Source organism: Mobula hypostoma, chromosome 17 (assembly GCF_963921235.1).
Source record: "Mobula hypostoma chromosome 17, sMobHyp1.1, whole genome shotgun sequence".
NCBI lineage: Eukaryota > Metazoa > Chordata > Chondrichthyes > Myliobatiformes > Myliobatidae > Mobula > Mobula hypostoma.
Window position 1 is genome coordinate 38919412 of NC_086113.1, and position 280020 is coordinate 39199431.

Genomic DNA, 280020 nt, shown 5'->3' on the forward strand with positions numbered 1-280020 from the left:
TTGGAGAGAAGCAATGGCGTCAAACATGGGCCTGTGTCCTCGATGTTACAGTAGGAGAAACAATGGAGTTGATCATGGGCTCATGCCCCTTCTCCAGGCTTCCAGGTCTCCAGCTGAACATTACGTACCAAACTTCACCAGACATCGCCAGAGACAGCGAAGTGCCGCATTGCTCAATCATCCCGAAAACACACCATCAAAATGTAATTCACAAGTTCTATCACATGCAGCTTAGTAGTGGAATAATATTTGAAAGAAGTAGTTTCATGAACTGTCAGCAGGATATCGCCATTGGTCATGTTGTTCACTAGCGCCATCTTGCCCCTCAACAAGAGTTTTATGCTGTATGTTGTTTTACCCGCTATGTCAACAAGACACACATAATGACAATTTTAACTCAAGAACATGGAGACTGACGGCATCCTGTTGGTTATTACTCTGCCAAAGATCTTATTTTATACACAGATGGCTCCTCAAAGATTGAATGAGGAATTCAAATGTCTCCTGGTACCTACACACAACAGGCAGAACTGAAAGCTCTGATTGAAGCCTGCAAGATGGCAAAGATCAGCTAACATTTACACTGACTCTCGATAAGTTGTTCATGATTTGGAAACTTACGGAAACAAAGTGGATTTCTTAAGGCAGTAGGAAACCCAATCAAGAATGGCCAACTAGTACAAGTCATACAACTGTTATCAGAAGTTGCTGAAGTAAAATGTGAAAGCCACTCCAAAATGACTACAATGGAAATCTGTGAAAATGCATCCACGGATAAAATTGCAAATAGGGCAGAATGGAAGGGTAAAAGAAATTTAAAAAGTAGAGGTACCAAGACCAGAAGTAGTGAACCTAACAACTGGAATTATGGAAACAAAGTTGAACTTTGTATCATAGACAAACATACAAGACATTTGAGAGATTGCTGTAACCAGGAAAAGTAGTTCTGGATGGAGAATGGTAGGAAGTTAAACATGATTAAGTATGGAGACATGGCGCAAGTCATAGACTTGTTGCTTCCTTATGTGGCACAGCAGATACTCTCCCTAAGACACATTGGAGAAGAGGAGATAATCAACAGATTCTCCCAATGGTAGTGAAATCCAAAGTTCAGGGCACAGGCTGAACAAACGCTTGAAAGATACATTACATGCCAGGAAATGAATCGTGCAGCAGCAGAAAAGCTACCATGGTTAAGTGCTCCTGCCTCACTGGTCTACACTTCTTTGTGAAAGTGTCAAGGATACTCAGATCTTCTAGTAATAGTAGACAAGTTTTCAAGATGAGTAGAAGCTATTCCAGCAAAGAGAGCCATAGCAAATACTCTGATCAAGGACTATATTCCTAGATGATGAATTGATACTGACCAAGGAACACATTTCACTGGGAGGACTTGTCAGGAATTATGTCAATTGATAAACATTAAATGGTCTTTCCATTTTCCAGATCACCCAGACAAGTTGAATGAATGAATGGAACCATCAAACAATGGTTTACTAAGTATCATGAAGAAGGCATAGCCTGGATTTGTGTAGCATCAGAGCCACACCAAACAAGAAAATAAACTAAGTCCATCCGAGGTGATAACAGGGTATACTTTGTCACTGCCAGGAGTTCTCGATCTCAGAGATACTAGCATACACATTGTGGCTGACAGCTTAGTTAACTATAGTGTGAAATTAGCTCAAACTGTCCTGTCTGCTTCTCAACAGGTTTCTGCTGTTTGGAGTGATCCGGTAGAAAGAGGACAGATCCTGAATCCAGGTGAGCGAGTCCTGATTAAGAAACCACATAAGGAACCACTGGGAGCTAAGGTGCAAAGGTCCTTATCAAGTGCTGTTAATTACTAACTTGGAGGTGAAGGTAGAAGGCAAAATTGAATGAATACATGCCAGCCACGGCAAGCGAACAAAAGTGGTACTCAACAAGGACAACAAGTGCTGTGGTTAATATGCCCATAACATCTGACACACTGCCTGACACAGAAAATCACTAACCAATCAGAATACTTTGAAGGCAAGAACTACTGGACATTATGAAGTTTATTTCCATAACTTAGGTAGTCTTTGATTATTTTATACTTAACGTAGACACCACAAGTTTTTCTGCCTTAGAATTTTGAGATTTAATTATTCTAAATGTGTGATTTAGAATCAAAGAGTGGTTGCTGGATGAGATTAAACAGTTTAATTGTTAGTTTCTTTGCAGTTAAACAATTTATGCCTGCTAGTTTGTTTTATAACTACTGATATACATTTTGTTGTTTATCATATCTTCTGGTGATTTTAGTATGTATATGCAGCAGTGTGTCCCCTAGTGGTTACAGATCTTTGTATCATTCTGGAAAGCTCTGGAAGTTTCTCTGGTGCTGCATTATTTGAATAAGGGGCTATTTAATTGGTTGAATCTTCCCTGAGATAAGATTATCAATCTCTTACTGCTGTAGTGAGAGGTTCCCACCTGCTTCAAAAGGACCTCAGTCATAACAGTTTGAAAGGAAATAGGAGATAGGTAGCTTGGGTTGGCTGCTTGGTTGCAGGGTTGTTTGCTGAGTTTTTGAGGTTAGTTGGCAAACATTTCATCACCAGCAAGTCCTACTGAAGGGTTTTGGCCTGAAATGTCGACTCTGCTTTTTTCCATAGATGCTGCCTGGCCTGCTGAGTTCCTCCAGCATTTTGTGTGTGTTGCTTGGATTTGCAGCATCTGCAGATTTTCCCTTGTTTGTGATTTTTGTCACCAGTCAAGATGCATCATCAGTGTGCAAATGAGTGTTGTTTCTGCCGAGTGCTCGCGTTTGTGTTGGTCTGACTCATTGTTCTGATTGTTTGGCAGTCACACTGGCCGCTAGTCTCAGCTGGGGCCCAGTCAACCAGGTAGTTTCTAGTACCCAGCAGAGATTAGCGGCCAGTGCAACACTCAACCAATCAGAACAACGAGTCAGGCCAATATAAATGCAGAAACAGCACTCAATTGTGTGCTGATGATGTCACCTCAACTAGCTATGCAATGTTTCCAACCTAACCTCCAGGTCTAGCAAGCAACCCTACAAACAGTCCTACCAGTGCCCATGAAGAGCAGAGTGAGCTTTGCTCGGAGCCAGCATGGACCAGCCAGCCAGAGTATACTTATGGTGTCACAATCGATCCCTCCCTTCCATTGAGCTCACTAATTTTAAAGTGCACACACAATTCCAAGAGTTTTGTTCCCAATTTGCTACGAGACAACTTTTGTATTGATTTCAGGAGCTGAAGGGTTCAGATAATATCTCACAATAGGTTAGGTTGAGATTATTAGTTTAAAACTACAAGCAAAGATGTTCGTCTCCAGTGACGCAGCATTTTGCCATCATAGGTGAGCCAAGATAATCAATGTCAAAAGTTAATTCAACTATGAAAATGCCACAAGTCAGCCAGATCTTGCAAGCTCCTGTTCACTATCACATGACACCTATTGCATAGTGGGTCTCAATGGAATTTACGGAATAATACCAACAAAAGTAATGCTGGTATTTTGTAATTTCCTCACGCATCACATTTCAATGTCCCTGAGACAGTTCAAGGTGAAGTTTGCCACAGGTATTTATGACACATTAAACCTGGGGATCTAGGACTGAGGCTTGAGGTTCAACACACAGACAAAAAGAAATCAACGTAAAAGCTGATATAGATAATATCAGCGTTGTATTTCAAATTACAGATAAACATTTCATCAATTGCGAATGAAGATTAATCAATGGCGTGCAGAGAAATTTAAATTTAATGCGTTTTGGAGGGCCATGCACTTGCAGTGTTTATTTTTTCAGTAAATAACTTCATGTACAACAAATCTTAAATTGTCAAGCTCACAATCCCGCCTAGGGTCGGAACATAGCCCTCCTTTTGCTACCCTTGGGCATGTCCCAGATTCACTCAGTGAAGTAAATGCGCCATGCAAACCCTCAGTGGATTTGTCACCACATGCTGAATTAGCTGGACACAATATTTGGTTTTTAATGCCTCCTGATTAAAGAACCGGCAATTAACTCAGCTTCCCAAGCCTGATGGCTAGTCAGTGATGGTAGCAGAGAGAGTGGTAAGTGGAGAAACGATTGATTTAGAATTCTCCACCAATTTCAAAATAAAATCCACTGACACTCACTGCCAGTCCCTCTAGATTTCTCTGCCATTCGTGAGAATCATCCAGAGGAAAACAGTGGAGCCATTGAAAAAGGAAGAGAAAAGATAACAGAATATGCTGGTCCTTGGTTTAAAATGTTAACTGCTTCTCTTTCCACAGATGCTGCCTGACCTGCTGAATAATTCCATGTTTTAGTTTTATTTCAGACTTCCAGTCTGCAATGTCTGACTTCCACTAACTCTTGGACAAGCATTGTAATAGGCTGGCGTCCAGCTGCTGGTTCTACTTATAGGAAAATGGCCAGCATGGTTACTTTGGGCTGAAGTGCCTATTTCTACTTTGTGACTCAACTGTTTTAAATCTTTTGAATGCTTCACAACATTAATTGCTAAAACTTTGATGAAGGAAAGTAGTTGGTCATCCAAGCTGGCTGTGGCTTACTCATTTTCCAGTTGAACTTGGGATGGTGAATGCTGGGTGTCTGGACGTACAAGGTGGCTGCTACAGGAATGTAACAGCGGCAAGCTAAGGCTGCCAGTCTGTTGTTGGTGGTGTTTTGGGCAATGGCATCAACACAGGTGATGCCAACAGGCTCAGTAAACTGATTAGAAAGGCTGGTTCTGCAATAGGAGTCAAACTGGACACACTGGAGGCTGTGGTAGAACAAAGGACCCTATAGAAAATCCAGGCAGTTCTGGACAATGTTTCTCACTCTCTGCATACCACCTTGGCTGAACAGAGGAGCATTTTAGTAATAGACTAAGACAACTGTGCTGCTCCAAAGAGCGCTATATGAGATCATTCTTACCCTTATCCATTAGACTTTATAATAAGTCAACCTATAGCCAGGGAAGTGATAATCCCCTCCTGTTAAACTATTCGCGGGAACTTATTTTTTATCCTTCTCTATGGTAAATTTTTAAAAATCTTTTTATCCTTTTCTTCCTTCCCTTCTAATATTTGTATATCTGTGCAACTTGTAATGCTAATGTGACACTGTAATTTCCTTTATCTGTCCATCTAAACCACCAAAGCAAAGTCACTGTACGTTCATGGTTCCTGAGGGGAAAAAAATAGTTTTCATGAGACCAAGAGCATCAAAAGATAGGCATACTGTAAAAATATACCACTGAACCTATACTTAAAAAATTCCTTTGAAGCTCCTCCTGTTAATTCTGGTTTCCTCTACTGACCAGACATGCTATACTGCCTATTTGTAACTAGGGTTACAGTAAAGGAAGGACATATCCTCAGGCTATGAAAGCAATAGCAATGCTACCCAACCCTATTGCTCTCTGGGTTACTGCATACAACTGGAAAAACAGCAGCACAAATACAGGACGTCCAACCGAAATAAACCGTGAACCACAGCAGAATCCTCCTCTTTGATGTCCAGCAATACCCAATACAAACAGGAGTAGTACTGAAGGTTAAAAAAAAAGCTGTAGATGCAATTTGAAATAAAATGGAAATCATCATCAGGTCAGACAGCATCTGCAGAAAGAAAATACATTAATGATTCAATCCTGACCATTTATCAGAACTGGGAAAGAAGGATACAAAGACAGGCACAAGAGAGACCGTAGATGCTGGAAATCTGGGTAACACACAAACGCTGGAGGAACTCAGCGGCTCAGACAGCATCAATGGAGGAACATGAACAGTCAACATTTCAGCCTGCAACCCCTCATCAGAGTTTGACACCATGAGATGAAGGCAATAGTTGAATGTTCATGTCAATTGGTGGTGATCAGAAATTTCACAATGAGATCAGGGAAGGTATTAAGCACCCATCACATGTATTAACATATTTTTAGAGGCATATTCACTTCAGAATCAGAATCAGGTTTATTATCACTGGCATGTGATGTGAAATTTGTTAAATTTGCAGCATAATCTAGCAGAGAAAAAAAGATAATAAATAAAATAAAATAATAAATAAACAAGTCAATCAATTATGTATATTGAATAGATTCGTTAAAATGTGCAAAAACAGAAATACTGTATATTTAAAAAAAGTGAGGTAGCATTTAAAGCTTCAATGTCCGTTTAGGAATCAGATAGCAGAGGGGAAGAAGCTGTTCCTGAATTGCTGAGTGTGTGCCTTCAGCCTTCTGTATCTCCTACCCAGACATCCCACCCTGCAAAAACTCATTTCAGGGAGGTAGCACCATCAATTTGCGGGAGACTCCCGGAACTTCCGAGGGAGGTGGGATGTCTGCAACAGAGTAGCTCCTTAGCAGCTAGCCAGCTAGTTTAAATAACGTTAGCTATGCTAATGAATGAATGACACCTGTTAAACTCACCTCAACATGTCTTTTACAGTCTTAACCCACCATGGGCAATAGAAAAGTCACTGTTGCAAATTGTGCAGCGAGCAACACTGTCATTATTTTGACCCCTATTATTAGGCAGGGGTACACTTTAGTGTAGTCTGGGGTGACATATATTTTATATTTTCTTTTTTTGGAACACTCTCCCATGGCTCTCTCGCTCTCTCTCTCTCTCTCTCTCTCTCTCTCTCTCTCTCTCTCTCGTGGTCGCTCTCACGCGCGCTCTCTCGCTCTCTCTCTCACTCTCTCTCATGCTTTCTCTCTCTCTCTCTCTCTCTCTCTCTCTCACAAAAATTGATTTCCGAGATATTGTATATAATTTGCGGGCATCAGGGAGCCACTATTAATATGCAGGAGACTCAGGAGACTTCTGGGAGAGGTGGGATGTCTGCCTACCTGATGGTAACAGTGAGAAAAGGGCATGCTCTGGGTGCTGGATGTCCTTAATACAGTAATGGCCACTGCCTTTCTGTGAAGTACAGGACAGGTCTGTTTTGACACTTAGTATAATACACACAAAATGCTAGAGGAACTCAACAGACCGGGCAGCATCTATGGAAAAGGATAAACAGTCGACATTTTGGGCCAAAACCCTTCTGAAGAAGCCAGAATAAGAAGGTAGTGGTGGGGGCGGGATGAGGAGTATAAGCTATAAATTGATAGGTGAAAGAGGGAGGTAGGTGAGTAGGGAAGTGAAGTGAGTAGCTGGGAGGTGCTAGATGGAAACGCTTGAAGAAGAAGGAATCTGATAGGAGATCACAGTGAACCATGGAAGAAAGGGAAGAAGGAGGGGCACCAGGGGAGGTGATAGGCATGAGAGGAGAACTGAGGAAGTAATAGGGGAGCCAGAGTGTGGGGATGGAAGAAGAAGGAAGGGGGAGAAGGAATAACCATATAACAATTACAGCACGGAAACAGGCCATCTCGGCCCTTCAATTATTGGGAATTTGAAAAATTGATGTTTATGTCATCAGGTCGGAGGCTACCCAGACAGAACATGAGATGTTGCTACTCTAACCTGAGAATGACCCGCGTCGTGGCTGTAGAGGAGGTCATGGACCAACATGTCAAAATGGGAATGGAGATTGGAATTAAATGGCTGGCCACTGGGACATAAAACCATCCTCATAAGTTTGTCTATCTGTATGAGCAATTTCATGGAACTATGTACCTGTACTGTTAGGTCTGTCCATTCTATAACACTCCCCAGGGCCCTGACATTTAGAGTGCACATCCTGTCCTGGTTTTATTCCATAAATGCATCAATTCATACCTGTCTGAGTAAATTCAGCCTGTTGTTCTTTAGCCCATATAGCTAATCTATATCGTGTTGTAGCCTCAAACAAATTCCTTCACTAATTTTAGTGGCATCTGCAAACTTAGAAATCATGCCACCTATATTTTCATTAAATTGCAAATATATATGATGAATATACTGCATAAGACCATCAGATATAGGAGCAGATTTAGGCTATTTGACCCATCAAGTCTGCTCTGCCATTTCATCATGATCCAATTTTCCTCTCAGCCCTAATCTCCTGCCTTCTCCCAGTGTCCCTTCATGCCCTGACCAATCAAGAATCTATCAACCTCTGCCTTAAATATACATAAAGACTTGGCCTCCACAGCCACCTGTGGCAAAAAATTCCACAGAGTCACCACTCTCTGGCGAAATTCCTTCTCCTTTCCTTTGTAAAAGGTCATACCTCTAATCTGAGGCTGTGTCCTCTGGACTTAGGCTCTTCCACCATAGGAAACACCCTCACCATGTCCACTCTATCAAGGCCTTTCACCATTTGATAGGTTTCAATTAGGCCATCTCTCATTCTTCCAAATTCCAGTGAATACAGGCTCAGAGTGATCAAACACACTTCATATGACAAGCCATTAATGCCTGGAATCATTTTCGTCAACCTCCTTCGAGTCCTCTCCAGTTTCAGCACATCCTTTCTAAGACAGGGCACCCAAAACTGCACACAATGCTCCAAGAGTGGTCTCACCAGTGCTTTATAAAGTCACCATATTACATATATGCTTTTATATTCTCGTCCTCTTGAAATGAATGCTAACATTGCATTTGCCTTCCTCAGCATAGACTCAACCTGTAAATTAACCTTAGGGAATCTTGTACCAGGACTCCCAAAACCCTTTGTACCTCAGAATTTTGTATTTTCTCTCCATTTAGAAAATTGTCAGCCCTTTCATTTCTTCTACCAAAGTGTATGACTATACACTTCCTGGCACCGTATTCCATCTGCCACCTCTTTACCCATTCTCCTAATCTTCTCTTTCTGTAGAGTCCATATTTCTTCAAAACTACCTGCCCCTTCACCTATCTTTGTATCATCTGCAAACGGCAACAAAACCACCAATTCCATCATCCATATTACTGACATATGTAAAAGCAATTGGACCCAATACAGACCCCTGTGGAACACCATAGCCACTGACAGTCGACCAACTCCCTTTATTCCCACTTTTTGCCTCCTGCCAATCAGCCACTGCTGTATCCATGCCAGAATCTTTCTTGTAATACCACGGACTCATAGCTTGTTGAGCAGCCTCAGGTGTGGTACCTTGTCAAAGGCCTTCTGAAAATCCAAGTGCACAACATCAACTGATTCTCCTTTGTCTATCCTGCTTGTTATTTCTTCAATGAATTCCGACAGATTTGTCTGGCAAGATTTTCCCTTAAGGAAGCTATGCTGACTATGGCTTATTTTATCATGTCGCTCCAAGTACTCTGAGACTTCATCCTTAACAATCAACTCAGCATCTTCCGAACCACTGAAGTCAGACAAACTGGCCTATAATTTCCCTTCTTTTGCCTCTCTCCCTTCTTGAAGAGTGGAGTGCAATTTGCAATTTTCCAGTCTTCCGGATACATTCAAGAATGTAGTGATTCTTGAAAGATCATTACTAAAACCTCCATAATCCCTTTCAGACCCTGGGGTATACACCATCTGGTCAGGTGACTTATCTACCTTTCATTTTCCCAGGACCTTCTGTTTAGTAATGGTAACTTCACACATATCATGACCCTTGACACCTGGAACTTCCACCATAGTGCTAGTGTCTTTCGCAGTGAAGACTGATGCATAATACTTATTCAGTTCATCCAGCATTTTTTTGCTCCCCATTTCTACCTCTCCAGCATCATTTTCCAGCAGTCTGATAACCACTTTTGCCTCTCTTTTACACTTTATGTATCTGAAGAAATTTTTGGTATCCTTTTTAATATTATTCATTAGCTTACTTTCATATTCCATCTTTACCTTCTTAATGATTTTCTTAGTTGCCTTCCGTTGGTATTTAAAAGTTTCCCAATACCCTCACTTCCCACTAATTTTAGCTCTATTATATGCCCTCTCATTGGCCTTTATGTTGGCTTTGATTTCCCTTGTTAGCCATAGTTGTGTCATCTTGCCTTCAGAAAACTTCTTCCTCTTTAGGTGTGCCTTCCGAATTGCTTCCAGAAGACCCAGCCATTGCTGCTCCGCCGTCATCCCTGACAGTGTTGTTTTCCAATCAGTTCTGGCCAACTCCTCTCCCATGCCTCTGTAATTTCCTTTATTCCACCGTAATACTGGTACATCTAACTTTACCTTCTCCTTCTCAAATTTTAGAGTGAATTTGATCATATTATTCACTTACCCCGAAGGGTTCATTTACCTTAAGATCTCTAATCAATTCCCATTCTTTGCACTACATGCAATCCCGATTAGCAGCTCCCCTATTGGGCTGAACCATGGGCTGCTCTAAAAAGTCATCTCATAGGCATTCTAGAAATTCCCCCTCTTTGGAAATCCACATCAACCTGATGTTCCCAAATCTAATATAATTAAAACACATTTTAAATATTAACAACCTTCCAATACTACCCTCAGCCTCCTTCCACCAAGCCAAGTTTATATCCAGCTAACTAGCTGAAACTGGATCCTATGTGATCTCACATCCTATACTAAGTTTCCATGCCAAAAGCTTTGCTAAAATCCTCTTGGTTACCTCTTCAGACAATATCTACCTATCTGCTTGCCACCTACCCCCTGCCCCCCGCCCACCAATCCTCTTGGTTACCGCTTCAGAAATCTCAAATAAGTTTGTGAGACCTAATTTCCCAAGCACCACGATGTACTCCCTATCCTTAATCAGACTTGTCTTTCAAATGCAATTAGATCTTGTTTCCAAGAACTTACTCCAGGAACTTCACCACCACTAATATTCAGCTCACCAGCCTGAAGTTCTTGCAGCACATCTTAAAGTAAAGCACAAAATTAGCCACCTTCCAGTCTTCTGGTACCTCATCCATGACTAAGGAAGGTATAAAAATCACTGTTAGGGTCCCAGCAATTTCTTCCTCTCCTTCCCACAATATCCCAGAATGCAATTAGTCAAGCTTATCCATGTACATATGCCACCAGACCACCAAAACATCCTCTTGATTTGGAGCTGAAGATACTGAATGTGCAGCAAAGATCAAACTGCTGGGGAATCCAAAGGCCCAGTAGCATCTGCAGAGGCAAAGGGATGGTTGATGTTTCGGGTCAAGACGTTGCATCAAGCCTGAGAGTGAAGAGGGAAGACAGCCAGTATTAAAAGATGAGCAGGAGGGGTGAGACAGAGGGAGGTGGATGATAGGTGGAACCAGATAATGGGAACATGGAGACAGGTGGGGATTGGGGAAAGGAAAGATAGAGACAGTGTCTAGAAGGTGATACCTGAAACATGGAACTGCACCATGTCCTGAACACACAGAATGATTTGTGGGGAGGCAGTGCAGCTGCAGCTATACCTCTGCAAACTACCCACCAAGTATGTATATTGCTGGCTTTGTCATAGTTCTCTGGAATACTGTCCCAAAAAGCATCTGATTTCCACTTTTCTTTCTCCACTTACAACTACTCTTCAAATCCCCATCTTTAACCAAGCTTCAGGTAGCCAGCCTAATGGAAAAAAGTACTTTGGATACTGAGGATCCAGATTAAGGACAGAACACGCTGAAAACACTCAACCAGTTAGGCAGCATCTGCAGAACAAGAAACAAAGCTAATATTTCAGAGTGATAGCCCTTTATTGGAATTGGGGAAAAAGAAACTACATTGGTTTTAAGATGTACTGTGAGATAGGGTTTCAGAGAACAAAGAAAGATTTTTCTAATAAGGTGAGGCCAAGTTTCCCCATATCTACAGTCATTTGATTAATAACCATGGGTTTCAAGGTGCTGAATGGCTTGCCCTATTCTTAAAATATCTTCTAATCACTGCTACTCTTTCATGCATTGTAACAAAGAATCAGATTTTTCACCATATTTTCAGGATTAGGGATTCAATACCTGTCATTTGTTCACTGAATGATGACTTAAAGTAAATCACAACAGGAAAGCAGAAAAGACTGAACAATACCACAGTCAGTTTTAACATGTCACATTATGTACATAAATTACCCTGCAACTTGGATCAGGTGTTAAGCATTAAGCTTGACAGGCAATTTATAGATCATGGTTCTGACAGTGATTGAGCTGAATCTGAACAAAGAGCAAAGCCGAACAGAAAATGCTGATGTCACTTGACAGGTTTGGGCAGAATATGTGGAGTAACTGAAGAAATTACTAAACCTAAACAGTTTAGTGGAGGAACCTAGAGTACCTGGAGGAAACCCATGTGATCATGTGGAGAACGTAGAGCAAAGTGCCTCCTAAAGCACCAAGAGGAGATAGAGAAATATTTCCAGTGTCCATTAGATTAGATTAGATTAGATTAGATCAATTCAACTTTATTGTCATTGTGCCGAGTACAGATACAAAGCCAATGAAATAGGAATCGATGTGAAAGAGCTGCAGCTCGATGACCTTCGTCTGGTCAGGGAGAGCGAGGAGGTGATAGAGAGGAGTGGAAGGCAGGTGGTCACACCGGGGCCACGGGAGGCAGACAAGTGGGTCACGGTTAGGAGGGGGAAGGGGAAAAGGCAGGTGATGGGGAGTACCCCGGTGGCTGTGCCCCTTAACAACAGGTACTCCTGTTTGAGTACTGTTGGAGGGGACAGCTTACCCGGGGGAAGCGACAGTGGCCCTGCCTCCGGCACAGAGTCTGGCCCTGTAGCTCAGAAGGGTAGGGCAAGGAAGAGGAGGGCAGTTGTGATAGGGGACTCGATAGTAAGGGGGTCAGATAGGCGATTCTGTGGACGCAGTCCAGAGACCCGGATGGTAGTTTGCCTCCCTGGTGCCAGGGTCCAGGATATTTCTGATCGTGTCCAAGATATCCTGAAGTGGGAGGGTGAGGAGCCAGAGGTCGTGGTACATATAGGTACCAATGACATAGGTAGGAAAAGGGATGAGGTCCTGAAAGAAGGATATAGGGAGCTAGGAAGGAAGTTGAGAAAAAGGACCGCAAAGGTAGTAATCTCGGGATTACTGCCTGTGCCACGCGACAGTGAGAGTAGGAATGCGATGAGGTGGAGGATAAATGCGTGGCTGAGGGATTGGAGCAGGGGGCAGGAATTCAAGTTTTTGGATCATTGGGACCTCTTTTGGTGCAGGCGTGACCTGTACAAAAAGGACGGGTTACACTTGAATCCTAGGGGGACCAATATCCTGGCAGGGAGATTAGCGGGGGCTACTGAGGTGACTTTAAACTAGAATGGTTGGGGGGTGGGAATCAAATTAAAGAGGCTAGGCGTGAGGAGGTTAGTTCACAACAGAGGGATGGGAACCAGTGCAGAGAGACAGAGGGGTGTAAAGTGAGCGTAGAAGCAAAAAGTACAAAGGAGAAAAGTAAAAGTGGCAGGCCGACAAATCCAGGGCAAGCATTAAAAAGGGCTAAGAGAGTTGTAAAAGAGCGCCTGAAGGCTTTATGTGTCAATGCAAGGAGCATTCGTAATAAGGTGGATGAATTGGAAGTGCAGATTGTTATTAATGATTATGATATAGTTGGGATCACAGAGACATGGCTCCAGGGTGACCAGGGATGGGAGCTCAACGTTCAGGGATATTCAATATTCAGGAGGGATAGACATGAAGGAAGGGGAGGTGGGGTGGCGTTGCTGGTTAAAAAAGAGATTAACGCAATAGAAAGGAAGGACATAAGCCGGGAAGATGTGGAATCGATATGGGTAGAGCTGTGTAACACTAAGGGGCAGAAGACGCTGGTGGGAGTTGTGTACAGGCCACCTAACAGTAGTAGTGAGGTCAGAGATGGTATTAAACAGGAAATTAGAAATGTGTGCAATAAAGGAACAGCAGTTATAATGGGTGACTTCAATCTACATGTAGACTGGGTGAACCAAATTGGTAAAGGTGCTGAGGAAGAGGATTTCTTGGAATGTATGCGGGATGGTTTTTTGAACCAACATGTCGAGGAACCAACTAGAGAGCAGGCTATTCTGGACTGGGTTTTGAGCAATGAGGAAGGGTTAATTAGCGATCTTGTCATGAGAGGCCCCTTGGGTAAGAGTGACCATAATATGGTGGAATTCTTCATTAACATGGAGAGTGACATAGTTAATTCAGAAACAAAGGTTCTGAACTTAAAGAGGGGTAACTTTGAAGGTATGAGACGTGAATTAGCTAAGATAGACTGGCAAATGACACTTAAAGGATTGACGATGGATATGCAATGGCAAGCATTTAAAGGTTGCATGGATGAACTACAACAATTGTTCATCCCAGTTTGGCAAAAGAATAAATCAAGGAAGGTAGTGCACCCGTGGCTGACAAGAGAAATTAGGGATAGTATCAATTCCAAAGAAGTAGCATACAAATTAGCCAGAGAAAGTGGCTCACCTGAGGACTGGGAGAAATTCAGAGTTCAGCAGAGGAGGACAAAGGGCTTAATTAGGAAGGGGAAAAAAGATTATGAGAGAAAACTGGCAGAGAACATAAAAACGGACTGTAAAAGCTTTTATAGATATGTAAAAAGGAAAAGACTGATAAAGACAAATGTAGGTCCCCTGCAGACAGAAACAGGTGAATTGATTATGGGGAGCAAGGACATGGCAGACCAATTGAATAATTACTTTGGTTCTGTCTTCACTAAGGAGGACATAAATAATCTTCCAGAAATAGTAAGGGACAGAGGGTCCAGTGAGATGGAGGAACTGAGTGAAATACATGTTAGTAGGGAAGTGGTGTTAGGTAAATTGAAGGGATTGAAGGCAGATAAATCCCCAGGGCCAGATGGTCTGCATCCCAGAATGCTTAAGGAAGTAGCCCAAGAAATAGTGGATGCATTAGTGATAATTTTTCAAAACTCGTTAGATTCTGGACTAGTTCCTGAGGATTGGAGGGTGGCTAATGTAACCCCACTTTTTAAAAAAGGAGGGAGAGAGAAACCGGGGAATTATAGGCCGGTTAGCCTAACGTCGGTGGTGGGGAAACTGCTGGAGTCAGTTATCAAGGATGTGATAACAGCACATTTGGAAAGCGGTGAAATGATCGGATAAAGTCAGCATGGATTTGTGAAAGGAAAATCATGTCTGACGAATCTCATAGAATTTTTTGAGGATGTAACTAGTAGAGTGGATAGGGGAGAACCAGTGGATGTAGTATATTTGGATTTTCAAAAGGCTTTTGACAAGGTCCCACACAGGAGATTAGTGTGCAAACTTAAAGCACACGGTATTGGGGGTAAGGTATTGGTGTGGGTGGAGAATTGGTTAGCAGACAGGAAGCAAAGAGTGGGAATAAACGGGACCTTTTCAGAATGGCAGGCGGTGACTAGTGGGGTACCGCAAGGCTCAGTGCTGGGACCCCAGTTGTTTACAATATATATTAATGACTTGGATGAGGGAATTAAATGCAGCATCTCCAAGTTTGCGGATGACACGAAGCTGGGTGGCAGTGTTAGCAGTGAGGAGGATGCTAAGAGGATGCAGGGTGACTTGGATAGGTTGGGTGAGTGGGCAAACTCATGGCAGATGCAATTTAATGTGGATAAATGTGAAGTTATCCACTTTGGTGGCAAAAATAGGAAAACAGATTATTATCTGAATGGTGGCCGATTAGGAAAAGGGGAGGTGCAACGAGACCTGGGTGTCATTATACACCAGTCATTGAAAGTGGGCATGCAGGTACAGCAGGCGGTGAAAAAGGCGAACGGTATGCTGGCATTTATAGCGAGAGGATTCGAGTACAGGAGCAGGGAGGTACTACTGCAGTTGTACAAGGCCTTGGTGAGACCACACCTGGAGTATTGTGTGCAGTTTTGGTCCCCTAATCTGAGGAAAGACATCTTTGCCATAGAGGGAGTACAAAGAAGGTTCACCAGATTGATTCCTGGGATGGCAGGTCTTTCATATGAAGAAAGACTGGATGAACTGGGCTTGTACTTATTGGAATTTAGAAGATTGAGGGGGGATCTGATTGAAACGTATAAGATCCTAAAGGGATTGGACAGGCTAGATGCGGGAAGATTGTTCCCGATATTGGGGAGGTCCAGAACGAGGGGTCACAGTTTGAGGATAGAGGGGAAGCCTTTTAGGACCGAGATTAGGAAAAACTTCTTCACACAGAGAGTGGTGAATCTGTGGAATTCTCTGCCACAGCAAACTGTTGAGGCCAGTTCATTGGCTATGTTTAAGAGGGAGTTAGATATGGCCCTTGTGGCTACAGGGGTCAGGGGGTATGGAGGGAAGGCTGGGTTCTGAGTTGGATGATCAGCCATGATCATAATAAATGGCGGTGCAGGCTCGAAGGGCCGAATGACCTACTCCTGCACCTATTTTCTATGTTTCTATGTTTCTATGAAAGGTGAGGGGAGTAAAAGTATTACTTCAAAAGGATTACAAGTTTTTTTTTAGATTACGAGAACACTCAGTCCTGTTTTATTGTCATTTAGAAATGCATACATTATATATGAATGCATGGAGTATAAGAAATAAAGTGGATGAGCTTGAGGGTCAGTTGGAAATTGGCAAGTATGATGTTGTGGGGATAACAGAGACATGGCTGCAAGAGGACCAGGGCTGGGAAATGAATATTCAGGGCTATACATCCTATCAAAAGGACAGACAGGTTGGCAGAGGGGGTGGGGTGGCTCTGTTGGTGAGGAATGAAATTCAGTCACTTGCAAGGGGGGACATAGAATCAGGAGATATAGAGTCGGTATGGATAGAACTGAGGCAAAAAGACCCTGATGGGAGTTATCTACATGCCCCCAAACAGTAGCCTGGAGATAGGGTGCAAGTTAAATCAAGAGCTAAAATTGGCATGTCGCAAAGGTAATTCTATGGTTGTTATGGGGGATTTTAACATGCAGGTAGACTGGGAAAATCAGGTTGGTACTGGACCCCAAGAAAGGGAGTTTGTGGAATGCCTCAGAGATGGATTCTTAGAGCAGCTTGTATTAGAGCCTACCAGGGAGAAGACAATTCTGGATTTAGTGTTGTGTAATCAGCCAGATTTCATAAGGGAACTCGAGGGAAAGGAGCCATCAGGAGGTAGTGATCATAATATGATAAGTTTTAATCTACAATTTGAGAGGGAGAAGGGAAGATCGGAAGTGTCAGTATTACAGTTGAACAAAGGGGACTATGGACACATGAGGGAGGAGCTGGCAAAAGTTGACTGGAAAGATACCCTAGCAGGGATGATAGTGGAACAACAATGGCAGGTATTTCTGGGAATAATACAGAAGGTGCAGGATTAGTTCATTCCAAAGAGGAAGAAAGGTTCTAAGGGGAGTAAGGGGCGACCGTGGATGACAAGGGAAGTCAAGGGCAGTATAAAAATAAAAGAGAGGAAGTATAACATAGCAAGGATGAGTGGGAAGCCAGAGGATTAGAAAACTTTTAAGGAGCAACAGAAGGTAACTAAAAAGGCAATACGGGGGGAAAAGATGAGGTACGAAGGTAAGCTAGCCAAAAATACAAAGGAGGATAGTAAAAGCTTCTTTAGGTATGTGAAGAGGAAAAAAATTAGTTAAGACTAAAGTTGGGCCCTTGAAGACAGAAACGGATGAAATTATTATGGGGAACAAGGAAATGGCAGACGAGCTGAACAGGTACTTTGGATCTGTCTTCAGTAGGAGACTTCCGGTAGCGCTCATGGAGTGAAGTCGCGTTCTTGACTCGCTCCATTACCTCTGAGTTTTTTTACTCTATGGTCAGCTATACTTTAATTAACCATTAAGGCATCAATTTTTATAATACTTTGAATTAAACTGAATTCTCTGACAATTGGATGATACTTAGATCTGCTATGTCTAAGAACGGGAAAAACGGCAAGGATGGTAAACCTTCGGCTAAACCGAAAGCTACGGATCTCCCTCCGACTGAATCACCGGTGACTTTGAAAGCGATATCGGAGTTAATTCAGAGGGAAATTTCAACCTCTGTTAGGGAGATGATTCGTACGGAAATTGCAGGCTTTGTTAAAGATCTGATTCATGCGGAAATCTCAACTAATTTCCAGAAAATTGCCGATTTAATTGATAAGATGCAAACATGTATTGCGGAACATCAGTCGGCTAAATCTGATCTTCAAAAATTCGCGCAACAAAGTGAGCTTAAGATGGGGAAAATCGAAGAAACAATTAATGTAATGAAGAAGAAACTTGACTTTTTGACTTTTAAAAACTCTGACTTGGAATCTAGAATGCGACGGCAGAATTTACGAATGATCGGCGTGAGAGAAGCCGTTGAAGCTAACAACCCCATGAAATATTTCTCTCAACTTTTAAAAGATGCATTCCCTACTGTATTTCCTGACCAACCACCACTACTGGATCGTGTTCACAGAATCCCATCATACTCGTCTAGGTCAGATAGACCTAGGCATGTTATTTTACGTTTTCATTACTTTCAAGACAAGGAGAGACTGTTTCGATTCGCTCGATCTAAAGGTTTCATTGATTTTTCGGATCTTAAGTTCCGATTCGTGGAAGATTTCAGTAAACCAATCTGGGACCAATGGGTCCGTTACAGATCCGTGATGTCGGAATTCTATAAGATGGATTTAAGACCAGCGCTGCTGTACCCTGCACGTCTAAGGATTCGCATGTTAGATGGAGCCCTTCGTTTTTTTGATTCTCCATCGGATGCCCAGAGTTATCTGGATCAACTTTCATCTTCAACATCTTAATTGCCTTTTTTTTTAATTTTCTCCGTTGATCGGAGGCTGTGAATTGGTTGGTTTTAACTTTTCTGTGCCCTATTTGGGCAGAAAAGTTTACTTTTGATTTCTTAATATGGCTGCTAAACTTTCTTTTTAACTGCGTCATTTCTTTCTTTTCCCAGGGGATTCTGGGTGGTTACTTCCCTTTTGTCATCTTACGTATTTCCTGTGCGGCCTTAAATTTTGTAGTTTTTTTTTAATTTTATTCTGTTTTGCTTTTTATAATCACTTTATGTTAATAATCCTATTTTTTTTTGTTGCTGTGTCTATTCATGAGTTTGAGGTTTATTGTGGTTTTTTTTAATATATATTTTCCGGCTTTTGTTCTGTTCTGTGTGTATTCTAATTGAGCTAACTTTTTTTTTACTTATTTTTTTACTGTTTTACAATTAGCTGATCCTTTTCATATTTATACCTTTTTTTTAGGGAGCGTATACCGGAAGTCATGGGGGTAGTTTTAGCGCTTGCTTCTTTCTGGCGGGTCTGCTTTAGATTTTGCCTTGGATCTTGGGGTGGGGGGTGGTGGGAGGGGCTTCACGTTTTAGTTTGTTTTTCTTTGGGCTATATACATTATTGAAGTACTGGTTGCGTCCTTTTCCCCGGTATCTTTTGTATGTTCTGTTTCCTCTCCGGGTTTGTGGGTCGCGCCTATTGTCAATCCTCCTTGTTGTGGGTTGACTTTAGGATTTATGGAGTCTATTATTAATTTTGTCTCCTGGAATACTAATGGTCTTAATCATCCTATTAAAAGAAAAAAAGTTTTTAAAGTGTTCCGGAGACTTAAAGCACAAATTTTATTTTTACAAGAGACCCATGTACGGAGGGGGGACAGACTACGTTTTTTCAAATTCTGGAAGGGTCAACAATTTCATTCGAACTCCAATGCTAAGATTCGAGGCGTCTCTATTTTTATAGATTCCTCAGTTACTTTTATACAACAGGATATTATCTCTGATCCGAATGGTAGATTTTTATTGGTTAGTGGTTTACTATTTAATAAAAAAGTAGTTTTGGTTAATGTTTATGCTCCTAATATGGATTGTCCGGAATTTTATAAATCATTGTTTGATCAGTTTCCGAATTTGAACGAGTTTTCATTGATTTGGGGCGGAGATCTTAATACCTGTTTATCTCCAGCTTTGGACCGTTCGGCTCCTTTACGGACTTTACCTAATAAATCTGCAAATTTGATTAATTTTTTTCTTTCTGATTCTGGGTCGACGGACATTTGGCGTTTTCTGCATCCTCAGGAAAAAGATTTTTCCTTTTTTTCACATGTTCATCATTCCTATTCAAGAATTGATTATTTTTTTATTGACTCTCGTCTCATTCCTTCAGTGATTAAATGTGATTATGATTCTATAACCATTTCGGATCATGCTCCACTTAAGCTTTCTATTAAAATTATGGCCAATATACCAAACAATAGACAATGGCGTTTTAATTCGCTGTTGCTTCAGGACTCGGACTTTGTTAATTTTATGAATGAACAGATTGAGTTTTTTTTTACAATTAACCATACAGAAGATATTTCGGTTAACACTCTTTGGGACACTTTTAAAGCCTATATTCGGGGTCAGATTATTTCGTATTCCGTTGCTTTGAGGAAGAAACAGAAGCAGGAGGAGATGGCAATTGTGGACAAGATTAAAGAAATTGATAAGAAATATGTTATGGCTCCTTCTGAGGAGCTATACAAACAAAGAACTGAACTTCAAATGGAACACAGTTTACTACTCTCGTCCTCGATTGTAAACCAATTAAAGAAAACAAGAAGTGATTTTTATGTTCATAGTGATAAAATTGGCAAGCTGCTGGCTAATCAATTGAAATCTAATTATGTTAAATCTCAAATCAATCAGATTTATAACCAAAATGATCGATTGATATTGGATCATGTGGGGATTAATCAAACCTTTTGTGATTTTTATTCTTCTTTATATCAATCAGAGTCTCCTCGAGATTCTAAATATATGAATGATTTTTTAGATAAGTTAGACTTCCCTCAGATTTCACAGGATATGTCTTCTTTATTAGATACTTCCATTACAATGGATGAGATTAAGAATGTTATTTTTTCTATGAATCTGGGGAAAGCTCCTGGCCCTGATGGGTTTACCGTTGAATTTTATAAATGTTTTGCTTCTTTATTGATTCCTTGGCTCTATAAGGTTTTTGAGGCTTCTTTGAAACTTGGTAAACTTCCGGAATCTTTTAATAGAGCATCAATTTCTTTAATACTAAAGAAGGATAAAGACCCTGCTCAATGTGCATCTTATAGACCAATATCTTTATTAAATGTTGATTCTAAAGTTTTTTCTAAGTTATTAGCAAATAGACTAGAAAAAGTACTTCCTTCTATTATTTCGAAAGACCAAACGGGTTTTATTAAAGGTCGTTACTCTTTTTATAATATTCGTACATTGTTAAATATCGTTTATACTCCCTCACAAAATGTTCCTGAGTGTGTTATTTCTTTAGATGCCGAGAAAGCTTTTGATAGAGTAGAATGGCCTTATTTATTTAAGGTGCTTGAAATGTTTAATTTTAGCTTGAAATTTATATCCTGGATTAAACTGTTATATCACTCCCCTGTAGCCTCGGTTCGTACTAACTCTTTAAACTCACCTTTTTTTCCTCTCTTTCGTGGTACTCGACAAGGCTGTCCTCTTAGTCCCCTATTATTTGATATTGCATTAGAACCTCTTGCAATTGCTATTCGAGAATCTTCAAATATTACTGGGATAACTCGGGGATTAAAGTCCCATAAATTATCACTCTATGCTGATGATTTACTTTTATATATTTCTAATCCTGAGAGATCTATTCCTGCTGTTTTAGAGTTATTAGCACAATTTGGTCTTTTCTCAGGTTATAAATTAAATCTTAGTAAGAGTGAACTTTTTCCGATTAATAAACATCTTCCCTTATATTATAAATTTCCATTTAAATTGATTAATAATTACCTTTCATATCTTGGGATTAAAATTACTTGTAAACATAAAGATTTATTTAAGACTAACTTTTTACCATTAATAGACCATATTACTCAACTTTCATCTAAATGGTTTCCCTTATATTTAACTTTGATTGGTCGTATTAATGCAGTTAAGATGTTTTTTTTGCCAAAATTTTTATATGTGTTTCAGGCATTACCAATTTTCGTTCCTAAATCTTTTTTTGATAAAGTCGACTCTAAAATTTCTTCATTTATTTGGCAGAATAAGAATCCGAGACTGGGTAAAATACATTTACAGAAAGCTAAGAGAGATGGAGGTTTAGCATTACCTAACTTTAGATTTTATTATTGGGCTATTAATATTCGACATATGAAATTTTGGTTACTTGACCGGGACATACTATCTATTCCTAAATGGGTAGCATTGGAATTACAATCTGTTCAGGGTTATACACTTGGTTCTATTTTAGGTTCATCTCTTCCCTTTGATTCGAAACGCCTTAAGCAGGTCTCTAACCCGATCGTTAAATATGCTTTGCGTATTTGGTTTCAATTCAGAAAATTTTTTGATCTTAATCAATTCGGGTTAGCGATTCCTATTTTAGGTAACATATTTTTTCCTCCCTCTTTTACGGATCGCGCTTTTCAAACTTGGAAGACTAAGGGTATTTTACGGTTTTTGGATTTATTTTTAGATGGTTCCCTTATGTCTTTTGAACAATTATCTAATAAATATAACTTATCAAGAATACATTTTTTTAGATATTTACAAGTTAGAAATTTCCTAAGTACTATACTTTCTTCCTTTCCAATGCTTCCTCCTATATATATTTTAGATTCGATAATTAACCTTAATCCATGTCAGAAAGGTGCATCGGCTATGATTTATAATATTATTATGAAACTTAGGAAAGCTCCATTTGATAAGATTAGGGTAGATTGGGAACAGGAATTGGGGCTTACCATTTCTGTGGATGATTGGGGGCAGATTTTACAATTAGTTAATACTTCCTCTATTTGTGCTAAACATTCCCTAATTCAATTTAAAGTGGTTCATAGAGCACATATGTCCAAAGATAAGTTAGCGCGTTTTTACACGCATATTAATCCTTTCTGTGATAGATGTTCGGGGCAGATAGCCTCTTTAACTCATATGTTTTGGTCTTGCCCTACTTTGGAAACTTTTTGGAGAGATATTTTCAATATTATTTCTAAGGTATTAAATATAGATATCTCTCCTCACCCTATTACTGCTATCTTTGGACTACCTAAAATTTCTAGTAATCTTTCCCCTTCAGCCCGTAGAATGATTGCATTTCTTACTTTGATGGCGAAAAGATGTATTTTACAACATTGGAAAGAGCTTAATGCTCCAACTACCTTTTTTTGGTTTTCTCAGACGATTTTATGTTTGAATCTGGAGAAAATTAGAAGTAACCTTTATGATTCTTCATTTAAATTTGAACAGATTTGGGGACCTTTTATTCGATATTTTCATTTAATGTAATATTTACCCTTCTTGTTCTTTTTTCACTGTTTTAATGGAGGTCGGGATTGAGGACGTGATTTTAAGTTTAACTCTGTTTGGTTTCAAGTTAGCCCATTGCTTTGCTTTGCTTTTAGTTAGTTGCACGGTGGGTTTTTTTTTGGGGGTTTTTTTTTCTTTTTTTTCCATTGATATATATAAAATCTAGTATACTATTATGTTATCTTGGTTTCTTATGCTTAAATTACATTGTTTGTAGTATTTTCTTTTTGGTATTGTTATCTTTTGGAATTTTATTATACTTTAACATTGTATTAATGTTTATATGGCTTACCTTTTTTGTATACTTACTCAATAAAAAGATTTAAAAAGAAAGGATCTGTCTTCAGTAGGGAAGACACAAACAATCTCCCAGATGTAATAGTGGCCAAGTCGTTAAGGCATTGGACTAGCAACCTGAAGGTCGTGAGTTCGAGCCCCGGCCGAGGCAATGTGTGTTGTGTCCTTGAGCAAGGCACTTAATCACACATTGCTCTGCGACAACACTGCTGCCAAGCTGTATGGGTCCTAATGCCCTTCCCTTGGACAACGTGGAGAGGGGAGACTTGTAGCATGGGCAACTGCTGGTCTTCCATACAACCTTGTATACAACCGTGGAGAGTGAAGACTTTCCAGGCACAGATCCATGGTCTCGTAAGACTAACGGATGCTTTTAATAATGGGCAGAGGACCTAGGGTAACAGAGGAACTGAAGGAAATTTGCACCAGGCATAAAATGGTGTTGGGTAAACCGATGGGACTGAAGGTTGATAGATCCCCAGGGCCTGATAGTCTGCATCCCAGGGTACTTAAGGAGGTAGCTCTAGAAATTGTGGATGCATTGGTAATGATTTTCCAATGTTCTATAGATTCAGGATCAGTTCCTGCGGATTGGAGGGTAACTAATTTTATCCCACTTTTTAAGAAAGGAGGGAGAGAGAAAACAAGCAATTATAGACCAGTTAGTCTGACATCAGTGGTGGGGAAGATGCTGGAATCAATTATAAAAGATGTAATAGCGGCATATTTGGAGAGCAGTGGCAGGATAGGTCTGAGTCAGCATGGATTTATGAAGGGGAAATCATGCTTGACTAATCTTCTGGAATGGTTTGAGAATGTGACTATGAATATGGACATGGGAAAGTCAGTGGATGTAGTGTACCTGGACTTTCAGAAAGCCTTTGATAAGGTCCCACATAAGAGGTTAGTGTGCAAAATTAGAGCAAATGGTATTGGGGGTAGGGTACTGACCTGGATAGAAAATTGATTGGCAGACAGAAAACAAAGAGTAGGGATTAATGGGTCCTTTTCAGAATGGCAGGCGGTGACTAGTGCGGTACCGCAAGGCTCGATGCTGGGACCGCAGCTATTTACAATGTACATTAATGATTTAGATGAAGAGATTAAAAGTAACATTAGCAAATTTGCAGATGACACAAAGCTGGGTGGCAGTGTGAAATGTGAGGAGGATGTTATGAGAATGCAGGGTGACTTGGACAGATTGGGTGAGTGGGCAGATGCATGGCAGATGCAGTTTAATGTGGATAACTGTGAGGTTATCCACTTTGGTGACAAGAACAGGAAGGCAGATTACTATCTGAATGGTGTCAAGTTAGGAAAAGGGGAAGTACAATGAGATTTAGGTGTCCTTGTTCATCAGCCACTGAAAGTAAGCATGCAGGCACAGCAGGCAGTGAAGAAAGCTAATGGCATGCTGGCCTTCATAACAAGGGGAATTGGGTATAGGAGCAAAGAGGTCCTTCTGCAGTTGTACAGGGCCCTGGTGAGACCACACCTGGAATATTGTGTACAGTTTTGGTCTCCAAATTTGAGGAAGGACATTCTAGCTATTGAGGGAGTGCAGCGTAGGTTCACGAGGTTAATTCCTGGGATGGTGGGACTGTCATATGTTGAAAGATCAGAGCGACTGGGGTTGTATACACTGGAACTTAGAAGGATGAGAGGGGATCTTATTGAAACATATAAGATTGTTAAGGGATTGGACACGCTAGAGGCAGGAAACATGTTCCCAATATTGGGGGAGCCCAGAACCAGAGGCCACAGTTTAAGAATAAGGAGTAGACAATTTAGAACGGAGTTGGGGAAAAACCTTTTCACACAGAGGGTTGTGGTTCTGTGGAATGCTCTGCCTCAGAAGGCAGTGGAGGCCAATTCTCTGGATTCTTTCAAAAAAGAGTTAGCTAGAGCTCTTAAAGATAGCGGAGTGAAGGGATATGGGGAGAAGGCAGGAAAAGGGTACTGATTGTGGATGATCAGCCATGATCACAGTGAATGGCGGTGCTGGCTCGAAGGCTGAATGGCCTACTCCTGCACCTATTGTCTATTGTCTATAAATGCATTTAGCATCTGACCCGAAATGCAAAGGATAGTGTTATTTACTGCGAGTAAAAAAAGTGCTACAACACACAAATATAAAAGCACTCAGACAGTACAATACGGATGCAATACTGCTTAGCACTGTGATGAGAGGTTCAGCAGTGTCACAGCCTCAGGGAAGAAGCTCTTCCTGTGCCTGCTGGTGCAGGATCGGAGGCTCCTGTAGCACTTACTGGATGGGAGGAGAGTAAAAAGTCCATGGTTAGGGTGAGATGCATCCCTGATAATGCTTTTCGCCCTGCCCAGGCAGCGTTTATGGTAGATGTTCTCAATGGTGGGCAATTGGGTGCCAATAATCCACTCGGCAGTTTTCACCACACGCTGGAGTGCTTTGCGGTCCGATACGGGACAATTCCCATACCACATTGAGATGCAGTTGGTGAGTATGCTCGCAATGGTACAGCGGTAAAAGTCCGTCAGTATCCTGGGACAGAGGTGAGCTTTCTTGATGCTCCACAGGAAATAAAGGCGCTGTTGCACCTTCTTGATCAGGGTGGAGGAGTTCAGGGACCAGATGAGATCCTTGGAAATATGTACACCAAGGAATTTGAAGCTTGATACACGCTCCACTACAGTTCCGTTGATGTAGATGGGGACATGAGTGTGACACCTGGGATGCCCGAAGTCCACAATGATCTCCTTGGTCTTCTGGGTGTTAAGGGCCAGATTGTTGTCGGCACACCACGCAGCCAGGTGCTGGACCTCGTCCCTGTTGGCCATCTCGTTATCCCCTCTGATCAGACCAACCACTGTGGTGTTGTCTGCGAACTTGATTATGGAGTTAGAACCATGTACAGGAACGCAGTCATAGGGTTGAAAGGGAGTACAGAAGAGGGCTCGGCACACAGCCTTGAGGCACGCCGGTATTCAGGGTGAGAGTGGAGGAGGAGAGGTTGTCTAACTTAACTGACCGTCGTCTGTTAGTCAGAAAGTCCAAGGTCCAATTACAGAGGGATACGCTGATACCAAGCTGGCAAAGTTTGGAGGGGATCACAGTATTGAATGCCGAACTAAAGTCAATGAACAGCATTCTGACATAGGAGTTGGGGCTGTCCAGTTGGGTCAGGGCAGAGTGAAGTGCTGATTTGCAAAGAATTTCAGAGTGAAATTCTTGGCATCATTTCCCTCATCTAGAAAAAAAAATGAAAGATTATGCTAGACAGTCATCAGATGTCACAGAATTAAGACCATTTTTAAGATAAAAGGTAAGTCCAAATGATATTATTAAAGAGCTGTCCCCCCCGTTGTCTGACACACTTTGCCCAATCACCCCTTCCCATTGACTGAAAAATCCTTCCGAGACACAATATGGATTGTGCTCATCAAGACTCACAAAGGATATGATCTTCACATATTAAGTACAAAAACTCAGCTCCACCATAGATTGTAAAGAACCCTTTTCACATTTGGCTATTCCCCAAAATGCACCTGCTCACAATGACATGCAACTCATAATTCTCAACTAAAGGTCCACTCCAAGCCTAACTACAGAGTTGACTGCGATTAAGCAAGATGGTATCATTGCACCAGCACTCTTATCAAACTTCCTTGCAAATACTTCGCATCACCTCCAATCAGTTTCCTACATGAGTGGGATTAATCGGATGACTGAAAAACTGTTCAAGCGTTTTGAGCTTCAGCACATCGATGACATTATGCATAAAGTCAGACATACTCCAAACAATTCTTGATTCATTCACTAAAGTTAAAGAGAGGATATTCCTTCCACTGAATATTCAGAAGACAAACGTCCTTCACCAGCCTGGCCCCTTACATGCCACCCACGGCCAAAAGTCAAAATTAATGGCCAGATTTTGGTCAGTGTTGATGATTTTCCATTTCTCAGCTGGTATGAAATTTACCACTAAATCCAATGTCTTTGGTTACCTGTGGAAAAGTACCTAAAGGTAGAGACCTAAATGCATGGTCTATCATGAAGCAGTCATCACTGTACTCCTTTGGGAAACATGGTTCTTAAAAGAGCATTGGCAAATCAACTTTCCCAATCTAAGAGACCCAGCCTCAAGGCTCTGCTCATGCTCCATCATGTTTAATATGTGGGCCACTACATCCACATTCTTCCTACCAGATTCTCAAATTAAGAACTTCATTCCAAGCTCTGTTATGGCTTGCAGTTTCAAGGAGGATTGAAAAAAAAAGGTTCTTTGATAAACTGTGATGTCTGCACTAAATCAGTGAAATCCCTGGCCAAATCTGCACAGTCTAGCAGGGATGTACTTGCATAGGATCTCAGTGCTTTGAGACTTTCAAACAGGAGTATGTAGAGGCCAAACACAAACAGCAGAAAGAGTATACAATAGCCCAATCTACACATCTTCTCTATCAAGCGCCAACTACCTAGACTTAAGGGGAGTCCAGATAGTAGAGCTCCTCCACCTCCTCAGAACTGACAGAATTGTAACAGAAATAACTCATCTCAACCAAGGGATTGGCAAGAACATTTTGAAGTTGCAACATATTTAATAAGTCACCAGATCACAATCATGAAGTTGACATTTCAAGCAAAAGATCAATTTAAAGCACTTCTGTGGCAATTCTATACCTGGCAGAAAGCATGCTATTTGTGACACAGTCATTCATTCCCAAAGTGGTAAAATAAGACCAACTAACAATATGGCCGTTCAAAATTATGGGTGACTCATGGTTTTCAAAATATGACCTTAGACTCTGAATTAGAACATATGTGGATGCTTGTGGATGTACAGTATTTGCACAAGCTCAAAGAACTTGTTTCATACAATCTTACATTTAAGAGCAGGAGTAGGTCACTCAGCCCTTCAAGACAACTCTGACATTTAACAAGATCATGGCCAATTGTAAACTCAGTTCCACACTCCTGTTTAACCATGCCCTGTTTCAGTCATTTCTTACTAAATATCCATTTACCTCTGCTATAAAAGTGTTCAAAGACTCTTTAAAGAAAAGTATTCCAAGGATCTATGAGCCTCTGAGGACAAAGGTGTTGCCTCAACTCTGTCTTAAATAAGCAAGCCCATATCTTTAAACAACAACTGTTAATTTGAGGAGCACCTACAAGAGAAAACAGCCTCTCAACACCCATCCTGTCCATCGCTGTCAAGACTTTATATATTTCAGTCAAGTTACTTCTCATGCATCTAAGCATCAGGGCATACAAGAGAATCTGTCCAGCTTCCCTCTGAGACAACTTTCCATTCCAAGTATTAGACTGGTAGAAACAGAAAAAAAGGAAACACTTAGTTCAGACAGTATCTGTGGACAGATAACAGAGTTAACACTTCAAATCAAAGACCCTTCATCAAGGGCTGAGGCCATGCTCTGTTGAGGTTATGGCTCAGACTTGGTTGCTTTTTAGGTTCCTATGGATGGTTTTGAGGGCAGAAAAGGGAATTAGAGGTCATGATAGGGCTTAGGGACAAGGAGGTGGGGAGTTTGAGGTCAGGCCAGAGCCTAAGCCTCTGCTCCGTGCTCTGCGTTCGAAGGCAAATGATGAGGACGTGGGGCTAAGGACATCCGTGGTCAGAAGTCAGGCCTGCAGAACAATGAGGACAAGGGCTGGTGCCCCCACAGCTTAGATGAATGAGTCATGGACAGGATCTAGGATTGGAATACCGTGTGGGCAGGAGGCATGAGAGCCAGTGGCCCCTACGTATGTAAATTGGTGAGACAGGATTTCGAGGCCAACAGTTCAGGGTCCCAGTCATCGGCGAGTTCGGAGTTTGAGGCTTGGAATTCAAAATCCATATCCAGTGTTCTTATTCATCATCAATGGCGAGATGCCATCGAAGATCGAAGCCTGAAGGTCAACTGTAACTCTGGAAGCCAAGATTCTCCTACCTTCCCGGAGCTGGAGGACTGTGTGTGTGTGTGTGTGTGTGTGTGTGTGGAACAGGGCTTGTTTTGCTGTTGTTGTTGCTGCTTGTGTTCTTTGAACATGATGGGCATGCCAACAGCACATCCTTAGGCTGTGTTGGTTGTTAACACAAGCAACACATTTCACTGTATGTTTCCATGTACATGTTATAAATAAATGAATCTGAATCTGTTTCTGAATCAGAACAGGGAAAGTGAGAAAATGATTAGTTTTAAATTGCGGAAGAGTTGAGGGTGAATGGGACAAAGGGAATATACAAAACAGGGTGAGGCTGGGTTTTCTCTGGTTTGGTTTATAGATTAATGAGAACAGTCAAAGAGAGGAAAAAGTAGACAAAAAAGGGTATGATAAAGCTGTGAAATGCAGGTCAGAGTTTGTACTAACCCTGAAACCAAAAAGAACGCTGGAAATAGAAAGCAACATAAAACAAAAACAGACCATGTCTGTGGAGAGAGAAGATTTGAGTTGACATTAGTGATGGATGGCCCTATAGTAGTACTGACTGATTCTCAAACAAATGGAGAAGACAAGTAAACTCAAAATAGGTGTATTCCAATATTGAGCCCGGATTGCAGTGAAAGATGAAAGATGAGGTGCTGTTACTCGTTTAGTCTGGGCTTCTTTGAGATGTTGCAAGAAGCTATAAACAGTTGGAGTCCAAGTGAAATAGAGAATTAAATGGACTGGGAACTGGTGAATTGGCCGTCCCAAATTGTCCTTAATGTGTAGGTGAATTTGGGTAAGAGTTGGTGGGAATTTGGAAAGGATAAAATGAGTTACAGTAGGATTAACCAATGAGCGAAATGAAGATGATGGATTGACTACTACAGCACTTTCATCTCCTATAATGCGTGCTTAATCATTGGTTTGGTAGGCCAAGGGACTTGTTTCTCTGCTGTATATCACTACAATTCTATGACAATTGTGTATGCAAATCAAAGTGATTGTTCCTGTCAGTATTCATTACAGTCAAGTAGTTACTGTAAACAGTGATGAGAAAATCAGGTGAAGCGGTGTGACTCAATTGGCAAGAGGACAAGATTTTCGCAGTGTCATACTGGCAACATATAATTAAATATTGCAACAGAGAATGCTGGAAGTTTTAAAAGTTCACAATGTATGCTGATCATATTACTAGATATTTGTTATTTTACATTCTAATTAATAAAGAGATATACCAGGACATGGCAATAAATCTTAATTCAGGAAGTGTGTTGCTTTCTAACTATAGTTGCAGAGGAGTGTTCACATTTTTTCTCTTTGTGGGAACATTATAGAGTATCCATGAGTCATTGAAACTCAAAAATCACATTCCAGGTAACTAACTCAGTTTTTTGTTTATTGGAAATCTAGGTGGAACTTAGAAATAAACAAAGGTTTTTCAAGCAATATAAAAAGGAAAGGCTTACATATTATGGTGTCTTTCACAACAATTGAACATTTAAGTGCATAATTTAATGTTAACTATATAGTAAAGTGGTGTAACAAGGAATTGAAATTACAATCCTACAGAGCAAGGTCTAATACAAGGAATTATAGAATAAAAGATCATAAAATCTTTTTATATAGTAGTTGTAGCTGAGGGTTGGGCATGGGGCTACCAGCCATATCCCATAAAAGCCTAGTGCTACAGAAACTCCAGCAGATGCTCCGAGGACCTCATTCCTGGAGAGGAAGGAGTTTAAAAGATGAGTTACGCCTGGGGACAACTTGAAAGACTGGCGCGGGACAGAAGACTCTGGTGAGCTGCTGTTGGCAGCCTTTTCCTCAGTAGGGGTGATGGGAATAATAAGAATAATAATAAGAATATAAATCATATCATGATATTGGCAAAGCTGTTCTATAGTACTGAAGTGGTATATTCTCCCTGAAGGGGCAGTTTAAGTTTCAGTCTAATGAACCAATGAAAACGATACTTAACCAGTACAGCACACCTTTGCCACCACATTAGTAGGTCAGATTATGTTTGTTCAGTTTAGAATGGGGAGTGAACAGCATGTTGGTGAAACTGCTACGGTTGCCCAATGTGGATATGAGAAGGCTCTGAACATGAACCTGGTCTTTGGCCCGAAGATCTTGTGCCTCTCATTGAAATAATAACAAGAATACATTATAATACTGATGTACTATTGTTTTGGTGATCTGTTACTGGTTGACTGAAGTAGTCACTCCATCACCTCCATTTCCTTCAGTGGGAAATACAGTTTATTCATGACTTCATTCGATGATTCTACGATAATGCCAAGTAATTGCTAAAGGTGTCCCTGTTGAAGGGTCCCTGACAAGAAACAATGACTCTGTTTCTCTTCCCACAGGTGTGCCATGGCCTGCAGACTTCCAGCATTTTCTGTTTTTATTTTAGATTTCCAGTATTCCTTTTATTTTGATTTTCACTTGAAGCAGCAGACTTTTTCCCTTGGTATTGCAAATATTTCAATTGTATCACCTCTTTGGCTTTCCACTTTTTGAGGGAATATATAAATTCTAACAAATGATCAATCCTATTTCACCTTGCTCATAGGGGCAATATTATAGCATAGCGTGTAGAACAATACAGTACAGGACCAGGCTCTACAGTCCATCTTGTCTGTGCCGACCATCACGCCAATCCAAACTAATCCCATCTGCTGCACATGGTACATATCCTCTATTCTTTCTTGTTTATGTGCCTGTTTAAATGCCTCCTAAATGTTGCTACCATAACTGCTTCCACCACTTCCACCACTTCCACAGGCAGCATGTTCCAGGCACCTACCACTCTCCATAGAAAGCTTCGTACAACTTCAAATAAGACCATAAGGCCAAAAGATATAGGAGCAGAGTTAGGCCATTTGACTCATCAAGTCTGCTCCACGATTTCATCATGGCTGATCCAATTTTCCTCTCAGCCCCAATCTCCAGCCTTCTCCTCGTATTGCTTCATGCCCTGATCAATCAAGAATCTTATCAACTTCTGCTTTAAATATATATAAAGACTTGGCCTCCACAGCTGCCTATGCCAAAGAATTCCACAGATTCACCACTCCCTGACTAAAGAAATTCCTCCTCATTTCCATTCTGAAAGGATGCCTCTCTATTCTGAGGCTGCGTCTTCTGGTCTTAGACTCTCCCACCATAGGAAGCATCCCCTTCACATCCACTCTATCAAGGGCTTTCACCGTTTGATAGGTTTCAATGAGATCACCACTCATTCTTCTGAATTCCATCTAATACAAGCCCAGAGCCACTGCGTATGATAAGCCATTCAATCCTGGAATCATTTTCATAAAACTCCTTTGAACCCTCTCCAGTTTCAGCACATCCTTTCTAAGATAAGGGACCCAATGCTGCTCACAGTACTCCTAGTGAGACCTCACCAGTGCTTTATAAAGTCTCAACATTACAACCTTGCTTTTATATTCTAGTCCACTTAAAATGATTGCTAACATCACATTTGCCTTCCTCACCACAGACTCAACCTGCAAATTAATCTTCAAGGAATCCTGCACAAGGACTCTCAAGTCCCTTTGCACTTCAGTTTTTTGTATATTCTCTCCATTTAGAAAATAGTTAATCCTTTCATACTGCTAGTGTCTTCCACAGAGAAGACTGATACAAAACGCTTATTCAGTTTGTCTGCCATTTTGTTGTTCCCCCATTGCTACCTCTCCAGTATTGTCTTCCAGCAGTCCAATACCTACACTTGCCTCACTTTTACTCTATATGTATCTGATGAAAATTTTGGTATCCTCTTTAATATTATTGGTTAGCTTACTTTCATATTCCATCTTTACCTTCTTAATGAATTTTAGTTGTTTTTTAAAAGTTTCTCGATCCTCTAACTTATGAAGGGTGATTGATAAGTTTGTGGCCTAAGGTAGAAGGATAGACGGAGTCAATTTTAGAAAACCTAACACATTTATTTTTCCTACATTTACACACTTAGTCCAGCGGTTATAGAGCATACGGATCCTTTCTTTGTAGAAGTTGGCATCTTGCACCTTCAGAAAGTGGTCCACAGCAGGGGTGATTGATAAGTTCATTGGCTAAGGTAGAAGGAGATGAGTTATTAACTTCAAATTTTCTGCATTTTTGCTCAAAGAGTTGAACTGCACGTGCATGTAACAAGAGCTCTAAAACTCATCTCCTTCTACCTTAGGCCACGAACCTATCAATCACCCCTTCTGTGGACCACCTGGAGGTCCAAGACGCTCTCATTACATGCACATGCAGTTCATCTCTTTGAGTGATAATGCAGAAAGTTTGAAGTTAATAACTCATCTCCTTCTACCTTATCAATCACCCCTGCTGTGGACCACTTCTACAAAGAAGGGATTCGTATGCTCCATGACCGCTGGACTAAGTGTGTACATGTAGGCGGGGACTATGTTGAAAAATAAATGTGCTAGGTTTTCTAAAATTGACTCCTTCTACCTTAGGCCACAAACTTATCAATCACCCCTCGTACTTCCCATTAATTTTTGCTCTATTATAGGCCCTCTCTTTGGCTTTTATGTTGGCTTTGGCTTCTCTTGTTAGCCACGGTTGTGTCATCTTTCCTTTAGAACATGATTTTCCCGTCCTTATACTTAACTCCTCGTCAGTTAAAGACATATTAAACAGTTGAATAAGAGATTTTTTCTGTCATCTTCCAAAAGTAAAGACGTTTAGAGATGTTAGCTCATCACAAAAATAAACAGATTTTAAAATTCTCTGCAAATAGTTCCCTTCCATGTAGTCAGAAAGGAAATACTGTGAATTGTCTACATTGCACTGTTCCTGAAGCCACATGTCCTTTTATCAGTCTTCAGATAATCAAACTCATCCTGCAGTGTATAAATGAGGACGTGCAGACGTGCAAAGTATCTGTTCTAACTGTATGACCTTACAACAATGATTTTATTTGCATATTTGCATTATATGACTACATATATTGTATATTACCAGAACATTGTATGCTCCCATGTCCTCACTGTTTACCAATCATTCTGCTAATAGTGGTTCCCATCCCTTTTGAATGAAATCCACACTTATTCACTCATCCATTTTCTTACCCTTCTCTATTATCATCTGGATTGACCTGCCTGAGTAACTTTAACTGCCCCCTTGGGATTCTTGGAGGTTGTAGGTCTATGGATGATGCAGCTAGGATTATTCTTACTTTCTGTACACTTTCAAAATAAATGCTCTCAATATTATTCCAGCTTCAAGGATCTCCTGTGATCATTGGTGTCCAACAACCCACTCCCTGCTAACCAGCCAGGGTTGGGAACCAGATACATTACAACTTGCAAACAAGCCATTCTCTCATCAAAGAACTTTAAAAATTTAATAAATCTGTAATGAAGGACAAACACAGCAGAAAATACTGGCAACCAGTCATCTGGTGGAAAATTAAAATAAATGACTATTTCTGGGCAAAAGTTAGACAATGCATTCCAAAAACAAAATATAAGTAATGTGTTAATATTTTACAGGAAAGCTTTGATTCTTAATACGGTTGTATCAGATCCAGTGTTTCCAAAACATTTCTTTGGGGCGAATAAACTCTTCTCAGGCTTCAAGCCAGATACAGGTATTGATTATAACCGCTGATGAACTTTGCCATCTTCCTCAGGGATGAAGCTGAGGCTTTAAATCGATAATTAAATCGAACTTTAAATCGATAATTGTGGGACAAAAACACATTTTCATTGATTTCAGGTCATTAATGCAGGAAGAAAATGAACTGTCATTTTAAATGGCGCGGTTCACGACTCCAGGCGCGGTAATTTGCACACGTTAGTTTCCAATATTACAGTAATGCCGACGTTTGAAAAGTACTTCCGCAAATGCGCCCCTTCCCCAAATAAAGCCTTAGCCAGTTATTGACTAGTTGCTTTAGAATTCGTTTGATGTCTTTACCCACACACCATAAGAGCCCCTGAGAAAGTATGCGAGCCATCTCAAAGTTTAATGCAGTGTATGTAATTCATGTGTAAATGTGGTAGATCTGCGATCTGATCTTTTCGTGGCGTGAGTTCTCTTCAATTTGTGGCAGTCTTTTTCCCGCTTCTCGCTGACATTTCCAGCGCCTTATCCTAACCGCCAAATAGTGGAGACTGATGTCATGGAACAAACTCAGTCTCCGACCGGCGTTAAGCCTACCGGGTTCAGTGTTGGACGGTGAAAGTCAGCAGTCGGCAGTGCATTTTGTAGTGAACCAGTTTCTGTCAAGGTAGGTTAACAAGCGATCGCAAATAGCACTCACAGGTTTTGTATCTGAAACAAAGACAATTCACCTCCCTGCATTCCCTTCGCGTGCCCCGCCGATATAAATCTGGTTTATTGCATTACTTCTGTTTTCAGTCTTATGATATTGTTGAGTTAAAGTTTTATTATTGATCTATGATGGATTAATATCGTTATCGAGTTTAATACCTGTTTCAATTTGTTTTACGATACATTGTTTTCCTTGGGAAATAAAATGTAAACTAAAACTTGTACTACGTACTTGACAGGACAGTCAAATTGATTGTGAATTATACAATGGTATAAAGATTGGCAATTATTTGTAAAAGATCTTTTTTCTTGCTCAATAGGTATGATGTCGATACAAAATAAAAGTTGAAGCCGTTAAGTAATTCTGGAACAAGGAAGTGCTTTGTACAGTAATTATTTCCCCCAACTGTGGCCACCTTTTAACTGCTAAGGATCGGGTTCTCTATGACATCTGCATTATTTTCTGCATGTTTACTCATACCATGGCTTTCCCCTTGTCATCACTGTTCACCCTGTCGGACTGTCATGGTCCGGTCTGTGAAGACCACATTCCGGTTCACGGTCCGGTCTGTCGACTCCTTATTCCGGGTTTTCCTGTTTTCCCTTGTTCCATTGGGTGCCTTAATTGAGGCACCTGATTCTTGTTTTGGGCTGGCACATAAATACCTCTCAAACCGAGGATTCCCTGCTGGACTGTTCCCTTCCCCGTCTGCCTTCCCTGCATCCCTGCCAAGTTCAACTGCTGGAGTGAGACTGGAGCCTTGCATGCCAAGATGAGGAACTATCTATTGTTGAGTTTGGAACTATCTCTTTGTGTCCCTGTGTTTAGTGTCCATGTCAAAGAAGAGTCCTGGCCTTAGGTCCTGTTCCCTAGGAGGGGTCCCGGCTCTGTGCTCTGTGTTCCTGTGTTCAGAGTTCCAGGTGCTGTCTTCCAGTCCTGTCCAAGTCAAGGCTTCGTGTTCTTGTCCAATCCAGGAGTCCCTCACCCAGCCCGGTGCTGGAGATTCCCCGTCCTGTGTCGGATCGTCCCCATCCGAATCCTCAGCAGTTTACCTTGGCAGTTCCTTCGGCAAGCATCCCAGCCCTGCATCCAAGAAAGTGTCCTGGCCTTGAGCTTCAAGGGGGAGTTCCGGCTCCGTAGCCAAGAGCCTAATCAAGCTGAGTTCAAGAGCGGAGCCAAACCTAGTCCAACAGCCATGTCCTGCCCTGGAGTACCTTGTCCAGTCCACGTCCAATGCTCTGAGCGTGTAGTACACATCCAAGGCTCTGTGTTCCTGTGTTCCAAGACCAAGTCCAGGTGCCATGTTCCAGCCCTGTCCAAATCTGAGCTTCGTGTCCTCATCTAGTTCCGGTACCTCGCCCAGCCCGGTGCCTGGATACCTCGACAAGTTCTGTAGCCATGTCCTATCCTTGCCAAGATCCTAGTTCTGAATCCTAGCCTAGATCCGGTTCTGGTTCCGGTTCTGAGTCCAAGACCCAGGTTCCGAGTCCCAACCAAGACCCAGGTTCAGAGTCCTTGTCCAGGCTCTGGTTCCAGAGTTCCATGTTCCCAGCCCAGGCTCCTCATTCCTGGTTCCCTGTCAGGGTCCCGTGTTTCTAGTCCAAGACCTAGCCCAGGCCCTGAATCCTAGTCTCATCCAGGGCCTGTGTCAATGTCCAGCATCATTTCTTCCTTACTCACATTGCTATCTCAATAAACCTAGTCCGATTCCTAGTATTTCAGTGTCTGTGTCTTGCATTTGGGTCCGCCATCAACGCCCTCCGTATAACACAGACTTCACATCCAGTGGACAACCTTACAAAATTTCTCCCACCCTCAACAGATGCCACCACCACCACACACATCTTCCCTTCTCCTTGCAGTATTGTGCAGGATTGTTTCCTCTGGAACTCCCCATTGACATCCACTCATCCCAGCATTTTTATATGAAATTAGACCATAAGACATAACATTATTAGGCCATTCAGCCCACTGAATCTGCTCTGCTAATATATCATGGCTGATTTATTTTTCCTTTCAACCCCATTCCCCTGCCTTCTCCCTGCAACCTTTGATGCCCTTACCAACCAAGGCTTATAAATCTCTATGTTAAATAGATCCAATGGCTTGGTCTCCACGGTTGTCTGTGGCAATGAATTCTATACACATTCACCACCCTCTGGCTAAAGAATTTCCTCCTCATTTTTGTTCTAAAAGGATGCTTTTTTATCCGGAGGCTGTGCCCTCTGGTCCTAGAATCTCCTACTATTGGAAACATCTTCTGCACACCCACTCTATCTTGGCCTTTAAAAATTCAACAGGTTTCAATGAGATCCCCACTTCACAGAAGATGTAACAAATGCCTTTTTAACTCTCCCTTTGCGACCAGCTGATACAGTTGTTCTACATGATTCACTTGTAGTTCTTACAAGTGAGTATAGTGGATTTGTTGTTCATCATGTGGCTTTACCTGTATTTGAAAAAAAAAACAACCACAACTGATACTGATTAGGTAATTGGTTTCAAAGTATCTTTGTTCAGTCCACAAAGTTGACCTTCAAATTCTAGCTTTCTTTCACATTAGATCTCCATCCTATTCCCACTCTGACCGCTCTGTATTTGGTATACCAGATAATTTCAGAAAGGCCCACTATAAGTTTGATTAGATCTTCATTTTCCATCTAGGCTGATGCAGCCCCTGGAGCTGAAAATCACATTCATCAATTTCAAATCACTAGTCTTTCCAGTATGTGATGGGACTGTCCAGTTCTGATGAAAGTTTATCAAGGTATACTATTAATTAGTTTTTTCCTTAACCTGCATTTCCAGAATCTCATTGGAGTCATACAGTTCAGAAACAGATCACATCATATCCACACCAAACATTACGCATCCATCTACATCAATCCAATTTTCCCTCTGGCACCACTACCCCACCACCACCTCTTCTTCCCACTCCCAAGCCATTCTTCTACATTTGGGGAAATGTTGAGTAGGCAATTAATTGAGCATCCAGCATGTATTTGGATTGTAGGAGGAAACCAGGGCACCTGGAGGAAATCCATGTGATTGCAGAGAGAACATGCAACTCCACATTGACAGCACCCAAGGTCAGGATTAAACCCTAATTTCTGGAACATTGAAGGAACAGTGCTATCTTCTGTACATTTCCAATATCCCTCTTTTTTGATGGATTTCTACCAACTGAAATATTCTTTATTTCACAGTTCCAGTACCTTTCTCTTTCCTCGGTGCTCATTCATCTCTTTTTATGCATTTCTTCTCCAGTCACCTCATCTGCAAGCATTTACCACATTCTTTCAGACAGCACCATAAACATTTGCATCATTAAGTATCTTTTTTGTGTCCATCCCATTCACAGACATTTCTCTTGTCTTTATTTCCATTCTTAGCAATTTTTCCCAGTTTAAATGAAAGATCACCAACATGAATTGTTAATCTTTCTTTCTTTGCATCTTTAAAAAGGGTTCTAAGAGTAAACCTAGCAATTATCAGCCTGTGAGTTTGATGTCAGTGATGGGTAAATTGATGGAATGTATTCTTAGAGATGGTATATATAATTATCTGGATAGACAGGGTCTGATTAGGAACAGTCAACATGGATTTGTGCGTGGAAGGTCAAATTTTATTGAATTTTTTGATGAGGTTACTAGGAAAGTTGACGAGGGTAAAGTGGTAGATGTTGTCTATATGGACTTCAGTAAGGCCTTTGACAAGGTTCCACACGGAGGGTTAGTTAGGAAGGTTCAATCGTTAGGCATTAATATCGAAGTAGTAAAATGGATTCAGCAGTGGCTGGATGGGAGACGTCAGAGAGTAGTGGTGGATAACTGTGTGTCAGATTGGAGGACGGTGTGTAGCGGTGTGCCTCAGGGATCTGTACTGGGTCCAATGTTGTTTGTCATATACATTAATGATCTGGATGATGGGGTGGTAAATTGGATTAGTAAGTATGCAGATGATACTAAGATAGGTGGCGTTGTGGATAATGAAGTAAGTTTTCAAAGCTTGCAGAGAGATTTAGGCCAGTTAGAAGAGTGGACTAAAAGATGGCAGATGGAGTTTAACGCTGAAAAATGTGAGGTGCTACATTTTGGTAGGACTAATCAAAATAGGACATGCATGGTAAATGGTAGGGCATTGAAGAATGCTGTAGAACAGAGGGATCTAGGAATAATGGTGCATAGTTCCCTAAAGGTGGAATCTCATGTGGATAGGGTGGTGAAGAAAGCTTTTGGTGTGCTGGCCTTTATAAATCAGAGCATTGAGTATAGGAGTTGGGATGTAATGTTGAAATTGTATAAGGCATTGGTAAGGCCAAATTTGAAGTATTGTGTACAGTTCTGGTCACTGAATTATAGGAAAGATGCCAATAAAATTGAGAGAGTACAGAGGAGGTTTACTAAAATGTTGCCTGGGTTTCATCTCCTAAATTACAGAGAAAGGTTGAACAAGTTAGGTCTTTATTCTTTGGAGCATAGAAGATTGAGGGGAGGACTTGATAGAGGTATTTAAAATTGTGAGGGGGATAGATAGAGTTGGTGTGGATAGGCTTTTTCCATTGAGAGTGGGGGAGGTTCAAACAAGAGGACATGAGTTGAGAGTTAAAGGGCAAAAGTTTAGGGGTAACATGAGGGGGATCTTCTTTACTCAGAGAGTGGTAGCTGTGTGGAACGAGTTTCCAGCAGAAGTGGTTGAGGCAGGTTCGATGTTGTCGTTTAAAGTTAAATTTGATAGATGGATGGACAGGGAGGGAATGGAGGGTTATGGAACGAGTGCAGGTCGGTGGGACTAGGTGAGAGTAGGAGTTCGGCACGGACTAGAAGGGCCGAGATGGCCTGTTTCCGTGCTGTAATTGTTATATGGTTATATAGTTCTGCACCCATCTGCTCAGTGTTTCCAGCACCTTTTTTGTTTTCCCATATTTGGAATGGTGGGAGGGGAAAGATGCAATGGGTGATCTGTCATTAGCATTCATTTTGGTGACTATTGCTTTTTTTTATTGCATTCATGGTACCACCCTTTCCCCCACCCACCCCCAGATTTCAGTCCATCTCTCAGGAGGAAATATCTAAATATCTCCTTGCTTGGTTACTGTTTAACGGACAGACTATGCTAATTCTCAGAATAATGTTTTTGTGGTGGCTCAGGAGAATTCAATTGAAATGATAATTTTCTTCAGTTAAACATTGATATTCAACATTGATTTCCTTCAGTCTATGCTACAGTATAAACCTTGTTACTTCTTCACTAATTCCATCTAGTGTCAGGCTCGACTAGCTCGCGGGCTTAGATTCTGCCATCGTTAAGAATGAAGACTGCTTACTTCCTCTTCCATAATATCACCTGTCTGCATATCTAACTCAGGTGTTGCTGCAAAAATTGTCATTCATATTTCTGTTACCTTCAGGCATGACATTTTCAAAGACTTAAGCTTTTTAAAATCTCTATTATTTGCATCACAACATACTCAGGGACATGTCTCTCTTAGCTATAATGCCAATAAAACCATGAGTTTTAAATATCCAAACACTTTTTCAAATGTCCTCATGGCCAAACTCCTCCCTTCATTTTACCTCCTTCAGTACATTAACCCTCCTAATCTGTTCTTCATTGCCCTTTTATTTCAATCCATTATGGTTTCAGGACAGACCCTAAACTTCTTGATTGTTTCTGCATCTCTATTTCTTACCTTCCAGGGTATTTGCTGAAACATGCTATTTTGATTCAACCTTTTTGTCTTGGTAGCTATGGACTCAATTGACTAAATAGCTCTATTCCATGCTGTAACTCTTTTAACATCTGTTCAGTTGTAGCCCCCCCGGCCACCTTCAGGGTCGCTCGGCTTGCTGTCGTCTAGGGAAACAGCCTCGGCCCCGCCAAACTGGGTAATTAATTTGTGTGGATGCTGTGTGAGGTACCCCACCCCGCCCAAATAACAGACAATACACCAGATGCAATTAAATGATATACAGTTTATAGATATTACTGGAACTATATATTTAAAACAGAATAAAATATAAAAGGAAAATGAAAGGCGCCACACTTATCAAAGTTCAATCTCTTCGTGCACATAAACCGTTGGAGCTCAAGGACCTTCTTCACCCTGCAACCCCTCGGACCACCTCGGCTGGCCGCCTGGGACCAACAATGGTGGTCGACCAGACGTTCCACACGAGTCCGTCTCCGTTTCCTCACCGAATGTCCCGCTCGGGGTCCGACCCCGTTAGCGGACTCACAGCACCTCGTCCATCCTCTGTCTCGCTCTCCCGCCTTCTTCCCCCAAAACCCCGCGCATACAGTATCTTCAAATACACCAAAACCATCACAACTATCCCAATTGGTTAATAGCGCTCTCTTATCACATACTAAAGCAAAAACAACAAAGCCGCATTCCCCAGATTAACATAACAAAGACGCCATTTTAATTAGCCTCCACAGTAACATAAAAGTCGAAACCCCCTTACACAGTTTTCTCATATTTCCTTCACTGTTTTGCATTGATCCTGTCTGATTATGCTCATGTGCATACCTTAGAATATTTTACTTCACAAGATCACAAGACAAAGGAGCAGAAGTAGGCCATTCGGCCCATCGAGTCTGCTCCACAGCTCCCCCATGAGCTAAACTATTCACCCATCCAGTTCCAATTTCCGGCTTTTTCCCCATATCCCTTGATACCCTGACTAATTAGATACCTGTCAATCTCCTCCTTAAACACCCTCAATGATCGGGCCTCCACAGCCATATGTGGCAACGAATTCCACAAATTCACGACCCTCCGGCTAAAAAAATTTCTCCTCATCTCTGTTTTAACTGGGTACCCTCTAATTCTAAGACTATGGCCTCTTGTCCTGGACTCACCTACCAAGGGAAACAACCTTTCCATATCTACTCTGTCCAACCCTTTCAACATTCGAAACGTTTCTATGAGATCCCCTCTCATTCTTCTATACTCTAATGAATACAATCCAAGAGCCGACAGACGCTCCTCATATGTTAGCCCCTGCATTCCAGGAATCATCCTCGTAAATCTTCGCTGAACTCTTTCCAACATCAGTATATCCTTTCTAAGATAGGGGGCCCAAAACTGCACACAGTTTTCCAAATGAGGGCTCACTAATGCCCCATAGAGCCTCATCAACACCTCCTTACTCTTATACACTATTCCTCTTGAAATGAATGCCAACATAGCATTCACTTTCCTTACCGCCAATCCAACTTGGTGGTTAACCTTTAGGGTATCCTGCACGAGGACCCCCAAGTCCCTTTGCACTTCCGATTTTTGAATTTTCTCCCCATCTAAATAATAATCTGCCCGATTATTTCTTCTTCCGAAATGTACAACCGTACATTTGTCAATGTTGTATCTCATCTGCCATTTCTTTGCCCACTCTCCTAAACTGACTAAGTCTCTCTGCAACCTTTCCGTTTCTTCAACATTTCCTGCTCCTCCACCTATCTTGGTGTCATCCGCAAACTTGGCCACAAAACCATTTAATCCATAATCCAAATCATCGACATACATCGTAAAAAGAAGCGGGCCCAACACCGACCCCTGCGGAACACCACTAGTAACTGGCAACCAATCAGAATAGGGTCCCTTTATTCCCACCCTTTGCTTTCTGCCTATCAGCCAATGCTCCACCCATTTCAATATCTTTCCTATAATTCCATGGGCTCTCATCTTATTAAGCAGCCTCATATGCGGCACCTTATCGAAGGCCTTTTGAAAATCCTAATACACAACATCCACAACCTCTCCCTTGTCAATCTTATTCGAGATTACCTCAAAAAATTCCAATAAGTTGGTAAGGCAGGATCTTCCCTTCATGAAATCATGCTGGTTTCGGCCTATCTTGTCATGCACCTCGAGGTATTTCGTAACCTCGTCCTTGAGGATTGACTCCAATATCTTTCCAACCACCGATGTCAGACTAATAGGTCTGTAATTTTCTTTTTGCTGCCTCCTTCCTTTCTTAAATAGCGGAACTACATTTGGGACCTTCCAGTCCTCCGGAACTATGCCAGAGTCTATTGATTCCTGGAAGATCATTTCCAATGCTTCCACAATCTCCAAAGCCACCTCCTTCAGAACCCCTGGGTGCACCTCATCCGGGCCAGGAGACTTATCTATTCTTAGTCCATTTAGCTTCCCAAGCACTTTCTCTCTAGTTATCTTGACTGTACCTAATTCTATTCCCTGATACCTCTGGCTATCAGGTATATTGCTCATGTCTTCCACTGTGATAAAGCTTTTGTATAAATGTAAGTTAATGCTGATCGCAAGTATAAAAGATTAAACTATAAAGTGTTTTACAAGACCTGCTTAATCTGATTATATTTAGATCAATCCACAATGGTCATCAAGAAACCATTTACACTGAACGCAAACAACAGGAATTCTGCAGATGCTGGAAATTCAAGCAACACACATCAAAGTTGCTGGTGAACGCAGCAGGCCAGGCAGCATCTCTAGGAAGAGGTGCAGTCGACGTTTCAGGCCGAGACCCTTCGTCAGGACTAACTGAAGGAAGAGTGAGTAAGGGATTTGAAAGTTGGAGGAGGAGGGGGAGATCCAAAATGATAGGAGAAGACAGGAGGGGGAGGGATAGAGCCAAGAGCTGGACAGGTGATAGGCAAAAGGGGATACGAGAGGATCATGGGACAGGAGGTCCGGGAAGAAAGACAAGGTGGGGGGGGGGACCCAGAGGATGGGCAAGGGGTATATTCAGAGGGACAGAGGGAGAAAAAGGAGAGTGAGAGAAAGAATGTGTGCATAAAAATAAGTAACAGATGGGGTACGAGGGGGAGGTGGGGCCTTAGCGGAAGTTAGAGAAGTCGATGTTCATGCCATCAGGTTGGAGGCTACCCAGACGGAATATAAGGTGTTGTTCCTCCAACCTGAGTGTGGCTTCATCTTTACAGTAGAGGAGGCCGTGGATAGACATGTCAGAATGGGAATGGGATGTGGAATTAAAATGTGTGGCCACTGGGAGATCCTGCTTTCTCTGGCGGACAGAGCGTAGATGTTCAGCAAAGCGGTCTCCCAGTCTGCGTCGGGTCTCGCCAATATATAAAAGGCCACATCGGGAGCACCGGACGCAGATGTAGGAGGAAACCACAGCATATGGAGGAAATCTACCGTGTTAAAGAGAGAGTCAGTGAGCTCCACTCAGACAGCATCTGAGCTTAGCATGAAACCTGGGTCCCTGGAGCATCTCTACCAGCAATGTCCTGCCTAATGTACCTCAGTCTTTCTTTTAACTGCATTAATGTGTCCTCCCCCCCCTCGAAAATTGCTGCTTTAAAAAGATCTCCACAATAAAAGCACATAAATAGGCATTTCAATCCATATGGACAATTCCAGTTTTTAATATTTCCCAAGCACTCTTCCACCAGTCTCATTTTAACCATTTATTGTGCCTTCTGAGATAGCCCCTCATAATCGAGGAGGAGGGCTTCCTTCCACACAGGTTTTGTGAGCTATGAGGTAGCTAATGAGATCCTTGTGAGAAGGTAGTCTCTTCCATCGATGGGGCAGGCTGTAGCTGATAGGAGGTGCGTATGGTTCGGTAATGTGGTGGTATCGTTCTCGGTTTTTATTCGCCCAGTTTCAATTTGAAAAATATCTCTTATTTGCTATATCTTGTTCCTATGTTGCTTGCTCTTTATCTCTCCTTTTATTTCCTCCGATTCCAACGTAGGACACAATAATACTACCTGGGCTCTCTTTCCCACTTGCAGCCGAGAGAAGGACCAGCGAGAGCAGACTCGTCGGGCCCGCCTTCGGGACTGATTGACAGGCCGGCAGCGCGGCTGCGCAGTGAGGACTGGTTTGAAAGAATGGCGTTGAAAGCGACGGAGGAATGGGTGAGGCGTAGAGTGGTATTGGAGGAGGAGCGGCTTGGTAAGGGCGCGGATGGTGCTATAAGGGCACTAGTGTTTGGGTTTGGTGTAAGGGTAATTTGCAGGCTCAGAGCGGGGATTGAGCTTGGCCTCTCATAGGGTCGCCCAGACGCCCAGTGTGGCTCTGGTGCGAGGTTGGATTACAGTACACTTCTGGTGTCTTTTATTCATATAGTAGGAATGAAACTCAGCAGTCATTTATATCGCACACAGATGTTACTGAGCGTGGGTAATAGTTTCTCCTAACGATATAATTGCATCTTGCAAGAAATCTTAGTGACTGAATTAAACGTCCTGGTGTTGGCCTGTGTTTTTATTTAAGTATACTGGACCAAGTGCAGACTCATTCATTACTCCTATAATAGCGTTTTGGAACTTGTAATCTGAAGTTAATAGCCAGTACTTATGCAAATACGCAATGAGTGCAGTACTGTTGCTGTACAGTTTGGATTAAGGTGGTAAAAGGTTGTAACTATGACTTGAGATGTTTGTTCATTGGCTTGCATGCTGGTTGAATGAAGCTGTCAAAATGCATTCAGGGATAATTAGACTGAAAGCTAGTATGATTCATGTCTAATTGATTTACATGGTTCTTCAGATGAACCTCGCAGATTTTCCTTGAAGATCTGTCACCGATGTTTTTGTCATCTGTCTCACCATCTCTTTGATGTGATACAGTGCTTGATTTTTTTGTAAACATTGAGATATAAGATTTTGTGCCAAGACAGTGATTCTTTAACAAACTTAGGAGGGATACTGAAAATAATGGATTCAGGAAATCTAAAATAAGAAATGCCAGAAAATACTTAGCAGCTCAAGTAGCATCAGTACAGAGAGTTAAAGTTTAAAATTTTCAGTTTGACTTGTGCAGCAGTAAGCAAAATGTGAACAAGCATAGATTATGGAGATCTGAAATATAACAAGGAAATATTGGAAATAGATATGTCCTTTACAGGAATATTATGTTTTTCTAAAAAGGTTGTCATATGTAACCATATCAGAATCAGGCTTAGTATCACCAGCATATGCTGTGAAATTTTTTTAACTTTGCAGCAGCAGTGCAATGAAATACATGATAATATAGAAAAAAATGAATTACAGTAAGGTGCTGAGCGCAAGAGCAATAGAAACAGGGGTCTATCACACCAGCCAAGACCTAAGATGTAGACTGTGCAAGGAATCCCACTGAAACCATCCGGCACATGTTAGCATGTGCAAGATGCAGGCAGAGACAGCATACACTGAACGGCACAACCAAGTTGCAAGAATTGTGTACAGGAACATCTGCGCTGAGTATGGACTGGACACTCCCAAATCCAAATGGGAAACTCCCGAGAAGGTAGTGGAGAATGACAGAACTAAGATCCTGCAGGACTTCCAAATACAGACTGATAAACAGGTACTGACCAACCAACCAGACATAGTAATACTGGACAAGGAACAGAAGAAAGCAGTAGTAATAGATGTGGCAATCCTGAATGATGGTAACATCAGGATGAAAGAATGTGAGAAGCTGGAGAAATGCCAGGGCTTGAAAGAGCAGATAGAAAGGATGTAGAAGGTTAAAGCCAGAGTCATCTCGGTGGTGATAGGAGCACTTGGAGCTGTGACACCTGGACTGGGAGAAAGAAAGAGAGACAACATGAACGTAGAGGTCTATACTCCGGCCACAGTGAGCTGCTACACAGACTCCTCCGGCAGCAGAGGGATCCCATCCGAGATCAAAGGGCAGGTAGTCGGCATTGAACTGCCGCTTGCGTTCTGCATTTACCTCAATGTTTAAACCTTCCTCGATGCTTTAATTGGCAAAATGGAGTTGAACATCGTCTCGCGCCACGTTTCGTCGCCTCGAGGGCATTCAAGCTCTTGCTCGCTTCCCAGAATCTTCTCTGAGACAGCAAAGCACTGGACCACTCAACTGGTCTCCAAAATGTAAATTGTAGGCTCTTAACAGTTCCAGAAACACATGTAAGATGAAAAACAGATGTGAAATCAGCAGCTTTATGGACTGTCTGGAAGATGTCAACTGAGAGAGCGTCATACGCTCGCGCCACTTTGACCAGATGAGGCACCACTCCTTGAAGATGTCTTGGAGACTATGGAGGCTAGTGCCCATGATGGAGCTGACTAATTTTACAACTCTGCAGCTTACTTTGATCCTGTGCAGAAGCCTTTACATATGAGATAGTGATGCAGTTAGAATGCTCTCCATGGTACCTCTGGAGAAACTTGTGAGTGTTTTAGGTGACATACTGAATCTCGTCAAACTCCTTGTGAAATATCGCCACCATCTTGCCTTCGTTATAGCTGCATAGGTATGTTGGGACCAGGTTAGGTCCTCATTGATTTTGACCCCCGGGAACTTGAAATTGCTCCCTCTGTCTACTCCTGATCCCTCAACAAGGACTGGTGTGTCTTCCGTTGTCTTCCCCTGTCTGAAGTCCACAATCAGCTGTTTGGTCTTGAGTCCAAAGTTGTTGCTGCTATACCACTCAACTAGCTGGTATATCTCGCTCCTCTCGTCACCATCTGCGATTCTGCCAACAATGGTTGTATCATCATAAAATTTATATATAGCATTTGAGTTGTCCCTTGCCTCACAGTCATGGGTGTAGAAAAAATAGAGCAGTGGGCTAAGCACACATCCCTGAGGTGTGCTGGTGTTGATTGTCAGTGAGGTGGAGATATTATTTCTTATTCGCGCAGATTGTGATCTTCCTGTTAGGAAGTCAACGATCCATTTGCAGAGGAAGGTACAGAAGCCCAGGTTGTGAAGCTTTTCAATCAGGACTGTAGAAATTATAGTGTTAAACGCTGAACTGGAATTGATAAACAGCATCTTGATATAGGTATATGTGTTGTCCAGTTGATCCAAGGCCATATACTGAATTCCTTTCTTAATTTGAACTACTTTCAGGTTAATACTCTTTCAGAACCTTGTATCTTCAGGTTAATCTTGTTTTGGCCTCCATATTTCCTTATGCACTTGAGTTAATTTTGGCATTTTGTGCCCCTACCAGTTTGCAGAGCAATTCCATCCCCCCCCCCCAAAATATTCCCTCTGACCTGTTTTCTCCACAATTGCGCCAGAATCTGCCATTCATCTGCAATCTTGAGAGCAATTTACAGTGACCATTAAACTACCAAGCAACATGTTTTTGTGTTGAGGGAGGTAACCAGAGCACCCAAGTGAACTGATGCCTTCACAGCAAATGTGCAAACTTCATACAGATGGTACCAGTGGTCAAGATTGAATCTGAGTTGGTTGGAACTACTTGCTCGACTATGTGCTACCCTTCTGTATCTGGGGATATTTCTTCAAGACTCAATTGGAATAGTATCAATCCTCTTTTGGAATTTGAAATCATTTTCAGGCTCTCTTTGCAGTACCTTTACAGATAAATCTCTGCATTTAATTAAAAATCCTTGCATCTCCCTTGTTTTTTTTGTTCAGTACGTTAAACCCACGTTACATTAAGCTATTTGCTAATGTTAACAGCTTCTCTCTGTTTAACTTATTAGGTGCATCTTCATTAAATCTTCTATTTTTATGCTCCAAGCAGAGTAAGCCCAAGTCATCTACTTTAACCATATTGCTGAAATCTCTTGCTGGAGGGTTTAAGGCAGTGGGGCAGCAGAGGTGGATATAGAGTGGGGCTGTTGAGGTAGGATGGGTAAGTCAGAGTGAATGTTATATAGCATAATGGAATACTAATTTAGAACAAAGCAGAATTTATAGATGGTAATACATGGAGGACAGCAACGAAACATGAGAATTAGTATAAAATTATCATAGTGATCCAACTGGTTTCAGCAGAGGAACCATCATGGTTGTTGTGGTGCTACTATTTGATGTGACATGGACTTTGGGATTCTATTCCAGGCTTGAGTTTTCGACTTTGGGATTGTACTATACAAGTTAATTGTTGAACATTTATAGCACATACTGAATGCAGGTTTTGGTCTTTTGGAATAAAATGCAAACTTTTCTAAGGCAACACATAAAATGCTTGAGGAACTCAACAGGTCAGGCAGCATCTGTGGAAAATAATAAACAGTCGACATTTCAGGCCAAGACCTTTCTTCAGGACCAAAAACTTTTCTAAGTTAAGAAAGTCACATGTTATTTAATGATACACATTTAAAATGAAATACTGATTTGGGGAGAAAATCTACTTTGAAATGGAAAAGAGAACCAATATGAAAACAGAAGTATGAAGAATCGTATGAAGATAGAAATATTAACATGTAAATGGTTATCTTTGTTTGTTCAAGGATCAAACCAGTTATCATTAAACCAGATAGCAAACAATACCAACACTCTTTGCGGTTGTAAGTAGGGACAAATATACTGGAAGAACTTAGTCAGTTAAGCAGCATCTGTGAGAAGAGAAACCAGTCAATGTTGATTGTCCATTTCCTCATGCAGATGCTGCCTGAACCGCTGAATTTCTACAGCAGTTTTGTTTTTTTTTTGGAATCAGGTTCCAGCATTTGAGGTCTCTTATGTCTCTAGTCAATGGTTCAGGTTGGTGACCCTTCCTCAGAACTGGGGGTTTGCAATTTTGAGTGCAGAGCCTAGGAAATTAGTGATGTGTAAGACTATGTGGATCTAGGTTAAAGCAGATGATGGGATAAGGAGCCTGAGGGTTGACCATCAGCAAGACTTTTTAAAGAAAGGGCATGAAAAAAGGACCTGTGTGTAATGATGGGAAATGCTGAAGGAGCAGTTTACCTCCTGAAGTTGGAGAATTCATTGTTCATTCCAGAAAGCTACAAGCAAAATGCCTTGAGGGAGTTGAGAAGTCACTCTTCATTTTATGTTGGACCTCTCAATGGCAATGAAGGAGGCCACAGTGACGGGTTAGAAAGGGGGTTGGATTGAGAATAGAAGTGACAGGTAACAGGAGGCTTGGAATCACCCTGTAAACTGTAGGTGTTCCACAAAGTGATTACTTAATCTTTATTCAGTTTCTATATTCTCTATTCTGAATACAGAAGACTAGATTGGAAGAAATGCTGATGAATTGCTGTTTTACCTGCAGTGATTATTTACTCTCCTGGAGAGAGGGAAGGGAAGAAGTGAATGGGCAGGTGTTGCATCTCTGTCAGTTTCTTGGGAAGTTTGCTAAGTGATGGGAGAGGTGGCTGGGAACAGAGGAGTGGAACAGAATGTCATGAAGTTAGCAGTCACTGCCAATTGCAGAAAAGGGAGATGTTATTGGTGGTGGGGTCATGTTTAAGCTTGTGGAAATTGTGCAGGATAATAACACATTGAACACGAAGGCTGGTGGGGTGGAAGACAAGTACCATAATATCTCTAGTTCTAGTCCTAGTTCTGTCCCACACTAAAGGGTTCGATACGAATTGCAGGAAATAGAGCAAATGAGGTTGAGAGCTGAAGGGGTTCTAGAGTTGATTTTAATGGAAGATGATGGCTGTGAGACCTCAGCTAATTGCTGGGCAATTTAGGATGATTTGTACAGTGGATTCCAGTTAATTAAATTAATTCCGCTTACAAAGCGCTCATTCGTGCCCCCATTTGGAAAATCGGATCACTCCTCCATTTTGTTGCTGCCAAACTACAGGCAGAAACTGAAACAAGAGGCGGCTGTAGTTAAAACCATCCACTGTTGGTTCGACTAATCAGCCTCCGTACTACAGCACTGCTTTGATGACATCAACTGGAATGTCTTCCATGATGAGAATGTCTCCAAGTTCACAGATGTGGTCACGAGTTTTATCTGGAAGTGCACCGAGGATATTGTTCCCCAGAAATCGTTCAGGGTCTATCCAAACCAGAAACCCTGGATCAACACAGTTCCGTGCGAGCAGCACTTGCCGTGCGACATAGAGCTTACGTTGCCGGTAATCAGCAGGAGCTCAAGAAATGCGGCTACGATCTGGGCATCATCAAGGCAGCAAAACAACAATCCAGGGACAAGATCCAGACGCAACTTTCCACCAACAACACACGCAGCTTATGGCAAGGTCTGCACACCATCGCAGACTTCAAAGCTGAATGCAGTGGAGTTTCCAACATCGCTGCCTCTCTCCCAGATGAGTTAAATCTTTTTTTACGCTCGATTCAATGTTGCCAACACTGAGCCCCTGAGGAGACCTACAGGTGACGCAACCTGCAGCCTGGTCATCCCTGAGGCTGAAGTATGCAGGTGTTTCCAATGAGTGGGCAGGACCCAATGGCGTCCCAGGGTGGGTACTCAGGATGTGCGCGGCACAACTGGGTGTGTTTACAGACATCTTTAATCTCTCCTTCTCCCAGTGTAGAATGCCCTCCTGCTTCAAAACATCCACCATTGTTCCTGTACCTAAAAAGACCAAGGTAACATGTCTGAACAACTGGTGTCCTGTCGCACTCGCCTCAATAATAAGCAAATACTTTGAGAGACTGGTCAAGGACTACATCTGCAGCATGCGACCAACCACATGGGGTCCTCTACAACGGTGGTCGCTAACCTCTGGGCCTCGAACCGATACATTGCTGCGAAGAATGCAATGGTGCAGCGGTGGCCAGGACGCACTCAGCACATCTTTAAGAAAAAAGCCAAAATAAACAAGCTAATTAATTAGGTGCCGCCCAGCACGTAAATGTTGGCCCAGATCAGAGGCGATTGCCGATTGCGTCGTGTATATGGAGGATGTAAGTAATAAAGTCAATTCAATTGGGACACATCAGAACCAGTAGCGTTTGGCCCAGTTAAGCAGCTGCCCAATTAGCTGGTTACATGGAAATAGTTAAAAAGGTATATCAAAAAAAGACAAACTACCATTCAACTGAGTAACAAAATGTATATTTACTTGAAAATACAGAACAAATTAGAACACTGCCAATGTTACTACAGGTACTTTTTTTTAAAAAAGATGGTTCCTAATATTTATTAATGGAGGAATTCATCTAGTATCCACTGTCGGGTTCTTTTGATTGGCTATAAATTAACAAAATCAGCAGAGACGCCTAGTGCAGATAATGAACTATCTTCATACAATGCTTTCAACAATTGCATCCTTAAAATCTTCATTTTCATTATAACATTCAAGATAATTGTCGATACCTTCATATTCTTCGCATTTCCTGACTCGTTGAAGTAGTGAAATCATTTCATTTTTACTCCCAGCTGTTTTTGGCATCTCCAAGTCTAAATGCTTGAAATTGCAGTGAGCAAATCAGTTCTGCTGCCAACTATCAGTGACAAAAATCACTACTTTTGAACACAAACACATGCAACTGATGCTATTTATGCACAGTGTAGTGTCTTAACAGCCGCACAAGTGCACACAATTGACACTACTTAGAAACTTCGACAACAGTCTCCTATCCCAATCAGGTAGCATAATGTCCCAAATAAATGAAGAAAATCCTGGTTATTTTCTCAATTAGATTTTGTTCTTTACGAGTTCTCCCAAATAAGGGCTGCCCTGATAACCAATGCCCAATTAATGGCCCACAGGTTAGAATAACCCAATTCCACTATATTTGGGGGAAAGCTTATTTAAAAATCTTTATAGTTTGTGTTAGTCCAATCTGTGCAGTTCCCATTGAGTGTGGTATCCGTGGAATGGAGCAAAATATAAACTGTTGAAAGAATGATTTTGAACTGGCTTCGGCTTTGGCTCATCAGACTTGAGTGAGATAAATATCTGGTAAGTATCTACTTGTTTATTCTTCATCCCTCACCTGTTAGGGCATGAAGCAGTGAGAACGAGTCCAGGTGCAGTTTTATATTCTTTGTGATATTTCAGTGGGAATTCTGGGAGACCTGAAGTTTCCCAGATCATAACATCTACACCAGATGCACCGAGCTGGTTCTCCTCAGAAAACGTATTAAGGAGCTGGAGCTGCAGCTCAATGATAGGTAGGAGCAACAGGGAGAAAGTTATCCCTGGGTTGCAGGAGGCAGGTAACTGCCAAGAAAAGGAATGGAAATGGCACAGTTACAGACTGGCATGTACGATGCTGTGGGCATCACTGAATCATGGCTGAAAGAAGGTTATAGCTGTAAGTTTAACGTCCAAGGATACACATTGTATCAATAGGAGAGGTAGGCAGAAGAAGTGGGGTGGCTCTGTTGAAATGATTAGAAAGAGGTGACATAAGATGGGAAGGTTTAGAATCGTGTATAGAGCTAAGAAACTGCAAGGGTAAAAAGACCCTGATCGGAGTTGTATACACACCTTCAAGCAGTAGTAAAGATGTGGTCTGCAAATTACAGTGGGAGATGGGGAATGCATGTCAAAAGGGCAATGTTATGGTAGAAATAGTGAAGCAGCAATGTCACTGCTGAAGGAATAGCCATTTATCACCTGCCATATGCAGAGAGAACATATTGTCACCATGCACACATCTAAACCCTGTATTTCTATTATAGTTGTACTTAGTTTCCTGTCTGGATACACTGAGGATGCTAGATACTGCATTAATGTGAGTGACTATTTGGAATGTGGGCATGCAATGGTCATGCTGAGGTCACGCTGAGTTGAAGAAAGCAAACCAATTGTCCACCTGCAATGAGAGGAATTTTTTGGATGCATGATGTGTGCTAGTCAGCCTATGGTGCCCTATCCTGGACATTTGGGAGCCACTGCAATTCAATCATCCGCAAAAATTGAAAAAATATAACCAAGTAATGTAAGGAGACCAAGCGCTGTCACTTGTGTGGGGTAGCAGCAATGTTCCCTCTTAATTTGTACTGATCATTGTGCTCAAAATCTTGTGCTGTGCAATTTTTTGCCTAGTGACTACAATGTGCATATTGAATAATTTCTTCAATAAAAACAGTATAAATAAGCCCTTTCTGAAACATCCAGATAAATTATTGCAAACTCTGCGTTGTCAACACCATCTGCATCAGAGACCAGAAGGGAAAATGTGTTTTTGTATAATAGTGAACTATACTTAATGTGCCAACGAGTTAGAGGGTGACAACCTTTTGTGTGCGAGTAGCTAAAGATGTGTGCACGTGCGCACACAGGCACTGCTTTGAGGGAATACTGGTAGCAGACCATGTCCCAAATGCAACAGTACTAATGCAAAAGGAATATGAAAGGGAGTTAATGAAACGTTGAGTAATGAGGACTTCCCCAGACCCGCTGAGACTCCAGCAGTGAATGAGACCCACAAAGGAACAAGAATGGAATGGCAGGTGGCAAGCAGGAAGAAAGCACAGCAGGCATGACCCAAGAGTCAAGGGGTTTCAGGTAGCAATGGTGGTGGAGAAAAAAATTGATATCTTTATCAGCAACCTCTTTCTGTCTGACAGTGAAGCCTCAATGGTGAGCCAGGGATGCAGGTCCCTTTTGTGGAAGGGACAAAAAGAAAAAACGTCATCCCAGAATCTGCAGGGGTGATTAGCTTGTTGCACACTAACTTTGAGATTCTGGAAGCAGTTACGCACTTGATGCGTTCTGGTAGACTAAGAATACCAGCTCAGAGCACATACAAAACAGGGTGATCTTCCCTCATTGACACTTGCCAGCTTCACTCTCAGGGAGCCCACTCTCTATGAGAGATCAATGCCAGTAACTCATCTAGAAAAGTGTGCAACAGTTTGTGAAGGTGTGAGCATGCATGCACAAGACAATTGACTGTGACAATGCGATTTTGAACCTCAAAACTAGAAACAATGAATGAGAAAATCCCATCAATCAACAGTGTGAAGTGTGAAAAGCCCTGGAATACGTGGCCAAGGTCAAGGATGATGTGATGTTTTTGCAAGAGTGAGGCATACTGCAGCTCTACAACTTTCAAAAGTAGGCATCATGGTGGTCCTGTGGATTGTCAATATGTTATGGGGCAACAATTGCCATACTTATTACCTGGATGTTCTTTTGTCGGGAGGCAGCCTAACAATCACTGAAGTCAGAGAGTTGGTTGAAGGGTGTCTCCTCGTGGCAAGTATATTGTAGAGTAACACTCCACTCCGTCTAATCAAAATGGATATCTTGCACATCGAGTGGCTAGCTGTCCTCCAGCAGTCCTCACTGCCTTTATCAGTGTTCTGGTCAGTGACTTCAACTACATCACTAATGAAGATAGATGATCTGGTAATGCTGACACCTCCAGACTCATAGAAATGATAAAAGATGCATAGCTGTACAATGTTTTAAGCAACTCTGCAGATGGACTATAGATGGTTCAGCTCAATTGCAGATGGACTTCCTCACCATGTTTGGTGTGATTACAATCAAGTCCATTGTCATCATACTGGTTTTTCTGACTAATGCCTCTATTGATTGACCTTCATGAAGATGATATGGCAGACTGTGTGACAGAGAAGACAAGCATCAACCTGCTTATCTCAGAAACTGTGAAGCTTGTCTTTGACTCCCCAATGAATTGGTGAGAAAGTTTCATAATGTAAGACTGTCAGTAAGAATTAGATCAATTCTGGAAAAGCTTGCAGATTCTCTTCCTCAGGAGTCAAGGTGCTGAACGTGAAGGAGGAACCCTAAGGGTAAACAGCAGCAAGACTTATTCTTTTCCTTGGAATCTTCCATGATCATCATCTCATCCAAAGTCCATTCGATAGAGAAAGATGAGACATTTGTGTTACTTCCTAATGATTCATGGGGTGCTTGGTGATGCAGAGCCTTCGGAAAGAGGAAGGCTCACCAGCATCCTCAGAGCTGGATATGTTGTGGAGCTTCTATGCCAGTCTGTATCACAAAAACCAGATACGGTTGATATCTCCTTGAACTCTTGTCCTTTTTGACAGATGTAGAACATGAGAACATATAATATAGATCAGTATAGCCTGAAGATAGACCCTTCGGCCAGAATTTTGCACTAAACTATTTAAATAATCAAATGCCCAGTAAACTAATCCTTACTGCCCACACTATGTGTCTTTCTATTTCCTGCACATTGACCTGCCTGTCTAAGAGCCTCTTGAACGCCCCTATCATGTTTGCCTCCACCATGGTCTTAGATTTTGCCTTAAACAACAGTTTGCGGATTGTCTGGACCATCACCCATGTCGAAATCTCAGGAAAGGCATCATCGTCTTTTCCAACAAGCAGAGGAGAAAGGGAAAGAACATCAGAATTTAGAGAGTTGCCTGGTCAGCTTGGATTAGTGCAAAGCCTTTGACAAAATATTGTCCACATGCATGATGGGTGGAGGGTGGGGGTGGGAGGCTGAACATTAGGAATTGGATACAACTGCTGCACACAGACATCAGTGCAGTCCCAGTTAGTGGGTGGAAATAGCAAGCTTCCCATCAAAACCGGAGTCTGGCAAGTTTGTATGCTCTTTTCTGTTTTGTTTGTGTTGTATTGCACCTCTTTGAAGAATTCATCAAGAAGAATGCAGGCAGAAGAGGGGTGGTAATGCCAGGTAGTGGGGGCACTCAGATTAAAGCCTTCCTGTACAAGGATAGTATCATCATCTTCTGCTTAAATCCTGGTTGATCTGCAGATATGTCAGCATGTGCAGCTAGTGTGAGCTGGACTCATTGGGGCCATGGTGGTGCAGCAAGAGTGAGGCCATGGTCTTTAGCAACTAGTCTGACTGGCCCTCTGTTCCTTTCACCATCAAGTCTAGCTACCTGGAAGTACGGAGGTTCTGGTTTAGAGGAGCCAGGGCATACAGCAAGAGTTGACTAGAATGGATGTATTTATTTTTATTGGAGATACAGTATGGAAGGTGCCCTTCCAGCCTAATGAGCCACACTGCACAGCAATCTACATGCTTGACCCTAGCCCAATCACAGGATAATTTACAATGATCAATTAACCTACCAAAGAGCACTTCTTTGGAATGTAGGAGGAAACCCACATACTCATGGGAAGAATGCACAAACTCTCTTATAGAGGACGCCAGAATTAAACTCCGAGCTCTGACGTCCTGAGCTACGCTACCATGGTGACCAAGGTGAAACAAAAATCGGGAGCAGTGCTCCCTCTATGGCTGACTAGAACCTGGTCATCAAGTGCAATATGCTCTCTGTTGTTGCTTGTGGGACAGACATGGTTCATACCCTGTCCCTGTGCTGCAGCAGTCACCCAAGCCATATTCTGTATCCTCTGGAGCATATTTGATGGGTCACGATACAAGAGTTCTGAGAACAGGAGAGAAAATGTATTCCCAAATCCATTGTTGTAAGCCAACATTTAGGAATCCACTGATAATCCACTCTTAAAGGAGGCATGCAACTGACTGACTTAATGGAATACTTGGAGAGGTAATGAACATTTTTGAGAAGCATTATGTTTGATATAGTTTGCATGATAGAGTTCCACATTGATGGCTGGTCAGAGAGGTAAAAGCCAATGAGTCTAAAGGACATTCATTGGTTCCAAAATTTGGTCACATATGCTTTGAAAAGAAGTAATGGATAACAGTAGAGGGTCAGTTTTGTGACTTGGAATAAAGTGGCATTGTATTGGACTTGATGCACAGTCGCTCAGATTTGGTAATGTTAATGATGTAATTCTAAATGTTGGAGTTTAGAATGCCAATTATTGCATCAAAAATAAAATATTAACCTTTTTCACTTTTTATTGCATTTACCTATGATTAAATTCAATCTTTTGTTTTTATATCTTACCTAAAAAAAATACAAATAGTGCACAGCATCGTAGGTTGAGACTGTAAGGCTGCCGTTGTTTGCTGTTGTTCAAAATCTGATTCAGGTATTATCCCAATGCTGCTTCTGTTACCTACATACATTATAGAGGAAGAAGAAAGCCCATAACTCTGAGTGGAGTGATCAGGACACCGGCATGACGGCGTTTTTTTTTAGCAGGCTTTCTTATTCTTACGAGGTCGAGTTGCTAGCTCGACGCTCAACCCAGCACCAATGGAAAGCGTGCAAGGGAGCCGGCTGGATTCGAACTTGGGAGCCTTCGCTCCGAAATCCAGCGCTGATGCCACTACGCCACCAGCTAGCCACATACGTTATATTTTCATTAAATTAATAACCATATTACCATATAACAAATAGAGCACGGAAACAGGCCATCTTGGCCCTTCTAGTCCATGCCGAATGCTAACTCTCACCTAGTCCCACCGACCTGCACTCAGCCCATAAACCTCCATTCCTTTCCTGTCTGTAACCTATCCAATTTTTCTTTAAATGACAATATCGAACCTGCCTCTACCACTTCTGCTGGAAGCTCGTTCCACACAGCCACCACTCTCTGAGTAAAGAAGTTCCCCCTCGTGTTACACCTAAACGTTTGCCCCCAACTCTCAACTCGTCCTCTTGTTTGAATCTCCTCTACTCTCAGTGGAAAAAGCCTATCCACGTCAACTCTTATCTATCCCCCTCATAATTTTAAATACCTCTATCAAGGTACCTCCCTCAACCTTCTACACTCCAAAGAATAAAGACCTAACTTGTTCAGCCTTTCTCTGTAACTCAGGTGCCGAAACCCAGGTAACATTCTGGTAAATCTTCTCTGTACTCTCTCTATTTTGTTGACATCTTTCATATAATTCAGTGACCAGAACTGTACACAGTACTCCAAATTTGGCTTCACCAATGTCTTGTACAATTTTAACATTACGTCCCAACTTCTATACTCAATGCTCTGATTTATAAAGGCCAGCATACCAAAAGCTTTCTTCGCCACCCTATCCACATGAGATTCCACCTTCAGGGAACTATGCACCATTATTCCTAGATCACTCTGTTCTACTGCATTCTTCAGTGCCCTACCATTCACCATGTATGTCCTATTTTGATTAGTCCTACCAAGATGTAGCACCTCACACTTATCAGCATTAAACTCTATCTGCCATCTTTCAGCCCACTCTTCTAACTGGCCTAAATCTCTCTGCAAGCTTTGAAAACCTGCTTCATTATCACAACACCACCTATCTTAGTATCATCTGCATACTTACTAATCCAATTTACCACCCCATCATCCAGATCATTAATGTATATGACAAACAACATTGGATCCAGTACAGATCCCTGAGGCACACCACTAGTCACCGGCCTCCAACCTGGCAAACAGTTATCCACCACTACTCTCTGGCATCTCCCATCCAGCCACTGTTGAATCCATTTTACTACTTCAATATTAATACCTAATGATTGAACTTTCCTAATTAACCTTCCATGTGGAACCTTGTCAGAGGCCTTACTGAAGTCCATACAGACAACATCCACCGCTTTACCCTCGTTAACTTTCCTAGTAACCTCTTCAAAAAATTCAATAAGATTTGTCAAACATGACCTTCCATGCACAGATCCGTGCTGATTGTTTCTAATCAGACCCTGTCTATCCAGATAATTATATATACCATCTCTAAGAATACTTTCCATCAATTTACCCACCACTGATGTCAAACTCACAGGCCGATAATTGCTAGGTTTACTCTTAGAACCCTTTTTAAACAATGGAACCACATGAGCAATACACCAATCCTCCGGCACCATCCCCGTTTCTAATGACATTTGAAATATTTTTGTCAGAGCCCCTGATATTTCTACACTAACTTCCCTCAAGGTCCTAGGGAATATCCTGTCAGGACCCAGAGACTTATCTACTTTTATATTCCTTGAAAAGCGCCAGTACTTCCTCTTCTTTAATCATCATAGTTTCCATAACTTCCCTACTTGTTTCCCTTACCTTATATCAATATCCTTCTCCTTAGTGAATACCGAAGAAAAGAAATAGTTCAAAATCTCCCCCATCTCTTTTGGCTCCAGACATAGCTGTCCACTCTGATTCTCTAAGGGACCAATTTTATCCCTCACTATCCTTTTGCTATTAATATAACTGTAGAATCGCTTTGGATTTATTTTCACCTTACTTGCCAAAGCAACCTCGTATCTTCTTTTAGCTTTTCTAATTTCTTTCTTAAGATTCTTTTTACATTCTTTATATTCCTCGAGCACCCTATTTACTCCAAGCTGCCTATATTTATTGCAGATATCTCTTTTTCTGAACCAAGTTTCCAGTATCCCTTGAAAACCATGGCTCTCTCAAACTTTTAACCTTTCCTTCCAACCTAACAGGAACATAAAGATTCTGTACTCTCAAAATTTCACCTTTAAATTACCTCCATTTCTCTATTACACCCTTCCCATAAAACAAATTGTCCCAATCCACTTCTTCTAAATCCTTTTGCATCTCCTCAAAGTTAGCCTTTCTCCAATCAAAAATCTCAACCCTGGGTCCAGACTTATCCTTCTCCATAATTGTATTGAAACTAATGGCATTGTGATCACTGGACCCGAAGTGCTCCCCAACACTTGGTATGTGTATGTAATGGCATATAATAATTTTCATTATTAAGTACATATGTTTGATGAACAAGTATGAGATTAACACTGTTTACCGGTAGCTCACAAATTCAGTCAGAATGATCATGATGCCAAACAGCCACTAAATGTCTCCTTGGGCAGCTGAGATAGTGATAGTTCAATGTATACATTATTGTCTCATGCACAAAATTATTAAAATATGTAACACTACTTTCAGGGTATATGTACAAGTTGTATATATTTCGATTTGGGTCCCATCCCCAAGTTATCTCATCACATAGATGTAAATATTCCAAAATCCAAAAAAATCTGAAACCCAAAACATTTTCAGCCCTGAGCATTGCAGATAAGGGGTGCTCAACTTGTATTTCAAAAGAAGATGACTACAGTTTGTTTTAGGTTTAAAAAGATGTATTGTGTATAGTTCCTGTTTCTGTATTTAATCAGAACAGCAAAAATGATAATTTTGTGGTAAATAGTTGAACTCTCCTTTTTAAATAATGATTGCACTTGTGATTCTTTATTTCTTCAGTGGATGTACGATCTTTGTTCCTGCCAGGAAGTTGCAAAGAAAAGATCACGCATCTTGGCAAGTCTCTCAGGAACTTTACACGACTTAAAACACTTGATCTATCCCGTAATTCTTTGATTTCATTGGAGGTGAGTTTTTAATTGTCCATATTTAATATTCATAATTCTATTAAAAAGATATTCTGTGCTTGTGGTTTATGTTGTACAGTTTGATTCATAACCACTTGTTTGTGCAGTTTAATGGATTCGCAACAAGTGGTTTGTAAAACCACTAAACTGCAGCTTTGTATTTTTCATTTACATTAAAGTTGTCTCTCAGTGCAGTGCTGATATATAAAGAAACTTCTGGAAGAGAGATGAGCATCAGCATCACTTTTATGTTTATGTTATTGCTGCAAACTACTGCTGCTTTAGATTTGAGAATAGTGGGTACTAAACCTCACCATTATTTCTATTATAATTTGTACCTCTTTGGTCGAATTTCACAGGGGTGGCAAATCTATGAATGGTATGCAAAAAAAACTTTGTTGGCACATGGCATGCAGTGCTGCCCCTCGATTCTTTAAACCTGACCTATAATAAAATGAAATATAATGATTATCTTTACTGCCAGATAAAGCAGCAATTGGATTGCCACCCCTGGTCTAATACTTCTGTTACTGCCAACAGCTACTTTCCTTGAATCAATGCAAGTATTACAACTGATTCAAATTAAGGAACTTAATGGAAAGAAATATTGTTTCTTTGAAGTGTGAATTTGGAATCTAAGTTCTAAATTGAACAGCTCATATTTCTCAACTTGAATTCAGCCTGGTTCCAGTCAACATAAATTTTGGATCTGTAGCGATATGCAGTTGCATAATTTAAAACAAAAAGCCTCTGTGAAGGCAGTGTACTAGCGACTAAAGTCATTTAATGTTACGTCTCAGACTTGCTTCTTCTGATATAACATGGAAAATAGTTGAGATGCTGGAAAAATAGAAAGTGATGAAAAATATTCAGCAAATTATCGTGTTGATGAAGGGACAACTATTAATCTTTCAGCTTGATGACTGATCATCAGAACTGGACAAAGTTGGATACAAACAGTTTTTATGATGTAGAGGGGTGGAGATCAAATGGCCTGCAACAATATCTTGTGTCCACTGCTGTACGTACATTGGCGGAGATAGACACAATGCAGGTTGTGCAACTGTTTTGCAGAGCACTCCGTTCAGTTTGCAAGTGTGATCTGTCACTTGATTTCTCCCTATCCCCTGTGTTCGTTCTGACCTATTTGTCCTCCATATCCTTTGTTGTTCCATTAGTGCACTGCATAAACCCAAAGAGCAATGTCTAGTGTTTCTGATACTCCGTAACTAGGCATATTACAGCTTTCAGGACCTGACGTTAAATTCAACAATTTCAGATAATAAACATCAGCATTTAGAAATTTTAGTATCCAGTAGCCACTATTTTATTTAGTAATTTCCGTTTGATTCTGTTTCTTTTATTTGTAACTTTTCAAGAGAAATTTTCTTTACATGTTCCACTGTTTTCCTCTTTCTGCCTTGACCTATTATCCTTGTTTGTCATTTAATCACTTTTACCTTTACCTGGATTTTATAAACTTCCTTTATTGATTTCTTCTCCCCTCCCCACTTACACTTCTTTTTAAAGCATGTTTATTTCTAATTTTTACCAGTTCTAGTGAATCATCACCAACCTTGAAACATTTTTCTCTTAACTCTGTATCACTATTCCAGGTGTAGCCTGATCTAAGAATTATTTCCTGGGCATTTTTTTTTTGTCTATCGCTTTGTATAACTGTTGGCCATTTCATGAATCTTGGGCAATGAATTTTCCCTAAAAATTGAATTCCTCAGCAGATGTTCTAATATCCTTTGTTTCCTTTAGTATCCAGGAATCTATTGATCTCTGTCTTGTATATAATCAGTGACTGAATCTTCTCACTTTTTGGATGCAGAATTCTGAAGAAACAATATCCTTTAGGTCAAGAAATTTTTTGTTATGCCAGCCCTAAATCATTGATCACAATTCCTGGAGTTCTGATTCCTGGTTCCGTACACCTCACCTAAGTGAAAATCATTCCTATCCTTACCCTGCATCTCTCAATTCTTCTAAATACTAGAGAATATAGGCCCAGTCTATTTAGTATCTATTCATAGTAAAGCTCACTGATAATGGTTATCAATCTAGTAAAAGTTGGCTGCCGTGCCTCTATAGCAATTTTTATCTTTCCTTCAGTAAGGAGACCAAACATCTACACACATTCCAACAGGGCCCTAGGCGATTACAGTAGGATGCTTTTGTTCTTGCACTTAAATATTTTTTTGTTTGCACTAAAAATACCAGATTACGCAACTTCCTAATTGTTTGCTGGACCTGCATATTAAATTTCAGTGACCTGTGAAGAAGGATGCCCAGGTCCCTCTGAATATGTTTTTGTCCCTTCTCATTTTAAAAACTATTCTGTTTTTTTTTAATAAGGTAGCTGATATTTCTACATTATATTCCAATGGTTCTGAGAATTAATTTGATGGATAGAGAAAGAAATTGTAATGCGAGATTTTAAAACGAGTAAAAAAGAACTAGTACATACTGGAGACATAAAAAACAGACTCATTTATGGAGTCATACAGTCTGGAAACTGACCCTCCTGCTCAACTGGTCCATGCCAACCAAGATTCCCATTTAAGCTAGTTTCATATTTAACCCATGCACCCCCAAACCAGGGTTTCCCAACCTTTCTTCATGCTATGGACTCACGACATTAACTGAGGAGTCTATGGGACCTGCTCTAAACCTTTCCTCTGTGTGTACTTGCCTCTTACTTCTAGCAGCTCATTCCAGAGACTGACTATCCTTTTTGTGGCAGAAGTTGCCCTGCAGCTTCCTATTAAATCTCTTAACTAACCCAAAATTCCCTAATTCTTAATTCATCAATCCTGATGGAAAAAGAAGTCACTCTGTGTGACCCCCCCCCCATGATCTTATACACCTATATAAGATCACCCTTCATTCTCCTAAGTACCAATGAATAAAGTCCCAGCCTGTTTGACCTTATTCCATAATTCGATCCCTTGAGGCTGAGCAACATTCTTGGAAATCTCTGCACACCTACCAGCTTAGTGGCATCTCTCCTATAGTAGGGTGACCAAAGCTAAGCACAATATTACCTATTGTGGCCTCACCAATGTCTTGTACAACTGCAGCATAGCATCACAGAGTCTCTGTTCAGTGAGTTAGTAGCTTATCTCTAGCCTAACTCTGCAGATGATACTAAGATAGCTGGTGTTGTGGATGATGATGTAGGTTTTCAAAGCTTGCAGAGAGATTTAGGACAGTTAGAAGAGTGGGCTGAAAGATAGCGGATGGAGTTTAATGCTGAAAAATGTGAGGTGCTACATTTTGGTAAGACTAATCAAAATAGGACGTACATGGTAAATGGTAGGGCATTAAAGAATGCTGTAGTACAGAGGGATCTAGGAATAATGGTGCATAGTTCCCTGAAGGTGGAATCTCATGTGGATAGGGTGATGAAGAAAGCTTTTGGTTTGCTGGCCTTTATTAATCAGAGCATTGAGTATAGGAGTTGGGATGTAATGTTGAAATTGTTTAAGGCATTCGTAAGGCCAAATTTGGAGTATTATGTTCAGTTCTGGTCACTGAATTATAGGAAAGATGTCAATAAAATTGAGAGAGTACAGAGGAGTTTACTAAAATGTTGCCTGGGTTGCCTCTTTATTCTTTATTCTTTGGAGCGTAGAAGGTTGAGGGGGGACTTGATAGACGTGTTTAAGATTATGGGGGGATTGATAGAGTTAACGTGGATAGGCTTTTTTCATTGAGAGTGGGGAAGATTCAAACAAGAGGACTTGAGTTGAGATTTAAAGGACAAAAGTTTAGGGGTAACATGAGGGGGAACTTCTTTACTCAGAGAGTGGTAGCTGTGTGGAATGAACTTCCAGCAGAAGTGGTTGAGGCAGGTTCGATGTTGTCGTTTAAAGTTAAATTGGATAGATATATGGACAGGAAAGGAATGGAGGGTTATGGGCTGAGTGCAGGTCGGTGGGTCTAGGAGAGAGTAAGAGTTCGGCACAGACTAGAAATGCCGAGATGGCCTATTTCCATGCTGTAATTGTTATATGGTTATATGGTTAACTAGGTTTGCCACAAACAGCCTTAGCATTTGTCTTGCCTCCAGGTCAGAAGTCTAAGTCCAGAGGAGATAGCAGAAGATCTATAAGACAGTATTATAGTGTAATGTTGGAAATGATGCATGTTTGGAGGTTCTGTCTTTCAAATTAAGTTAAGTGCTTTCTCTTGTAAAATATCCCATTGTATTTATCAAATAAATTTTTGCTGGTATCTTGGCTCTATGAAATTATTTCTGTAAAATAAATTAGCATAATACTATCTAAATTGGCTGGAATATTTCTTGTTCTACAACATTTAAGAAGTACGTCCAAAATTTTTAAAAAATTGATTGATCAATGAATGCAGGCATTTCTTTTTAACGTTGCACATGTTAAAACAACTTTCATAGGCTAATCATCCCTAATTTATAAATTAATCTATAAACATAGAAAAGAATGTATTTTCTGCTTTTTTTATAGAAATCAAATTGCAACTCATATCCACGAGCATAGTGAGCTAATATTGTGAAAGTATCAATTACTTGTCGATGTGTTATCATTTGTTAACCTTTACTAATAAGCAGCTGAGTTAGCTACATTTTTCATTAGTAATATATGACCTTCAGCAATTAACATTTTGATTATCGGATAAGGTGCATTTATCTAAGCAACATTATCATTCAGACTTCTTTATCAATGAGCCTGATCCTTGTTCAAGAGCCTCTGCTGTGAATTCTAGCAGGTGGAAGGCTTCAGAGCAAAATTGACTGGCTCGTTTGATTAAATGAAATGCATTAATCAATGAGGAGCAACTGGATAGCATTCATATTGGTGTTTGCTGTCTTTTGTCACCCTTTCTGTAGTCAAGAAATACTGAGGCAAATTCAGCTTCTTCCTTTCCCAGCTAACTGAGATCAGCAAATTCAGTATAAACCAGTCCTAAATTCTAAAATCTTTTGATCCATAGAGGACATACTTTTTCAGCAAGCTATCTGGGTATCCCTTATTGAATTTTCAAGCTTGATTGGTATTGCATAGTTTTGATTGAATCTTTGTTTTGTTAATGTTATTGGTCTCTCTACTTGAGTAAAATCTGCAGTACAAGGTTAATTAAAGATGAAAATATGGGTTATTTTTATAAAAGATATGTATTCAATTATTCTCAAATGTAATTAGGGTAATATTGATTCAGTGATTGAATATTGACAATGATTACCGTACTGAAACCTCTTGCATAATTTTGAAAATTACATATAACGAGGATTACTGTTTTCCTGATGCCCTACCCTATTTCCTCTACATTTAAGAATAGATTTCATTATGTGTTTTTGGGTTACCACAGTAAAGAAATGAGGTCAGTGTAGTGTTCTCGTGCAGTGTGTTGAAACTCTGACCAAACACCAAGTTAAACCGGAGCCAATGAATACAGAGTCATAGTAGGGTTAACTATTTACTGTTCAATCTTCCACTTTAGCATCGTATGGTGAAAACTGTTGATAAAAAAAAATACAAACATATACAGCAACACACATAAAAGTTGCTGGTGAATGCAGCAGGCCAGGCAGCATCTCTAGGAAGAGGTACAGTCGACGTTTTGGGCCGAGACCCTTCGTCAGGACTAACTGAAGGAAGAGCTAGTAAGAGATTTGAAAGTGGCAGGGGGAGGGGGAGATCCAAATGATAGGAGAAGACAGGAGGGGGAGGGATGGAGCCAAGAGCTTCCCCTCCCACTTTCAAATCTCTTACTAGATCTTCTTTCAGTTAGTCCTGACGAAGGGTCTCTGCCCGAAACGTCGACTGTACCTCTTCCTAGAGATGCTACCTGGCCTGCTGCGTTCACCAGCAACTTTTATGTGTGTTACTTGAAATTCCAGCATCTGCAGATTTCCTCGTGTGTGCGTTTTTAAACATATACAGCGTCTGTTTTATTCTGGAGACCACGCGAACTCTCTTAGCGAGTAGCGGGCGAAGGGGGTCCTGTCAAACTGCCATCGGGCTCGAGCCCACCCCGCGTTTGAAATTGAAAAGCCGGCACGTGCGCCACCCCAACTGCCGCTTCCTTAACAGAAACAGCGTTAATATTTTTACTTCAAATACATTCTTATGAACTTACAACGTTGCTTCTATAATGTTTCTTTGTGGGTAGAAACGGAGCTCCTCACGATCATGCTACACGCATGGCACCCACCTTCACACCTTCTCCGAAGCAGTTACACATAAGATGCGGTGAAACCAGAGGTGACATCATCGCGTGCTGTGATATACCATAGACAATGAATTTACCTTTGCTAAACTGTAACATAATTATCAACCTTTAACTTTAACTAGAAAATAGTTACAAACAAATTATTTAAAGCGTAGAGCCAACAAAGTCAAATAAATGCCTTAAGGGCAACACACTCCCCGCCTGACCTTTGTAAGGTCACTATAAACATGGTATAGAACTTTAGTCTCTAAATCAGTCTTTAGGTAGAAGTAGAACGACTTCTGTAACTGGTCTCAGGTTTCCTTTTCAGGGTTCGTTGTAAAGATGTGAACTGGTTGACTGCCTGCTCTGTTGTTTAGCAAGCGCTGGCATGGTTCTCTGAATGGTAGAGGGGTGTCCCAGTTGTTTGTTTTGTCTCTAAAGACCTTTGTGTCCATTATTTTTAAGAAGATGGCATCTTCCACTGATGGAGCAAGTTTATTATCGTGCTTAGTTTGAGCGAAGACTGACTGTCCCAGTGTCTTCTCAGTTACTTCACTATGCTCGTGCCCTTGTTGTGCTTCCTTGATACACGCCACACTTCTGGAGGGCTGAGAAATTGAATGGCGGCCTCTCTCTAGCACGTTAGTCTTGAGCATGTTAACTGTCGGTTTGTATACATGCCAGGGTGCACCTCTCCTATCACCACCCAGCCCAGATCCAGACGTTGGGCATGGGGGCGTTGTGTGGTCCATTGACCTGCTGCCTGACTTTGTGCACCCTAAGGATGTCTCTTCCGAGTAGCAGGAGTATTTCTGCTTCCGGATCCAGTTCTGGGATATGCTTGCCAATGTGGTGGAGATGGGGCTGGTGTAGCACTGTGCTTGGCGTCGGAATCTCGGATCGGTTATTTAAGATCTCATTGCACTCTAAGAGTGGAGGGAGACTGATGACGACTTTGCCATCCAGCTACTTGAGCTGGAAGTCTTCTGCCTTCCTGCCATATGTTTCTGCGATGCCAGAACAAGTTCTGAGGTAGTATGGGAATGGATTACCCTTTACACTGAACAACTCGAAGAACTCTGGTCTCACTAGTGAGCGGTTGCTCTGGTCGTCCAGAATTACATAGGCCTTGATGGCCTTGTCATTGGCTCCTGTAGGGTATACCTTAATGAGGCATCTCTTTGAGCACGAGCGGCTCGACTGACCTGGACTGCAAACTTCTGTGCAGCTCAGCTGACAATAGTTGTATCAGAGTGATGCTCTCCCTCCCCGCCATCCTTTTGTGGGAGCGGAGGAGCCTTGGCAGTTTGCGGTGACAGGCCGGGATGCATGGCTCCATTGTGATTAGTGCTGTTACATTCCAAGCACTTTACGGGGAACGTACACTCTTTAGTGAGGTGGGAGGTAGAGGAACAGCACTTAAAACATATTAATTTTTTCCTTGAGAAGGGCCTTTCTTTCGTCAAAGGGTTTGTTTCGAAACATTCTGAATTTTTTGAGGGGGTGGGGTTTGTTGTGCAATGGACAATTCTTGCTAGGGTCATCGTTGATTGCGGAGACTTCGGTTTTATGCACTGACGTGGGTTTATTGATGACAAAATTGTTCGAAATGGGTTTGACTGGCTTGGTGTGAGTTGTGGTGCTGCCTTGATTCATGAAGCTAGGGTCGTTTAGCCTCTTCGCCTCCTTGCACACAAACCTACCAAAATACTCAAAGGAAGGGACTCGACCACCGTTCTCTTGTACTCTGAGCCAATAGAAACCCATCTTTCCTGCAGCCAAAATGGAAGCTTGTCCACAATTGGTCCAACTCCGCGTGAGGTATCCAGATACGACAGGCCAGTTAAATAGCCGTCTTCTTTAGCACCTTGAATCTCCATGAGTAAATCTCCAAGTTCTCGTAATTTAGTGTGGTCCTTGGCTGACACTCTAGGAAAATTGTCCAGCCGTTGAAATAGCGCCCTCTCAATAATTTCAGGGGCCGCGTAGAGGTCCCGAAGTCTCTCCCATGCTTTGTGTAAGGCGAGCTTGGGGTTGCTGATGTACACTGAGCGTATGCGCTTCACCTGTTCACTTGATTCCTTTCCCAGCCATTTAGTGATAAGGTCCAACTCTTCGGTTGCTGTGAGCTGGACTCCGCCGGTGGCACTGGTGATTCAGGCTTATCGTCAAACTGGTACAGTCCTGAATTGACAAGGTCTCGTCGCACTAAGCACTGTGCCAAGGGTTCTGCTGCAGGTGCGTGCTAGCTGAGGGAATATGTTGGGGAACATATTACTGAGTGTGTACGTTCATGTTGGGATTTGATGTTTTGACTTCAGCCTTTGTCTCTGATCTCGCCGGATCTGGTAAGTTTGGTGTCGGGAAGTATTCGTAGTCAGCCCTTTCATACTTGAGTTTGTGGCAAGGTTGCAATTGTAAGTTGTCTTCCCCAGGTGGACGTGATGCAACGAAGCTTCCCTGTGATTTCACATGAGATGGGACGCCAACAGGCAAGTATGGAGAGAAAGAATGAATCTGCAGGTCAATTTGAGATTGGACATATTGGCTGGTGCATTCCAGTTTGGCCCTTTCTGACGTAGATTTTCCTGTTTCGTCTAGAACGTGCATTTCTTCAGTGTTTTCCAACACTTGTGCTTCTACCGTGGCCGCATCAGCTTGTCCTTGTAGCATCAGCACTTCTAACTCCGTATCTATCCTTGCCTTTTCCAACTGGTTTTCCACTTCTCTGGCAGCTTTTCCATTTTCAGTTTTGCTTCTTGGTTAGTGTATGACGCTTGCACCTTGCCGGCTTCGCTTTAGCTCTTGCGAGGGCAGCCACACTTGTCGACGTCCTACTGCTCTTGGTGCTTAATGCAAGCAACTTGATGCTTGATCGCGAAGCCATTGTACCACTTGTCGAAACACCAAATGATTTTGCCTTTTCACTGTAGTGTTCTTGTGCAATGTGTTGAAACTCTGACTAAACACCAAGTTAAACCAGAGCCAATGAAGACAGAGTCGTAGTAAGGTTAACCATTTACTGTTCACTCTTCCACATTAACATCGTATGGTGAAAACTGTTGATAAAAAAAATACAAACATATACAACGTCTGTTTCATTCTGGAGACCACGTGCACTCTCTTCTTTTAGCGAGTGTCTCCAGCCGCCCCGAGTAGCGGGCGAAGGGAGCCCACCCCGCGTTTGAAATTGAAAAGCCGGCACGCATGCCGCCCCAACTGCTGCTTCCTTAACAGAAACCGCGTTAATATTTTTACCTCAAATACATTCTTATGAACTTACGGCGTTGCTTCTGTAATGCTTCTTTGTGGGTAGAAATGGAGTTCTTCACGATCATGCTGCATGCATGGCACCCACCTTCACACCTTCTCCGAACCGGTTACACATAAGACGCGGCGAAACCGGAGGTGACATCATCGCATGCTGCGATATACCGTAGACAATGAATTTACCTCTGTTAAACTGTAACATAATTATCAACCTTTAACTTTAACTAGAAAATAGTTACAAACAAATTATTTAAAGCGTAGACCCGACAAAGTCAAATAAGTGCCTTAAGGGCAACACAGTCAGGTCTTGGAAAACCTGCAATGATTACACACCCACACTTGGAAAACATTTGGAACGTAACCTAATGAAATGATTATCATTAGATAAACCTTGTGTATCCCTGATTTTCCATCCTCCGCATTTATTGATGATGTTTTCAGCTGGCTCAGCTCTCTTCACTGGACTTTGCTCTGAACCTCTTTACTTCCCTCCTTCCTCTTCTTGGATCTGATATCGTTTTATGAGTTGGTGTTACATTTTGCTTGAAACACTGTGGGTGTTTACTATATTACAGATCTTGTATATAATGGATATATTTATAAAAATGCAAGTTTTTGATAATATAAATCGATCCAGCTGGTCATTTACAAAATATGTTGAGAACTGAAGAGGATGATTGTTTTCCCAGGGAAAAGTACATCTCTCAGTTGATAGCTTGTGAAATCATGCTGATTTATTAACTTTTTAATGACAGAAATAGACTGTGTCTGGCTGGATCAAAAGAAGTGAATTATATTAGCACAATGGTTATTGCACGAGAGCTTTTGGTCGACAAAGCAACTCAGTAGATTTGCCCTTTACTCCCATCACCTGTTCCAATCCCTTCTCTATAGTCTTGCACACTTCTCAACTTATTAGGCTGAACTTTCTTTTGAAGGCCACAATGATACATGTCCGCAACACATCTGTAGGCAGTGTACTATGGATTGAAGTTGTACGCTGTGTTCTTCATATCAGTGTTATTTCTCTTCTCCCCTGTTTCATATCTGTGATAACTAGTCACTCAACAGTTTATATATTTCTATTAGATTTCTCTTCAGCCTTCTCTTCAAAGGAAATGGCCTCAGCCACTCTCTTTTAAACACACAAATCCCAGATTGCTCTGCTTCTGCATCCTTTTTGGAACAGTATGAGGGAATTTTACGTTCCCTCATTCTGTATCACCTTGCATATCTGCTGTGCCTCTGTCCATTCTGCTGCAGTCTACCACTTTCCTCTATAGTTCCTAATTCGGCCAAGTTTTGCATCAAGTGCAAATTTAGAAATTGTGCTTTGCAGCCCCGCTAAGACCATAAGATATAGAGGCAGAAGTAGGCCTTCGGCCCATTGAGTCTGCTCTGCCATTCAATCATGGGCTAATCAAATTCTTCCAGTCATCCCCACTCCCCTGCCTTCTCCCCATACTCTTTGATGCCCTGGCTAATCAAGAACCTATCTTTCTGTGCCTTAAGTGCACCCAATGACTTGGCCTCCACAGCCATTCGTGGCAACAAATTCCACAGATTTATCATCCTCTGTATAAAGTAATTTCTCTGCATCTCTGTTCTAAATGGATGTCCTTCAATCCTGAAGTCATGCCCTCTTGTCCTAGACTCCCTTACCATAGGAAATAACTTTGCCATATCTACTCTGTTCAGAATGTAAGTTCTTAATGGCTCAAAGAAGTCGATGATCTTAAAACTGATTTTTTGGGGATGTTATTTTTCACCTTCTTCCAGTCTTCAGGTCTTGGCCTGAAACATTGACTGTTTATTCCTCTCCAGAGGTGCTGCATGACCTGCAGCATTTTGTGTGTGCTGCTGTGGATTTGCAGTATCTGCAGAATTTCTTGTGTTTTGCCTTTTACTATGACCGTTGAGCCAACTTCATATCCATGTGAGCAGTGTCCCTTTTATACTGTGCTTCAACTTTGTTTATAAGCATTTTATTAACTCATTCTCAAAAGCCTACACTGCATTATCCTCTTCAACTCTTTCTTTTACCTAATCAAATTTTCCAGTACTGTCTGTAAGGAGTTAATATGTTCTCCCTGTGACCATGTGATTTTTTTTCACCTCTCTGGGTGCTCCATTTTCCTTCCTCCTTCTCTATCTCTAAATATTTCTAAATAAAAAATATTTCCAGTTTGGTTATACCCAGTTTTCTCTTAACATCCATACTGGCTTGTCTTAATTAATTCATTTACTTCTTGGTGATTATTAATCTTGTTCCAGAACAATGTTTCTGAAAACTTTCCTAACACATATGATTTAACTGACCGGCATTTAGTTATGAGGATTATCCTTCTTTCTTTCAATAAGTGAGTAACTTATTAATGTAAGGGGTTTTTACTTCAGTAGTTGGTAAGTTGATGGAAAAGATCCTGAGAGGCAGGATTTATTAACATTTGGAGAGATATAATATGATTAGGAATAGTCAGCATGGTTTTGTCAAAGGCAGGTCTTGCCTTACAAGTCTGATTGAATTTTTGAGGATGTGACTAAACAGGTTAATGAAGGTACAGCAGTTGATGTAGTGTATATGGATTTCAGCAAGGCATTTGATAAGGTACCCCATGCAAGGCTTATTGAGAAAGTAAGGAGGCATGGGATCCGACGGGACCTTGCTTTGTGGATCCAGAATTGGCTTGCCCACAGAAGGCAAAGAGTGGTTGTAGACGGGCTATATTCTTCATGGAAGTTGGTGACCAGTGTTATGCCTCAGGGATCTGTTCTGGGACCCCTTCCTTTGTGATTTTTATAAATGACCTGGATGAGGAAGTGGAGGGATGGGTTAGTAAGTTTGCTGATGACTCAAAGATTGGGGGTGTTGTGGATAGTGTGGAGGGCTGTCAGGGTTTACAGTGAGACATCATTAGGATGCAAAACTGGGCTGAGAAATGGCAGGTGGAGTTCAACCCAGATAAGTGTGAGATGGTTCATTTTGGTAGGTCAGATATGATGGCAGAATATAGTATTAATGGTAAGACTCTTGGCAGTGTGGAGGATCAGAAGGATCTTGGGGTCCGAGTCTGTAAGACACTCAAAGCTACTGCTTAGGTTGACTCTGTGGTTAAGAAGGCATTTGGTGCATTGGCCTTCATCAACCGTGGGATTGAGTTTAAGAGCCGAGAGGTAATGTTACAGCTATATACAACCCTGGTCAGACCCCACTTGGAGTACTGTGCTCAGTTCTGGTCACCTCACTACAGGAAGGATGTGGAAACTATAGAAAGGGTGCAGAGAAGATTTACAAGGTTGCCTGGATGGGGGAAGCATGCCTTATGTGACTAGGTTGAGTGAACTTGGCCTTTTCTCCTTGGAGTGACGGAGGATGAGAGATGTCCCGATAGAGGTGTATAAGATGATGAGAAGCATTGATTGTGCGATCAGTCAGAGGCTTTTTCCCAGGGCTGAAATGGCTAACATGAGAGGGCACAGTTTTAAGGTGCTTGGAGGTAGGTACAGGGGAGATGCCGGGTGTAAGTTTTTACGCAGAGAGTGGTGAGTGCGTGGAATGGGCTGCTGGCAATGGTGGTGGAGGCAGATACGATCGGGTCTTTTAAGAGTCTCCTGGATAGGTACATGGAGCTTAGAAAAATAGAGTGCTATTTTGTTTACAAAATTATGAGGGGTATAGACAGAGTAAATGTGAATAGGCTCTTTCCTCTTAGATTAGGAGAGATAAATATGAGAGGACATGGCTTTAGGGTAAAAGGGGAAAGGTTTAGGGGGAACTTCTTCACTCAGAGAGTGGTGGGAGTGTGGAAGGGCTGAATGGCCTGTTTTCTGTGCTGTAGTGTTCTATGGTAACCCTAGGTAATTTCTAAAGTACGTACATGTTCTGCACAGCGTTGTGGGCCAAAGGGCCTGTATTGTGCTGTAGGTTTTCTATGTTTCTAACGCTTACCACTTTTTCAGTGTTTTAGCATCATCCCTATTTCCAAAGAGCATTTGAAAATTATGGTCATTGTCTTCACAATTTCTTCTAGTACATCCCTCCAGATTCAAACCAGTCCTAGTAATTTGTCTGCTTTGTCCATCTAATTTTTTCATTCCTCCATGCAATTAGTGTTTAACTTCACTGTTACTTTAGAAGCACTCTCTTTCCAGGTGAAGACTGACCCAAAGTACTGAGTATTGTAATGCTGCCATCAGCATTAAAATGCAAGTACCCATTTTTGTCATAAATGAGTCCCACACTTCATATATTATCTTTTTATTATTTTTCCCAGTTATTACCCCAGAAGTACAGCACATTTGGGCAAACCAGTCAATGCAATCTCCTTCCTTCCTTTCCTGTTCAGTTTTCTTTTCCTTCAGATGCTTGCTTAGTCTGTTAAATGTAAAACAAAAACAGAAATTACTGGAAAATAGTTGATCAGGCTGCATCTGTGAGAGGAGAAACAGTTAATATTTCAGATTTGAGATGCTTGATCAAAAGGGTCCTGTCAAATGCACTGGTATATGCACTTCAATCACTCCGTTGTAGTGAGTACCTTTTTTTTAGTTTGAGGTTTGGTCAGAACATAGTGTAGATGGTATCTAGCTGTGTGGTATCAACTTTATCAATATCATTTTTAGTTTGAATGGCTTCTGTTCCATTAGCCTTTTTTTTACAGTGGAAAAAGGACCCATACTTCTCATCTTTTACTAATATGTAAATCTCAGCATTCTGACCATTAAATCTTCATAATATGAATACAGTGGCGCCAGTGTGGTTGAATCAAGGCTTTTGATTCCACCCCTCTAGAAACAAATCCCAGTGCTTGATTGTTTTCTTTACATGGTCTTGCTAACCTGTGGCGCAACTTTTAATGAATGGTGTATTTGTACTCTTTAAGATCTCTTTGTTCCGCTACTCCACCTAGCCTCACACCTTCTAAGTAATGAGTAATCTCTCTTATCTTCCTGTAAAATGTACTACTTGCATTTATCTGCATTAAATCTCTTGTACCAATTGTTTGCTCATTCTTCAGGTTCGTTATTGTCGTAGATTCATAGTCACACAGTTACCTTAGTCCACCCTGTCCATGGTGACCATCAAGTACTAAGCCTAATTTATACCATCAGTAACCATATGTGCCTTGGTGATTCAAGTGCTCATCTCTGTGCTTAAATGTCATGAGTATACACCCCCACAACCCCCACTTGAAGTGCTTTCCAAATTCCAACCATCCTCTGGATGAAAGGTATCTTTCTTGCTTCCCCTCAATTTCTGATTATAAACACCAGTACTGTTGGGAAAGGATTGGTATTGGGTGCTCTATCTTAACCCCTCATAGCTTTGTACACCTCAAGCAAATCATTGTTCACACTGAACCCCAGCCTCTCCAGTCCTTCCTTATTACTGAGCCACTCCATCCCAGGCAACATCTGATTGAACTTCACCTGCTCCCTCTCCAGACAATCACTCCTTTCTACACTGTAAAGATGAAAATTTCACATTATATTCCTGATGTAATGCCACCAGTGTTTCATAAGCCTGCACTATAATATCCCTACTCTTCTAGTCTATCACCGTCCAATGAAGGCTAGCATCTTGTAAGCCGTCTTTCCCACCCAATCTACCTATGCTGCCACTTTGGATTTATACAGCAAGCTCCCTTTTGAAAATCACCCTCTTCAGCATTGATTTGATTCAATCTTTACTGATTAATTTTGTTAGGGTCTGGGAATGATAGCAATGGTAGCATTGACCCTTCATGTCCTGAAGAAGGGTCTCAGCCCGAAATGTCGACTGTTTATTCATTTCCATAGATGCTGCCTGGCCTGCCAAGTTCCTTCAGGATTTTGTTTGTTGCTTTGGATTTCCAGCATCTGCAGACTTCCTTGTGTTTATTATATTACTGAGTTAGCTAGCAATATAACATGAAGGCATGCACTACAGGTGGTGGTGTCCTCTTATGCCAGCATGTTTGTCTTAGGCTATGTCCACACTAGACCAGATAAATCCATGACCGAAGCTTTTTCTCTTTGTTTTGACCCTCTGTCCACATTGAAACGGCGTTTTCCTCCCTCGAAAATGGAGTTTTTCAGAAACGATCTCCAGAGTGAATAAATCTGAAAATGCCTAATATCTGGTGTAGTGTGTACGGGGTAACTGGCTATTTTTAAAACTGCTGTCCTGACGTGCCAGAACAAATGGTGGCGGCAACGCAGCATTTCATTGTTTTCTTGAACGCAACCTCTTTCACTTTTGCCCAGTAACAAGCCTTATTGCATTTAGTTGTAGCTGTCGTCCCTTTCATCGGTGAAGAGACTATGGCTGTAGGAAATGTTTCTGGACAAACACGCACCAAATCTTTCATTTGGCAATTTCCTTTTAAGTTTTTCTAGTCTGTAACTGGACAAACGCGCACCAAGTATACTGTTTCGCTTGTTTTCTGTGTCCTGTGCATGCCCAGTAGGAAGAGATTTCCCTAAAATCCATTTTAATGTGGACAGAGGTATTTTCAAAAATGCCTAGTGTGGACGTCTATCGTTTTTACGCGAAACCGGCGCTTTCAAAATTATCCGGTCTAGTGTGGACGTAGCCTTAGTGATAGAGGTTCTGGGTACACAAGGCAACAAACTGCAGCACATTTTGTGGATAACACATACTGAACACATAGCCTGCTGATGGTGAAGAGAATGAATGTTCAGGATTTGGACAGGGTGCTAATCATCTGTGTTTGTTTGCCCTCTACATTATTGATGTTCATGGGTTTGGTTGTAGATGCATGCCTTCAGGCTTTGGAGTATACCATCTTAGGCTACGTCCACACTATGCTGGATAATTTTGAAAACGCCGGTTTCGAGTAAAAACGATAGGTGTCCACACTAAGTGTTTTTCAAAATATCTCTGTCCACATTAGACGGATATTTGGGCGACTCTCCTCCTACTGGGCATGCGCAGGACACACAGAAAACAAGCAAAGAGGAAACGATATACTTGGTGCGCGTTTGTCCAGTTACAGAGTAGAAAAACTTAAAAGGAATTGCTCTTGGCTCTCGTGCAGGAGGACTTAAAACTAAAAAAAACAAATACTGGAGTGTATGGAGGCAACCGACTGGGAGTTCACGGACAGTATGACCCGGCTGACAACGAACATTGAAAAACTGACTAACTCTGTTGCATTAATAAAGTACCTTGTTAAATGTATAAAACATGTCAGCATCAGTGTTATCTTGTATTTCCATACAATGTTACATTAGGCTGTTACACATCTATTGTCAGAGAAGTACTTGCATAAATAGGTAAAGCACCTTCATACAAGCAAGGACAGAAAACAGGGCAAAGTGAGTATACTTAATTATTCAGTAAGCTATGGGTCAAAGTATTTGGTGAGTACATTTCTAACTCTTCTGGCTTCAGTCTCGTTGCCGTCTGTTCTGAAATTGTTCGGTTCTGCGAAGCGCAGAATCAAATATTGCTGTGATGATTTACACTCTAGTATCAATTCTTTGGCGACAATAAAGTAGTAATAATAAGAAGAAATCGATGAAATGGCCGTGCTGTCGCCATCTGTTCCGGCACGTCACGACAGCGGTTTTAAAAAGCTCCGGTTACCCCGTACTTACTGCAATGGATATTAGGCGTTTTCAGATTTATTCACTCTGGAGACCGTTTCTGAAAATCTCCGTTTTCGGGGGCTGAAAACACCGTTTCAGTGTGAACGGAAGGTCAAAACGAAGAGAAAAAGCTTCGTTTTCAAAATTACCTGGCATGGTGTGGACGTAGCCTTAAACTCAATAGATTTCGTAGATGGTGGATGGAAAGTATCAGGAAGAACCAAACACTACAGGGTACTTGGCATCAGACCTGCTTTTACAGAGATGAGGAGGAATTTCTTTATTCAGAGGGTGGTGAGTGTCTGGAATTCATTTCCACAGATCACTGTGAAGGCCAGGTCATTGGGGTTATGTTTAAAGCAGCGGCTGACAGGTTCTTGATAAGAGCATCAAAGATTTCAAGTTGGCCATGATTGAACTGCAAAGAAGACGATAAAGCTGAATGATCTAATTCTGCTTTTATGTCTTACAGTTACAATATTTATGTGCCAGGTCTAGGTGAACTTCTATAATGAGCTTTTGATCTGAATATTTCTGTTGGCATCTTTCACTGTAATGATTAAATGAAGACTACACAATAGTTAACTGGGTAGAGGATCCTGTTTTCTCCTGAAGCTTTTCCTGTATCTTTTGATTTTTATCTGCTAATTCAGAAATTGTGTTAATTAAATGCTGAACAGCAGTAATCCCAGCATTAATTTATGTGGAGCATTTCTCCCTACCATCTACTCTTTGCTTCCATTATCTGCTTTCTTTTTAAGCCAGCTTGTAAATATTTCTGACTTCATTATATAGTACTTTACTGAAGATTTTAAGAATGTAGCTAAATTGTACTGTGTATATTACAATTTCATCTTCCTCCGTTGTCTTATCAAATATCAACTAAGATCGAGTAATACTTTCCCTTTTGAAATCCATACTGATTATTCATTGTACTTTTTCTGTTCTGGACACTTCTCTCTTTATGTTGAACTTTTATTCATTGTCTACAACTGATGTTAAGCTGATGAGTTTGTAACTTCTTGGCCACATTTTATCATCTTTCTTAAAACAGTTATTTGCCTGTGCTGTGGCATTACAATTTTTTCCTGTAAGCTCCTGTATCTGTTTAAATGCTTTTAAAATGTGTGGATGAAATCCATCAGGATTTGTGCAATTTTTGATCGGATATGTTGTCCAATATAGTTAATCTACCATAAAGTTTATATGTAGTCATAAGTAGGGCTAAGTGGGAATTAAATTTATAAAGTAAAACAACAAAGGTGGTATCTCTAGATTATTATCTGAGTCACAAGCAAATCATCTCAGGGTTTTCAGATGAATAGCATGACTTAAAGATTGGTGAAGAAGTAGTAGATTTACACCGATGAGGCACTGGCATCAGTTTGAAGATAAATGGGAGAATTTATAATAGGGAAGAGTTAATGTCAGAGCAATTAAAGAAATAGTTTGGTTTTGTCTTCACAGAAAAAGATAATTTAGATTCGATTAGCTTTATTTGTCAATATGTATATTGAAACATGCAGTGAAATATGTTGTCGGCTTCAATGACCAACTCAGTCTGGGGTTGTGCTGGGGGCAGCCAGCAAGTGTTGCCATGCTTCCTGCGCCAACAGAGCACGTCCACACTTACAAACACTAACCTGTATGTCTTTGGAATGTGAAAGGAAATCCAAGCATTCAGAAAAAACCTATGTGGTCACGGGGGGAATGTACGAACTCCCTACAAGGAGTGGCGAATTAAACTCGGTTCGCTGACACTGTAGTAGTGTTATACCAACCGCTGTGCAATTGTACTGCCTGTTCTTCTCAGAAATGCTAGAGAACCAAGCATTTAATGAAAAGGAATTGAATTAATATTAGGGAGACAAAATAGTGCCTGTGTAATTAATAAAACTAAAAGATGATAATCTGCCCTCCAGAGCAATAAATGTGGAAATAGTGGATGAAATAGTTCTTGTATTCCAGATTTCTATAACTAACAACTTGGAGAAGTGGCAAATACAATCTGTCCAAACTTTTAAAAAGAAGAGAGAGAGAAACCAGCTCTCTATAGACTGGATTGCCTTATGTCAGCATTAGGTAAATTGCTTTTAACAATAAAGGATGTGATTAATAGGACGCCTAGGAAACATCAACAGGATTGGAGAAAATCATTGAGAAAAGGAAATGGTGTTTGACAAACATCAATGAGGATCTAAATGATGCAGTTCGTTGGAAAAATCAGTAGATGTGGTCTGTTTGAATTTACTGAAATCCTTTAATAAAGTCCCATTTAGTGTGCAAAATTAAGAGTTTTAAGATTAGGGATAAAATACTGACATTGATTGAAAATCAGTTGACAGACAGGAAACTGAGAGTAGCAATAGTTAGTTGAAGTCCTATTGGTGTCAGTGCTTGAGCCCCAATTATTCACAGTGTACTGTATATGGCAGTGATGAAGATGAGGGTTTAGAACAGGGTTTCTCAACCGGGGTTCCACAGTAGATCATGATTTTTAAAAAAAACATTGTTTTTTGAACTTCACACAACGGTAGGGCTCGCAGTGGTGGGCAGTGACGAAGCAGCCCTGTTAGCAATCTGGTCAGAAGTCTCCAACCCAGTATGGCAGTGCACAGTAGGACCGTGTTTATTTAGTTGAGTCCATTTGTTTTTGACGTGAGATAGGGAAGGCCATTGATAATTGGTGAGTGCCGTATTGCACGGAAGCGAGAACAGTATGATGATGAGGAGCGTGAAGGGTTATGGTGAGAAGGCAGGTGTATGCATTTGAATAGGATCCAGGAACAACCATCATGGAATGGCAGAGCAGACTTGATGGACTGAATGGCCTAATTCTGCTCCTATGTCTTATCGTCTTATGTGCATCTTCCGAGCTTTGAATGGACTCTCCCAACTTGGGCTATGATGTCAGCCTCTCCCTCCTGAATTACCTCTCACCACTTCCACTGATTTATGGGAGCAAACAAATTCCACTGGTGCAGTAGAAAATTGGAGAGAAATTTTCATCCCAAAAGAATTTTTACACGCTGCGATTCAGCTGCTGGCCTGCTGCTTTGCTGTTGTAAACTTCGCAAAAGGTGGATTGTGTCAGTTAGAAATGAATTGCATTGTGAAGTTTTATTATTTTTTGCAGTTTCTTGTTTAGTTATTTATTATGCTGTTCTTTTTTATATTTTATTAACCCGTGTTTTACAGACATGTCTGACAGTCCAATATCTAATGGTACAATCACTGCACTAGTGCACTAATGGACATAAACAAAGACTATCTTTACAATGAAAGCAACTTATCAATGGGTTTTACATGGACTGGTGATCCAAGTTGTCCTATTCCAATGAGCTTAGTCTGTGGCAAACAACACTTAGCTACAAACCACAGCCATATAAGACCATAAGAAACAGGAGCAGAATTCGGCATTTGGCCTATTGCGTCTGCTCTGCCATTCAATAATAGCTGATCCTTTTCTCCTCCCCCCCCCCCCCCCAGCCCCACTCCCAGGCCTTCTCCCCGTAACCCTTGATGCCGTGTCCAATCAAGAACCTATGAATCTCTGCCTTAATTACACCCAACGACCTGGCCTCCACGACCACCTGTGATAATAAATTCCACAAGTTCACCACCCTCTGGCTAAAGAAATTTCTCTTATTGTCTCTAAACTTTCACATCTACCATTCTAGGTCTTTCAAGATTTGAAAATTTTTAATGAGATTCCCCGCCCCTAATCCTCCTAAATTCCAGCGAGTAGAGACCCAGAACTATCAAACATTTCTCATATGATAACCCTTTCATTCCCGCAATTATCCTTGTGAACCTCCTCTGAACCCTCTCCAATGCCAACACATTTTTTCTTGGATGAGGAGCCCAAAATTGTTCACAATACTCAAGCAACACACATCAACGTTGCTGGTGAACGCAGCAGGCCAGGCAGCATCTCTAGGAAGAGGTACAGTTGACGTTTCGGCCCAAGACCCTTCGTCAGGACTAACTGAAAGAAGAGCTAGTAAGAGATTTGAAAGTGGGAGGGGGAGATCCAAAATGACAGGAGAAGACAGGAGGGGGAGGGATGGAGCCAAGAGCTGGACAGTTGATTGGCAAAAGGGATATGAGAGGATCATGGGACAGGAGACCTAGGGAGAAAGAATCGGTAAGCAGCCTCGTGAGGTACATTGTCAAAGGCCTTCTGAAAGCACAAATATACAACATCCACTGCATCCCCTTTATCTATCCTACTTGTAATTTCTTCAAAGAATTCCAACGGGTTGGTCAGGCAAGATTTTCCCTTAAGGAAACCGTGCTGACTTTGCCCTATCTTGTCCTGTGTCGCCAACTACTCCATTATCTAGTCCTTAACAATTGACTCCAACATCTTCCCAACCACTGAGATCAGGCTAACTGGTCTATAATTTTCTTTCTGTTGCCTTCCTCCTTTCTTCAAGCATGGAGTGACATTTGCAATTTTCCAGTCCTCTGGCACCATGCCAGAGTTCAATGATTTTTGAAAGAACATTGCTATTGCCTCCACAATCTCTACTGCTACCTCTTTCAGAACCCTAGGGAGCAGTTCATCTTCCCAAGTGACTTACGTACCCTTAGATCTTTCAGCTTTTTGAGCACACCCTCGTAATAGTAACTGCACTCACTCCCCTTCCTCACTCCCTTCAACATCTGACACGTAAATGTGCTGATTACTTTAAACAGCTATTCGAATCTCAAAACAGAGTAAAATTTTTGTTAATGAAGTTACAGCCAGTAAAAGGGTTCAGATGCAAGTTATTCAGTAGCAGAGCTTATTACCCAGAAAAGGAAAAGTCACAGTTAATGAGAACCTAATAATGCCAGCATGTAAGATTATAGTGGATAAAATGCTAGACAAGATACAGTATGAGAAATTGAAAAGGTTTCACTCTCAAACAGTACAATTAGTCGATGTATTGATGACATGTCACATGATGCTGAAGAGGTTTTGTGATAAAATAAAAAAAACAACAGCTTCTCTATTCAGGTTGATTTCACCAATGAATGTCATGTAGCATTTGTAAGATTTGTAAATGATGATGAAATTCCAGAAAACTTTTTCTGTTGCAAAGGATTGCCCAAACAAGCAAAGGCCAAATTATATTTAATTTTTTGTCTTCGTATCTGGAAATGTCTGTCTTGAGGAAATCTGCTGGCAACTGTGTTGCTTTAGCTTATAGTTTTTAGGAATTTTACTATTCAATATTGTCAATAAATTTTCATGTTGTAAATAGCTTTAATTAAAATCAATTTATGACCTTTATTTAAATTAAATCTACCCAGCCTACCTTGAGAAAAATTAAATCCCATTTTGGCTTAAGCCAGTTATTTAACAGAAATTTATTATGTTTGCTTTATGAGTTTTAAAAATTTGTGGGAGGGAAAGAAAGAGACTAATTTCAAGGAGAATAAGCTAAGCTTAACCACCTGTTTTTTTTCAAGAAAAGTTAGCTAGAAATTCATTCTCAAAAGAGCATTGACAATTATTTTTGGATTATTATATCTACAACTTACTGATCACGCTAATGTACTGAGAACTGTAAATATAATAATTTTTACACAGGGGTTCCCTGAGATCTGAAAATTATTTCAAAGGTTCCTCCAGGGCAAAAAGATTGAGAAAGACTGGTTTAGAATGTAGTGTCGTTTTGAATGTTAATGACGCAAAACTGGGTGGAATTATGAGTTGTGAGGTGGATGCAAGATGACTTGTACAGATGAGTTAATGTCAGATTCAATATAAATTGAACAGATGTGAAGTTATCTGCTAAAGTTGGAAAACAGAAAGGCAGAATGTAATTTAGAATGGAAAATGTTGACGAACAGTGTTCTGTTCAGGAATGCAAACACACTGATTGATGTAGCATGTAGGTAAGAAGGCAAATGTTATATTGGTATCATTGCAAGAGGTTTTGAGGAGCAGGAATTATTTACTATACTTACAGATAGGGATTCTCAACCTTTTTTTAATCCCCTGGAGCAAGGCTTGTCATATGGGGAGTGTTTGATGGCTCTGGGCCTCTACCCACTGGGGTTCAGAAGAATGAGGGGTGACCTCATAGAAACATATTGAATGTTGAAAGGCTTCAAGAGAGTGGATGTGGGGAGGATGTTTTCAATAGTGGGGAGCCAAAGACCAGAGGACACAGCCTCAGAATAGAGGGGCGAACTTTTAGAATGGAGATGAAGAATTTCTTTAGCCATTTAGTGGTAAGCCTGCGGAATTTGTTGCCACAGCTGGGGCCAAGCAATTGGGTATATTTAAGACAGAGATTCATAGGTTCATGATTGGTCAGAGCATGAAAGGGAGAAGGCAGAGAATGGGATTGAGAGGAAAAATGGATCAGCCATGATGAAATAGAGTAGACCCGATGGGCCAAATGGCCTAATTCTTCTCCTACATCTTATGGTCTTATGAATATAGCCAAATGAAGCAGTGTTTTTCTGGGGCAAAGGTTCAAAACACATTAGCAGCTACACACTACACGTATCACAAATATCACATATGGTAACAATTTCAGAAAAAAAAACGTAAGAGTCACAAAAAAATATCTAGCCCAAGTCCCTGAGTGGCATGACTGTAGAACTGATGGTAAGTTGTCCTGGTTCAGCTTGTTATTGGTACGAGCAAACAGTGGAGCACACACAAATGGCAGGGGCCTGCCCCCAACATAAGTACAGATTCCAGCATGCCTTGCTAGGGCTGTTCCACATCGCCTCAACATCTCCTCTCCTGGTTGGCTGCAACAGGCAACTCCTCAGCCTCTGCGCACTCCTCACCACGAGAGGCAGTGCAGCTCCCCCGCTGTTGGTCTCACGAGTGAGCTGGGCTTGCAGTATTCTGTGTTACCAAATTCCGACAGAGTCTTGCAATCACAATAAAAACATTCAACACAATCACTTGCACTACACACCGTCCAATGATAAAGTTCAGACAACAACAACAGCAACGGTATGCAATGTCAAGCTCCATTGCTGTCGAGCAACTGGCCGATGGGTCAGCCCTGCAGTACTTGGTATTCTTAGTATTCAGCAGTGACTTGTGATTGTAAAACAAAGACATCGTAGACAAAATAAATGCACCTTTGATTCAACCTGGATTGACTGCTGCACCCGACTGCACTGCCATCTTACCAGAAGAGATAAGAATTCACAAAGTTTTCTGAATTTACAAAACCCGTATGGAAGCAAATTATCCTGGTTCCCAAATATCTGCCAGACAAGGAATAAGAAGATATCTGGTGTCTGAACATTTTCAAGAAAAGACTTCTTTGATTAATTAGACTGAAGGATATTTCGAAACATGTCGAACCCAAGCCACAAATTAGAAATAAGATTTAGATGATGCACTGAAAGCTAAGAAAATTTTGAGACAAGTAGCTAAGTTTAAAGAAGGAGACGGAAAATAGATTGAATTAGCAAACAGTTTATTTTAATTTGTAATTCTCCAAAGCTAAGTAAATTGTCAAGAAATGGCACATTTATAGACCTAAATGTGTAAGACAGCAGAGTAATATTTATGATTTATAATTATTTAAAAATACACTTAATGCTGAATGTAACAGCCGAAGATTTTCTGTAAAGTGGAAACTATGTTGTGGGCATTTTTTCCTAACTCTGCATCATTCTTTTGCTTTAGTTGTCATATTTATTGGTGAGTATTTGATACAGCACCATTAATGAAGGGATCAGTTATCTCTGATAGAAACATTAATTTTCACTTTGAATTGAATACTTATAAACATGAATGTTACTGTCTAATTTTAGCCATAACAAAGGAGAGCATGAGTAGCATCTCTCAGAAAGACAAAATGCAAACATTTGTTACTTACTCAGGATGATTTTTAACCTGTCAGTAGCCAATTTGAATTTAAAACAATTCTTACAAATTTTAATGTATTTTTACCTTGTCTATGTTGCACATACAGGGGATTCAACACTTGGTTCATTTGGAAAAGCTCAACCTATATTATAACAACATAGCAGATTTGAAAGAGATATTCCTGCTTCATAACCTGACTAATTTGAAAGAGCTTGACTTGAGACTGAATCCTGTGTCCAAAAATGAATCAGACTATCGGCTTTTTGTTGTGCACCTGCTACCCAATCTTAGAAGGTTAGGTAAGTACCCTATTGATCAAAGGTTATAATAACACCATTTATTCCTTTACAAGTAGAGCTTCATGGTGGTAGCTTTATTCATAACAGATGATCCTAGGTTTCCATCTCATTTCAGCCATTGGACCAGCAGGCTAACACCAAGTCATTAGTGATTCTTGTAGCTGAGCTTTTAAATTTGAGGCCTTGCTTGCTTTCTCAGTAGATCCTGTTGCACAACTGGGAAAGAAAAGTAGCATTGTAGTTAATCAAGCAGCTGACATCTGAAACAAATTATTCAATTGTTATCACGTTACTGCTTGCGAAATCTTGTTTCATGGAATATGGTTACAGCATTTATTATGTTTACTTAACTTTCAAAAAAGTACCTGTTTGACAGTAAATTTCTTTGCAAAGTCCTTTGGTCATAAAAGGAAGTGCATTCCTTTCCAGTAGTTAACAATTCATGGATTTCATTGTGGAAGTATTTTTTTAAAAAGCAATGTTGTGTTTTTTTTAAGGTCTATTATTCTTGTTCACGGTGACTTTTGATAACTAGGCAATACAATCATCAAAAGCCAAGGGGTGTCAGAAACTAGCAGAAAATTACTGCCACAAATGAGAAAATCTGCAGATGTTGGAAATCAAAGTAATACAAAATGCTGGAGGAACTCAGCAGGCCAGGCAGCATATATGGAGAATGAGTAAACAGTCAACGTTTGGGGCCGAGAAGGTTCTGGGACATTTCATCAGTGTTGAATTACTGTGATTACAAAATAACGGTGATTGAAAGCATATATACACAGTACTTTTTTAATTAAAAGGCTGAATCGCAATCTGTGATTCCTGAACACCGTGTCTAGTTTAAAAGGCCCTAATGAGTTTCTGATGGTGAGGGGTGGGTTGGTGACTTATAGCCTTCAGGCAAAGTTGTGTGTTCTGTTAAAGTTGCCAATGAATTCAGTGGTTTGTGAAGATTTCTGATATTCATAGACATTTGAAAACTATTAAAATACAAGTAAATTAACAAATTTTAAAATTATTTGTAAGTGGTTTTAAAACTAACAACAGTCGGAAAAAATAATGTCATTCATTATACAAAACCAGCTCAACTTGAAAGAAATAACTTGCCTTCCCTTTGGCCATCCGCTGGCATTTTCTCAGCATTAGCCTGAGGTTCTGTTAAGAATATGTACTTCTTTTGACAGGACAAGCAGTCCAGCTGTAAATAGTTGTGAAAAACCTGCCCCTATGTTATTTCTCAATAAGGCATTGTACAAATCTAGGAAATCAGGTTGAAGTACTGAATGCCAGCAATTCTGAGAATTTTTTCAAAACAAATACGGTGGATTCCAATTAATTGGAACACATTGGGACTAGTATGTTATGGCTCAATTAAGCAGCTGCCCTAATTAGCTGCAGTTTCACAGAAATAGTTTAAAAAGGTATATAAAAAAGACAAACTACTGTTTAATGGAGTGACAAGTTATGTAATTAAATGAAATACAGAACAAATTATAACACCTATATTACTATACTATAAAACTATGCATTAGTTCCTAATAGTTATCGGTGGAGGAGTTCATCTAGTGTACACTCTAGTGTTCTTTTGATTGACTGTAAATGAACAAAGTCACTGCAGCACCTAATGCAGATAATGGTCTGCCTTCATATAATACTTTGAACAATTGCATCCCCCAAATCTTCATTTTCATTGTAACACTCAAGCCAATTGTCAATACCTTCAAATTCTTCATGTTTCATAACTTGTTGAAGTAATGAAATCACTTCATTTTCACTCTGGCTGTTTCTGGCATCTGGCAGTCTGAATGCTTGCAACCACAGTGAGCAAAACAGTTCTGCAGTTCTGAATTGTCTTACTGCTTATTTCTTGCCAAGTATCAGTAACAAAAATCCTTGCTTTTTGAACACAACTGACATTATTTAAAACTATTTACTCTAAGCACCGTGTAGTGTCTAGCAGCCAGACAAATGCATGCAACTGATGCTAGTTAAAAACTTTGACAACAGTCTCCTATTCCAATCAGGTGGCTGTGTGTCCCTAGGAAACAAGGAGAATCCCAGCTATTTTCTCAATTAGTTTTTGTTCTTTAAGATCTGGCAAGGATGTGATCGGTCGGTGGGAAGCCTTCAAAGGAGAAATTTTGAGAGTGCAGAATTTGTATGTTCCTGTCAGGATTAAAGGCAAAGTGAATAGGAATAAGGAACCTTGGTTCTCAAGGGATATTGCAACTCTGATAAAGAAGAAGAGGGAGTTGTATGACATGTATAGGAAGCAGGGAGTAAATAAAGTGCTTGAGGAGTATAAGAAGTGCAAGAAAATACTTAAGAAAGAAATCAGGAGGGCTAAAAGAAGACATGAGGTTGCCTTGGCAGTCAAAGTGAAGGATAATCCAAAGAGCTTTTACAGGTATATTAAGAGCAAAAGGATTGTAAGGGATAAAATTGGTCCTCTTGAAGATCAGAGTGGTCGGCTATGTGCGGAACCAAAGGAAATGGGGGAGATCTTAAATAGGTTTTTTGCGTCTGTATTTACTAAGGAAACTGGCATGAAGTCTATGGAATTAAGGGAAACAAGTAGTGAGATCATGGAAACTGTACAGATCGAAAAGGAGGAGGTCCTTGCTGTCTTGAGGAAAATTAAAGTGGATAAATCCCCGGGACCTGACAGAGTGTTCCCTCGGACCTTGAAGGAGACTAGTGTTGAAATTGCAGGGGCCCTGGCAGAAATATTTACAATGTCGCTGTCTACAGGTGAGGTGCTGGAGGATTGGAGAGTGGCTCATGTTGTTCCGTTGTTTAAAAAGGATCGAAAAGTAATCCGGGAAATTATAGGCCAGTAAGTTTAACGTCAGTAGTAGGTAAGTTATTGGAGGGAGTACTAAGAGACAAGAATCTACAAGCATTTGGATAGACAGGGACTTATTAGGGAGAGTCAACATGGCTCTGTGCGTGGTAGGTCATGTTTGACCAATCTATTGGAGTTTTTCGAGGAGGTTACCAGGAAAGTGGATGAAGGGAAGGCAGTGGATATTGTCTACGTGGACTTCAGTAAGGCCTTTGACAAGGTCCCGCATGGGAGGTTAGTTAGGAAAATTCAGTCGCTAGGTATACATGGAGAGGTGGTAAATTGGATTGGACATTGGCTCAATGGAAGAAGCCAAAGAGTGGTAGTAGAGAATTGCTTCTCCGAGTGGAGGCCTGTGACTAGTGGTGTGCCACAGGGATCAGTGCTGGGTCCATTGTTATTTGTCATCTATATCAATGATCTGGATGATAATGTGGTAAATTGGATCAGCAAGTTTGCTGATGATACAAAGATTGGAGGTGTAGTAGACAGTGAGGAAGGTTTTCAGAGCCTGCAGAGGGACTTGGACCAGCTGGAAAAATGGGCTGAAAAATGGCAGATGGACTTTAATACAGACAAGTGTGAGGTATTGCATGTTGGAAGGACAAATCAAGGTAGAACATACAGGGTTAATGGTAAGGCACTGAGGAGTGCAGTGGAACAGAGGTATCTGGGAATACAGATACAAAATTCCCTAAAAGTGGCGACACAGGTAGATAGGGTCGTAAAGAGAGCTTTTGGTACATTGGTCTTTATTAATCAAAGTATTGAGTATAAGAGCTGGAATGTTATGATGAGGTTGTATAAGGCATTGGTAAGGCCGAATCTGGAGTATTGTGTTCAGTTTTGATCACCAAATTACAGGAAGGATACAAATAAGGTTGATAGAGTGCAGAGAAGGTTTACAAGGATGTTGCCGGGACTTGAGAAACTCAGTTACAGAGAAAGGTTGAATAGGTTAGGACTTTATTCCCTGGAGCGTAGAAGAATGAGAGGAGATTTGATAGAGGTATATAAAATTATGATGGGTATTGATAGAGTGAATGCAAGGAGGCTTTTTCCACTGAGGCAAGGGGAGAAAAAAACCAGAGGACATGGGTTAAGGGTGAGGGGGGAAAAGTTTAAAGGGAACATTAGGGGGAGCTTCTTCACACAGAGAGTGGTGGGAGTATGGAATGAGCTACCAGACAAGGTGGTAAATGCAGGTTCTTTTTTAACATTTAAGAATAATTGGATAGATACATGGATGGGAGGTGTATGAAGGGATATGGTCCGTGTGCAGGTCAGTGGGACTAGGCAGAAAATGGTTCGGCACAGCCAAGAAGGACTAAAAGGCCTGTTTCTGTGCTGTAGTTTCTATGGTTCTGTGGTTCTATAGTTGCCCCAAATAAGCGGCTGCTCTGATTAACTGATGGCCCGATGAACTGGAATCCACTGTATTTAAAAGATTACCCTCTGCTATTAACATACAAAACCTGAGAAATTTCTTTAATATTAGGACATAATATGCATTCAGTTGCCATTTTATTAGGAACCTTCTGTACCTAATAAAATGCTAATGAATGGATGTTCTTGGTCTTTTGCTGTTGTAGTCCATGCGCTTCCAGATTTGATGTGTTGTGCATTCACAAATGGTCTTCTGCATACCACTGTTGCGATGCATGGTTATTTGAGTTACTGTTGCCTTCCTATCAGCTTGAGCCAGTCTAGTCATTCTCCTCTGATCCCTCCCATTAACAAGGCATTTTCATGCACAGAACTGCTTATTGTATGTATTTTGTTTTTTGCTCCGTTCTCTGTAAGCTTTAGAGACTGTTGTGTGAAAATCCCAGAAGATCAGCAGTTTCTGAGATAACTCAAACGTCCCCATCTGGCACCAACAATCATTCCACAGTCAAAATCACTTAGATCACATTTTTCCCCATTCTGATGTTTAGTCTGAACAGCAACCGAACCTCTTGACAATGTCCGCATGCTTTTATGCATTGAGTTGCTGCCACATTATTGGCTGAATAGATTATTTGCATGAATGAGCAAGCACACCTAATAAAATATATGTCATAAAGATAGAGAAAGGTGAAGTTCTGGAGGAATCTACCTGTGAGAAAAAAGAATTTAAATTACATATCTTGAGGAAATGAGAATTGAGTCAAGGACAGAAATAAGTGAACTTGATGCCGGGTAGGCAGCAACATTTCGGATGAGCTGATGTTTACTAACTGTGAAGGTTGGAAGGTAGGAAGGTCAGCCAGAAGATATTGGAACAGTCGTGGTTGATGGACATTTACGGGTTTATAGAAAAAAAAGCAATGAATTGAGATGCAGGTGTGGGGGAGAGGGTTTATGGTAGAGATGTGATATTGCAAAGTCAAAATATGCAGTGAAGGGATATGGATTCAGAGGCTCCACTCAGCAGCAAACCAAAACTTAAGACTGTACATATCAAAATAATATTTGTGCAACAATATTCTTCACTTTTAAGTTATGAAACAAGGTAAAGATATTTAACTTTACAGTAACAGCAAATGTACTAATGGATTCAGCTGCCGTTTTAGAGTCATTTTATCATAGAATGGCGTAAGATGAATCGGGTGAGCCTACTCTTAACATGCCTTTGTCAATATATAAATGAATGACTTTACAGTAGTCGAATGCAGAATAATCTGGATATTCCCTGCAGCCAAGGAGATTAAGACCATAAAATGTACAGTAGGAGCAGAATTAGGCCATTTGACCCTTCGAGTCTGCTCCGCCATTTCATCATGGCTGATCCATTGCCCTCTCAGCCCCAATCTCCTGCCTTTTCTCCGTAGCCCTTCGTGCCCTGACTAATTGAGAAACGATCAACCTCTGCTTTAAATATACCCAGTGACTTGGCCTCCAAAATGTCTGTGGCAACAAATTCCACAGATTCACCCCTCTCTGGTTAAAGAAATTACTCCTCATCTCCATTCTAAATGGACATCGCTCGATTCTCAGATTGTTTCCTCTGGTCTTAAAGTCCCACACAATAGGAAACATCCTCTCCACATCCACTCTATTAAGGCTTTTCAACATTCAATAGGTTTCAGTGAGATACCCCACTCATCTTTCTGAATTCCAGTGAGTACAGGCCAAGAGCCATCAAATGCTCCTCATATGATAAGCTTTTCAATCCTGGAATCATTTTCATGAACCTCCTCTGAACCTTTTTCAATGTCAACACTTTTTTTTTCCAAAAATACTTTATTCAGAAATATTACAAAATAAAAATAATTACATACAAGAAAAGAAAACCATTCATTGACTGTGAGTCCTTATTCAATACAGTTATTAACAATAAAAATTTTGCGTTGACTCTCTGTTCATTTACAAATGAAAGATGTTTACAGTAAATCATGCATTTACTCTCAACCCTTGGTCAAGAGTTAAGACTTATTAACAATCAAAATTTTCAACAATAAAGTCAGGCAATGGCTCTAATACTTCCCAAATTAACAATTCCACCCACTCCTTGGGCACCATGTTGATTATCTGTCCACACCGCTGATGAGGGTAGGTCTCCTCCCCACCCAACCTCTTCCCCCTCCTACGGGTGATGAACGTTAAACTGTGGTCCTTCCCCACCGGGCCTTCGCAGTGGCCGCACCAAGTTTGAGTGCATCCCTCAGCACGTTCTCCTGCAGACGAGAGTGAGCCAGTTGGCAGCATTCAGTCACAGACATCTCCGTGTGCTGGCAGACCATCAAGTTTCGGGCCGACCAAAGAGCGTCTTTCACCGAATTGATGATCTGCCAGCAGCACCGGATGTTTGTCTTCGTGTGCGTCCCCGGGAACAGCCCGTAGATCACGGAGTCCTCGGTAACGCAGCTGCTGGGCATGCATCTTAGTACTGTCCCTTCCATTCTCTTCCACACCTTCTTTGCGAACCCACAGTGTGCAAAGAGGTGAGCCCCCGACTCCACCCCATTACAGTCCTCCCTTGGGCAACGGGGTGTGGAGGAACCGTTCCGGGCGTACAGGAGGAATCTGACTGGGAGGGCCCCTCTCACCGCCAGCCAGGCTAGGTCTTTGTGCCTGTTGGTGAGATCTGGCGATGAGACATTTTGCCAGATGAACTGGACAGTCTGCTCAGGGAACCACGCCACTGTGTCCATCACGTCCTTCTCCTGCAGTGCCTGCAGGACATTACGTGCCGACCACTGTCTAATGGCCCTGTGGTCAAATGTGTTGGTCTTGAAGAATTTTTCTACGAAGGACAGGTAAGGGGGCAACGACCAGCTGACAGGGGTGTTGCGTGGGAAAGGGGCCAGACCCATCCTTCGTAGCCAGGGCGACAGGTAAAACCTAGGCACATAGTAGTACTTTGTGCCCACGTATCTGGGATCCACGCACAACCTGATGCAGCCACACACGAAGTTGACCATCAGGGTGAGGGCGACATTGGGGACGTTCTTGCCCCCATGGTCCAGGGACTTGTGCATGGCGGTCCGTCTCACCCGCTCCATCTTGGATCCCCAGACGAATCTGAAGACAGCTCGGGTGATTTCCGAGCTGTAGGAGCGGGGGACGGCCACACCTGCGCCAAGTACAGCAGCCCTGCGAGCACCTCACACCTGATGACCAGGTTCTTGCCTGTTATCGACAGGGAGCGCCCTCCCCACAGTCCTAGTTTCTGTTTCACCTTGGCAGTCCGCTCCCGCCAGTTCTTGTTGCACGCCTCGGCCCCTCCGAACCAGATCCCCAACACCTTCATGTGGTCAGACCTGATGGTGAAGGGGACGCTGGATCGGTCTGGCCAGTTGCTGAAGAGCATGGCTTCGCTCTTCGTGCGATTGAGCCTGGCCCCCGATGCTAGCTCGAACTGTTCGCAGGTGCCAATCAACCTGCAAACTGACCTCGGATCAGAGCAGAAGACGGTGACGTCGTCCATGTACAGGGAGGTTTTCACTTGGGTCCCTCCACTGCCTGGCAGCGTCACCCCTCTTATGCCCTCATCCCTCCTGATGGCCTCGGCAAAGGGCTCTATACAGCAGACAAACAAGACGGGAGAGGGGACAGCCCTGCCTGACTCCAGACCTGATGGGGAAGCTGTCTGTTTCCCACCCGTTGACCTGGACTGCACTACGGATGTCTGTGTAGAGCAGTCTGATCCAATTCCAGATTCCCTCCCCAAATCCCATTTTGGAGAGCACGTCTGCCATGTATGTGTGCGATATCCTGTCGAAGGCTTTCTCCTGGTCCAAGCTGACCAGGCAGGTGTCCACCCCCCTGTCCTGATGTCAACACATACATTCTTAAATAAGGGCCCAAAACTACTGACAGTACTTTGTGAGGCCTTGCCAGTGTCTTATAAAGCATTAACATTATATCCTTACTTTTATATCGAGGGTAGGCAACCTTAAGCACAAATGATTTTCTAGCATGCGTTATTCATTAATTTGAGGCAAAACATAACTAGATGTATTTAAATGGATATTTCCCATATTTCAAGATTTTTATGGCATTTATCTGGCCCACCGTCCGCTCATTAATACACGATCCGGCCCACAGAGGCAAAAAGGTTGCCGACCCCTGTTTTATATTCTCGTTCTCTCAAGATGAATGCTAACATTGCAACACACACAAAATGCTAGTGGAACGCAGCAGGCCAGACAGCATCCATAGGAAGAAGCACAGTCGACGTTTCGGGCCGAGACCCTTCGTCAGGACTAACTAAAAGAAGAGATAGTAAGAGATTTGAAAGTGGGAGGGGGAGGGGGAGATCCAAAATGGTAGGAGAAGACAGGAGGAGGAGGGATGGAGCTAAGAGCTGGAAAGTTGATTGGCAAAAGGGATACAAGGCTGGAGAAGGGAGAGGATCATGGGATGGGAGGCCTAGGGAGAAAGAAAGGGGGAGGGGAGCGCCAGAGGAAGACGGAGAGCAGGCAAGAAGTTACTGTGAGAGGGACAGAGAGGGGAAAAGGGGGAAAAATAATAAATAAATAAGGGATGGGGTAAGAACGGGAGGAGGGGCATTAACGGAAGTTAGAGAAGTCAGTGTTCATGCCATCAGGTTGGAAGCTACCCCGATGGTTAACATTGCATTTGCCTTCCTCATCATCGACTCAATCTGCAAATTAACCTTTAGGTAATGCTGCACAAGGCCTCCCAAGTCCCTTTGTACCTCAGATTTTTGAACTTGCTCTCCATTTAGTAAATAGCCTACATTCTTATTTCTTCTACCAAAGTTTATGACCATATACTTCCTGACACAATATTCCATCTACCATTTCATTTCCTTTTCTCCTAAACTGTTTTAAGTCCTCGTCTAGCTTTACTGCTGCCTCAAAGCCAACTGCCCCTCTACTTATCTTCATATCGTCTGCATACTTGACCACAGAACCATCAATTCCATCATCCAAATCATTGACATATATTTTAAAAAGAAGCGGTCCCAACACAGATCCCTGTGGAACACCACTAGTCCCCAGTAGCAAACCAGAACCGGATCCCTGTATTCCCACTCCTTGCCTGCTGCCAGTCAGCCAAGCTCTATCCATCCTATTATCTTTCCTGTAACACCATAGGCTCTTAACTGTTAAGCAGCTTTATGTTTGGCACCTTGTCAAAGGACTTCTGAAAATCTAAGTGTAGCCCCCCCCCACCCCATTGCTGTTCTACTTCTCTCTCATGTCTCTGTTATTCCCTTTACTCCACTGTAATACTGATACATCTCGCTTTAGTTTCTCCTCAAATGGCAGGGTGAATTCTGCCATATTATGACCACTGCCCCTAAGGTTTCCTTTACATTAAGCTCTCTAATCAATTTCAGTTCATTGCACCACACTCAATCCAGAATAGCTGGTCTTCTAGTGGGCTCAACCACATCATCATTAGGTCGCATCTGGAATTTCCAGTTGGCGGGCGATTTCCCTCCATGCTGCTCTGTCCCGACACTTGTCCACAACATCCCTAGTCTTGTCCAGCTTGGTCCAATCCTTGATGTTATCCAGCCACGTTGTTCTTTGCCTTCCTCTTCCTTTCTTTCCCTCCACCATTCCATATAGCAAGTCCAACAAGATGTTATCTCTCTGCATAGCGTGTCCACAGTAAGCAACTTTTAACTTCATGATCTTCTCCAGCAATATCCGTGGTCTACCAACTTGGGACAAAACCTTCTCATTTGAAACTTTCTCTACAAAGCTGACCTTCAACATTCGCCGATAGCACCACATTTCAAAAGCATTAATTCGTTTCATGTCATCCTTCTTCAGGGTCCATGTTTCTGATCCCTACCTCAGCACTGACCATACATAACACTCGAGGAAGCAGATTCTACTTTGGATATCTACCTTCCTATTGCGTAGTAAATCTTTTAGCTTCATGAACTAGGTCTTATTGTCCTTCTGATCTCAACTTCACATCTCCTGTCATCTGTCAGACAACTGCCAAGATAATCAAACTTTCGCACCTATTCAATGTCTTGTCCATTCACTTGCAATGATACCATCATGAATGAGTCTTTAGTGTTTGTTTTGCTTACCACCATCGATTTTGTTTTCTTAGGGTTGATTTTTTAGTCCATATTCAAGGCTTTTCTCATTCACTTTATTCAGCATAATTTGCAGTTTACATTCGCTGTCAGTTAACAACGCGGTGTCGTCCGCATACCTGATGTTATCCACCTTCCGGCCTCCAACTGGAATACCTGTCTCCTGATGGTCACATACCCGAAAAATCCATTCCCTGTAGAGGTTGAACAAATCCAGTGAGCCAACACAGCTCAACCATGAGCTACTCTAAAAAGCCATCTCGTAGATATTCTACAAATTTCCTCTCTTGGGATCCAGCACCAACCTGATTTTCCCAATCTGCCAGCATAGCGAAATCCCCCATTACTATTGTAACATTGTCCTTTTGACATACATTTTCTATCTCCTGTTATAATTTGTAGACCATATCTTTATTAATGTTTGGAGGTCTATGTATAACTCCCACCAGGGTCTTTTTGTCCTTGCAGTTTCTTAGCTCTCCCACAATGATTCTACACCACCTAATCCTATGTCACCTTTTTCTAATAATTTGATTTCATTTTTAGTCAACAGAGCCACTCACCCCTTCTGCCTACCCGTCCTTTCAATGCAATCTGTATCGTTGGACATTAAGCTCCGAGGTATATAGTGATGCCCACAATGTTATACATGGCAATCTCTAACTGTCCTACAAGTTCATCTACCTTATTCCATGTACTGTGTGCATTCAAATATAACACCTTCAGTCCTTTACTCATCACTCTGTTTGATTTTGTCTCCCTCTTACATTGCAACTCATCTGGTTGTCTGCAATTTTGTTCTGTCATTAGCCTCTCCTTGCTAGTAATCTCACTACATATTATCTCTGTTTGTAAACCAATTGTCCCATCCTCAGCACTATTACTCTGGTTCCAATCCCCCTGCCATAGTTTTAACCCTCCTGAATAGCTCTAGCAAACCTGCCCACAGGATATTGGTCCTCCTCAGTTGTAACCTGTCTGTTTTGTGCAGGTCATACCTTCCCCAGAAGAGATCCCAATAATCCAGAAATCTGAAGCCCTGCCCTCTGCACCATTTCCTTAGCCACACATTCGCCTGCTAAATCATCCTATTGTTACCCTCACTGGTGCGTACCACTGGCAGCAATCCAGAGATGTTTTTTCTACAAGCAGAAACTGATGGCATGTATGATAGATTACAAGATTCAGATTTGAGTCTAGAGAAAAATAAATGAAAACTATTGGAAAAGTTGCTGTAAGAAAGCAAAATCAGCCTATTTCAGCTATAGCCCACATGGTACTCCTGACTCAGACCAGCATGCTGTGCCACTTGGTCATGGCAATTGGGAATTTAGGATAAACAGTAACATGCTAATAACATCAACATCCTAAGGTTAATTCCTTTTAATAGAATCTTTTTCAATAATGTTGGCAATGAGATTTTCCAGGAATAAAATGCATACTTTTATGACACAATAATGTTTTTTTTACAGTTCTCTGATTTTGATTTTGAAGATATATTCTCATTCTCTTACATTGTGAAACTTTAAGCATATTAGCAGTTCAGCTACCAGTTTGTTTACCACCGACATTCTCTGACTTTCATGAAAATGTATTTGGCAAGAGTGAAAGATAAATATCAATACAAAGTCTTTTTCTTTGTCCCTGAGAAACTTAGAGCTATACTTGAAGCTGTAGAAAGAACATGCCATTATTGTAGTATACTAACAACTGGGAAAACTATTTTGAAGATGTGTGTCTTGGAAAATTTAGAGAATTAAGACAGATATCAGAGCAAACAAGTTGATATGGCATTTTCTAGAGAGTGTTGATTGTACGTAGACACAAGATACCTGTAAACGCAGAGCAAAAACCAACTGCTTCTAAGCAGCCTAGCAGTATCTTTGAAAAGCAAAGTGGTAGTCACTGTTTTGTGTTGAGATCCATCACCAGGACTGAGAGTGTAGAGTAGGGGTTCCCAACCTTTATCATGCCATAGACCAATACCATTAAGCAAGGGGTCTGTGGGCTCCAGTTTAGGAACCCCTGGTGTAGAGGGATGAGAATCAGTATAAGGAGATGAGAGGGAGGGGCAAGCCAGGGATTTGTAGGCAATAAGTTGAATCAGGTAAGAAGGAGATAATGGTGAGTTGGAACCAGGCAGATTGAGGGGTGGAGATGGGAGGCACACTGGCTGGTGGATGATATGTAGAGACATCTTGGAGTGAATAAAGAGGGCAGATCATCTCAGGTGACTAACATTTACTAAAAATCCACTGACTCCTACAGCTACCTCTGCAACACCTCATCTACCCAATCTCTTGTAAGGATCTGCTCTCAAAAAGAGGTGTTGGCTTCAGGACTTCATAGAAAAAATCTGCTTCCTCTCAAACAGTTCCTCTATTTCCTGCACTTGCCTTCTGCTCCCCTGCCCCATTCACCCTGACAACACAAGAGATGGCGTTCTCTTGGTCCTCAGCCAGCTGGGGGAATTCCTGTTGAGTTGCTCCAGAAGTTTTTGTATTCCTTACAGAAATATTGAAAAATAAATGCACTGATAATCCTGGAACATCAAGGGATAAAAGGCATTGGATGATTAAAACAAAATTGGTATACCATTTCAATAAGGAGCATTTTGAACTTAGCCCTTTTTATATATTAATGGTCAGAACTGAGTGGAATTCACCTCATATTTTTAACCTCATTATCAGGACTAAGGTCTATTAGAATATAAACCAGTACTCTGAAATAACAACAAACACGTTTGGTGGCTTGTACTTGTATTAACGTAAAGTACATTTCATTAACTTGTCACTTTGACACCTATGAACTATGACCTTGCATGCTGGTTATTGCTCAGGAGAAAATAATTCCCCTTCATGCTTTTCTAACATCCAACTTCCTGGTTGATTCCTGCCTCCTCTTTGTTGTGGATAATAAAGGTACTACACTGACTGGTTTCTCAGTGAACTTTTGAATAAACCACTTTGCTAAATTTACATGTACCAAACCCGGCCCCGGACCTTGTTCCATGGAATGGAATTCTCCCTGAATGGAAAACTAATATTATCACTCATTAATTGCTTAGTTATCTTACCAGATGCAATGATTCATTTAATTAATGGTCTCTGAATCACTTAATTTTAAATGTTGAAAACTGTTTAAATAATTTAACATTAAGATGTCTTTATGACATCAGAGCTATCACTGTGACATGAAGCTACTGTGGACATTGAAATATCTGTTTATCAACTCACCATATAATCATTGTAGAAAACTGATTTACATCAAAAGTGAATACTAGAATGCCCCTCTGTCTCCTCCAACTCTTCTGTGACAAAAATATGTTGTGGATCAGACTACAATAGCTGCTCTTCTAGATTTTCTTCAGGGTGCGTGAGATATCATTAAGAGGGATAACTGGCATATCGTACATTTTACAACTTTTATTTTACTAAGATTCCAGTTAAATATATGACCAATGAGAAAAATAGATGGATATGAAATATTGCATTTCCCTGGAATGGTTATTGTTAAGTTCCAAAGCAAGACAGCAATGTCTGCAGTACTCTGAACTTGTATATAAGGGACTTTGGTATAGCAGTTTGGTTAAATGCTCACTTTTAAATAAGATTCTTTCTAGTTCCTGTTTAACTGTCATTCAGTGGATATACACAGTTGTAACTTGAAGGTTTGAGTCCTTAAAATTCAACTGCAATCCACTAAACTCTGTGGAAACAAGCAAGTGATAAGTATAGGTAATACAGTATTTTTATTGATGCAAGAGTGATAATTCCAAAAATAATAAGTTTATTCTGTTTTTCAGGACAACATGCAAAAAAGGTACATATCGTACACACTGTCTTTATCATCTACTCCACATGATTTCTGTTATTTCTATGTTCTTCTGAACATTACTTACATTTTATAACAGCTTAATTTAGTCAGTGTTTACTTACATTTTATAACAGCTTAATTTAGTCAGTGTTTGGCTGGCATGTGCATGTGCTTTTCCAAGCAATTCCACTTAATCTCCATGCTAGCTGTGCAACTTCTGTCTTAATAGGATCAGATGGTTTGGGAGTGTGAAAATATTTGCAAGAGTATCATTCCTGTAATACATTTCTGATGTTTATTATTGCAAGGTGTCAAGATGGTGTTTGTATGACAAAACTTAAGGGAAAGTTTAGTGGCAGATAGCACTGTACATCTGTATTTAACAGTGCATCCTGGTTTCATGGCTATCCATTGCTTGAGAGCATCTGTGTACTGTGAATCTCATTTGCTTAGAGAGTTAAATAAACCTTTCATATTGGAGAGCATCATCACTGCAAGAACAATTTCACTAGGCAAAGTGAACAGGCTAAGCTTAGACTCCTCTGTGTTAAGCATTGTCATCTTCACTTGATATTGCAGATTGCATGACATTTGTCCAAAATTGTCCATGACATCTGCTTTAATAGGAAGAGAAGTTTACCAACTTGCATCTATAGGATTTGCTAACATCTTAAACTTAATATTTCTACAACTCAAAAGTATATGTTATTGCTCCCTTCATGGTGATTGATCTGTGCTTCAGAAATTCTACTTTTATCTTACAGCCCTCAGTGCAAGTTAAGACATATGTTTTTGCAAAGGCCATCATAAAGAATGAGGATGAATGATTGTCAAGACAGCTTAAGAAAATATGATGGAAACTATATCAAATTGGAAACTTGTAAACAGGAAAAATATAAGTGATGAAATATGATTTGGTTATCCTGACCCTCTGACAATATGTGACTATTTCTGAGATGACAATGTATCTTAAGTACAAAATTTTATTTCCTTTATTATCTGGAATCTTGCTGGTCATCTTGACAGCAGCTTAAGTATCCAGCTTGTCAAATACAGTATCTTTTCCTTGACGTTCCACAAATAAGAAAGTAAGAAAAGTTGTTTTCTGCATGGATTTGCATGGCATTCTATGTACTGATAAAGTTGGCGATCCCCTGAATTTTGAACCTAAGCTGGAACAAAATTTGTATGAGTAGAGAATGTCTTTCAGGCCAGTGGGAGTGACAGCTTTGCTCATGTGGCCTAAAGCAAAATGGTTGATATGTTTTTCTTCCCTGACTAAAAGTCATGAAAGATTAACTCTACTGTGATCAAAATTTGTTCTCAGTTTGATAAGTATAGCTGTTAACTTTTATAGCACATGCTACAATAATATGCGGCTAGGATGTGTAACTATGATGTAATGTCTTACAGACGATCGACCAGTTAGAGATAGTGAGCGCAAAGCAGCGCTGATGCACTTCAGTACAAATCAGGCACATGAATTCCATGAATATCCTGCTCAGGAAGCAGAAAATGTAAGGTGAGAGCAAAATATGGTAAAATAAAATTGTAAGAATCTGACACTTTGATATGATGAGAGAGGTTCTATTATATACAAGCAGTTGATCGATCTCAATGATTACAGTGATTGCACAATATTAAAAGAAAGAAATTTTAGAACAGCAGTTCTATTATGTATTTATATGTATATATTGACCTTCATTCCCAAACATTGACCTGCACATTGTTACATTTCTTGAATCATTGAAAAGAAATGCGCAATATTTGTCAATAATATGCTGGGCCTTAATTTGAATAGTTTGCTGGCAGATGGAAGGGGAAACACAAGAAGGAAAGTACTGAATTCTAAGATCTCTGTTAGAAGAATCTGGAGGCAGTGTAAAGGAAGCTACAGCATTTTGTGTTCAGGGAACACTGAATTTAAACACAGATGATAGACGTTCTAGAACTTTAAAAAGATTCCCGTGGATGGCAGGAGTTAGGTGGTCCAAGAATGTATTGAATATGAGGAAGGGTGCTTGAGCATTTGTAGTAGGCAACCATCGATCCCTGGGGATCATGGGTTTGCACCTTAGGTGGACTGTGTCCTCTCCAGGGCGCAAGCCTGGACGGGAAGATTTAAAGAACCAGCTGTTGCCCATGCAGCAGGTTCACCCCTCCACATCACTGATATAGTCCAAGGGAAGGGCAAGCGCCAATACAGCTTGGCACCAGTGTCGTCATAGAGGTTGCCAGAGTGAAGCTGTAAACAACATCAAACTGCCTTAGGGACGCTGGCTCCTGGATTTCTTCCTCAGGGTTTACTCCCAAAGCCTTTCCCATGGGTGGATTTGGTTGCAAGTCAGCGCAGGTTTAAAATCAGAGTTTTCCTTCTCCTAGGCGGGCTGCTGTCCAAGGCTGATGAGCCCCACGTCCCAAAACGTTGACTGTACTTTTTTCCACAGATGCTGCCTGGCCTGCTGAGTTCCTCCGGCATTTTGTGTGTGTTGCATAAGGTTATATATAAATGTTAACATAGATCTACAGCATAGATTAGATGGAAGATTGGGGAGAGCAAGCAAATAGAATTTACTCTTGAGAAGTTCAAGGTGATGCATTTTGGGAAGGCTACACAGAAAATGGCAGGACCCTAGGAGTTTCAATGAATTGAGGTTCCTTGGGTATAAATCCTGTCATTCCTAAAAGCAACAGCACAGATTGTTAATGTGGTGAAGAAGTCAGATGAGATGCCTGCTTTTGTTGGCCATGGCATAGAATGTAAGATCTATGATGTTACAGGTATGTTTACAGTTTCATAAAATATTGGAGAAGCCACGTCTGGAACACTGTGTGCCTTTCTTGTCACTGAACAACAGGAAGAATCTTACTCTGCTGGAGAGGGTGCAGAGGACATTCACCAGATTGTTTTCTGGATTTGGCCATCAAAGTTATAAAGAGGCACTGGATAAACTGACACCCAGGGGACTAAACGCTTGAATCTGGAGCAAAGCCGAGCTGCTTGAGGAACTCGGTGGGTCAGGCAACATCTGTGGGAAGAAATGAACCTGAAAATTTTGGTCTTGACCCTTCATCCAGACTGAAAGAGTATAGGGTGATGGGTATGGTAAGAACTGGCAAGCTGAACCAGGTGAGGAAGAGTTGACTGGTGAATGGAGTCAGGTGGAGGAAGGGGGTAGGGTGGAGACAGCAAGAGGGACTGAGAGGTGACAAGGTGGAGGCAATAAAAGGCGGTAGATGATAGAATCTGATAGGAAAGGAAGGTAAAACATGGAACCAAGAAGGGGAGGTGACAGGAACAGTGGGGGAGGGGACCTCACTGGTGGAGTGTGTGCTGAAGTGCAGCTGGAGTAGGTAGGGGAGGGGAAAGAAACCAGGTGATACCTGTCCTCAGATTCTGCCACTCACCCGCGTAGAAAGGGCAATCATCTCTGATGTCTGGAATGCAAGTGAATACCTGAGCTTCAAAGAAAACCTATGGATATAGACAGAAAACACAACCTCCAAGCAGATAATTGAAGACATAAAAAATGTTGACAATATAACCACATTCCTGCAACTCTTTCACCTTTCAAAAATGTAGTTCACAAAATCTGTTCCACAGTGCCTTTTCATCCTCTCTTCCACTGTCAGTCTGCAGTCTCTATCTCTCAGTTCTTTGTTGCTTTAGTGAAAACAGTCATTCCCTACTTACTCCCAGTTAGATTCCCGGGATCATGTCTTCTATAATTTGTATGGAATGCTGGACCATTGAACTAAAATGACAGTTCTGAGGTCTGTTCATTTTACACATGGTGTTATAAATCCCAAAAAGTGTTTCAGGCAAGAATTTTTAATATGCTTGCTTGGTTCGTTTAGATGTCCTCATTTCACAGGGAATGTCTTTACATTTGCTATTTGTATAGCAAATATTCACAAGTGCTTGCATCCATCAAAGGTCTGAGCATGGCTGAGATTTTGGGATACTGCCTTCAGATTGGGATAAGACAGCTTCAGATCAGCAAGAGCTGCACTTTCCCACACTATCAGGAAGGCGAGACAGGATTACTCACAGAGAAAATACAGCCAGAGTCACGAAGTGCATGTGACAGGGCATTCAGACCATAACAGACTACAAGTTCACCCTGCATGCCAACAACAGTAATACTTCTTTTCCTGATAGGCAGAATGTCTTTTATGCTTGGTTTACGCAACAATGTGCCACCGAGGAAGGCCCCCCCCAACCCCAAAAGGAGCAGGCACTCTGTCTGGCTGTAGCTCATGTGAGGAAGACCCTAACCAGGGTCAACCCGCGTAAAGCTGTGGGGCCTGATAACATGCCTGGTCAGGTGCTGAGGCTGAGGGACTGTGCAGCCCAGCTAACTAAGCTTTGTAACAGATATCTTCATCATCTCTTGAGAACAGTTCACTGTACTCTCAGTCTTCAAGGCAGCCACCATCATCCAGTGCCCAAGAGGGTGATAGTAACTTGCCTCAACAACTACCATCCAGTGGTACTGACCTCAACAATAATGAACTGCTTTGAGTGCCTATTTGTGGATCGCATTAAATCCCATCGTCCTGCTACATTACACCCTTCTCAGTTCTTTTATCTCTCAGATTGGTTCACTGATGATGCCATAGACTGCTCCCCACGCCATCCTTTTCCCCGTTGAAAATGGTGCCTCAAATGCTAGGGTGCTGTTTATTGACTTCAGCTCAGTGTTCAATACAATCATACCTCTGAAGGTGGCGAGTAGTCTGTTTTCATTGGGTCTCAACACCTCTCTCTGTAACTTGATCCTAGACTTTTTGATTGAAAGGCCACAGTCAGTCCTTTTTGGCAGAAACATCTCTAGCTCTATCATGCTGAGCATTGGTGCTTCCAAGGGCTGCCTGCTCAGCCCTTTGCTATCCACACTGCTAACACATAACTGCATTTCTAGATCCAGTTCAAACCAAATCATCAAGTTCACTGATGACGCGACAGTGGTTGGCCTCAGTAACAACGACGAGATGGCACACAGGGAGGAGGGAGAGCGCTGGTAGAATGGTGCCAAAAACAACAACTTGTGTCTCAACGTGGATATAACCGAAGAGATGATTGTGGACTTCAGGAAGATGCAGGCTGACCACTCCTCACTGCACATACATGGCTCCTCTGTGGAGAGAGTTAGGAGCACCAAGTTTCTGGGGGTGCACATAATAGACTATCTCATCTGGTCCCACAACACCGCTTCTCTGATCAAGAAAGCACAGCAACATCTCCACTTCCTGAGGAGATTGAGATGAGTGAGGCTTCCCCCATTTCAAACATTTTTTTTCCAGCAACATCGATGGGTTCTGACCAACTGCATCTCTGTCTGGTACGGGAATTGCAATGCATCTACTGCAACTCCCGACAAAGGATTGTGAGGATAGCCGAGAGGATCATCGTAGTCTCTCTTTCACCCATTGGAGATATTTATCAGGAGCGCTGCGTATGCAGGGCCCTTAGCATTGCCAGTCATCCTTCCTATTTGTTAAACAATCTCTTTCACTTTGCCATCAGGCAGAATCTAACGTAGCATTAGGACGAGAACTGGTAGGATGTGAAACAGCTTTCTCCCCCCCAGGGTAAGACTATTGAACTCCCTGCCACTACCAAGGCCTCATGTATGAAGTGCCAGTAGCATTATACTGTTTACTTTTTAATGTGTATCATATAGGCACATAATTATTTATTAATTTATTTGTGGTACTGTTACTTTGTGCGTTATGCGTGTGAGTTATTTGTACCGTGTTGTGCACCTTGCTCAGAAGGAACGGTGTCTCATTTGGTGGTATACTTGTGCATGGTTGAATGACAATGAACTTGAGATGATTCAGGGATGCCCTCTTACACTAGAGGTCAAACCATAACATCCCATCTTTTACATCTTTTTAATTCATTGGGTTCTCTTATCACTAGGAGAGCGCAAATGGAGAAAGTGCAAAATTGCTATCAAAGTATTCTTTGCAACAGGTAATTTTCCTACAAGGTGTTCTTTTTTTTTGGTTATGTTCAAAATGAAAACATGTTGACTTGCATGGAAAAATAGACAATAGGTGCAGGAGTAGGCCATTCGGCCCTTCGAGTCAGCGCCACCATTCACTGTGATCATGGCTGATCATCCACAATCAGTATCCAGTTCCTGCCTTATCCCCATAACCTTTGATTCCGCTATCTTTAAGAGCTCTATCCATCTCTTTATTGAAAGCATCCAGAGACTTGGCCTCCACAGCCTTCTGGGGCAGAGCATTCCATATGTCCACCACTCTCTAGGTGAAAAAGTTTTTCCTCAACTCCGTTCTAAATGGCCTACCCCTAATTCTTAAACTGTGGCCTCTGGTTCTGGACTCACCCGTCAGCGGGAACATACTTCCTGCCTCCAGCGTGTCCAATCCCTTAATAATCTTAAATGTTCAATAAGATCCCCTCTCAGCCTTCTAAATTCCAGAGTATACAAGCCCAGTCGCTCCAGTCTTTCGACATATGACAGTCCCGCCATCCTGGGAATTAACCTTGTGAACCTGTGCTGCACTCCCTTAATAGCAAGAATGTCCTTCCTCAAATTTGGAGACCAAAACTGCACACAGTACTCCAGGTGTGGTCTCACCAGGGCCCTGTACAGCTGCAGAAGGACCTCTTTGCTCTTGTACTCAATTCCCCTTGTTATGAAGGCCAGCATGCCATTAGCTTTCTTCACTGCCTGCTGTACTTGCATGCTTGCTTTCAGTGACTGATGTATAAGAACACCTAGATCTCGTTGTGTTTCCCCTTTTCCTAACTTGACTCCATTTAGATAATAATCTGCCCTCCCGTTCTTACCACCAAAGTGGATAACCTCACATTTATCCACATTAAACTGCATCTGCCATGCATCTGCCCAGTCACCCAGCCTGTCCAAGTCACCCTGCATTCTCATAACATCCTCCTCACATTTCACACTGCCACCCAGCTTTGTGTCATCGACAAATTTGCTAATGTTACTTTTAATTCCCTCATCTAAATCATTAATATATATTGTAAACAGCTGCGGTCCTAGCACTGAACCCTGCCTGCCATTCCGAAAGGGACCCGTTAATTGCTACTCTTTGTTTTCTGTCAGCCAGCCAATTTTCAATCCATGTCAGTACTCTGCCCCCAATACCATGTGCCCTAATTTTACCCACTAATCTCCTATGTGGGACTTTATCAAAGGCTTTCTGAAAGTCCAGGTACACTACATCCACTGGCTCTCCCTTGTCCATTTTCATAGTTACATCCTCAAAAAATTCCAGAAGATTAGTCAAGCACGATTTCCCCTTCGTAAATCCATGCTGACTCTGACCAATCCTGTTACTACTATCCAGATGTGTCGTAATTTCGTCTTTTATAATTGACTCCAGAATCTTCCCCCCCACCGACGTCAGGCTAACCGGTCTACAATTCCCTGTTTTCTCTCTTCCTCCCTTCTTGAAGAGAGGGACAACATTAGCCACCCTCCAATTCACAGGAACTGATCCTGAATCTATAGAACATTGGAAAATGATTACCAATGTGTCCATGATTTCTAAAGCCACCTCCTTAAGTACCCTGGGATGCAGACCATCAGGTCCCGGGGACTTATCAGCCTTCAGACCCAACAGTCTATCCAACACCATTTCCTGCCTAATATAAATTTCCTTCAATTCATCCATTACCCTAGGTCCTTTGGCCACTATTACATCTTCTTAATGTTTTTATTTTCACCAATAAAACTCCATATTAGCTGTAAAGATGGACTGTGTAGGAAGAGATTCTGCAGATGTTGGAAATCCAGAGCAGCAACGTACAAAATTCTGGAGGAACTTAGCAGGTGAGGCACCATCTAAGGAAATTATTAAGCAGTCTAAATGTTTTGGGCCGAGACTGTTCACCAGCACTGGAACAGAAGGGGGAAGAAATCCGAAAAGAAGTTGGGGGAAAGGGAAGGTGATAGGTGAAAGCCAGGTGGCTGAGGGAGGTGGGGGGGGATGAAGTAAGAAGCTGGGCAGTGATATGTGAAGGGCTGGAGAAGGAATAGGACAGGACAGTGGACCATGGGATAAAGAAGAGGAGGAGGAAGAGGGGCACCAGGAGGGGGTGATAGGCAGGTGAGGAGAAGAGATAAGGGTGGCGAGGTCCAGAACAGGGAATTAAAGAAGAGGGAAATTGGAAAAATCAATGTTCATGCTATCTGGTTGGAGGTTGCCAAGACGGATTATGAAGTGTTGCCCCTCCAACCTGAGAGTGGTCTCGTCATGGCAGTAGAGTTCTTTTTAGTTTCTTTTCAGAATGTTCTGTGTGACTTTCAAAGTACCTGGATGAGACCAGTCAATCCCTTTTGTCTGGTGGTTTGCTAGTCAGTAGCCTGATAGAGGTGAAATATGTCAGAAGAGTAAAGACTTTGGTGGAAGTCGAAGTTGTGCATAATAACTTGAAGGAAAATAAACATGTTGACAAAGGAATAGTGAAGTGAATGGTTGAACTAGTCTGTGTTGCCATTTCTGTGGTTATTAACACAACTGCTGGTTAGATTTAAGAGTATCTATGCAGTGAATCTCAGATAAAGATCAAAAGTTTGGTCTCAGGTAGTTCTCTTTTAATACCGAAAATTAATTTTAGGGAAGTAGCTGATCCAAAAATTATAACTGAAAACTGTATAATGTGTAGACTAAAAGGAGCCAACATGTTAGAATTAGTCTTAAACACATTGATAAAAATGCTTAAGGATTTCAAGAATTGGATTGGATTTGTAAGTATTAATAAATAATTTAGATTTGAATTATTTGTAAGGTTATATAATTTTTAACTGCATTGAACGGAAGAGACACTTAAGATACCTTGTTGCAGGTAATGTTTTCTTGATCTGACCCACTAATGGATTGTCTCCATGTTTATTCTCACCCGTTTTCCGGTGAAATTGAAGGTAATCATGGTGAAAGTCATCAATCTTTTCTTGTTTCTGTCTCCTTTGACACTAACCTATTAATTACATTATTAGAGTAGCTCTGTTTGTTTCAAACCATGTATTTCCAAGTGTGTGAATGTGAAAATATGAATCTTTAATTTCCTGTGCCAGCTGCCTTTGTGTCTTGCCTAAATGAGTTTGCTAGCTTTCTTGGAATGAACCTGTATTTGCTGCCTGATTTAAAAATGTTTGGCTTTGTTTGATACAGGTCCCTGATTGTAGTGAAATGTGACCTTAACAACTGTCATGCTGATTGGTTTGGATTGCAGAGAGAAGGAACTGAATAAATCTTCTGCCAATAAGACTATTTGTAGATTAATGTTCTGAGAATCAAGTTCTTTATTGCCATCTGACTGTACATATATACAACCAACCAAAACAACATTCCTCCAGACCACGGTGCAACCATAATACGTATATCACACACATCACAAAAAAAATTAATGGACAATTTAATAAAAATGCTTCTCCCTTTTGGGCTAAAATTCACTCAGCAGAAAAAGCAAGGCCTGTGTACAGCATCAGATACGAGTGAGTTGTAGTTGAGGATAGAGTTCAGGTCAAAGATAGTTAGCAAGACACTGAGAAGGTGAGACCAACAAATGCTGAAGCACATGCAGTCAGGAGCAGGAGGCCAAGATTAATAAGAGAGGGACAGCCTTGTTCTAAATTAGCAACTAATAAAGTGAAATTGACAGGATAAAAAGCAAAATGTTCAGGGATATAGTATGGCTAATGGACAACAATGGAAAAAAAAACTACACAATACAAACCTCAACCCCAATCACCACCTGTAAAAATTAAACCATTCATTTTAGGACTTTGTACATAAAAAAAGAACTAATCCTGTTTCTTTATTCAAACTTGACCACATTCATCAGGAAGTAAATGCATTATGCTTTCTACTAAGGTTTTCTGGGATCCGGTTGCAAATTTGAATTTGAATTGTATTCAATTGCATGGAAGAAAATTTAGTTGCTCTGCCAATTAATTACGTACTTTTACAATCAGAGTAATCTAGCAGAAACAACAGATACTGCTATTCGTTGACATTAAAACTTAGAATGGAATTTTTCCATAGCTTATATTAATTAATGTTTTATTTTTATTGCTTTTTTCTACAATGTTCTTGGGCACGAGTTCACAAAAAAGTATAATACAGGATTACCTAATAGATAAATGATTTATGGTATTTGTACAGATAAATTTTCATTGAACTTTACTCTTTACCTTGAGTTGTAAACACTATTAATTGCATTTTCAAAATAAATAAATTTGCAGCTAATTCCCAGTTGGTGGTTAATTGCATTTGCTGTACAGAATCTGCCATAACCAAGAAGTCAGTAATCATTTTGTGATGCATAATTTTCCCTTTAAAAAGACTGATGAACTGTCCAGATCCATGACAGATAAAACTTAATGTAAGTAAGTTTAACTGATTTACTTTTATAAAAGTGGTGCACAAACTGAAGGTATATACATACAAATCTTTGAAAATAGTAGCACATTGGAAACCTGTTTTAAAAGAACATAAGGGATCTCTGGAATTGTTGACACAGGAATTAAAATACAAAAGCAAGGAACTTTTAAGTGCTGGTTAGGCCGTTGTGTTTATTCCTGAGACTTTATAAATTTTTGGTTATTGAAGTGAGTGTGGAAGTGATTGGGGGATTTTGGTTATGTGAAGAAATCACTATGAAGTCAAGGGGGAGCTTTATGTTTGATTTTGATAAAGTAAATTATGACACATCGGTTTCTTTTTATTTGGTGAGTTGTGATCTGGAAAACTGCTTTGAAAAAATAGTGGAAGCAGATTCCATGATAAATTCAAAATGCAATTGGGCAGGTGCTTGAAGAGAAAAATATAATGAGACTTTGTATTAATTTAATTGATATACAAGAACCAACTCAAGCACAATGAACTGAATGAGCTCCATTATTCCAAGATTTCTCATTTCTGAGAAATGTTTGCAAGTGGAAATGTACATAATTCACAACCACCAACATTGAGTTTGGGTTTCACTTTAAAAGGCTGGTCTGACGCGATGATGTAATCATGTAAAGGGTTTTAGCTTGCTTTGTGTTCAGTTTTTGGAGTTCAGTAAAATGTTACTTTTTTTTCCACTTCATTTTATTTTTGAAAACCTACATTGGTGACCTTGATGCTCTAGGACAATTCCAGAGTTATTGATCATGCGGGCCAACCAGTCACTTTGAAACTGCTGGGGAATTGGGATCAAAATGCAAGTGCTTGGTTTGTACAAGCTGAGACCCAATTCACGCTGCGAGAAATCACCAACAACACCAAATTTTTTAATGTGGTAGTGTCTTCCATGGCTGCAAGAATGGCGAGTCTACTGGAACACCTGCCTGAACACGATAAGTATAGATCACTGAAAACTCACCTTTTACAGACTTTTCGACTAACAGAGTCTAAGCACACCAGACACTTGTTCTGCTTGCCTGGTCTCGGTGATGCTTAGCCTTCGGAGCTAATGGACCACATGTTGTCTCTCCTGGAAAATCACCGTCCTTGTTTTATTTTTAAGGAACTCTCCATGCAGTAAATGCCCGGTCAAGTGTGCATAGCCCTCGCTAATGCAGCTGTGAAGGACTATAGAGAGCTTGCTAAAATGGCTGATAGTCTACATTCAGCCAGATGGAGATGCATAATTCCTTCTTATTTCCCTTTCTCAACAAGTCCTCCAACAGAAGCTTGCAAAACAGACTACTGACTAATGCTATGAAACAGTCTACTCCGGGTCTATGTTTTTACCATGCTCACTTTGGTACAAGTGCTAGGAAGTGCCAGCCAGCTTGCAACTTCAACAATGCCAATGCATCGGGACATCAGGAGGTCTGTGAACACTCTGGGTTCTGGCTGCCAGGGTCATCTACTATTCAATACGGGCACTCTTTCAGGACGACACTCCTTGTGTGACACAGCTGCTCAAGTGAGTGTACTGTCAGCATCACCTATTGATGAGAAGGAAAAGAGTGGTGAAACCTTGCTGGAGTCTGCCAACAGCACCATGATCTGGACTTATGGGATACAACGGGTAATGCTCTGCTTCAGTGGGCAACATTATTCATGGTACTTCTTCCCAGCTAAAATGTCTAGACCTCTGCTCGGTGCAGATTTCCTGTTTGCCCAAGGACTGTTAGTCGACCTTAAGAACTGCCGGTTTGTAGGTGTCAAGGAATTTGGGTTCAAACAACAGGAATTCTGCAGATGCTGGAAATTCAAGCAACACACATAAAAGTTGCTGGTGAACGCAGCAGTCCAGGCAGCATCTCGAGGAAGAGGTGCAGTCGACATTTCAGGCCGAGACCCTTCGTCAGGACTAACTGAAGGAAGAGTGAGTAAGGGATTTGAAAGTTGGAGGGGGAGGGGGAGATCCAAAATGATAGGAGAAGACAGGAGGGGGAGGGATGGAGCCAAGAGCTGGACAGGTGATAGGCAAAAGGGATACGAGAGGATCATGGGACAGGAGGTCCGGGAAGAAAGACAAGGAGCGGGGGGGGACCCAGAGGATGGGCAAGGGGTATATTCAGAGGGACAGAGGGAGGAAAAAGGAGAGTGAGAGAATGAATGTGTGTATAAAAATAAGTAACAGATGGGGTACGAGGGGGAGGTGGGGCATTAGTGGAAGTTAGAGAAGTCAATGTTCATGCCATCAGGTTGGAGGCTACCCAGACGGAATATAAGGTGTTGTTCCTCCAACCTGAGTGTGGCTTCATCTTTACAGTAGAGGAGGCTGTGGATAGACATGTCAGAATGGGAATGGGATGTGGAATTAAAATGTGTGGCCACTGGGTGATCCTGCTTTCTCTGGCGGACAGAGCGTAGGTGTTCAGCAAAGCGGTCTCCCAGTCTGCGTCGGGTCTCGCCAATATATAAAAGGCCACACCGGGAGCACCAGACGCAGTATATCACCCCAGCGGACTCACAGGTGAAGTGATGCCTCACCTGGAAGGACTGTTTGGGGCCCTGAATGATGGTAAGAGAGGAAGTGTAAGGGCATGTGTAGCACTTGTTCGGCTTACACGGATAAGTGCCAGGAGGGAGATCAGTGGGGAGGGATGGGGGGGACGAATGGACAAGGGAGTTGCGTAGGGAGCGATCCCTGTGGAATGCAGAGAGAGGGAAATAATGTATGAAATCATGAAAAGGCAACGTGACTTCATTGGACATGTGATTGGGAAAGAGGAGTTAGAATGCACGGTAATTATGGGAAAGATTGCAGGGAAGAAAGCAAGAGGAAGGCAAAGACAAATGATGATGGAGACAGCAGCCAGAGAACTGGAAATGAATACCAATGAATTGATCCACTTGACCCGAAACGAGAGGGAAAGATGTGCTTAGTGGTGGGATCCCGTTGGAGGTGGCAGAAGTTACGGAGAATAATATGTTGGACCCGGAGGCTGGTGGGGTGGTAGGTGAGGACCAGGGGAACCCTATTCCTAGTGGGGTGGCGGGAGGATGGAGTGAGAGCAGATGTACGTGAAATGAGGGAGATGCGTTTAAGAGCAGAGTTGATAGTGGAGGAAGGGAAGCCCCTTTCTTTAAAAAAGGAAGATATCTCCCTCGTCCTAGAATGAAAAGTCTCATCCTGAGAGCAGATGCGGTAGAGACGGAGGAATTGCGAGAAGGGGATGGCGTTTTTGCAAGAGACAGAGTGAGAAGAGGAATAGTACAGATAGCTGTGAGAGTCAGTAGGCTTATAGTAGACATCAGTGGATAAGCTGTCTCCAGAGACAGAGACAGAAAGATCTAGAAAGGGGAGGGAGGTTTCTGAAATGGACCAGGTAAACTTGAGGGCAGGGTGAAAGTTGGAGACAAAGTTAATAAAGTCAACGAGTTCTGCATGCGTGCAGGAAGCAGCGCCAATGCAGTCGTCGATGTAGCGAAGGAAAAGTGGGGGACAGATACCAGAATAGGCACGGAACATAGATTGTTCCACAAAGCCAACAAAAAGGCAGGCATAGCTAGGACCCATACAGGTGCCCATAGCTACACCTTTAGTTTGGAGGAAGTGGGAGGAACCAAAGGAGAAATTATTAAGAGTAAGGACTAATTTCGCTAGACGGAGCAGAGTGGTGGTAGGGGGGAACTGATTAGGTCTGGAATCCAAAAAGAAGCGTAGAGCTTTGAGACCTTCCTGATGGGGGATGGAAGTATATAGGGACTGGACATCCATGGTGAAAATAAAGCGGTGGGGGCCAGGGAACTTAAAATCATCGAAAAGTTTAAGAGCGTGAGAAGTGTCACGAACATAGGTCGGAAGGGATTGAACAAGGGGGGATAAAACCGTGTCGAGGTATGCAGAAACGAGTTCAGTGGGGCAGGAGCAAGCTGAGACAATAGGTCGGCCAGGACAGGCAGGTTTGTGGATCTTGGGTAGGAGGTAGAAACGGGAAGTGCGAGGTGTGGGAACTATAAGGTTGGTAGCAGTGGGTGGGAGATCCCCTGAGCGGATAAAGTCGGTGATGGTGTGGGAGACAATGGCCTGGTGTTTGGGTTGTTACCCTGTTCCCTTAGTAAGTTCCCCATAACGACTCAGGCAGGCGCATGGACCGCTGCAAGTGAGTTTACTGCTGGGTGAAACCTCATCAAGCCCACCTTCTCCACTACATTCTCAAAACATGGGGCCATGAGGCCACGCACCACATTTCCAGAACTGACCTGCCAGCCTGTGCCCATGCGCGTAGACTTGCATAAGGTTCGTTCATCGTCATCGATGAAGACCTCGACACCATTAGTACTTTTTACGAGGTCGAGTTGCTAGCTCGACACTCAACCCGGCACGGATGGAAGGCGTGCCCGGGAGCAGCCCAACTTGATTCGGACTCAGGAACCTTCGCTCCGGAGTCTAACGCTGATGTCACTGCACCACCAGCCGGTTTATGATGTGTCGAGACTAGAGCTTGATTTGGATTTAAGTGAAGGAGAGTTGCACAACGTCAGCCTCACTCTCTCTTCCCAATTCCCATCTGGATCCAGCGGCAAGACAAGAGTCGAGACGGCTGGAGATGGGACGAGGCGCAGTGGATGACCAGGACATCATCTGTGTCTTGTCCTGCTCTACACGTTTCACGACGCTTGCAGGGACTGCCTTCTTGACCGTTGGACCTTCCATTGGACTCGTCTGCTCAATCCGCCGGAGTCTGTCTTCACATACTGGGATAGACAACTCCCTATCTCACCAAGGGTTTGAGACCCATCAGCTACCCTCACCTGGTTTAGCCAGCTTGTCGAAGCCATTGCCCAGGGTGTGGCCGCTGTCTCATGCAAACAGCTACAGGGAGCTACAGGTGAGAGCCGAGTGCCAGGTGGGGACCAAAGGTGGACAAACCGCACTGAAAAGGTCGCAACATGTTCCCCCACCAGAGGTGCTACCCCTCCCTGATACCCCATACACTCCAGACTAGACCTAGACAAGCTGGCAACCTCAAAGGCTGAGTTTGCCAACATGGAATGAGTTGGCATTGTATGTTGGTCGAATAGCCTCTAGGCTTTGTCCCTCCATATGGCTTAGCTAAGGAGGATGGTGGCGCCTAATGGCGACTCCTTTACTTGCATCTTCGGAAACAGCTCTATTTCTATCTTTGATACCTCTTTTTTTTCTGTTTCAAGGTTCTTTTGAAGACCCTGACCTGGAGTTACACGCTGTCTTTTGGTTCTTTGCGGAAATGCGACTCGCTCTCGGGGCCTCATGACTGGCCGCTTTTCGATATGCCAAAGATGTGGCCTGGAAGAATAGTGCGCCTTCAGAGTGCCGGATTTTCGTGGCTCTGGAGGTGGGCAGATTCAAGGCCGCTGCTGTCAGCTGATGCATCAGGGGAGATGGAAGATCTTAAACAGCGAGCTGGCTGTGTGTTCAGAGACCCAAGTTCTTTGGGCACAGAGCTTGGCAAAAGTGACGCAACAGACTTTTAACACCATAAATCAGCGAGTTGCCTTGTTATGTTTCCCCTCCCACTGTGAAATGGGGACACCTCTTTTTCCCTTGTTAGGCAGAGGGAGAGCCTGTGGTATGTCGAATTACTAGGTGAACAAGTAGTTTTTGGGGTACTATAAGTCTGTGTCTTTATTGATGCTTTGCTGCACGCTTGGGTGCTCAGTGGTGGGTGCATATGCTTTTTTGCTGGTGGGGGGGTTGCTGCTGCTTATGCGTGGGAGGGGTCTAACATTTAACCTTCATTCATTCTTTGGGCCATCCTCTGTTTTCATGGATGTTTGCAAAGAAAAAGAATTTCAGGATGTATATCGTATACATTTCTCTGACATTAAATGTATCTATTGAATCTGATGGTGGTTGCAGGCCATGTGGCGATTACTGATGCCTTAACAAGGCCACCACCCCTGATCATTACCTGGCCCCATACATCCAGGACTTCTCGGCACATTTAGCAGGAAAGTAAATTTTTTCCAAAATTGATCTAGTTAAGGGCTACCATCAGGGGCCTGTGTGCCCAGAAGACTTTTCCAAAATACATGTGATAACACCATTTGATCTCAAGAGTTTCTGTGCATGCCATTTGGGCTGAAAAACGCAGGACAGACTTGCCAATGGCTGGGGGACTCTGTATTAAAAGACTTAGATTTCCTTTTTGTTAACCTGGATGACATACTTGTCACCAATGCATCCAGATCTGAACACTTATCTCATCTCCGCAGACTTTTTGAGTGCTTAAGCCAACATGGGTTGATTATTTACTCTGCTAAATGCCAGTTTGGGTTGTCAACCACTGACTTCCTCTACCATTGCATCTCTGCAGAAGTGACAAGACGTCTCCCTTCAAAGCTAGCCACTATTATAGATTTCCCACCGCCCCGCACTACTAAAAAACCACGGGAGTTTTTAGGCAGAGTGAATTTCATAAGCTGCTGAGTTTATGCTCCCCCTGTATAATGCGTTTAAAGGCAATACCTCTAATCAAGTGCTTGACTGGTCAGTGGACATGACCAGGGCATTTGATTATACCCAATGAGCTCTTTCTGACACAGACCTACTGCGGCATCTCCTCTCAACGCAGCTATAGCCTGTGCCACCACCCACGGCTCTAATCTACTAATTAAATTTGCCGACGACACTACGTTGATTGGCTTTATCTCAAACAATAACGAGGTGGCCTACGGGGAAGAAGTCGTCTCTCTGATACAATGGTGTCAAGAAAACAACCTCTCCCTCAGTGTCGCAAAAACAAAGGAGCTGGTTGTGGATTACAGGAGGAATGGAGACGGGCTAACCCCTATTGACATCAATGGATCTGGGGTTGAGAGGGTGAACAGCTTTAAGTTCCTCGGCATCCACATCACCAAGGACCGCACATGGTCTGTACATACCAACTGTGGTGAAAAAGGCACAACAGCACCTCTTTCACCTCAGATGGTTGAAGAATTTTGGTATGGGCCCTCAAATCCTAAGAACTTTCTACAGGGGCACAATTAAGAGCATCCTGACTGGCTGCATCACTGCCTGGTATGGGAACTGTACCTCCCTTAATTGCTGGATTCTGCAGAGAGCGGTGCGGACAGCCCAGCGCACCTGCAGTTGTGAACTTCCCATGTTTCAGGACATTTACAAAGACAGGTGTGAATAAAGGATCCGAAAGATCATTGGGGACTCAAGTCACCCCAGCCACAATCTATTCTAGCTGCTACCATCTAGAAAGTGGTACCACAGCATAAAAGCTAGGACCAACAGGCTCCGGGACAGCTTCTTCCACCAAGCCATCAGACTGATTAACTCACGCTGATCTGAGTGTATTTCTGTTTCATTGACTGTTCTATTTATTATAAATTACTATGATTGCACATTGCACATTTAGACGGACACATAATGTAAAGATTTTTACTCATGTATGTGAAGAATGCAAGAAATAAAGTCAATTCAAAAACTACTGATGCTTTAAACTGTGTAGTGAGTGCTATGCAGGAGCTGTTGGTTGGAGGCATGTGGCAGCTGCTCATCTTCTTTGGCCACCAGCCCAGTATAGCACATTTCATTGTGAACTTCTCAGTATTTGGCTGTCCATCATTTTCATTTTCTTCTAGAAGGTTGCCATGTCACAGTGTACATTAACCACAAACCCCTCGTGCACTTGATGGCCAAAATATCAGACCCTTGGTCTGCACAGCAGTAACACCCCCTAACCTACATATGAGTTCACACTGATATACAACATATCAAGGGGAAAAATAATGCCATTGCTGATTGCCTCTCACAGTCAGCCGTTGAGGCCATACAGATAGGAGTTGACTATGCCAGCCTGGTAGCCATCCAACCTACTGACCAGAGCTCCAAGCTTACCGAGCAGCAGTCTCTGTCCTGTGGTTGGCTGACATTAAGTGTGAGGAAGCTGGGGTTTTCCTCCTTTACAATGTCTCAACCAGTTGCCCTCACCCCATCGTGTCCGCAAACTGGAGGTGAACTATTTCTGACTTCATATGTGGCCTCTCACATCCAGGCTGGATGGCCTCACAGAAACTGGTCGCACTAAAGTTTGTACAGCACAATCTTTGAAAGGATGTGTATGATTGGAGTGCACCCCATGTTGGGCAAAACTTAACCATCATGTTCAGGCGCCATTGGCATCTCTTGAGGTCCCTGCATGATGGTTTGACCATGTCAATACGGACCTTGTTGGTCCTGTTTCTGTCCCCCTAACCATCACAGTTTCCCACACCATCTTTCCTATGCGGACCATAACTCTAGGTGGCCAGAGGTTGACCACTTCTGCAAGCGTGGCTTGGATGTTCATCAGCTCCTGGGTTGCTCAGCTTGGCACCCCATCTGATATTTCCTCTGACCGCAGTCCCCAATTCATATCAGACCTCTGGGCTGGGATGGCCCAGGACCTTGGTGTTGGGCCACATCACACTATGGCTTATTACCTGCAGTGCAATGGCCTATGCAAGTGGTTTCACTACTCCTTAAAGGCTGCTCTGAGGGCTTTCCTGACCAACGAGTGTTGGCATGATCGTCTCCTGTCGGTCCTGCTGGGGGTCAGATCAGCTTCAAAAGAGGACGTACAGTCATCCGTGGCTGAGTTGGGTTCCGCCTTATTTGGCTTTGTCCACCGTGATGCACACCAGCATTCCCTTAGCCCCGTTATGGTGGCCCTTTCTGCGTTTTAGAATGGGAAGAAAATACTTTTATCATAGCTAAGAGGAGTATACCCGAGCATATTTCAGTAGATCGCCTTAAACTGGTCCATTTGGATGATTCTGTCACCATGGCCCTGGCACCATGACATGACCATGAACATTGCAACCACCTCTGGACGAGCCAGAGTTACCTGCTGTTCCATCACCCATGGAACACAGGAACTGAGCTGGGCAGCTTAACTGACCTCCAGACAGGCTCACAATGCCAGTTTTAGTAATTCTGGGGTGCCTGTCTATGGTAACGTAATTGGTGGAAATGTACATCATTAACAACCACCAACGTTGAGTTGGAGTTTCACTTTAAGAGGCTGATTTGACATGATGTAATTATGTAAAGTTTTTTGGCAATTATGTCCTCAGTGGTGCCATTCTCATGTTCAGATTTTGGAGTTCAAATAAATATGTTATCATCCTGAGTTGGATGATCAGCCATGATCATACCGAATGGCGGTGCAGACTCGAAGGGCCGAATGGCCTACTCCTGCACCTATTTTCTATGTTTTTTTCTTAAACATAAAATGCTTCTCACAGTTTTATCTGTGTAAACCTACACAAGTAACAATGGTTAATATGTCCTGGACAAGATCAATGTAGTTAGTTATTACAATAAAGCATACAGTTCCAATGTGGAACAGTCATGTGATGCTTCCTAATAATTTACAGGTGAAAAGTAGAATGTTGGTTAGTTCCTTAAATAATTACCAAGAGTCCTGATATAAACAATCTGGATACATGTGCTCAGATTCCACTTTTGGAATAAGTTTGGTCATGTGTATGTTCGGAATAAAATGCAAAGCATTGTGAATTCCTAACTGATTGACTAATTTCCTTTAAGGAAGAAAACCTTAGCTTGTATGTGATTCCAGATCAACAGCGTCATTCTTGGTACATAAGCAGGTGTGACAAAGGCATTTTTTCGCTCAGTTGATTGTGTAGCATTCACTTCACTTCAGGGTGTAGCACCAGAATATGCAAAGCTTCTCTCAGCTGATTAATCATTGTTTCTTCACACTGAATGCCATTTTTTAAAAAAGACTAAAAGTGAAAGTTCACACAATGTATTCTGAGCAGCAGACTTGGATCAGTTCAATTGATTTTTGATTGGACAATAGAGATAAAAACCTGTTCAACCTTCCAGTAATAAGACTTACAGCAAGACCCTGGGAAATGCGGGCTACATTTCAGATCTCTGAAGCTACCCTCAGCAGTGATGAAATTCATAGTCACTTCCAATGCATCAGCACAACATGTCTTCAATTAAGGAATTGACCTCGGGTGTGAACAAAAGTCAATAGCAGCTAGAGCTTACTGCCTACAACACACACTCTTCCTCAGGAACTGCGAAGGAAGAGGGAAGTTTCACGTATCACCTTCCAGCTACCCACCTTCCCTTCCCCCCACCTTTTCATTCCGGTATCTTCCCCTTTCCTCTCAGTCCTGTAGAAGGATCTCGGCCCAAAATGTCAACTGTTTATTTACTTCCCTAGATGTCTGATCTGCTGAGTTCCTCCAGCATTTTGTGTGTGTTGTTCTGGATTTCTGACGTATGCAGAAAGTCCTGATGAAGGGTCTCGGCCCGAAACGTCGACAGTACCTCTTCCTGTAGATGGTGCCTGGCCTGCTGCGTTCACCAGCAATTTTTATGTGTGTTGCTTGAAATTCCAGCATCTGCAGATTTCCTTGTGTCTGCAGAATTTCTCATATTTATGACTTGCTACCTACAGATATTGTTTTATGGTACTGGTAAGATACTACCAAGCATGTCTCGACTTCGTTGTCCTCTCCCAGTTCAACATTAAAAGATTCAAGGATGTGCAACATTTCCACTAATTTCAAAGAGTTTTTGGCCCATGACCACTCAAAGTCAAGAAGACACGATTTGGCATGGTATTGAGAACTTATGAGTTGATGCGTTAAGAACACACAGAAACCATGTGTAAGCAAAGGATGCTCTGCACCAGCTCACAGCTCATCAGTATCCCACTTGACTGTTCTATGAACCATCCTGTATATTATCTGTGGAAGAATAGACTATTCCTACTTAGTCTTCACTAGAACCCACAAAAGCATTGTGGAAGTGAGTCAATTTTTATCCTAATGAACTGCCTAAGAAGAAGAGAACAGTGCCTAAATTATTGTTGATTTTCAATTTGTAGCCTATTCCCTTCTTCAGTACCAGAAAGAGCATGGGAGGCTGCTGGCAAGAGGAAGGGGGTGCTGATTGGGAAGAGAAAATGAGAGCCTCCAAGGCCTGTGCAGAGAAAAGGAACAGATGAGAGAAAGAAAATAACAGACAAAAAACTATCTAGTGTTTCAACATCAAAGATTTCTAAGGCTTCTTTACCTGCCTGAAGGACTTCTTGTGTTCTGGCTTCTCACGAATCTTTTACTTTGTAGTTTATAAATATCAGTTAAATATCTGAGTTTTGGTTCATGTCTGAGGTTGGTTGGCTTTGATCAACTGAAAGCTGGAAAATGAGCAGCGTACAAATGGAGTAGAACATTGAGAGGTTTTGAAAGGTTTCATTCTTGAAAAAATCAGTTAGGCAACAGTGGTGTCCATGTTTAAGTAACACACTTGACTGATTTTATAATAGTAAACAAAACTGTACCAGAAATCAATGTTTTAGAAGTGTTATATTCAGACAATGAACATTTTAGAATTCCAATTTTGTAGCTTACTGGCTATGCTTGCTGAACAGGCACATCTAAGTTCTGAGCTGCTGATAGCTACATTATTACCGTACATAATCATCTTGATTCAACTGCTTCTGCTTTGAAGTCTTGCCATAGAAAGATAGGAAAGACTGTAAGATAGAAAGGTAGAAATAGACCATTTGTCCCATGGAGTATGCTTCACCATTTGATCATGACTGATGTATTATTCCCTCTCAATCCCATCTTTCTCGCCTTCTCTCCATAATCTTTGACTCCCTTTCTAATCAAGAACTTATCAACCTCTGCTTTAAATATACTAAATGACTTGGTCTCCTCCACTTTCTGTAGCAATGAATTCCACAGATTCAAGACCCTCTGGCTAAAAAAACAACACTGGAAAAGGGATCCTATCCTGGCCTCCCTCCACTGGCTGCCAGTATGGTTCAGAATTGATTTTAAGATTCTCCTGTTTGTTTACAAAGCCCTAAATGGGCTGCCCCCTCCTTATATCACAGACCTTCTAACCCCTTATTCTACTTCCAGGTCCCTCAGGTCGGCTGACTTGGGGCTCCTGGCTGTCCCATGATCTAATCTTAAACTCAGGGGTGACCGCACCTTTGCTATTGTAGCCCCTAGACTGTGGAACAGCATTCCCCTCCCTATCAGATCTGCCCCCTCCATCAACTCTTTTAAATCCAGGCTCAAAATTTACTTTTATTCACTAGTGTTTGAATCCCCCTGATGTCGCTGATTTTTGGCTTGTGCCTAGGCCCTTGTGTTGTTTCTTTTGTGCCTATAAGCTGTTTGCCTTGTTGGTTATGTCTGTGTTTCTTGTATTTGTGATTTTAGCTATCTGCTCTGATCTGTACAGCACTTTGGTCAACGTGGGTAGTTTTTAAATGTGCTACTTGACTTGACTTGACTCATCTTTGTTATAAAGGGACATCCTTTTATTCTGAGGCGGTGCCTTTTGGTCCCAGACTTTTCCACTGCTGGAAACATCCTCTGCACATTCACTCTGTTTAAGCTTTTCAATATTTGTAGGTTTCAATAAGAACCACCTTCAGCCTTCTAAACTCCAGCAAGTACAGACCAAGAACTGTCAAATGCTCGATTTAGATTCGCAATTACATTCCTGGGATCGTTCTTGTAAATCTCCTGTAGACATTCTTCTTTGCCAGTGTGTCCTTTCTTGGAATACTCCAAACATGGTCTGACTAATGTCTTATAAGTCCTCAGCATTACATCCTTGCTCTTGTATCCTAGTTCTCTTGAAATTAATGTTAACATTGCATTTGCCTTCCTTACGACTGATTTAGACTGCAAGCTAACCTTTAAGGAATCCTGCACTTCGACTCCTAAGTCCCTTTGTACCTCCGAATTTTGAAATCATTCCTCAGTTAGAAAATAGTCTGTGCTTTTATTCTTCTACCATATTGCTTGACTGTACAATTCCCACCACTGTAACCTACCTGCTACTTCTTTGCCCGTTCTCCCAACCTATTCAAGTTCTTTTGCAAACTCCCTGCTTCCTCAACATTACCCACCCGTGTACTTATCTCAGTATTGCTTGTCCACAAAGCAATCAAATCTGTCACCTGGAATTTTTTTATTTATTCATTTACGGGATGTGGGCGTTGCCCGCTAAGCCATCATTTACGGCCCATCCCTAGTTGTTCTTGGGAAGGTGGTAATGAGCTGTCTTCTTGAACCACTGCAGTCCCTGAGGTGTAGGTACATCCATAGTGCTGTTAGGATTATTAATGTAAAATGTGAAAGGTAGCAGCCTCAACACTGACTCCTGGGGAATGCCATTAGTCATCAGCAGCTAACCAGAAAATGCTTCCTTTATTAGCATTCTTTGCCTTCTGCCAGTCAGCCAATCTTCTATTCATGCTAGTATCTTTCCTGACAGTAACGATGTAATGATGCCTTTCTGTTGTGAAAGCTTCAACCGTGTTAACCTTTTGACCTTTAGAATTCTGATAAAGGCAATTAATGGTCTTAAATAAGAGCTTAGTTGATCCACTAAATATATTATTATTATATTCTTATGTCATAAAGAAATTAACCTTGTCCAGTGTTATGCAAGATATTATTCACTTCTGAAGCAAATTGATAAATTGTCCTATTATCATCACATGCTGAGGTAGAGTAAAAAACTGTTCATACAAGTAAATTCATAACAACAATGTATTGAGGTTCTTCCTATCGTGTCCATGGGCAGTCTATACATGGCCCAGCCAGAACTGGACACATTTTTGCGCCTTCTTGTTGAATTCGGCAAGATCTGCAACAGTACAGGGTTCCTCTAGCGATGGGCATTGCAGGAGATGTTGCATAGTTTGTGGCTCAGTTCCACATTCACAAGTTGTCGGGCTGGTTGTATATCCCCATTTGCTGAGTGACTCCTTTGAACGACTTACACCAGCCCTAAGTGTGTTAAGGCACTTCCAGGTTGCCCAGTTGAGGTAGCACAAGGTGAAACTATAACAGAATGTAGAATAAAGCGCTACAGTTGCAGAGACAGTACAGTGCAGGTAGACAGTAGGATGCACGGTCATAACGAGGTAGGTTGTAAGAGAAGACTGCACCTTATCGTACTAGAAAGCTGTCCAATAGCCTTATAACTCCCGGAGAGAAGCTGTGCTCGAGCCTGATGGTTGTGCTTTTAGGTTTTTGTATCTACTGCCCGATGGTAGGGGAGAGAAGAAATTATGTTCATGATGAGTAGGGTATTTGATTATGCTGGCAGCAAGAAGTGTACACAAAGTCTTACGCAGTTTTCGTTTGGTTCCTCGGTTTCATGACTTGCAGATACCAGTCAGTTCAGATTCAACATCTTCCTCACAATTTCCATCAACACAGGTGCACCAATAGGCTGTGTGCTTAGCCTTTTCCGCCCTCTCCCACCCCGCCCCACTCTACTCACTTTATACATACTTTATGCATAGCTCCAGTGCCGGGTTTTAAGTTTTCTGATGACTGTACTGTCATTGGCTGAGTCACAGGGAGTAATGAATCAGTATATAGGAGGGAGACTGAAGATCTGGCTGAGTGGTGCCACAATAATAACCTCTCACAGAGACGCAATTGAGTTGCAATGAGGAATGAAAGCAAGTGTGAACAAAATTGTAAAGTTTAAACAGAAGCTGGCCTGGCCGAACAAATTGTGTTATCGTTATGGTAGGGGCCCACATACACCAGACTAATGCATGTTTAGAGGTGAAACTTGCAGAAAATGCAGCAATGTAGCACAATACAAAAAGGATGTTGGGCAGACAAAAAATAAGTAATTGCATAGGGAAGATAGAAAGATAAAAAGTCAAGTTGCAGTTTCGTAAAAAGAGCATTAATCTGCGTGCTGTTGATGAAAAATCTGATAATCATGAGAGTGACACGGCACTGGGTAACCTTGAGATTTACAATATGAAAACTAACAGGAAGCAAGCAATACGGCTTACACCAAAGTGAACAGCATTAATTAAAATGGAATTGGACTCTAGCTCAGCTGTCTCAGTCTTTCCACAAAATGAGTTTGAATGGCATTTCGAAGACACTGAACTGATATCCAACTATGAACTTGTACTGGAGAGTTGACTCCTGTGGGAATGACATTCGTAATAGTGAAATACAACAGCCAACAAGCCACATTGAGCTTGGATGTGGTAAAAGTAGGAGGGCCAGCATTGTGTGGCTGTGATTGGCTGAGACAATGGCAACTTAGTTGGAGATCCACTCACCATTTGCATGCCACATTCTCTGCAAAAGAGTCAACTGAAAGCGAATTTGAAAAGGTACTTGATGATACCACAGCAGTGTTCAAAGATGGCATTAGAAGACTCAAATATATCAAGGGTAATATAGTGTTAAATGAAAATACCACACCCAAGTTTTACAAAGCCCTTCTGGTTCCTTATACCATCTATGATAAAATACCTAGTGAGCTAGGTTGCATGGAGGCTGAAGGAATTTTTTCCAAGGTTGAGTGGACCTATGGACAATGCCAGTTGTCCCAGTAGCCAAGGAGAATGGGTCTGTCAGGACCTGTGGTGAATATAAGATCACCTTCAACCCAGTCCTGTAAGTAGATCAATACCCGCTGCCTAGGATAGAGGATATCTTTGCAAATCTTTCTGGAGGAAAGCACTTCAGCAAAGTGGACAGCTGAATGCGACTTGCAGATGGACATCTAAGAAGAGTCCAAAGTGTTTCTCACCATAAAAGCTCCCAAAAGGCTTTATCACTATCATAGGCTTATGTTTGGAGTAGCATCTGCACCTGCACTCTGGCAGTAAGCTATGGATCAGGTGTTGCAAGGCTGCCCAGGTACTTGGTGTTATCTGGATGACATCATTGTTAGTGGTGAGGTTGACAAGGAACATCTCCAAAACCTTAAGACAGGGCTAAAAAGATTAGAAAATTCTGGGCTCAGAGCACAATGGAATGAGTATGAGTTCTTTAAACCAAGCATCATTTATTGTGGACACACCATTGATAGAGAAGAATTATACAAGTGTGCTCAGAAAATTCAAGCCGTGGTGGATGTCCCAAGGTCAAAGCATGTGTCAGAGTTGTGATCCTTTTTAGGGTTTGTCAATTACTATACAGGTTCCTGCCAACCTGGCTAATGTGCTCCACTCCTTGAACTCATTACTACAAATCGTGAAGAAATGGCAATGGACGAAGCAGTGTGAGGTGGTTTTTCAAAAGGGAAAGGAATTGGTGAAGTCAGATACTGTACTCACAGATTATGATCCACGTTGTCCAGTGAAACTTGCCAGTAATGCTTCACCTTATGGTAATGGTCCAGTTATGTCACATGTTATGTGTGATGGAAGTGTATAGCCCGTAGCCTTTGCATCATGTTCTCTTACAACTACGGGGAATAATTATGCACAGATTGACAATAAGGCAGTGAGTCTGGTCGTGGGTGTAAAACATTTCAACTAGTACATGTATGAGGCAGAGTTTATCCTCATAACCAATGACCAACCACTTGTGTCCATTTTCAGTCTACAGAAGGGTGTTCCACTAATGGCAGCAGCACAAATGCAGAGATAGGCTCCGGTTCTTGGCGGACACAACTAATCATGGGAAATCTGATGGATTGGCCCATTTACTCTTGGAAAAGGAAATACTTAAAAACTTACTAAAGAGGGCACTCCTCTTGATGTATTCTCCCCAATGCAAATCAAAAGTCTTCCTATTACAGCAGAGATGATGCAAAGGGAAATCAGAAAAAGAACCCACACTGTCTTAGGTCTATATGGCAATCCAAAATGGCTTGAATGTTCTGCGGAAATTCCAGTTCCCCCATTTTACCTGCTCCTGGATGAAGTAGCCCTTGACAGCAGTCACAAGTCTCACATGCCAAGCAGAGCAATCTCCCTTGTCAGGAAAGTCGTATCCCGCAAGATTTACTGAGCGGTGATGGATGCCCCAAGGTCAAAGCATGTGTTATTTACAGAAAATATTTAATATTTGAGTAATTTTGTAAATATATTGTTTGACTGTGCGTTCTATGTTGTTTACATAATTCATTATGGGATATATATAGAAGTACATGAATGGCATACGCCATTGCACCACCATGCCATAAGTCCGCCTCTCACTAGAGAATAACAAGGAAAACAGGACAGATATCTCCTGGCTCTGTGTTTTTCTGTCAATTACTTTTGGAGTTACAAAACATAATAACTCCTCAACTACCAGGCTGTTGAATCAGTGGGGATAACTTCATTCGCCCCATGACTGAATTGTTCCCACAAACTATGGACTCATTTTCAAGGACTCTTCATCTCATGTTCTCTATATTTATTCCTTATTCATTTATTATTATTATTATTTGTATTTTCTTTTGTATTTGACAGTTAGTTGTCTTTTCCACATTGGTTGTTAACCTGTCCTGTTGGGTGTGGTCTTAATGATTTATTGTATTTACTGAGTATCCCTGTAAGAAAATGAATCTCAGGGTTTTATATGACACATATGTACTTCGATAATAAATTTACTTTGAAGTTAAAGGCAGTGAGGTCAGAGTGGAAAAAGAGAATTAAAGTGAAAGTGACTGGGAAAATAGGATCGCCATTGAGGACTGAACCGAGTTGTTCCACAAAGCAGTCACCCAATCTGCTCTGGGTTTCACTAGTGACATAGGACTTACATCATGAGCATGAAGAAGTGCAAGTGAATTTTTGCTTCACATGGAAAGTCTCTATGTGTCTTTAATAGAGGCAAGGTGCAGTGTAAAGGGCAGGTATTCCATCTTTTGATCTTGGAAAGTTGCATGAATAGGAGTGTGGTTGGTCAAGGTGGAAGGGGATTCAAGTTGACCAGGGGTGGGGGATGTAAATCAGGAAGTATTCATTTTTCTTTGATATGGAAGTAAAAATAATTGTGTCATTTAGACGGCCATGCTGTCAGCCTTGTTATTTTTTTTCAAGTATCATTATTGTTGTCTGGCACTTACCAGTTTGTAGCATGATGTAAGCAAAATTTAACTGTTCTAAATGGTACTGTTTTAAAAATCTTCACATTTTAATTAACTTTATTGATTGTCCTGCCTGTGGTATTGTTTTATTATGTCACATATACCAAAATACAGTGAAACTTTTTTTTTGCATACAGTTCATAAAGATCAAATCATTCCACAGTGCATTGAGGTAGAACAAGGTAAAACAATAACAATGCAGAATAAAGTGTAAGGGGCAGGTAAACAATGCCCCTTTCCTCTTACAGATTTATTTCTTTTTATATTGCCTTTTTGTCTTTTAGAATAGTAGTATTTAAATTTTGTACTTTTACCACCTTTACATTGTCTACTATTTCAATTTGTTTCCAACTGAAACTGTAATTTTCTTGTATGGTATGTTTAGATTACCATAATCATTGTTCACCCTTCAATCATGATGTAGAAACTAAGAGAAACAGTTAGAAACATGGTCTCAAATTTTGTCACCCTCCTACTTTAATTCTCTAACCCATTCCCACTTTGATCTGTCTTTCTTTGTAGTATTCTAATGATCATCAGGGTAATTGGAAGAATGAGCATCAAGATATTTCCATCTGACACATTTAAACCTTTTGGACACGTTCAGATAATGATACTGTATTTGCATTTACTTTGGATCTACTGTATCTTGTGTCATTGCACCCAATTTTATCCTCTCAGTATTATCATCCCTTTTGTCATCTAGTCTCTTTTTTTTTAACCATGATATTTGTCAAAGAAACTCAATAGGTGTTATACTTTGCATGAGGTGTCAGTGAATTTTAATTTCCTCTGAGCTTCCTTATCATCTGACTCAGACTCTTAATCAAAATGAATTTTGTCTCTGTAGATTGCCATTCAGTTAACTCTCTACTGTAAAACTCAACGTTTTAAAAACATTTATATTGCTTTCATTGTAAGTTTGTGTGTATCCCACTTTTCATTTTGAACTTGGAGTGTGTAATTTGTTTGCTAAAAATTGTTCTTTTTTTTTCATTCTTTGAGAATCCTTTAAGATAGTTGGCTAAGCAATACCTTGCTGGTTGCCTGAAGTTCCCCTGAGAACAATCATTGACTCTTCATTGTTGATTTTCCTCTTGCATTTTTTTACTCTTTGTAGTCCATTTTATGGGACAGCCATCTTTAATCGTTAGACCAATAGATCTGTAAGTCAGTACATGCAGGTATTTAGACTATAAGATATAGAAGCAGAATTAGGCTTTTTGGCCCATGGAGTCTGCTCCACTATTTCATCATAGCTGATCTAATTTTCCTCTCTGCCCCAGTCTCTGCCTTCTCCCCATATTCCTTCATGGCCTGACCAATCAAGAATCTAAAAACCTCTGCCTTAAATATACGTAAAGACTTGGTCTCCACAGCTGCCTGTGGCAAAGAATTCAACAGATTCACCACTGTCTGGCTATTAAGGCAAAGAAATTCCACAGTTTCACCACTCTAGCTAAAATTATTAGCAAAGTCAACAGAAAAAAATAAAACAAACGCTCAGACTTAAAAAGTTCAGTCATTTTCGCAATTTGACCAGCTGAAATTGGTTTTGCACCCAACAAAAAAATGGGTATAATTAAACCAGCTTTCCTTTCTTGGTGATTGCTTAGGTTGCTTGTATGTTGGAAAAAGGTAGGATTGGGTTTTGTGTTGATTCAATTCATGCCTTTTATACAAATTCTCTAAATTACTGATTTCTTTTCACTATAGGTCCCGGCACCCAAGGGCAGAATTTGTAGGCTCATTGGCAAAGAAATACTCAGAACTTGATAAAGATGATGAAGCAGTTCTGAATCTCATTGCAAAGTCAGACTGGGATATGAATGTACCTGCAAGAACCACACGTTCAGTGAAAAATAATCCTGAGGCCAAGTTGCATAACATGCAAGGTAAGAATAGAACATAGAAAACCTACAGCACTATACAGGTCCTTCGGCCTACAAAGTTGTGCCGAACATGTCCCTACCTTAGAAATTACTAGGCTTACATATAGCCCTCTATTTTACTAAGTTCCACGTACCTATCTGAATGTCTCTTAAAAGACCCTATCATATCCGCCTCCACCACCGTTGCCGGCAGCCCATTCCACGCACTCACCACTCTCTTGAGTAAAAAACTTACCCCTGACATCTCCTCTGTACCTACTCCCCAGCACCTTAAACCTGTGTCCTCTTGTGGCAACCATTTCAGCCCTGGATTGTTGTGAATGTTGTGAGATGTACTTTGATTATCACCTTCAATAGGCACACAGGCACTTTTATTAATGGAAAGATCTGCATTGTTAATTCATTGAGAGAAAACATCAGACCAAAGACCAATTTCAAAGTTCAAAGTAAATTTGTTATCGAAGTATATGTATGTCACCATGTACAACCCTGAGAATTGTAAGGACAGTATAAAAATAAAAGAGAAGTATAACATAGCAAAGATGAGCAGGAAGCCAGGGGATTGGGAAACTTTTAAAGAGCAACAGAGGATAACTAAAAAGGCAATACGGGGAGAAAAGATGAGATACGAAGGCAAGCTAGCCAAGAGTATAAAGGAGGATAGTAAAAGCTTGTTTAGGTATGTGAAGAGGAAAAAATTAGTTAAGACCAAAGTTGGGCCCTTGAAGACAGAAACGGGTGAATTTATTATGGGGAACAAGGAAATGGCAGATGAGTTGAACAGGTATTTGGATCTGTCTTCACCAGGAAAGACACAAACAATCTCCCAGATGTAATAATGGCCGGAGGACCTAGGGTAACGGAAGAACTGAAGGAGATTCACATTAGGCAGAAAATGGTATTGATGGGACTGAAGGCTGATAATTCCCCAGGGCCTGATGGTCTGCACCCCAGGGTACTTAAGGAGGTGGCTCTAGAAATCATGGAGGCATAGATAATTATTTTCCAATGTTCTATAGATTCAGGATCAGTTCCTGAGGACTGGAGGGTAGCTAATGTTATCCCACTTTTTAGGAAAGGAGGGAGAGAGAAAACAGGGAATTATAGACCAGTTAGCCTGACATCAGTGGTGGGGAAAATGCTGGAGTCAATTATAAAGAATGAAATAGCGGCACATTTGGATAGCAGTAACAGGATCGGTCGAGTCAGCATGGATTTACGAAGGGGAAATCATGCTTGACTAATCTTCTGGAACTTTTTGAGGATGTAACTATGAAAATGGACTAGGGAGAGCCAGTGGATGTAGTGTACCTGGACTTTCAGAAAGCCTTTGATAAGGTCCCACATAGGAGATTAGTGGGCAAAATTAGAGCACATGGTATTGGGGGTAGGGTACTGACATGGATAGAAAATTGGTTGGCAGACAGGAAACAAAGAGTAGGGATTAATGGGTCCCTTTCAGAATGGCAGGCGGTGACTAGTGGGGTACCGCAAGGCTCGGTGCTGGGACCGCAGCTATTTACGATTTACATTAATGATTTAGATGAAGGGATTAAAAGTAACATTAGAAAATTTGCAGATGACTCAAAGCTAGGTGGCAATGTGAAATGTGCAGAGGATGTTGAGATAATGCAGGATGACTTGGACAGGTTGGGTGAGTGGGCAGGTATATGGCAGATGCAGTTTAATGTGGATAAATGTGAGGTTATACACTTTGGTGGCAAGAACAGGAAGGCAGATTACTATTTGAATGGTGTCAGGTTATGAAAAGGGGAATACAATGAGATCTAGGTGTCCTTGTTTATCAAATCACTGAAAGTAAGCATGCAGGTACAGCAGGCAGTGAAGAAAGCTAATGGCATGTTGGCCTTCATAACAAGGGGAGTTGAGTATAGGAGCAAAGAGGTCCTTCTGCAGTTGTACAGGGCCCTGGTGAGACCACACCTGGATTATTATGTACAGTTTTGGTCTCCAAATTTGAGGAAGGACATTCTTGCTATCGAGGGAGTGCAGCGGAGGTTCACGAGGTTAATTCCCGGGATGGCGGGACAGTCATATGTTGAAAGATCAGAGCGACTGGGCTTGTATACACTGGAATTTAGAAGGATGAGAGGGGATCTGATTGAAACATGTAAGGTTATTAAGGGATTGGACACGCTAGAGGCAGGAAACATGTTCCTGATGTTGGGGGAGTCCAGAACCAGAGGCCACAATTTGAGAATAAGGGGTAGGGCATTTAGAGCTGAGTTAGGGAAAAAATTTTTCACCCAGGGAGTTGTGGATCTGTGGAATGCTCAGCCTCAGAAGGCAGTGGAGTCCAATTCTCTGGATGCTTTCAAAATAGAGCTCTTAATGATAGCGGAGTCAAGGGATATGAGAAGAAGGCAGGAATGGGGAGCTGATTGTGGATGATCAGCCATGATCACAGTGAATGGCGGTGCTGGCTCGAAAGGCCAAATGGCCTACTCCTGCACCTATTGTCTATTGTCTTTGTCTTGCAGGCATACTCAGTAAGTGCATAGAATAATAACTATAATAGAATCAATGAAAGACTGCACCAATCAGTGTTGCAAAAGACAACAAACTGTGCCAATACAAAAAGGAAAAGAAAATAATAAATCAATAAGCAATATCAAGAACATGAGATGAAGAGTCCGTGAGAGTGAGTCCATAGTTTGTGGGAACATTTCAGTGATGGGGGCGAGTGAAGTTATCCCCTTTGATTTAAAAATTTGATGGTTGAGGAGTATGAACTGTTCCTGAACAAGGTGGTGTGATTTCTGAGGCTCCTGTGCTGCCTTCATAATGGCAGCAGCAAGAAGAGAGCATATGCTGGGTGGTGAGGATCCCTAAGGATGGATACTGCGTTCCTACAGCAGCATTTTGTGTAGGTGTGCTCAATGGTGGGGAGAGCTTTACCCATGATGGACTGGGCTGTATCCACTACTTTTTGTAGGATTTTCTGTTCAAGGGTTAGGGTTATCTGGCGTAAATAATTATTTTTTTTAATTTTCCAATGATTAGTTGGTCAGTTTTTACTGATTCTTTCATCATAGATGAAGTCATTCAACCAAAGTGCAAAGCACTATATGGTTTCTTTTTTCTTATCTATGATTAAAATACTCATCCTTTTAAAATCAGAACCTTTTGAAAAAAATTGAATCTATAACCTTCAAAGTGCAATTTCCTTCTCAACCAATGAAAAAGCAAGAAAAACGGCTAATTATTCAGCACATCAGAGAAAATTTATGAAACTAATTTTTCTAGGTTGCCTCATGAAGAAAGGTTGGCTTTAATTCTACCTCAACCATATTTCTTTATATCTCTGTCACAGCCTCTACAAATACTGTTTACTCTGTCATGTATGTAAATTATGTATATTTTATATATGTTTGGTGGTGGGATCAAGGATCTTACCACCAAACATATCTTTACCTTCCCTGCCCACCCGCAGTTTTTTGCATGGACGACTCCCTCTGTGATTCCCTTGTCCATTCGTCCCTCCCGGAACTTATCCCTGCAAGCGGCCAAAGTGCAACACCTGCCTATTCACCTCCTCCCTCATTTCCATTCAGCCCTCAAGCTGAGGCAACGCTTCACTGGCGAATCTGCTGGGGAAGACTGTTGTGTCTGGTGTTCCTGATGCAGCCTCCTCTACATTGGTGAGACTCATTGTGAATTGGAGGACCACTTCATCAAGTACCTCTGCTCCCTCTGCCATAAGCAGAACTTCACGGTGGCCAAACATTTTAATTCCGATTCCGATTCCCATTTCAGCTTGTTGGTCCACAGCCTCGTCTTGTGCTACCTTATATTCCATCTGGGTACCTCTACCCTGATGGCATGAATATTGATCTTTCCTTCCGGTTAAAAAAAAATTCCCTCCACCTCCTCTCTTCTTCTATTCCATGGTCTGGTCTGTTACTTTTTCTCACTTGTCTATCACCTCCCCCCGGGTCCCCTCCTGCTTCCCTTTCTCCTATGATACACACTCCTGTTCTATCAGATTCCTTCATCTTCAGCCCTTACCTTTCCTACCCATCTGACTTCACCTTTCACTTTCTAGCTATCCTCCTTCCCCTACCCCCACCTTTTTATTCTGGCATCTTCCCCCTTCCTTTCCAGTCCTAAAGAAGGGTCTCGGAAGAAACGTCGACTGTTTATCCTTTTCCACACATGCTGCTGACCTGCTGAGATCCTCTAGTATTTTGTATGTGTTAGTTTGGATTTCCAGCATCTGTAGAATTTCTTGTGTTTATGTATAATTTATGTTAGTTTGTTTAAGTAAACAACATGACTTTCTCAAACATGAGTAGGTTTGCTGGTGCTGGAAATCCAAAGCAACACACACAGTGTGTTAATATGACTTTCTGTGAGACAGGTCCTATCTTACAAATTGATCGAGTTTTCTTCGGAGATGTCCAAGGTGATCTATGACAGGGGTCCCCAACCTTTTTTGCACCGCGGACCGGTTTAATATTGACAATATTCTTGCGGACCGGCTGACCCGGCGGGGGGGGGGGAGGGTGTTAATCATGACCGGAATATAAGTGATAAGTCAACTATAAGTCACTTATAAGTGGCTAATACATTCAATTTTGTTTCTAAAGGGGTTTATCTAACAAATTTAATATCAAACACACAGTGCATATTTTCCTCGCATGAATGTAGTGATAAGTCAATTACTACAGTGTTCCCAAACCTCCGAGCTGCGAAGAATGCAGTGGTGCAGTGGTAGTTGGAACGCACCCAGCACATCTTTAAGAAAAAAGCCGAAATAGTCAAGCTAATTAATTAGGTGCTGCCCAGCACATAAATGTCAGCCCAGATCAGAGGCAACGCAATCGTCAATCACCTCTGATCTGGGCCGACATTACGTGCCGGGCGGCACCTAATTAATTAGCTTGTTTATTTCGGCTTTTTTCTTAAGGACGTGCTGGGTGCGTTCCGACTACCGCTGCACCACTGCATTCTTCGCAGATCGGTATCGGTCCACAGCCCAGAGGTTGGGAACCACTGAATTATAAGTCAACAGCATCATAACATCTTAAGTAATGTTTGGATATTAAACACACAGCGCATATTTTCCTCGTATGAACATATAAAATCATTGCAACGCACCAATATCGCTAAATCAGTGGGAGCCCTGGGCTTGTTTCCCTGCAACAAGACGGTCCTATCGAGGGGTGACGGGAGACAGCGATACTCGAAAGGGGTTCCTTATGTCCTGTCTATTCCGCAATTTAGTTTTTGTTGCATTCATTGCAGAAAATTCCGCTTTGCAGCGATATGTTGGAAATGGAAGCAACGTTTTCAGTGCTTTCGTGGCTACCTCAGGATATTCAGCCTTGACTTTGATCCAGAATGCCGGCAGAGATGTTAATGCGAAACATACTTTTCAGCTCACGTCATTTGCAAGTTCGAGGAGTTGATCTTTTTCCCACGCTGACATGGATGATTCACCGGAAGCATTCACAAATGGGTCACGGACTCATTCCTTTGCATGTCTTGGGTCAGTGATGACCTCGCATGTGTTCAAGTTCAACAGTGGGCGTGACAGGGAATGAGGAAAGGTGTAGCTGACTCATATTGTTTCATATCGCCACATCATATCGTTTCCTCGCGGCCCGGTAGCACATGCTTTGCGGCCCGGTACCCGTCCACAGCCCGGTGGTTGGGGACCATTTGATCTATGAGGTTAGATGTTGTCTATCCTGACTTTAGTAGGAGATTCAACAAGGTCCCTTGTGGTAGGCCCATACAGAAGAGCAAAATGCACAGTGACTTGGCCATTTGTTTTCAGAATTTGCTTGCACATTGCACTGAGTGGTTGATAGTTCTTATACTGACTGGAGATCTGGGTGTTCCACGAGGACCTGTACTAGGGAATTTGCAGTTTGGGCCCTATCTAAGTGGCCTGGATGAGAATATGGAATGGTGAGTTCATAAGTTTGCAGACAATACAAAGATTATTGGCATTGTGGATAGTCTAGGTGGCCAAAGAAATCAGATCAGCTTCAGACACGATGGAGAAATGGTAGATGGAATTTAATTAGGGCAAGTGTACACTTTGCATTTGGGAGATAAAATGTAGAGAGACAGTACACAATTAATGGCTGAACGCTGAACAGTGCAGTTTTGCATATGGAGCATAGCTTCCTGAAAGTGGTTACACAACTCTCTAGGCAGAAGGCATTTCAATTTTGGGTGCTTGCCTTTATTGATTGAGTTGAAGAATCAGGAAGTTACTTTGCAGTTTTATCAAATTTTGGTGAGCACGCATATGGATATTGCACTCATTTTTGGTTTCCCCATTATAGGAAGGATGTTCAGACGAGGATATTACCAGATTAGAGGGCATGTGCTATAAGGAAGGTTTGGATTAACTTGGGTTGCTTTCTGTGCAACGATGGAGGTGAGAGGAGACCTGATAGAAGTTATCAGAGGTATAGATTGAATAGATCGTTAGGATCTTTTTCCTCGTGTCAAAATGTCAGACACTAGGGGTTATTTAAGGTGAGGGAGGAAACCAAAGGAGATGTGCGGGGCAAGTACAGAGAGTTGTAATGTCTGGAATGCACTGCCAGAGGTGGTGGTGGATGCAGATATGATAGACGTGTTTAAGAGACTTTTAGATATGTTTATAAAGGTGCAGAGAATGAAGGAATGTGGACGATTCACTGACAGAAGCAATGTGGAGCCAGTTGGTTCAATTAGTTCAGCACAACATCATAGCTGAAGAACACATCCTGTGCAGTACTGGTCTATGTTCCAACGCATGTTCGTCATGTTTCAAATGTACTGTGCTGCTATTGCAAAAAGCAGATTTTCATGTCATGTTTGTCCTCTCTGCATGCCGATCACAATAAACATGAACTTGACAACAATCTAACGAGCATAGAGGAGTGAAAGGTGAGGTGATTAAAACATATAGATTCTGAGGTGCCTTGACTGGATTGATTTGGGGAAGACATTTCCTCACGTGGTGAACTAGAGCTCACTGATTTAAAATAAGAGGTCACATATTTAAAATAGAAATGTGGGACTTTTCTTTCCTTCGAGGGTCATGTGTGTTTAGAACTCACTTCCTCAAAGTGCCATGTAATCAGAATCTTTAAAGTTCTTTAATGTAGATGTAGATAGTAACTTGATAATCGAGAATTTGAACTGCAATTAGACAGGAATAATTTGTAATCAGATCAACTTGTGGGACTTAGTACCTTGCTGCTGTTCCTTATTCAACGTATTCCAATGACATTAAGGCAGACGCCGCAGAAAAGTGAGCTTGAAACAGTAACCATCGGAAAAAAACTGTCTGGGCTAGGGTGACAGCTGCATTCATCACAACCAACAAAAGGTGATGAGACAGCTGATTTAATCCAGAAGGTCTGTCAACACATGGAGCTGATACTGCTAGTCCATAATAATAGCCAGCTTTCACTGTGCTGGCTGTGGCGCAGTCTTGAGCCCCACATTTCAACATGAATGGCTGTATTGCTTGCCCCTGCCCTTCCAACATCAGTCCTCACAAGCAGCCACAGCACATTGCCTCCATGACTCGCTCCACTTTGAGTAATGTGGTGATGAGATCTGTTTAATGGCTTCTTTGCTGCCGGATCATCAGTTCAGGGTTCATCCATATTCCTGGTGCACAGTGGGCACCAGTGGAGAGGGCAGAAGTCGACTCCCAGGGTCTGTGCACAGCACTGCTTCCAGTTACACATGTCTTTATTAAACTATATAGCCCTATAATTACTCGTTGGTGCTTGTTCCACTGTCACACTTTTTCCTGGGAATGTTCAAAGACAGAGTTAAAAGTAAATTTTTTTTATCAAAGTGCATATATGTCGCCATGTACAACCCTGACATTCATTTTCTTGCAGGTGTACACAATAGATTCAATAACCACAATAGAATCAATGAAAGACCACACCAACATGGTGGCCAACCAGTGTGCAAAAGACAACAAAGGATAAAAATAATAATAATAATAATAATAACTTGGGTGGTGGGTGGAGATGCAGTACATCTCTACCAAAGGATGTGTATGGTGTTCTTTCCTTCTGCTAGTCTGCAGGCCACTCTTGGGCAAGATGTAGTACCTGCTTAGCCTCCCCGATCAGGGTCACGCGAAGCTCTGGGAGCGGGAAGTGGATGGTTGTACGAGCAGCTGGTGCATATCACAAGTCCTGGTTATGCGACCACTGATGCCAGGCAGACAATCTGAAGAATATTGATAATGGCTGGGGTCAGTTATATAGACACTGCCCAGAAGAAGGCAATGGCAAACCACTTCTGTAGGAAAATTTGCCAAGAAGAATTATGGCCATTGAGACCATGATCACCTACATCTTATGACACAGCACAAAATGAATAATTATATTCTTGAATAATGATATTAATAATAATAAAAATGTTCCAGAGTCTTCATTGAACCCTGGAACAAAGCTGCATACATCAGGATGCTTTTAATCAATTACAGCTCAGCATTTATCACCATCATCCCCTCAAAACTAATCAGTAAACTCCAAGACCTGGGCCTCAATAGCCCCTTGTGCAGTTGGATCCTGGATTTCCTCACTTGTAGATCCCAGTCAGTTTGGATTGGCAACACATCTCCACAATCTGCTGGAGCACCACAGAGATGTGTACTTAGCCCCCTGCTCCACTCACTTTGCACCTATGACTGTGTGGCTATGTTCAGCTCCGACGCCACATAGAAGTTTGCTGACGACGCCACTGTTGAGGGCTATATCAAAGGGGGTGATGGATCAGCATACAGGAGGGAGATTGAAAACTTGGGTGATGGTGTAGTAACAACAACCTCTCACTCAATATCAATAAAACCAATGAACTGATTGTAGACTTGAGGAGAGGGAAATCAGAGGTCCATGAGCCAGTAATCAATAGAGAATCGGAGTTGGAGAGGGTCATTAACTTTAAATTCCTGCATGTCACTATCTCAGAGGACCTGGCCTGGACCCATCATGTAAATATTATTGCAACGAAAGCACAACAGTGCCTCTGTTTCCTCAGGATTCTGCAGAGGTTCAGCATGTCATCGAAAACCTTGGCAAACTTCTGCAGATGTGTGGTGAAAAGTGTGCTGACTGGCTGCATTATGTCCTGGTATGGGAACACCAATGCCTTAAAGCAGAATATCCTACAAAAGGTAGTGGATTCGGCCCAGTACCTCATGGGTAAAACCCTCCCACCCATTCAGTACGTCTACATTGCCATAGAAAAGCAGCATCCATCATCAATGAATCCTGATGACCCAGGCCATGCTTTTTTCTCGCTGCTGCCATCAGGTAGAAGGTACCTGTGCCTCTGGACTTGCATCACCAGGCTCAAAAAGGGTTACTACCTTCAACTATCAGGCTCTTGAACAAAAGGGCATAGCTATGCTCATTTAAGAACTCATTTCAGGACTCTGTTATATTGATATCATATTGTTATCTCATGCTCCTTATTTATTGCTGTTTATCTGTATCTGCATTTGCACAGTTTGTTTACAGTTTACAGTTCCTAATGTTTGCAGTTTACAGTTACTGTTTTATAGATTTGCTAAGTATGCCTGCAGAAAAAGAACCTCTGCGTTGTATGTTGTGACATATATGTACTCTGATAGGACATTTTACTTTGAAAACTTTGAACAAAAATATTGAGAACATGAGATGAAAACTCTTTGAACGTGTATCCATAGGTTGTGGGAATAGATCTTTGACGGGGCAAGTGAAGTTGAGTGTTAATTACTTTGGTTGAAGAGCTTGATGCTTAAGGGGTAATAACTGTTCCTGAACCTGGAGGTGAGAATCCTGAAGCTCCTGTACCTTCTCCTGATGGCAACAGCGAGGAGAGAGCATGACCCCGTGTGCTGGGTGTTCCTGATGATGGATGCTACTTTGCTGAAACAATGCTCTGTGTAATTGTGCTCAATGGTGGGGAGGGCTTTATCCGTGATGGACTGGGGTTTATCAATTGCTTTTTATAGGATTTTCCCTTCAAGGGCATTGGTGTTTCTATACTAGGCTAATGCAGGCAATCAGTATACTCTCCACCACACATCTGTAGAAGTTTTGTCAAAGTTTTAGATGTCATGCCAAATCTTTGCAAACACCTAATGAAGTAGAAATGAAAATTCTGAGTTAGTTTCAGGAATTACATCATTGGTAGATAAATGCCAAAGTGTACCAGCAGAGTCACAGTTATCGTAGGTTCAGAATGTTCTCGGGAGTCAAGCCCACCCCCAGTGGGGAGGAGGAATATGAGACTTGGGTGGAGTAGACGTCTTAGTTACTGTATGAGTGACAGTGCTCAGATAATATGAAAAGAAAGTGACTGGTAGAAACTCTAAAAGGACCAGCTGCTGAGATGCTGAGGTCCTTAAAGGCAGAGAACCTGTAATCAGAAGAAGTCTTTGGCACAATGGGCAGCCCAGTGGATGGTGAGGTTCAGGCACACGATCCTTTCAGGGAAGGTCTTTATGGTTAGCACCAGTGGAGATGGAAGAAGTTCGGCAGCATCTGCTGAAACTGAAGGAAGCTGGAATTACCACTAAGTCAAGGAGTCCCTATGTGTCACCCATACTGATGGTGAGGAAGAAGAATGGGAATGTACGAATGTGTGTTAACTGTCGGACAGCGAACCAACATACAGACCCCGATCAATATACTGTTCCAAGGATTGAGGATACCTAAGTGGAGCTAAATGGTTCAGTTTGTTGGACCAAAGGAGTGAGTAGATCAGATACCCATGAGAGAAGTTGACAAAGAGAAGGTGGCAGTTACATGCTCACTTGGATTCATTCAGTTTAAAAGAATGTCCCAGTTCATATCAGGGGCACCGGCTACTTTCCAGTGTGTTATGGAGAATTCTGTTGGTGACATGAACTTGCTTGAGATATTGGTGTGCTTGGATGATCTCATAATATTCGGGTATACACGGGAGGAGCACGAGATGAGGCTACTAAAGGTGCTAGACTGCCTGAGAGCTGATGACTTAAAACTGTCACTGGACGTGCCAGTTCCGTAAGGTATCAGTCAACTACGTCTGGCAGATAGTCTCACAGGATGGAGTAGCTACGGATCCATCCAAGATAGAGACAGTGACCACATGGCCAAGACCCAAGAATATGAGTGCTCTGCAGTCATTCCTTGGATTCTGTGAGTACTACTAGAGATTTGTGAAGGACTACTCCGAAGTAAGCCACCCTTTGAATCAGCTTCTATGTGGTTACCCTCCCATGGGGAAGAAAGAGAGGAGAAAGTAAAGTTTACCTTAACCCTTCAGAGCCTTTAAGGGAAAGATGGAAGAGGCCTTTCAGCTGTTGAAAAAGTGCTGGCTAAAGCACCTGTGTTGGCCTTTGCAAACCCCCAGTTGCCATATGTACTGCATACCAACACCAGCCATGATGGTTCAGGGGGTGTTCTATATCAGGACCTGGACAAAGGGTTGAGACTTGTTGCTTTCATCGGCCGGAGTCCATCTCCCTCTGAACGAGACTATCCTATGCACAAATTGGAGTTTCTGGCATTGAAATGGGCTGTGGTGTATGTTAAGTAACTATATGGTGCCAAGTTTAGGTGAGGACTGACGACAATCCACTGACTTATATTCTGGTCTCAGGAAAGTTGAATGCCACAGATCATTATTGGTTGGCGGCATTGTCTGCTTATGATTTCAGCCTGAAATATGGGCTGAGGAGCTGGAACATTGATGCAGCTGCATTGGCCCAAAGTTCGGATGAGGTGCTGGAAATGGCCGAAGAATGAGAGAGTGTTCCAGCCTCTGGTGTTAAAGCAATGTGCCAGTTTCCCTCAGCGGGGAAATCAGGCAAGGCTAAGGTATGATGGAGCTGTGGATCATTTGGGACCGTCTGGTTGTGTCATTCTACAAGCTTATTGCAATTTTACCCCTCTGGATATGAAGCATTTCCCTTCTTTGAGTGCTGTGGAATTGGCAGTGGCCCAGCGAGACGACCCCTGTATAGGTGCCATTTGGTCATCTGTTGCAAAAGGGGATATCGCTCAGATTGAAAAGGTGAAACACCCTACCATACCCCTACGAGTTCTACCAGCCCTGAATGACGCCTGAGGTTGAAGAGTACTGTAAGTCATGCATCTGATGCAGAGGAAGACACTCCTATGAAAGTTGCTCCATTGTCCCATTTACAGAGTGCAGTGTGATCTAGTGTGTATGGATTTCCTTTCCATGGAGCCTGATTCCAGATGTCTTGCTCTTCACTAATAACTACACCAGATATGCTCAAGTTTTCCTCACAAAGGATCAGAGGGCATCCACAGTTGCCAGAGTGTTATAAGAGAAGCAAAAGTTGGCTGACCAACGGGTGTCTACTCCTTACGTAGTGGAGAGCCAGATGCCAAATGTGCCAGTTTTCCGAGTGAAACCAGAAGATGGGAATGGCCCTGTCAAAATTTTTCATCAGAATAAACCTTTTACCCCTAGACATTGAAGGGAAGCTGGGCTCCAATGCAATTGGGATGAAGCTGACAGGCGACAGGGGAACCTGAGTTGCGGAAGGCACGAGTAATGGACAGGGGCGGCAGAACCAAGTGGTAGCCCATAATTAAAACTAAAACTGTAATGTTAGAAATTTCCACCTGTGGAAGGATGAAAATGAGGTTTACCAAAAAGAAAGGAGAATTTGAAAAACAAAACCTATGCAAGGGTGGGGAGGGCTAGATGTAGCCATAGACAAGGAGAGAAACAAAGCAATGATTAGAAGCTGAAGACATGAACTGTTAAAAGTGGAATTAGTAGTGAGTATGTTTATCCTACTAACTTGAAAACCTCAGCATGAAACCCCTGGAGGAGAGACAATAATAATAAAAGATTTATTGAAGCTACAGCTATAACAAGACAATGTCAGCAGGGACGAGTGTCCAAAATCCCCACCGTGTAGTCGGGAATTAGTTCCGCAAAATCATATCAAGGCATTTGGTCAAGTTTTTGTACAAGTTTGTGAACTGACTTACTGTGGATGATCAACTATTTCATTCCAATGAACCAAGAAACAAGAGGAAGAACCAGCATGGGAACGGAACGTGTAATGACGCAGAGGACTTAATATGGTTGGATGTTTAAGTTTGTTTTCATTCGAAGAATCCGAATTTGATTTTCTGAAAGAACTGATTATTTTTGCAAAGACTGATAAGTTACTGAGTAAGATTTAAAACTTGTGATGTTGGAGAATTGTCGTGAAAGGAGTTAAACTGTGTATATATAATTTTTGAATTTGAATTTAAACTTGTAAATATACTGCCTGGAACTGAAACTGGAGTTAACTATAATACTTACTAATAGGAATTATATTTAGTTTTCTAACTAGGGATAAGTAAAAAGGAAAGTTTGGTCTGTAAGCTTTTAAATAGAGAATAGCACTAGATCTAATTAGTTAGATCAGAATAATAAAGGAATTTGACTGATTCTAATTAAAAAGGAATTTGTTTTTGTTTGATATCTAAGATTTGGAAGCTAAACAAAAAGTTGGAATTTTGAATTGTTCTTGCTCATGTAAATATTTAGTACATATTGTTTTTTTTCTCCTTATAAACAAAACCTTATTTCCAGAGTGTATGGTTTCTATTCATCATCTCCTTCCGATACCTAGAATTTTATGATAGTCATAGTCATAGTCATATTTTATTGATCCAAGGGGAAATTGGTTTTCGTTACAGTTGCACCATAAATAATAAGTAGTAATAGAACCATAAATAGTTAAATAGTAATATGTAAATTATGCCAGTAAATTATGAAATAAGTCCAGGACCAGCCTATTGGCTCAGGGTGTCTGACCCTCCAAGAGAGGAGTTGTAAAGTTTGATGGCCACAGGCAAGAATGACTTCCTATGACACTCTGTGCTGCATCTTGGTGCAATGAGTCTCTGGCTGAATGTACACCTGATGGCCTACTAGCAACTAGTGTAGTTTGATTTTCTCAAAGAGTGCGGCAACTAGTCACATGCAATAAGACTGGTGCTACGCAGTTGTTACACAAGTATTCGGAAAAGGTCTCAAGAAGTGCCTGAGGCTGAAGATGTGATAAGAAGGTCTCAGAGAGTTAGGAAACCCCCAGATAGGCTGGCATATAATGCACCAGGGAGGCAGAGTGTTGCATCTATTCCCATAGTGAGATATGTTACTGCATTCCCAAATGGGTTGAGGGTCCTTCAATCACAAAATTCATTTGAATACTCTGTTATTAATAATGGCTTGATAAATTTCAAAGTCATGAGGACTTGACTATATTTGGTGGGTGGAGAATGTAATGCCTTGGTTAAGATTTTTACTACAAATGCTGTAGGGTATTTTAGTTAGTGGTTTTTCTGTAAAAAGCTGGTAGAATGTCCTGATGGTAGAATGTTTTGGTTTCGGCTAAAGATAGGGGGTTATGATGGCTGTTAGCAGAGCTGGCTAATGAGCCAAGTTTGCATATGAGCTCAGTGAAGGGTTACATATGTTTCTTTGCTGTCCACATGTTCTAGGATTGAGTGAAATAGCCTGAAATGGCATCTGCTGTTACATGTTTTGCCGGTAGGCAAATTAGAGCAAATCCAAGTCACGTCTAAGGCAGGAGTTGATCACTTTATCACCAATCTCTCAAACACACCAAGCTTGCTGTATAGTCTCCCTGTTGAATACCAAAGCGTTAGCAGAGAATGCTTGTATGCATGCACGCAAACACCTTGAAAATTTGGCACTGTTGGGGAAGACCTCTGACAGGTTGGAATCATACCAGAAGATGGATATAATTACCAAAGGTCAATCCTTCCAGCCCCAGGAATTTCACAATATATGTCAGTGATAATAAACTTGATTCTGATCAAGCTGCCCACTTGATTCAACTACCATAACATTCATTCCCTACATTACCAGCACACAGTGGTGGTAGTGTGCACGTCACAAACTGTGCTGAAGTTCCTTGTCTGGACTACTATGACAGCATTTCCCAAATCTGTAACTTCTGCTGCCACGAAGAATGAAGATGGAAATACCACAGGGCTGACACAAAAAAAAATTAAGGGCTAATTGCTAATGGTCTAAGACCTGAAACTCTCAGCACAATAGTTCTGTGAGAATACCTTTACCAGAAACATGAGCAGTTCAAGAAGGTTGTATACCATCATCTTTTCAAGATCTCTTAGTGAGTGCTGTAAACACTGGCCTGGTGACCAAGGCCCAGATCCTGAAAATACAATTTAAAGAAATTGGGAAAACAAAGCTGAACATTTTGTTACCTGTTCAGGATAAATTGCACCACAAATGAACATTAAAAAAAAAATCACTCACTGAATTTGGGTTTTATCTCCCTCTTCCTCCTCTGGTGTGGGAAATGTCATGATTGATCTTCTCCCACTCTACAAGCCATGTTTCCTCATAGCAGTCGACAAGTTGGAAGCACAAAGAAAGTAGTGTGACTCAAAGAAAACCTGTAAACTCGAACATGTTTTCTTATCTTGGTGTTGGATGTTGCACAGCATGTAATTAAATCCTGCAATCAGATGTGTGAATGTCACACATCATGGGGAAGTTACTTCCTTAATATATGTAGTTTGCAAAGTCATACCAGAAGGGAAAGCCAAGTTAAACCATATATCATTGCCCACAGTGACATTAGCATTGCAGATAGCCTGGTCACACTTAATAACTTCAATGCAAATTTCAGAGTAACTACATTGCATGTTATGTTTTGTTCAACTGACACCATTAAACTGTGAAAGGGAACAGTGTGTATGCTGGGACTGCTGAGCACATTCTAAATATTGTGATTAATTGCCCAATTTATTAAAATCTGAAAATTTCTGGCATATTCGTGGTGGTACATATTTGAACAGCCAGAGGTCGTGGTACATATTGGTATCAATGACATAGGTAGGAAAAGGGAGGAGGTCCTGAAAACAGACTACAGGGAGTTGGAAGAAGCTGAAAAGCAGGACCACAAGGGTAGTAATCTCAGGATTACTGCCTATGGCACACAACAGTGAGTATAACAATAGAGTAAAGTGGAGGATAAATGAGTGACTGAGAGATTGGAGCAGGGGGTAGGGATTCAGATTTCTGTATCATTGGGACCTCTTTTGGGGCAGGCGTGACTTGTACACTAAGGATGAGTTGCACTTGAATCCAAGGGGGATATCCTTGGCAGGGAGGATATCCAAAATCCTGGCAGGGAGGTTTGCTAAGGCTACTGGGGAAGAGTTTAAACTAGGAGGGTGGGAACTGAACTGAAGAGACGGAGGAAGGGGTGGTTGGCTCACAAATAGAGAAAGCTTGTAGGCAGTGTGAGAGGGAGGCTAGGCAGGCAATAGTGAAGGGATGCACTCAGACTGTTGGTTTGAGATGTGTCTATTTTAATGGAAGATGCATCATGAACAAAGCGGATGAGCTTAGAGCATGGATCAGTACTTGGAGCTATGATATTGTGGCCATTACAGAGACTTGGATGGCTACTTAGAGTGCCAGGCTTTAGATGTTTCAGAAGGGACAGGGAGGGAGGCCAAAGAGGTGGGGGCATGGCACTGCTGATCAGAGATAGTGCCACGGCTGCAGAAAAGGAGGATGTCATGGAGAGATTGTCTACTGAGTCTCTGTGGGTGGAAGTTAGAAACAGGAAGGGGTCAATAACTCTACTGTGTGTTTTTTATAGACCACCCAATAGTACAGGAACATCAAGGAGCAGATAGGGAGATAGATTCTGGAACAGTGCAATAATGACAGGGTTGTCGTGATGGGAGATTTTAATTTCCCCAATATTGATTGGCATCTCCCTAGAGCAAAGGGTTTAAATGGGGTGGAGTTTGTTAGGTGTGTTCAGGAAGGCTGTACTTGATCTGGTATTGGGAAGTGAACCTGGTCAGGTATCAGATCTCTCAGTGGGAGAGCATTTTGTAGCTAGCGATCACAAATCTATCTCCTTTACAATAGCATTGGAGAGGGATAGGAGCAGACAAGTTAGGAAAACGTTTATTTGGAGAAAGGGGAAATATGAAGCTATCAGGCAGGAAATTGGGAGTACGGGAGCAGATGATCTCAGGGAAATGTATGACAGAAATGTGGCAAATGTTCAGGGGTTATTTGTGTGATGTTCTGCATAGGTATGTTCCAATGAGACAGGGAAAGGATGGTAGGGTACAGGAACCACAGTGTACAAAGACTGTTGAGAATCTAGTCAAGAAGAAAAGAAAAGCTTACAAAAGGTTCAAAAAACTAGGTAATGATAGAGAGCCAGAAAATTATAAGGCTAGCAGGAAGGAGCTTAAGAATGAAATCAGGAGAGCCAGAAGTGGCCATGGGAAGGCCTTGGCGAGCAGGATTAAGAAAAACCCCAAGGTATTCTACAAGTATGTGAAGAGCGAGAGGATAAGACGTGAGAGAATGGGACCAATCAAGTGTGATAGTGGAAAAGTGTGTATGGAACCAGAGGAGGTAGTGGAGGTACTTAGTGAATACTTTGATTCAGTATCCACTATGGAAAGGGACCTTGGTGATTGTAGGGATGACTTACAGCAGACTGAAAAGCTTAAGCATATAGACATTAAGAAAGAGGATGTGCTGGAGCTTTTGGAAAGCATCAAACTGGATAAGATACCGGGACAGAATGAAATATACCCTAGGCTACTGTGGGAAGCTAGGGAGGAGATTGCTGAGCCTCTGGCAAGTGGCAGATGGAGTTCAACCCAGATAAGTGTGAGGTGGTTCATTTTGGTAGGTCAAACATGTGGTAGAATATAGTATTAATGGTAAGACTTTTGGCAGTGTGGAGGGTCAGAGAGATTTTGGGGTGCAAGTCCATAGGGCACTCAAAGCTGCTGCACAGGTTGGCTGTGTGGTTAATAAGAGATACAGTGTATTGGCCTTCATCAACCGTGTGAGTGAGTTCAAGAGCCGAGAGGTAATGTTACAGCTATATAGGACCCTGGTCTAACCCACTTGGAGATCTGAGCTCAGTTCTGGTCACCTCACTATGGGAAGAATGTGGAAAGGGTGCAGAGGAGATTTACAAGGATGTTGCCTGCATTGGGGAGCATGCCTTATGAGAATAGGTTGAGTGAACTTGGCCTTTTCTCCTTGGAGCAACGGAGGATGAGAGGTGACCTGATAGAGGGTATAAGATGATGAGCGGCATTGATCATGTGGATAGTCAGAGACTTTTTCCCAGGGCTGAAATGGCTAACACATGAGGGCACAGTTTTAAGGTGCTTGGAAGTAGCTACGGAGGGGATGTCAGGGATAAGTTTTTTACGTGGAGTGGTGAGTGTGTGGAATGGGCTGCTGGCGACAGTGGTGGAGGCAGATATAATCGGGTCTTTTCAGAGACTCTTGGATAGGTGCATGGAGCTCAGAAAAATAGAGGGCTATGGGTAAACTTAGGTAATTTCTAAAGTAAGTACATGTTTGGCACAGCATTGTGGGCTGAAGGGCCTGTATTCTGCTGTAGGTTTTCTATGTTTCTATATTGAACTTCTCTCTTGTTCACAATGCCTCTGTGGAACCTGAGGCCGAATTGAACTCATTTTGTTATGTCTGTCCATGATTGACATTCCTCCATTCCCTGTACGTTCATGTGTCTAATTGACTCTTAAATGACTCTATTGTATTTGTTCCTACCAGTTTTCCCAACAGTCCATTCCAAGCAACAGCAACTCTCCATGTAGAAGACAAAATTGCACCACACTCCTCTATTATATTTTCCCCCTCACCTTGAATCCATGTCCTCTTATAGTTGACATTTCTACCTGGGAAAAGGATTCTGTCCTCACTATGAATGCTGCTTATATTATAAACTTTCGTTAGGTCTTTCCTCAGCCTGTGATGCTTTAGGCTCTTAAGTTTAGAGCAAACAACCCAGGCTTGTCCAATTTCTCCCAAAAGCTCATTCTTTCTGATATTGCAATATGCTGGTAAAACCACTACTGCACCTTTTCCAAAGCTCCACATTCTCCTTTAATGGGGCAACCAGACTTGCACAATTAAAGCTCTGTATAAATGCAAGTTGTCATTATTGTTGCTGTGTGGCAATAGGTGGCTCAGGTAGATTTGTCCTGTTCCTGCAATCTGACATACCTGTATTTAAATTTATTGCCACAGCATTAGTACTGCAGCCTGAATCTTGTTTCCCATCTATGTAGGAATTTTAAAATATTATAAAAATATGTGAATCAGATAAATAATATCTATACCAGTAGTGCTTTTCATAAGTGGTTAAGTTTATTAGGCTAATATGCAATTTGAAGAGGAAGTTATGAAATTTAGCATAAACATGATCAGACAAGAAAAAGGTGCAAAACAAGTGTAGTCTAAGACCAAAGAAAGAAAGACTGAATAGGTGTGGAAAGTGCATGGGTAATGTTAAAACATGTGGTGGGGGTGGGAGAAAGGTATGAAAAACACTGATAGATAGAGTCAAAGAAAATAATGATAATTCAGAGTATGTTCCAGTAGGATTCAAAAACATTTGTATGGAGTAGGAAGATGTAGTTAAGGTACTTGATGAAAACCTTGTGCCATTCCTCGAAAATGAACAATGGTGATGCCTCAGTTATGGATGAAGTATTGGATGAGATACACACTATAAAAGAGAATAGTGTGAAGGGATAGCGACACGGACTAGAAGGGCCTAGATGGCCTGTTTCCCTGCTGTAATTGTTATATGGTTATAACATCTTCAAAAATGGACTATTTGCCAGGCCTGGATAAAATCTATTGCAGCCTTTTAAAAGAATTAATGGTAAAAACTGCAGACACACTGACCATCATTTCTTAATCCTGGAGACATAAATGGTGCATAAATGGAGGACAGCTATGGTTGTGCTGCTTAATAAAAATTAAAGCATAAACAAGTCATCAGTAGGAAAATTATTAGAAATGTTTCTAATGAGCCTTCTGTTAGAAAATTGCATGTTAATAAGGGACTGTCAATATAGGTTTTCTAAGATCATTCCTGATTAGCAATTAAGAAAGTTCTAAATTCTAAGAAGATATAGATAATCTCGTCAGTTGTGATAGATGTCAAATGAAATTGACTCAGACAAGTGTGAGATAGTGTCATTCGGAACATAAGACGATAAGATATAGGAGCAGAATTAGTCCATTTGGCCCATCGAGTCTGCTCCGCAATTTTGTCATTGCTGATCCATTTTTCCTCTCAGCCCCAATCTCCTGCTGCCCCCCCGTATCCATTTTTTGCCCTGACCAATCAAGAATCTATCAACCTCTGCCTTAAAATACATAAAGACTTTGCCTCCACAGCTGCCTGTGGCAACAAGTTCCACAGATTCATTACTCTCTAACTGAAGAAATTCCTTCTCATCTCCCTTCTAAAAGGATGCTGTTCTATTTTCAGCCTGTGTCATCTGGTCTTAGACACTCCCACCAGAGGAAACATCCTCTCCACATTCACTCCATCAAGGCCTTTCACCGTTTGATAGGTTTCAATGAGGTCACCCCTCATTCTTCTGAATTCCAGTGAATGCAGGTGCAGACTCATCAAAGGCTCTTCATTTGACAAACCATTTAATCCTGCAATCATTTTTGTGAACCTCCTTTGAACCCTCTCCAGTTTCAGCACATCCTTTCAAAGATAAGGATCACAAAACTGCTCATAATATTCCAGGTGAGACCTCACTAGTGTTCTATAAAGTCACAAAATTACATCCTTGCCTTTATATTCCAGTCCTCTTGAAGTGAATGCTAACATTGCTTTTACCTTCCTCAATACAGACTCAACCTGCAAATTAACCTTTAGGGAATCCTGCACAAGGACTTCCAAACCCCTTTGCACCTCAGTTTTTTTTTGTATTTTCTCTCCATTTAGAAAATAGTCAACCCTTTTATTTCTTCTACCAAAGTGTATGATCATACACTTCTTGACACTGTATTCAGTTTGCCACTTGTTTGCCCATTCTCTTAATCTGTCTTACTCATTCTGTAGCCTATTTCCTCAAAACTACCTGCCCCTCCAACTATCTTCATATCATCTGCAAACCTTGCAACAAAGCCATCAATTCCATCATCCAAGTCATTGACATGTAACATAAAAATAATCGGTCCCAACACAGACCCCTGTGGAACACCACTAGTCATCAGCAGCAAACCAGAAAAAGCTCCCCCCCCCCACCCCAACTCTTTGCCTTCTGCCAATCAGCCACTGCTTCATTCATGCTAGAATCTTTCCTGTAATACCATGGGCTCACACCTTGTTAAGCAGCCTTATGCGTGCCACTTTGTCAAAAGCCTTCTGAAAATCCAAGTACACAACTTCAATCAAATTTCCTTTGTCTATCCTGCTTGTTATTTCTTAAAACAATTACAACAGATCTGTCGGACAAGATTTTCCGTTGAAGAACGATACAGGTTTCCCCCGACATCCGAAGGTAGAGCGTTCCTATGAAACGGTTCGTAAGCTGGAATGTCGTAAAGTGAAGAAGCAATTACCATTAATTTATATGGGAAAAGTTTGTGAGCGTTCGCAGACACAAAAAATAACCTACCAAATCATGCCAAATAACACATAAAACCTAAAATAACAGTAACATATAGTAAAAGCAGGAATGATATGATGAAATCACAGCCTATATAAAGTAGAAATACTTTTCCACAGTCATTGCCGCACTGTTCTCCGTAGCGAAAATCTCACACAAGTACTCTCGGCGCAAGCGCTGTCGGCAAAAACACGGCGCAAGCGCTCTCCAGTAACCTCTAAGCTATGAAGCTGCCAAATCATACCAAATAACACGTAAAAATACACAGCCGATATAAAGTAGAAATAATGTATGTACAGTGTAGTATCACTTACCGGAATTGGGACAGCGCCGAGCACACTGATGATGGTGTGTTAGGCTGAGTCGTCGGAGGTTGGGATGGTGCAGTGGTCTCCACCCTCCGGGCAGCGAACTGATACCAATCTGCGAAGCATGCAGGGGTCCAGCAGTGGCCGGGACGCACCCAGCACATCTTTAAGAAAAAAGCCGAAATAAACATGCTAATTAATTAGGTGCCGCCCGGCTCGTAAATGTCGGCCCAGTTCAGAGGCAACGCATCGCCTATGATCTGGGCCGATATTTACATGCTGGGAGGCACCTAGTTAATTAGCTTGTTTTTTTCGGCTTTTTTTCTTAAAGATGTGCTGGGTGCCTTCCGGCCACCGCTGCATTCTTCACGGATCGGTATCTGTCCGCGGCCCGGGGGTTGGGGTGGTGGGACACTGGGGTGTCATCTCATTAATCAGGGCAGGCAGGTCATCTTCTTCTATGTCTGCCTGCCTCGATGTCGAAGGTCGAGGTTTGTCACCTGCTGTGGTTGATGTGGAAGGCTTGCTTGACTGCTTAGCTTTGCGCATTTTTAGATCATACAGTTCTTTGTAAGGACTCAAACCATCCTGCAAATATGCTCTAAACCGACGTACCCTTTCAAAATTAAAGTCGTACTTTATCATTGCAGCAAAAATCTCACGCAGTTGCTTCACGTTCAGTTCCTGGACGACTTTACTGCATTTGGTTTCGATTGTTATCCTTTCCTTTTCCAATTGCATCAGCTCTTCATCTATCGGTGCTTGTTCGTGGGATGCCAAGACCTCTTCAACATCATCTTCGTCAGCTTCCACTAGCCAAACTCACGTTGTCCTTACTTCATTCACCCCGATCGAAACGCTTAATTTTGTCTAGTTTTACGCTAAGTGTAACACCCTTACGAGCTCTTTCAGGCTTTTCCGATACCTTAGAACTCATCTTGCTAACGGATGCTCACAGGCACGTGTTTCAGCAATGCTGGCCAGAATGCCATTCCGAGTCCGGGGGAGGAGCAGCTGCTCGGGGCGCGTGCTTTTTTTTTGTATCAGTGAAAACACCTCCTGTTAGCGAAAACAGGTAACTAATGTAGGTCTTTCGTAATAGTGAGGTTTCGTAAAGCGAACGTTTGAAAAGCGGGGGACACGTACTGACTGTGGCCTATTTTATCATGTGCTTCCAAGTCCCCCAAAAACAGAACAATCGACTCCAACATCTTCCCAACCACTGAGGTCAGACGAACTGGCAAATGATTTCCTTTCTTCTGCCTTTCTCACTTTTTGAAGAGTTGAGTGACATTTGCAATTTTCCAGTCTTTCTGAACCATTCTAGAAACTCGTGATTCTTGAAAGATCATTACTAAAATCTCCACGATCTCTTCAGCCACCTATTTCAGAACTCTAGGGTGTACACCATCTGCCTTCGGTCCTTTAAGTTTCCCAAGAACCTTCTACCTAGTAATGGTAACTTCACACACTTCATGATTCTTGACACCTGGAACTTCCACCATACAGCTAGTGTCTTCCACAGCAAAGGCTAATGCAAAGTACTTATTCAGTTCGTTCGCTGTTTCCTTGTTCCCCATTACTACTTCTGCAGCATCATTTTCCAGTAGTCTGATATCCACTCTTGCCTCTCTTTTACGCTTTATGTATCTGAAGAAACTTTTGGCATCGTCTTTAATTTTTTTGGCTAGCTCACTTTCTTATTCCATTTTTACCTTAATGACTTTTTTAATTGCCTTCTGTTGGTTTTTAAAAGCTTCCCAATCATCTAACTTCACACTAATTTTTAGTCTATTATATGCCCTCTTTGGCCTTTATTTCTGGCTTTAACTTCCTTTGTTAGCCATGGTTGTGTCATCTTGCCTTTCGAATTCTTCTTCCTCTTTGGGATGTGTATATCCTGTGCCTTCTGAATTGTTTCCAGAAAATCCAGCCATTACTACATTGCCGTCATCCCTGCCAGTGTTCTTTTCCAATCAATTCTGATCAACTCCTCTCTCATTCCTCTGTAATACTGATATATCTACCTTTTGGTTCTCCTTTTCAAATTTCAGGGTGAATGCGATCATATTATGATCACTTTCCCTTAAAGGTTCTTTGACCTTAAGCTCTCTTATCAATTCCAGTTCATTTCACAACACTTAATCCAGAATAGCTGATCCTCTAGTGGGCTGAATCACGAGCTGCTCTAAAAAAAAACATCTTGTAGGCATTCTAGAAATTGCCCCTCATGGAATCACGCACCAACCTGAATTTCCCAATCTACCTGCGTATTGAAATCCCCCATGACTGCTGTAACATTGCCCTTCTGGCATGCATTTTCTGTCTCTCATTGTAACTTGTAGACCACATCTTTACTACAGTTTGGGGATGTGTATATAACTCACATCAGGACTTTTTTACCCTTCCTGTTCCTTAGCTCTAGCCACAAAGATTCAACACATTCCGATCCTATGTCACCTCTTATAATGACTTAATTTCACTTTTTTTACCAACAGAGCTATGACACCCCCTCTACCTTCCTGCCTATCCTTTCGATACAATGCGTATCCTTTAACATTAAGCACTCAGCTATAATCTTCTTTCAGCCATGATTCACTGATGCCTACAACAGCATACTTACCAATCAAACTGTGCTACAAGTTCATCAACTTTATTCTGTATACAGTGCACTTACAAACATAACACCTTTAGACCTATATTTAGCCGTTTCCATTTTGTCACCTTTTACATTGCAACTCATCCAGTTGACTGCAGTTTTGCCCTATCATCAGCCTCTCATTTCTAGGAGTTTCAGTACTCATTGCATTTGTTTGTAAAACAACTACCTCATCTTCAGCACTATCACTCCAGTTCCCACCCCTCTGCCAAATTAGTTTAAACCCTCCTGAACAACTACCCACAAGGATATTGGACCCCCTCCAGTTCAGGTATAACCCATCCCTTTTGTATTGGTCATACCTTTCCCAGAAGAAATCCCAATGATCCATAAATCTGAACTCCTGCCCCCTGCACCAGTTCCTCAGCCATGCGTTCACTAGCCAAACCATCCTATTCTTACCCTCACTGGCACGTGGAATAGGCAGCAATCCAGAGATTACTACCCTGGAGATCCTGTATCTCAGCTTTCTACCTAGCTCCCTAAAATATCTCTTCAGGACCTCCTCACCTTATCTCCCTACTACTTCATTGATGCCAATATGCACCAAGACTTCTGGCTGCTCACCCTCTCCCTTGAGAATGCCGTAAAGACGGTCCGAAACATCCCTGATCCTGGCACCAGGGATGCAACATACCATCCAGATGTCTATTGTGACCACAGAACCTCGTCTCTGTTCCTCTGACTAAGGGATCTCCTGTCAACACTGCAGTCCTCTTCAGCTCTCTGCTCTTCTGAGCCACAGCACCAGACTCAGTGCCAGAGACCAGGTCACTGTGACACTTCATGGTAGGTCGTCCCCTTCAATAGCATCTAAAGTTATATAGTTATTATTGAGGGGAATGGCCACAGGTGTACTCTGCACTGGCTGTGCATTTCCCTTCCTTCACTAAGCAGCCACCCAATTACCTGTCTCCTGCAACCTAGGGGTAACTTCCTTCCTGCAGCTCCTGTCTATCACCTCTTCATTCTCCTGTGTAAACTGAAGGCCATTGAGCTGTAGCTCCAGTTCCTTAATATGTTCTTTTAGGAGCTGCAGCTCGGTGCACTTGGTGCAGATGTGTTTTATCTGGGAGATTGGAAGTCTCCCAGATTTACCACATCCCACACAGATTACAAAGCACTGCCCCTGGAGCCATTCTCACTATACTTGGCACTAATAGATGAGGAATAAACAAATAAGAACACAGAGAGCAACTTACTAGACAATCCACCTCACCCTGGTTTGAAGAGCCAAGGTCACCCTAAAGTTTTTCACACTCCAAAACAGTGGCTGCTGCACTTGCAGCTTGCTATGTTTATTGGCAGAGAATCTGCTGCAAACTCTGCCTTTGAAATCTCAATACCAACCCTGATTTAAAAAGTAGCTCTTTTTTCACACCGCTAGTGTGGATTGTCCAACTCATATAGAATGCGGTGAATGCAATCAAATGAAAGCTGTACAGAATCTGCGTGACAACAGTATTCTTGAGTCTCTGATTCAGAATCTGGTTTAATATCATCAGCATATGTCATGAAATTTGTTAACTTTGTGGCAGCAGTACAATGCAATACATAATAATATAGGGAATATAAATTTAAAATAAGTAATGAGGTAGTTTTCATGGTTTCAATGTCCATTCAGAAATCGGATGGCAGAGGGAAAGAAGCTGTTGCTGAGTCACTAAGTGTGTGCTGTGGGGCTTCTGTACTTCTTTTCTGATGGTAACAGTGAGAAGAGGGCATATCCTGGGTGGTGGGGGCCCTTAATGATGGACACCGCCTTTTTGAGGCAATGTTCCTTGAAGATGTCTTGGACACTACAGAGGCTAGTACTCATGATGGGGCTGACTAATTTTAGCACTCGCTGCAGCTTACTTTGATCCTGTGCGGTGCCCCCCCCCCACACCAGACAGTGATACAGCCAGTCAGAATGCTCTCCATGGTACATCTGTAGAAATTTTCGAGTGTTTAGGTGACCTTCCAAATCTCCTCAAACTTCTAATGATATATAGCCACTGTCTTGCCTTCTTTATAGCTGCATCAATATGCTGGGACCAGGTTAGGTCCTCAGAAATATTGACAACAAGAACTTGAAATTGCTTCCTCTCTCCACTCTGCTCTCTCTATAAGGATTGATGTGTGCTCCCCTCATCTTAGCCTTTCTGAAGTCCACAATCAGCTGTTATAAATGTAATAAGAAAGAATGTTTGTTCACTTGAGATGATGCATAGGATATTTAAAAGAATATCGCCAGGATTGGAAAATTATAGTTATCAGGAAAGATTGGATAAGCTAGCACTGTTTTCTTTGGATCAGAAGAAACTGAGGGGAGTTGAATTGAGCAGCATCTGTGGAAGAAAATGATATTTCAGGTTGAGGCCATTCGTCTGGACTGAAAGGTAGAGGGGAACGAACCAGAATAAAAAGGTGAGGAGAAGGGTTGGAGCTAGAGCTGGCAAGTAATAGGGGGATCCAGGTGGACAGGTAGAGAAGGAGAGAGTGGAAATAGCAAGAGAGGCTGGGAGGTGTTGTATGAAGGTACTAAAGGGCTACAGATAAGGTGAAAGGGAGTTGAGGGAGGTAGGATGGGGTTCTAGATCAAGATAACTGAGAGAAGGGACATGGAAAGCAGATTACCAGTAATTGGTGAATTTAGTACTCGAGTCATCAGTATACAGTAAACCCTGGTGAACTATGAGGTGTGGTTCCTATAGTTCATACTTAACCTCATCCCGGCAATGGAGGGAGCTAAAGACAGATAAGCTGGTATGAAAATGGGGAAGAGGATTAAAATGGCTGGCAACCAAGAGCTCCAGATAGCCAAGATGGAAGGAGAACAGGTGCGTGGAAGAATGGTTGAATGTGCTTGCTTTCACCAATAGAGAGGAGGTCACATCAAGAGCACCAAATGCATTAAACAAGGTTGGGCAGATGCATGTGAATCTATTTAGGTCTGCTGGTGAGGGAGGAGGTATGTGGGCTAGTGTTGGGCCCTCTATGCTTCCAGGGACAAGTGCCTGGGGAGAGAGGGGGATGAGTAAACTCGGGAGTCAGAAAGAGAGTGGTTTCTGCTGAAAACAAAAGGGGATGGGGAGTGGAAATTGGGACGGTGATAGGGTCATATTTCAACTGGTCAAAATGTCAAAGAATTAAGTGCTAGGTATGTTGTATGCAGTCGAGGGAATTCTTAATGTGTCTTTGGAGAGATGGGGTAAGAGCAAGTACCAAAAGCAGGGCAGATGTGGGTGAGGCTTCCATGAACCATTGTTGTAGATAGGTGGTGGGGTTGTGGGCGGAGGAATTGAATTGTGCTGTATAAACTTAAGTGGTGCTTTTATAGAGTAAATGGTAGGAACATATTGCTCTTTTTAGATGGGTCAAAAAATCAGGCGAATCCTGATTTCATGTAATTGGGTAAAAGAATAGAAGTGAAAAATGTTCAACTGGGGAATTGTAAGGGTTTGGAATTCACTGCCTAAAATGTTGATAGAAGCAGAAACTCCCATTTCATTTAAACAGTACCTGGATGTGCTCTTGTAAAAGTCATGAACTGCAGGATTTTAGACCAGTTCTTGAAAGATTGGATTAGGCTGAGTAGAAGGAATATGATGGGCAGAATGGCTGCCTCATACCATTAATCAAAAATTTCTATGAAGTAGAATCATACCATACCACTTTTTAGTTAAAGTCGAGTCTTTCTCCAGCTATCTGTTAATTGACTAGCTACTTCCTTCTCAAATAAATGTGGCAAGGTTATGATGGCCTGTTTTAATAAGACATTATCTCTCTCTTTGCTAAGAACTTTGGCTGATTACTAAGCCCTACTAGGTTCATATTTGATTCTAAACTGCACATGATCCTGATTGAGTGAAGGAGGTCACCACCAAACCTGATTCTGTCCTCAACCAATTTGCACACTTGCCAAAAGAAAATTTTCTTAACCTTTTTAGTCCAAGTAAACTAAAATTCTTGGAAGTATTTCTAAAGCCACCCTGGGGATTGTGTAACTCATATAGATTGAACTCGAGGCATTCTCTTTGGCTCAGCTTTCTGTTAGCTTGACATCACAGAATAAGCAATTGTATCATATTCATACTTGATAATAATTGACAAAGGATATATTCATTGCAGGAAAATGTATCAGCATTCTTTCTTGCTATTATTAATCCAAGGTATTTTGTCAAAAAATAACTTAATGGTTTTCTTGTTCAACTCAGTTTGTGCCACACCTACCTTCATTAAGTAGCTAAACTTCACCAACTTGGCAGCACAATCAATTCCTTTACATATGTTCTTCGTAAATTATTGGCAATTATTATCCGATACAAAATTGAATTACACAAGTAACTCAATGCTGATAGTACATCATTTTGATCTGTCAATTTGGTACATTAAACTAATTTTCTTACCATTCGACCTTACACAGTAATCAAGGAGAGTGTAAACACGAGAAATGTGAATCTATATTCCTCTATGCAGATGAATTCTCCTGAAATACAGGAGGTAAAAGTTACAAAACTATAACTATCCAAACTGTTCTGTAGATAAAGGAATTTAAGAATGAACTAATGTAGTTGCTGTTATAATATAGGCAATGTGCAAGAGAATCAATTGATCTGATTTTGGTGCTTTTGGTTAAGACTAGGACTTGTAGCAGTGCTACAAACATTCAGCATTGTCAGACGCTTGAAGTGGAGCCTTGAGCCATTGATCTATAGACTGATTAAACTAAGCTCTATTCAGGATTGTTTTACATTAAATAAAAACAATTAACCTTGGAACTTGAAGCAAAGATCTTGATCTTCACATACAGTGGCATGCAAAGGTTTGGGCACCCCTGGTCAAAGTTTCTATTACTGTGAATAGTTAAGTGAGTAGAAGATGAACTGATCTCTAAAAGTCGTAAAGTTAAAGATAAAATATTCTTTTCAATATTTTAAGCAAGATTAATGTATTATTTTTGTTTTGTACAATTTTAGGGTGAATAAAAAGAAAGGAGCACCATGCAAAAGTTTGGGCACCCCAAGAGATTTGAGCTTTCAGATAACTTTTACCAAGGTCTCAGACCTTAATTAGCTTGTTAGGGCTATGGCTTGTTCACAGTCATCGTTAGGAAAGGCCAGGTGATGCAAATTTCAAAGCTTTATAAATACCCTGACCCCTCAAACCTTGTCCCAACAATCAGCAGCAATGGGCTCCTCTAAGCAGCTGCCTAGCACTCTGAAAATTAAAATAAATGATGCCTACAAAGCAGGAGAAGGTTATAAGAAGATAGCAAAGCATTTTCGGGTAGCCATTTCCTCAGCTCATAATGTAATTAAGAAATGGCAGTTAACAGGAATGGTGGAGGTCAAGTTGAGGTCTGGAAGACCAAGAAAACTTTCTGAGAGAACTGCTGGTAGGATTGCTAGAAAGGCAAATCAAAACCCCCGTTTGACTGCAAGAGACCTTCAGGAAGATTTAGCAGACTCTGGAGTGGTGGTGCACCGTTCTATTGTGCAGCGACACCTGCACAAATATGACCTTCATGGAAGAGTTATCGGAAGAAAACCTTTCCTGCGTCCTCACCACAAAATTCAGCATCAGAATTTTGCAAAGGAACACCTAAACAAGCCAGATGCATTTTGGAAACAAGTCCTGTGGACTGATGAAGTTAAAATAGAACTTTTTGGCCGCAATAAGCAAAGGTATGTTTGGAGAAAAAAGGGTGCAGAATTTCATGAAAAGAACCCCTCTCCAACAGTTAAGCACGGGGGTGGATCGATCATGCTTTGGGCTTGTGTTGCAGCCAGTGGCATGGGGAACATTTACTGGTAGAGGGAAGAATGAATTCAATTAAATACCAGCAAATTCTGGAAGCAACCATCACACCGTCTGTAAAAAAGCTGAAGATGAAAAGAGGATGGCTTCTACAACAGGATAATGATCCTAAACACACCTCAAAGTCCACAATGGACTCCCTCAAGAGGCGTAAGCTGAAGGTTTTGCCATGGCCCTCACAGTCCCCCGACCTAAACGTCATCGAGAATCTGTGGATAGACCTCAAAAGAGCAGTGCATGCAAGACAGCCCAAGAATCTCACAGAACTAGAAGCCTTTTGCAAGAAAGAATGGGGAAAAAATCCCCCAAACAAGAATTGAAAGATTCTTAGCTGGCTACAAAAAGCGTTTACAAGCTGTGATACTCGCCAAAGGGGATGTTACTAAGTACTGACCATGCAGGGTGCCCAAACTTTTGCTTCGGGCCCTTTTACATTTTTGTTATTTTGAAACTGTAAAAGATGGAAATAAAAAAGTAATCTTGCTTAAAATATTAAAGGAATGTGTCATCTTTAACTTTATGCCTTTTGGAAATCAGTTCATCTTTTACTCGCTTAGCTATTCACAGTAACAGAAATTTTGACCAGGCGTGCCCAAACTTTTGCATGCCAATGTCATTGAGTATAAGTATACACACATAGTTTTCTTTGAGTTGCAGTCAATACACTTATGGCTTTATCTATCCGGACTAATACAATTAAAGATGGCATAATACTTTTAATATACTAATCAATAATTTGGTGTATATTAAAAACCATCATTAAAGTAAAATGCTTCATGGAAAGACATTGAAATGTAATCCTTGCTAGATTGTTTATAAATGGGTTGACTGCTGTAACAATTATGGTATTGGTTTTGCAATATAATCCATTTTGAATGGTAGCTTTTCACTGAGAATCTCTAACCACTCTTTTTACAGTCCTGCAAGCTCTTTACACCTCTTTAAGTTACTCACTGTGATTAAGTTTTTGAGGCACTATCAAATTCCAATGTGAGTTCAGTGCTGTGAATAAGATTTGACATTATGATTATTTAATTGATTTTAAATTTTCTGGTATTTATTGTGGGAATAATTGTTGAAAGGAGTGTCAGTAGAATGTACTATCTTTTGTGAATATAGCCATGTGATCTTTAATATCCACTTAATGCACTGAAGCAAGTAGATTGGGCTGGCATACATCGTGAGTTCCCTAACAGTAAATGATTTTAGTGTAATACAGTGGTAATCTAGATTTCTAGATTATGTGCTCTGATTCTTGATGAGAAATTAAAATTGTAACCTTGTAGTTAAAACAAGTGTTGTCGGTCAAACAGTAGAGTTGTGCAATTTGCAACATGTATATGGTTCAGAATGTGTCCAATATATAATGTGATTTACTAGTTTGATTACTGAACAGAAAGGAGCAATGTTGGAAAGATACTTTTAAAAGTGCCTTAAATCACTCATTATTTTGTGAATGTGTTTTATTTAGCTTTATTGCATATAATTACATTTCCAAAAATTCTGGTTTTGGAAATCGCCATGTGTGTGGATTGTTACAGGGAATCATTTACCCAGAAATTATTTAAAAGTCACTCTTTTGTGGTCGTGTTGTTACAGTCGCAGTCACTATATACCTTCCATTTGTGGAATGAATATCTTTCAATTGAATACAGAGCATGGTGACTTGGAGAGTGGAGGGCAAGAAGAAAGAGAGAGGGAGGGATGCTAGGTGCAGAGATGGAAAGAGGGGCCAAGTGCCAAAGTGCAAGAAAGAGAGGATGAGGAGTCTAAGGATGAGTTGGAGGAGGAGATAGAGCAAGCATGATTGACGACGAAGAAATTCAGGCACCTAAGTATATCCTTGACTCTGTGGGATATGCGAATGTTTCATAGCTCTCCAATTCACTCTACCAGAGAATGAGCACGCTGAGAATGTGGCCAAGGAGGACTTCTACACCAAAATGGCCTAACAAACTGATCCTCTTGGGAAACTTGCCAGGCAAAATTTAGTAAGGAGGGAAAGGGAAAGCTAACTTCAAAAGACTTCTCTTGACAAAATGATTGGAGCATGGTACTGTTCTAAACCACACATTTTTGCCAAATGTTCATGCATAAGGTCTCATGTCAACCCCTCTGATCTAGGAGGATCACCTGTAATATCATTGCCTGAATGGGATTGGTACGAATGACATATTTACCCTCTCTTAATCCATTCTGTTGTCTCCATCATCCTGACCTCAAAAAATGGTGTTGGAGATTTCAGATTCTACAATGATGGCTGTTCTCCGGTAGTGCTATATAGACAGCCTGGTCACCCCAAATTGACAGGAACTGAAGAGAGTCCACTGTGGGGCTGTCCAAAAATTCAAGGATTTCTTTGGCACTAACACTCAAGGGTTAAGATGGAAAGGGAGGCATTTAGTTCCATAGAACTCAATGGTGACTCTGCTTTAACATAAGCACCCTTGGTTCTTTTCGGTAATAAAACATGTGATTACCAGCCCATGTGATTATTGAAGTCGGAAAGGACAAGTGCCAACTGGAAAGCACACAATCTTGAGAACAGACTAGAATACAGCTCATAGAAAACTTAGTCAAAAATTCACTACCTCATTTACTGCATCTAGGCCTAGGGGAGATCATTTATATCATAGCCTAACTATCTTCAAGTCAGAAGCCAGAGAAAACCCTGCTGTTCACTGCAGCAGGGTTTTCATTCTGTCCACCATTGACATTTATATTCAGAGCCCCCGCAAACCACCTCTACCAATGGCAGAACTGCTACTCTATAGACTACAGTGCACTTTTCGTTTCTTAAAGGCACAATGGAAATTCTCTTCGCAATCATCAATTCCTAGAAAATTTCAAGAAGTAACGTCAAACATGGCCTTTCTTTTGATTTCACAAAAGACTTTGACTCTTGGCATGGGTGTAAAATCTTACTTTTATTGAGTTGCCATGCCCAAATGCTGTGTAGGTTCACTCCAGCAAACAGCTCAAGGTAGTGCACTGTGCTGCTTTAATCCTTTTATTATGGGTTATAATCATTAGTCATCAGGATTATTAACATCAAGCACTATTTGATAATACCTGCTTTCATTACAGCTTACCTTGTATGACTTTATCTTTAATTTCAGAATCTATAGCATCTTATTTATCATTTATATTTGATTAAGTACAGTATTATTTGAATAATATGTTATGGTAACGTTGAAAGAAAATCACAGACTTCAACTAAACATTCAGAGAGTAACTGAGCATTTAATTCATGCATTTGTTAAAGCTGATGAAATAACTCATGCAATTTTTATTCATGTTTAAGTAACATGATAAAAAGTGATCATAACTGTGATAGATGGCTCAAACTAATTACCAGGGCATAGGACATGACTTACAGCTGTGTGATCTAAAATTATAATTCAGCAAGTAATTGCTGCATTTAAAACTGACGAGATCTAACTCAGTAACCAGCAGTTTCATAGATATAAGAAGACTTATTAGAAGCTATTTTGAGGGAAAATCTGCAATTTTGCCACATTGTTCTAGCCTGGTGTAGGCACCAGTAACATTTGTAATCAAACTTTAAAAGAAGTATTAGTTAAGCTGTTATTTATGGAGTCATTTGGCTTCAGCAGTCTTGCTGAGGAGAGAGAAAACTACTTGTCCAAAGTCTCCCAAAAGAGTTATTATCTTTCTTTATCTTGCAACATTCTTTTGGAGTGCATTTAAGATTATTCATGTTTTTCATGATTCTATAGGCAAACATTTTCATACTTCTGCTAGTACCAACTTTTTCATATTTCTGCATGTTTTCAATTTGTTAGTTTTCAATATTGTAGCCTTTCAGAAATGAAGAGCACCTGTTATACTGAGCTCATTGCTTTTATACTTGAACACATTATTAATCTTGAAATCTTGAATCTTGAATTATTAATCTTGAAATTCAGCTACAGATTGGCAAGTATGACATTGTGGCCATCTCTGAAACTTGGCTAAAGGACTACTGTCATTAGGAGCTGAACGTCCAAGGATATATGGTGTTTCGGAAAAATACGTTAGTAGGCAGAGGGGATGGTGTGGCCCTGTGTATAATAAATCATTAGAAAGGGATGACATAGAATCGGAAGATGTAGAGTCTCTTTGGGTTGAGTTAAGAAATGACAAGGGCAAAAGGACCCTAATGGCAAGTTGTATACAGGCCTGCAAACAGCAGCCGGGATGTGGATTACAAATTACAGCAGGAGATAGAAAAGGCATGTCAGAAGGGCAATGTCACGATAATTGTTGGGGATTTTAACATGCAAGTCGATTGGGAAAACCAGACCAGTACTGAACCTCTAGGGAGAGAATTTGTAGAATGTCTAAGGGATGGCTTTTTAGAACAGCTTGTTATTGAGCTCACTAGGGGATCAGTTGTGCTAGATTGGGTGTTGTGGAATGATCCGGAGGTGATAAGAGAGCTTAAGGTAAAGGAACCCTGAGGGAACAGCGATCACAATATGATCGAGTTCACTTTGAAAGTTGAGAAGGAGAAACTAAATTCCAATGTGTCGGTATTTCAGTGGAGTAAAGGAAATTACAGTAGCATGAGAGGGGAACTGGTCAAGGTTGACTGGAAGGAGACACTAGCTGGGAGGACAACAGAGCAGCAATGGCTGGAGTTTCTGCGAAAAATGACGGAAGTGCAATACAAATATATTCCAAATAAGAAGAAATTTTTGAATGGAAGGACACTACTGTGGCTGACAAGTGAGGTCAGAGCCAAAGTAAAAGCAAAAGAGAAGGCATTCAAGGAAGCCAAAGCTAGTGGTAAGACAGAGGATTGGAAAGCCTTTAAAAACTTGCAGAAGGAAAGTAAGAAGGCATTAGGAAGGAAAAGATGAATTATGAAAGGAAGCTGGCAACTAATATCAAAGAAGATACTAAAAGCTTTTTAAAGTATATAAAGGGTAAAAGTGAGTTGAGGGTAGATATAGGACCAATACAAAATGACGCCAGATATATTGTAATGAGAGACACAGAGATGGTAGGGGAATTAAATGCGTATTTTGCATCATTCTTCACAGTGGAAGACATCTGCAGTATACCGGACATTCAAGAGTGTTAGGGAAGTGAAGTATGTGCCGTGAAAATTACGACTGAGAAGGTGCTTAGGAAGCTTAATGGTCTGAGGGTGGAAAATCTCCTGGACCTGATGGAATGTGCGCTCGAGTTCTGAAGGAAGTAGCTGGAGAGATTGTGGCGGCATTAACAATGATCTTTCAAGAATTGATTGATTCTGGCATTGTACCGGATGACTGGAAAATTGCAAATGTTACTCCACTATTTAAGAAGGGTGGGAGGCAGCAGAAAGGAAACTATAGACCTGTTAGCCTGTCATCAGTGGTTGGGAAGTTGTTGGAATCGATTGTTAGGGACTTGGGAGTCTTTGTGCAGGATACCCTACGGGTTAAACTCTGGGTTGAGTCGGTGGTGAAGAAGGTGAATGCAATGTTGGCATTCATTTCTAGAGGTACAGAATATAAGGGTAGGGATGTGATATTGAGGCTCTATAAGACACTTGCGAGACCACACTTAGAGTATTGTGTGCAGTTTAGGGCTCCTTATTTTGGAAAGGATATACTGAGATTGGAGGTGGTTCAGAGAAGATTCATGTGAATGATTCCAGGAATGAAAGGGTTACCATATGAGGAACATCTGGCAGCTCTTGGACTGTATTCCCCGGAGTTCAGAAGAACGGGAGATTTCATAGAAATATTCCAAATGTTAAATGGCCTGAACAGATTAGATATGGCAAAGTTATTTCCCAAGGTAGAGGAGTCCACGACAAGAGTGCACGACTTCAGGATTGAAGGATGTCCATTTAGAACAGAGATGCGGAGAAATTACTTTAGTCAGAAGGTGGTAAATCTATGGAATTTGTTGCCACGACGACTGTGGAGACCAAGTCACAGGGTGCATTTAAAGCAGAGATAGATAGGTTCTTGATTAGCCAGGGCATCAAAGGGTACAGGGAGAAGGCAGGAGAGTGGGGATGACTGGAAGAATTAGATCAGCCCTGGTTGAATGGTGGAGCAGACTTGATGGGCCATATGGCCTACTTCTCCTATACCTTATGGTCTTAATTTTGACATACTAACACAACCTTGGTTTTTGCCCTGACTTAGGTAAGTTGTGCTTCTATATTAAGTTCTTTTTATCCTCTCATTCAATGTCTTATTCCTCTGGGTATTACATGTTTGAGTTTGTTCTCTGCCTTGTTTCTGATTTGAATTTTGAATGTAACAGTAACAGAGAATCAATTTGAGTATAGAATCAAGATCTGAATTTGCATTTGTCAGTGGCATGAGAAATGTGTCATTTGACATATACAGGGTTCATAGTGTAACCTACAGGAGATCCTTGTAGACTTGTTGAGTTCTTTCCAGAATAGAAATTTAGTTACAAAATCACCCTGCATAGTGATGCAGCTAATCACATCAGATAATGTACTTTACAACTGAGTTTCTATTATCAAGTCAGCCTAAAAATGTGAATCATGAATGATAGATGACTGTCTAACTCAGACTGTTCAATGAGTTTTAATTTTGAATAGTATGCTTGCTGTAACAATTTTATTAAAATAACTTCGGCAGTTCAGGTTCTTCTCCTGCATTTATTTTGCTGATTATAATAAAATAACAACTTCCATAAGCCAAGCATGCCCCCTGTGAACCCAGACTTCCCTCTAGCTATGTTGAGCCTCTAGTGTGCTGAGGTAAATCATTAATCCCTAAAATCAGTGCTTTACTTTTTTGTGTGCGTCCATCGTCGACGTCGATGAGGACTTCAACACCATTGTGATGGTGTCGAGACTAGCGTGTGATTTGGATTTAAGTGAGGGAGAGTTGCGCAGCGTCAGCCTCACTCTCCCTTCCCAATTCCCATCTGGATCCAGTGGCAAGACAGAGTCAAGACGGCTGGAGATGGGACTAGGTGCAGTGGCTGACCAGGACATCTTCTGTTACTTTACTAGTTACTTAATAGACCACATATCTGTCTTGTTTTCCTATTACTTCAAAAAGCTGAAATTAGTTTGACAGCAATGCTGACAGTATGCTGAAATCACTTGGTCCATTTTATCTGTGATTAAAATACTCATTTAAAGCTTGGCACTGAAAATTGCATTATGATTAGAATTATTACACAAGTCATTTCAGGACCGCTAAAGATTGCATTTAAATATCATTATAAAATAAACAATCCCAAAATGTTTTACTGCTGTTAATCAGATAAAATTTGCCGCATGACACACCAAGAGATACATTAAGAAATGCAAGGGAGGAGGGAGAGACAGAGATCTTTAGGGAGGTAATTCCCGATAGTGTTATTAAGCAAATGAAGAAATAAGTCATTTGAGGACCTGTTGCAATATAGGCAAAAAAAGTTCCAGTTGTCTAATAGAGTTTGGATGCACTTCACAGAACTGAGTATGATTTTAAACTACCAAATATATAGACATGTCCTGAGGCGTTATCATAGAGGCCTCTTATTATAATACATATAGTTTGTCTTATCAAGTAATTGGTAAATTTACAACTTTATTTTTCTTAAATTAACAGCAAATTCATTTTATTAGCTGGATCATTGTGCATGTGCTGAACTTTTTAATCCCACTGAAAAACAGTAAGATTAAAAACTGTGTTGATTATTGTATCAGATTTTTAGCATTTTGCTCAATTGAGCTCTTTTAGTCAATGTTTTTTGTGACCCAGATCTTTTAATATTGATTTTAGATTCCAGGATTGACTATAATATGTACGGCAATAATTTATTCTTAATTTGAATTCTTCAATGCAAATTTGATTCTGCACATCTATAGCATTCGTATTGACACTGTGGAGCAGATTCATACTTAAAAAAAATAATTGCCAGCAGTGCCAATTGGAATTGAGCACTTATCTTGCTCTAGATCAGTGGTTTAATAATAGCTGTTCATCTTTTCCCCAAAGGTCTTCATGAGATTGACAATGCAAGAATCCAAGAATCTGCAGCAAGAAATACCTCACAAGCAACCAAGTCCCGGCCAGTCAGCATCCCCAAGGTTTAAAGACCAGGCCTTACTAATGGAAATAAAATTAAGAGTACTGTTTTGGTGTATGACATATTATTATTAATATTCAGTAGCATTCAGAGTATTTCTTTATGTATTAAGAACATTTCACAAGAGCCAATTGCAGACTGGTTTTCTGATTAACCAAAATAAAAACTGACAAATTCACAAAGGTGTTATTTATGATACTGGCTTTTCATTAATAGAAAATTGATTATTGTTTTTCATCTGAGCTTTGTTTCCAATAGACACTTATTTAAATGTCCTTTTATTTTAACTGCTCCCTTCTGGCAGGTCTAGAAAATGATCAGCTTTTTGTTGTTATTGTCATATATTAGTTCATACAGAAAATGCTGCTCGAGTAAAGGCTCTCTAGACTTGCCTTCTCCCACAGTCACTTCTGTAACTAATCGACTAACTCAGTGAGGGCATGCATTACATTTAGCATTAAGTCAATAAAGGAACCATCACAAAGCATGAACTTCAGAACAGCCTTATTACCATTAAATAAATTTCTAGAAAATAGACATCAGATCAGCACAAAAATATTTCAATTTCTATTTTTTCTTGTTGTCTGGCCTTTATAATACCTCCTCTTAAAATCTACCTTTCTGCTTAAATACTAACATTGTTTTTATAGATAACAATGAAATCTAAATTATCATGTATTAAAAAGTAAAGACGTTCTCATTATTCTGTAGTAGGGACCAGTTTTGATCAAACTTCATTTCTCAACACCTCTCACACAATTACAAGCAGCAGATTTCTTAGTGATAAGAGTTCTTTATATTCCAGCAGCAAAAATTGTTGCTGCAATGAACATCCAAACAATATCACTATTATTTTGGATTCTTGGTGGAATTTCAAACTGATTTAAGAATCTCTAGGGGCTACAAATTTCCATTTGACTATCTGCTCATTCAGGGGTAGGGATTCATAAGATTAGAAATTAGGGACAGTCCCCAGTTTACAACAGGTTTCTGTTCCTGAGAACTGTTCATAGCCTGTTCATAGTCAGAAATTATCAAAGTTTGTGAGAGACAGTCATAGACCATTCCTAACAGGAGAGCGAGCAGCAGTGGGAAGAGCAGTCACCAGTCAGACTTATTGACTCAGTGCTGCCAGCTCTGCTTGGCTAGACCCAGCCCCTATTTTGATGGCTCAGAGCGGGATGGATAGAGAAGTTGTATGGAATTGCCCTGTCCCTAAGAAGTTACAACAGCCAGTAGGTCTATTCTCATCCACTGGATTGGTCTCCCAAGTGTTTGTTTATATGTTCAGGGTATCCATAACTCGGGTTCATAACCTGGGGAGGACCTGTAAGTGAAACACTATTGAATCTTAATTAAAATTGAAAGGCCAAAATTTAGAACAAAGGGTACAGCATATAGAATATAGAGCAGTACAGCACAGTTTTGGCCCTTTGGCCCATGATGTTGTGATGACCTTTTAACCTACTTCCCTCTTACCTAGCCCATTTTTCATTCATCTATGTGCCAATCTAAGAATCTCTTACATGTCCTTAATGTTTCTACGTCTACCATTACCCCTGGCAGTTCGTTCCAGACAATTACCACTCTCTATGTTTTAAAAAATATATATTCTATTGCCCTGTTCTTTCCAACACTAACATTGAAAGGATGTCCTCTGTTGCCTGCTTGGGAAGTAGTTGCTGGCTGTCCACACAATCTATGCCACTTATCATCATACACAACTAGATCAAATGGCTTCTCATCTTCCTTTGCTCCAAACAGAAAAGCACTAGCTTACTCAACTTTTCCTCATAACATGTGCTCTCTAATCCAGGCAGCATTCTGGTAAATCTCCTCTGCATCTTCTTTAAAGTTACAACATCCTTTCTCTAATGAGGCCAGCAGAACTGAATGCAATATAGAACTGCAACGTCACCTGGTGGCTCTTAAACTCAATCCCCTGGCTAATGAAGGGCAACATGCTACACACCTTAATCATCCTATCTGCTTGTACAGCAACCTTGAGTGACCCATAGATGTGAACCCCAAGGTCCCTCTGTTCCACCAGGCTGCTAAGAATCCTACCATTAACCTTGTACTCTGCCGTCAAGTTCAACTTTCTGAAGTGTATCATATCAAATTCTTCTGAACTGAACTACATTGCCTAGTCTCACTTGTGCGATTAGAATGGGGTATGGTCTTCATTAGTCGGGGGATTGAGTTCAAAAGCCACAATATAATGTTGCAGCTCTATACAACACAGGTTAGACAACACTTGGAGTATTGTGTTCCATTCTGGTCACCGGGATGTGGAAGCTTTAGAAGAGGTGTGGAAGACATATACCAAGATGCTGCCTGGACTAGAGGGCATGTCTAGTTAATTGAGCATGGGCTATTCTCTTTGGAGCAAAGAAGGATAAGAGGTGACTTAGTAGAGATCAAATGGACAGTCAGAGACTTTATCCCATGTTGGAAATGGTGATTATGAGGGGACATAATTTTTCGGTGATTTTGAAGGAAGTATCGAGGAGATGTCAGAATTAGGTTTATTTTCACACAGAGTGTGATGGTGCCTGGAACACACTGCCCGGGGAATGACTGAGGCAGACACGTAGGGACATTGAAGAAATTCTTAGATAGACACATAGATGAAAATAAAATGGAGGCTATGGAGGAAGGAAGGGTTAGATTGATCTTAAAAATCAGCACAAGATTGCGGGCTGAAGGCCCTGTATAACTATGTTTTGTTCTACGTTCTCAACCCAGCAATACATTCTATCTATGTCCTATGTAACTTACAACAGCCTTCTACACTATTCACAACACCATCAACTTTCAAGTCACCTGCAAACTTATAAACCCACCCTCCACTTCCTCGTCCAAGTCATTTATAAAAATCACAAAGAACAAGGGTCCCAGAACAGATCTCTGCCAAACACCACTCATCACTGACTTACAGGCAGAATACACTCTATCTACTACTGTACTACCCTCTTTTCTGTGAGCTGGCCAATCCCAAATCCATGCTGCCAAATTTCTATGGATCCCATGCCTATGACTTTCTGGATGAACCTTCCATGGGGAACTTGTGAAATGCCTTACTAAAAACTACATACACCATGTCCACAGCTCTGTTGTCATCAATTTGTTTTGTCACTTCCCGAGAAAAAGTCAATCAGGCTCATGAAGCATGAACTGCCCTTCACAAAGCTATGCAGAGAATCCCTAAAGTTTCTGTGCTTCTCTAAATGCTTGTAAATCCTGTCTCTAAAAATGTTCGTCACTAGTTTGTCAACCACTGACTTAATATTCATTTGTCTATAATTCCAAGGATTATCCCTATCACTTTCTTTGAGCAAAGGAACAACATTTTCCATCCTCCATTCCTTTGATACTACTTCTGTGGCCAGTGAGAATTCAGAAATCATTGTCAACACCCTTACTTCCCGCAGTAACCTGGGGTACAAGCTGTCTGGCCTGGGGCTTACATATCAAAAACTTCTATACTATCTCTTTCTTAACCTCTAATGTGTTTGAGCACATTAGCCTGTTCTACAATGATCTCATATTCAGCAAGGTCCCTCTCACTAGTGATCACTGAAAAGAAGTATTCACTGAGAATCTCCCTTACCTACTTCAGCTCCAGGCACATGTTACACCCTTTGTCCTAGAGCAGTCCTACCCTTACTCTCGTCAGAGTAGAATGCCTTGGGTTTTCCTTGATTCTACTTGTCAAGGACTTCTCATGTCCCCTTCTAGTTCTCCTAAATCCCTTCTTAAGGTCCTTCCTAGGTGCCTTATAACTCTCAAGAACCTTGCCTGATTTTTGCTTCCTAAACCTTAAGTATGTATCCTTTTTCCACTTGACTAAATGTTCCACCTCTTTTGTCAATCATGGTTCCTTCAGCCTACATTGGTCAAAGGGGCAGCACAGTAGCATAGCGGTTAGCACAGTGATTTGGGTTCCATTCCTGCTGCTGTCTGTAAGGAGTTCATATGTTCTTCCCATGACTGTGTGTTTCCTCCAAGTGCTCTAGTTTCCTCCCATATTCCAAAAACATACAGGTTTAGGGTTAGTAAGTTGTGGGCATGCTTGTTGGTGCCTGAAGCATGGGGACACTTGTGGCTGGCCCCAGTACATTTGTGATGCAAACAATGCGTTTTACTGTATATTTTGATGTTTCAATGTACATGTGACAAATAAAGTTAATGTTCTTCTTCATCCTTTCCCTCTCTCAATGGGACAATCTTACCCAGAACCCCATGCATATGCTCTCTAAATAACCTCCACACTTCTGTGTATTTCCCTGAGAACATCTGCTCCCAAATTATGCTCACAAGTTCCTGCTTATTAACAATGTAATTAGCCTATTCCAATTAAATATATACTCTCCTTTGTCTGCTCCTAACTTTGTCCATTGCTATGCTAAAGGTCAGGGAATTGTGGCCACTATCTCTGAAGTGCTCACCAACCCAAAAATCTGTCATCTGATGAGCTTCATTATATATAAAATTAAAATGTGATAGTTTTTCTCCCCTTTCTCATATTAAAGTGAAATTACCAAATTGTTCTGCATCTGCCAATGCATACCTCTCTTTTTACCTGATATTGTTATCTGTGGAATGCAGCAAGTTTGGAGTGTGTATTGTAAGGTTAATTATCCTGCTTAATTCCACAGTAATTTCATTTTGACCATTCTGCTTAAAATAGCTTATTTTAGTAATTGCAGTACATCAAAGTGTGCACAGTATACACAGTTTCAATGGACTGAAAGATCACTTTTGAGTTAACTTTTTTTCCTGTTCCTGTGAATAATACTTCCTGTTACGATTTTTAATTCCATTTAGGGTGTCATGAATTCGCAAAGGAAAAGCTCTGTAGAATGTCAAGCACTGAATGAAGGTAATTAATTTTATTTCATGTATACTTTGCCAATAGTGCTGAGCAATCCAGTAGGACTAATGAAATAACAGTATTGAATTTGACATATTAGTCATAACTGGTGGTCCCCATTCTGTTTACTTAGTGACTTTGGTGATGTTGTGCTTTCCTTCAAAGTTAACTGTACCTTCAGTCTGCCATTTGATTAATCCCATCCTTACCTCCAGAATTGTCTGAATTTCTCCAACCCTGTTGATTGATATTCTACATGCATTATTTTTTGCTGAGATTTCCATGTCTTCATATTATCCATACTCCTTGTTACTGACTTATTCTCCCAAATGGTCCAGCTCTAGTCCATTATTCGGTGTTATTCTCAGTTTGTATTTCCTCTCTCCCATCAACCCCATTCCAATCCTACCTCTCTGAACTCAAGCCAACTCCTTATCTCATAATATTGTTTTTGACAAACTTCTAACAAGTTAGCTATTCAATGATTAATGTGATTTTGTTGCATTTGCCTAGAAATTCAGCTATTTTACACTAACCCTTTCAGTAACATGTGTATGAAAGTTGGTATTTCTGTTGTATAAAGTGATTTTGAAGTATAAAGTGTTTTTCAATGTTGACTGTCAAGCCTGGTAACATAAATGGACAGTTACCATTGCAAATCATGTTTGCACATCTGAGTCACATTCTATAGGGACTCATATTGAATCAAATTATTTCTACTGCAATGCATTTTTGGAAATTACGTTACAGCAATGTTAATTTCTAAACAAAATTAGACCATAAGACCATAGGAGTAGAATTAGACCATTCGGCTCAACGAGTCTGTTCCACCATTCCATCATGGTTGATTTATTTTCCCTCTCAACCCACCCCATTCTGCTGTCTTCTCCCTGTAACCTTTGATGTCCTCACTAATCAAGAACCTTTCAACCTCCACTTTAAGTATACCCAATGACTTGGTCTCTACAGCCATCTGTGGCAATAAATTCTACAGATTCTCCACCCTCTGGCTAAAGAAATTTCTCCTCATCTCTGTTCTAAATGGACATCCCTCTATTCAGAGGCTGTGCCCCTGGTCCTAGGCTCCCCCGCTCTGGGAAACATCCTCTATTCGTCCACTCTATCTAGGCTTTTCAATATTTGATAGGTTTCATTGCGATCCCCCCCATTCTTCTCAACTCAAGGGAGTACAGGCTTAGAACCATCAAACGCTCCTCATATGTTAACCCTTTCATGTGTTATTGCCCACTCATAATCCATACAGGTGTTTTGGCACCATTCTGCAGATATATAATTTAAAGGGCATTCATATGTGGGTTCTAGACGAGTGCTGGGAACAGAAGTAGGGCCCTTTTTAAGTTATTTACTCACTGGATGCCCATCAATAAAAGCCCTCATTCACCCATTCTTCACACTACCAAAAAGAATGACTCTTGCCCAACTCATGCATCTCCACACATATTAGTCTTTTCTGCCATTAAACATTAGTTTAATGTAGCCCAGGACTTATCTGATATCCTGTTGCAGTAGTAGCTCATTAAGTCTGACAACGGAAAGCTAAGTGAAGGTGATTAATTATAAGGAGTTATTTAAAGGAATAGAGAGAGGGGTGAGAAAAGTGGCTGGCCCAAAAGACATTACAAGGAATGGCAGTGATAAGATCCAAGGAATGATTGGAATACAAAGATGAAAATTTTAAAATGAGGCATTGATAGAAGAGAAGGCAGTAAACATCATTGGGTGCAGGTCTATTGGTAATGGTATCACCTGTTAATCTGTCCTTACCCCCTGCTGATATCATCCACAAAACTCATGTCAAAATTTACATATCTAGTTTCACCAGAAGAAAACTGGAACCAGAACCGGTTCCGGTCTAAGATCAAGAGAGTCACAACAAGGATGTCCCTGGGTGCTGATATTGGAAGTGACCACGACCTGGTGATAATGAACTTTAAAATCAGGCTGAAGAAAGTCAAGAAGCCCAGGCACATCAGAATGAAATTGAACTTGGACAGACTGAATGACCCCTCCATTGCAGTAAGTTTCCACCACTGCTGATGCTTGATGAAAACGTTAAAGCATTGACAGGTAAGTTCAATGAAGTGATGACAGAAACAGCCATTGGGATGCTTGGAAAACTCTGCTGGTAAACCCAACCCTGGGAAACAGAGGAGATCGTGGAAATGTGTCGCATTAGAAGAGACTTGAAGAAAACCAGGAACACAGCAACAGGAGCTGTAGTGTACAGGGAATACATGATCAAGGCCATAGAAGAATGGATTGAGAGACAGTCTATAGAGATAGAAGATAGTCTGAACAAGAATAATAACAGGCAATTATTTCAAATTGTGAATGACCTCACTAAACAGAGACAGTCACAAATCAGCACCATTCCAGACAAAGAAGGAACCTGTCTCACAGAAGATGAAGACATTCTCAACAGATGGACTGAGTTTTGTTCAGACTCTTACAACTATCAGACCCAAGAGGCCCCAGCATACTCGCAAGCCAGGACTCCTCGAACGACAATGACCTTACAATTCTGCGGGAAGAAGTAGAAGCAGCCATCAGATCGCTGAAGAATGGGAAAGCTGCAGGAATAGACAACATCCCAGCTGACCTGATAAAACATGAGGGAGAGATAGTGATAGACATCCTCACCAATATCTGCAACAAAACCTGGCAGACCGGGGAATGGCCAATACCCTGGACAAAATCACTCATCATCATTCTCCCCAAGAAAGGCAATTTAACAGCAATGTCAGAATGATAGAACCATAAGTCTTATCAGCCACACAAGCAAAGTGACATTGAAAGTCATCTTCAACAGACTGAAACCATGGGCAGAAGAAATAATCGCAGAGGAGCAGGCTGGATTTAGAAGTGGAAGAAGTACAACTGCACAGATATTCAAGCTCTGAGCCCTGTCTGAGAAATACAAACAACATCAATAGGACATCTTCCACATGTTCATAGATTTCAAAAAGACTTTCAATAAGGTGTGGCATGATGCACTGTGGGCCACAATGAAGAAATACAACATGGACCAGAAGCTGACCCAAACCATCAAACAGCTCTACACCAAAGCTAGCAGTGCAGTACTTGTTCAAGGCACATTTGGAAAGTGGTTCCATACATCAATTGGAGTCTGACAAGACTGCCTCCTTTCACCCACACTGTTCAACATTTTCCTGGAGCAAGTAATGTCAGATGCCTAGAAGACCATATCGGCACAGTCTGCATCAGAGGACAGATCATAACCAACCTCAGGTTCACCGATAACTTTGATGGGTTGGCAGGAAATGAGGATGAATTGGCCTGCCTTGTGAACCATCTGGACAATACATCTACCAGATATGGCATGACCATTGCAGAGAAAACCAAGCTGATGAGAAGCAGTGAAGAGCCAATCATGACAAAAATCAGTCAGTGGACAAGAACTAGAGACTGCCAAATGGTTCAAGTATCTTGGTGTCACTATCAATCAAGAAGGGTCAAAGCCTGAAGGCCTTGCAAGGACAGCCCAAACAACAGCAACACTGGCTAAACTAAAACCAATCTGCAGAGACAATAACATCACTCTCAGATCCAAGTTGAAACTCCTGCACGCTCTTGTGCTCGCCATCTTCTTGTAAGCATGCAAATCATGGACTTTGACAACTGCAAAAGAAGATCCATGCAGTAGAAACGAGATCCTTCAGAAGGCTCCTCAGCATCTCCTATACAGGCCATGTCGCAAACAACGAAGTAGAAAGAAGGATCATCCAGCATGAGACACAATGAAGGTCTGCTGTCCACAGTAAAGAAGAGGAAACTAAGATGGTGTGGCCACATAATAAGATCAAGTAGACTTTCAAAGACCAGTCTTCAGGGAACAGTGCAGGGAAGAGGAAAATGGGACAGACAGAGGAAGAAATGGATAGACAACATTGCAGAGTGGACCAGAGTGAACTCAACCCAGGCACTCACTACAGCTGTGAGAGACGGAGGCAATTCATCTGTACAGCACCCCTGCGATCCAGGTGGGTTGAGGGATCGTAACCATAATTATTAACAAGTGTTCGACAACTGGAACCAGCTTGTGCAAAACCTTGATGCCATGCTAAACCAAAGCTTCCACCTGAATTGAAACGTTTTGATTTCTGGATTAAAATTCTTCACCACCTTCTGCCTTCTTAGCCTCTTATAAAATATTTAGGTTGTTTAAAACTCAGTTGCCTAACTCTACCACATTATGTCTTTCTCACCTACCACTCCCTTACTTTTAGACTTGCATTGGTATCTTATTCCTGCATGAGAATTTTATTTATTTATTGATCCTTCCCTATCTGGAGCTCATCCTAATAATAAATTTCTTTATGGCTTTTGTTCCTCTTCCACTGCCTTTGGTATTCCACCTACCTTTGGCACATAGAGTTATTTTTGGTCTATGGAGACCAATCCATTCTCTGGACATCCATCTTCCTCTCCAACTGTTGGCTGACTAACATCATCTTCGTCACCAAATTTTTAATCACATTTTATAACTGTGCATTAAATATTCTTTTATCTTTCTATTTTGTAACCTTTCTGGCTATTCCTGTAAACCCATTTTGGTGGCATTTTCTGAATTAAATGCACAGAAAGACGCGCTGCTGTTGTTTTCTGCTGAAGTGTCTTTTTGATTATACAAGGTGACAACAATAACTTAATGTGCTATTCTCATTTTATCTCATCCAAATATGATTCAGTGAATCTACAATATTTTAATATCTTTATCTTCATGTCTTAGTGTTATAATCATATACAGTAATGCTGAAAAATAATCCCAGATTTTTAATTTCAAATTTCCACCCATTTTGTCAGATCTCATTGGGTGAGAAAACAGGAAACTGTAGTCCCAGAATCTATTGTCAAACTATATAATTCATGAAATCAGCTCATATTGCCTGTAATTTCCTTAAATATTACATCGATTATACTAATTATATTGTAATTTGCACCTGTTATGCTTAGATACATGAAAGTATATTATCATTTATCTGGTGTGCGGAGGTAAGAATAATAACATTAGTATTTCTTCAGCAGGGAGATAACAGGAATAGGCACACATTCATAATGGCTATTCCAATTTATATCATAGAAATCAAAGCAAAATAAAGTTCTCAAATAAATAAGTGAATACAAATCACACTTGTCACATGAAATTTTATTTCGTAGATCGAACAGCACAGGCCAGTATCAAACCATGGGTTTATCTACTACATGAGTGTAGTTAGAAAGCAATAACCCGACTGAAGACATCTATCATTGGACATAGGTTAGAATGATTAAAAACAGTGTTAAACATCTGGGAACAAGTAGTCATAGTTTGTATAAAATTGAAATATTTTTTAAAAATGGAGATGAAGGATAAAATTACAAATGTAACTAACAGACTCAGACTAGCATGAGGCTAAATATGACAAGCCCCACTGCAGGCTCAAATACTGGGTTAGTACTTTGTTGATGTGCTTGAGGCTTTAAACTGAGACTCAACTGCTTTTTTTTGCTGAACTGCAAGATCCCAAATACTATTTGACAATGACAGCAGATTTCCGTTGCCTCCAGCCATCCCAAATTGCTTCACAAGCAATTAAAGAACTGTAATACCAATTGTTGTTCTAATCAGCTGTAAAAAAGAGCCACAGCAATGTAGAAAATTACTGGTTTTTTTTGTCCTGCTAACAAAAAATAGCTGATTAATCTACTTTTGAATTATAAGGGAGTCAAGGGGAATGAGAAAAGAATAGAAAGTTGGTGTTGAGACCAAACTGGATTTGTCACTGTCTTATTAAATAGCACAGTAGGCTTGAGGAGGCACCTAGTCTACTCCTGATCCAGCTTCTTGGGTTAAATATATACTACTAAAATTCTCATGCTCTGTTTGTGACCTCCAATTAGCCCAAATGGTGCATTACTACGGCACTTTTTTTGACTAAATCAACTTAAAATGCGCTAACTTACAGAATGCATGCAAAGTTCAGGGTTATATGTTCGTATAAAATTGCTCACTCGTCAATCAACAGGCCCCGCTTTCCACAGCCTGACACCACGACGCATGCGCACGGCCAGCCTCAGCAGCGCCTCATGATGCTCACTGCAGCAACACCAACCACAGCAAAAGGGCAGGGCTATCACGGCCATTTAGGAGAGCGCCAACCACATCAACAACAAAAATTAGCATCCTGGAGGCTTTGGTGTTACTGCTTCATATCTTCTATCAAGCATCAGGGTAAAAAAAATGTGGACAGCCTAATTATGCTGCATGGAAAGAGAAGGGGGACATTATGGTCAAGAGATGACACCAAATGTCTTCGGGAAGTGGCAAGGAGAGGGAGAGAACAAGAATCGCATGAGGTCAGGGCCGCACGACTCCAGGATCAAAGAGTCAGGACAAAAAAAGTGAGAGAAGAAGAGCCCCTCAGCTATGTGGAGTACTTCGCCATGTCTTCAACCTGAGCCTGTGGCTCCGGAGGGTTCCTGTGCTGTGGAAGACGTCCTGCCTTGTCCCTGTGCCGAAGACGCCGTGCCCCAGCAGCCTCAATGACTACAGACTGGTGGCATTGACCTCCCACATCATGAAGACCTTGGAGAGACTTGTTCTGGAGCTGCTCCGGCCTATGGTCAGGCCACACTTAGATTTCCTCCAGTTCGCCTACCAGCCCCGACTAGGAGTTGAGGATGCCATCATCTACCTGCTGAACCGTGTCTACGCCCACCTGGACAAGCCAGCAAGCACTGTGTGGGTCATGTTTTTTGACTTCTCCAGTGCGTTCAACACCATCCGCCCTGCTCTGCTGGGGGAGAAGCTGACGGCAATGCAGCTGGATGCTTTCCTGGTGTCATGGATTCTTGATTACCTGACTGGCAGTCCACAGTACGTGTGCTTGCAACACTGTGTGTCCGACAGAATGATCAGCAGCACTGGGGCTCCACAGGGAACTGTCTTGTCTCCCTTTCTCTTCACCATTTACACCTCGGACTTCAACTACTGCACAGAGTCTTGTCATCTTCAGAAGTTTTGTGATGACTCTGCCATAGTTGGATGCATCAGCAAGGCAGATGAGGCTGAGTACAGGGCTACAGTAGGAAACTTTGTCACATGGTGTGAGCAGAATTATCTGCAGCTTAATGGGAAAAAGACTAAGGAGCTGGTGGTAGACCTGAGGAGAGCTAAGGTACTGGTGACCACTGTTTCCATCCAGGGGGTCAGTGTGGACATGGTGGAGGATTACAAATACCTGGGGAAACGAATTGACAATAAACTGGACTGGTCAAAGAACACTGAGGCTGTCTACAAGAAGGGTCAGAGCCATCTCTATTTCCTGAGGAGACTGAGGTCCTTTAACATGTGCTGGACGATGCTGAGGATGTTCTACGATTCTGTGGTGGCCAGTGCGATCATGTTTGCTGTTGTGTGCTGGGGCAGCAGGCTGTGGGTAGCAGACACCAACAGGATCAACAAACTCATTTGTAAGGCCAGTGATGTTGTGGCGATGGAACTGGACTCTCTGATGGTGGTATCTGAAAAGAGGATGCTGTCCAAGTTGCATGCCATCTTGGACAATGTTTCCCATCCACTACATAATGTACTGGTTGGGCACAGGAGTACATTCAGCCAGAGACTCATTCCACCAAGATGCAACACAGAGTGTCATAGGAAGTCATTCCTGCCTGTGGCCATCAAACTTTACAACTCCTCCCTTGGAGGGTCAGACACCCTGAGCCAATAGGCTGGTCCTGGACTTATTTCCTGGCATAATTTACATATTACTATTTAACTATTTATGGTTTTATTACTATTTAATTATTTATGGTGCAACTGTAACAAAAACCAATTTCCCCCGGGATCAATAAAGTATGACTATTGACTGTTGACAGAGGAGGAGGGGCATTCACATCTCCAAAATGACAACAATAGGCACAGAAGGAGGAGAGAACAAGAACCGGATCAGGCCAGGTCCACACGACTCCAGGATCAGAGAGAAAGAACAAATGGTAGAAGAGATGAAGAGACGAAGGATGAAAGGGTTGCGCATCTCCAGAATGACAAAAACAGGCAGAGAAGGAGGAGAGAGGAAGAGACAGAGGAGAAAAGGAAGTATCAACTCGAGAATATTCTTCGTTAAACGAGGAGGAGCTATACTTGTCTTGCTACGCGTCTTTCTTCTTTAATAAACTGAGTTTTTCTTCTTTAATTTCCAAAGCACAACACGTCAGACTGCACTACCTTTCTCTCAAAGGGTGTCCCAACGGGTTACCGGGTTGTCTAGTTATGTTTAAATTTAAAACCCGTTATTGTCTAGTTTGTCTATTCTTAGTCATCAGCAAAGTGAAGGATGGTATTGTGCCATCACATGGCATTGTATCTTCAGTAATTGGCTCACAGGTTCCCAGTTTGAGCTTCTCCGGGTCTACTTGGCAGCAGAGCTTATCACAGCTCAAGTCTAAACGTTATACACCTCCTGATTTAGTGTCATCTAGAAACATAAGGATGGAGCCTTGTGCATTCACATCCAAATCATTTATATAAACAGCGAGTAACAGCCAACTGTTGAGGAATACCACTCGTCACAGGCTTCTATTCTGAGAAACAACCTACACCCACCACTTTCCAAGATGATTTTGAATCCACCTAACCAGCTCTCCCTGCGTTCCATGGGACTTAACCTTCTAGATCAGCTGTACACAGTGCCCAGAATCTGAATACTGACAGGTATCTCACGGTCGAAATACCACGCCATTTTTTCGTGTCACCTGTTTGTATTGAATACAGTCATAAGGATATACATGAATATATGAACAAATAATTTTTGGCAGTACCCTATCTATTTTTAACCTCTAGACATGAGACGAGATTTCTCCATTAGATGAAAGTTTTTGCTTATTTATGTGATAAGAACATCATTGTCAGTTATCATTCATCCAGCATTGCACCAGATTAGAAGGCACTTTAGAGTCAAATACATGGCGCCAGCCTAGATAAGGACAGCAGAATTCTATGCTCAAAGGAGATAAGTGAATTTTTAAGCTGGCCAGTAATTTTTTAAGTCACTATCACTGATATTATCCATTAAATAATTAAGTACATTGATTGATGTATTTTCTTGCTGCCATGGATAGATTCAAAGTCAAGGATCCATGTTAATTGCCCAGACTTCTGATTTCCAGACTACTAGTTTCCGCCAGCTACAAGGCTTAAGTTTGGAGGCTTGTGGAACGCTCTCCAGATACCTCTGTGATTGCAGCTCAAAACAGTAATCGACATAATTCAGCTACACATGCCCTTACACTTCCTCCCTTACCACCATTCAGGGCCCCAAACAGTCCTTCCAGGTGAGGCATCACTTCACCTGTGAGTCGACTGGGGTGATATACTGCGTCCGGTGCTCCCGATGTGGCCTTTTATATATTGGTGAGACCCGACGCAGACTGGGAGACCGCTTTGCTGAACATCTACGCTCTGTCCGCCAGAGAAAGCAGGATCTCCCAGTGGCCACACATTTTAATTCCACATCCCATTCCCATTCTGACATGTCTGTCCACGGCCTCCTCTACTGTGGAGATGAAGCCACACTCAGGTTGGAAGAACAACACCTTATATTCCATCTGGGTAGCCTCCAACCTGATGGCATGAACATCGACTTCTCTAACTTCCGCTAAGGCCCCACCTCCCCCTCATACCCCATCTGTTACTCATTTTATGCACACATCCTTTCTCTCACTCTCCTTTTTCTCCCTCTGTCCCTCTGAATATACCTCTTGCCCATCCTCTGGGTCACCCCCCCCCGTCTTTCTTCCCAGACCTCCTGTCCCATGATCCTCTCGTATCCCCTTTTGCCTATCACCTGTCCAGCTCTCGGCTCTATCCCTCCCCCTCCTGTCTTCTCCTATCATTTTGGATCTCCCCCTCCACCTCCAACTTTCAAATCCCTTACTCACTCTTCCTTCAGTTAGTCCTGACGAAGGGTCTCGGCCTGAAACGTCGACTGCACCTCTTCCTATAGATGCTGCTTGGCCTGCTGCGTTCACCAGCAACTTTGATGTATGTTGCTTGAATTTCCAGCATCTGCAGAATTCCTGTTGTTTGACATAATTCAGCATAGGCTTTGGACATCGTGTGCTGAGTCACAAAACAAAGGAATCCAGTTTGTAACTAGCTCTTGAAAACCACACTTATACAGTTCGTCATTTAAAAATTCTGGCCACTGAAGATTTTGTGATGGGAGAATTAATAATTGTACTGCTGTTGCATATTAAAGAAAGGTGGTTAGACGCTTTGTTGGAGATGATTGTTATCTGGCACTTGCCACTCATCAGCTCATGCTTCAAGGTTGTCATGCTGTTGTTGCATGTGAGTGTGGATTATTTCATTTGCCAAGGAGCTGCAACTAGAATTTAACATTGCGCAATCATCAGCAAACAGTTTTACTTCTAATGAAGGTCATAGTTGAAGCTGCTTAATATAGATAAGTCCATGGCAATAATATGAAGAATTCCTGCAGTGATCTCTTGGAGCTGGGATGATTGACCTTCAATGACCATAAACATCTTTTATTTTCTATATTCATGTCTTTGCCTTTAAAAATAATAAAGAGCACTGTTCAGCATTGTAAAAGCAAATAATTATAACTCATACAATTAAGAAACTTTCAAAAACATATATTAATATTTACAGCCAGATGGACCTACAAATCTGAAGTAAAATCTAGGCTCATCGTTAGTCACACCTTCCAGTAATAGAGACAAGGGAAGTAAATGATCTAGGTGAGCTAATGTATTCCCCCTGTGATATCTGAGAAAGAGATCCAGTGAACATATATGAATGGGTAAAGTGGTCAGTCAAGGCAGTTAGGGAATCTTTCCTTGGTATCACTGGCAGTGAATTATGATAGAAAATCAGAAGCTCAGATTTATTTCACTTATCCTCTTCCAATCACTGCACCAACAAAACATTAGTAAATTTTGGCTATTGGTGAACTTTTCCTATTTCAATTCTGAGTGCTCTGTCTTTTATTTTGCTCTTGTTTTTTTGCTATTTTTCTGTTCAGTGATTAGCCTGTAAATAAATGTGATAATGTAGTATTAATTTAATGCATATTAGTTTATTGATGTGATATTCAAGAATGCCATGAGAATGTGCTAGATCTCAAACTATCCCCAGTGAATTACATAACATAGTTGGGGAGGAGTTAGTTGTTAATCCATGACACAATTTTATGATTATAGTGAAATCTGTTCATGGGAAGTGCCCTTCTGCTTTGAAAGGAAAATACTCAATTTGTAACAATTCCTGCTTCAGATATATCACTAGAATGTAATAATTTTGAAATCTATATTGATTGTTGTTTCACTGAAACTAATTGATTTGGGTAATTCTTTAATATTCAATTGACTTCCAGTTTATGTAATTATTAATTGTGGATAGTTTAATGTAGTATTTGTGAACATGACCCAGCCAGCTTAATACGTAAAAGTACAAGGATAATGGGATAAATCTCCCAAAATGAACTGATAAAGAAGCACAGATTCGGGAGAGTGTTAGTTAATTGCATTGAAGGTCCTTAATGATGCATGATATGGTGTTTCAGGTCACAATCACACCAAACATTAAGGAGCAAAGAGAAACAAATACAGAGAAGGCAGAAGAGAACAATCAATCATATAATCCAAGAGACTCGGAGAGACAAAAATTTAATTTAAACAGAGCAGAAAATCAATATAAGGAAAGGTTTTGAAATAGATAAGTTAGATAATATGAAGGAGGACTCAACTTTTGCCCTAAATTGTGGAGTCGACAAGCCAGCCCAGAAAAACCAGGACTGGCATAGAAAATTTCTGCAGGATTTTGGCAGGGGGAAATTCTTGAGAAACAGAGGGACCTTCATGTACATCCAAAGATCCCTCAAGGATAGATAGATTAGAGTCATAGAGGAATACAGCATGGAAACAAGTCCTTTAGCCAAACCGGTCTATACATTCTCCCTGCTAGTCCCAGTTGCCTGCATTCCACGTACCTAAACGTTACAGTTGTACCTGTCTTGACCACTTCCACTCGCAGATCAGTTACCTCTCTTTTGAATCTCTTCTCTCTTGTATCTCTGCTCAACAGTTTAGGACTCTTCAGTCCTGTGGAACATTCTATGACATTCCACTTTAGTTATACCTCTCATGATTTTATAAACTTCTATGAGGTGACTCCTCATTCTTCTGCGTGCCAGTGTGGCAAATCTCTCCCTATGACTCAGGCCCTCAAGTGCAGGCATCATCCTCATAAATCTCTTCTGCACTCTCTCCTGCTTGATGATGTCTGTCTTATAATCGGGTGGCCAAAACTGTACACAATACTTCAAGTGCAGCCTCAACAATGACTTGTATAATTGCACCATAGCGACCCTACTCCTAAACTTGATTCCTTGTCTGATGAAGACCAGCATCTTCATCATGCTACTTGTTCAGCAAACTATGCGCTTGCACTCCTAGATCCCTCTGTTCCACAAAGGTGGTAAGGTGGGTTAAGTGATACAGAAGGCATATAGGATACAAACCTGGGCATTGAATGTAAGTGCATGGAAATTATCATACTGCTTTATGAAATATTGGTGAGGCCACAACTGGAATATTATGTAATTTTGGTCGCAGCAATATAGAAATGAGTGATTGTTCTGGAGAGGTTACAGTGGAGATTCACTGGAATATTGCCTGAGACTGTTGTAAGGTGAAACTGGATAGGCTGACTTTGTTTTCCATGAAGTGGAGATGGCTGAGGGAAGGGGGGCCCTGATGTTCAAAATTATGAGAGCATACGTAGAGTAGATATGAGTAAATTCCACACCTCAGTAGATGTATCTGTGAGCAGAGGGCAAAATATTAAGGTAAAGATTAGGAGAGGATATATGGAAAAATTCTTTTCACCAAGTCTGTTGCTGGAATTTAGAGTGCATTTGGTAGAGAGGATGGTGAAGTCAGAGAGTCTCACAATCTTTAAGAATCCAGATAAGCGCTTGATGTCAGTGCATTCAATTTCAAATTTATTATTGGCATAGGCATTCATACACAATGTATTCAGTATATAAATGCCATGAAAATGGGCTTTTTACAGCAGCAGCATATAACCATGTTACAAGATAAGAACAAATGTAAGGTTATAATCTTAACATTAGTTATGCATATATGCAAAATAAACAACAACATGAGTACGAAATTGGGTAGTGTTACAGTTTTTAGGTCATGTTTAAAAACATGATCGCAGTGGGAATAAGCCGTTGTAAAACCCAGAAGTATAGGTCTTCAAGCTCCTGTACCTCCTGCCGTGTGACAGTATTAAAATTCCGCTACAGACCAAGTGCTTTAAATGGAATAAGTATAAATGTGTACTTTATGATTGGCATGGACTGGAAGGCTAAAGGACCTGTTTCTGTGCTATGTATATCTGTGACTTTATTATTAATTATTTGTCTCTGATTTTTCATTGTCCATATCTTTGACTCTTTCTAAAGTGTGCAAGTGTTCCGTGACCAGGTACAGGAAACCCACACCTCTTGGACTAGAACTAGGATTACCCAACCCAGTTTTTGACAGAATACATACCAGCGGGTTCATGTATGAGTTGCTGTTTCCATTGCATTCTAGAAACCAGCATGCAACTTTTTTTTTAAAAAAAGCATTTTACAAAATAAATGCTTTGCTTGATTTTCAGTAGTCTTATTTTATACACTGGGCTACTTATTCTTTGTATTCAAATGGTTTTATAAAGTTAACAATTTATGATGTCTTTTCTTTGATGCCCTTAGATTTTTTTAAGTATTTCAATATGTAAGAAACTGAAAATGCAATACTAGATCTTGGCTCAAGATCTTGGGAGTTACAGCATCAGTCCGGACTCTTAATCATCCCAAGATTTTTTTATATCACAAACTATTCAGGACTAGAGAAAATATAATACTGTTTGATTTTTGGTTGTGAATGAGATCATTCCAGTACTTTGTTAAGAAGTATCTGTATTAAAGGGCGAGTCAACTAATTACTTCAAGAGACATAAATTTCCACATTAATTATGCCATTTCCTTGGAGTTTCTTATTAGTTAATAGGGCAAGTCTTTTGTTTAATGTAGGAACAGAAGATGCAAATTCAACAGACCAGACATCATCTATGGAAAAAGAAAGAGTTCTAACAAAGGATTTGATATGTAGACAATGTTTCTCTATCAAGATGTACTGCTTAAGCTTCTAGGTGTTTCAAGTATTTTCCACTTTTATTCCAGAGTTTAAGTGTTTGAAAAATAAATCAGCAAGTATAATTTTAAATTCAAAATTTCAGGAAGAGGTACATTTAGTCAAGAGCCTGGTAGGTGAATGCATCAGTGGAATATAATCTTTAACCATACAAGCTAAGAATGTGTGGCATGAAACACTCACAGCTGCACTGCTAACAGCTTTGTCTTCACTGGTACTTCTTCCCACTCCTTCAAGTCTACTGTCATTACGTCAGTCTTCAAAAAACAAAAAAAAAAAACCTCAGGCCCTTTTCTATCCTCATTTCCAGCAAAGACTTTAAATGTGTCATAGTTTCCAGTATAATACTATCTTCCCTGAAACTCCTTGTTCAAATCCCACTAATCAGGTTCCACCTCCTATCTCACACTGGAATGGTTTTGATTAATGTTTATAATGACAACCTATGTAATTGTGATCTATTTCTCTTTTTTGTTCTTTTACCTGTTGTCAATCATTTATCATAGGTCCTCCTCCACAAGAACTTCACTTGACCTGTTCCATTCTTACCTATCCAGTTGTTTCCAGTGAATCACCCTTAATGGCATTTTTTCCAGCACCTGCAGAGTTACTTTTAGTATATTCCAAAGATCACTGTCCTATTCCTCATGTATTTGCTGCCCTGTGATAGTATTATCCAAAATCACATGCTTGCTGGCATTACACATTTTTAAGTCATCAACTATGATACTTTCAATGAATCTCCACCATCCAATACTAAATGAGGAACCATTTTCTGAACTAAAAATTGGAAGGACTAAATCCATTGTTTTCAGTCCTTACCACAACCTCTCTTGCTTATCCACCAATCCCATTCCTATTTCAGGTAGCTGCGAAACTGAACCAAAATCTAATTTTGGTGTCATATCTAGTCTCCAAGAGCTTTACACAAACAACATAACATTACAATTATTGCATGTTTCCACCTCTGTGAAATCTTTATATGGGTTGCTGCTCCTTGCCAATGTAGTTACAGTACTATCTTGTACAAATACAAAATTATCTGCTGGGAGTATTCATATCAAGAAGGCATACCCTCAGATTAGAGCTAGTCTGTACAGAGTTGATATCACAAAGTGTTTTTTCAAATAAAGAACACAAGTCTGAAACGTTCCCAGTAGGGATAAATAGAAACCGTCAAAACTGAGATAATTATTGTTAAGTAAAGATACAGTGTTACAGAACGTAAGTGAATGGGTGGAGTTAACTACAAAACAGCTATGATTTAGTGTCAGAATTGACTCAATAGGACTGAGTAGCTTTACCCTGTGAGTCTAGATCCTGAAATCTGCTACTACGCTCCCATTGTTTTCTACCCCTTCTTGAACGTTGTCATCCAATGATAACTTTCTCCACAGACTAGTTCTGCAATGTCGAGCTAATCAAGAACCACATATCAGAAGATTTATAGGATAAATTTTTGTAGGTATTGGCTGTTTGAAGCAGTTGTCCAATTAATCTCATTTTTGGCCCTATGCATGATTTTTTTTCAGGTATGTATCTATCTGAACCACATAAATGTAGAGAATCCAAATAGCAAATGAGAAAACAAGTAGATTGACAAGTCTCTTTGTGTGTTGCCCCAGCCATCCATCTTCTCATTCCATCAAGATATCTCAATACCCTTTTTCTTTGCATCAACTTCTCCAGTGTGGCCCTGCTGTAGGTGTTCCTTAATGACAATTGCTCAGCATCGACAATTGCTTGCTTTCTCGGTTTATGGACTTAGGTGGCAGTTGAGACCAGCGAAGACTATAAACTCTACTATAAATGGAGCCAGCTGGTGTTTGATAGGCTAGATATGTGGATACTATGAGAGATGATGCACCCCTTTGAGAAATAAGAAATTAGATACTTGGTTCTTCATTTTGATTAGTCACAGGGAAAAGACTTTTCACGTCATTGACAGTATTACATATCTTTTCAAGCAGTCTTTCAGAACATCCTTGAAGCATTTCCCCAGTTCTCCTGTTAATCTTTTGCAGTGACAGAGCCCATAGGAGAGCTCCTGCTTTGGGATCCAAGCTGTCTGAGTGGAAGTAAAGTCTTAATGAGGTGTTGTCTGCCTGGGATTGGCCATTGACATTGATTTGCTAATGTTGCCAATGGATTTGGAGGATTTTACAGAAAAGGCATTGATGAATCTATCCAATCGCAAACAAGAGAAAATCTGCAGATGGTGACACACACAAAATGCTGGAGGAACTCTGCAAGCCAGGCAGCATCTATGGAAAAGAGTAAAGTCAACGTTACAGGCCGAGACCCTTCATCAGGACTTCATCTCCAGCATATATCTTAATTGATAGAAATCACAGTATGATTCTGGGAGCAACCCTTTGGACTCTAGGTGGACCAATACAATGACTTTCATTGTGGCAGGGAGGTTACAACAGTAAGTGGTCATGATGACGATTCCCTTAAGGTCCCCTGACATATCCACCTCTTGTGTCTTTGTGTCTGAATTTGCTCTCCAAAGAGTTTTGGAAATTCATCAGGAATACTCTCTGTTCTAATGGTTTTTCAGCTGACATATGACCTTTTTTGATTCTTGCTCTGAAGTGCTGGTGAGACTGGAACAGGTTGAGTGTTCTGGAGTGGAAGTCAAGGACAGAGTTCCATTAGAAAAAGTTCTAGAAGTTACACTTCCAGAGGACACTGCTTAATTCTTCAAGCTCTCCTTCCCACCTGTTTTGTTTTCACCTTTGGCACGCTATTCTCCCAACAGCTGTTTGCTCCTCCCAGTGAAAGCCTCATGAGAAAACTCAGGAGAGGGACAGTTCCAGTCATGGTGGAGGAATGAGTTGCTGTCCCAGGGTGAGATTGAATCTGTTCCCATCAGGTGGGGAGGAATGTACTGGGAGCCAACAATCAGGCTGTTGACAGTGGGGCACTTAATACTATCAACATCAAACAATATCAGTATGGCAGCTTCAGATCTTCAAAAGCTTTCAAACAGGGTCCTTATTAGATTGTGGACTGTGTACATTGCAGTCACTGGGATGGGGAGTAGTTCTGGCAGCACCATTTGATCATGTGAAACCTTTCCTGCAGTTTTGGCCAAACTCGGACAATAGATTCTGTTGCAGTAGACCTGCTATCTCATCTATCTCCCTTAACCGGTCTTCCCAGTTACTTTAGAAACAGGTCATAATTTTGGGGCACTTGTTCCCAAGTTAACAGGTGCAAACTTAAAGCCAAAACACTTGCTGACCTCAGTAGCAGACAAAACATTCTAGGTAATAGATAAATCACATGTCAGGTGCAAACAGCGAAACATAATTCAAATGCCAGTGTTTTATGAGTTCTCCATCTTTAAAATAAATCTGAATTCTGATCTGCACACCGGTGACAGCAAACTTGTTTAATCCTCCTATTTTCTGGATCAACACCTGATTTCACATCAGGATGAATTCTTTTATACTACTGCAACCATTCAGTAATTTCAGTGGTGGGGAAGGGAGAAACGCTTCAGGTGCAATCATAGAATAGGCTCTCTTAAGTTTCTTTTTTAGTCTTTCCTTGTCAGTTTTGTTACTGAGCTATTCTAAAATAATGGGTCAGATCTTTTGAATCACCATGCGCAAGCTCTTTCTCTCTGCAGGTGCAACCACAGTGCACACCATTCAATGAATTCTTACTGACTTTGTCAAATTCTTAAAGGATTTCAGAAGGAAGGAGGAATTTAAAAAAAATAAAATTTGGATCTGGCTACTGTACACAAGGAAAATATAAGGACTACACTACATAGCCCTTTGAATCTGCTCTTTTCTTCATCAAGATCCTATTAGGACTTTCTAGCACCATCACTCTCTCCCTTCATGTTCAAGATGAAATCTAGTCAATAGTAGTTGGGAAGAATTGGTTGTAAGAAAATCTGTAAATTCTACTTTTTCAGAGTCAACAATCCCAGAGACCCTGCTCCCCAAAACAACCAACTACACTGATTCAGAGATGAAATTTCAGTGAATGTTCGCCAGTGATTTGAAAAGAATCTTGTCCAATATCCTTTCAGCAGGATCCATTCTATTAATTCATGCAGCACATTCAGCACAGCCACTTACCTGTACTTCACAAGTATTCTGGATGGTTTGCTTTTGCATGAATACTCTGTTACCTTATTAAAATTGCCACAGAATCTGCTTTCACCACATTTTCAGGTTGTGCTACACAGGTGAGCAATCACCTCACTACACAAGAAACTCTTCTCATCACCATTCTGATACCTTGGTCACCTGACTTCTGCTAATTCACTCTCTCAAAACCCTTCTTAACTTACAACACATTTCATTAAACCTTCTCCCATCTAAGAAAATCTGTCTTAAAGTCTCTTGATATAAGCAATGTTAGTTTCTTGTGCCACTATTTCTGAAAGAGAATATTGAAAGGAAATTGCTTTTCAGATTCAGGAAAGCATTCTGATATTATACCTTCTGTACGTCATGACTAAATTGGTTGAGTTCTTGAATATCTGTTATGAGAATACTTTGCCTTTACCCGGAATACAAATCTGTCTGCATATCATCTTATGATCAGTGTCAGTTTGGCAGAAAAATCACAATATCTTCTGCTACCCTGGAATCAGTCAGGTACTCAGCTAACATTCTTAACAGTTTGCAACACAGACGGTTCAATGCTATGATTGAAATGTTCCTTAGACGCCCTCTTGTGGTATCATAATCAGCAGCGACAGGGAAATAAATATTTTTGCATCGAAGTTCCGAAGAAGGGTCATGGCCCGAAAGGTTGACTGTTTATTCATTTCCATAGATGCTTCCACCAGTGTTTTGTGTGTGTTACACTGGTTTTCCAGTATCTGCACAAACTCTTGGTTTTTTTTTTGTAATCATATTTAGTGCTTTGTGTTCTGTAGTTGTCCATAAAATTTTAATACACAGAAGCCTCATTTACAGATCCTGTTTCTGAATGTATTTTGCTGTTGGTAATGTCTTGTCAAAGCAATTTTGATGTCTGAACAATTAAGGCTGGCTTTCCGAAATGAAATTAGGAAGGTCTTTTTGTACACAGAGACTAGTGGAACCTGAAACCTTACTAGAAATTTTCATTCTTGAGGCTGACAGCTTTTGTTTGACAAGGTTGCTTAGCATATGCAGGCAAAGTTAAAGTGCAGATCAGCTATAACCTCATTAAATTGCAGGCTATATTGTACGTGACTGAATGGCCAGTCCTGTTCCTTTTATGTTTAATAATTTAATCTGTTTGTTTTAACTGAGGGCTGTACTTTTCCTTTCTGCCTAGACTATCAGTCATTACCCAATGCTTCCTGTCCACGAACTTATACCAGCACAGATGCCACCGCAAGAGCCAGTCGAGTAAAATTTGCAGATGAAATATCACGAAAGTTTTCTACATTGGACCTCAACTTGAAATTTCAAGATGAGGCTGAGGCCTATCACAGGGTCACATTCCGCCCACACTTCACCCCACATCCAGGTACTGTACTTCTTTAAATTTCTGTACCAAATTACAAAGGCAGGAAGAGCCACACCTTTGGCCAATTCATCTGTTGCCCCTCAGCACATTTGCTTTGGTTTGTTGTCATTGACGAGTGCCTGCCACAAAGAGCAGCATCTCATTTTACGACAGGATATGTAGATCATTGATGGAAAAATCTACCAAATAAAAGCTTTATAAATTTCAGGTAGTGAATTTAAGAGCATAAGATACAGGAACAGAATTAGGCCATTTGCACCATCGAGTCTGCTCCCCCCATTTCATCATGGCTGATCCAATTTTCCCCTCAGCCCCCATCTCCTGCCTTTTCCCCGTATCCCTTCATGCCCTGACCAATCAAGAATCTATCAACCTGCATCTTAAATATATGTAAAGACTTGTCTTCTACAGCTGCCCCTGGCAAAAAATTTCACAGATTCATCACTCTCTGGCTAAAGAAATTTCTCCTCATCTCAGTTCTAGAAGGACACCCCTCTATTCTGAGGCCGTGTCCTCTGGTCTTAGCCTCACCCACCATATGAGACATCCTCTCCATATCACTCTATCTAGCATTCGGTAAGTTTCAATAAGATCTCGCCTTATTCTTCTGAATTCTAGTAAATACAGGCCCTGAGCCTTCAGGAACGCACTTCATATGACAAGCCATTCTGCAACATAAAATGTAAAAACAATCAGTCCCAACACAGACCCCTGTGGAACACCACTGGTCACTGGCAGCCAACCAGAAAAGGCTCCTTTTATTCCTAGTCTTTGCCTCCTGCCAATCAGCCACTGCTTTATGCATGCCAGAATCTTCACTATAATACCATACCCTCATAGCTTGTTAAGCAGTCTTATGTGTGGCACCTTGTAAAAGTCCTTCTGAAAAATCCAAGTACATGTCAACTGATTCTCCTTTGACTATCCTGCTTGCTATTTCTTCAAAGAATTCCAATAGATTTGTCAGGCAAGATTTTCCCTTGAGGAAGCCATGCTGACTACAGCCTATTTTGTCATGTGCCTCCAAGTACCCTGAGACCTCATCCTTAATAATCAATTACAACATTTTCCCAACCACTGTGGTCATACTGACTGGCCTATAGTTTCCTTTCTCCTGCCTCTCCCCCGTTTGCAATTTCCCAGTCTTCTGGAACCATTCCGGAATCTTGTGATTCTTGAAAGATCATTACTAATGCCTCCACCATCTCTTTAGCCACCTCTTTCAAAATGCTGGGGTGTATACCATCTGGTCCAGGTGACTTATCTACCTACAGACCTTTCAGTTTCCCAAGAACATTCTGTCTTCTGTCTTGTAATGGTTAGTTCACACACTTAATAACCCCTGATACCTGGAATTTACACCATACTGCTAGTGTCTTCCACAGTGAAGACCGATGTAAAATACTTATTCAGTTCATCCACCATTTCCTTGTCCCCCATTACTACCTCTCCAGCATAGTTTTCCAGCAGTCCGATATTCACTCTTGCCTCTCTTTTACACTGTATGTATCTGAAGAAACTTTTAGTATCCTCTTTAATATTACTAGTTAGCTGCCTTTCGTGTTCCATCTTTACCTTCCTAATGACTTTTTTAGTTGCCTTTGGTTGGTTTTTAAAAGCTTCCCAATCCTCTAATTCCCCATTAATTCTTGCTCTATTATATGCCCTCTCTTTGGCTTTTATGTTGGCTTTGACTTTCCTTGTTGTGTCATCTTGCCTTTAGAATACTACTTCTTCATTGGGATGTATATATCCTGTACCTTCCAAATTGCTTCCAGAAATTCCAGCCATTTTTCTTTTCCAATCAATACTGACCAATTCCTCACTCATTCTTTTGTAATTCTCTTTACTCCACTGTAATACTGATATATCTGACTTTAGCTTCTCCTTCTCAGGTTTCAGGATGAATTCAATCATATTATGATCACTTACCCCTAAGAGTTCTATTAGCTTACGCTCTCTAATCAATTCTGGTTCATTGCACAATATCCAATCCAGAATAGCTGATCCCTTAGTGCAGGGGCCCCCAACCTTTTTGCACCACGGACCAGTTTAATATTGACGATATTCTTGCGGACCGGCCATCGGGGGGTGGGGGTGGTGTTCGAGTTCAACAGTGTGTGACAGGGAATGAGGAAAGGTGCAGCTGACTCATATCGTTTCGTATTGCCAAATCATATCGTTTCCGTGCGGCCCGGTGGTTGGGGACTACTGCCTTAGTGGGCTCAACCATGAGTTGCTCTAAAAAGCCATCTCGTAGGCACGCTAGAAATTCCCCCTCCTGTAATCCAACACCAACCATATTTTCCCAATCTACCCACATATTGAAGTCCCCCATGACTATTGTAACATTGCCCGTTTGGCATGCATTTTCTATCTCCCATTGTAATTTGTAGACCAGATCCTACTATGTTTGAGGGTCTGTATACAACTCACATCAGGGTCTTTTTACCCTTGCAGCACCTTAGCTTTATCCACAATGATTCAGTGGCTTCTGACCCTATGTGATCTGTCTCATGACTTGATTTAATTTTTTACCAATAGAGCAACACCACCCCTTGTGCCTTCCTGCCTGTCCTTTCAATATAATGTGTATCCTTAGACAGTAAGCTCCCAGCTATAACCTTTCAGCTATGATTCAGTATTGCCTACAACATGAAACATGCCAATCTGCAACTGTGCTCAAGTTTATCTACCTTATTCCTTATTCTGCACAAATTCAAATATAACACCTTCAGTCCTGTGTTCACCCTTTTCGATTTTTTCCACCTTTTACATTGCAACTCATCCTGTTAACTGCAATTTTACCCTATCAATATGCTCTCCTCACTACATTGTGTCTGTTTGTAAACCAGCTCCCTCATCTTCAGCTCTACCATACACCTTTCCTACGATACTCCTTGCATTGAAATATGGGCAGCTCAGGTCACTAGTTGCACCATGCTCATCCTTTTGACTCCTAACATTGTCTGAAGTCTTACCAACATCTCCCTCTACAACCTCTCCACTAACTGTTCTGGCATTCTGGTTCCCATCCCCCTGCAACTCTGGTCTAAACCCCACCATGCAGAAATTAACAAACCTTCCTGATGGAATATTAGTCCCCTACAGTTCAGGTGCAAACTGCCCTGTCTGTACAGATCCCACCTTCCCTGGAAGAGAACTCAATGATCCAAAAAATCCTATGCTCTCCCTCCTATAGCAACTCCTTAGCCATGTATTAAATTGTGTAGTCTTCCTAGTTCTAGCCTCACTCGCGTGTGGCATGGGGAGCAATCTTGAGGTCACAACCCTGGAGGTCCTACCCTTTAACTTAGCACCTAACTCCCTAAACTTCCTATGCATAATCTTGTCACTCGTCCTATCCATGTCATTGGCACCTGCATGGACCACGACTTCTGGCTGTTCACCCTCCCATTTAAGAATGCTGAGGATGCACTCAATCTGATATATCCCACCACCCTGACACCTGGGAGGCAACATTCCATCCAGGAATCTTGTTCTCGTCTGCAGAACCTTCTGTCTGTTTCCCTAACTAATGAATCCCTGATCACCACAGTGTGCCTCTTCTTCCCCCCTTCCCTTCTGAGTCGCAAAGCCAGATTCAATGCAAGAGACTTTCCTCTGTTAGGTCGACCCCCCCCCCCCAACGGTATCCAAGGTAACATACCTGTTGTTCAGGGGGATGGCCACAGAGGTACACTGCACTGGCTCCTTAACCCCTTTCCCCTTCCTGACTGTCACCCAGTCTCCGGAGTCCTGCACCTTGGGTGAGGTGTAACTACCCCACTATATGTTTTAACTATCAACCCCTCAGCCTCTCAAATGACCCGGAGTTCATCCAGTTCCAGCTCCAACTCCTTAATGCGGATTGTTAGAAGCTGCAGCTGGATGCACTTCTCGCCTTCCCACATCCCGCAAATGAAGCATTCTAATATCCTGCCTGTCCTAGCTGAGCAGATATAAAGAAAAGAAGGGAAAAAAAACATAACCTTGAGAGCTTTTCTTTCCTTGGCTTTCTCTGACTGAAGCCTCTTCACAGAAGCCTCAAAGAACTAAATCCTCAAGATCACCACTCTGACTGTCCACTCAGATGATGGCCACTGTGCTCGCCCCTGCCTTCTTTTAATTTGCTCTTGCTAATCAAAGCTGGTCACTGGTCAAAGCTCTTTTTTCCTGTAGCCACCCGCTGCTGCCCTTTCTACTCGGACAGTGGACCTGAATGAAATCCCCTTTTCTCAAAACTTCTGATTTCGGTTTTGGTTGCGGATTTTAGGTGAAATAATGTAGGGAATGCTGAAATCTGATGCTGTGGATGGTTTTAGTTGCAGTGCAAAACAATATCTTTATGAAGAATGTCACTTGTCAGCGGCTGGAGATTCAATTTTTAGTGCAGATGTTTGCAGTATGGAAGTGAATGTTTCAGTCTATCAGCTCTGGCAGAAACACCCTAAAGTCAACCCATACCTATTTCTTCCAATTTTATCTTATTTGTTGGACTGTTTTGAGATGGTTATTGATGTAGAGGATTTCTTGATAAGAGTGCCACCTGCTGCATTTTAGTTGCCTTGCAATGCTCAACTTGTGCTTTCACATTTTATTGTGTATTATGAATTGCATCTCTGGAGAAATATCAAAGTAAGTCTTTCTGAGAGAGCATTCTGATTTAATCATCATTCGGATTGTGCATCCTTCTGTCACACCTAAATAAGATAAGCATCAGAAACTTCTACTACCACTGTGTTATCTCTGGCACAGTGATGTCAAGAAAACAATCTCTTCCTCAATGTCACAAAAACAAAGGAGCTGGTTGTGGATTACAGGAGGAATGGAGACGAATGGATCTGGGGTTGAGAGGGTAAACAGCTTCAAGTTCCTCGGCATCCACATCACCGAGCACTTCACGTGGTCTGTACACACCAGCTGTTTTGTGAAAAAGGCACAACAGTGCCTCTTTCACCTCAGATGTTTGAGGAAGTTTGGTATGGGCCCCCAAATCCTCAGAAATTCCTACAGGGGCACAATTGAGAGCATCCTGACTGGCTGCATCATTGCCTGGTATGGGAACTGTACCTTCTTTAATTGCAGGGCTCTGCAGAGAGTGGTGCGGACAGCCCAGCGCATCTGTAGTTGTGAACTTCCCATGATTCAGGACATCTACAAGGACAGGTGTATAAAAAGGGCCGTAGGATCATTGGGGACCCAAACCATCCGAACCACAATCTATTCCAGTTGCTACCATCTGGGAAGCAGTACCGCAGCATAAAAGCCTGGACCAACAGGCTCTGGGACAGCTTCCTCCACCAGGCCATCAGACTGATGAACTCACACTAACTTGAGTGTATTCTATATTACATTGACTGTTCTATTTTTTAAATATTATTATAAATGACTATGATTGCACATTGCACATTTAGATTCAGATGTAACGTGAAGATTTTTACTCATGTATGTGAAGGATGTAAGAAATTAAGTCAATTCAAATTATCTGGCTACTTACCCTTGGGAATTAGAGGTTTTTTTCGGAAAACTCTTAAACAAGAACTCATACCACTGCCACTGGTTCACCTTCCCTTACGACTAGAGGGGTTGTTTAATTGCTCTTTAATACATTTTGTTCTTTAACAATATTGTTTCCAGGACTTTAAAAACCTGCTTGTGATTTCTTCAAGCATGAGATTAATACTATGTTCTTCATTTGCATCTTTAGTAGATGAAACTTTGGGGGAGCTGGTTACACAGCTGACACAGTTGTTTTTTTTTCCTCTGATAATATGTAACAGAACTTGTCTTGAGTCTTGGTTGGGACTTGCAGTTGCAAAGTGTAATGCATATACACAAAGAGTAAAAGAATACATAAGACTGACCTGCTGTGATTGCTTGTGTTTGTTTGTAGCACGCTTTTAATGTGCTTTTATAAAGGCATATTTTACTCCTTAACTTCACAACAAATTTACTTGAGGACTGATCATTTCTTCCAATTTCTACATGATGGCTGTGGGGAACATGCTCAGTAGTGTCGTGGTTAACACAACACTTTATAGTACAGACAACTCGGGATCCCGCTGATGCCTGTAAGGAGTTTGTACATTCTCCCTGTGACCATGTGGGTTTCTACTCGGTGTTCTGGATTCCTCCCACAGTCCAAAGACATACTGGTTGGTAGGTTAATTCGTCATTGTAAATTGTCCCGTGACGTTTTTAGGATTAAATCAGAAGGTTGCTGGGTGGATGGCTCAAAGGGCTGGAAAGGCCTATAAAAAGACATTAAAAATAATTTGGATTCTGCTCCCCAAGCTATGGAGTGTGCACCACTTTTCACAAGAAGATATTAAACTAAGGCGCTATCTGTCCTCCAAGGTACCGTTCAAATGAAAGGAGAATTTTTTGTAAAGCCTTGTTCAGCACTTATTCCTCAATCATTAGCACAGGAATTAATTAGTTCTGTATTTAATTACAGTTTGTGTGGCCTTAGTAAATGAAAATAGTTGTTTTCACCACTGATCAGTTATACAATAGTGAATTAACTTCAGGAGCAATTTATCCTAAAGGTTTTTGGAAGACCCTTAGATATTACAGCATGGCAAGTTGATCTTACACTCATTCTGTTTCTGGCATTCCCACAACCAAAGGTCTGACTTTAAGGACTCTTTATATCGTTATTGCTATTTATTTATATTTGCATTTGCACAGTTGGTTGTTCATTGCTCCTGTTCTTTAGGTTTGCTGAGTATGCCCGCAGGAAAAAGAATCTCAGGGTTGTATGTGGTGACATGTATATACTCCGATAATAAATTTTACTTTGAACTTTTATGCATATTCTCCACAGGCTACTCACGCAATGTAGAGGGTCAACACCCTGGATCATCAGCAACTTGCACTTCCAATGGTGTCATGCCAGCCACTGAGATGAATGAAGAGGCACAGAAGGCTGAGAACCAATCTGCCGGAATGGTGCATGGTCACCCCACAGCCGTGCTGAAACTACCTGGCGGACATCTCAACACCATCCCGACTACTGCAGCTTCCTGCCAGGTAGAGGAGCCACATCTCAGGAGGCCACTTGCACCTCAGAGATCTTGTGGTCCTGACCATAGGGGCAGTGACGTCAGCAATAGATGCGGTGAGGTGAGTTGCTGTAGATAAACCTTGCCCATAGCAATTTCACCATATCTAAGATCATAATTAGGCTAAAACAAAAAAAAAACAAAGCAGTATAGATATTGAAAACTGAAATAAAATGAAAATGTTGGAAGAAGTAATCCAGTAACCCTAGCCATTGTCACAGCAATGGTAGCTCTTTTTTTTTCTCTCTGAGGTTGTTACAATTTCTCTAGCATTTTCAATTTTTATTTTATATTCATTGATGGGTGGATTTGGAGGGTCATTAGCACTCAATTTATTCAGACTAGTCTGGATTATTAGTGCGACATTTATTGTCATTTTGCTTTGAGTAAGATTACACTTGCATTAGCTGTTTCCCTCCAAAGACAGCCACTGTTCTCCCTCATTTAATTTCTTTGGGAAAGTATGATTCGTTATTCTTTTCTTCTGTTGTGTATGTAAATCCCATATTGTAGAAAGCGCTTCTCTGTTTATTTGAAAGTTGTTGCACTTCACTTTTTAATTTTATTTGGAGATACTACACAGAACAGGCCCTTCCTCCCCAACGAGCCGAGCCGCCAGCAACCCACCTATTTAACTAAACCTAGCCTATTCACAGGACAATCTACAATAACCAATTAACCAACTAACCAGTACTTCCTTGGACTGTGTGAGGAAACCAGCAGCTGGGGGAAACCCACACGGCCACAGGGAGAATGTCCAATCTCCTTCCCAGGCAGCAACCGAATTAAACTACTCCCCAAGCTGTAATGACATCGTACTAACTTCTATGTCCTGATTTTTTGATCCCAGAAACCAAATTGTCCTCATGCTGGGTCCCAAACCAAAACATCGACAATTCCTTTCCTCCCACAGATACTGCTTACCTCAGCAAGTTCCTCCAGCATATTGCCTTTTACTTCAGATTCTAGCATCTGTAATTTCTAGTGTCTCCATTGTACATGAACAGGATCCATTGCTGCACTCTGGCATCAGTCAGATGAATGTCCAATATGGACTACCTGGTGATATCCCCCGCAGTTCTTCTGTTTTCAGTTTTTGCTACATGAAAATTATCCCAGAACGGCTATAAGTGTGATTATCAGAATGTGCAATTAGAAGTGCAATTATCATTGGCCAGAGAATTACAATTCCCTACAGCATTATTTCTCAGCTTAAACAGGGTTGCTGTATCTATGAGTAAAAGTCAGTATTGCAAATGACGAATCTAGATGGTCTGAAACTCTTTTTCCGCAAAGTAATGTGGTATGTACCAAGGCGACAACAGTCCCAATGAAAGTAATATCATAAGAACAGAAAATGTTAGTATTTATTAAGTCAGACAGTGACTAAGGAGGAAGAAACTGTCTTTGGGGATAAAATTGGTAAGCTCGCTCATAATACTGAAAGTACAATTGGCAAAAGATTTCTGTTGTGATATCTGCTAGGTCATTAACATAAGTAGACTATTACTATGCTATTAGCCAGTGCTAAACTGACGTTTAGCCATCGTTAGCTGGAGCGGATGCTAAGAAGCAGTTTGCTGATATACCAATTTTTTGGACCATAGAAAATTGCATCAGAATATTTTAAAATCAAGAGGCTGCAGATGGTGGAAGTGAAAAGCAGAGTGGAAATGCTGCAAGGCCTTTGAATATTTCCAGCATCTTCTGTTTTAAATTTGTAATTTTATATCATTTTCTTTGTTGTATGATTTCTATTGTACAGAAGGTTCAATCAGTACCTTTTGAAGCGCAAACAACGAATGCTCCAACAATAGATCGAATCATCTTTAATCCGAATCTCATGAAAAGTTTCCTAGATCTTGTTGACAGATACTGGAATGGATTTAAATCACTTCATTGTAATGAAAAATTTCTGTGTAAGTACTTTGTTGCTTTGATAAATGTATGTTTATTTCAAAGGATGGGTGTAGTTTTGCCTGGCCCTCCCCGTTTCCTCACTGTAACTATATTATCAACGAGTTAATCTGGATTCCCAGTTAGAATTTCATCATGGGTTCAATCCTTGCTCCAAATCTTTGGTGCTTCAGTGCATTACTAAATGAATGTTGCCCTGTCAGAGGTTTTCACTTTTGAATAATGTTTTAATCTGAGATTATACGTGTTCCTTTCCGGGAGATAGAAAAGTTCTAATGATACACATGCAAAATGCTGGAGGAACTGAGCAAGTCAGGCAGCATCTATGGAAATGAATAAACAATCAATGTTTCGGACCAAGACCCTTCTTCAGGACTGTTAAGGAAGGGGAAAAGACACCACAATAAAAAGGTGGAGCGAAGGGAAGGAGGATAGTTAGAAGGTGATAGGTGAAGCCAGGTGGGTAGAAAAGATAAAGGGCTAGAGAGGAAGGAATCTGATAGAAGAGGAGAGTAGTCCATAGGAGTGATAAAGGGCTGGAGAGGAAGGAATCTGATAGGAGAGGAGAGTAGTCCATAGGAATGATAAAGGGCTGGAGAGGAAGGAATCTGATAGAAGAGGAGAGTAGTCCATAGGAGTGATAAAGGGCTGGAGAGGAAGGAATCTGATAGGAGAGGAGAATGAACCATTGGAAAAAGGGAAGGAGATGATAGGCAGGTGAGAAGAGGTCAGAGTGGGGAATAGAAGAAGAGGGGAGGGGGAGGGGAAAAAGAGGGAGGTAAGAGGTGTAATGATGCTATTTTGAAGGAGTACAGAATACTCCTTGGCACTTTGGCCAAAACAACCATCAACTCAAATGACTGCACACAATGTCCTTCATTGTGAGGCACTTCAGAATGTCCAGATATCAATAAAATCAGTTCCCTTTTTTTCCTAGTTATCATTGGTTCCAATCTGGGCAATATTTTTGAGAGCAAGAGCCCAGATGGGAATTTAAATTTTGTCTCTCTTAATGAGGCACTTAAAAGAGATGTTGACTCTTCTGCTGCATTTGCTGGTGTTTGAATGTATTGGGTTATGTCAAACAAATAACATAGCTTTTTTTTTCATAACTAAATTGGAGTGTTTATGAGCTTCATCTTTATTGGCATAATGCTTAAATAGTATCTATTATTGAATATACTATAAGTTTGGTGAAGTCATGATTTTAGTACTGCAGTCACTCAACTAAAAACATCTTGCAGTCAGTGTACAAGTGGTTCTGGAATCCTGTCCACCAGACATGCTATGGAGCTCTGCACTTACTGACGTTCCAGCTACTGATTTTATCATAGTTTCAGGGACTCAATTGGAAAATTTTTAAAATTATATCTCCCTACCAGTAAAAGATTATCACTTTACTGCCTTCATGGAGCGTGCTTCAACTTCTCTCTGTACTAGATTTTTTTATTTATTTGTTTCAAGATGTGAAAAAGGGACTACAGAGAAGTCATCCGAGAGCAGCAAAAGAATAAAGTTTGTGTGATTTAATTGGAAGACCTCTGGGTGAGACAGAGAATCAGGAAAACCTTACCATAATATTTTATTTAATTTATAATTAGAATTAAGAAAGGGAATTATATCCATTTATTCACATTCCTTTATCTAATTGATCCCAGAGAAAATTTAATCCACTAGTTCAAATTTCCATCGTTGACCTTTCCTCTTTACCTTGCTTGCATTCCTAGTCTATCGTACACTTCTCATCTTTTTCTTGTTCATTTACTTTCTACCCTTGATTTTTCAACACCTTTTCCCTCTACTCTCCTTCTCTCTTCAGCCTTTTGCTCTCCCTCTTCTCTACTCTTTTTCCCTCCTTCCTTTAGCCTCAACTCCCCAGTCTTCAGTGCTCATTTTTAATCCCCCCCACAATGTAAGGCTTTTAGTATGTTACTTAACTGTTCACTTTTCTGTTTGTGTGGATAGATCAGGCTGGGAAAATATTAACGGCATTACAGAAAGATATGTTGATCAAAAACACATCAGAAGAAATAACAATGTTTCAAGATGAATCGAACAATTTAAAAGCAGAGATTAAGTCTTTGGAAACATGTCTTTGTCAGCAAAAGCAAAGATATACTGAAGAACTTCAGTCAATTTCAACGCAGCTAACTCAAGCTCAAAGAGATATGGTAAGGATTCATTGATTCGCTGTGTGAAATGTAGACAGTGTGATTTGATAGGATTTTAAATTAATGTGATGTTGTAGGATATTACATACATCAAGCCTGTCCATAGTTATCGACATCTCAACTCAGCTGCAGACTGTAGTTTCATTACCCTTATTATCCATAAAAATCTACTCATTTCAATTTTAGGTTTTTAACAAAGCCTCAGCCTATACACCTTTTTTCTCTGGGAAAGAGTATTCTGGATTACTGAGCTCTTTTTCAAGTACTTCCTTATCAGCTCTAAAATATCTGAAACCCTTGCCAAAATTTACCTAGTTGTTCAACATGCAAAATACAATGGAGAAACTCAGCAGGTTGGGAAGCATCCATGGAAACGAACAGTCAACGTTTCAGGCTGAGACCCTTCGTCAGGTCTGAAGAGAGAGGGAGCAGGGGACCTATAAAGAAGGTGGGGGGAGGGTGGGAAGGAGAAGGCTGGTAGGTGCCAGGTGAAAAACCAGTAAGGGGAAAGATCAAGGGGTGGGGGAGGGGATAGGCAGGAAAGGTGACGAAGGAATAGGGGAATCACTTTTATGTATTGAGTTGCTACCATATGATTGGCTGATTAGATAATTGCATAAATAGGCAGGTGTACAGCTATACCTAATAAAGTGGCCACTGAGTGTATGTCAGGATTAAATTCCATTTGCCATTGCTTTATCCAACTTCACAGATGGGAGCTGAGAACATACTGTCTTTTGTTTATTTCAAAGCCTATTCTTCCACTGTTTCCCATCATTTATCCAGAAATCTGCAGCTCATTTCCAAAAGTAGAGGTGGTTATATTCATCCAATCCTGTAATATCACATGCAACTAATGATGTTCAAAGTCTCATAGTGTGTTTAAAAGATTTTGATACAGTAGATGCTGATGACTGGTGGTGGTATCACCATTGGAAGGACAAGATGGGAAGAAGTTTCATTTGGAAGGTTACTGAGTTGGAACTGGTGTATTATTGCCACATGTGCTGGGGTACCATGAAAAGTTTGTCTTGTTTACTGTTTATACATTAAATAGTACATTGAGGTAGTACAAGGTAAAACAATAATAATACAGAATAAAGTGTTAACAACTACAGAAGAAATGCAATATGGTTAGACAATAAGCTGCAAGATCATAAAGTAGATTGCGAGATCAAGGATCTGTGTGGCTACTTGGAATATTGTGTTCACTTCTAGTCACCTCATTATAAGAAGTGTATGGAAACTTCAGCGGGTGCAGAGGAGATTTACCAAGTCTGGACTAGAGGGCTTGTCTGATGAAGATAGGTTGAGCTAACAAGGGCTTTTCTCTTTGGTGCAAAGGAGGATGAGAGGTGACTTGATAAGAGGCATAGATGGAGTGGGTGGCCAGAGACTTTTTCCCAATATGGAAATGGCTAATATAACTTTAAGTTGATTGGAGGAAAATATAGTGAAGGGATACATTTACGGCTACGGATCCTGCCTGGGTGGCCTGGGTTATAGGGGTGCTGTACAGATGAGCTTTGCACCAGTTGCCTCCATCTCTCACGGTTGTGGGCAAGTACCTGGGTTGCGGCAAAGTTCTCTCCAGTCCACTCTGCAAAGTTGTCTGTCCATTTCTTCCTCTGTCTGCCCCTTTTTCTTTTCCCCTCAACCATCCCCTGAAGAATGGTCTTTGACAGTCCACTTGATCTTATTCTGTGACCATACCATTTCCTGAAGGATGGTCTTTGACGGTCCACTTGATCTTATTCTGTGGCCATACCATTTCCTCTTCTTTACTGTGGACAGTAGATCTTTGTAGTGTCTCACGTGCTGGGTGATGGTTCTTCATACTTCATCATTTGAGACATAGTCTGTATAGGAAATGCCGAGGAGCCGTCTGAAGCATCTAATTTCTACTGCCTAGATCACCTTTTGCAGTTCTGTTGTCGAAAAGTCCATAATTTGCATGCATACAAAAGGATGGTGAATACAGTGCATGCAGGAGTATCAACTTGGATCTGAGAGCGATGTTGTCGTCTCTCCAGATCGGTTTTAGTTTAGCTAATGTTGCTGTCGTTCAGGCTGTCTTTCCGAGGACTTCAGGCTTTGATCATTCTTGGTTGATGATGGCGCCAAGATACTTGAACCATTTGATAGTCTCTAGTTCTTGTCTATTGACTGTGATTTTTGTTGTGATTGGCTCCTCACTGTTTCTCATCAGCTTGGTTTTATCAGCACTGATCTCTATGCCATATCTGGTAGATGTATCGTCCAGACGGTTCATGAGGCAGGCCAATTCATCCTCACTTCCTGCCAGCCCATTAATGTCATCAACAAACCTGACTTTCAACATCACTTGGCTTTCATGGCTGAAAGGACTTGTGGTTCTATAATTCTGGCACTGCTGAAGGTTCCCTTTCTTGGGGAGAGTGATGACGAGTGATTTTGTCCAGGACGTTGGCCATTCCTCGTTCCGCCATTCAAAATTTTCCTGGAGCAAATAATGACAGATTTTGTTGCAGATATTGTTGAGGATGTCTATCACTGTCTCTGCCCCATGTTTTATCAGCTCAACCGTGATGCCGTCTATTCCTGCATCTTTCCCATTCTTCAGCAATCTTCTGGCTGCTTCTACTTCTTCCTGCAGAATTGGAAAGTCATCATCGTTTGACAAGTCCTGGCTTGTGAGTACTGGGATCTCCTTAGGTCTGACAGTTGTAAAGGTCTGAACAATACTCAATCCATCTGCTAAGAATGTCTTCATCTTCTGTGAGACAGATTCCTTCTATGTTTTGGGTGGTGCTGGCTCATGACGGTCTCTGTTTAGTGAGGTCCTTCACAATTTGAAATGCTGGCCTGTTGTTGTTCTTGTTCAGGTTATCTTCTATCTCTGTACATTGTCTCTCAATCCATTCTTCCTTGGCCTTGATCGTGTTTTTCCCAATCTTCCTTGCACCCACCTTGGCATTCCAGGCCCCTTGATGATTAGAATGCCCTTTTTGTCCACATTGTCAATAATGGCCTGGAGTTGGGTGTAGAATTCCTCCACTTGGTCATCTTTATAGTCAGTCATTGGTTTGCAGGCCTGTATTATTGTGATGTTGAAAGATGGTGCTCTGAGGCAGATGGAAATAAGCGTGTTTAATACTGGGTGGCACCCGAGTACTGAGTTCTTGATGCTCTTGTTGACAGGAAATCCTACCCCATTGGCATGTTTGTCAAATTCTCCACTGTTGTATATGGCCTTCCTCAGTAAGATGTTCACTTAGGTTTTTCCATCTGACTTCAGAGTCACACGATGTGCCAGGTATACCCCTCCAGCTGATATGTGAGCTCCTGCTCTTACCCTGCTTGGGCAAGTTTTCTCATGTTCTGTGTAGCTAATGAGATATAATCTTTCCCATGGATCTTCTGTGGTGAGGTTACACCAATAGCTTACTTAACACCTCCACCCTGGTGTGCAACAGATGGTGCAGTCCTTGGGTGACCCGGGTGGCAACCAGTCTGGTATGGGGCCTTTACTATGTCCATCATGTCGTATGCCTTGGGCTGGTAAGGCCTGACAGTGCCCATCCTTCTCCAGGCCAGACCACAGCCAATGTCCTCCAATTCAATGGCTTGCCATGGTTTCGAACATGTGGCCGTTGTAGTCCTGACCAATGATTTTGTCAATGAGGGTCTTCACCCAGTGGTGCCGTGTTAACATCACCCCCTCATGTCATTTAGCCTGCCAGCAGAAGCAGTGTCCCACTTGGAGGCAGACGAGATTTAGGAGATGGATGAGGACTAGTGATGCCCATCCACACTACGAGGTAGAGTGCAGCTGCCAGACATCAAAGGTACAACCTCTAGCCATTGCCCCTTTATACAGAGAGTGATGGGTGTGTGGAACGCCTGGCCAGGGGTGGTGGTAGAGGCAGACAGATAAACACATGGATGATAGAAAAATGGAGGGTTATGTAAGAAAGAAGGGTTAGCTTGATCCAAAGTAAGTTAAAATGTCAGCACAATACATTGTGGGCCGAAGGGCATGTCCTGTGTTGTAATTTTCTATATTTTGTGCTTCCCCAGACAGAGTGAAAAGCTCAGTTATAGAGGACATTCATCAAAAATTCATACGCTTATGACTGATAACATAAGTAGAAATAGGGTTCAAGCAGGAAATTAGTCACATAGAATGAAGCACATAAACCAATGTAGAATGGTTGGTCTTTTAGTGGGGGTGGGGGAAATAATGTGTCTAATTGATCTTCCTTCAATGCAATAACCCTCTGTGTTACTCCAGTTATAACCCCCTTTCCTGCATCCCACCTGTGGTAGCTTTGCCTTCAACGATCTAGAATTCCACTTCTGCAGCTTTAGGTCTTTTTATTTCTCTCCTCCTCCTCCTTTAAGATAATCCTGAAAACCTTCCTATTTAAGGACATTTTCAAATATCTCATCCCTCATCAATTTTTATTCACGATCCTTACATGGAGTTAACAGCATGAAGTTTTGTTATATGAAAGATGCTGTGAAAGTGTGGCTAGTTGCAGTGTAACTAAGAGTCAGTTTAACACTGAGAACAATCTTCCTTGAGGTAAATGCCTTTTTAAAAACAGAGGAAGGCTGATTGTTTAGGTGTATGGTTACTTATGTATGCATGGAAAGGCAATGAGTTTATGATTGCCAAGTATAACAAAATTCACTGTATTGTTTTGAACATAAAAGATTAAATCATAAACCCAAAAAAAGAATGAAAAGTGGAAATGATCTCAATAGTGGTAGAAACATATGGCTAAAACATATGAAACCCCTTTTTGCTGGGTGTCTCTAGAAATGTGGCTCATTAGCCCTTTGCCAACAGCCACTGGACTCAGCCGTGAGAAAACTATCTTTCTCAAACTCCATACGTTTGGGGTTGTTATAACTTGGGTCCCACCAAAACCGGGAAGTTGAGATGTCTCGACCAATCAAACTTTGATCTGTGTGAAGACTGTGTAAATACTGCCCCCACGCAATTTACCCGTTGACAAGAAATAACAGATCGTACACTGCATACAATTATGAAGAAATTATATTTATAAAATTATTATCAGCTTTATTGAAGTTAGTAGTTAAAAGAAAAGGAAAAAAAAATAAAAAGGGCCCATTAACCCGGTCCAAATGTGCACGTAAGTTGGAGCTCATTTTGAAGTTATCGTAACTCATGGGCTGGACTCACAGTCTGCATGAAAGCACGCTCCACCTTCCGAATTTCGCTTGAAATCCACCTCAAACAAATGGGTTCCTCCCACGTGAGTATTGGTCCTTCCTCCTTGAAGTCACTCATCTGTGCAACAGGGATAGCATCCTCAGCCATCTTCCCTCCTGTCTTCTCCTAGCTCCCGCCAAAAGGACCTCAACCCACACCAGAGACCGTCGCAAAAATCTCTCGGCTCAGCGTTCTCTAGAATTTTCTCCCAATTCTACCATCCTGATAGGAACGTTGTGTCAGCCAAAGTTGAACAACATTGCTCCTCATCTTTAGCTCACACCCAAACATGCTAAAAACAGAATGGACTGCTGTTACAGAACTGTTAAGATGAAATACCTACAACATAGCAGTAAAGATCTTAACCAGGGTATTACACATATATATGCGTACAACGGTTTTATGTTGACAAATAGTTTGAATTATTTTATAGTTGGATTTTTTCACTTTCTTGCCAGCCCCAAGAAATCATAATGATTGCTGTTTTTTTGTTTTACCCATTGCAATTTATCAGCACATAACTACTTGCAAATCAATTAGGATGTTATTAAAGTAAATATTTGTTGTCCTTTTCCTCTTTGATATAACTTTAATACTTCCATTAATCCTGCTTAATTGTCATTCTATTTTAATAGGAAGTCGTGAAGAATCGTTTAACTCAGACCGCCGATGAGAAAAATCAACTACAGAATGTTCTGATAAAATTAGAACAAAAATCACATAATGTTTCCAATTCTACAAGCCAACAAGTTGAAGGTGTGATGCTATAAATGAACTCTTATTCACTTTCATTCTTTGAGCAGTATGTATGAATATGTATTTTGAAGAAAAAGCTTTGTTTTATGATTAAAAACTAACCAGTTTGCAAACTGTGGAATGGCTAAACCTATATCTTGCATGATAGAAGATTAGAAAATGAATTCTTCCGACATACACTGAGTGGCCACCTCCTTGTTAATGCAAATATCTAATCAGCCAATCATACGGCAGCAACTCAATGCATAAAAGCATGCAGACATGGTCAAGGGATTCAGTTGCTCAGACTAAACATCTGAATGGGGAATAAGTATGATCTAAGTGACTTTGACCATGGAATGACTGTTGGTGCTAGACAGGGTGGTTTGAGTATCTCACAAATGGCTGATCTCCTGCGATTTTCAAGCGCAATAGTCTGTAGAGTTTGGTACAAAAAGCAAAAAAAAATTCAGTGAGTGACAGTTCAGTGGATGAAAACGTCTTGTTAATGAGGACAGAGAAGAACGGTCAGACTGGTTCAAGCTGACAGGAAGGCAACAGTAACTCAACTAACAGCGGGTTATACCAGTGGTGTGGGGAAGAACATCTCTGAATGCACATCACATTGAACCTTGAAGTGGGTGCACTGCAGCAGCAGAAGACCACAAACAGACACTCAGTGACAAACTTTATTAGATACAGGAGGTACCTAATAAAGTGGGCACTGAGTGTAGTGAATTTATCAACGTTTGTTGAAACTAGTGCGCCATTTGTTCTGAGGTTTAAATCTCAGCTAGTTGTATTTTAGGATTTTGAGAATAAGCAAAGCCATTTGTCATTATTTTGCTTTCTCACCAAGACACCTTTTGGCTTACCCCAATTCAATTGATTACATCATTAGTTCTGAATCAAAAAGTATTGGACCCATTTTATGACTTTCACAGATCCAAAATTACAACTTTGGTGGTGCCATCTGCTGGATGTGACTTTAAACTGGAAATTCATTGTCCTGTCCTTGAGTTAGGATTTTGAGATGACTATTTGCTGTGATATTAAACTGTTCGTCCTATTAGTACACAAAAATTCCAATGCACTGTTTAACATAAGAAATATGCAAACAAATTCCCCAAATAATTTTGCTTTCAAGTAATCATGATCCCAGAATCATGTGAAACTAACTGACTTTATTATAGGCCCCAGTTACTTTGAGTTTACAGCTCTAACCTGGTCTTGGATTACTAGTCCTTGCAGGTTTGAAGTGCATGAACTGATTGAATTTGTGTGTGTTTGGGTCACTTTTTATACAATTGAACAATAGTCTGGTGTGAACAAGCAAGCCTGCCTATGCTTTCTTTCTTTGATCTTTTCGGCAAGTCCACATTTTTGCACATTTCACTGAGCTTTACGTTCCAAATGTACAACGTAGTTTTGATTATTCCTTTAGTCAATGTTGGACTCTATTTGGCGACCACCTGACAATTCTGGCCATACTATAGTTCAGTCAGTAAACACGACATTCATATCTTACCTCAAATTTGTTCATATCCTTGCAGTGGCCCTTCACATCCTCCCTCATACCCAAAATCTCAACTAGTTTTTGTTTCGTCAGCAAACTTGGGATTATGATATTTTATCTCCTCATCCAATTTGCTGCTATAGTGTGTGATTATCTGAGGCTCTTGCATTGACCTATTTGGTCAGTCTGCCTACCTAAGTAGAATATGTTTATTCCATCTTTAGTCCAATTTAAGAAAAATTTAAAATCCATTTTAATTCATTATTCCTAATTGTGTGCTCTATCCTTGTTAACCAATTTCCTATTTGCTACCTCATAGAAAGATTTTCAGAAATCTAAATTTATCACATCCAGTTGTTCCTCTACACCTGTTCTGCTAGTCACATTGTCAAAGAACTCCCAAGATTAGTTGTACATTGGTCAATAAGACTCTGTTCATTCCTACTGTTTTCAGTGTATTCTGTAATTACATTATTTGTTGTTGATTCCAACATTTGTCCTCCTACTTGTTTTGTGCTAACAGGTCAGTAGGTCTCCGTTTTTGTTTTTGTTTTGTAAATAGTGGAGTCATATTTATTACCCTTCCATCCACAGGAAGAATTCTAAAATCTGCAGAACCTCGGGTGATACAACAGCATCCATCATTTCTAAAATAGCCTTTTTTTCAAACCTCTGGGACACAAGTCATCAGATCCTTGAGAAATTTCTTTCACATTATCGTCACTGTTTCCTCTAAAGACAGTTTGTCAAGATTGCCAGTTAATCCTTTTCCATTGCAGAAAACAAGATAGGAGTTTCCCCTGCTGGCTCTTCAGCATATTGATCTAGAAAAACATCTTCGAAACTTTATGAATTGATCTTCTACCTTATTACAGCAAATTTGATTTATTAACTCTATGTAGGTTAAAGTCTACAGTATTAACCCCACGGACACACTTATGATTTCCTGATTTACACCATAGTCAATATTATAGTTAGCATTTTGTGTTCTACAAATAATTGCTACCAACATTTTCTGGACAAAAATAAAGATAAGCTTTATTTGTCATGCGTACATTGAAACATAAAGAAAAACTTTTTGTTTGTAACAAACCAAATCAGCAAGAATTGTGCTGGGCATCCCACATGTGTCGCCACTCTTCCAGCACCAACATAACATGCCCACAACTTACTAATCCTAACCTGTACATTTTTGGAATGTGGGAGGAAACTGGAGCACTCGGAGGAAACCCACATGGTCACAGGGAGAATGTACAAACTCCCTACAGACAGTGGCAGAAATTAAATCCCGATCCTAGAGCAGATGCTGTAATAGAGGTACGCTAACCACTATGCTACCGTCGCACCCATTGCTGTTTCTTAGCTTGACCCAAATTTATTGTTGTTTTCCTTCAAAGGTCTACTCTTTCTTCAAGATCCTTTCTCAACTCTACACTGATCTCCCTTATCAATGGTGCTCCACCATCCTTTTCCCTTTTGCTCAAAGGCTGAATGTCCTGGAATATTTATAAGAGGAGGGCAGAGCATTCCTATTGTTCCCAAACCAACATTTGTCTTTCGGCCAATGTTGCTAGAGCAGTCGTTTCTCTCACATCTATACCTGACACCTTGCTATGCACAAAGTAACTATTTCTGTTCACTCCACAGCATTAGTGACCACCGTTCAATAAGGAAAATGTAGATTTGAATAGCACCATTGCTAAAACTTCACTCCTCTCCTGACATAAGCTTGCACCACTTTTCTGAGCTTCATTTTTATATTTGTATATTTAGACCTGCAGAAAGATAATGAGCAGCTGTGTTGCGAGATTGACAGTCTGAAGCACCAGACCCAATGTTACACCAAAATTCAGGATCTGACTGAAAAGCTCCAAGAAAGCCACAGGTAACTGGCAGTTATGTGGGAGAGGGAAGGATATAACTTTGAGGAGTGCTTAAACGACTGGTGGCGTAGTGGCATCAGCTCCAGACTTCAGAGTGGAGGCTCCCAAGTTCAAATCCAGCCGGCTCCCTTGCACACTTTCCATCCGTGCTGTGTTGAATGTCAAGCTATCAACTTGGCCTTGTAAAAATAAGAAAGCCTGCTTAAAAAAAAACGCCGTCATGACGGCGCCCCAATGACTCCACTTGGAGTTAAGGGCTTTCTTCTTCTTCAAACCACAAGTATTTACAAACCTGTCAAATGACTGTAAGCAAGTAATTCTGACATTACTTTGGTTGAATTTTACCCTAAGTGACTGACACAATTACATGCTGCTGGAATAGACAAGTTTCCCATCAAACCCCCATGGGAAATTACTTTTCAGGTTGACTTCTCCTTGAAAGTGCATTGCAATTACAGGCCCACTCTGGGAGTGTCCTTGGATTTTCAGTGTAATGTTCGTCCTATTTTCCCTCCCCGTTTATGCCTTGATCAATCTGCTGTAGGCTGTAGATAATGCAGTCTGTGAAAATAATTGCAACTTTGTATATAGCATCAGCTTGGTCAAAGAAGGAGGGAAGTGGTAGAGAGCCACTACTCTGGCTGGAGATCTGTGACCAGTGGTGTCCCGTAAGGATCAATGCTGTTTGTAGTATATGTAGACTTAAACATGTAGGAGCAGAACTAGTCCTTTCAGCCCATCAATCTGTTCCACCATTCAATCATGGCTGATTTACTTTTCTCAACTCCATTCTGCTGTCTTCCCCCATAACCCTTAGCTGCCTTATCAATCAAAAACATATTAATCTACACCTTAAATACACCCAATGACTTAGCTACCTCAGCCCTCTGTAGCGATGAATTCTACAGATTCACCACCCTCTGCCTGAAGAAAATCCTTTTTTAGTTTCAAAGGGATGTCGCTCTATTCTGAGGCTGCGTTCTTTGATCCTAATGAAAACTACTGACTTTGCCCACTCTCACCAGGCCTTTCAATATCCAGTAGATTTCAATGGGATCCTCCCTCATCCTTTTCAGCAACATGAAGTACAGGCCCAGTGACATCAAATGCTCCTCACACAGAAAGCCTTTCTTCCTGGGATCATTCTTGTCCACTTCCTCAGGATCCTCTTCAGAGCCAGCACAACCATCCTCAGATACAGGGCCCAGTTTCCAAATGCCATCTAACTTATGCCTTATAAAGTCTCAGCACTACAACCTTGCTTTTATGTTTTAGTGCTCTCAAGATTAATTCCAACATTGCCCTGATGAAGGGTCTCAGCCTAAAACATTGAATGTTTATGTTCCTCCATAGATGCTTCCTGAGGTCCTCCAGTATGTAGTGTGTTGCTCTGGATTTCCAGCATCTGCAGAATCTGTCTTTCTAACATTGTTTTTGTCTTCTTTACTACTGACTTAATTACTACCTGCAAGTTAAACTTAAGGAAATCCTGAACTAGGACTGCCAAGTTCCTTTGCACCACTGATTTCTGAATTCTCTCTCTATTTAGTCTACATCTTTAATCTTCCTACCTCACCATTCACTATGCTGTATTTAATCTGCCTCTTCTTTATCCACTCTCTCAACTTGTCCAAGTCCTACAGACTCCTTGCCTCTGCAACACTACATGTTCCTCTACCTATCTTGGTATTACCTGCAAACTTGGTGACAATGTCATCAGTTTCTTGATCCAGGTCAATAATACATAAAGTGAACAGTATAGATAAATGATCTAGATGAAAATGAACATGTTATGTTTAGCAAGTTTGCAGACAAAGGTAAAAATTGGTAGAGATGTGGATAGTGAAGCAGAATATAGATCAGCTGGAAATCTTGACAGGAAAAATAGGAGATGGGAGTTTAGTCCAGACAAATGTGAGATGATGAATTTTAGAAGGTCAAATGCAAAAGAATATACTAAACAGCAGATGCTAAGGAAAGGAATCTTGGAGCAAGCCCATTGAAAGTTTCAACAAAGGTAGTTAGGGTGGTAATGATGGTATTCAACAAGTTTACCTGCATCTATCATGGCAAAGCGTGTAAAAGTTGGCAAGTTATGTTGTAGCTGTGGTTGAGCAATACTGGGCAATACTGTACACAATTCTGGTCACTACACTGCAGGATGAATGTGGAGTCTTTAGAGGGGGAGCACAAGAAATTAACGGGATGTTGCCTCCTGGATTAGAGTGTATTATCTATAAGAATAGGAAAGATAATATGCCAATGCCCTTTATAACTGGTACAAGTCTAAGGTGGGTGGGTGGTTTAAAAAGCAGATGCTCGGGCAATTTTTTTTAAATAGAAAGTGGAACATACTGCCAAGGGTGGTGGTGGAACAGACACAATACTGACATTTAAGAGGCATTTGGACAGACACATGAATGTAGATTGGAAAACTCAATTTTTCTGATGTTGACAGTGACAAAATGTGAAGAATTTAATGCATCACAGTGTTGAACGTTCTGTAAGGAATACCTTTAAGCTAGGATATTAGGAAAAGTTGACAAAGGCCCACTTGATTCTGTATTAATTTTCTATAAACAATTCTAACATTTTACCTTCACATTTGTTTTAATTCTTATGAATTCATTTGAGCAAAGAAAAACAATTCTTATGTGCCTTCTAAATTTCTCCCAGAAACTAGCCATTGCTACTTTACAATCATCCCCACTAATGACCCTCTCCAATCAACTTTGGTCAGCTCCTCTCTCATGCCTCTGTAAATCCTTTTCCTCTTCCTCCAAAACTGACACATCTGACTATCTTCTTTCTCTCAAACTACAGGGTGAACTTTATCATATTATGATCACTGCCTGTTAAGGGTTCATTTACCTTAAGCTCCCTAATCAAATCTGGTTCATTATACAACACCCAATCCAGAATTGCCTTTTCTCTCATAGGCTCGATGACAAACAAACTGCTGTAAAATGCTATCTTATAGGCATTCTGCAAATTCCTTCTCTCGGGATCCAGCATGAACCTGATTTTCCCAATCTACCTGCATATTGAAATTCCCCATTGCCATTGTAACATTGCCCTTTTTTTTTTACATGTGTTTCTATGTCCCGTGGTAATTTATACCCCACATCCTGGCTACAGTTTGGATGCCCGTAAAGTATACAACTTCCATCAGGATTTTTTTAACCTTGCGGTTTTTTTTAAAACTCTACTTACTCTACACAAGAATATCTGCATCGTTACTTTTTATCTCTGTTTCACTATATATATTTCATTAGGAGTTTGAGATTTGTTACCTAAAACACTCACAAACTTATACAGATGTACCATCAAGAGTATTCTGACAGGCTGCATCACTGTCTGATGTAGTGGGGGTGGGGGCTACTGCACAAGATCAAAGCAAGCTGCAGAAAGTTGTAAAATTAGTCAGCTCCATCACGGGTACTAGCCTCTGTAGTATCCAAGACATCATTAAGGACCCCCACCACCCAGGACATGCCCTTTTCTCATTGTTACCATCAGGAAGCTGGTACAGAAGCCTGAAGTGATTCAGGAACAGTTTCTTCCCCTCTGCCATCCAATTTCTAAATGGACATTGAACCCATGAACACTACCTCACTACTTTTTTTAAAATTTCTGTTCTTGCACTACTTAAACTATTTAATATGCTTACCGTAATTCAGTTTTTTCTATATTTATCATGTATTACATTGTACTGCTGCCGCAAAGTTAACAAGTTTCTCAACCTGTGCCGGTGATACTAACCCTGCTTCTGATGTTACAAATTAGGGGCTGGGAAATGATTTGCATGGGAATTTGCTGATAGCAGGATTGCATTAGTGTAGGTTCAACAGGATTGTAAACAGTCATTATTTAACTGTCTCCAAGCAACCTGGCATAATATTTTCACACTATCACGCTGTAAATATGAGCTGTTCTACAATTCCTTGCTTTGATCTTCTGCAGCTATTTTATTTAGTTTGAAATATGACTGAGATTTGCATTTAATATAGTCACATTTAAATGTACTGTACCTGATGTCCTGGATCTGATCCTTTCTTGACAACAAAATTGTGGATAGCTGTTGTAAAGATGCAAGCTACCAAGAGTTCTGTAACATCTGAATTTTCAGCATTGTTGAGATTAATTGCTGTCTTAATTCCAGAGCCCTGGTATGCACAAACGAACACTTACTGAGAGAGTTAAATGAAATGCGAGCCCGACACAAGGCAGAAGTGGACCAATTGCACTGGAGTTACATTCAGCTGAAAAAATTTGTAGAGAAGTCAACTCAGAATACGACCATGTCTGGTTATACATACTCAGGCAGAGACATGGAAAATCGGAGGCGCTGAAAGAAACCCGTAACATTTCTGTGAAGTGGTCCAGTGAAAACAAACTAGAAGGAGCCTGTATGACATCACTTTGTTTACCAAATGTTTTCCCCTTACATCAATACAGATTTTAATTGCTCACAGCCAGATATGTGTTAACAGTGTTTAAAGTACATGTACCAAAGATAGAAATTTAACCAGCTTACTTTATCAGCAAGATTATGGAGCTTTGTACTTTATCACTCTTTGCTCCAAGTGCACTATCTCCAAAGGACTAGGTAGATAGTTCACCAGTCTGTAACACTGACAGCAAAGGAACATGTAGCTGGGATTCTAGATGGGTTAGAAATTGATAAAGAGAAGTACTAAAATAAAAGTGCGTGACACTTTAAATGGATAAATCTCCTAGTCCCAAAATAGGATGCCGCGTACAGATCCAGAGGTAGTGCCTGGAGACTGGAAAATTGCAAATGTTATACACTTATTCAAACAAAATGGTGTAGAGATAAATACAGTAGTTACATACCATTGAGCTCAACTTTAATGGTCTGGATAAATGATAATCTAGGAATAAATTACTTACACAAATGTGGATTAATTGGAAAAAGTAGGCATCAATTTGTGTCTAAATATCTGAGCTTTTTCCTTAAAATACAGGGCTATCTATGAAAATGTGACTGATACACTATGTGTCTTCTGGAAGACAATAAAAAAAGTGCTATAAATTAGGTTTGTCTTCAAGAGTGAAGATCATGTATGGAATCACAGGAGTTTGTCACAGCATGGATAGAAAATGGGCTAGATAACAGGAAATATTGAAAGATTATTTGTGTTTCAAGTGGAAGGAAGTGTGCAGTAGAGTTTCCCAGGACTTTGTACCTGGACCTCATGTATATGGTGCTCAGGGTACAATTTCCAAACTGTGATCAGCTTCAGGGAGATGTAGGCTAACTGGTAGAATTGGTAAATTTGTGGCAGATGCAGCTTAATTCCAAGAAATTTAAAGCATTACTTCTTGAAAGAATATAAACCTCAGCAATTCTAAAAGCACTACAAGATCAGAGACTGTTACAAATGGCAGGGCAGGTATGAAAGTGTTTTTTAAGAGAGTATGCAATTTTGCACTTAATAAATTAGAGGCAAAGGAAATGAGCAAGTTTTGATGAATTTTTTTATAAAGCACTGTTTTGGTCACAACTGAAGTATTGTGTTTGTTTCTGGGAACCATGCTTTCAGAAAGTTGCTGCAAAGAGTGCAGGAGAGATTTGTTTCAAAATGATTCCAGGGAAAGGGACTTTCCTTTCATATGCTCTGAGACTTTTACTTTCATGTTGTACTGGCACCTGAATAATTTGAATTACCAGTACAGCTTTGGCTGTATTTAGTTTACTCTACATTAATACTTTACACCAAGCACTTTTCATTAGTAATTTATAACAATTGTTTGAAATTCCTTTGTCATTTTAAAATAATTCAGTAACATTTGCTATTCAGTAATATTTACAATGGAAAATGTGCAGTAAACCCATTTATGTCTTGAAGTGCAAGATAAAAATGTTTTTGCTCTTTTTTAAATAACTGTGAATATATTAGTATTCATGTAAGTTGGTTTGGGGGGGTGATTGGCAGAGATTGATTTTAAGTTTGTGCCTATATTCTCACCAACATAAAAACTTCAGTCTGTCTCCTGCAATTATTCAGCAATATGGACAAGAAATAATAATTCAAATAGGATGAAGGGGAGAAGGAAGTGTAAAATTACCTGTCTTTCACTAAGTTGTTGCTTTCCTCTTTCCTTCCTTATTCTGTCTGCCATCCTCAGTTGATGACTCCATCTCCACACTTAGATAAACAGAAACTTAACACTGGTGATTTGTGTATCAAAAATAAATAACTCTCTCTCATTCCTTCCCTATGCAGTTACTACATGCAAATTGCTCAAAATAGCTATCCTGCTCTCTCATGTAGTTTATGATATGACTTCTTAGCTAACATCTTAACCTTCCTGTAGACCCTTATTGTATTCCTAACATTTTGTTAACTCAATGAAACTGGTTAAAATTTAACACACCACCTTTACCTGTCCTATACATGATTGCAGTATAGAGTGGAAAAATATTGTTTACATAAAGTAATACTCCAATAAACTACAAATTCTAATTCCTCAGTTCCCTTGAATGTAACTGATGTTACTGAAGTATTGCTACAATACCCTTAAATTTTCAAAATCCGAGTTTCTAGTAGCGGAAAGAATAATGGCAAGAAACTTCTGGTATATACTTACTCTTTGCCAAAATGTCTAAACTATTTTGCATTTCATATTCAGCTAACACATGTGAAATAGCAAAGGAATTCCCTAGACAAGGATGAGTTAAAAGCCCATTTATCCACCCCACTTCTGTCAACAACAACAGTTTGCATTAAAAAGTATTATATTTTGGAAAGTTCTCAAAATGTTGTCAGTAAGCCACACAAAATATTGGGATAGTAAGCTGTAGGTATGAAGGAGCACATTAGAGGATAGGGAAAAATATTGAGACAAAAAATCCACAAGACACGGTTGTTTTGTTCTTTATTGCTTTATAGGTGGCAGAATGGTTCCTTTAAATATAGCTAACATACTGAATTATATTAAGTTATTCACCAAGTAGGTGATATGTCAACTCTGCAGTTTGTATGTGGCCATCAATAAACTATGAAGGTCCACATACAATACCTCATGTTGTTTAATAGACAGCATAACCAAATCAAGAGTAGGAAATAAAGTCTTTCCTATTCTTTAATACAGATACCCTGTTTTTCTGTTATGTTCCAACAAATAACACAATTTTGAAAAGACATCATGCTTTTTCAAACCAACAGCAAGTTTGTTATAGTGAGAAATGAATGATTCAGTCTTAACCATGATCCCAGCACCAAACTATCCAGTGACATTTTAAATGGACACAAGTCATCTGGAAATGCAAATGAACTGTTAGTCTCTTTGAACCAAGGATAAAGGAATATTTTGTTTAGTTATATATGCAAATGATATTTTATGTAAGAGGTAGTAAACTAGCTACTGTGAATTGGACTTAGCAGCAGCAGCATCAAGGAGCTGTTTTTCCACCCTACTGAGAAACATCCTGATCTGGCCTACAGATAAACTGCTAAACAAGTCTGCTTGTTTGCTTGGCAGCAATGTCCTTAATTATATCCAGATGCAATTAAACTATGAAGTGCCTGTGTGTTTTACCTTCCCCCAACAACCTCACCAAAATTATTTAAAAGCGTTTTTTGTTTATAAAGTGATTTCTTCCTTTACAATAAAATAACTTCTTCTTTTGGTTGATTTGTCAAAAGTAGTAATGTAGTATTAGTGTAAGAGTTTATTCTGGAGTGAAGGGTATGTGATGTTTGTTTTTCCATTGTTATGGAGATTGAGTGGATTTTTGCATAAATTATCAACAGAAGTAGATTCCAGTTTCATGGAATTTGCCAAAAAGTAATTATTTAAAACCTTTATTAACTTAGAATTTTAATCTGCTGAACCATAGTTTGCACATTAACTGTTTCAACCCCAGATTCTAACTCCATAGCCTCATGACATCAGTACAAACTTAATATTGCAATAGCTCAAGGCAGATAGCACAGATCCTGATGCAGGACTCCGACCTGCAATATCATCTACGTATCCTTTTGGCTCCACGGTTGTGGCACAACCCACAGACTTCCTCCAGCAGTTTTTTTTGCTCCAATTATAGATCTTACTACTCGTAATATGTTTTGCCATTCCATCTGATTTATCAGTTACTTTTGGCATTTAATATTTTACTCTTTCTCCTAAAAGATTACTTTTGTAATATCAATTTTCACAATCTTTTGGTTCAGTAACAAAAATCCTGCTTTCTTATTTTCTGCTGTCTTTAATTTCTGAAGATTTCCATTAGGAGCTCTCCTCTTGCTTCCATTTGCCATGCTCTATCTGTCACTTACTCTCCATAGATAAGCATCTTGGAAAGCAATGCAGTTGTTTTTATGTTAATAATACAGTTCAGGCTCCTGCACTGAAGATTGCTACAAGTTACATAGCACTGGCTTCTGAATATTGTACCATGAGAACATAAAATTTTTATGATTCAATTCAAATGTTTACAAATTACATACAGGGTATGTTTTTGAACTGTTTATTAGATTGTTAACATTTCATAACAAAAGCAGAAAAATGTAAACATTTATACTTGCAGATATATTTATTTTGTAAATTTGATACAACTAATACATCTTAATTAAATATACTTTTGAAATAGTATTTACTTTTTTTGAGTTTTTAAATTCATCTTAATTTGACCTTGTTGGCATTGGAAGTTTGGAATCAAATCTCTCTGAAGAAAATAAGTTGTAATTTCTAAAATTACTCATGAGAGGCTTGTGGAAATGTAAGTTCAATGGAGGAAGGGTATCTGTTAACAACATAGTAAAATAGTCTGTTCTATACTTCAACCAGAATTCTGCATTGAATCATTTCCCATAATTAAAAGCCCAATTTCCCCTTTTCTCCCCTTCTATCTTACTTTCCTGTCCCTCCTCTTCTTTTGTCCCTCTCTCCAATACACTATTTGGTGAAATTTACTGCATGTTATCAGCACCATTTTTGGCTCAATGGGGCAGAAACTCAGTTGACCTGGACTTTGACAACTGGTCAGCTGCTACAGGACCATGCTGCTACTTCCATCAGCTGTAATCATCCTCCAGGACCCTGACACAGACACACACCCCTACCTGAGTGTGGAATCTATGTACAGTCTGAACTCTAGCAATGGACTACATGCACAGAATGGCTTTGACAGCCACTGAAGTTGCATCACACGCTCATCAGCTGTCAAAGCTGCCATTTCTATTCAATATTTGTGAATCTCTTTTTCACAAATATTCAATCAATCCAGGGAGTTCCAGTTCTGCACACTGCATGTCCGATAGTCTTTTTTTAAAAAGTGGGTTCTTTGTTGTGTGGCTGCGAGTTATAAGAATCTCAAGGTTGTGTAATGTATACATACTTTGCTAATAAATGTACTTTGAACTCTCAAATTTAAAAAGTAGATGTGCACACATAAACACACTTCTGTTAAAGGCATTTTAAGTAAACAATAAGAATGCTCCACAGACTATTCTCTCAGCAGCCAACTTGTCCATACTTTGAATGGGGCCTAATGCTGAGGGACAGCAGGCAGGCTTCCCACACTCAGATCACCCAGTCACAGGAAAACATTGCAGCAAATGGAATAAATACACCCAGTATTAATATCCTCTGCTTACATTTTAAACCTTAATTGTAGGCCTCATTTTTTTTGCAAAGAAATGTCAGTGATTGTAACTGAAGTCTCTAAAAATACAAACAGCACCAATTTTCAGGAAGCATAAAGTTTAATTGCCCTCAGAACTAGTGGATTCAGCAGTACCTAACTGGCATCTTAAATTGGTTTACGATTACAAATCGAAACAAGCTACCAGTTCTGTAGAATAACACACTGGAGCCTCTATCACAAGATTAAGATTATGAGATTAAAATCCAAGTGTTTTAGACATATGCTAGCAATACCAGAAAGATTACATTTAACTGTAGAGACAGATAAAAATTACCAGCTTTTGATATGTCATTCTTTATCAAGAGTTATGAAAACAAATTACACAGAATCCTAATAGTTTTATAAATGAAATTTAATTCCATAATTATGCTTACAAACTTTCGTCAAAGTTTCAAATGCTCTTAGTGACAATGTCTGGCAGTTTCTGATGATAGAGATGGAGCAAGCAAAGCAGAAAGAAGAATGGAAAGTTATGCAAAGAACAATTTAAAATATGCATAGCTTGCTTCAAACTGTTGCGGCCTTAAAACAGTGCATCTGTTCACTTATAGTTTAGCGAACAAAGGATATAATGTTGATTAAAAATGCTAGGCCTTAGGAAGAATAGGGCCAATGCTTTCAGCCATTTCATCCAATAAAAGGCTTCTAATGACATTTTCTATCATCAAAAAGTAACTTCAGAATATGGAATTGTATTGAAGCAGGAACTTAATCAGTAGTCTCTGCAGTGCAAATTAGGTCAATTGCAGAATTTGTCCCAAATTCAGAAGAGCAGCAGTCTTAGCTCAATGCATATGCCCTACTTACCTTAGCTGGTATTTAACAGCAGCAATCAGCTGTATCTGTGAAGTTGGGATTGTATCCTATAATAAACCACACGGGGGGGGGGACTATCTGTACTTATATACATTTTGATGCTAGGGAAAAGTATTATTGGCCTGGATCATGTTCCTCATCATCTGGCTGTCCCAAAAAGAACAATATTGGGTTAGTGCATTCCGACTGCCACAGTGGTGCTTTGCAGCCAGCACGTTTGAGCTCCCATTCCAATTCTGGATGCAGCACCACCCCTAGAGATGGAGCTCAGTAGTATCTACATAAATAGGATGTGATTTTTTAAAAATTGCTCTTAATTAATTTAATGGGTTAAATTATTGGTTAAAATGTGTATTTAAATAAATGTATTCTTTAATCATTTAAATCTGTGAACTTTCATAAATGCCTCTATCATTTATATTTAGAAAGAGTTGAAATGAAACCACAGGTTGTCCAAAAGCCATCAGGACCCACCACCCAAGGCCTGGCGACTGCCCACAGACCAGCTGCGGCAGAAAGTCTTTCCTTGTGCCATGGGAAGTTAGTCTGGCAATGGGGATTGTGGTAAACACAATGATTGAACCACAATAAGTAAGCATAATCCTGCCCATTGTATTTTGGGGTGCAATTACTGAGAAGCCCATCTTACCAGAACAATAAGGAATTGTACTTTATCACAGTTTGGATATTTTGATGCAGTAATGGTGTTCAACAGGTCTCTATATCAGCTATTTTGTATCATTTGAGGTATATCTTTTCTACGTGAACTATCACTGCTGTACAATATTTAAAGCCTTTTATAGTAAGAAAAAAAAATCTGGAGCTACTCAATTCTGCTACAGCTCATTCTGCATGCTGAATTTTTTTAGTACCATGAAACAACTGCAGTAATATTTACTCAATCAATTGATGCTCCTTGTCACAGTGGGACAAGTCCAACCCATTAATAACAAGAATCAACAAGTCAATGCTGGCCTCCTTTTGCACCATAAAGTAACACTTAGGAAATACACTGACTGATCTTCTCCTATGAAGATGTGATTCCAAGTAAAACAGGTTGCTGGACAAAAATGGAGAAAACAACAGCCGAGATAGAAATAAGATGAGAAGAAAATATCTAACATTTGAGTAAAAACATTGCATTTCATTTTTTAAAAATTGGGGGATTGTAAAATGAAGCATTACATTATTTGACATATTAAAATGTCAAGAATAGCTGAGGGTTGTTCCCATAACCTTGGAATGGAATGTGCGTTTGGCTCCTGTGAACCGTGTGTACTGATGATATTCGTTCCAGCTGCTAAAGAACGCAGTTTGCCCTATTTGTCTCATGAGCAGTTCACAAGGCAAAGCACCAACTTGCTGTTCATTTTATCCATCTTAGGTTATGTAATTACTACCTTGTTTCCTCAACATATAACCTTACCTGTGATTTTCATATCCATTAATAAATATATGCACATTGTGCTCGACACCTCATTTACCAGCTAGGGTGAATTTGTACACGGGAGAAATATCAGAAATAAAATACTCATCGGGGCACAGCTGAAAGTTTCATTTCTTCAGCAACAGCAGGACGATTCTATAAAGTGCTGAATCAATCTTCAGCAGCATGCAAAAGGGTGTAATTTACTGAGAAATCCAAGGTAGAATGTAACGGTTCTCAACTTAAGAACTAAATGTAGTGGAATGAAATTATGTTTTGGAATGCCAGAAACATAGGTGACCAGATGCCCATTTGTAATTCCTCATTTAAGGTCAAAGGCCCATGCCAATATATAAACAGCTATTCTACTCCTTTTGAGAGAATCTTGGATCAATGGATGGCAGTATTCATACAAGCAGAATTAGAACCAAGTCCAACATAACAATACCTTGTTCTTGGCAACATCTAAAGACCCAAGTTAGCCAAGGGCAAAAGGAACAATATACTCATTGTATGTAACTTGCAAGTCTGTTGCAAAGCAGATCATTAGTTGTTTGGAAACATGATCATCTATTTTTGGCAAAAGTTCCATTGGTTTAAATATTTTGACAAATGCAAAACATCCATCAGCATCAGTTGCCAACTGTTTGTCTCAAACATTTGACTGAGAATCATTAAAACTACTTAAAATCTTATCCCATTTCAAAACAGAAAAGTATTATGATTAATGTGTATATTAAGGATGTGATTAAGCCATCTGTAATCCTTCATTATTTTCAGTCAATCTAACACTAATCTTTATCTTCATATTGCCCATTCTCATCCAACACTTCATCATAGTAATCATTAACTACTACAAAGTTCTTCATTTCTTTTCTCTGGGTATAATGCATCTCAACTGTACTTCCTATAGTACTGGTTCCAGTCTTGGTCATGGCGAACAAGGGAAATTCTTGTCACAGTAAGTCTTACTGTATGTTTTCTGGGGGTTTAAGTGTTTCTTTTGTGGCACCTTAATGAAAGAATTCCATGTCTTTTGCATCAATGAGGCACACAATCATTAAATTTGGAGAACCACGAGTTGATATGTGATGACTGTAGATGAGTTCTCAACAATAATCTCTTCATGATCTCTGCATTTCCCCTTCAGCAATAACTTTTCAAAGACTGCAGTGACATTTCCTTTCCCATCCTGAAATTATTCTTGAATTGCAATTAGAGGACAAATCTGCACTAGCTACATGGAGACCAACATGTATATTACTTCTCAATGTCCCCATTTTTTTTAAATCACAAAAGGCTACTCCATTCTATTGCTTTTGTAGCACTTTTCAATAAGCACTTAGTAACACATCAAAGTACTTTGCAATGTCCCACCAACTTCTGTGAGCAGAGGCACAAGTTCCAGTCGTCAACATGGAATCTTTTGCATCACCTAAAGCGAAAGCAAGAATTCTTTAGGAGGAGATGGTCTAATTCCTTGTGACACAATTATCTGAAGGCATCCATTGGATGTCTTATCAGGATTTTCATGCCTTTCATGGTTGCTCAGTGAGCTTCATTGAAAAGGGATAAAAAATTTTCAGAAGTATCCAGCATAGGTGATGAGAGGAGGTACTTCCTATCTTTAAACTGCAGGTAGAAATGACTTGCTCCATTTTACAAACTGTCTGAAACAAAGTGTTCCTAGCCAACAAGTTGAAATGAGCAACGATCTGGTTCCTATTTCTTTGATTCTTCAGGCAAGGTCGTCTTGGGAGTAAAAAAAAATCAAATCGCAGTGGAAGTGCTGCCTTTATTTAAAAGAGAAAAAAATTAATTGTTCTTTGTGCCTTTTACTTTCTGGTCATACGTTCCTGCATGTTTGTATCCCACTACGTAGCCAGTATCATTAACCAGGTATTCTCTGCCTGCTCTTCCACGGCCTTTCCCGTTCTGATCAAACCTTTCCTTGTGAGACCCGGTAAATTTTGATGTGTCAGTAAGTCGAGTCAGTGTGGGAGAGAGTACAGTTTTCTGCAGGGAGACCAATAAAAAAAAACATTACCATAGAACGGAACTTTTGATATGGCAGGTGTTTACTGGGACTTCAGCCTTGACTCATTTGGAAGCATTCTTTCATCTCAGATTATGCATTCAGGTCCAATTACAGGAGGAGCAGAAAATCTAGGTCAGCCCCTCCTTGCAGTACTGAGGAAACGCTGCATGGTCAAAGTTGACAGATTTTCGTGAGATTGAAAATAAAGCAGCAAAAACAAACTGCTACAGAAGCAGGATCTCGGCCTGAAACAGCAACCACCTCCTGCCTCCACTGATGCTGATCGACCCCAAGCTCCTCCAGCAGTTTCCTGTTTGTCTTCCTGCAGCAATACACACAGCAACAAGTCAGGCAACATCTATGGAGAGAAATAAACAGTTGACTTTTCAGGCCAAGACCCTTCATCAGGACTGGAAAGTAGTCTTCCTTCTCAGACAATGAGAAATACACTCAATGGCCACTTTATTAGGTACACCAGTGGAACCGCAGTCTTCTGCAGCTGTAGTCCATCCACTTCAAAGTCTGATGTTTTGTGCATTCGGAGATGCTCTTCTGCACACCACATGGTTATTTGTGTTACTGTTGCCTTCCTCTCAGCTTGAATGGACGTGGCCATTCTCCTCTGACCCCTCTCATTAACAAGGCATTAATCACCAACACTGCCACTCACTGGATTTTTTTTGTATTTTACACCATTCTCTACAGATGCCAGAGAAAATCCCAGGAGATCAGCAGTTTCAAATATAATCAAACCACCCTGTCTGGTAGCAACAATCATGATCATGATACCATGATCAAAGTCACTGAGATCACAGTTCTTAACCATATAACAATTACAGAACGGAAACAGGCCATCTCGGCCCTTCTAGTCCGTGCCGAACTCTTACCCTCACCTAGTCCACTGACCTGCATTCAGCCCATAATCCCCCATTCCTTTCCTGTCCATATATCGATCCAATTTAACTTTAAATGACAACATTGAACCTGCCTCAACCACTTCTGCTGGAAGCTCATTCCACACAGCTACCACTCTCTGAGTAAAGAAGTTCCCCCTCATGTTACCCCTAAACTTTTGCCCTTTAACTCTCAACTCATGTCCTCTTGTTTGAATCTTCCCCACTCTCAATGGAAAAAGCCTATCCACGTCAACTCTATCCCCCTCATAATTTTAAATACCTCTATCAAGTCCCCCCTCAACCTTCTACACTCCAAAGAATAAAGACCCAACTTGTTCAACCTTTCTCTGTAACTTAGGAGATGAAACCCAGGCAACATTTTAGTAAATTTCCTCTGTACTCTCTCAATTTTATTGACATCTTTCCTATAATTTGGTGACCAGAATCTTCCCCATTCTGATGTGTGATCTGAACAACTCAACTTCTTGACCATGTCTGCATGCAGATGGACAGGTCTACCTAATAAAGAGTCCACTGAGTATTCTTTGACATTATTTTGAAGAGCAGACAATTTCATCATGTGGCAACTGACTCATTAAAGAAACATTAACTATCTTTCCATCTCTGTTACAGCCATTTGTGAGAGCCTGCTATGCACAAACTGTGCTCTGATACACACAACTGTGCATTTCTAAATATCACCAGTTTTAAAATGCAAGACACAAGAGACCAGCAAAGCTGGAATCTGGAGCAAAAAAATAAAATGTACAGATGATGGGTCTTGACTATCATTTCTCTCCACAGATGCTGTTTGACCCTCCGAGAATGTCGAGCAGCTCTTTCCTGCCCCTGCCCCTCCACCCGCCCCCAAACTATAAAATGCAAGTCAATTGTTTTTCAGCTTGTTTTTTTGCAAATAGTTCAATGTTCCATTGGCACCTCATTTGTTTACTTTATGCACTGTTCACATTTGCTGAGCTCAAATCAATACTGTGTGGGTGTGGAAGAGAGGGAATTTAGTGTTATGTGTCCAAGGGTCTTTGAAGCCAGCCCATAGCTAAATAAGGTGATTAACAGCTATAAAGAATATTTGTCTTTAATAGCTGGGTAAAGACTATAAGCACAGGTATAGTACAGGTGTATAAAACATTATTTAGGTCACAGCTGGAACTATGCATGCTGTTCTTGTCACCAGCCTACATGGAGGACGTGGCCGCACTAGAGAAGATTCTGAGGGAGATTCACCGTGTTTCGGTCTTGAGGAGGGTTTGGTTATGCTAGGCCTGTTCTTTTTGGAACAGTGAAGAATGGGGGGGGGGTGGAAGATGGGTTACTGATTAAGGTATACTAAATAACCAGGGGTAGAGTTTAGGTAGTGAGACACTTCCCCTTCGAAGAGGTGGCTTTAATCTCAGGGCACAGATTTAATCTGAGGATTTGGAGATTAAAAGGATATTTCAGGAAGTAGTTTTTCTATCCAGACCAGGGGTTCCAACCTGGGTCCACAGATCCCTTGTTTTATGGTATTGGCCCATGGTAAAAAAGGTTAGGAACCCCAAACCAGAGTGTGCTTAGAACCCGGAGCACCCTGCCTGAGTGGGTGCTGAAGCCTGTACTCCCTGGCACTGAAGGCTCTGGGCCAAGTGCGACGACAGTCATTCTGAAAGCCATCTCCTGGAGGCTGGTTACAGTGTCTCTTTTTCCAACACGAGCAACTGCGTAACAGCATTCCGTGTTACAAGAGACACGACGGGGGTGGGGGGCGCAAACATACTCCAACCGGATGAAGATGGTGTTTGGTGTGTGCAAAACTTGCTGGTTTTCTGGTGCAAGGAGTTGCCTGGAGCTGCACGCAGCAGACTGACACATTCCAGGGTCTGGAACCACAGGCTGAGGTGTACTAAAGCTTTGTGCAACTCCTGCCTTTGCAGTTGACGGGGGGCCATAGCTGAGGGACCTCCTGCCACTGTACACGGAGGGGCTGGGATTTGCCTAATAACCTCTCAATCCCGACGAACATTTATTGGAGACAAAAAAAAATACCACGTTGATCTCATGCAACTCTTGTGAGTAAATCTAATAATGTGCATTGTACTATGAACAGCAACATAAACATATGCATTGTAGAACGGTAAATTTGATGAGCAAATTAAATATTTTGTTAAAATAATGAATGCCAAGTTAATTTCTGTAATCCAATTGTTATGAGCTTTCAGCAAATAGAACAATAAGTGACTTGCATTTATATAGCACCTTTTAAATATGCAGGATGTCCCAAAATGCCTCAGAGCAAATTCATTAATTTTTAATGCCCTCACTGTTATTATGCAAGTGAACCCAAGGTGCCACAAGCAGCACTAGTCTTCAGGGAGTTCTGAGGGCATGTTGGGCTGTTTGAGCAGGTAGATCCCAAACTGACATGATCTCTGAAAGATAAGCCTCCAACAGTGCAGCTCTTCCTCAGTACTGTCACCCCTAGATTTCAGACCCAAGTAATAATGTAATGGTAATGTTAACCATGAGTATGGACTAATAATCAAAATAAAAACAGTTCAAATCTTACCATGAAATAGTAGTACAATTAACTGAAAGGAATGTCATAAAGATCCAGCAGGTTCTCTCCAAGTACCTTATAAAAAAAGCCCTGTCAGCCTTAGTCTCCACCTGGATTCTTCCGGTCAAGATGGTGCCAGCAAACAACAATTCCTCAGGCGACATCTTCCAGATTGCCGATCCCTTCAATTATTTCACATTGTTTACGTCTTCTGCTTCTTTCTGTCTTGATCACGTTACGGAAACTGCTGGAGCCTGTGGCGTGCAGTTTGGAATTCAATCGAATGATCTAGCACTCTGCCGTGTCCGGAGAGTACCAGAAACAGGAGCTGACTTGTGGACAAGACCAGAGACGGGGTCCCAAAGAGGGCCGAGAACACGAGCTGCCTCATGGAAAAGACCAAAGACTATGATCAACTCCATTTGGAAGCACTGAGGAGCATTGAGGCATCAAGGCAAATGCAGAGGAAGTCAGCGGCTCTCAACGGAGGCCATGATGGTGGTGGTGGTCCACGACCGGGTTGGTGGCATAAGGACCTGGCGGTCGCTCTGCACAAAAGAACCGAGTTTGTGCAGTTGCTCTCCCAAACTATGTTATGATATTCTGAGATTTGTGGGATTATTGGAGTGTAATTTATATTGGTCTCCTTCAGTTGAGGTGTTTTCTTTCTTGTTGCCGATTGGCAGGCGGTCGATGTGTTGCTTTTTCTGAGAGGGAGGAGTTGAGTTCCTGGGGGGTCTGATGTTGTTGGTGTTGTTCTGCGTGGGCAATCTGAGTTTTTGTGTGAAAGAGATTGGAGGTTTGATGTTATTGTCACTTTTCTTTTTGCTACGAGGAGGTGGGGTTGGGGTATTTGACATTATTGTCATTACTTTTTTGTGAGGGAGGGGTGTTAGGGGTTTGATGCTATTGTTGCTGTTCTTTTCTGTGAGGTAGGGGTTGGGGGATTTGATGTTATTGTTGCTGTGTTTTTTTTTTGCGAAGGAGGAGGTTGAGTGTTTGGGGTTTGATGGCCACACCAAGAAGGAATAGCAGTAAAAGTTTTTATTTTTAAAAAAGACCAATTTTTTGTAAAAATTATATACTGCTGCTCTTATCATCACATTCTGTCAAAACTGTGAGAGTCTTTATATCAGATTCCACTAAAATAAACATTGTGAAATCCATGATCCACAATTTAAAAATAGATTTCAGTGGGACAGCAATTGCTGCTACACTTCCTTGTACAAGGAAAGTGCAGCCAATCCCTTACATAATAGCTGGGTAATCACTTTAGGATGTCAATTACAGACAAAATGCTGGAGGAACTCAGTACTTTGTGTGTATTGCTTTGATTTCCAGCATCTGCAGATTTTCTCTTGATTGGGATGTCAATTGTTGCAAAGGATCATGCAGTACAGTTCTGAGAAAACAAACTTTTAACATACCGTAACCCCTGCTATTAGAGGGGAGTTTCCTTCAATCAACTTGTGGATCTCTTGGATTGCTTCCTCCTCATTCTTTCCTTTAAATCTCTTCTGCGCAAGTTCTTGAAGAGCATCTTTAAATTGATCAAAGTTGATGGTCCTAAAAGATTTTGGCCTGAAACACAGAGCTTCAGATATAAAAATGACATTTTGAACAATTAGAATAAAATGCAGTTCCTACCATTTTCAAAACTTCAGTGGTGCCATACAATCTCTCATTGCCCAGTCTTTAACATTCCTGCATATCTGCAATTTATTTCAACCATTGGGACATCCCCAAGGTCTTTATAGTTAACTAGTAATTTCAAACTCTTGTCTCCATTGCTGCACAGGGAAGGGCAGCAGCCAATCTTCACAATGCTCACACAAACAACGAAGAAATAATGACCAGATGATCTGATTTAATTATGTCTGCTGAGGGAGGAACTGACCGGCAACACACACAAAATGCTGGAGGAACTCAACAGGCCAGGGAACATCTGTTGAAGAGTACAGAGTCATTTTCATTTTTAGATCTTTTTATTAATTATTATTTAAGATCAACAAAAAAAATTAAAGAAACCAAGTCAACATGTCAATATGTACAATGAGGAATTAAATTACCAAATAACTGATTAACAAAGCTAAACAATATATCAATAATAATAAGAAAAAAATAAAGTGTTAAGAATATTTTTTTTGGAAAAAAGGAAAAAAAAAGAACCCCTACTAACAAAAAAAAACCCTGCTAACAAAAAAAAAATGAAAAGAAAAAAACCATTGGGAGCACAACCCTGGAGCTATACAAGCTTCCATAAAAGAAAAACATCAATCCGCCAACTCAAATCCCCTTAAACAAGAATCAGAAGGAAACCATCTTAATTAACTCAAATCAGATGATAATAGCGGGCAAAAGAACCCCACCTTTTCTCAAAGTCAAATCGAGGATCAAAAGTTTGATTTTTGATTTTCTCCAAAGAAAAGCGTAGAGTCGACGTTTCGGGCCGAGACTCTCAGTCCTGTCGAAGGGTCTCGGCCTGAAACGTTGACTGTACTCTTTTCCATAGATGCTGCCTGGCCTGCCGAGTTCCTCCAGCACTTTGTGTGTGTTGCTTGGATTGATTTCCAGCATCTGCAGATTTGCTCTTGTTTGTGGGAGGATCTGGCAGTGTGGATTGAGTTGCAAGCAGAAGAGGTCAGAAGGCAGTCTAATTGCACACATGCAGCATGCCCTGTGATATATTTACAGTGAGCCCGTGAGATCAGTTTATTTCTGTGTTTGGTGGCAACCCCTCCCTTTTCAGACACAAGTAGAACACGTCGAGCATCTCCCTTCCAAAATTCTGAACAACTGAGTGGTATTGCACCTAAAGTAATATCAGGATTTTTCTCCAAAAACATGGAAAACCTTGGGCATAACAAATGGGAGTTCTCATAATTTCCTGCAAGTTTAACTTTTAACTTCCTTTCTTGTTTAATCAAATTTGCCTGAATTTCAGGGTCAATTTTTTCTACATTCTTAGACTATCCCAATGCATCCTAATGCCAATCAAGTACCTTTGAAACATAGTGTTAACCCACACACAGTAATCTCTCACAAACAGCAATAAAATAAGTAGGCAGATTATCTGCTTTTAGTGACGATGTGAGATGGATAAATATTGGTCCTGCCACTGGCCAGAACTCACCTACTCTATTTCAAAGTCTTGCTGAGAGATCTTTTATGGCCACTTGCCAGAGTAAACCGGGTTTTGATACAACATCTCACCCAAAAGCTGTCACCACGTTCAACATTCCCCAAGTACTGTTATCTGAGAATATACAATCCAGTCTCCAAACAAGAGGCCACACAGCCATATTTATTTAATAATTTATATTGCCCATCATAAAACATCAATACTAGGCAAGGTTTGCTTTAAGTAATTTAATTTCAGTACAACTTGTATGACATTTCTATTCCTACAGAATGTGGAGAGTAGAAAGATCCATAAGGCAGTGTCACAACTAGTGTTTCAGAATCTTGATTAATCACCAACTTTTCATAAAATCTTAGGGTACATTAAGAGACCATTCAGGCCATCATAAAGCCCTTTGAAAGAAGGTAGCTACCAGTTTCTTCCAATCTATCTATTTTTGTTTCTTTTCAAGTGTGTGTTCCTTTTTAAATTTTACATTTGGAATTGTTTTCACCACACTTTCAGGAAGCACGTTCCAAATTGCAACATTTTGCTGCATTTTCTGCTCTTCTCCATGCGGCAGGGAAAAACGGGGGGGCGGAATAGACTAATAATTACATTCAATCGATCCACTTCAAGGGAAGGCTTTGAAACTCCAGCATTGACACCAAGGTTTCAGAGGAGAGTGGAGAGATTAAGCTCACTTGCAAGCACAAATTATTCAAAAAAGTTGGCTTCAGAGATACATATTTGAGGTCGGTGTACTTGCAGAGCATCAGGCTGCGATGTCCATCCACAGAGATACAGCACAGATTAGGCTCTTCCGGCCCTTCAAGCTGTACTGCCCAGCAATATCCCAGTTTAATCCTAGCCTAATCACGGGACAATTCACAATGACCAACTAACCTACCAACTGGTGTGTCTTTGGAATGTGGGAGGAAACTAGAGCACCCAGAGGAAACTCACACAGTCACAGGGAGAACGTACAAACTCTCTACAGGCAGTTAAAAAAAAGAAGTGTGTTCAGATACACAGAAATTAAAGGTTTCAAAGTTTGGAAAAATGTTAAAGTTCCACAATTCTAACAGGCCCTGCATCAACAGAAGAAGCCTTGATCTGTATCTTAGAGTCTTAAAGTTATACCACACAGAAAACAGGCTCAGCTTCTCCATGCCGACCAAGGTGTACATCCAAGTTGGCTCCACTTGCCTCTGGCTCATAAACCTCTAAACATCTTCTATCCTCCATGTATTGTCTAAATGTCTTTCCCCACTTCATGAGCACAGCTTTGAGATATTTTTGCCTAACTACCTCCAATACCTGATATGCCCCAGATGCCAATTACTCTGTACTTCTCTACTGCAGAACCTGAAACGGTTCCTGCTCCAGCTTTGACTGCTCATCACCGCCAGGCTTTCCTTTAGCTCTATCACCCATCGAGTTTCCCTCCTTTTCGGACCTTTTGCACTTTTATCTACAGATTAAATTGGGTTTAAACTTCCTAGTTAGTGGGTTCACTTACATTTGAGGGAGAGAGATTAGAAAAGGGGGTAAAAAAGTTATCGCAGCTGTGAGCAGGCATTAAGCCTCATGGGTTAAAATAAAGGAAAAAAGGGAGATTTACATCAGCAATGTATTATACAGATGGAGTAAGAATAGATTCAATCCCTCTCATGAGATACAATCATAGTAAAAGTTATAGAGCACACAAGTCCTAAACTTCATACAGAATAACTTATTAGTCAAGTGTAGTAAGCCCATCAACGTGATATGGAGACAACACTAGATAGAGTTTTAACTTGTTTAGATTAAACAGAGTTATGATAAACAGACTAGATGAAAAATAGTAAATGTTTCAAATTGGTCTCAAGCCAATAGATTTATCAGAAATAGACTGACAGAGCCATAAAACAATAAATAGTAGGAGCCATTCAGCCCCTCGAATCTGGTCTGCCTTTCAATAGGATCAGCTGATTCAATTTGAAGGTAATTCAGTTCAAGAATGATGGGAAGCTTTTAAGAACGGATTGAGGCATTCCAGGTAAACATATTCCCAAAAAGAGAAAAGAGTGGAACGGCCAAATCTGGAGTGCTCTGGATAACAAGGTGCAAGTAAAACAAGGCAAAAAGGAGAGCTGTGTAAAATACCTAGAGCTTAATACGTTAACAGACCTGAAAACGTAAAGAAAGTGGAGGAGTGATATTACAATGGAAATTAGGAAAGCAAAGCAAGGATATGGTTTTTAATTGCCAGAATACAGGTAACCCCAAGGTTGTGAAAGAGCTGATCTGGAGAGTTCCAAACTTACACCATTCCCTCCATGTCGAAAGTAAATTTGGCTGCTGTTCAACCTTTTGGGAAAAGATCATCGCGGCCTAAAAACAGATACATTACTTTTTTTCCTCCTAAAACAAACTGAGCGATCGTTTCCCTTATTAAAAGCCCACAACAGTGAAAAGAACACAGAAAAGGGAAGCATATGCAAGGTTTGGAAAGCTGAACTCAGCGACTTTGAAGAGTATCAGGAAAACTGGAAATAACTGAAGCAAGGAATTAGGAAGGCCAAAGGAGGGTGGGCAAAAAAATGTCCTAAGCAAGTAGGATTAAGGAAAATCCCAAGGCAGCTTCTGTTTATACTTTTTTTTAAAAAAGGGGGTAGTTAGAGACCAAGAAGAGAAGGGTAAGCTTCCTCGATGACTATTGCCCAGTTGCACTCACATCTATTGTGGTGAAGTACTTTGAGAGGTTGGCCATGGCCAGAGTCAACTCCTGCCTAAGCAAGGACTTGAACCCGCTGCAATTTGCCTATTGCCACAATAAGTCCACTGCAAATGCTGTCTCATTGGCTCTCCACTTGGCCTTCAGTCACCTGGAGAATGGTAATACTAAAGTCAGGCTGCTGTTCATTGATTATAGCATTCAGATCAATCAGATCCTCAGTTCTAATCGACATGGACCTCTGCACCTCCCTCTGCAACTTGATCCTTTACTTCCTCCCGAAAAACCTCGGCCTCTGTACCTCCTTCTGCAACTGGATCCTGACTTCCTCACTGGGAGACCACACAGTCAGTGTGGATTAGAAATAATATCTCCTCCTTGCTGAGGATGATGCAAGTTCAGCCCACTGCTCTACTCAGGGGCTGATGGGTTATATAAATGTATCTTCAAAGAGACAGAAGGGGTGATTGTTGGTTGCTTGACCAAGACTTTTGTATCCTCACTAGCAACAGGCATGGTCCCAGGGGACTGGAAAGTAGCCAATGTTGTTCCTTTGTTCAAGAAGGGAAATGGGTATAATCCAGGAAATGTTCAGCCAATGTCCCTCACATCACTAGTAGGCCATGCTCTCTTCATGCTGCTGCCATCCAGAAGGAGCCTCAGACCTCACATCATCACATTCAGGAACAGTTATTCTACCCCCTTGTTTAAGAAGCAGACTCCTGAACCAGAGGGGATAGCATCACTTACTCAAACACTAAATTGTTCCCATAACCTTTGCGTTCATTTTCAAGGACTCTTCATCTCATGTTCTCAATTTTTATTGCTTTCTTGTATTTGCACAGTCTTTTCTTTGCACATTGGTTGTTTGTCCGTCTTGTTATGTGCAGTTTCTCAAAGATTCTATTGTGTTTCTTTGTACCCGTTGTGAATGCCTGCATGAAGATGAATCTCAGGGTTGTACATGGTGACTTACATCCACTCTGATAATAAATTTACTTTGCATATTAATTGGGAAAGTCAGCATGGCTTTGAACAGGGCAGGTCATACCTTACAAAGTTTAACTTTTTTTTTTGAAGATGTGACAAAGATGATTGAGGGTGGGGTGGTGAATGTTGGCGACATGGACATGACAGGGCCCTTGTGGTAGGTTCACAGAGAAGAATAATTTACATGGAATCCATGGTAAATTGGTAGTTTAGGTCGAGAAATGGCTTGCCCATAGTAAACAGTGGGTGGTGGAGGAAAGGTGTTATTCTGGCTGGAGGTCTGTAACTAGTGCTGTTCGGAAGGATTAGTACTGGGACCTCTATTGCTTGTAACATAATATATATCCCAGTACAGAAATTTTGATTGGCTCATTATTAAGTTTGCAGATGAAACACATTAAGTTATGGTCACTGAAGAACAAAGGATACAGCAATTATAGATCAGTTACAGTTATAGGCAGAGAAGTGGCAAGTGGAGTTTAATCTGAGCATGCTGAGTGTTGTACTTTGGGAAGCTAGATGTTTGGGGAACTATGCTTAACCGTGTTGATGTACAGAGGAATCTTGGGGTACAAAACCACAGCTCCCTGAGAGTGACAATGCAAGCAGAATAGAATGGTAAAGATGCCATACGGCATGCTTGTCTTCATGACAAGGGGCATGGAGAACAAGAGTGAGAAAGTCCTGTTGCATTTGTACAAAGCTTCAGTTAAGCTGCATTTGGGGTATTGTGTGCAATTCTGACCACTCCATCACAGGAATGATGTGGAGACTTTACAGAGGTTTACCATGATACTACCCGGATTAGAAGGTATTAACTAACAGGAGAGGATGGACAAATGTAGACTATTTTCTCTGGAGCACTGGAGGCTGAAGTTCAAGGTAAATTTATTACCAGAGTACATGCACTCAGTGGCCACTTCAATACGTACACCTGCTCACTAATGCAAATATTGAATCAGCCAATCATGTGACATCAACTCAATGCATAAAAGCATGCGGACAAGGCCAGGAGTTTCCGCTAGTGTTCAGACCAAACATCAGAACGTGGAAGAAATGTGATCTAAGTGACTTTGACAAAGGAATGATTGCTGGTGCCAGACGGGCAGGTTTGAATATCTCAGAAACTGCTCATCTCCAGGGATTTTCACACAAAACAGTCTCTAGAGTTTACAAAGAATGGTGCGAGAAACAAGAAACATGCAGTGAGTGAAAATGTCTTGTTAATGAGAAGTCAAAGGAGAATGGCCAGACTGGTTCAAGCTGACAGGAAGGCAACAATAACCCAAATAACCATGTGTTACAAGAGCATCTCTGAACAAATAACACATTGAACCTTGAAGTGGATAGGCTAAAGCAGCAGAAAACTACACCAGGTTCCACTCCTGCACCTAATGAAGTGGCCAGGGTGTATATGTCACCATATACGACTTCTGAGACTCATTTTTGTACAGAAAGAAAGACCCAACAGATAATTATAAAATGAGAGACGTAAATAAGATAGACAGCTAGAATCTTTTACCCAGGGTAGAAATATCAAATTCTAAAAGTCATAGCTTTAAAGTGAGAGGTGGGAGATTTAAAGGGAATGAGTGGAACATTTTTTTTTAAGTGGTAGGTGCCTGGAGCACACTGCCAGGGATAGTGGTGGAAGAACATACAAAAGTGGTATTCAGGGGTTAGATAAGCACATGAATATGCAGTGAACAGAGCGATTTAGATCGTGTGCAGGCAGAAGAGATTAGTTTAATTTGGCATCAAGTTCAGCACAGACATTGTGAACTCCAGTCCTATTCCTATGTTGTACTGTTTCACACTCTAAATAGCCATGTTTATAGAAATGTGAAGGTGCTGTCCGTCCTGTACCTTTGTTAGCCGATATAAAGGGAAACGGAAATGATTGATAGACATTGCACTCGCAATCTGCTACTCATACAATACCCCAAGAGTTCACATTCCTCAAACACTTGTCCAACTCCCTTTGAAAATTTCTACAATAACCACATTATTCAGTAGAACATTCCAGATCAGACAGTTATCCAACCAAAAAAAAAGGATTTCCAGGTCCCATATCATTGAATTCCTGGCCTTCACTGATTAAACAATGCATCAGAAGGAAAGCATTTTCTATATTGAAACCTGTTGTCATGTTTTGAAACACTAACGCACAAAATTAATTGAATGAGAAAACATGGAGCTGTGAAGTAGTGTGTTATCTTCTTTAGTTTGGTTTTAGTTTTTACGTGAGACTCACACACAAGACATGGTGGCGTAATGATGTATGCCATTCACGTATTTTGACATACAATCTGTAATTACGTTAAGCATTCTTGATTACATCTTTACATTATTCAAGTATTACTGAAATATTAAATACACAATGTCTGTCATCTTGAAAATTTCAACAGGATCCTGAAAAACTGCAGCACTACACTGTTCCACCTTCTCTCTCCATGAAATTAATTTTACCATTTTCAGCCTTACCAGCTTCCTTTATACCCAAGACTTCTAATCTTCCCCGAGGTAGAACATCTAGAATTTTCCACACTTCTTCAGTAAAGGCATAATCACTAGTTTATAAAGTTCTAGCATGAGGTCTTTGGTTTTACATACTTTACTTCTATCTATAAACACAAACCTCACATTCCAGCTTCTTAAGTACTGAAATATAATAGCAATTGGCACTTGAAGAGTAATAGCTCTTAAAGTAGAACCATCCTCAGTTCACAGCAGCAGGAGTTACCAAAAAGGGAGTGTCAATGTTTATACTTCCCAAGAAATCAGCCTTAAAAATTACAAACAAGAAAAGTTTAAAAATAACTAAATAAAGACAGCACTGCTTATCACCTCAAAATAATACACAGAACAAAACAGAACATGCTTTAGTGTCTCAGAACTACAGCACAGAAACAGGCCATTTGGCCTGTCGAAATCATACTGAACTACTATTCTGTGTGGGCAAGAAGAATTCTCTTGAATGAGAGCCAGTCATTACAGCAATCTACAGAGTAATACATCGTCAAAGCCAGTAACATTCAAAACTCATTAATACTCGGCTACTTCCAGGTAACATTTTTAAGATCCATTTCAGCAGCTCACACTGCAATTTTAAAATTTTGACATATAAGACCATAAGACATAGGAGCAGAATTAGGCCATTCGGCCCATTGAGCCTGCTCCACTATTCTATCCTGTCACCTATCTCTCTTCACCCCAGTCTCCTGCCTTCTCCCCATAACCATTGACACCTTTACTAATCGAAAACCTATCAACATTCATTTGAAATATGCACGATGACGGCCTCCACAACCATTTGTGGCAATGAATTCCACAGATTGACTACCCTCTGGTTAAAGAAATTCCTCCTCTTCTCTGTGCTGAGGCTTTGGCCCCTGGTCCTAGACTCCCCCACTATATGAAACAACCTCTCCCTTGTCTAGGCCTGTCAATATTCAATAGGTTTCAATGAGATCTCCCCTCCTTCTTCTAAACTTCAGTGAATATGGGCCCAGAGCCATCAACACTCCTCGTATATTAACCCTTTCATTCCTAGAATCATTCTTGTGAACAACTTCATAACGCTCTCCTATGCACTTTTCTTAGAGAAGAGACCCAAAGGGGCACCAAGTAGCAAGACTGGTTACTAATACAAATTGCACACTTTCTCATGCTCCATACTTGTACCATATAAATACTGGAAAGGTCCTGGGGCATCAGGTGAATTTAGAGCAGGGGCTCTGAACCTGGGGTCCACAGACACCTTGCTTAATGGTATTGGTCCATGGGATAAAAGAGGTTGAGAACCCCTGCACTAGATGTTACCCAACATCTGAATCACCCGCAATTTGTGTGGAGTTTCTGGCCAAGGGTGACACATGGATATCTATGACAACATCAAAGATGAGGTCAAGGCATCGTCTTATTGAAGGTAGCCATCACCTGGCACTTTGAGGCCATGCCTGAGTGTCATTTTGGGCTTTGTTAAAAGCAGCCATGGCCCGCTTCAGTTGCTGAGGAGTTGAGAATGGAACTGAAAATGGCGCAATCAGAAAATATTCCTACTTCAGATCTCATGACAGAAGGCCGGCATTGATGACACAGCTGCCTATGGCACAGGAAATACCCTACAGAACTCCTGTAGGGACGTCCTGGGGCTTGCGATGATTGTATGAAATTCAATGTTAAATATTGTTGAACTGTTTTTTTAATGCATTATTGACTAGGATTGTTGAACAGCTTCTCTAGTTTCAACAAAGCTAATTGTATATGTTTAGAATCAATTTTCATCAGAATAATTATTTAAACACTCCAAATTCAAACTAAAGCAATTTTATATTACTGCTACTACCTTCATGAATATGTAAATCCAATTTTCATTTTGTTTCGTTGAAAAGTTGAGAGCAATAAAGACGAGAACACCAAACTGAAGATTTCCTGAGCATCAGAATTAAAAACCTAAGAACACAAGCAGCAAAAGCAAAAGCACACACAACTCTGTGTGCCATAATTCCTTGTACACTTGGATCCTCATCCTCACTCGATTTCCTCACTTTCAGACTCCAGTCAGTTCAGATCGGCACATCTCCTCCATGGCCCCTCTGTTCTACTCACTTTATACCAATGACTATGAGCTTCAGCACAGCTCTAATGCCATATTCAAGTTTGCAGGTTAGACCACCGTCCTTGGTCAAAGGTAGTGACAGATCAGCATAGAGGAGGAGGATTGAAAATCTGGCTGAATGGTGCCACAACAACCTCTTACACAGTGTCAGCAAGACCAAGGAGCTGATTATTGCCTTCAGGAGAAGGAAAAGAGAGGTCCATGAGCCAGTCCTCCTTGGAGGATCAGAGGTGAAAGAGTCAGTATATACAGAATGGAGCAAATTTCTTTCTGTCCCAGCTAAATAATCTTACCAAGTTATTTCATCCTATGACCACCATCACCAACAATCTTCCCCGCCATTCCAGACTCTCTGGGGAAAGAGCTGTGTGGTGTTTACTATTGTAAGCATTCTCAGGTTTTGTTTCTGTAAGACCACCTCTCATCTTGTTCTGTTTCCCAACCAGGCATTAACATATTGAACATTGCTTACCAGCTACAATGGTGCACATCACCATCCTTTGGTTCAGAGAAGAAAACTGCACATGATATTTTCCGCATATTCACTTCAAAGCTTTGTACAATTGCAATAAGATTTCATTTGCCCTACAAGCTCCTCACAATGAAGGCCAAAATAACTTTGCCTACATCATTGCTCATAGTAACTTCCTGTGTTTTACATTCAAGGGCACAACCACACTAAACACCAACACTTAAAAGTTTATTGCCATTTTAAAAAGAACTTTCCCCTACCAAATGGAATCTAATTCCCCAAGTGAAATTCCACCTTTTCGTTTATTAATTTAACCCCTGTCCCTTTACAGATTCCTTGTTTCTGCCTCACAGTTTACTCTACAACCTAAATTTATAGCTTCAGACAATTTCAAGAGCAAATCCTTATCCTCTAAACTCTGATGCTAACTCATGCATTGTAAAACTGAAGTCATAACTTGGGAAAGTTTGGGAGCTCCCTAAGTGTATCAAGGCATCAAAATAAATGCAGAATACATACATCATATTTCTAGCAGCAGGTTTAAGAAATTTGGAATTAAAAATGGACTAACCAAGAGCCCTTATTTTCAAGGTTTTATTATCTGAATCTTTCAATAGTCTTTAAACCACAGATTAATTTACAATACACAACTATGTTGATGATTCAAGATAGTGTATTGATTTTCAATATTTCCTGCTCCACCAAAAGCTATTCCCTTCAATCTCTCAATCTATTTTTAACTTGTTTGCTGAATGTTAATGATTAACTGATGAAGCTAATTTCCAAAACATGCCCGAAGAAAGGGGCTGTTCAGATAGACTCTTAACCCTATCAGAGTTCATGGACAACTTTCTGACCTCTAATTTGGAAGAACAGCAGCCAACATACTTTTCAACACAAACCCCAATAATGTAATGCAGTTGTTAGGGCTCAGTATCAGTATCCAAAATGGTTGGAGTATCACCACATTAATGCAGTGATTATAAATTCTAGCTACTGGTGGCTCCCAATTAGATTCATACTCCTCTTTTAACAAAAAACTTGCAATACAAATGAAGTGACTGGATCTAAACCAAGGCGAATAACTAGCGTCAGGAAACATTTTGCAAGCTCAGAATTAAACCAAACTCAGACTTTTGTTCAAGATGACATGTAGTCAAGTGTGTAGACTATTCTTAACCATTACAATTCACTGATAACCTTGTGAGCCTCATTTGGAAATATCCCAACTAGAATTCTAAGAACCATGCATCAAAGTTGTTGGTGAACGCAGCAGGCTAGGCAGCATCTCTAAGAAGAGGAGCAGTCGACATTTCGGGCCGAGACCCTTAGTCAGGACTAACTGAAGGAAGAGCGAGTAAGAGATTTGAAAGTAGGAGGGGGACGGGGAGATTCAAAATGATAGGAGAAGACAGGAGGGGGAGGGATGGAGCCAAGAGCTGGACAGGTGATTGGCAAAAGGGATATGAGAGGATCATGGGACAGGAGGCCCAGGGAGAAAGAAAAGGGGGAGGGTGGGAAAAAACCCAGAGGATGGGCAAGGGGTATAGTGAGAGGGACAGAGGGAGAAAAAGGAGAGAGAGATAAAGAATGTGTGTATATAATTAATTAACGGATGGGGTACGAGGGGGAGGTGGGGCAATAGCGGAAGTTAGAGAAGTCAATGTTCATGCCGTCAGGTTGGAAGCTACCCAGACGGAATTTAACGTGTTGTTCCTCCAACCTGAGTGTAGCTCCTCCCCCTGATGGCATGAACATTGACTTCTCTAACTTCCGCTAATGCCCCACCTCCCCTCGTACCCCATCTGTTATTTAATTATATATACACATTCTTTTACTCTCTCTCCTTTTTCTCCCTCTGTCCCTCTCACTATACCCCTTGCCCATCCTCTGGGTTTTTTCCCACCCTCCCCCTTTTCTTTCTCCCTGGGCCTCCTGTCCCATGATCCTCTCGTATCCCTTTTGCCAATCAACTGTCCAGCTCTTGGCTCCATCCCTCCCCCTCCTATCTTCTCCTATCATTTTGGATCTCCCCCTCCCCCTCCTATCTTCTCCTATCATTTTGGATCTCCCCCTCCCCCTTTCAAATCTCTTACTAGCTCTTCTTTCAGTTAGTCCTGACGAAGGGTCCCGCCCCGAAAAGTCAACTGTACCTCTTTCTAGAGATGCTGCCTGGCCTGCTGCGTTCACCAGCAACTTTGATGTGTGTTGCTTGAATTTCCAGCACCTGCAGAATTCCTCGTGTTAGAATTCTAAGATATTTTTTAGTATAAAGCAACAAATCATTAATAATCTTTGGCTATTCCACTAAGTAAAACAAGTGGAATGAAGTGGAACAAATGGATTCATTCTACCATCCTAGATTTACCATGGACACTAGAATTATTTGCTTTCATATTTGAGACTGATGCACAATGTTATCTATCCCATTCCTTGTGCTCTGTCCCCATCCTCTATAATAGACTAATCAAAATGAACAGAAGTTCATCTTCCAGACTCTGTAGCGATAACTATAGATTATAACCACGTTTGCATTTTCTCAGATTGGTAATGGTTCTGTTGTTGCCACTCACACCATCCTTGGACCGATTTTTTGCTTCTTTAATTTTGCCGCGTGTTGTCATTTAATCAGTGATAACTTCCACACAACTGCAATCTTTTTCCCCATTTTTCTTTCCTTACCCCGCTCCTTCCACCTACCACCACCAATCACACTGCTCCCCAGCTCACCGAAAGCTGCTATATCTTGTTCCCCAGGGTGGAAAGGACAAACTTGAAAGGACAAGCATTTAAAGTGGGAGGGATAAAATTTAAAGGGGATGTGCAGGGCAGGTTTTGTCTTTGCACAGACAGTGCTGGGTGCCTGGAACAGGATACCAGAAGAAGAAGTAGGACCATGATGTGATAGGCTTCCAGATAGACACACAAGATACGCAGGGAATGGAGGAATATGGATCATGAGAAGGTAGAAGAGAATTACATCTTTTTAGCATAGTGTTTGGTATAGTCCCCATGATGTGCTGTTCTCTCCTTCCAGTCCAGAGGAAAGTTCCTCAACCTGACATGTTAACTTTGCTTCTTTTGCCAGAGACTCTGCCTGTGATTTTAGTTACGATTTTTTGTGATTTTAGCTCCAAAGTTCAGCATCTGCAGCATTTTATTTTTAACCGCTACTTTCTCCTCCAATTCTGGGTTCAAATGCTCTCAGATGAAAAATAAACTACTGATAAAAACAATGAAATTAAAGAAATCCAAGTGAGCAAAACAGCTGATCAAGAGGTAACAGTAAAACTAGTCAACCCCGTTAAAACACTGGGAAAAAAACAGCGACAGCAGGAGGGCAATTTAACATTTCTCACTGATGTCCCTGCAGTTGACATCAGTCTGCTGTAATTCAGCCGAAAGGCCACAAGTGACAAATTCAATTACTGGACATGGTTGTCATTAGTGAGGATGACTCTTATCAATCATCCCTTTTCTGACCCAACATGGTTGCGAAATTAATGGCTGCCTTGATGAACTGGTAAAATCCAACTGAGTAGTTTCAGGGACTAGTTAAGGTCACTTTGGTGTGGGTTTAGATGTACACGCTTGAAGGTTCAGACTGGGTCAGGAGAGAATAGGTTTTTCCTGAAAGATAATTAGTCCAAAGTATCACCAGATGCAGTAGGGTTTGATGAATTCTGCTTGAGAAAACTAAGGATAGACATTAAGTTCAAGATTCAAGACTGCTTAATATCAAGTGTAAAGAAGAAAGAAATAATAGTTACGCCACATCTGATGTAGCACAAAAATCACAAAAGAACACAATAATAAAAAGCAATAAACATAAATACACAAGATAGCTTATATACATATAGACTAATTGTACGGCAATAAAGGTGACTGACAGGAAATAATAAAGCAACGGTGGAGTTAATGTGTAGAGGTGTTGATCACCCTTACTACTTGGCGACAGTAACTGTGAGTCTGGTGATCCTGCCATGGATGGTACGTAGCCTCCTCCCTAATGGGATTGGGACAAACAGTCCACGAGCAAGATGGGTAGGACCCTTCATGATGTTACTGGTCTTTTTCAGTATCTTACTGTATAGCCTTGATGGCAAGCAGGCTGGTGCCAGTGATGCATTGGCAGTTTTGACTACCCATTGTGGAGTCTTCCTGCCCACCTCGGTGCAGTTTCTGTACCAACTAGTGATGCAGTTTGTTGTGCTGTAGAGAGCATCCTATCGGTAGAATGACATGAACCTGGACGTGCAAAGTCCAGCTCCCTTCAGAAAGTAGAAGCATTGGTGAGCTTTTTTGACTGTGTAGGATATGTTCTGGGGCCATGAGAAGTTGTGTGCAATGTACACTCCCAGGAGTTTGAATCCGCATGCAGTTTCCACTGTGTGCTGCCGAGGTAAAGGGACGTGTAAGAGGTACAAGCTCTCTTGAGGTTGATAATCGTCTCTTCTGTCTTGCCGACATTAAGGAGAAGGTTATTTGCTTGTCACCGGCCTCGAGCTCTCTCACCTCTCCGTCGACCATCTCATCGTTGTTGGTGAGGGGTCACACCACTGCCATGTCATCGGCAAACTTGACGATGTGACTGCTCAGGTGTCTGGATGTGCGAGCGGTGTCTATACGGCAATGGGCTCACACACTGCCCTGGGAGGCACCCGTGTTGAAGATGGGGAGGGAGGAGCAGCTGTGCACCCTGACCACCAGAGGTCTGTTCGTGAGGAAGTCCAACAGCCCGTTGCACGGTGGTGTATTTAGACCAAGGAGTAGCAGTTTGCTCACCGAGGCCTGCGGGACAGTAATGCTAAATGCCAAACAAAATGCAGAAGCAGCATTCTGACGCAAGTGTCCTTATTTTCTAGATGTGTCAGGGCCACGCACATGACAGATGCTATGGCATCTGCTGTAGAGCAGCTCTACAGGTAAGCACATTGGTGAGTGTCCAATGTGACAGGAATGTCCTGTTATCAGCCATTCAAAGCACTTCATGATGATTGGTGTCAGTGCCATTGGCAGTAGTCGTTTAATTCTGAAGAGTTCTTTGGTACGGGGTTGATGGTGGCCAATTTGAAGCATGTGGGGACAGCAGCCTGGATGAGTGATGTGTTCAAGATGCCCGTGAAGACTTCAGTGCGCTGGTGTGCACACTCCCGAGTACTTGGCCTGGAATGCTGTCTGGCCACCTTACGGGAGTCCTTCTCAGCTCTGCTGCTGTTACAGATAATGGCTGCTCACCTGGGAGGGGGTAGCTTTCAAAGCCGGTGTGGTGTTGCATGCCTGGATGCGTGAACAAAGTTGTTTAGTGTGTCAGGGAGGAGTCACTCGTGCGGTTAACGCTGATTTTCCTTGCGTAGTCCGCAATGCCCTTGATGTCCAGCCACATACACTGCGAATCATTGTTCGAAAGGTGATCCTCAGTCTTTTTTTTTTGCTTATAGGTGGCCTTCACCCTCTTGATGCCCAAGATGAGGTTTCTTCTGGTTGCTCTGGGAGCTGTTCTGTCACTAGACCTGAAGGCAGCATCCCAGGCTTTTAATAGGGAGTGCTCCCCTACGTGCCACCAGGGCTTCTGGTTGGGCTGTGAGATGACCGTTCTTGAGGTACCAACGTCATCTACACACTTACTGACGTAGCCGACAACAGATGAAATTGAGTAAGTGTTGTTGAAATTGAATAAAACAGATTTTTTGCAAATTAATATGAGAGTGAAGTGAACTTGGAATGAAGAGCTGACTAACCGTAGTGGAGTAAAACCCCAAGGCCCATCTGGGATGAAAACTTGCACTCATTTATGCTCTGGCTTTAGTGTTTACCAATGTGATAGACTCAAAGCCAATCCTGTCTACCACAAAATCCTGAGGCATCTGGTCAAACATAGACAAGAAATCACCTTCCCATTACTATGGAAGCACCTTAACCAAATGCAGTATGATAAAGCTATTAAAAAAATATTAAAGCGAGATTAGGGTACAACTTTCTATTGGCTGGATTAAAGCGCTGCAGAATACCCGGCCATTGATCTGCTCTTGTAGCCGATGTACAATGGATTAAAATTCAGCATAAAAAAGATAAGTTATTGTTGTTTCAGCCAATCATCTTAGAACAAATCCCTGCCATTTTCCACCCACTTTCTCAACAACATTTCCACCAACATATATTCACTGAGGATGCATGCCAATGATTTCATAGTGCTTAGGTTGATTTACAACTGCTAAGATAATGCAGCAGTACATACACACATGCAGAAACACCCAGAAACACTTCAGACTTCAACTGAGATGTTCAAAGGAATGACCATCTCCAACAAGTGAGGATGGTCTAATCAGCTTCTCGACATTTTCAAAAGCCCCAGAATCAACTTATCAGCGTCACCCCAAGCAGAAATTTAACCGGACCATTCCTATACATACACTGGCTGCAACAGCAGATCAAAGGCCAGATATTCTGCAGTGCTTGACCTAACTCTGCATTTCTGCCATGTAAAAACCTGGGTCAATACACCTCTTCAACTCGTGAAGATCCAGACCAAGCAGTCAATTGTATCAATTGACCAACCATCACCTTGCACAATATTCTCACCAGTACTGATACACTGTGGTTACGGCCGCAGTATCACCTACAAAATACACAGTGGCTAATCTCAAAGCAGCTCCCAAAGGATAACATCAGCAAGAATTTGGGATCACCAGCACCTGCAGACTCCCCTCCAAGACACACACTAACCCAAGTTCCTGACATGACCACTCTGTAAAGCATCTTCACCAGAATGACTGTGCAGCTTCTAGCTGACCACAAGGACTATTAAGAGTGTACAATAAACCCTGGTGTAAATGGTACAGCAAATTTCCCCATGGCCAAAATAAAAAGAATAATTGTAAATTGAACAGATCTCAAGATAGAATCCATCTCCAAGTTGCACTAAAAATACTGTAACTTTTAAAGTGCTTTGCTTAACTAAGAAACTTCTTCAGGTGAGAGTTTGGACAGCATGTGAAGAACATACTTGACTTTAGAAAACACAATGTCAACATCCGTGGTTGTCACGTTCTTCTTGTCTATGATGTTGCAGTCTTTACATAATTTTGACCAATTTTTGCCGTTCATATCTTTGCCCGTGGCACGCGTGTCTCCATGGACAGCAAATCTCCTAAAGGCCTCTTCGAGGGCACTGAGTTCTTCCATTGCAGCAGCTCCTCCATTGGTGCCATTCGAATCAGACATATGGCATTTAGTTTCTTTCTCCTTCGCCCGGTTATGCTTAGCTGCTCCTCTTACTGATTTGGTTTTACATTCAGCCATATTTTCCCAGCCCTGGTGGGGGGGAGAAAAAGGATAAATATTAGATACTTGAGCAAAGAGCATTACAAAACAAAATAGTCACCTGCTACATTTATGGCATTAATACATAGTCATACTTTATTGATCCCAGGGGAAATTGGTTGAAATAAACTCTTCACCAGAGGCACGTAGCAGGGTTTTAGATGCACCAGGTTGTGATCTGACCTTCCCAGTGGAGGGAGGGGAGAGGAACTGTATGCATCCTTAACGTTAGCTTACATCAAATCCAGAGTCCTCTCCCCTCTGGTTGTACAGCTCACATACTGCGTGAAGTTGGGCAGTGTTCTAGCCATGGTAACCTGGTTGAAGTCACCCAAGATGGTAATGAGGGCACTCGGGTGCTGGGTTTGTAATCTGGCTATGACGGTGTAAATGATGTTACATGCTGACATCGGGTTGGCAGAGGGAGGGATGTACACAACAACCACAATTGCATGCGAGATTTCCCTTGGCAAATAATATGGCCGGAGTCCAACAGCAAAAAAGTTCAATATCCGGGCTACAGGCACGTTCCTTGATCGTAATATGCCCAGGACTGCACCATCTGTTATTTACCAGAACCACCAGCCCCCCTCCTTTACGCTTACTGCTCTCAGTGCGTGAAGACGATAATACATTGCATTGAACATTATTTTCAAACGCCTTGGCTTTCTTTCCTAATTAGAATTCTGCATAATCAACTCTAACTTATCCACTGTCTTTTGTGGTAATATATTTCGTATGAAACAAAGTTTCAATGTGAGAGACTTTAAGTATAGTTTGCATCAGGGTGGAGTTAGTATCCAGAATAAGATTATTAATATTCCCTTGGTCAATAGTGATCTCTTGACCAAAATAATCAGATCATCTGCTCATTTAGAACAATCTACTTGCTTTTCTGCGATCTCCTGGCCTGTGACTGCGAAGTGTAAGCAACTGCAGATGCTGGAAGTCTGATAGAATTTTTAAAGCGAGGGAATTGCTACATTGTTGAAGAGGGTTCCTGGACATATTAAATTGAACTTTCTGATGAAGTTTTGTTAATCTGAAAAGTTAACTTTTTCTCTCTCCAGAGATGCAACCTAACCTGCCATGACTCAGCTGTGCATTCTCTGCCTTTTATTCCTTAGTCCTAGACTTGCTGGTGCAGAGTAATCATACACTGCCATTGTGCAGATCAGTTGGAAAGTCAGACGTTAGACCTACAATATCAGAAGCTAACAAGCCAGATAAACAAACATTGCTGAAGCTACCGGTGGATTACGGTATTTGTTATGTCTATACTAATTTAAAAGTTTTGTAAAAGCAGAATTCCTGTTGTTTGCGTTTAAATAAAAGATCTGTTAACAAGATTTGCAATGCATTGTCTGATCATGCTAATGCTGATAAAGCTTTGCAGTTTAACAATGCATGAAATTAAAGGAAGGTTATTGTAATCATATAGAATTTGACTCGGTGGTCTGTAACAGACTTAATACATTTGATATTGTAAAAAAAACAAATTCACTTTGCAGTAATAACCTGTTAATTTGCAACTGATTTTAAATTCACACCCTGAACTGCAAGAGTTTCAGGGTAAATCATTGGCAAGGAGAGTAACAAGTAAACTTGCAAGTAACGATCCGGTTCATAAAGGACAAGTGCAGATCAGTTCCAGTAAAGTCCTCAGGCTAATGAAGCTAAAAATGCTGATGACTGCTGCTTTTCATGGCCAATAGGATCCATGCAAACAGACCTACACAGTGTCATCGCAGTTACACTCTCTCTTTAACACAGAATCCAGCACTTACTACAGGTTTTAACAGGACTTGTATATTATGTAGTGAATTTCATTATCTGGAAAGTTGCAAGCATATTACAACCAAGTACGCATGAAAAATTATCACGACTGCAGGGTCAGTTTGAACAAAGCAAAATCCCACAAATAGCAATGACATAAATGAGTAATTAATTTGGTTACAGTCAGTCATGTTTACTGTCATCTGAACAAGTACATGTATGCACAGGAAGAGTAAAATATTTACTTGCAGGAGTATCACAGGCACATAGCATTATCTGAGCAGTATTCACAAGAAAAACACAAATTAAACGGTAACTATGCACAACGGTTACAAGAAAAAGCACAATCAGAGCATGGAAATGTACATTTTAGTGCAAAGTGACCAATGTGCTCATAATCTTGCTAAACTCTAGTGATTAGGGTTGTGCAGGTTTATTCAAGAACAAAATGGTTAAAGGCAATTAGCTGTGCTTGAACCTGGTAGCGTGGGACTTCAGCGTTCTGCATCCCCTGCCTTACGGTAGCTGCAAGAAGACGATGTGACCCAGATGGTAGTGATCTTTGATGATAAATATTGCCTACTTGAGGCAGGGCCTCAGGTAATGGAGGGAAGGGGTGTGCCCGTGATGTACTGAGCAGAGATCACTACCCTCTGCAGCTTCTTACTTTCCTGTACATTTGAATTGCTGTACCAGACGATGATATGTAACGAGAGCTGTGTAAGTCATCGCCTTCTACCTTAGGCCACGAACTTATCAATCACCCTTGCTGTGGACAGCTTTCTGGAGGTCCAAGACGCTGACTTCTACAAAGAAGGGATCCGTATGCTCCACGACCGCTGGACTTAGTGTGTAAATGTAGGAGGGGACTATGTTGAAAAATAAATGTGGTAGGTTTTCTAAAATTGACTCCTTCTACCTTAGGCCATGAACTTATTAATCACCCCTCATATAATTAATGCTTGGTGTGTTGTCTAAATTGATGTACCTGTGACATTGCTACAAGTAAACCTTTCATTGTACCTGTACTATGTATTTATATATGACAAACTTGACTTGATAAAACTTGTTACTAAAAAGAATGACTACGACTATGACTAACTACTCATCTCTGCCTGCAGCCTAACTGCTACACCTGCCCATACACCTCCTCCCTCACCTCCAGTCAAGGCCCCAGATAGTCATTCCAGGTGAAGCAACACTCCACCTGCAAATCTGCTGGAGTCATCTGTTGTGCCTGGTGCTCCTGATGTGTACTCCTCTACCTTGGAGAAACCATCATAAATCGGGGGGCCGCTTTGTCGAACACCTCCACACCATCTGCCGCCACAAGTGGGACTTCCCTGTAGCCAGAAATATTAATTCCCAATCCAACAGATCAATCCACGGCCTCCTCGTGTCAAGATGAGGCCATCTTCAGAGTGGAGGAGCAACATCTTATATTACGTCTGGGTACTCATCAACCTGATGGTAAGAGTATCGATTTCTCCTTCTGATGAAAAAAATCCCCCCCCTTCCTCTATTCTCCACTCTGACCTTTTATTTCTTCTCACTTGCCTGGATCCCCTCCCCCTTCCCCTATGGTCTACTCTCCTCTCCTAGCAAGTTCCTTCTTCTCCAGCCCTTGACCTTTCCTACCAACCTGGCTTCACTTTCCAGCCAGCCTCTTTTCCCTCCTAGTCCTGAAGAAGGTTCTCGGCCCAAAACGTCAACTGTTTACTCTTTTCTATAGATGCTGCCTGGCCTGCTGAGTTCTCCCAGCATTTTATGTGTGCTGACCGTGAAAGCGTTGGATAGTCACAAAACTCAACTGGTTCCATAGAACCATAGAAACTACAGCACAGAAACAGGCCCTTTGGCCCTTCTTGGCTGTGCCAAACCATTTTCTGCCTAGTCCCACTGACCTGCACACGGACCATATCCCTCCATACACCTCCCATCCATGTATCTGTCCAATTTATTCTTAAATATTAAAAAAAGAACCCGCATTTACCACCTCGTCTGGCAGCTCATTCCATACTCCCACCACTTTTTGTGTGAAGAAGCCCCCCCCCAATGTTCCCTTTAAACTTATCCCCCCTCACCCTTAACCCATGTCCTCTGGTTTTTTTCTCCCCTTGCCTCAGTGGAAAAAGCCTGCTTGCATTCACTCTATCTATACCCATCATAATTTTATATACCTCTATCAAATCTCCCCTCATTCTTCTACGCTCCAGGGAATAAAGTCCTAACCTATTCAACCTTTCTCTGTAACTGAGTTTCTCAAGTCCCAGCAACATCCTTGTAAACCTTCTCTGCACTCTTTCAACCTTATTTATATCCTTCCTGTAATTTGGTGACCAAAACTGAACACAATACTCCAGATTCGGCCTCACCAATGCCTTATACAACCTCATCATAACATTCCAGCTCTTATACTCAATACTTCGATTAATAAAGGCCAATGTACCAAAAGCTCTCTTTAGGACCCTATCTACCTGTGACGACACTTTTAGGGAATTTTGTATCTGTATTCCCAGATCCCTCTGTTCCACTGCACTCCTCAGTGCCTTACCATTAACCCTGTATGTTCTACCTTGGTTTGTCCTTCCAACGTGCAATACCTCACACTTGTCGGTATTAAACTCCATCTGCCATTTTTCAGCCCATTTTTCCAGCTGGTCCAAGTCCCTCTGCAGGCTCTGAAAACCTTCCTCACTGTCTACTACACCTCCAGTCTTTGTATCATCAGCAAACTTGCTGATCCAATTTACCACATTATCATCCAGATCATTGATATAGATGACAAATAACAATGGACCCAGCACTGATCCCTGTGGCACACCACTAGTCATAGGCCTCCACTCAGAGAAGCAATTCTCTACCACCACTCTCTGGCTTCTTCCATCGAGCCAATGTCTAATCCAATTTACCACCTCTCCATGTATACCTAGCGACTGAATTTTCCTAATTAACCTCCCATGCGGGACCTTGTCAAAGGCCTTACTGAAGTCCATGTAGACAATATCCACTGCCTTTCCTTCATCCACTTTCCTGGTAACCTCCTCGAAAAACTCCAACAGATTGGTCAAACATGACCTACCACGCACAGAGCCATGTTGACTCTCCCTAATAAGCCCCTGTCTATCCAAATGCTTGTAGATTCTGTCTCTTAGTACTCCCACCAATAATTTACCTACTACTGACGTTAAACTCACCGGCCTATAATTTCCCGGATTACTTTTCGATCCTTTTTTAAACAACTGAACAACATGAGCCACTCTCCAATCCTCCGGCACTTCACCCGTAGACAGCAACATTTTAAATATTTCTGCCAGGGTCCCCGCAATTTCAACACTAGTCTCCTTCAAGGTCCGAGGGAACACTCTGTCAGGTCCCGGGGATTTATCCACTTTAATTTTCCTCAAGACAGCAAGCACCTCCTCCTTTTCAATCTGTACAGTTTCCATGGTCTCACTACTTGATTCCCTCAATTCCATAGATTTCATGCCAGCTTCCTTAGTAAATACAGACGCAAAAAACCTATTTAAGATCTCCCCCATTTCCTTTGGTTCCGCACAAAGCCGACCACTCTGATCTTCAAGAGGACCAATTTTATCCCTTACAATCCTTTTGCTCTTAATATACTTGTAAAAGCTCTTTGGATTATCCTTCACTTTGACTGCCAAGGCAACCTCATGTCTTCTTTTTGCCCTCCTGATTTCTTTCTTAAGTATTTTCTTGCACTTCTTATACTCCTCAAGCACCTGATTTACCACCTGTTTCCTATACATTTCATACAACTCCCTCTTCTTCTTTATCAGAGTTGCAATATCCCTTGAGAACCAAGGTTCCTTATTCCTATTCAATTTGCCTTTAAGCCTGACAGGAACATACAAACTCTGCACTCTCAAAATTTCCCCTTTGAAGGCTTCCCACCTACCAATCATATCTTTGCCAGAGAACAACCTGTCCCAATCCACGCTTTTTAGATCCTTTCTCATTTCTTCAAATTTGGCCTTCTTCCAGTTCAGAACCTCAACCCTAGAACCAGATCTATCCTTGTCCATGATCAAATTGAAACTAATGGTGTTATGATCACTGGAACCAAAGTGCTCCCCTGCACAGACTTCTATCACTTGCCCTAATTCATTTCCTAACAGGAGATCCAATATTGCATCCCCTCTAGTTGGTCCCTCTATATATATTGATTTAGAAAACTTTCCTGAACACATTTTACAAACTCTAAACCATCTAGACCCCTAACAGTATGGGAGTCCCAATCAATGTATGGAAAATTAAAATCCCCTACCACCACAACTTTATGTTTCCTGCAGTTGCCTGCTATCTCTCTGCAGATTTGCTCTTCCAATTCTCGTTGACTATTGGGTGGTCTGTAATACAATCCCACTAATGTGGCCATACCTTTCCTGTTTCTCAGCTCCACCAATAAGGACTCAGTAGACAAGCCCTCTAATCTGTCCTGCCTGAGCACTGCTGTAATATTTTCCCTAACAAGCAATGCTACTCCCCCACCTTTCATTCCTCTGCCTCGATCACATCTGAAACATCGGAACCCTGGAATATTAAGCTGCCAGTCCTGCCCCTCCTGTAGCCAAGTTTCACTAATTGCTATAACATCATAACTCAACTGGTTCCATTAACTTGCTTCCAGGAAGAAAGCCAAGGAGTTATTTCAGTGCTATATAAATGTGGTTGGCTTTCGTCTGTCCTCTGAAATAGCTGAAGAATCACTCAGTTGTATCAAACCATTTCAATGAAGAAATCCCTCCATTACCTTCACAATCAAACTAGAGTACCCACAATGACCTACACCCAGACAGAAGATACACAAAATAAAGTGACATTCTTACTCCTTAAAGTGAGAGCAATGCATGGTTAGCTACCTGCCTCACTTTCAGATCAATTATATCAGACTACACAATGAGATTTAGACACTTTCCCCTCATAACATCCGTAAGTTACTGCCTCCAAGTGCTTGCACCACAGGAAATCCAACAAAACCCTCATCAATGACATCTACTATCAAGCTTTCTTCTTAATTCTTCACCCTCGATGAACACCAACATTCAAGAACTTTAAATAAAATCATACAGAGTGCCTTCTGCATTTCCAGGCTGGTTCACACAACAGTTTAATTTAAATTTTTTGGAGCCTCCAATTAATCCAAGATGGCTGTTCAGCCCATGTAAATCATGGACACAGGCATCCTGAGCAGGAACAGGCTATTTGGGCCTTTCAGCCTGCTCTACTATTCACTAAGAACATAGCTGATCTGACTGTAGCCTCAAATCTGTATCCTTACCCACCCCAACTAATTATTCCCTCCACTGTATATCAAGAATATGCTTACCTCTGAATTAAAAGAAATCCAAGAATATTTATATTGCACTTAAAAAGTATTTCAAGAACTCACATGATTTTGTGTTTGGTGTGAGAGGAAAATCTCCCACCCTTTTAATTAAATTAAACCCTTCTCCAGGATTCCCCTCCTACACAAAAGGAAAACAAAATCAAAGTTCAAAGTAAATTTATCAAAGTACATTCTGTACACGTCACCAAATACATCCATAAGATTCACTTTCTTGTGGCCATTCACAGTAAATACTAGAAACACAATGGGGCAGGAATAACTAGGACTCTCTTGTGGCTGATGTTCAATTGCTGTCCCCGTGCTTAAGGGACCCACAGGACATCACCACTGAGGCAACGTCCTGTCGCGTTACTTGTAGCTGTGCTTACACTTCCAAGGTTCTGTACCACATTGACTTGTGTCTCCTTGTTGGCACAAGCCCACGATTAATTCCACTGCTTCTCTCCAACTGAGATGTCAAGGGCACGAGCCCACAGCCGACTCCATTGCTTCTCTCTGATTGAGGCGTCAAGCAAGGTTGAAATCGAGGAGGATGGGAGTGGAGGACAGGCAGGTGCTTGGTGCCAACTGCCTGCATTTGACCGGTTTTCCTCATCCTCTCGCTACTTGCTGTTAGATTAAAGTGCAGGAGTCTCACCACATTGCCAAGATTGATCGGTGAGGCTGTGGACTCATTTTGGGGAACTTTTGAGGTTCATGTTGCTTTTGTTCCTGGATTGTTTTTTTTTTGGCTGTTTTTGAGCAGCTTGATCAGGGCGACCGATGCAGACTGGGGCGCTTCGGCAAAGAAGCCTGCATTGATTTGGGGCGTGGCACTGAACTGAACTAAATGCATAGTACTGGTTTGATGTTTGATATTTTATGTGCTGTTCTCGTGCTTTTCACTGTTGCGCAATTTGTTATTTTTATTAATGTTTTCTTTTGGTGTTTGATGGTTTCTTGAACAGATTCCATGGTGTTTCCTTGTTTCGTGGCTGCCTGCGGGAAGATTAATCTCAGAGCTGTATTCTGTAAACATACTTTGATAATAAATGTACTTGAACTTGGAGAATGGATGAAAGACTGCCACCATCAGGACAGACAAACAATCAATGTGCAGAAGACACAAAGAAATAGCAATAGCAAATAAATAGAGAACATGAGATGAAGGGTCTTTGAAAGTGAATCCATAGGTTGTGGGAACAGTCAGTGATGGGGCGAGTGAAGCTGAGGGCTCAAGACCCTGATGGTTGAGAGTAATGACTGTTCCTAAACCCAGTGGTGAGGGTCCTGAGGCTCCTGTACTGCTTTTCTTGATGGCAATAGCGAGAAGAGAACGTAGCCCGAATGGTGGGGACCCCCAGTGATAGATGCCACTTTCCCACTACAGTGCAGATGTGCTCAACAGTGAGGAGGCCTTTAGCTGTAATAGACCAGGCCGTATCCACTATGTTTTGTAGGATTGTCAGTTCAAGGGCATTAGTGTTTCCACACCAGGCTGTGATGCAGCCAGTCAATATATTCTCCACCACACATCTATAGAAATTTGTCAAAGTTTGAGATGTCATGCCGAATCTTCACAAACTCCTAAGGAAGTAGAGGCGTTGCCGTGCTTTCTTCATAATTGCACTCAAGTTCCGGGCCAGGACAGATCTTCTGAAATGTTAACACCAAGGAATTTAAAGTTGCTGACCCTCTCCACCTCTGATTCCCTGATAAGGACGAGCTCACAGACCTCCAGTTTCCTCCTCCCAAAGTCAATAATCAGCTCCTTCGTCTGATCTGCCATTCCCTTACATTTTATTCAATTAACTGTTACACAGTTATCTAGTCTCATGATCTGTTCCCTATAAAGAGCAATCTTTAGTCATGGACCAATAGTACACACACCGTTCCCACCACCCCCCCAACAGGCGATAAATGAAAGGATGGGTTTCCTGGTAGCAGAATGGTAGGAAAAAAAAATAGATCTGACATTATAGTTAGCCACAGGTCATTTCTTACTAGTTGGAGAATCTAGAATACAGAAAGCAAAAGCCCATTGAGAAAGCAGAAAGTGGAAAACATTCATTAGTTTCATTTTTTTTGTAAAACATTTCTTGAAGAGTACAAATTGATTATTTTGATTCTTTAATTGAGCCACTAACTGACTTCTTTGCTGTGCCTGTGTCTCCATGCGCTTCCTCAAGCTAGTGGCCCGCAGATTATTACAATGTATCCACTTTTGGGTGTAGCTTCAAGGCATTGTCTAGCAACCCTGGCTGCCAGGTCTCAGCACAGCCTCGGTGCATACAGTGAGCAAAATATATCATATCTTGGGATATACATTCAGGAAGACCCAAGGACTGATTGTGGACTTCTGAAAGGATAAGATAAGGAAGCACACTCCAGTCCTCAGAGGGATCAGAAGTGGAGAGAGTGAGCAATTTGAAGTTCCTGAGTGTCTTATCTCTTAGGACCTAACCTGGACCTAACATATCGATGCAGCTATAAAGAAGGCAAGGCAGTGATTATATTTGATTAGGATTTTTTGAGGAGTTTTGGTTTGTCACAAAAAAACCCTCAATTTTCTTCATATTTACCATGGAGAGCATTCTAACTGGCTGCATCACCATCTGGTATGGGAGGGGAGGGGGCGGGGGGCTACTGCATAAGATCAAAGTAAGCTGCAAGAAGTTGTAAAATTAGTCAGCTCCATCATGGGCACTAGCCTCTGTAGTATCCAGGCCTTTTTCAAGGAGAGGTGCCTCAGGAAGGCAGCGTCCATCATTAAGGACCTCCACCACACAGGACATGCCTTGTTCTCACTGCTACCATCAGGAAAGAGGTACAGAAGCCTGAAGGTACACACAGTGATTCAGGAACAGCTTCTTCCCCTCAGCGACCTGGTTTCTGAATGGACATTGAACCCATCAACACTACCTCACTACTTTTTCTTTAATTACGTATTTTTAAACCACTTAATTAATTCAACTATTTAATGCATATATACTTACTATAATTCACAATTCTCTTTTTTCCCTCTTTTGTCATGTATTGCATTGTACCGCTGCCACAAAGCTAACAAATTTCACAACATATACCAGTGATATTAAACCTGATTCTGAAGGAATATAAAATGAATATTGGGAGCGCTCTGAAGTACATTTTCAGGCTAGGGTTTTCAGAGGCTTTAATGACAGAGGTCACTGTCCCTATGCAATTCATGTTCCATCCACGTACCCATGATTTGAACACTTCAAATGTGAACCTGTTTTTCTCTGGACTGCCAGACTGCTATGTTAAACGTGTTACAATTTGCACCATACCCTTCTCCTTTAACATGGACATCAGGGAATTCTTGGCCACACTGGGAGCTTCCTGCATGTTCAAGGAGTGACTAATTGCACCCAAGGATTTACATGTAATCTCGAGTTCTTTTTATTGCCCAGGAATAAAATCTCTCAATGTATGGATGGTATAAGACAAGCTGCAACATATTCTGTGCACCAGGGAAACACACGTGCTTACTTCATTCCAGAACTGTCTACTGTTCCATCTAACAATAGGTGGCTCTTGGGGGTGAAAAGCTATCGTCATTACACAAAATAAGTGGAAGTTAAAAAATGCCAGTAACTTAATGCCAGAAATGCCAGAGCATTAAAAACGTGGGTGTATTTAAGGCAGAGATAGATAGGTTCTTGATTAGCCACAGCATCAAAGGATATGGAGAGAAGGCAGGGGAGTGGGGATGACTGGAAGAATTGGATCAGCCCATGATTGAACGGCAGAGTAGACTCAATGGGCCAAATGGCCTACTTCTGCTCCTATGTCTTATGGTCTTATAAAGTAGTGAGAGTCTCATCCAGTTCAGGAGCAGATGAAAATGCTTTCATCTTCATTTCAGTTCAGTTTTACTCACTACAATGATACAACAATTGTTAACTGACACAAGTTGCATTAAGGGCTTTAGGAAGAGGGCTAACTTATGTTTCTGTTTATACTGTCATCGCCCTCTGGAAAAGATTATTGAAATGTAGTGAGAATTAATTCTCTACAGTGTTAGTAAACAGAGTCAGGCAAGTTTCTGAGCTGAGCCAATATGGCTAGTTATTAAGGAGGGAATGCCAGTCACCAGTGTTTAGTTCATTGCCTTAGCAACCAGGAATTTCCCAACATGCTTTTGACCCCGTCACCTGTATCCCGCCATCCCACAGTTTTCTTTGTGCATAAAGCACTGGGACACTACAGCACACAGCTGTTTGATTTTCACATTGTATGGATTTAATGAACTTGATAGATCTTCCAAGACTGCTCTTGAGAAGCAGTTAGAAATTTCAGCAGTCACTTACAAATAAAAGTGAGAAATGTGAATTAGGAGAGTCTGATGGCCTTTCACATTTATATTCATTCTTTGATCTGATCAAGTGACCATCAGTTTTGAAGAAAGACGGCAAGCAAACAAGTCACTGCTGCCAAGTTTTAATCCTTGAAGCTCTGTCACTCTGTCATTAAGTTTTGAGTTAGTCAAGAGGCACAGTTGGCCTGCTACTGAGGGTCACTCATCCAGGATGGGCTTGGTATTCCCCTCTGTGTGCCAATCTGTCTGGAGTTAGAGGCCTGAGGAAAAAAATGCCAGTAAACTAAAAATAACTCAAAAAAAACACTGGATATTTCACATCTGTAATGAGGTCAAATTTAAAAGTCACAGTGCAAAGAAACCAGAAACATCCAGTTGTTTTGTAAAAGCAGTACTTGACTGCATTATGGTACAAGCTCAATGTCAAGGAGAAGTTAATGAATGCAGATTCTAAACACTGTAGGGTCCAATTTTTCATTACAGTCCACTGTGGGCTTCAGACATGCCTCCTGGCTGCACAAAGTGAATAATTACCACAGTTCAAGAATCTGAACTCAGTGAGTGAAGTTGGAGTTGGTTTATTTTAAAAATAATAATATTTAAGGGAACGTTGCAATCTGGACTCCTTTTCAACATCAAATCATTGCAAAGAATTATCTCGTTAAATTATTCCTTGATGATTTCTTAATATTTGTCTGTGAACAGCAAATCCCAGAGAGGGAGCAGTTAGACTGAACTACTAAAACATCAGGGATATTATTAAATATATCACTCGGGAAGACCACAGTCTTCTACTGATGTAGTGCAACAACAAAGATTGTGATATCAATACCCCCCATCATCCTTCTAATCAACATCATAGAACTTTATTTTTAAAAAACTGTTAATAAACAGGAACAATTTTTAAAAAACACCAACAGATTTGTTTGTCAATTAAATTAAGACAATGCAAAAAGCCAATAAAATCTATCCAAACATTTTGGTTCAAGCCAAAGGGCTGCAATCAAAAATCTCAACTTAATGGCCTAATTCTGCTCTGATGTCATGTGGTCTTAAGGGTGCATTTTACCAGTTGACCCACCATCTCTACACAAACACCTTTCAGGTCACACCAAAACAGTTCAGTGCTCTTGCTTTTTTTTTGCTCACCTCATTGACTCAAGGCTAGTGCCAGTAGTGGAGTAAGTTGTGACCAAACTAGTGCCACATCTTATTGTCAGTAATAACCATTAAATCTCCTTCAAACAAATAGTTTAGACATCTCCTTCGAGCAAGGGGTTTAGATGGGTGGAGTTGGTTAGGTGTGTTCAAGGTGGTTTCCTGATGCAACATCAGATAAGCCAACGACAGCCATCTACAACCACCATTTGCTTTCTGTGGGCAAGCCAATTCTGGATCCACAAAGCAAGATCTCCTTGGATCCCATGACTGCACTTGATCTGGTATTGGGAAACGAACCTGGTCAGCTCTCTCAGAGGTAGAGCACCTTGGAGGTGGTGATCACATCTCTGTCTGCTCCCATCCCTCTCCAGCACTATGGTAAAGGAGATAGTTTGGGAACACATTTAATTGGGGTAGGGGGAAATATGATGCTATTAGGCTGGAGCTTGGGAGCAGATGTTGCAGGGAAATGCATGGCAGAAATGTGGCAAATGTTCAGGCAATATTTGCATGGCATTCTACATAGATGCATTCCATTGAGGCAGAAAAAGAATGGTAGGGTAAAAGAACCATGGTATACAAAGGATATGGAAAATCTAGTTAAGAAGAAAACCTCACAAAAGATTCAAGAAACAAGGTACTGATAGAGTTCTAGAAAATTACAAGGTTGCCAGGAAAGAGCTTAAGAATGAAATTAGGAGAGCTAGAAGGGGCCACGAGAAGGCATTGGCGAGCAGGATTAAGGAAAACCCTACATCCTACAAGGATGTGAAGAGCAAGAGGATGAGCCGTGAGGGAAAAGGACCAATCAGGTGCGATAGTGGAAACGTGCTTGGAGTCAGAGGAGGTAGTGGAGGTACTTAATGAATACTTTGCTTCAGTATTCACCAGGCAATTGTGGGGATGACTTACAGCGAACTGAAACACCTGAGCATATAGACATTAAGAAAGAGGATGTGATGGAGCTTTTGAAAAGCATTGTTAGATAAGTCACCGGGACCGGATGAGATATACCCCAAGCTACTGTGGACGGTAAGGGAGGAGATTGCTGAGCCTCTAATGATGGTCATTGCATCATCAATAGGGACAGGAGAAGTACAGGAGGACAGAAGGGTTGCAAATGTTGTTCCCTTGTTCAAGAAAGGGAGTAGAGATAACCCAGGAAATTATAGACCTGTGAGTCTTACTTCAGTGGTAGGCAAGTTGTTGGAAAGGACACCGAGAGGCAGGATTATGAGCATTTGGAGAGACCTAACCCAATTAGGGATAGTCAGCATTGTTTTGTCAAGGGCAGGTCATGCCTTATGAGCCTGATTGAATTCCTTGAGGATGTATTAAAACACATTAAAGGTAGAGCAGTGGATGTAGTGTATATAGAGTTCAGTAAGGCATTTGATAAGATTCCCCATGCCAGGCTCATTCAGAAAGTAAGGTGGCATGGGATCCAAGGAGACCTTGCTTTATGGATCCAGAATTGGCTTGCCCACAGAAAGCAAATGGTGGTTGTAGATGGCTCGTATTCTGCATGGGGTCAGTGACCTGTGGTGTTCTGCAGGGATCTGTTCTGGGACACCTGCTCTTTGTGATTTTTATAAATGACCTGAACGAAGAAGTAGAAGGATGGGTTAGTAAGTTTACTGATGACACAAAGTTTGGGGGTGTTGTGGATAGTGTGGAGGGCTGTCAGAGGTTACATCAAGACATCGATAGGATGCAGAACTGGGCTGAGAAATGGTAGATGGATTTCAACCCAGATAAGTGTGAAGTGGTTCATTTTGGTAGATCAAATTTGAAGACAGAATATAGTATTAATGGCAAGACTCTTGGCAGTGTGGAGGATCAGAGAGATCTTGGGATGTGTATCCACAGGACACCCAAAGCTGCTACACAGGTTGACAGTGTTGTTAAGAAAGCAAGTGGTGTGTTGGCATTCATCAACCCTGGGATTGAGGTCAGGAGCCATGAGGTAATATTACAGCTATATAAGACCTTGATCAGACCCCACTTGGAGTACTGTGTTCAATTCTGGTCACCTCACTACAGGAAGGATGTGGACACTATAGAGAGTGCAGAGGAGATTTATAAGGATGTTGCCTGGATTGGAGGGCGTACCTTATGAGAATAGGTTGAGTGAACTTGGCCTTTTCTCCTTGGAGTGATGGAGGATGAGAGGTGACCTGATAGAGGCGTACAAGATGAGAGGCATCGATTGTGTGGATAGCCAAAGGCTTTTTCCAAGGTTGAAAAGGCTAACATGAGGGCGCATAATCTTAAGCTGCTTGGAAATGGGTACCGAGGGGATGTCAGGAGTAAGTTTTTCCACACAGAGAGTGGTGGGTGTGTGGAATGCACTGCCAGTGAAGCTGGTAGAGGCAGATACAATAGGGTCTTTTAAAAGACTCTTAGGTAGGTACATGGAGCTTAGAAAAATAGAAGGTTATGCGGTAGGGTGATTCCAGGTAGTTTCTAGAGTAGGTCACATGGTCAGCACAACATTGTGGGCCGAAGGGCCTGTAATGTGCTGTAGATTTCTATGTTTAATATCTTCCCAAACAAGAACAAAAAAAAATTGCAGAATCAAATACTTAACCAAGTTAGTCATTCTTGCCTCAAGATTCTGCAGAAATAATCACTGTTGTATATCTGCACTGATAAGATTAGATCCAGGAATACCAAGCCAGCTTTGAACAATCTGACTATAGATTTATACAGGTATGTGTAATTATAAAATAAAGGGCTATTGAAATTTGCAACAGCTTAGCAGAAGTGGAATCACAATGTAGTGGAATTGAAGGACAAATGTATGCAGAAGAGAAATTTGGCATATGAAACCAGATTATTGTAATGCAGTTGGAAGGATCTCATTGCATGGAGATGTCAGTTATTTTCCTCTGTATTAACTGTTTATGAAGTGTAGTCACTTTTGCAATTGCCTACAAACTGTAATAGCATTTCTTGAGGTCATTGCTGGCCTGATATTTTTCCATCTACTTCAATCATTAACTCTACTCATGCATTCCACAACCACTTTGTAAATAATGTTTCTCTACCCCCAGCCTACATCCCCACAATTATATCTTTTAACTACACCTCCTAGAATCTTTAATCTCAGAACAGTTTTAAGCTACAACGACGGAATGAAGCATCTCCTGTTTTGAAAGAAAGTACTGGTTTTTAAAAGGCATTTTTAAATAATACTTTGTTCGTTGGTTTCGGTCTGGCAGAGTGAGTTTTTCCAAACTCGATTTTTATTCTGCTCATCACAACCTCTCTGACAATTAAACATGGCTTATTTTCATTCAAACCCAGCAAATGCACATTCCCATCACAGAACTGTTACAAGTATCTGGGAAATGTGACAAAATACAGATTCTTAAACCTGCTAGCAGTTTATCAGCAGAGCAAACCTTCCTTGAATTGAGTATTCCAAAATTCCTGGTGAAAAATTGTCTGGTAGATTGATTTGTCAGGCTTTTTATATAAACAAAATGAACAACTGTGACTACTTTTTCCAATATCGGTTACTTGGAAACCAATGTAAGGAAAGTAATCCAGTCAGAAAGAATAGAGTAGTCTCCAATTAAAACAAGTTTGTTCTGAAGATACACATAATATCTAGTAGCAAGCCCTGCTCAGAAAGAAAGTCAGCTACTCATTGAATGAAGTCATATTTAAGTACTTAATAGAAAAATTAAATTCCCACAATTAATTACATAGACTTTTTTTTATTGTGCTCTACAAAATCACATCTGTGAACCTGCCACAATCGCATTGTTCTTCTCTGCTCTAACAATCATTATCTTTGACTAACAATATTAATCATAGTTCAGGCCAGGTGCAGTTAAACGTATTCTTTTGACAAACAACTACAGTGTTCAACCAAATTCCGAGTAAACTTGTCTGTGCCAACATACATTTATCCTCAGTATCAGGTTTAGTCACAGACACAAGTCGTGAAATTTATTATTCTGTGGCAGCAGTACAGAGCAGGCTTAACAAATTACTATATGGTACAATAAGATTGAATAAACAGTGTTCATGAGTTCATGGACTGCTCAGAAATCTGATGGCAAAGTGGGAGAAGCTGTACCTAAAACACTGATTGTGCGCCTCCTGTACATCCTCCCTGATGGCAGTAATAAGATATGCCCCAGACAGTGAGGGTCCTTCATGGTCGATACTGTTTCCTTGAGGCACTATCCTTTGAAGACATTCTTGATGGTACCCATGACAAAGCTGACTAAGCCTCTTACAATCCTGTTCATTGATTCCCTCATACCAGACAGTGATGTAACGACAGTACATGTATAGAAAGTTGCTAGTATTTAATGGCATACGAAATCTCCTCAAACTCCTATTGTAGCATACTTTATTTCACACAGGTATTGCCCAGAAAAAGATTTTTTTTTAAAACAACAAAATGTGACAAAAATGTTTATGCCTTTCCCTAATGAAAAATAAAGCTGACTGGATTTCACCTGTACAATGGCTTTGTCTTCTAATGGAGAGGGCCTAGAAACACATCAACGCCAGGAAAAATTAATCATTTGTTTGGTGTGTGTGGCAAACCCAAAAATGTGCACATAAATAAAAAAAATACAGGTGCACATATATTGTTTACAACTATACACACAAGATATCAGCTTGTCACATTCCTTTACCTCCTCCTGTGTACACTCTCTTCACTTCAGCTTCAACATTCAAAATAGCTTGGTTTACATCATGTTTGAATGGATGTGCTAAGATATCACAATTTTTAAATCAAATAGCTTCTTCCAGTGCTGAATGTAGACTGCCTATTCCTTAAAAATCACCACAGAGGGCAGAGTAAACATAGGCCCTTGAGATAAAACGTGGCAGGGCAGAAAAATGAATGCTTGTGTAACAGGTAAAATAGTGAACATTACTTTGTAAAATTCATCCCTTGATAAAAGTGAGGTTCTGTAACCTGACCGTCAGTAGATCACAACAGACCACGTGGATGCTCCACACGATCCAAGAAATTCAATGTTACCCAAGAAATGATGACACTTTCATTGTAAATGTGCAAAATGAATTTTAAATAGAAAATTATACTTGATTATTTTTTTAAACTTTTATTCAAATGGTATCAATTCAGATTATACATTTTGTTTTGTTATTGTTTCGAGTTTAATGTAAATTATCAAAGTACAAATACCTAAGTGGCCACTTTATTAGGCACCTCCTATACCCAATAAAGTGGCCGCTGAGTGCATTTTCATGATCTTCTGCTGCTATAGTCCACCCACTTCAAGCATCGACATGCCTTGTGTTCAGAGATTCTCTTCTGCACACCAGTGGTGTAACACACAATTATTTGAGTTACTATTGCCTTCCTATCAACTTGAACCAGTCTGGCCAATCTCCTCTGACCTCTCTCATGAACAAGGCATTTGGCCTGCTCACTGGATTTTCATAGGTTTTTGCACAGTTTATTCCCTGTCAACTGCAGTCTTGTGTTTGCTTACAGGCCATAACCTTCAGCTGTCAATTTGCGTGCACTTCTGTTAACACAATAAATTATTGCAACAGCCTCTTAGGAAGACATTATCCCAAAACATGTTTTTGAAGTATGGGGAAGTTTTCCACAAATCATGGCAAGTATTTATCACTCAAGAAACATCTGGACAAATCACAGATTAAGGGTCAATGCAATGCACATCTTGCTTGTTGAGTCTCCTATACTTCAAAACTTTTAATTTGATGTGAAACACTTCATCCTGTAACTTTTTTTCCAGGATATACCCAGATCATAAAAGGTGTTGAGTACACTATATCTCTTTCACTTAAAAAGTCTGCCTGGAATTAATTAATGATGATTGGACCATGAGAACAGTTGATACTTCTGGCTGCAAGATCCTTAAGTTGGGGTGGGACTGGGCAGGGGCAGGTTAAGATTCTATCTTCTGGTCCAGTCTGCAGATACCGAGAACAGCCATATAAGGTAACGTCTTAAAATAAAAGTAGCTAAATGGATATGTTAAGTGGTATTCTGGCTCTGGAAATGGAGGCAGAGGGGTTTAGGGAAAGAATTCAATAAATTAGGCCTAATTCAGATAACCCAAGAGCCAATGGCTGAGTGACTTATAAAAGTAAACAGGCCCGCAAGAGGCAGAATGGGATTAAGTTTGGATACTGACAGCTGTTCTGAAGCTCGTGCAGGTTTTAGATGGGAAAAAAAATTGTAATTCTGATCTTCACTTTTGCAATAACGATCAAGGATTTTAGCAGCCAACGGCAAAGTGCACTGTTTTGTTTTGGTCAATGATTCAGCTCAGCGTAAAATTCTAAATTTGATTTGGATCAATGAGCTGGAGCTTTTTCCAGAAAAACTGCCAGTATCCTAACTTAAATCCATTCTGTCTCTTGCCGATTCTTTAATTTAAAAAAAAATCACTATCATTGGTTCTTGGGTCATCTGATTTTGTCCTAGTTTATTAAATCCTTGAACTCAGGAACAAACTTTGTTCTGGGATTGAAGATAAAAGGCAATGACATGAGGAAATGTTAACAAACATGAGCAAATCTTGCCTTGTTTAATGCAAGAATTGGCACAGTGATGGGTGAGATAGTGTGCATTCTCAGCTCAAACCCAGAATCAGCCATTGTATTTGTTTAAAAAAATGACTTCGACCCAAGAGCAGGGTGTAAACAATAAAACAAGAGGGAATAATGGTCCACAGAGGGAACAATGTGAACACATGAAAAGATAATTATATTTCTACAATTGTACAGTTAAAATTTGAATTAGTTGAGGTTAAGTAAAGCTCTGTCCAGTTGGATAATACCAGAAAATCAGACTTTGGATCAAAGTAAACACAGGTCTGGATTTGATGACAACACTTTTTGAAGAAAAAAAAGTGGTGCTTTACCAAATTAAGCAACAAGGAAATGTAGCTTGAAGGGGTTGATAGTAGTTAAGAACGGGGAACTGATACCATTGCCAGCCAACGTGGAGGCAAGAAGCAGAAGTTGTCATGGGAGCACCACGTGGCCTTTGTAGACAAGATGAACTTGGATAGGTATGAGGAAACAAGACGCTGAAAAAGGATGCTGAGAAAAATAAATAAATACCTTGCTGCTGGAGCAGTTTCTAAAGTTCCATCTGACAAAAGTTAGAATAATAAAAACCATTTAAAATCAAAACAATGCCTCTCAGGGTCATATCAGAGAGCATTACTTCGTGCAAAGCTTTGCCAGTTTAATTTTGGTTCTACTTTGTAATTAATTTTAATAATGTTTAATACCCACTCCCCTTCCTCCTTATTAAAGTGGAAAGCAATAGGCTCACAGGAAACTGTAGGAAATTCAGCTCATTAAGTGCCATCTATGATTGAAATAAGCCTGGATAAAGCATGTCTGTTCTATTTATCTGATTTATTCATACATTTTATTATTCTATCAATAATAAACCTGGACAACTTATTTAATCCCAAAACACCCACAGCTTTCAGGGAAATCATTCTAGATATACCATATCTCTAATGAAGTTATGTTTCCTGGGATTAGCTATGGATTAACTTTAGTAGATTAAAGTCGTCCCCTCCACATACTCCTGTGCCCTCAAAATATTTTCCATTTTAAGACAATAAAGAGAACAAACTGTAAATTTACAGTCGTTTGTGAAATGGAAAGATTTTGACACTGACAAACAGTGGTAAAACTTTTCCACATCGCATTAACTTTATGTACAATTAGCAACATACACAATTACAGCAAATTCAATCGTGTTTCGATTCCTCGCCCGAGGGAAAAACTCGTCCTGATGCAAAATCCACCTGAAGTATTTAAACTGAGGAGGGTGTGGCTGACCACAAGGCAAAGCCCGAATAATATTCATCGATTTCTAGCCTAACAATCTGGTCCAGGTGAAGGATCTCGACTGGCTGTTTTCTCTCTACAGACGTTGCCCGGCCCATTGAACTCCTCCAGCAGTTTTCGTTGTTTTTTCTTCCCCCCTACAGATTCCAGCATCTGCAGTCTCCGAATTTAATTAAACCAAAGTTAATTGAAACAACTGCCCAGAAAGGGCATCAATCGAAGCCGGCACTCGACATGCAGCAAAAAGAAAACTTGCTGCTGGAACAACTCAGCCGTCAGTCTCTCCATGTACACATTTTGTTTTACAGCCGAGGGACCAGTAAAATTCATTCTGCCCAAAAATCACCAACCTAAATTATTAGGATGCTGCCTGAAAATGAAGGGTATTTTCAGCATTTTCTGATTATTTTCAACACCTGCGGTAATTTATTTCTGGAGTAATATTATTGGCCTAGATTACAGTTTAATACAGGAAACAATGGCAGTCAAACCTGCTAACATTTCCCCTATTCTGCGCATAACGCTGCTTCCATTTTCGCACATGCGATTACAAGTTACAGTAATGTAATACAAGCCAAACAAAAAAAATGCAAATAAGCCACAGACTACAGAGAAAAGAAATACCCCAAAACAATCAATTTAGAAAGCCAGGCGAAAGTTGTACACCCCTGTCGCCACCAGGGAACTATCTATACACCTTGGAGTTAAGAACTAAAAGTCAACTCCCTGATATCACATCGTGTTTAATGTTACTATGACACTTGGTTAACCGAAAAGTTGAGAAATAAAAGTACAGCATCGTTCTGTACAAAAAGAAATCCAAATTACCAGAGGGGTGTTCACATCAGCAACACTATCCGGGACGGCGGGAGGCAAGCGCGTAAAGATTGCAACACCTCGCATTCCTCTTTAGAGGAAAGGATAAATTTGCCCTCCCTTGTTTTGTGGATGTAAAGACACAAGACAGAAGCCGAAAGACTTATCAGTGTGTCTAATACTCACAACTACTCCTCGCCGTCTCCGTACTGGCAGGTACACGAGTGCTGGCCCTGGGCACGGTTACAGGAGGAGGGGCGGGCGCTGCTCGGCGCTCCGCGGGGCTCCATTGGTCCGTGCGTCGCGTCCCTGTTCCGGAAGTCTGGCGCTCATGGGCGAAAGCGGCCATCAATCAGCCTCGGTAAATGACACTCATAACCCTCCTACTGAAGTCACTTTTGCGCCGCGGAGCTGCCGTTGCCCTTAAATGGGAGATTCCCGGAGAATGGGATTCCCAGAACAGGCTGGCGTATTTACCGTGTGCAAGGTCCAATCGCCTTCACGCTTCCGTGGCATGTGTGTTTTAAACCTTGTGTTGTCAGCACTATGTGTCTGTTTAGTTTGTTTCTCTGTCATAATGCATTGGTGGTGCCTAACCGGCTGTGCCTGGCCATGTCGATGCCTTCTCTGTAGTTGTGTACGTATGTGGTTGAGGGTTCTGCCTGGCTGTAGCTGCGTGTATCTTTGTCTACATTGGATTTATGTTTCCCTCACTCTTGAAGCAGGTTTAGGGGTTTTGGTGGATCTGTGCTTGGCTGGGTGGCAGATTGTTTTTGCGGAAGTATGTTGAATACTGTGTGTGTGTGTGTGTGTGTGTGTGTGTGTGTGTGTGTGTGTGTGTGTGTGTGTGTGTGTGTGTGTGTGTGTGTGTGTGTGTGTGTGTGTGTGTGTGTGTGTGTTATACGAATGTGATACCGGCAATTCAAGCGTTATGGTTGGTTTTAGAAGACGAATCCCCTGTCACAAGTATCCCATTATGTTGCAAATATAACCTTAAAGTTGAAAGCAAAATACAGTAAAACATGGGACCAGGATTCGGCCATTCGGCCACACACGGGATTAGTGATTATACGCTCACAAAGATCAGCATTTCTAAGCGAGAATCAGCTCTGTTTCACATTTCACAAACTTCCTTCATTAATCTTTTCCCAGTTTTATTGAGACAGGATTAGTCACTTACAACTATACCAAGATCTGTCACTTGCAGACAGATAATTTTTCATTTTAAGAGGTCCTACTGTTATGTGTATCACATTTTCCTTATTAAAATTAGGTTTTTTTACTTGCCCATTTTTTTGCTATTTTAACACGTACTCTTTGTCTTCTGAATTCCATTTTTTTAAAAAAAATTCACTGCTGCACTTCATTCCTTTTGTACTGTAAGATGACGAGTTCGGTATTCCTTCGGCTACGGCCAATCTGATGGAAATATTCACCTCTGTGTTCAGTTGTAGTAAATTCCGCATTGAGACTGTATGATTTCCAACCAACAGTTTATTAACTTTCATCGCACGCCAGCCCTTCTCTGTGGTTTGACAGTAGCTTGCAATCCAATCCAATATTGCACCCACTTGCACTGCAGCAACGGCACCACAAATAAGCTGTTTGTCTCAGTTTGGATTATATTCAAACCCAATGCACATTGTTTTAACCAAATACATCAACTTCCATCCAATATTAATTAAAGTCTTTCTATTGCACAGGACTCAAAGATATATTAAAACTGTAATGAACTGTTTTGAGTTGAAAACCACAGCAAGAAAACAAAACATTTAATACAAGATACAAATATCAGAAATCCTCAATAAAGGATGAAGCTTCTGGATGTGTTTCATTTGAGTGTTAGGCCGCATGCATTCTGGAAAAAAGGATCATGCACAACTTGCTTTTGTATAAAACCTTTTTCTCCCCCCCCCACCCCCACCCCCAAACAGGACTTTTGATGCATTTGTCTGGATTGTGGCAAAGTGGCAGACATCCACAAAGTGGCATTAACACAGCAGACAAAGCAACGTATTTTGGAATAACACACACACAAAATGCTGTCCGCATCAATAGGAGAGGGATAAAAAGTTGATGTTTCAGGTCAATATCCTTCATCAGGACTGGAAGGGAAGGGAAGAAGGTAGAAAAAGTTCGGGGTGGGTAATGAGCACAAATGGGCGGGTGATAGGTGAAAACAGGTAAGGAGAGAGGTGGGTGGATGGGGGAGGGGAATAAAGTGGAAAGTTGGAAGGTGATAGATGGAGGTCATAAAAGGCTGGAGGAGGAGGAATTATAGGAGACACTGTGGACCATGAGAGAAAGGGAAGGAGGAAGTGCACCAAAGGTAGGTGATGGTCAATTAGGGAAAAGAGTTAAGAGGGTAGTCAGAATGGGGAATGGGGAAACAGAAGCAGAAGGGGGTTAGAGAAATTAATTTTCCTTCCATCAAGTTAGAGACTACCTAGATGGAATATGAGCTGCAGCTCCTCCAGCCTCATCATGACCATAGAGGAGGTAACGGACTGGCACATCAGGATGGGAATGGAAGGTAGAATTAAAATGGATGGCCTCTGGGAAATCCCACTTTGTGTGATGGACAGAGAAAAGGTGCTTGATGAAGTGGTCCTCCAGTTTTTTTCTTCTTCGGCTGTCCATCGATTTTGATGTTGACTGTCACGCCTTGCACAGTAATAAGACAGATGGTACCGTGCTCCCACCATACAGTCTCTCTGGGCTTCCAAATCTGATGCTAAGTGGTAGACAGGAGTGTAACAGACTTCACGGATAAGGAAGCTGCCCCACAGTGACAACTAACTAGTCTAGTGATGCCGTCCGTTGACCAGCACTCTGGTTCCTCCGCATGCCACCAGGGTGGCTGTACCATTGACCCTTTTGGATTCATCTACCACAGACACCATCAGACACCCTGCTGCCGGCGTCCTCATTGGGTGCAGCCTTTGCCTGAAGAGGCATACCCTACAAAATAGCGAAGGCATGCTTACCTCCTTGACTTAGCCAGCCACGATCCTACTACTAGATCTAGTCTAGTAGTACAGCGATGGAACATCACCTTCACGGCTTGGTCAGACCTGCCAGAGAACGAACCTCTGCCATACTTCGCTGATGTTCGGTCAGTATCATTCCTACGCCACGGTGAGGCGCCAAGGTAGGATTTTGTAGGTCCTCCAGTCTATAGAAGGTCTCACTGCTATAGAAGAGGCTGCACTGGGAGCACTGCATACAGTAGGTGACTCCAACAGACTGGCAACTGAAGTGTCACCTCAGCTGGAAGGACTGTTTGGGGCCATGAACAGTGGTGAGGGACGACGTGTAGGGGCAGGTGTCACACTTGCAGGGTTAAGCGTCAGTAGGGAGGGACAAGTGGACAAGGCAGTCACGTAGAGTGTGATTCCTACAGAAAGGATAGAGTAGGTGAGGAAGAAAGATGAATTTAGTAGTAGCATATTTTGGAATATTCACATCATGCAAACCACAGAGAAAACATAAAAGGTTATTACAAGAGAGGAAGTCAACACTAATTAAAATATTGCATGGGGTTTTCTTCCCAATTGTCTAAGATATTATCTCACCATCGAGTAATCATACCAAAACTGAATATGTTTATTACACTGTCATCTGTGCATTTTTACTGGATGAAGGTTGACAGTCACATACACATAACTTATGGTTAAATTGTGACTGCGGTTGGCATCAAATGTTCCATTTGTCAGATCATTCCAACCGTAGCTATTTTAACATGTCAGACCACCTCTTAATTTCTTTACAAAATTTTATATCAGGTTGCCTCCAATGCTCCAGAGAAAAGATCCAGGTTTGTCCAATCTCTCCTTACAGGCAGCATTCTCTAATCCATGCAACATCCTGGTAAACCTCTTTTGCATCCTGTCCAAAGCCTCCACATTCTCCCTGTTTTGATCAGAATGGCCCACAATATTCCAATGTGGCCAAAACTGAATTTTATACAGGTGCAATATGACCGCGAGTTTCAAGGAGACACAAGAGACTGCAGATGCTGGAATTTGGATCAACAAACAAACAATATCTGATGTTTATATTCCACACTCTGACCAGTAAAGATAAGTATGTAGCACACCTTCTTTGCCACCCCAAATACTTGTGTTGCCACTTTCGGAGAGTTCCACTCCAAGATCCCTCTATGCTGATTCTCGCTACAAGTTTGCAGAGAAATAGGTTTTCTCTCTAGAAAATATAAAAATCTTTAAAGAGCCAATTTCCAAATTTGCTTAAATTATCCAAAGAATAATCAACATGAGCAAAACAGCAATTTAAAAATATGCAGAAGAAACCAGGTTATCCATCCCTATAATTTAATGTGATATTTTGAAGGAAATATATAGATGTCCATTAACAATTGAAAAGATGTGCAGGGAAGAGCATTGACCATTACCTGGTGTTACTGTTATTGTTCAAGAGTAAAAAGTTAAAAGTAAATGTATTATCAAAGTACAATACTGTATGCCACTATATACAACCCCAAGATTTGTTTTCTTGCGGGCATACTCAATAAATCCAAGAAATATAATAGAATCAAAGTTTTCCATGTCATGCCAAATCTTCGCAAATTTCTAAGGAAGTGAATAGAGCACTCAGGCTTCACTGAGTGTGCAAGAGGAATGGTGAAAGTGATTGTGAGGTTTTACCTGTTAACAGTGAGGTTGCATTTGGAAAGGTGAATGTAGTCTTAGACATCTGCTCTTTAAAGAACCTCTAAACAGAAAATAGAAATAAATAAATGAAGCAAATATTTATCTTGCTTCCCAGTGGTGAACAGCAAAGTAACTCTGAAAGTACAGTCACCATATAAATGTAAGGAAGTCATATAGACTTCAAAAGGGATTTGGTGGAGTGAATAATGATAAGTTATTACTACTAGCAGATTTTAGTACACTATGGTTCCATTTATAATAAGGGAGTAAGATGAGATTTTTTAAAAACATATACACAAACACTAGAGATTCTGCAGATGCTGGAAGTCCAGAGTAATACACACAAAATGCTGGAGGAACTCAGTCGATTTGAGATCATCTATGGAGAGGAATAAGCAGACTGTTCATTCCTCTCCATAGAAAGTTGCCGGACCTGAGTTCCTCTAGCATTTTGTGTGTGTTATTCCATTTTTAAAGATATTTATAACAGAAAGGAAAGTAGAATAACTTATGTAATTAGTCAACAAAAAAGCTTCTATGATGATGGAAGAGGAGGAAATTGAGACTGGTTAGTTTTATCTTTCAACCTCAATTGTTGTCATAGGCATGCAAACACAGGGTATAAATACCATGAAAATTAGCCTTTTGCAATGGTGGCACAGTGCAGAGAGATGAGGACAGCACAAACTGGAATTTGGGAAGAGAAAAATATAATTATGATAACCACTGAAACTGTTGTAATATGTTAGAAATATTTAGGAAATGAAATTGTAATTTCAACAAACTGCTGAAATACAACAAATTGCTGTAATCTGTCTGATAGAAATTTGATGTGCTTTTCTTTTAATAGTAAAATTATACCAATTCAATAAAACTGTCAAAAATTAAATCCAAGTCAATAGGCTTTCTGTATAACATTGGTAATTTTTTTTTACCAACTGTCTTGAGATTTATAACCTTAAGGAACTATGTTTTTATGATTAAGGTTGTTATTGCCAGGGGAGGTAGTGGGGTAAGGTCCCACTACCTATTAAATGCTCCCAATGGCGTGAGTCTCCAATAGCCTCTGACAACCAAGTCCAACTCCTGGCCTTCACATGTGCCTTAGCTACTATGTCCAGCAGAACTATTTCTACTGACTGGAGAAGGAGCAAAGGTAAGCTACTGGTATCTTAAAACCAATCGCTTCAGGTTTTTGGGGTTCATCAGCCGTGGTTGGCAGCTCTACTTGGGGAAGGAAAATTCTGTCTCAAACCTCTGTTGCCTCACGACTATACCCACTATGGGGAAGGCTTCAGGAGAAAACCCCAAGGAGAAATCCAGAGCTGGAGTCCCTACCACATTGAGTTCAATGCAGACTGGTAACTCCTGTGATACCACTGGTGCCAAACTGTATCGGTCTCTGCCACTCATTTGGATTCATTCAGCTGCATGGAGAGGGGGGAGCCTGCTACGTGAGCAACAGCTTACTCCCCATACCAGAGTGCACTGGCTTGCGTATCCCATAGACAACTAGGGCACAATAATCATGTTTGACTCCCACCAATGGAGGGCCTCAGAAAAATGCATGATTAAATAACATTTTCGCATTTGAAGCTGAGATCCATCCTAGGACGTGCTGGACACATCATTATCAAGGTAAATTGGGGTCATCAGGCGTTTTGGTCTTTCAACATCAGACACCCTTGCCCAGGCAACTCAGCCAGGATTGATCAGGCCCTGGCTTGTGGCCCAGCATTATTGGTCCATGGGTTACATTTCTTGATCCATAGCCATCCGGAGGCACTCTCAGCAGCCTCTGTGACGTTCTAGATGGCTCTTCTCCTTGCAACCTGCATAATGTGGTTGAGGCTTCGAATGACTATTTTGTGTCGGTCTTCACGGTGGATCATTATATGGTACTATATATGGTACCATCTACCATGCCGAAGAGAGACGATATGGATGTGATGGGAGGGGAGGACCTCGATACAATAGCTATCACTAAAGAGGTAGTGCTGAGCAAACTTGTGGGCCTAAAGATTGACATGTCCCCTGGTCCTGATGGAATGCATCCCAGGGTACTGAAAGAAATGGCAGAGGTTATAGCAGAGGCTTTGGTGATAATTTACCAAACTTCTCTGGACTCTGGGCAGGTCCCAGCAGATTGGAAGAAGGCAAATGTCACAGCACTGTTCAAAAAGAATGCAGGCAAAAGGCAGGTAACTATAGGCCAGTTAGTTTAATATATGTAGTTGGGCAAATGCTTGAAGCAATCATTAAAGAAATAGCAAGGCTTCTGGCACGAAATGGATCCATCAGGCGGACACAGCATGGATTCAGCAAAGGCAGCTCCTGTTTGATAAGCTCACTGCAGTTCTTTGAGGATATAATGAGCACAGTGGTAGAGGGTAACAGATGGACGTTATTTACTTGGATTTCCAGGTGTTTGATGAGGTGCCACATAAAAGACTTCTCCACAAGGATGCATAGAGTTGGGGTGATGTATTAGCATGGATAGAGGATTGGTTAACCAATAGGAATCTGGGAGTTGGGATACATGGGTGTTTCTCTAGATGGCAATCAGTGCTGAGTGGTGTTCCGCAGGGGTCGGTGCTGGGCCCACGACTGTTCATGATGTACATTAACGATCTGGAAGAGGGGACTGAGTGTAATGTATCTCAGTTTGCTGATGACACTCAACTGAGTGGAAAAGCAAACTATGCAGAAGATATAGAAAGCCTACACAGAGATATAGATAGGTTAAGTGAGTGGGCAAGGGTCTGGCAGATGGGATACAATGTTGGTAAATGCGAGGTCATCCACTTTGGAAGGAAAAATGTAAGATCAGATTATTATTTAAATGGCAAAAAATTGCAACATGCTGCTGTGCAGAGGGACTTGGGAGTGCTTCTGCATGAATCACAAAAGGTGGGTTTGCAGGTACAGCAGCCTATCAAGGCAAATGGAATGTTGGCCTTCACTGATAGATGGATTGAATTGAAGAGCAGGGAGGTTATGCTGCAACTGTACAGGGTACTG

At 41.1% G+C, this 280020-nt stretch overlaps 2 protein-coding genes and 1 long non-coding RNA gene across 7 annotated transcripts; 1 reads left to right on the plus strand and 2 right to left on the minus strand.

Moving 5' to 3' along the window:
• The first annotated feature begins 45377 nt into the window (after nucleotides 1-45377).
• cep72 (centrosomal protein 72) lies at nucleotides 45378-220182 on the plus strand. Of its 2 annotated transcripts, XM_063069732.1 has the most exons (13): nucleotides 45378-45461; nucleotides 61229-61356; nucleotides 86364-86556; nucleotides 102144-102252; nucleotides 130744-130922; nucleotides 169165-169256; nucleotides 174086-174140; nucleotides 200707-201005; nucleotides 202710-202863; nucleotides 204827-205032; nucleotides 210889-211009; nucleotides 214278-214389; nucleotides 218550-220182. In XM_063069732.1, the coding sequence occupies exons 1-13, from the start codon at nucleotides 45398-45400 to the stop codon at nucleotides 218737-218739; spliced, it is 1902 nt and encodes a 633-aa protein (XP_062925802.1). In that variant the 5' UTR covers nucleotides 45378-45397; the 3' UTR covers nucleotides 218740-220182. The 2 variants fall into 2 exon arrangements, with proteins under 2 accessions (XP_062925802.1, XP_062925803.1); XM_063069733.1 differs by lacking the exons at nucleotides 210889-211009; nucleotides 214278-214389; nucleotides 218550-220182 and adding an exon at nucleotides 207590-207885.
• Nucleotides 86435-218682, minus strand: LOC134357942 (uncharacterized). The gene is made up of 3 exons (XR_010020761.1): nucleotides 218419-218682; nucleotides 97034-97108; nucleotides 86435-86772 (listed from the first exon to the last, which is right to left on the minus strand). It is a non-coding gene; the product is annotated as an uncharacterized LOC134357942 (long non-coding RNA).
• Nucleotides 220183-224397: 4215 nt separating the features above from the next.
• Nucleotides 224398-272730, minus strand: LOC134357941 (tubulin polymerization-promoting protein). Of its 4 annotated transcripts, none has more exons than XM_063069735.1 (4): nucleotides 272339-272501; nucleotides 250723-251030; nucleotides 233221-233374; nucleotides 224398-228321 (listed from the first exon to the last, which is right to left on the minus strand). In XM_063069735.1, exons 1-4 carry the CDS (start codon nucleotides 272411-272413, stop codon nucleotides 228121-228123), a joined length of 738 nt encoding a protein of 245 aa, XP_062925805.1. In that variant the 5' UTR covers nucleotides 272414-272501; the 3' UTR covers nucleotides 224398-228120. The 4 variants fall into 4 exon arrangements, with proteins under 4 accessions (XP_062925805.1, XP_062925807.1, XP_062925806.1 ...); XM_063069737.1 differs by lacking the exon at nucleotides 272339-272501 and adding an exon at nucleotides 272513-272730 and having other exon boundaries at nucleotides 228179-228701; XM_063069736.1 differs by having other exon boundaries at nucleotides 228179-228665; nucleotides 272339-272502.
• Nucleotides 272731-280020: the final 7290 nt, after the last annotated feature.

Excerpts from the sequence above, each read along its gene's own strand:
- cep72 (XM_063069732.1), top strand. The coding sequence starts at position 45,398 with ATGGCGTTGAAAGCGACGGAGGAATGGGTGAGGCGTAGAGTGGTATTG. Across the intron at positions 86,557-102,143 it reads ACCCAATCTTAGAAGGTTAG|ACGATCGACCAGTTAGAGAT; the intron begins GTAAGTACCCTA and ends AATGTCTTACAG. Across the intron at positions 102,253-130,743 it reads CAGGAAGCAGAAAATGTAAG|GTCCCGGCACCCAAGGGCAG; the intron begins GTGAGAGCAAAA and ends TTTTCACTATAG.
- LOC134357941 (XM_063069734.1), bottom strand. The coding sequence starts at position 272,413 with ATGCGAGGTGTTGCAATCTTTACGCGCTTGCCTCCCGCCGTCCCGGAT. Across the intron at positions 251,031-272,338 it reads CTGATGTGAACACCCCTCTG|GGCTGGGAAAATATGGCTGA; the intron begins GTAATTTGGATT and ends CCCCCCCACCAG. Across the intron at positions 228,702-233,220 it reads CTCTAATAGCAGGGGTTACG|ATGTTGCCTGACTTGTTGCT; the intron begins GTATGTTAAAAG and ends TTCTCTCCATAG.